The sequence below is a fragment of the Mytilus californianus genome, unplaced genomic scaffold (assembly GCF_021869535.1).
Source record: "Mytilus californianus isolate M0D057914Y unplaced genomic scaffold, xbMytCali1.0.p SCAF_13, whole genome shotgun sequence".
Taxonomy (NCBI): domain Eukaryota; kingdom Metazoa; phylum Mollusca; class Bivalvia; order Mytilida; family Mytilidae; genus Mytilus; species Mytilus californianus.
The window spans coordinates 8,646,213-8,934,570 of record NW_026262615.1 but is presented as its reverse complement, the minus strand read 5'-3'; the positions used below and the strand labels follow the sequence as shown (position 1 = coordinate 8,934,570).

At 34.8% G+C, this 288,358-nt stretch overlaps 3 protein-coding genes and 3 long non-coding RNA genes across 10 annotated transcripts; 2 read left to right on the top strand and 4 right to left on the bottom strand.

Annotated features, from left to right (window-relative positions):
- Window positions 1-75,064: 75,064 nt before the first annotated feature.
- LOC127723137 (uncharacterized) lies at window positions 75,065-79,385 on the bottom strand. The gene is made up of 2 exons (XR_007991898.1): window positions 79,310-79,385; window positions 75,065-78,606 (listed from the first exon to the last, which is right to left on the bottom strand). It is a non-coding gene; the product is annotated as an uncharacterized LOC127723137 (long non-coding RNA).
- Window positions 79,386-86,790: 7,405 nt separating this feature from the next.
- Window positions 86,791-88,135, top strand: LOC127723135 (uncharacterized). The gene is made up of 2 exons (XR_007991896.1): window positions 86,791-87,084; window positions 87,519-88,135. It is a non-coding gene; the product is annotated as an uncharacterized LOC127723135 (long non-coding RNA).
- A 7,297-nt stretch (window positions 88,136-95,432) lies between these two features.
- LOC127723128 (uncharacterized) lies at window positions 95,433-97,816 on the bottom strand. Its single transcript, XM_052229624.1, has one exon. It carries the CDS (start codon window positions 97,759-97,761, stop codon window positions 95,818-95,820), a length of 1,944 nt encoding a protein of 647 aa, XP_052085584.1. The 5' UTR covers window positions 97,762-97,816; the 3' UTR covers window positions 95,433-95,817.
- A 2,245-nt stretch (window positions 97,817-100,061) lies between these two features.
- Window positions 100,062-102,857, bottom strand: LOC127723134 (uncharacterized). Its single transcript, XR_007991895.1, has 4 exons — window positions 102,777-102,857; window positions 102,549-102,628; window positions 101,612-101,947; window positions 100,062-100,164 (listed from the first exon to the last, which is right to left on the bottom strand). It is a non-coding gene; the product is annotated as an uncharacterized LOC127723134 (long non-coding RNA).
- Window positions 102,858-110,506: 7,649 nt separating this feature from the next.
- Window positions 110,507-144,283, bottom strand: LOC127723126 (peroxisomal acyl-coenzyme A oxidase 1-like). Of its 3 annotated transcripts, XM_052229619.1 has the most exons (14): window positions 144,110-144,283; window positions 131,133-131,295; window positions 121,971-122,131; window positions 120,150-120,257; window positions 119,384-119,503; window positions 117,903-118,018; window positions 116,685-116,854; window positions 116,110-116,272; window positions 115,156-115,346; window positions 114,021-114,173; window positions 113,294-113,399; window positions 112,831-112,977; window positions 112,314-112,520; window positions 110,507-111,376 (listed from the first exon to the last, which is right to left on the bottom strand). In XM_052229619.1, the coding sequence occupies exons 1-14, from the start codon at window positions 144,228-144,230 to the stop codon at window positions 111,293-111,295; spliced, it is 2,010 nt and encodes a 669-aa protein (XP_052085579.1). In that variant the 5' UTR covers window positions 144,231-144,283; the 3' UTR covers window positions 110,507-111,292. The 3 variants fall into 3 exon arrangements, with proteins under 3 accessions (XP_052085579.1, XP_052085581.1, XP_052085580.1); XM_052229621.1 differs by lacking the exons at window positions 131,133-131,295; window positions 144,110-144,283 and adding an exon at window positions 131,037-131,117; XM_052229620.1 differs by lacking the exons at window positions 131,133-131,295; window positions 144,110-144,283 and adding an exon at window positions 130,941-131,008.
- A 230-nt stretch (window positions 144,284-144,513) lies between these two features.
- Window positions 144,514-220,039, top strand: LOC127723122 (X-ray repair cross-complementing protein 5-like). 3 transcript variants are annotated; one of them, XM_052229616.1, is made up of 21 exons: window positions 144,514-144,546; window positions 146,712-146,825; window positions 150,670-150,853; window positions 151,310-151,358; window positions 152,083-152,208; window positions 154,814-154,969; window positions 159,642-159,756; window positions 175,686-175,821; window positions 176,519-176,628; window positions 177,621-177,683; window positions 178,185-178,322; window positions 180,757-180,865; window positions 182,343-182,403; window positions 183,545-183,617; window positions 184,820-185,013; window positions 186,694-186,787; window positions 209,889-209,961; window positions 213,857-213,969; window positions 217,292-217,388; window positions 217,802-217,941; window positions 219,654-220,039. In XM_052229616.1, exons 1-21 carry the CDS (start codon window positions 144,532-144,534, stop codon window positions 219,666-219,668), a joined length of 2,175 nt encoding a protein of 724 aa, XP_052085576.1. In that variant the 5' UTR covers window positions 144,514-144,531; the 3' UTR covers window positions 219,669-220,039. The 3 variants fall into 3 exon arrangements, with proteins under 3 accessions (XP_052085576.1, XP_052085577.1, XP_052085578.1); XM_052229617.1 differs by lacking the exons at window positions 144,514-144,546; window positions 146,712-146,825; window positions 150,670-150,853; window positions 151,310-151,358; window positions 152,083-152,208 and adding an exon at window positions 152,318-152,330; XM_052229618.1 differs by lacking the exons at window positions 144,514-144,546; window positions 146,712-146,825; window positions 150,670-150,853; window positions 151,310-151,358; window positions 152,083-152,208 and adding an exon at window positions 152,567-152,573.
- Window positions 220,040-288,358: the final 68,319 nt, after the last annotated feature.

Below are 288,358 nucleotides of genomic sequence, written 5' to 3'. Positions count from 1 at the left end.
CAAAAAAGGCTTCCTTATCTTTACTTTTTTTAGTTTTCCAATCCACATACCCTTTTTTTTTTAATTTTTTCTTGAAAACGAACTTACAAAATGATCCAAAAATTTCTAATTACTGAGAGATAAAGTCGTATCATCAGCTTATCGAGAAATCTTAATTCAGCTATGATTTTTAATTATCTAGTTTAATTACGAACCCTTTGATATCTCTGTTTTTCGAAGTCTGAAAGCCATGATCTCTACAGGTAAAACGTAAAGGTAAGCTGATAAGGGACACTATTGTCTTATTCCTATTTTGATTTGTAACACAGTATGTAATGATTTGTAACACAGTATGTAATGTTTTACCCAGTTTATAAATGAATCGTTAAATCCAAAATGTTTCAAAGTGATTAACGAAAAATCCCATTCCAAGGAATCAAAAGCTTTGGTAAAATCTACAAAAATCATTGACCCTTAAATCAAATGTGTGTCCTCATAATCAATAATATCTTGAACATGTTGAATCTGTCTTAAATTAAAAACAATAGTAACTTAGTATATTAAAATGTAATAAATCTCTTTTTAATATATCCTGCTTGATCAGTATTAATATTTTTGTTAGTATCTTCTTAAAGCGTTTTGCTAGAAAAAAAGAAAATTATTTAAAATGTACATTTGGTAAATAAAGTTGGCCTATAATTATCCAACAACAAATTATACTGTTCGAATTATTTCGCTTCTTTACATTTATCTAATGAAATAATTTGTTATGAATTTTATATTGTAGTAAAGAATTTTGATTGGTTCCTTTATTGACTTGTGAATTAAAGTGTTTCATTCTGCCGTTGATTGCCGAAAACATATATATTTAAATTCATTGCATTTATAGCTAAAGTACATTCTTCTATTGTTACTTCTCCGTCACAGACTTATTTGTCACGTGAACTAATTTCTATATCAGTTTTACAAATAAAATTTTCGACTAAGTATGTTCTTCGACATTTTGAACTGTACAGTTGTTCATAATATTGGTTAATTTTTGTCAATAAATCGGCCTGATCTGTTGTTATATTTCCATTCTCGTCACTTAGTTAATTTATCGACTTTTTTACTTGTTACTTGTCTCTGTTTTTCTAAACCTTAAAAATATGCATTGTTTTCCCCCATATTCCACCCATTTCTCGTTTGACCTAAACTGTGCACCTCTAGATTTCTGTTCGTATGCCTTTTCTTGATTCTAGATCATTTATTTCTTCGTTTCCTCATGAGGTACTGCACCTCTTAACATATTTCTCTCTTCCGGTTGTTTTTCTAGTTCACGACTTGGTTCAATGTTTGTCTTTGTTTTATTTTTACAATGCTCTTATTTCTACTTTCAAGACGTCCCACAATAACTGAAAGTCCATACTATTATTTCCATTAGTATATTTATGAATAATGTTATGTATTACATCTTTGTATTATAACTCTTTTAGAATAGAGTTGTTAATCTTCAAATACCCCTTTCTTCTTTCTTTTAGTATGTCTTATTTTGTGTCTGATACATTATTTATGTATACATATGATTTATTTCAGATACGTTATGCCATATTTGTTTTTCTCATTAAAGTAAACTTACAAATGACTGAACATGTACAAAAATAGAGATAGTTTGTATGACTCTCAATGTGACAAATAATAATAAAAGACATAATAACAACTTGAAGTCGTATTGTTTGTTACCGTACGTCGTTTAACTATGAGAAAACTTCATTAGAAAACACTAAAATGTAAGCTTTAAAGGGCATCAGTACTATACAATATAAACGTCACAAAAGAAAAAAAAACAATGACGTGATTAATGCTACAAGACTGAAATATTATAGATCATGCGTCTCGTTCTATACCTGCCTCACCGCCCATGCAAGTCTACACTCATTCAAAAGTAAACAATCGTGTTTATGACAACATTGGTACATTTTCAGACCTGACTTTGATTTGTTCATCTTAAGAGCTAAGCCCGTAAAAACATTTCGCTATGAGTAAATTAGTAACACAAAATATTCATCAACCCATTCTGTTTTATATCAATTAAGAAATAACCGTATTGTGTTTGTCCTATGTAAAACATGGCATCTATTGTCGCAAATATAGCCGCAAGGCGTAGTAGAACTAAACAACGGATATACGCGAGGGTCAAATCAAGTTTTACAGAGACTTAATTGAAGCTTTATTTTGTTTTTGTTGCCGTTCATATTCTTTTAATCCGTTATTTTCCTATGGTAGTTGTTGTGGTTCACTCAGATCTAGTTTGTAACCCGGATTTGTTTTTGCTTTATCGATTTGTAACTATTGAACAGCGGTACACTACTGTGGCATGTATTTACTACCAGCGAACAGATAAAGTTTGTAAGATTAGGCATTCCTTTATTTATTGTGTTGTGCGCACTCTTAAAACTAGTTCACAATTTAATAGGGACTGTTTCGTATATTTCGTATAAACAATAGTATTTGTGCCGGTTACTTTTTATTTATGAAACATTCATGTCAGCAGAAATAGTGGCCTAACATTGAAATTATTGACTGATACTTTCTACGAGTGTATAATTCATTTATAATAGTAGATATTTGTAGATTTCAGTAACTTTACAGTGTATTATTGAAAGTGAAGTCAATGGTAAATTGAAAAAGTCAGAAAAAACTTCCGTATACATGATTGTAAACATGTTATTCTGAGAACGCATCATTTTGTTGGTATAAAAACTAAACGATCATCATACGCGTAAACCACTTGAATAAATGTACTTAAATGAAAATGAAACTCAATCTTATTGATGCTAGTGAAAAATCTAACTATATCTTGCATCTGTAGTACATTCATTACCGATGTAAATATTTCACATGAAATACGGAATCAATTATATTTTTGTCACTTTATAGAGTCCTTCTTGGGATTCTATCACTTCATTTTACAATGTTGACGTGCTTGTAATTAGATTGCGTATTTTTGCAGAAAATATAAGACATGTCTTACATGAAACGTTTATTTGTCATGGTTGTGCACATAACTTAAAGGAAAACAGTTGTTTTTATTAGAATTTTAACTTCGTACATAATATGTCTTCCAACGTTTTGATACTTACGCCACTAATGAGTCTGGTAGAACTTACTTAGGAGTTGGTTTTTTGTATGTGAGAAAACATGACATTTTTACATATTGTGTCTGTTTGTTTTGTTCACGCATCGTTGCCAATATAATAGAACTTGATGCGACTGTCATACAAGTCAGAGGAAATTTCTTATGAATATTAAAGGAAAATCATTGAACAACCCAAAAAGTTATGTTTTGTTTTGGTTCTTTTTGTATATAAGATGGTTCTATAAAATTCCCCTTCACATAAATACAAAGTCTTCCAAAAGTTACTAACAACACGTTGATGTTTCAATACCCTAATAAACGATTTAGAAGACAAAATATGATATCAAACATAAACAGTGGAAATTCCCTTCATATCGTGTCGGTAAACACATTTGTGATGTTGACAATACAACATATGCAGTACTAGGAAATTCTCTATATATCGTTTCGGTCAAACAATTAGTAATGTTGACCATACAACATATTCAGTGCCAGGATATTACCTACATATCGTGTCGGTCAACCGATTGTGATGTTGATCATACAAAATATATTTCAATGAAGAAATGTTTTTATAAATGGAACAATTCAATGTATCGTTTAAATCATCATTAAGATTGTGATTCATGTCATTGATTCGTTCATGTCATCATTTTTATCTCTTTTATCATTTTAATGTGTCGTGTATGTCATCTTTTGTGGGTTGTATCATGTTTTTGTATCGTTTAAGTCGTCAAAAATCGTTTTGCTTCATGCCATTGTGTCGTGTACGTCCTCATTAGTATGTTGTATCATTTTACTATGTCGTTTATGTCATCATTTATATTGTGCACCATATCTTGTGTCGTTTGTAAGGCTTATTATAACTAACCACAGATGAGATTAAAATTTGGATGGAATCACTGAAGTGTGGGTAATTGAATGAGAGGACATTATCAATACATCTGTGACGGGATTGCTTCCCTTAGAACATTTAGTAGATACTTAGTCAGCTGTAAGCGGCTGAGCTAAGGAAGTACTTCTTAGCATTTGTTGCTTAATTCCACAGTTACAATATAAATATTTAAAACAATCAAGTAGGGAGATTATACAAAAAGGGAAAATCTGTCAAAAAAAATAGAAAACAACATGTCCCAATCATATCAGATTCTGTAATTTAAAAAAAAAAGAGATCGGAATCTACTTATCATAAGTGTTAAACACTTGTATCAATATAATTAAAAGTAAATCGAACCTTTCTATCAATGAATCTTAGTTCCAAACGTTTTTCATTAGGGGCAAGTCGAGCGCCAATTCAGTTGATCGCGTTCGTGGAAAGGGGTTGTGATTGTAGTTACCACATAATGAAAATATCCGCTATCATCTGTTAAACCTTTATGTCATAATGGTAATCCCACCCGTGATGGCGTCCGTAAGATGTAGCAAGGGATGATTCCAACTTCACAATTTGGAACTCTTGGTTTAATAGCTTCCTTGTAAATTAAGCGGTTTGTTTTTCTTAATTGGGTCAATATCCTTAATGCGCCTCAAAATGAGGAACTCAAAAGTTTTGTGTAAACAAAAAATCTCTGCGTAGTGATATTGGACATGTTTCAGTTTTTTACAAATGACTGAGCTTAACTATTTGTGGAGATTTGGAAAGTAGAGAAACATAGAATAAATGTGTAAAAACTATGGAGCAATTAAATGTGTTCAAGTATTTAATTTTCAAAGAACTTATTGTGTTAAAAAAGGGATTTTTACCACGAGAAGCCGCATCACGAAAGAATTTTTGGGGTATGATAATTGACGGAAAAAGAAATCTCACTTCGTACCCCGAAAATTTACCCACATATGTGAAAATGCCACAGCTTCGACACGAGCTATCATACATATCCAAGTTTACGATATGAACTGAGCTACAGGAAAAAAACGTTACCATGACCACCTATGGAAAAAAATTAAAGATATTGACCCAATTATGTGGTCCGTGTTCCCATAAGATACATGCAAATGTCTGTTGTTGTGTTTTGATCCGTATTTTAGCGGAGAAATAGCTTACCTGGACCTTACATTTTTTAATGACTTCCGTATCTATTGTTCAAATGATACAACGACAGGGTTAGTGTCTCTTCTATTGTTCGGATGATACGACGACAGGGTAGGTGCCGCCTATATTGTTGTAGGATACGACGACAGGGTAGATGTCTCCTTATTGTTCGGATAATACGACAACATGGTAAGTGTCTCCTCTATTGATGGATGCTACGAAGTCAGGGTAAGTGCGTCCTCTATTGTTCTGATGATACGACGTCTGGGTATGTGTCTCTTCTATTGTTTAAATGATACGACGTTAGGGTAAATGCCTCCTCTATTGTTCGGATGATTCGACGACAGGGTAGGTGTCTCCTCTATTATTCGGATGATACGATGACAGAGTAGGTGTCTCCTCTATTGTGCGGATGATGCGACGACAGGGTAGGTGCCTCCTTTTTTGTTTGGATGATTGGACGTCAGGGTAGGTGTCTCCTCTATTGTGCAGATGATGCGACGACAGGGTAGGTTTCTCCTCTATTGTTCGGATGATTGAACGTCAGGGTAGGTGTCTCCTCTACTGTGCGGATGATGCGATGACAGGGTATGTGCCTCCTCTATTGTTCGGATGATTCGACGTCAGGGTAGGTGTCTCCTCTATTGTTCGGATGATACGACGTCAGGGTAGGTGTCTGCTCCATTGTTCGGATGATACGACGTTAGAGTAAGTGTCTCTTCTATAAGTCGGATGATACACTTACTCTAACGTCGTATCATCCGACTTATAGAAGAGACACTTACTCTAACGTCGTATCATCCGAACAATGGAGCAGACACCTACCCTGACGTTAGAGTAAGTGTCTCTTCTATAAGTCGGATGATACGACAACAGGGTCGGTGCCGCCTCTATTGTTGTATGATACGACGAAAGGGTTGGTGTCTCCTCTAATGTTCGGATGATACGACGACAAGACAATTGCCTCCTCTATTGTTTGAATGATACGACAACAGGGTAAGTGTCTCTTCTATAAGTCGGATGATACGACGACACGGTCGGTGCCGCCTCTATTGTTGTATGATACGACGAAAGGGTTGGTGTCTCCTCTATTGTCGGATGATACGACGTTAGAGTAAGTGTCTCTTCTATAAGTCGGATGATACGACAACAGGGTCGGTGCCGCCTCTATTGTTGTATGATACGACGAAAGGGTTGGTGTCTCCTCTATTGTTCGGATGATACGACGGCAAGACAATTGCCTCCTCTATTGTTTGAATGATACGACAACAGGGTAAGTGTCTCTTCTATAAGTCGGATGATACGACGACACGGTCGGTGCCGCCTCTATTGTTGTATGATACGACGAAAGGGTTGGTGTCTCCTCTATTGTTCGGATGATACGACGGCAAGACAATTGCCTCCTCTATTGTTTGAATGATACGACAACAGGGTAAGTGTCTCTTCTATAAGTCGGATGATACGACGACACGGTCGGTGCCGCCTCTATTGTTGTATGATACGACGAAAGGGTTTGTGTCTCCTCAATTGTTCGGATGATACGACGACAAGGCAAATGCCTCCTCTACTATTCAGATGATACGAAGAAATGGTATGTGTCTTTTCTATTGATCGGATGATACGACGACAGGGTAGGTGTCTCCTCTATTGATCGGATGATACGACGTCAGGTTAGGTGTCTCCTTTATTGTTCGGATAATACGACAACATGGTAAGTGTTTCCTCTATTGATGGATGCTACGAAGTCAGGGTAAGTGCGTCCTCTATTGTTCTGATGGTACGACGTCTGGGTATGTGTCTCCTCTATTGTGCGGATGATGCGACGACAGGGTATGTGCCTCCTCTATTGTTAGAATGATTCGACGTCAGGGTAGGTGTCTCCTCTATTGTGCGGATGATGCGACGTCAGAGTAGGTGTCTCCTCTATTGTGCGGATGATTCGACGTCAGGGTAGGTGTCTCCTCTATTGTGCGGATGATGCGACGACAGGGTAGGTGCCACCTCCATTGTTCGGATGATTCGACGTCAGGGTAGGTGTCTCCTCTATTGTTCGGATGATACGACGTCAGGGTAGGTGTCTGCTCCATTGTTCGGATGATACGACGTTAGAGTAAGTGTCTCTTCTATAAGTCGGATGATACGACAACAGGGTCGGTGCCGCCTCTATTGTTGTATGATACGACGAAAGGGTTGGTGTCTCCTCTAATGTTCGGATGATACGACGACAAGACAATTGCCTCCTCTATTGTTTGAATGATACGACAACAGGGTAAGTGTCTCTTCTATAAGTCGGATGATACGACGACACGGTCGGTGCCGCCTCTATTGTTGTATGATACGACGAAAGGGTTGGTGTCTCCTCTATTGTTCGGATGATACGACGACAAGGCAAATGCCTCCTCTACTGTTCAGATGATACGAAGACAGGGTAAGTGCCCCCTATTGTTGTATGATACGACGACAGGGTAGGTGTCTACTCTATTGATCGGATGATACGACGATAGGATAGGTGTCTCCTCTATTGTTCGAATGATACAACGACAGGGTAGGTTTCTCCTCTATTGATCGGATGATTCGACGTCATGGTAAGTACATCCTCTATTGTTCGGATGATACGACGATAGGGTAAGTGCCTCCTCTGTTGTTTTGATGATACGACGACAGGGCAAGTGTCTCCTCTATTGTTTGGATGATACGACGACAGGGTAAGTGCCGCCTCTATTGTTCAGATGATACGACGACAGGGTAAGTGCCCTCTATTGTTCGGATGATACGACGACAGAGTAAGTGCCTCCTCTATTGTTTGGATGATACGATGACAGGGTGAGTGCCGCCTCTATTGTTCGGATGATACGACGAGAGGGTAAGTGCCTCCACTATTGTTCGGATAATACGACGATAGGGTAAGTGCCTCTTCTTTTGTTCAGATGATACGACGACAGGGTAGGTGTCTGCTCTACTGTTCGGATGATACGACGACAGGGTAAGTGCCTCCTCTATTGTTCGGATGATACGACGACAGGGTAAGTGCCTCCTCTATTGTTCGGATGATACGACGACAGGGTAAATTTCTGTTCTATTGCTTGGATTAATGTGTTCAAGCTAGTCACCAAACATTGAGTTATTTAGTAGGAAGACGTCTTTTATATAGTGAAATGAGACTTTAAATTCGTGCAATAAGTATTTACAATGAATAGTTTGGTCGTGTATGTTTTTTTATGAAATTGATTATACTTTATTCGTATCTAATGACGTGTATTGCTTATTCATTCATTCATGCATGACATATAACAATCATCCCAGATGATGAACTATATATCGTCTATGTTTTCATACCCTTATTCAATCAACAACTCAACATTAAGATTTGAACATTTTAACAAACATGAAGTATAATGATACAATCTTTATATTTACTGTTACATGCATTTTATCCGATGAAGATATTGGTTTGATAAACTTTGTGTCTTTAAGTCAACCATACTAGTACACAATAAACAATTCAACATTAAGATTCAAACATTTGAGGTATATGAAAACTTTCTAAATATGACCATTTTTATGTAGCTACTACATCAAAAGCAATGAGACCTTTAGAACAATATTATGGGAAATAACTTTTACAGATCAACCTTATCTGTATCGCTGTTTGTTTGGTTGTTGTTATAACTTTCATTGGTCCTTCTATAACCATATCAACACAATTAATTCATCGCTTGATTAATTTTACAAAAACATAAAAAGGTCTACATAATGTTTAATGCAAAGCTAACGAATTTAAAGAATTACAACCATTTCTACATAGCCTATTCCTTTCTGTTTTGACATTCTGCAATTTCAGGCAATCATTGCCAGTTTGGCCTTTGTTTAATTACATTGTTCGTCACTTTCAGGCAATCATTGCCAGTTTGGCCTTTGTTTAATTGAATTGTCCGTCAATTTCAGGCAATCATTGCCAGTTTGGCCTTTGTTTAATTACATTGTCCGTCAATTTTAGGCAATCATTGCCAGTTTGACCTTTGTTTAAATACATTGTCCGTCAATTTCAGGCAATCATTGCCAGTTTGGCCTTTGTTTAATTACATTGTCCGTCAATTTTAGGCAATCATTGCCAGTTTGGCCTTTGTTTAATTACATTGTCCGTCAATTTCAGGCAATCATTGCCAGTTTGGCCTTTGTTTAAATACCTTGTCCGTCAATTTATGTTAAGATAATGTTATACCTAATCGTTTCCTCTTGCTACAAAATTGTACTATAGTTTTGTATGTTCTTTCTGACGTAGCTCGAATTAGTATTTTGAACCTTAAGCAAACAATCATCAAGACTAAACACACAAGACTTACAACAAAAAATAAGAATTTCGACTCAAGAAAACCAATATCGATATGTAGATCTTCAAAATAAGTTTATTTGAAATTAAGGGTCTCTTGCTATGTAATCGTCATAAGGTATGCAAATTCACAGTAAGTCAACTGTTTCTGTTCTTATACAACCTTGGCATTCAAAAATTTGGCTTTGAGCGTTCCTGATAAAGGTAAATCCATGAAAGCGCTTCGGACGAATGAAATTTTTAACGCGTCGTATGTGCATATTTTGAATTGATTTCGGTACTCAATCATTTTTTTGCATAGACAATGTTTTATGAAAAAAGTGTGTACGGTACATTAAGGTAACAATACCGATGTTGACATCTCATAAATCGATAAAGAAGACAAATCCAGGTATCAAACACTAAATGTTGGATTCGCATGCACCGCAATAGGAGTGATACCGAGTGCATGGACAGGGAATAAAGTAAAATAACAAAAATACAGAAATCGAAGGAAAATTCAAAACAGAAAGTCCCTTACCAAATGGCAAAATCAAAAATTTAAAACATCAAACGAATGGGAAACAACTTGGTACAGGTCAGCTTCTCCTGCTATGTACCCATCATCCCAATGCAAACCCATACCTAGTCAAAATGGCGCAATCGAGAAAAGCAAACACTCATTAAACTACAGATTAGATAATTATTCAGGTATCTAAATATCTAAGACCGGGAAAAATTTGCAGCTAGTGAGTTGAGACATAGACACATCGTGTCTGATATAGGACTTTCTGGTTTTTTTTTTAATTTTCCTTGGAGGTCGGTATTTTTTCTATTTTACTTTCAACTAATTCGTGGTGTTTATCGTTCAACTTGTATAGTGTAGATTTCAGTCGTTCCTCGTCAGATATCTGATGGAGCAGTTTGTGTATACAGAAAACACCGCTGCAAGTTATAACATGTACGAGCGTGAAATACAATTTGAAGTATGTAAAAGAGAGGCGAAAGATACCAACGGGACATTCAATCTCATAAGTCAAAAATAAACTGACAACGCCATGGCTAAAAAAGAAAAAGACCAACAGACAAGCAATAGTACACAAAACACAACATAGAAAACTAAAGACTGAGCAACACGAACCCCACCAAAAAGTGGGGGTGATCTCAGGTGCTCCGGAATGGTAAGCAGATCCTGCTCTACATGTGGCACTCGTCGTGTTGCTCATGTTAGTGCAAACCCGGTAATAAGTCTAATTCGGTAGGTCACATTCAGGAAAAGGGGACGGCATTGTAGGTTACGACGTTAAGAACATATCTGCTATCATCTGTGAAACGGATATTCCGTAACGGTCAACCAACTCGTGATGCATATGGCGTCCGTAAAATTTACGAAGGGATGATTTCAACTTCACCACTTGGAACTCTTGGTTTAATAGCTTCCTTGTGAGCAGCAACCCTCTATCAAAGAAATCATGATAGAAAATACAAACCCTAGAGTATTGTATCAACTGGGAGATATATACTCCGTATGCAGGCGACGCCATACAATGGTATAGAGGATACGTTTTGAGAAATAGATAGTTGAGAGGACATAAGTAATATATCTGAAAGGGACATTATTGAACAACCTAAGAATTTTTTGTTGTATTTTTTTTTTTTGTATTCAAGATGGTTCTGTAACAGTCTGCTTCATATGAATACAAAAACAAGTCGGTCAATAATGGTACGTAACAAGTCGGTCAATAGTGGTACGCAACAAGTTGACATTTTAATCGCCCAATTGAAGATGTATTAAACAAAATTGATCATGCTTGTCTATTGCTTGAGTTTGACACGTTTATGTAATTATAAGTATGCATGTTATTATCGTTAAGACCGTAGAAATACATCGCAACCGTAACCTCTCTGAGATGATCTTATTTCATTCGATGATATATATATATATATATATTTCTCTAATTCTTCGTCAATTTATCCCTTTCTGCACCCATTGTATAAAAAAAAATTTAATCAACGTGTGGTTCGTTTGATCTCAGTTCTTCATTGGTTAAAATCCGATTATGACGTCGAATTTTCTTGCTTTCCTCTGAATTTCCTATTATGACGGCATGAAAAAAGGCGACCATGCCTGATGACGTCACATAGAAAGAACACATCTTTTTGCAGATCATTCGAAAAGAAGAAATAAATTTGCCTGCGTATTGATTGAAAATCATTAGAGAAACAGATTCCACCACCAAATCTCGTGTAATACGATATTTATCCACTCTCGGCAGTTAAATTTTAAATATTTAAAACGCTCGGCGAGCCTCGCGTTTTAAATTTGAAAATCTAACTGTCCCGAGTGGATAAATATCGTATCACACTCGATGCAGTGGTAGAATCTATATATATATGAAGTCCGAAAAGTTGTACCGCAAAGATAAAGACCCGTTGCTGGGCAACACTTCAATTTCAATAAAAAAGGTCAAGGATCGATCAAGGAATATGAAAAAAATAAAAAAAAGAACAAACCATTCTGCCAAATTAATAGTAAAGTACTTGTTTAGATCATATCTGCTATTGTTTGTTTTAAAAAGAGATGGGAAGATACCTATCATAAGTGTTAAACATTTGTAACAATATAATTTAAAGGAAATCAAAACAGAATATCAATAAATTTTAGATCCAAACTTAATTTCATTTTCATGTTTTAATATATACACTTCTCAGTGGTCGTATGTGGATATGTTTAGGCTATCATGTATACATTTTCCAGTGGTCGTATGTGAATATGTTCAGGTTTTAATGTACACGTTTTCCAGAGGTCGTATGTGAATATGTTAAGATTTTAATGTATACATTTTCCAGAGGTCGTATATGAACATGGTGAATATTTTTAGGTTTTAATGTATACGTTTTCCAGAGGTCGTATGTGAATAAGTTAAGGTTTTAATGTAAACATTTCCCAGAGGTCGTCTGTGAATATTTCAATTGATTTCGATACTTGATTTGTTTTTTGGCGCATAAAATGTTTTTATAAAATATGAAATTGTTCGTTACAATAAGGCAACAGTAGTTTACCGATGTTCAAGTCTCGGAAATCGAGTTAGAAGACAAAATAAGGTGACAAACACAAACTGATTTCCCAAACTACAACAGGAGCGAGACCGGTTGCATGAACAGGGTAAGCATTTACTCAAATGCATCCATTATTCCAAATACAATCCCATACCTAGTCAAAGTGTCACATTTGTATACAAAGGCTGCAAAAACATGCGGCTAGTGAGTTGAGACACATATATATCATATCGGTCTACCAATTTGTTATGTTGACCATACAACTTATGAAGAGCCAATTTCAGTCGTTCCTCATTACATTTCTGTTGAAGCAGTTTTTGTATAAGGGAAAACACCTTATGCAGTCCTTATAGTGCATAAGCTGATTTTGGCAATTTGCTCTAGAAAGTTGATCTCATCACGTTTGTCATAGATTTAATTTGAAGTCGTTCCTTTATTATTATATCGAGGACAAGATCAAGGTATTCACATATTCTTATTATCATGAAGAACTTAGGAAAACCATAATTTCTCGTAGGTGTTTTAATTCCATTTGATAATATATTTCTACTCTGATAAGTTTTACAAAGATATTGATCCAACCTGTCGTTGAGGTCTTGGATATACATTATTTACTCAATACATCAATATCAAATTAAATTATTTGAAGCAGTCGTTTACGGAAGCTGAAGCAAAGAGAGGAATTTTAAAGTACTTGTCCAGATAATATCTACTATTGTTTATTTTTAAACGAAGAGACGGAAGCTACTTACCAAAAGTGTAAAACACTTGTATAAAAGAACTTGAAAGGAAATTGAAACACAACTTAAAAGAATCATAATTTCGAAACCTCACTCTATTCTTTATTTATAAACATTTAATTTTTTTTTTTTGTACCTGATAATTCATTTGCACTTATAACTGTTCATATGAAACACGTTTTATAGAATATTTTCATCTTTAAAGGAAGCAAAACAATCCAATTACGTTAATATAAAACTTAGCAGATTCGTTATTATTGCCAATGAGGCAACTTTCCATAAAGCAAACGGCAAACATTTGAGCTATGATAGGTCACAGAACGGTCTTCAACTTTCAGAATAAACCATACCGTACAAAAAAGTAAAAAAGAACCCTGGTTTGTACATGTAATTTTTTTTTATAAAGCAACGATAAAGGAAATGTAATATGTGATAAGCGTCTACTCAATATTCTGACCACACCTGTTTACACGAAGAATTTAGAGTCAAGACTGTGAAATTGAGAGATAAAATTATGACAGAAAAGAAATACTTATAAATGGAACGATGACTTTAAACTTTAATGTAGAGAATCGCTTTTTGGTAATACTAGAAATAATTGCGCTAAGTGCGCTTATGAAAAGCAGGCATTGTCTACATGGTAAAATACACAAAGAGACAATTTCATCGAAGTAAAGTATTTATTCACCAAAGAATATAGAAAAAAGATTGTTTTAACTGATTAGATTAGTTAATTGCACTTTTCATTGTAAAGTAAAAAAAAAAAATCATCTTTTATTATTTTTTTCATGTAAGATGTCCTCAAGTTGTTCTTATTGATTATAAACTTTTTGTTTTTATCAACTTTAACAAAATAGATTTATTTCTTTGATAACATAATTATAATGCTATTGATAAAATCATTTATCAAGAGTAACATACATTGTTCTCTATTGTGTGGCGTTTACATGTTTCAGTTAATACTTAACACTCGTGCATGTTCACACTATAAGGTTACATTAGTAAAGGTGTGTTTTTAATACAATAACTACTCTAACAGAATTATGACAAAGACAGAAATCAACACTATAAATAAGAAGATGTGGTATGAGTGGCAATTATACAACTCTCCATCCAAGTCACAATGTATACAAAATCAATTATAGGTCAAAGTACGGCCTTCGAAACGGAACCTTGACTCACACCGAACAGCAAGCTATAAAGGACCCCAAAATGACTAATGTAAAACAATTCAAACAGAAAAAACCAACGGTCTAATCTAAACAAGAAACGAGAAACGAGAAACACCTATGAACCACACCAACAATTGACAACCACTGAACCACAAGCTCCTGATTTAGGTCAGGTTCATAAAAATGCAGCGGTTTTAAACGTTTTAACAGGCGCCAACCTTCATCCTAACTTGAGACAGTAGTGTAACATTACGATATAAAAATACACACTATAAAACATCAATTGAAATTGCTTAACTCGATCAAAAAGACATTTAAACAAAAACAAGTAAACATACACTGAACGAAAAATTTTGATCTATGACACAATATATATACAATATTAAAACGTAGGTGCCTATATAACATAGACGTTACATTAATAAAAGAACGTACACAGGTAAATTTAAATATAATAATTGTGTTGTTAGGAGTACCGAAGTAAACATTTTTTACAAAATAAATTTGTAAAATACGAGTACAGAAGTGAAAATTTATCGTCATACTAAATACAAAGGTGGTACAAATTAAAAATAGTGAGACGAGATATTACACAAAATAAGTAAAAATTGAATTACAGAAATGCATTACAAATCGTGTCAACAGGTCAGTACACGAAAGTACGATTTGAGAGTACTCGCAGTTACTGAAAGCTAGTTAAAAGCAAAAAACAATTAACAATAAAAAAGCATGCATCAGAGACTAAAATCAATTAAAAAACATCCCAGGGATTTAGTGTTTTAACGCCATGGACAGTCAAAGAAGACATGACTTGTGCAATGCCAAAATAAAAAGGCTGTAGGATCGTTAGGATTTATTCTTATAAAAAATATGTATAATGTCATATATAGATAAAGCAATCTCTAAATAGAAAATTAACGTGGATGTGTATTTAACATCCCAGAAACCATTCGAAAATAATACAAATTTAGTTATGTTTTAATTTGTGATGACAAAATCGATGTTAACAATATTCATAGATCTTTCTACAACATTAATAAGATAAACATTACTTATAAGTTTGTTTAAAGGTTCGATAAGTTTCCGAAGTGTACATTTTTGTATATGCAAGGACATTAATTAACTAATAAATTTGTACAAGAGTACTAGAAGGGGTCGGAAATCATGCATACATTTGATTTTATCTTAAAATGAAGCTATAGCTGGTAATTTTGTTTCAAACGTTTGATTTTTTAAAGAGTAAAAGGAAAATTGTGTTTGTGGTATTACATTTACCAAGTATATTTCCTATTGCAATATTATAAAACAAAAAACCTTTGACTCAACTACCCCTTACACAAAATATACTCCTTTCCAAAATTAAAGACAAATCAACATAATTGGTATCACTTTGCTTCATAAACCAAAATGGCCAACGTGGATATACTAATTTCTTGTTAAAGTGGGGGGACAACTCATTCTTTGTTTAAAAACTCTTATAAAAATAATACTCCAAATGACATTATCAAGATGCTTGATTTCTAAATTAACAACATGTTTGTTACGTTTGGAGGACGTTCTTTTTTACAACCAATCGGCTTTCCAATGGAACCAGATGTGCTCCTCTTCTTGTCGACTTGTTCTTTTATTCATATGAGGCAAAATAAATACAGGAGCTTCCAAGGAAGAATAAAAAGAAAGCTAGCATTTTCTTATAATTTTATGTTTTGCTATATGTCCTATAAAAGAATAATTCAAAGTTTGGTGACTATGTTAAAGGCATTTATCCCTTCGAACTTGAAGAAAAGGATATGCATGATACAGTTAATTCTGCCTCACATCTTGACTTTCCTCCTATTAAATATTTAGAAGTAGTAAATAGGCAGCCTGGTGAATCTCATTTAAAGTTTGTACGATCACAATTGAATTAAATTGGATTAAAAAATTACAGACAGTCTACCCTCTCGGTCTTAATGATAATATCATGGGAATTGATAATATATCAAGAACCGATTCTGTTAACATTTTGGATATAGTTTCTAAAACTGTTCGTAAAAACCGTTCTCATGGGCGTAGAAAAAATCGCAATCAAAGAAAATTTCGGACCAACCATACAAATACTTCTGACCTAATTTCTATTTCAAAAAACAACGGCAGACATTATCTATTAACCAAGCTCTGTTCTTTACCTATAAATAAATTAAATAAAATTTTAGAGGATTGCAACACAATTTCATATTGCAGTCCTAAGTATGAAATCGTTCAAATTATAATGGCATATTGTTATTCTAAACTGTTTCCCAAAATTGATCGCCCTGAAGATCATAAAAAACATTTTATTAAAATAAAGTATGTCAATAAAGGTTTTGATTTTGTAAATATTGCCGGTATTTTTAACGACCATTCTGTTAAAGAACAAATTCCTGGATATTTTGATAATACTGAACTCCCTCTTATTTGTTATTTATACAAGAAATCTACCTGACAATTTGTGTATAATTATAGCAAAGTCTGTAAAGATGTAAATATCAGTGAAAATACACCTACGTCATGTAATTCCGAATACAGTTATGGCCCCATTTCCCATGTTATAACAGTAGACCTTAACATCGTTCGCGACCGAGAGTTGAAATCATTCCTCACTAAAGGACCTAAATATCATCCACGACTCATTTCGTGCTTACTGTTTGAAATGGATAAAACGGGAAAAAGTTGACAAAAAATCTTTGGACTCTCTTTAATTCAGTAATGAAGATAGTTGATATACGTATACAACATTTTAAAGAACATTTTACTCTTAACAACAACCATAAAAATCCTATTTCTCGTATCAAACATAAACTAAAAGAACTAGCCAAGGAATTTGTTTTTGTCCCGGCTAATAAAGCTACTAATAATATCATTATAGTTTGACGTAAATTTTACATTGAGGTTCTGCAAAAGGAAATCACGAATTCACCAACATTCCAACTGACTTCATTTTCAGAAAACGATATCTGTAACAAACATACACTAGCTACTTCTTTACAAGCAGAACCAAATACAATGAAAGTCCCAACTACGTACTGGCTTCCGAAGCTACACAAATCACCTTACACATATAGATTTATTTCGTCTTCAAGTCATTGTTCCACTACTAAATTGTCTATTATACTTACTAGTACACTTGATACTATAAAAAACCTGATAATAAATTGTTCAAATAAGGCCTTTGAAAATAGTGGAATTAACTGTTTTTGGAGTGTCAAAAACTCGTTGGAAGTACTTGATAAATTGCATGCATATATTGGTGATTTTGAATCTGTTCAAAGTTTAGATTTTTCTACTCTATATACCACTTTGCTTCATATTCTTATTAAGAAAAAATTCACACACCTAATTAAATGGGCATTTAAAAAGTCGGAATGCGAATAATTATGTTCAAACTCTTTTAGGTCATTTTTTAGTAACAACAAACAAAAGAGCTATGTCAATTGGACATGCTTTGATACTATATCTGCCCTTGAATTTTTACTTGATAACATTTTTGTTCGCTTTGGAGATTCCGTATATCGTCAAGTTATCGGAATTCCAATGGGGACTAACTGTGCACCACTTATTGCGGACCTGTTTTTGTATTGTTATGAGTTAAAATTTATGACTAAAATCAGCAAAGACCCATCTCAATAATGACGACTTCAGTATGTACTAAAGAAATTTATCCTGTTGAACTTACTTTCAATAAAGCTAATACTAACAAGGACCACTGTCCTTTCCTCGATCTTGATATCTATATCATTAACGGGAAGCTTAATACAAAAATTTATGATAAAAGAGATGACTTAAACAGACTTATTAAGAAGGGATATAGTTACGATACTGTTGTCAGGTCATTAAAGATTGCATATTTTGGCTTTAATTTTGATTCACTTATAGGGTCTTTGCATCGGAATCAGTTGTTGGCATGACACAAGTTATGTTATTCTCATATATTTTATGATGGTATAATACTAAACTCCTAATGGGAGGGATTGTGCTTGATTTGCATATGATGAAGACATAATCTTTCAATCAGTTTAATTGAGGTCTGGAGCTGGCATGTCAGTAACTGCTAGTAGTCTGTTGTTATTCATGTATTATTGTCATTTTGTTTATTTTCTTTTGTGTCCTATTCTGACATCGGACTCGGACTTCTCTTAAACTGAGTTTTACTGTGCGTACTTTTGTACGTTTGTTTTTTTTTCTACATTGGCTAGAGGTATAGGGGAATGGTTGAGATCTCAAAACACATGTTTAACCCCGCCGCTTTTTTGCGCCTGTCCCAAGTCAGGAGCCTCTGGCCTTTGTTAGTCTTGTATCATTTTTAATTTTAGTTTCTTGTGTATAATTTGGAGTTTAGTATGACGTCCGTTATCACTGAACTAGTATACATATTTGTTTAGGGGCCAGCTGAAGGACGCCTCCGGGTGCGGGAGTTTCTCGCTGCATTGAAGACCCATTGGTGGCCTTCGGCTGTTGTCTGCTCTATGATCGGGTTGTTGTCTCTTTGACACATTCCCAATTTCCATTCTCAATTTTATTACATCAATACATTGACAATAAGATGTCTGTTGAGGGATATTCAAACTCATAAATCGAAAATAACCTGACAACGCCATGGCTAAAAAAGAAAAAGACATAGAACTTTTGATTTCTATGTAGCAAGATTCCATCACTGCATTCATATGGAGTATACATATCCCAATTAATACAATATTCCGGAGCTTTTATTCCTATCAGGATTCATTCATAAACAGTTGCTACTTACAAGAAATTAATTAAACCAAAAGTTCCAAGTGGTGAAATGGAACCACCCCTTTGGGAATTTTATGGACGCCATCACGAGTTGTGAAATATCTGTTTCACAGATGACGACAGATATGTTCCAATTGTCATAACCACAATTCCAAATTTTTTTCCTGGAATATGACATCACCGAATTACACTTAGCATCGAGTTTGTTCTTACATTGGTAACACAACGGGTACTACATGTGAGGCAGGATCGGCTTACCTTTCTAGCGCAACTGTGAACACCCCCTGTTTTTGAGTGTTGGTCAGTGTTTAATGTGCTATTTTGAATTTGTATACTTATGTCCTTTGGTCGTTTTTAGTTTTTAGGTTTTACTTTTTTACCATGGCGTTGTCTGTTTGTCATCGACATATTAGTTTGAATATACATTTCGGAAACTTCAACCATTTCTTTATCAGGAGTAAGTTAAATGGCTCTGTAGAAAAACGTGCATGATGATATATCATGTATATATACGAATAGTGCCTTCAATGTGACTGTTAAAAAGTTCAGTAAATCTAAAAACGACAAACCAGTATGTTTTCTTAAATCCATGATTGCTTGATTGATTGGTTTAACGCCACTTTCAGCACTCTTGTCTATATAGTGGCAATCATGTTTTTGAATGGAAAAAGCTGAAGTGGCACATGAGAAACAACGACCTTCGGCTGGAAGACTTGCAGTCCTATGCGATTAAGATCTGGGACGAATGGACCTGCCACGTGTAGTTTCAAAATTTTAAACTTCAGGTTGATGCTACTTAAGATGAACTGCGTAGACCACTTTGCCACCAACGCCATTTTTTTAACTAAAGGCAAACATGCATTCATAAATAACAGTGCCTCTACCAATTCAGTTGCTATCCATTTAATCTCTTGATTGATAAATCGAACCTTTGATTTTATAATGTTTTTAAGACTTACCCGCTTTTTAATTTACCATGGATTTCAGTATTTTTAGTCATGACAATTAAAAAAGGAGTATTCTTCAAAGCTTTCTGATACAATGTCAGGACAATGCATCACAGCACGGTTGAGTTATTGTACATCATTCGGGAAAATATCAACTTCTTCATTAATGAAGTCCCATAACTCTGGAATTCCTCAATTTAAAATCAACATCAAAAGGGGTCATGATGCGGTTTTTCAAAATATCAGGTTACAATTTTATGAAAACTATTTAAACAACTACTCTAATTTTGAAGCTTTAATTTTGCTGAAGGTGATCATCAAAATGTATATTCAGTTTTTCTGTGAGTATTGACTGAATGATTTTTCAGAAAATTTGGCACAATTCTTTGTCCAAAGTACATTTCTAGACTGAATACTAAATCGTAGAGTAAAACCGGCACACTAAAGATTTGTGAAAGGTCTAAATCACAGAATGCAAATAACGCTTTGAATATTTTCGTGCGTCCGAAGGACTGTTTACCTGCGCAGATTTGTGATGAGCCTCTTTGGTAAATACCATCATACCGTGACATAATTTTGTCACAAGTGGACAAAAACTGATTTATGAATATTAGAGATCTATGAAATAAAATGACTGTAATAATGTATTAGTGGGCATACTAAAATACAAGTAATGACAACCCAAAAATGTTGTCCAATTCAGGAACTGGGAGTGGTAAAAAGCAAATGACTTACTTAATACAATAATTTGTACCAACGATTTGAATTCTTTATTAGAATTATTCGAATTATTGTTTAAACATGGAACGACTTAGATGTGATTACATTTACATCTGCAGTTACCATTTGTACAGACTTCTTCTCCTGAAACCCTTCTCAGAATTACCAAAACATTTTCACATAATGCCATTGTCACGTAATCAAAATTGTGTTTTGGGTTTCGCTAGCAAATGATTCATCTACAGTTGGGTAAAGTATCAATACGCGATATTTGTTTTTGTTAACATTATCTATAGTTCTGATCTTTTCTCTTATTGAATGCATTCATGTATTTGCATGACATATAGGTGTAATTTCAACGCCTTGAATATTGTCAGTGTCTTTATTTTATGTCCGCTCACAACATTTACACAGACCAGAATTATCTCAACCTACTATGCGGATAGAATCTCTGACACAATGTGCCATTTAATACGATAACAACGATGACGATAGCAATGTACCGTGGTAATTCGACCGGAAAACCTAGCGATACAATGTGTCAAGAAAAGATAGCGACTGATAGCAAGTTCTACCTTCAATTTTGACAAATCTTCTGTCGTTAAATGAACTCCATTTTGATCATGTTATCATTGAGATAAATCGATTTGCAACAGATACTTCGTAATTCATCACAATTTTAGAAATTGTACCTGTTGTAATTGCTGAAAAAAGTAAAATACAAAATATACCGAACTCAAAGGAAAATTCAAATCGGAAAGTCCTTTATCAAGTGGCGAACTCAAAAGCACAAACACATCAAACGAATAAAATACAACTGTCATATTCCTGACTTGGTACAGGAATTTCCTTATGTAGAAAAAAATGAAAATAACAAAAATACAGAACTCCGAGGAAAATTCTAAACGGAAAGTCCCTAGGCAAATGGCAAAATTAAAAGCTCAAACACATCAAACGAATGGATAACAACTGTCCTATTCCTGACTTGTTACAGGCATTTTCTTATGTAGAAAATGGTGGATTAAACCTGGTTTTATAGCTAGCTAAACCTCTCACTTGTAAAACAGTCGCATATAATTTCATTATATTGTCAACAATGTGTGAGCAAAACAAACAGACATAATAGATAAAAATGTCAAAATTAGGGGTACAGCAGTCAACATTTTCTGTTATAATCTTAATCATCATAAAAACAAACAAATATGTCAACAAAGAAAAACAAAATATCATGTAGACGAAGCATATCAGCAAAAATGAAAGACAAGAATACAAAAAATGACCACGCACAACAACCAAATTGCTGGGTGCATAAGTACCGAGTCACGCCAAAGGGATATTACCAAACATGGACTAAACAGTAAATGTTAATAATTTATAAAGACAAATAAAAAACACTATAACATGTAATTAAGATGACGAACCACGTCAGTACCTAAAATCTATACTTCAAGACCATCCTGTATTATTTGTGAAGTTGATACGAAACATTTGTCAACAAGTCTTGCTATCTTCCGAAGAAACTTTTTTTTAAAAGGAAGAGACGTTCTTTGATATAACCCTGGTTCATCAACCTTCTGCTCAGACACTGGTGACGTTTTATAAAGTCTGAGTAGAAGCTGCAAGCTCTTGAATGCCGAATGAGTATGTTCGTTGAGTATTGAAAAGAAAATAATAATTGAATCAGTGATACCATTTTCTGTGATATTCTTTTTCGAAAAAAAAATAAATATATATCTTACACTAGCATTCTCTGTGTAAACGTATAAATCATACACCTTTCTGTTTGGAATAAAAAATAAGCAATTAAAAAATAAACTTGAAATGTGGATTGTTTTCATAATATAAGCATATAGGATTAGCTAACAGTTTCACATAACCTGGCGTCTTTAAACTCTGTTTTGATTCTCTGTTTCAGTGAATGTCGATGAGTATTGATGAAATAGACTCCTCTAGGAGTATCAAGAAAGATAAGGGGAAGCTCACAAGAATACATTATTCTTTTTAGGTTCAATCAATGGAAACAACACGTTATAAATTTTATGCGTCATAAGCGCTTTTCTTGATAAACCTTCATCAGAAATGCTTAAAGTCGAATATTTGGAAGCCAATGATGTAAGAGATATACGACCAAACAATATCTTAAAAAAGCAAAATCCACGCATGTTAAATTTTCCCAAAATTGATCGCCCTGAAGATCATAAAAACACATTTTATCAAAATCAAATATGTCTTAAAGGTTTTGATTTTGTAAATTTTGCCGGTATATTCAATGAGCATTCTGTTAAAGAACAAATTCGTGGCTATTTTGATAATACTGAACTCTCTCTTATTTGTTATGTTTATAAAAAATCTACCCGGAAATATGTGTTTAATTATAGCGAAGTGTGTAAAGATGTTAATATTAGTGACAATACACCTACGTCACGAAATTGCAGTAATTCCGAATACATTTATAACCCAAGTTCACATGTTATAAAAGGAGACCTTAACATCGTTTATGACCGAGAGTTGAAATAATTCCTCAGCAAATGCTCAGTAAATGACTAAGTATCGTCCCCCGTCAATTATTAATTGGAATGAGTTTTGTAACATTATCCACGACTCACTCCGTACTTACGGCTCGTAATGGATAAAACGAGAAAAAGCTGACAAGAAATCATTAGATTCTTTGTTTAATTCAGTAATGAACATAGTTGATATTGGTATAAAACATTTAAAGCACATTTTACATTTTACATTGAGGTTCTTTAAAAGGAAATCACTAATTCACCAACATTCCAACTGACTCCATTTTTGGAAAATGACATCTGTAACAACCATAAACTTTTAGCTACCTCTTTACAAGCAGAACAAAATCCAACTATATACTGGCTTTCGAAGCTGCACAAGAAACCTTACAAATAAAGATTTATTTCGTCTTCAAGTTATTGTTCCACTACTAAACTGTCTATTCTACTTACTAGTACACTTGGTACAATCCAAAAACACCTAATTAAATGGGCATTTAAAAAGTCAGAATGCGAATATATATGTTCAAACTCTTTTAGGTATTTTTTAATAACAACAAACAAAAGAACTATGTAAATTGGACCTGCTTTGATACTATCACTGCCCTTGAATTTTTACATCATAACATTTTTGTTCGCTATGGAGATTCCGACTTTATTAATTCCGAATTTATGACTAAAATCAGCAAAAACCCATCGAAACAACATCTGATACAAAAATTTAATAACACTTTTAGATATTTGGATGATATATTGGCTCTCATATGACGACTCCAGTATGTACACTAAAGAGATTTATCCTGCTGAACTGACTTTAAATAACGCTAATACTAACAATGAACACTGCCCTTTCCTGGATCTTGATATCTATATCTTTAACGTGAAGCTTAATACCAACATTTATGACAAAAGAGATGATTTTTCATTTCCTTTTGTTAATTATCCATTTTTAGATGGTAACGTTCCCTTGTCACCATTTCATGGTGTTTATTTATCTCAACTTGTTCGATTCGCTCGTGTATGTAACAACGTATTTGATATTAACGACAGACATCTCTGTATTACTGAAACATTATTACACCAGAGTTTTCGATATCACAAACTAGTCAAAACATTTACTAAATTTTATCATCGGTACAAGGACATCATTCGTAAATAAAAATCAACATAAAGACATGTATAGAGACACACACACGTTCATTTTTATCTATAAATAAGTCACTCCTAACTATCCTACTACCTGTCGATACATTTATTTTTGGCATTGCAAAGGTCATGTCTTCTTTGACTGTTCATGACGTTAAAATACTAAATCCCTGGGATGTATTTTAGTTAATTTAAGTCGCTGATGCATGATTTTTTATTATTGTTGTTTTGGCTTTTAACTAGCTGTCAGTAACTGCGAGTACTCTCAAATCGTACTTTCTTTTTAATTTGACCTGTTGATACTATTTGTAATGCTTTTTTGTTATTTATTGTTAACATGGATCTTGTTTATATACCAATTTCATTATTTGGTATTACTACAAATTTTCACTTCTTCGTACTATGAATATCAAAATTATTTCATTTTTCCTTAGATGCTGTTCTTGGACCTGTACAGGAAGTTTTATCTATCACTAATTGTATAGTTTTATTGATGATATTCACACCGTATGTACCAAGTGTTAGATTAGTTTTATTGATATTAAAGAAATTTCTTGGTATTCCTAAACAGAAGATTTTATACACACAGAAGAAGAAGTATACTTAACAACAAAATTATTTTCATTTACCTGTGTATAATATGACTCAGGTTTCTTCAAAAGTGATGATTTTCTAAAAATTATTTGACATTTCACAGTGATATCATACTTTAACTTTGTTTAAACCTGTTTAATTACTTTTGACTTTTATTATTTATCCCTTGTAATTTTTTTATTAATTGTGTATTTGCATTCAGGTGTCACAGGTCAAATTTATTCGTTCATTTTGTGTTAATTTACGTTTTTTGATTGAGTTAAGCCTTCCAATTGATATTGTATAGTGTGTTTTTCTATGGTTTGATGTTATACTATGATTTCAGAAAAGGGAGAAGGTTTGGTACCATTAAAACGTTTAATCCCGCTGCAAATGTTTGCACCTGTCCTAAGTCAGGAATCTGATTACAGTAGTTGTCGTCTGTTTATGTAGTTCATACGTGTTTCTCGTTTCTCGTTTTTATATAGATTAGACCGTTGGTTTTTCCGTTTGAATGGTTTTACACTAGTAATTTTTTGGGGCCCTTTATAGCTTGCTGTTCGGTGTCAGCCAATGCTGCGTGTTGAAGGCCGTACCTTGATCTATAATGGTTTACTTTTATAAATTGTAACTTGGATGGAGAGTTGTCTCATTGGCACTCATACCACATCTTCCTATATCTATCTAATACGTTCAGGTATTTCACATCCAATCTGTTATGATAATATTCTCAAAGCACAAGAATATCGGCATTCACTCAAAAACTAACCAAACCTTTAAACAAACTTATTCAGCGGGATATAGTTACGATACTGTTGTCAGGTCATTAAAGATGGCATATTTTGGTATTAATATTAATTCACTCATATTGTCTTTGCATCGGAAATAAACACGTTTATTCTAGAACCATTTGTTGGAATGATTCGGGTTATGTTCTTCTCATACATGTTATGATGGTATGATACTAAACTCCTAATGGGAGGGATTGTGCTTGATTTTCATATGATGAAGACATAATATTTCAATGAGTTTAATTGAGGTCTGGAGCTGGCTTGTCAGTAACAGCTAGTAATCCTTTGCTAATTTATGTATCATTGTCATTTTGCTTAGTTTCTTTTGTTACCTATTCTGACATCGGACCTTTACTTCTTTTAAACTGAGATTTACTGTGCGTATTGTTGTGTTTTTTTATTATTCTACATGGGCTAGAATAATAGGGGGAGGGTTGAGATCTCACAAAACATGTTTAACTCCACCGTATTTTTGCGCCTGTCCCAAGTCAGGAGCCTCTGGCCTTTGTTAGTCTTATATGTTTTTCAATGTAAGCTCATTTATATGTTTTGGAGTTTAGTATGACGTTTATTTGCTCTGAACTAGTACACATTTTTGTTTAGGGGCCAGCTGAAGGCCGCCTCCGGGTTCAAGATTTTCACGCTGTGTTGAAGACCCATTGGTGGCCTTCGGATGTTTTCTATTCGTCGGTCGGGTTGTTGTTTCTTTGACACATTCCCCATTTCCATTTTCAATTGTATTTGCCTATGGGAGTTGAAACTTTAGTTTCTATATCATTTTGAAATGCTTTAAATGGACAATAAATAATACAAAGTAACAATTGTTCAGATAAACAAATAAAAGTATTCAAATTTAAATATTCTTTCTCTAATTCTGACCCGGTGTGTCCTTTTCCTGATCGGTTGATTATTTTCATTTAATCAACGTGAAGTTCGTTTGATCTCAGTTTTTTCATTTAAAAAAATTCTATTTTGACGTAACATTTTCTCGTTTTCCTCTGAATTTCCTATTCTGACGTCATGAAATAAGGCGACCGTGCCTGGTGACGTCACATAAAAAAGAACACATTTTTTTTCAAATCAATCGAAAAGAAGGATTAAGATTGTCTGCATATAGTCTAAAATCATTGGAGAAACAGATTATTTGAAAATTTAAGTATCGTATCACACTTGATGCAGTTGTAGAATCTATATCACTATACAACATTAACGAACAATTATATTAATGTTGTGTTGGATTATCTGGAATTAAGTAGATCTCTTTTAGCATGATTATAGAAATAACACTGTACACTGTCTTGAAGAAAAAAGCATTCCTTTCATATGAAGACTTGGTAAGTTTTATTATATAAATAATCAAACGTGCTATTGCAAATATATTAAAACCATAGTTAATGGTTAGATAACTGAAACAAATCAACACGATATGTCTTTATGAGGGGTAAATCAAATTCGATAAGCCTTCTAAACTACGATAACAAAGTGTAAATTAGGTGCCATCCAATTTTGATTTTCTTATTTTTGCGGTACTAGATATGCACACGTCCGCTTTCAAAGCTTCCTCATAACACTTATAGGCTGTGTCTTTAGCACCAGATATCTCATAGCATACACCAAGAATTGTTATAGAATCAGATAAGGCTTTTAATAGAATTAGATATTTATATTTCACTGTTAAATGTAAATCACGTAAAGCCTGTTGTCTGTTGAACATATCACCAAGATGATGATAACATAGAAATCTAAGGCAGTGGGACATTACAACAGGTGGTATTTCTATGTTTGTTGTTTCGACCTCCAGGTCTAGTTCTTCTGGTATTAATGATGAGTACTTCCAGTACATGACATTTCTTATTGTAGCCATTTTCGTTCGGTCAATCAATGTCATTGAAGAATGTATATTTTGTCTGTACATATTCCTATGTCCACAGCTTGGTTCATCGCATTCAAACACCATATCAGATGAACATCTTGAAAGAACATAATCAATTAGTCTAAGTGTAACATTGCACTTTCCCGTTACATAATAAAACGACACGTATAACAACCAACCCGACACAGCATCAGTCTTGGTGCCATTTTGTAAATGTCTTTGATAACATTTGCGTATGTTGTACATGTTACCTATTGTGCTCGGGGATGGTAGTAGTTGTGGTACACGTTGACTGATTTCTGCATACTTATGTGTACAAACCTCAATAATAAATGTAGACAATTCGGACTTTAGTAAAGATTTAGTAAATGCCAGCCTTTTATACCAACTTGAAATGTCGTTTAAAACACAATAAAACAATGTATTAATCCTGTAAAATAGGAAGTTGATCATAATGAAAGAAGATTCAATATTTCTTCTTAATAAACAAGAATTTTCATTGTCAGGCGGAAATACATTTTTGATCAATCCATCAATCCCTCCAGACTTTATACTCTCAAGTACACCTAGTAGTATCTTATTATTACTCTGATTGATCTTTCCTAAGAAAATATTGTGTTCCGGTATAAAATAGTTCGGACAGTATACTATGTTCACCTATGATATTAATTTTTCAAGAAAGAGAGAAAAACAATAATACAATTTAGATAATTGAAATGTTTCTATATCCGACTCCTCTGAGACCCAGAATAAAGCCGTCTTCAGGAAGTATGAACACAACAACTCTTTGACATCATTGTTTTTGTTAACGATACGCTTTAATGTTAATTTAAGTAAACCGTAATATAATAGTTGAGTAAAATTAAACTAATGTACAAGTATGTTTTCTGCCACAGATAACGACACTCTCCATAATCTATCATCGGATACAGTCGTAGGTCTTATAGGTAATAACAAACATCCGTAATTCATTATCCTGTCAATTACGAAATTAGACGGCCAATGACACCGAAGACGGGATGCCAATGGAATTGCGTTGTGAGGTAGATATTTACTCCGTATGCAGTATGCAATATCTATCATTTGGTTTTGATCTGATAGACATGGACCGTGTACACATATCCGCGGACTCAGTAGTTTCTTCCAATTATCAAAAAAGTGGTTTACTTGTAGATAAACCGATTCACTTGTACATGTACCTGGTGGACAATTGAGACATTGTGCAAAAATTACAGAATCCCCATCGTGTTTTGCTACCACTCTGAGTCTAGGATGATTAATATCTGCCTCCATGACAAGTGTAATGCAGTGTATTGGGAATTTTATATTGCTTACATTCTGTATAACGTCGAAATTTTCGAGTAGTTTCATTAAATCTATGTCACTGCCTGGTAAATCAATTCCTTCCGATAAACTTCCACTGGATATGTTTCTAGAATAAGGCATACATGCATTGTAGATCATATCATTTATGATAAATAGTCGTTGTCTCTTTCGTATATCTATTTCAGAACCAATTGTGTTTACTAAGTGTTCGAATAAGTATTTTTCCCTAGGATAATTGCCGAGTCAAAACAAGTGATCTATAGTGTATAATATATATATATATATATATATTAACTTATCTATCATATAACAATATCATCAATATTTCACATTTAATGACAGTGGGTAAACTATAAATGACTTGACGATTGATTGTTATGTGTTCGAGTTAAACAATAACATATTAGACCGATAATAGCCCAAAGACGAAATAACCAAGTTGAAAAGTATTGTTTCTCTGGTTGTAAAATGCAACTGATGATAACTGGCTTAACAGATATACGACGATAGACGTCAATTTCGTCTACATAACACTCAACTCTGACGCTCAGTTCAGAACGATTGTTTCAATAAATATCGGGAGATGGTTTGTAATGTACGAACGTCATGATGAAGTATCCTTGATATAAGGAGATGTAGGATTGACAATGAGACAACTATCCACAAAAGTTCAAATGACGTGGATGTAAGCAACAGTGAGGCCTTCAACAATGAGAAAAACCCATACCGTACAGTCGTCTATAAAACAATTGACATAAAAGATATGAAACAATCCAATTCAGAAAACTGACGGCGTACTTTATAACAAAACAATTTACGAAAATGAATATGATAGACATGAACCAAAGACGATCACTAAACTATAGGCTCCTGACTTGGGACAGGTACATAAAGAATGTGTCGAGGTCAAATATGTTTGAATTCGTCAAACCCTCCCCTAACCTGTGTGGTGGAACGACACAACAAAACAACAAATTATGCAAGTTCGTTTTTTTTTTAATTACTATTTATAAACACTTGTTTTCTAACCTATTGAATTATTCAAAACAAAACAGTTTTTCTACCAGTTGGCATACATAGCTTTAGCGATAGTTTTTCTCTCACATCTTAGGTGCAATTCTGATTAAGGGTAATTAAGAAACGCGTTTTACACGCACGTATAAGTTATAAAGAGTATTGTACTATTACCAAATATTATACTTTTGTATAGAATGCATGTCAATCTTAAGCTTGTTTTTACTGAAATTAACATGAATTATCGTTCAAGGATGATCAAGGAAGACATTTCTCCGAATAATACGAATTTTACGTTACAGACATTATTTACATTGTCAATTTAGTTTATTTCATCAATAAGTCTTCGGTTGTAAATAACATAATGCTTCTTATTACCAATTTTTCTTGTCATGATTATCACATCCAGTAGTAAGCCAGTGGCTGTTACATTCTTGAGCACCTGAGATTAACCCGATTTTTGAAAGAGTTTCTGTTTCTCAGTCATTAGTTTCAGGTGCAGTATTTTGTAAACGTATTTAAATCGTTGTCGCTTTTTTCTTTAGTCATTTCCCTTATGGGGTCATGTTGCTGTTCGTTAATCATTTACCGTTTTGATCATGTTGCTGTTTGTTGTTTTTGGCTTATGCTTATGGATTTAAGAGTTTTAAAAATTGATAAAATAAAGTAAATACCTTTATTACAGTCTGTCCAGTTCTCTAAGTATTCCAGATATTCTTTTGAAGATTTGTCAGGATATCTAAGGTTCAGTATCCAATGTTCTTTTGTTTTCCTGTGTTACAATACATGGGATTTGTTCTGATTTTTCATCAATAATGTTGGTTTAATGGAAAGGATAAATCGTCTCCGAGAAATTATAAGTAAAACTTGTTCTGCTGTAATACAGTATACAACTTCAAATTTAAAAAGAAAGTTGATCATGTTTTGTATGATTGAATGGTTAAGTTTTTCTATAAAACAAGTGAACGTGCACTTTCTTGTTAAAGAAATTCCTTTAAATTATCAAAATCTCCATAAATGTACAGATATTTAATTATTGTCTTCTCGTACATTAAAACGTGCATTTGAAGGTAAATAGTAACAACTGATTCTAAAACACAAATTAAATACACCAAATCATTTAACAACTGTTAATGAAATGTTTATTAAAAAAGGGATCGAATGGAAAAATAAAATGAGACTCTATCAAGACTATATCAATTAACTTATTTGTTACGGGCTCCACTTGCTCTGTGTTGATTGTTTATCAGTGTCAAGATCCGGTTAACTTCGGCAACAAACTCGAAATTTAATTAGCTTGCGATCAACAATCACTGAATGAAATATCATTTGTTGATAATACGTTATAAATTCGTAACTAATGTCAAAAAAGTGCATACAGTTTAGTATATATGCATGCATTGGTTCAATAATTTCGAAAATATTATAATTAAACGAATCTTGTTTCATTTGACTTTAAGTTTATTCTTATTGATGTTTGTCGATGACATGTTGGTTTTTTTTTCGGATTGACGAAATGGTTTGCCAGAGATGTTAAACGCGTTGAACATTTCCACTAAACAATGGAAAGCAACTGTAAAAATTGACAGAAACATTGTTTTAGAAATAGATGGTTATACAAAAAGAAGGAAATGAATTGTTGTATTATGGTGTTTTGGAAGATATTGCGTACAAATTTACTTATCTAGAGGTTGTTCTCAATTAAGATTAAACATTGGTCATGAAGCTCTTTTTAAAACAGTACTGCACAAAATTGTTCGATTTTGTATAGGATGTATATAAAAAGACCAACTTTGTATGATTGAAAAAAGTTAGACGATAGTATTTTGAGACAAAAATTGTCACATTGAATAACACTTTGTACTTACACGTAATGTTGACTGTTATAGAATATTTGTTTTAAAGATGAAGACGCATATGTTCCAACAATCCCGTCCTCTTTTTCTCGAATGTGACCTGCATAATTAGACTTGTCACCGGGTTTGTATTTACACGTAATGTAGAATGCGCCTACCCTTCAGGAGTACTTGAAATACTCCTGGTCTTGGTCAGGTTCGCGTTAATCAGTCTTCATTTTCTTATGTTGTGTTTTGTACAATTTCAATAGTCTATTGGTCGTTTTCGTGTTTTGCTATGGCATTGTCAGTTCATTTACGACTAATGAGTTTGACTATCTCTTTAGAATTCCTCTCTAGCTAACGATTAGAATATTTCATTTAACATCTACACCAAAGTAAAATAATAAAAATACCGAACTCCGAGAAAATTCCAATGGCATAATTAAAAGCCCAAACACATTAAACGAATGGAATACAACTGTCATATTCCTGACTTGGTAGAGGCATTTTCATATGTAGAAAATGGTGGATTGAACCTGGTTTTGTAGCTTTTTTATTATCCATGATTGCGGAAAAACATCCGATGTAGCTTAATTGTAGCACTTTTTTTATCATTATTTGATACAAATGTTGGTAAAGTTAACTCTAATGGTTCTGAAATATGAGGCCTCCTTAATGCTCATGATGCTAAAAAAAAATGAAAATCGAATTTTGGAAACAAATTGTGAGTGTTTAACCATGAACATGTTTCCAAAAAAATATAAAAGGAATAACCGGGGTTTTGATATACGAAATATCATCTTGATTTTAATGATTTTTGATAATCACAAGCACATTACTGTAGAGTCATGAGCGTTTGATGCTAAAATTGATTGTTCATCAAAAGTTTTAACTTATTTTACTCCACAATTTTCTTCTATGTAAACCGATACCTGAAATGTGTTTAATAGTATTATAAACTGTCATAGCATAACCTAGCAATCGAAAAGAGCCGGTGCTCAAATATTAAACGAAATGGTAGACTTTGCACATTGTGTATTGATGATATGAACAATGGAAGGCATGCTATCCTCTTATGTTCATTATATTCAAATCTACGAGAATGCAATTATTGCATAGGTTAGGGTAAGAGTTTCTTGTATATATTATAACTCCTATTATAATAACATACTGCTGATCTCGTAATCAAAAGACTTGTGATAGAACATGACTGAATATCCTCTTTTTCTTTTCATGATTCACATATTATTCGACACAGTGTTATGACTCTCTTCAACTTCGTGCTTTGATTGCCTTAACGATACTAAATATCACGATACATTATAAAATGTGATCCTTAGCCATACAGAATATCAGGATACTTTATAACTTGTGATCCTTAGCCATACAGAATATCAGGATACATTATAACTTGTGATCCTCAGTCATACAGAATATCAGGATACATTATAACTTGTGATCCTAAGCCATACAGAATATTATTATACATTATAACTTGTGATCCTTATCCATACAAAATATCGGGATACATTATACCTTTTGATCCTAAGCCTTACAGAATACCAGGATACATTATAATTTGTGATCCTTAGCCAAAACAAAAATATCAGGATACATTATAACTTCTGATTCTAAGCCATACAGAATATTAGGATACATTATACCTTGTGATCCCTAGCCAAACCGCATATCAGAATACATTAGACCTTGTGATCCTTAGCCATACAAAATATCAGGATACAGTATAACTTGTGATCCTCAGTAATACAGAATACTAGGACACATTACAATTTGTGATCCGAAGCCATACAGAACATCAGGATACATTACAACTTGCGACCATTAATCACGCAGAATATCAGGATGCATTATAACTTGCTGTATAAAGGAGATCATTAGCCATAGAGAATATCAGGATACATTATAACATTTGTTCCTTAGCCATACAGAATATCAGTGTACACTTTTACTTGTGATCTTTACCCATACAGACTATCACGATACATTATAACTTGTGAGCCTTAGCCATACAGAATATCAGGATACATTACTACTTGCGATCCCTTAATCACACAGAATATCAGTAAACATTATAACTTGTGATCCATTAACCTCACAGAATATCAGGATACATTATAACTTGTGCAGAATCTTAGCCATACACAATACCAAAATATATTACAACTTGCGATCCTTTGTCACACAGAATATCAGGATACATTATAATTTGCTTTATAAAGGAGATAATTAGCCATATAAAACATCAGGATACATTATAACTTGCTTTATAAAGGAGATAATTAGCCATACAAAACATCAGGATACATTATAACTTGTGATTTGTTGCCATACAGAGTAAAAGGATACAATATATTTTGTGATTGTTAGCCATACAGAATATCAGGATACAATATAACTACGATTCTTAATCATACATAACAGAAGAATGCATTATAACTTGATGTATACAGGAGATCATTAGCCCTGCAGAATATCAGGATACATTATAACGTGTGATCCTTAATCACACAGAATATCAGGATGCATTATAACTTGCTTTATAAAGGAGATAATTAGCCATACAAAACATCAGGATACATTATAACTTGTGATTTGTAGCCATACAGAGTAAAAGGATACAATATATTTTGTGATTGTTAGCCATACAGAATATCAGGATACAATATAACTACGATTCTTAATCACACATAACAGAAGAATGCATTATAACTTGATGTATACAGGAGATCATTAGCCCTGCAGAATATCAGGATACATTATAACGTGTGATCCTGAGACATACAAAATATCAGGATACCTTATGACTTGTAATCATTAGCCATACAGAATATCAGGATAAATTACAACTTGCGATCCTTAATCACAGAGAACGTCAGAATGCATTATAACTTGCTGTTTGAAGGAGATCATTAGCCATACAGAATTTCAGGATACATAATAACTTGTGGTCCGTAGACATACAGAATATCAGGATACATTATAATTTGTGATCCTTAGCCATACCAAATATCAGGATACATTAAAAGTTGTGATTCTTAGCCATAAAGAATATCAGGATGCATTATAACTTGTGATCCTTAGCCATATAGAATATAAGGATACATTACAACTTGCGATCCTTAATCACGCAGAATATCAGGATGCATTATAACTTGCTGTATAAGGGAGATCATTAGCCATAGAGAATATAAGGATACATTATAACGTGTGATCCTGAGACATACAAAATATCAGGATACCTTATAACTTGTAATCATTAGCCATACGGAATATCAGGATAAATTACAACTTGCGATCCTTAATCACAGAAAACGTCAGGATACATTATAACTTGCTGTATAAAGGAGATCATTAACCATACAGAATTTCAGGATACATGATAACTTGTGGTCCGTAGTCATACAGAATATCAGGATACATTATAATTTGTGATCCTTAGCCATACCAAATATCAGGATACATTATAAGTTGTGATTCTTAGCCATAAAGAATATAAGGATACATTACAACTTGCGATCCTTAATCACGCAGAATATCAGGATGCATTATAACTTGCTGTATAAAGGAGATCATTATCCATAGAGAATATAAGGATACATTATAACTTGTGATCCTTAGCCATACAGAATATCGGGATACATTATAACTTGTGATCCTTTGTCACACAGAATATCAGGATGCATTATAACTTAATATCCTTCGCCATATAGAGTATCAGGAAACATCATAACTTGTGATCCTTAGCCACACAGCATATCAGGAAAAAATTATAACTTATGACCATTTGCTATACCGAATACAGGATACATTATAACGTGAAGTCCATAACATACATAATATCAAGATAAATTATAACTTGTGATCCTTAGCTGTACATAATATCAGGACGCATTACAACTTGCGATCCTTAATCACACAAAATATCAGGATACATAATAATTTGCTGTATAAAGGAGATCATTAGCGATACAGAACATCAGGATACATTATAATTTGTGGTCATACAGAATATCAAGATACATTATAACTTGTGATGCTTAGCCATACAGAATATCAGGATACATTCCAACTTGCGATCCTTAATCACACAGAATATCAGGATGCATTATAACTTGCTTTATAAAGGAGATAATTAGCCATACAAAACATCAGGATACATTATAACTTGTGATTTGTAGCCATACAGAGTAAAAGGATACAATATATTTTGTGATTGTTAGCCATACAGAATATCAGGATACAATATAACTACGATTCTTAATCACACATAACAGAAGAATGCATTATAACTTGATGTATACAGGAGATCATTAGCCCTGCAGAATATCAGGATACATTATAACGTGTGATCCTGAGACATACAGAATATCAGGATACCTTATGACTTGTAATCATTAGCCATACAGAATATCAGGATAAATTACAACTTGCGATCCTTAATCACAGAGAACGTCAGAATGCATTATAACTTGCTGTTTGAAGGAGATCATTAGCCATACAGAATTTCAGGATACATAATAACTTGTGGTCCGTAGACATACAGAATATCAGGATACATTATAATTTGTGATCCTTAGCCATACCAAATATCAGGATACATTATAAGTTGTGATTCTTAGCCATAAAGAATATCAGGATGCATTATAACTTGTGATCCTTAGCCATATAGAATATAAGGATACATTACAACTTGCGATCCTTAATCACGCAGAATATCAGGATGCATTATAACTTGCTGTATAATGGAGATCATTAGACATAGAGATTATAAGGATACATTATAACTTGTGATCCGTAGCCATACAGAACATCAGGATACATTACAACTTGCGATCCTTAATCACGCAGAATATAAGGATGCATTATAACTTGCTGTACAAAGGAGATCATTAGCCATAGAGAATATCAGGATACATTATAACATTTGTTCCTTAGACATACTGAATATCAGGATACATTATGACTTGTTATCCTTAGCCATATAGAATATCAGGATACATTATAATTTGTGATCCTTAGCGATACATAATATCAGGATACATTATGACTTGTGATCCTTAGCCATAGAGAATATCAGGATGCATAATAACTTGTGATTCTTAGCCATACAGAATATCAGGGTACATTAAAACTTGTGATTCTTAGTCATACAGAAAAATCAGTATACATTAAAACTAGTGATCATTAGTCCTACAGAATATAAGGTTATATGTTAATTTGTGACTCTTTACCATATAAAATATCAGGATACAATATAACTTGTGATCTATAGCATACAGAATTTCAAGATTCATAACAACTTGCGATTCTTAATCACACAGAACATAAGGATGCATTATAAGCTGTATACAGGAGATCATTAGCCCTGCAGAATATCAGGATACATTATAACGTGTGATCCTGAGACATACAGAATATCAGGATACCTTATGACTTGTAATCCTTAGCCATACAGAATATCAGGGTACATTACAACTTGCGATCCTTAATCACAGAGAACGTCAGGATGCATTATAACTTGCTGTATTAAGGAGATCATTAGCCATACAGAATGTCAGGATACATAATAACTTGTGGTCCGTAGACATACAGAATATCAGGATACATTATTACTTGTGATCCTTAGACATACAGAATATCAGGATACATTATAATTTGTGATCCTTAGCCATACCAAAGATCAGGATACATTATAAGTTGTGATTCCTAGCCATTAGGAATATCAGGATGCATTATAACTTGTGATCCTTAGCCATACAGAATATCAGGATGCATTATAACTTGCTGTATAAAGGAGATCATTAGCCATAGAGAATATCAGGATACATTATAACTTGTGATCCGTAGCCATACAGAACATCAGGATACATTACAACTTGCGATCCTTAATCACGCAGAATATCAGGATGCATTATAACTTGCTGTATAAAGGAGATCATTAGCCATAGAGAATATCAGGATACATTATAACTTGTGATCCGTAGCCATACAGAACATCAGGATACATTACAACTTGCGATCCTTGATCACGCAGAATATCAAGATGCATTATAACTTGCTGTATTAAGGAGATCATTAGCCATAGAGAATATCAGGATACATTATAACATTTGTTCCTTAGACATACAGAATATCAGGATACATTATGACTTGTGATCCTTAGCCATACAGAATATCAGGATACATTATAATTTGTGATCCTTAGCAATACAGAATATCAGGATACATTATGACTTGTGGTCCTTAGCCATAGAGAATTTCAGGATGCATAATAACATGTGATTCTTAGCCATACAGAATATCAGGGTACATTAAAACTTGTGATTCTTAGTCGTACAGAAAAATCAGTATACGTTAAAACTAGTGATCCTTAGCCCTACAAAATATAAGGTTATATGTTAAGTTGTGACTCTTTACCATATAAAATATCAGGATACATTATAACTTGTGGTCCATAGCATATAGAATACCAAGATATATTACAACTTGCGATCCTTAATCACGTAGAATATCAGGATGCATTATAACTAGATATCCTTATCCATACGGAATATCAGTATAGAATATAACTTGTGATTCTTAGCCATACAGAATATTAGTATAGAATATAACGTGTGATTCATAGCCATACAAAATATCAGAATGCATTATAATTTGTGATCCTTAGCCATACAAATATCAGGAAACATTATAACGTGTGATCCTGAGACATACAGAATATCAGGATACCTTATGACTTGTAATCCTTAGCCATACAGAATATCAGGGTACATTACAACTTGCGATCCTTAATCACAGAGAACGTCAGGATGCATTATAACTTGCTGTATAAAGGAGATCATTAGACATACAGAATGTCAAGATACATAATAACTTGTGGTCCGTAGACATACAGAATATCAGGATACATTATTACTTGTGATCCTTAGTCATACAGAATATCAGAATACATTATAAATTGTGGTCCTTAGCCATACCAAAGATCAGGATACATTATAAGTTGTGATTCCTAGCCATAAAGAATATCAGGATGCATTATAACTTGTGATCCTTAGCCATACAGAAAATAAGGACACATTACAACTTGCGATCCTCAATCACGCAGAATATCAGGATGCATTATAACTTGCTGTATAAAGGAGATTATTAACCATAGAGAATATCAGGATACATTATAACTTGTGATCCGTAGCCATACAGAACATCAGGATACATTACAACTTGCGATCCTTAATCACGCAGAATATCAGGATGCATTATAACTTGCTGTATAAAGGAGATCATTAGCCATAGAGAATATCAGGATACATTATAACTTGTGATCCGTAGCCATACAGAACATCAGGATACATTACAACTTGCGATCCTTAATCACGCAGAATATCAGGATGCATTATAACTTGCTGTATAAAGGAGATCATTAGCCATAAAGAATATCAGGATACATTATAACATTTCTTCCTTAGACATACAGAATATCAGGATACATTATGACTTGTTATCCTAAGCCATATAGAATATCAGGATACATTATAATTTGTGATCCTTAGCAATACAGAATATCAGGATACATTATAATTTGTGATCCTTAGCCTTAGAGAATATCAGGATGCATAATAACTTTTGATTCTTAGCAATACAGAATATCAGGGTACATTAAAACTTGTGATTCTTAGTCATACAGAAAAATCAGTATACGTTAAAACTAGTGATCCTTAGCCCTACAAAATATAAGGTTATATGTTAAGTTGTGACTCTTTACCATATAAAATATCAGGATACATTATAACTTGTGGTCCATAGCATACAGAATACCAAGATGTATTACAACTTGCGATTCTTAATCACACAGAACATTAGGATGCATTATAACGTGCTGTATACAGGAGATCATTAGGCCTGCAGAATATCAGGATACATTATAACGTGTGATCCTGAGACATACAGAATATCAGGATACCTTATGACTTGTAATCCTTAGCCATACAGAATATCAGGGTACATTACAACTTGCGATCCTTAATCACAGAGAATGTCAGGATGCATTATAACTTGTTGTATTAAGGAGATCATTAGCCATACAGAATGTCAGGATAAATAATAACTAGAGATCCTTAGCCATACAGAATATCAGTATAGAATATACCTTGTGATTCCAGAATACCAAGATACATTACAACTTGTGATCCTTAATCACACAGAAATTCAGGATGCATTATAACTAGTGATACTTAGCCATACAGAATATCAGTATAGAATATAACTTGTGAGTTATAGCCATACAAAATATCAGAATGCATTATAATTTGTGATCCTTAGCCATACAAATATCAGGATACATTATAACTTGTACAGATCCTTAGCAATACAGAATATCAGGATGCCATATAACTTGTTTTAGAAACGGCTGCAACCGTGACACAAAATATTTGTATTAAACATTTACCGACTGTAACAACCTATACAATGTTTGTTTTAAACATTTAGCGACTGTGAAAACCTTAAAAAAGTTGTAATAAAGATGTAATGACTGTAACAACCTTTAAAATGTTGTGAAAATTATTTTACAACTGTCCCAATTCTAAAAATCTTGTAGCAAACGTCTGAAAAGTTGACACAAATAAATTTCAACCGTCCCAACTATTAAAAAATTGGGACACACATTATACAACTGCCACAACTTTTGGAAAGACTTTAGAAAATAGTATTTGACTGAGACAACCCAAAAAACCACTGCAACAGTCCTTAAATGACTGTGGATAGCAATTTTTTGTTTTTCACAACCTCTAAAAGTGTTGGGACAGACAATTGTTACAGATTGAATTATGTGTTTTTTGTAATTTGTCGTCTGTAGTGTTTAGAAAGAAGATATGTGTTACACATACGGGGCAATGGTACTATGGCAGGTGTAATTGTGAAATAGCCATGTAATTGCCAAGTTTTTTAAATATTTTATGGATCATTGATTTTATTACCTTTTGATTGTTGGCACCTGCCATCGAACTCAATCTTTATAGACAGAACAAATATGAAATTACAGCAACATTACTTTAGAAGGAAGAATTATTTATCAATGTGCAGCCTGAATAAACAGATAAATACATGTTTTGTAATACTAACTACTCAGCCAGTCAAATAAGCTTATGATGCACACTCTAATAATAATAGTTTTTCTGAATCATGCAAATGATTTTTGAAATCAAGTTTTAAGTTTGTTACTAAAATGAGAGAAAAGGTAAACGCATTAACAAACATGTGATAACAGGTATATACTCCGTACTGAACATAAAATTAAGTTATATTATTTTTATGAAAAGCTCTATCCGATGGTGTGCTATTTACAGTATAAACATTGTCCTTTTACGGTCTAAGTGCAGTTTCACCTACATATGGGATATACATTTACCAACGCATTAGTTATTCAATAGTTTGCAGCTGCTATTCAGATTTTTTAAAACGTCACCAGTGTCTGAGCAAAATGATGATAAACCAGGGTTATGTCAAAGAACGTCTCGTCCTTTTTCTAAAAATGTTCATCGAAAGATACCAAGACCTTGTTGATTAATATTCCGTATCAACTCCACAAACAATGCACGATGGTCATGAAGTATAGGTTCTAGGTACTGACGTTGTTTATCATCTTAATTACATTTTAAAGTGTTCTTTTATTTGTCTTTGTAAATTATTACTTTTATTGTTTAGTCAATTTTTAGTAATATCCATTTGACGTGGCTCCGTACTTATACATCCCGTCATTGTGTTATTGTGCTATGGTAAATTTTTGTATATTTGTCTTTCGTTTTTGCTTATGTGCTTTGTCTATATGCCTTTTTTTTCTTTGTTGACATAATTGTTTCTAATCATAGTGATTAAGATTATAACACAATGTTGAATGCTGTACCCATATTTTTGACATTTTTACCTATTATGTCTGTTTGTTTTGTTCACACTTTGTTGTCAATATAATCGATTTTTATGCGACTGTCATACAAGGGAGAGGTTTTGCTAGCTATAAAAACAGGTTCAATCCACCATTTTCTACTTCAGAAAATGGCTGTACAAAGTCAGGAATATGACAGTTGTTACCAATTCGTTTGATGTGTTTTATATTTTCCTCGGAGTGGAGTATTTTTGTTATTTTACTTTTTCATGCCATAGTAGAGCGACAATACATTACTTTAATTTGACCTTTAAAGACGTAGGATTAGTTGCTGCTGAATTGAAATTCAAAATGTATGCATTAGATACACCTTAAAGGCGTTAGTCCGAATGGAAGTATTTAATTTGCACCAAGATGTTATTGTCAAAGCAGAATGATAGTCTTCAATAATTTAGATAATTTAGGGTTTCAACAATTTGACCATATGCTATTGAAATGCATGATACATTCGTGTATCCAGTTTTATTTAAAAACATCTTGGTGAACATACAATTACAATTTTGCTAGATAAATAAAATACAAAAAACACACCACTTTAAATAATTCAATCTAAAATAATTGAAAGATATCATATGCGTATTTCTTTAACGTGATAATCCAGAGCCGAATTATCTATGTATGCATAGTCTTTGCATCTGAAGTAAACACATTTATTTTAAAACCAGTTGTTGGCGCGATACGGGTTATGTTTTTCTCATATAGTTTATGATGGTATGATACTAAAACCCAAATGGGAGGGATTGTGCTTGTTGAAGACATAATTTTTCAATCAGTTTAATTGAGGTCAAGAACTGGCATGTCAGTAATTGCTAGTAGTCCTTTGTTAATGAATGTACCATTGTCATTTTGCTTAGTTTCTTTTGTTACCTATTCTGACATCGGACTCAGATTACTTTTAAACTGAATTTTACTGTGCGTATTGTTGTGTTTTTGTTTATTCTAAATTGGCTAGAGGTAAAGGGGGAGGGTTGAGATCTCACAAAATATATGTTTTACCCCGCCACATTTTTTGCGCATGTCCCAAGTCAGGAGTCTCTGGCTTTTTTTTTTATTTTAGTTCATTTATATGTTTTGGAGTTTAGTATGACGTTCATTTTCACTGAACTAGTACACATTTTTGTTTAGGGACTAGTTGAGACGCGTCTTCGGGTGTGGGATTTTCTCGCTGTGTTCAAGACACATTGGTGGCCTTCGGCTGTTTTCTGTTCTTTGGTTGGGTTGTTGTCTCTTTGACACATTTCCCATTTCCATTCTCAGTCTTATTACATGCGAGCACTCTTTGGATTAATATATCAATAAGAAGGTAAGTAAGTCACAAGAAAGAATCAAAGGACAAAAAGTCACAATATTGTTTTTAGGATAAATGTTGATATAAATAAGAAGATGTGATATGGGTGCCAAATAGACAACTCTCCATTCAAGTAACAATGTGTAAAAAGTAAACAATTACAGGGGTCACAACGAACAGCAAGTTATAAAGGACCCCAAAATAACTAGTGTAAAACGATTCAAACAGGAAAACCAACGGTATAATATATACAAAAAACGAGAAAACGAGAAACACGTATAAACCACATCAACAAACGACAACCACTGAACAATAGGCTGCTAAATATATTTCAAGTAAACACCGAGTTACTAGCATACACTTTTTTAGAAAAAAATGCTATCAAAGAGACTTTAGAATTGACATGCAATGTAAACTAAACAATATACATCCTTTTTAATGTTCAAATTAGTTCAATTTATTCAACCTCCATTTTATTTTATTTTTTTTATTTTACATGTCATTATCGTATATTCGTAATAACTACTAAAAATGCGGTTATGCAATATCTTCGGTTGGTTTTAACTATGTTGTCTGTAGTGTTCAGAATGTAGCTATTATATAAAAGCGAGGCGACAAATACAAGAGGGACAAACTCATTAGTCGAAAATAAACTGCCAACATCATCGCAAAACAAGAAAAAGACCAACAGACAATCAATAGTACACAAAATACAACATATAAACCTAAAAACTGAGCAACACAAACTTCACCTAAAACTTGGAGTGATCTCAGGTGCTGAGGAAGAGTATGCAGATCCTGTTCCACATGTGGCACCCGTCGGGTTGTTCATGTTAGTACAAACCCGATATTAAGTCTGATTCGTTAGGTTAAATTTGAGAAAATGGGACGGGATTGTAGTTACGACATTAAGAACATATCCGCTATCATCTGTGAGACGGATATTCCATAACGGTGTGATGGCGTCCGTAACATTAACGAAGGGATTATTTCAATTTCACCATTTGGAACTCTTGGTTTAATAGCTTCCTCGTGAGCAGCAACCCTCTATCAAGAAAATCATGATAGGAAAAACAAGCCCGGGAATATCGTATAAATTGGGAGATATATACTGCTGCTGGAATGTTGCTACATAGAAATGGAAAGTTCACAATTGGGAAGCTGAAATCATCTCTATTGTCGTATAGTTTAGTTTTCAACCGAAAGTGTTACACATACTGAGCTATCATACTATGGCAGGTGTAAATATAAAATAGCCATGTTATTGCAAAGTTTCTTACATATTTTATGGACCATTGGTGTCATTACCTGTTGATTATTGGCACGTGCAATCGATTTCAATTTTTAAAGACAGAACAAATGAAATAACACCAAATACTTTGGAATTAATATTATTCGTTAAAGTGCAACCTGAATAAATAGATAAATACATGTTTTATAATACTAACTAATCAGTCTGTCAGATAGGTTTATGATGCACACTCTACTAATAATAGTCTTTGTAAATCATGAAAATGATTTTTGAAATCTTTAAAAAAGATATAAAAAAAGAATTTAAAATGTATTAATTCCATAATTTCTTAAAAAAACAGAAATTAAAAATAAACGAACGATTCTATGTTTAATTATTTAAAAGTAATATTTTTAATTCTAGCATATAAATTATACATTTTTTGTATTCAAAATGTATCATCAACCAGAAGGGGAGTAATTCCTAGTATCATACTGACACACTGAACGGAACTTAACCCGATCTGAACAATTTGAACGTTATTTTTTTATGTTTGGCCTGAATTCGTCGAAACACGTTATCATATCTTAATCGAACGTTCGAACCTTCCGTTTTGTTTATCTTGACATGACTGAACGAACGGACAGAAAAGTCTAAGCGTTTTTCCCTTGTGGTAAATTCAGTCGATTAAGACTTGATCAGATTAAAATGATCCTTTCAGACTAAAATCTGGATAAAAGTGATCAATTAGTAGGTGAAATACAACATCAACACGATCAAATTTCACATGTATTGCCAACCAGTTTTGATTTTCTTATTTCTGCTGTTCTAGAAAAATGACAACCATTTTGCAGTGCTTCCTCATAGCACTGATAGGCTGTGTCTTTAGCACCGGATATCTCAAAGCATACTCCGAGTATTGTTATCGAATTAGATACACAATTTGATGAAATTAAATATCTATATTTCACTGTTAGATATAAATCACGTAAAGACTTTTGTCTGTTGAAAATATCACCAAGATGATGATAGCATAGGAAATTAAGGCAGTGGGAGATTACAACAGGCGGTATGACTAATACTCCTGTTTCAACCTCCAGCTGTAGTTCTTCTGGAATTAATGATGAGTTCGGAATGTATCGGATATCAGCTAGAGTAGCTATTTTCATCCTGTCATGCAATGTCATTGCAGAATGCATATTTTGTCTGTAACAATTTCTTTGTACTTTACATTCGTTATCATATTCCATCATCATATCAGGTAAGCATCTTGATAGAACATAATCCGTTAGTCTTAGAGTAACTTTAAACTGTCCAGTTACATAATAAAACGATGCGTATAACAACCAACCTGATACAGCATCAGTTTTGGTGCCGTTTAGTAAAGCTCTATGATAGCATTTGCGTGAATTGTACGTGTTACCTATTGTGCTTGGTGGTGGCAGTAGTTGTGCTACATATTTACTGATTTCAGCATAATGATGCGAGCATACATCAATAAGAAATGTAGACGATTCAGACTTTAGTAAAGTTTCAATACATTCAATCCTTTTTTCCACCCTGAAACGCGATACGATGTATTAATCCTGAAAAATTGGAAGTCTAACATTATGGATGGATATTCTCTATATGTACTTAAAAAAAGGGGATTTTCATTGTCAGGCAAAAATAAACTATTTATCAACACATCAATCCCTCCAAACTTTATACTCTCAAGTACACCTAAAAGTATTTTATTGTTTCTCTGATTGATCTTTCCTATGAACATGTTGTGTTCAGGTATAAAATAGTTCGGACAGAAACATGTATTCACCCATGACATTAATTTATCAAGACAGAGAGAAAAACAAATTAACAATTTAGATAATTAAAATGTGTCAATATCCGTCTCCTCTGAGACCCAGAATAAAGCCGTCTTCAGGAAGTAGGAACACAAAAGCTCCTTGACATCATTATTTGTGTTAACGATACACTTTAATGTTAATTTAAGTAGACCGTAACATAAGAGTTGAGTGAAATTAAACGAATGTACAAGTAGCTTTTCTGCCACAGAGAAAGATATTCTCCATAAGTTGTCACAATCTGATAATGTCTTAGGTCCTATAGGTACTAACAAGCATCCGTATTGTATGATCCTGTCAATAACAAAGTTAGGAGGCCATTGCCGTCGATGACGGGATGCCCATGGAATTGCGTTGTGAGGAAGATATTTACTCCGTATGCAGCATGCAATATCAACCGTTTGGTTATGGTCTGTTATACACGGACCGTGTACATTTGGCTTCATACGGGAAAATGCTCGCATACCTTCATCAAGAAGGGTTTTTACTGAAAGATATAATTCTGTACCGGTACATGTACCTGGTGGACAACGCATACATGCTTCACGGGGGGATACCCCATTAGGTCCTGATACCGCTCTGAGTCTAGCAAATCCAGGATGATCAATATCTGTCTCCACAACAAACAATACAGCACGATGTATTGGTTTTTTGATGTTCTTTAAACTATGTATTACTTCTATGTCATGCATCACGTACATTATATCCATGTCACTGCCTGGTAAATCAAGACCTTCTGCCAAACTGCCACTAAATATTTGTGTACGATTAATCAACCCTGATGAATTGACGATCCTATCTTGTATTATAAATAGTCGTTGTCTCGTTCGTATTTCTATTTCACTACCAACTATTTGTACTAGCTGTTCGTATAAGTATTTTTCCCTCGAGTCAATCCAAAAAAAGTGACCTATAAGAAATATACGTATTTACTAATGTATCATGAAACCATAAAATGACGTTCAAACATAGCACATTATCTCTCCTAGATGTATTTCAAGCGATCGTTCTGATCATAACGTCATTGTTGAGTATTATGTTGACGCAATGGACGTCTAGCGTTGTATATGTGAAGCCATGTATGTCAATTTAAAATCAATGGAACAATTTTAATCATATTGGTTGTTTCGTCTCTGCGATATGACTTATAAAGATTAAACCGTAACCCTAATGATCGAGTAAATTTACATTTCACCTAAATGTTGCAAATCGACCTATACATTTTTTTATCTTATATATATCAATATTTTTGTCACAATTAAGTATTGTACTATTAACAAATATTCTACCTTTTCATGGAATGTATCTCAACCTTTAGTTGCTTTATTGGCATTTATATCAAGTCCGTCGTGTTCAAGAAAGACATTACACGAACTATTGATTTTACTTCACAAACATGATTTATATTCATTTTGTCAAATCATTTTTTCCCGTCTACTGGTCTACGATTGTAAATAATCAAAAGCGACTTATTGCCGATTTGTGTTGTATTATCTTTGTGTTTTACCTGGTTGGACATGGTGTTGACTGTTTGTCGTTTTTCATTTTGGTCATGGTGTTGTCTGTTTCTCTTTTCCCTTTCTTAGTCATGGTGTTGTCTGTTTGCCTTATTCCTATTTCGACATGGTTTTGCCTTTTTTTCTTTTCCCTTTCTTAGACATGGTTTTGTCTGTTTGTCATTTACCTTTCTAAGACATGGTGTTAATAGATATAAGAAGATGTGGTATGAGTGCCAATGAGACAACTCTCCATCCAAGTCACAATTTGTAAAAGTAAACCATTATAGGTCAAAGTACGGTCTTCAACACAGAGCCTTTGCTCACACCGAACAGCAAGCTATAGAGGGCGCCAAAAAATGACTAGTGTAAAACCATTCAAACAGGAAAACCAACGGTCTACATGTAGTCTAAATAAAAAAACGAGAAACGAGAAACACTTATGAACCACATCAACAAACGACAACCACTGAACATCAGGTTCCTGAATTAGGACAGATGCAAACAAATGTTGTCTGTTTGTCTTTTCTCTTTTTGAACATTGTGTTGCCTCTTTGACTTTTCCCTTTTTGGACATAGTGTTTTCTGTTTGTTTTTTTTCCTTTTTTGGACAAGGTGTTGTCTGGATGTGTTTCCCTCTTTGGACATGGTGTTGCCTGTTTGTCTTTTCCGTTTTTTAGTCATGGTGTTGTGTGTTTATCTTTTCCCTTTTGGGCATGGTGTTGTCTGTTTATCTTTTCCTTTTTTGGACATGGTGTTGTCTGTTTGTCTTTTCCCTTTTTGGACATGGTGTTTTCTGTTTATCTTTTCCCTTTCTTAGACATGGTGTTGTCTGGATGTGTTTCCCTCTTTGGACATGGTGTTGCCTGTTTGTCTTTTCCGTTTCTTATTCATGGTGTTGTATGTTTGTTTTTCCATCTTTGATAGGAGTTTCCTGTTTATCTTTTCCCTTTTTAGACATGGTGTTGTCTGTTTGTCTTTTCCCTTTCTTGGACATGGTGTTTCCTGTTATCTTTTCCCTTTTTGGACATGGTGCTGTCTGTTTGTCTTTTTCCTTTCTAGACATGGTGTTACTTGTTTTTTTTAGCTGTTTTTGGACATGGTGTAGCCAGTTCTCATTCCCCTTTTTTAGTCATGGTGTTGTCAGTTTGTCTTTTCCTTTTTCTTGGTCATGGTGTTGTCTGTTTGTCTTTTTCCTTTTTGGACATGGTGTTGCCTGTTTGTCTTTTCCTTTTTTTGACATGGTGTTGTCTGTTTCTTTTTTCCCTTTCTTAATCATGGTTTTTTCTGTTTTTTTTCCCTTTCTTAGTCATGGTGTTGTCTGTTTCCCCTTTTTGGACATGGTGTTGCCTGTTTGTCTTTTCCCTTTTTTGACATGGTGTTGCTTGTTTGTCTTTTCCCTGTTTGGACATGGTGTTATCTTTTTTGTCTTTTCCATTTGTTGACATGGTGTTGCTTGTTTGTCTTTTCCCTGTTTGGACATGGTGTTACCTTTTTTGTCTTTTCCCTTTTTTGACATGGTGTTGTCTGTTTGTCTTTTCCTTTTTTGGAAATGGTGTTGCCTGTTTGTTTTTGATTTATGGTTTTCGATATATCTGGGTATTTTTTTCCCTTGTAAGACTGTTTCTGGACTCTCATTGCATCAATACCAATTTTACACCTTTCATTCTCTTGAGTTTTAGAAATATGTATTACCTTCCTTATTGTCTTTACAATTCTCTAAATATTCCAGATATTCTTTTGAAGATTTGTCAGGATATCTAAGGTTCAGTATCCACTGTTCTTTTGTTTTCCTTCTTTCCAAACAAGCTTTATACACTCGTTCAAACTGACAGATTGTTAATCCAAAAACGTCATTTGAGATCACCATTCCTCCATCTAAAGATTGATAAAGTAATGGTGTAAACTTACGCTTTCCCTGGTACGGAAAACGTTTTACACCGTATATTTCCCAGTACGTAGTTTTTTGTATGCTAAATAGATTTTCATCATCAGAACTGTCTTGATTTTTAGAGTTACCGTTCATGATGCCTGTAAGAAAGATACGATTACATAGATTCAATTATGGATCATACAGTTGTGTGCAATAGATGCAGAGTTATATCAATGTTCAATATTTTGAACTATATACCTATTATTAGGTAATATATAAGAATCCAGGTGTAAAATTTGGTTTCTCATTTAAGTTACATGCTTCTCTAGTTACGTTAAGAAATACGTTGTACCATATAGGTGAAGTAACGTTTCACGGCGTCAGTTGACATTGTTGTATCCTAAAGTTAGATTTCCAAAGTTCAGTTTTTGATATGTTTGTGTGTGTCTCAATTTGAGGTACTGTTTTACTAGTAAGTTACAGCTTACATTTTCAGTAACTGTGTTAGGTTATACAGGGGACTTGTTTCTTCGAATAATTAAGTATATGTATAATAATTGCCAATGTGACATCCGTTCAACAAAGTCCATAAAGTATAAATAGCTACAAAGGACCTCTACATGCGAAAAGAACGACAAAAACAACGTTCGGATTTGATTTGATAATTTTTTACAACCACTTGATTGATGCCACTGATGAGGGTATCACTAGTCTAGTAATCAGTATGTTTGTGCTGACACAAATATCATTTATGTATTCATTTTTCTGTAAATGTACTGTAATATGATGTTGAAATTTTCGAAACACATGGGTTTTTCTACCCCTAGGTATAGATTGCTTTAGCCAAATTTGGTACAACTCTTCCGAGTTTGCAGTTTTTTAATGCTCTTAAACTTTTTTTTATATGATTTGAACTTTCAACTGTTTTGATTTGAGCGTCATTGATAATTCTTAAGTAGACGAAATGCAAATCGTTATCAGCCTAATCTATTTGATGAGCTTTTTATGCGTTTTTCTTTTTCTGTTTTGACATATTTGTTTGTTTTTATAGTGATTAAGATTACAACACAATGTTGGCTGCTGTACCTCTATTTTTGACATTTTTACCTATAATGTCTGTTTGTTTTGTTCACACATTGTGGCCAATATAATGAAATTTTATGCGACTGTCATACAAGTGAGAGATTTAGCTAGCTATATAACCAGGTTTAATCCACCATTTTCTACAAAGGGTTTAACATGCTTGTGACCGCTCAACCCTCAATCTAACAGTGGACAATGGTGTAAAAACTCAGTTAAAAATGGCTTGAGTTACCAACTGGACAATAAGCAGAGTGAAAAACAATTAAAGAAAGTCACAAGGTACCGATCTAAGACTACTTATGGTTACTGAAGCTCACAGCCAAAGAAAACTAATTGATAAATCATGTTTCCAAGACTGAAGAATCAATCAGACTTATTAAACGGGTTAACTGTAAAGACGTCATAAACAGCCTAAGACAGAAAGAAGGATCATACGTTTTATTTATAAGTGTTGACAGGAAACACCGTAAACTATGGATTTAAAAAGTTAAAATATGGTTATTACAACCATAGCAACACGTATCATTTATGTTCCAGTTGTTTGCCATGCTTGGGTATACTAAAGCAAAGCATGTCTTTTTATAAAGTGTCATTCATAATCTTTGTGAAGACTTGATAATTATGTCATACTTTGAACTATGAAATACCCCCAATAAAAGCATAGAACATGAAGAATACACAATAGAATAAATATATAGAGACAAAAGTAAAATCACAAAAATACTGAACTCCGATTTTTTAAACTGTTTATTTATTAGTTTGCTGGAATCTGGAATCTTCTGATTATAATTGTAACTTATGTATGTGTTGAATCAGAACTGTAATAGTTGTATTGGTGCCAACTTTGTATAGCTATATTCATGCCAACTCATTTTACACACTATAAATTTCACCACTTATACTTCAGTATTCAATACACATCATATACATAAAAATAGTACGACTACAAAGGTTTCCAAATTTGAAATATATTGCGTTTGCGCAATATTACATTACAAGTAGCATGTACTTGTGTTGTTACTATATAATACTCAATAATACTCAATATAACCAAAGTAAACATGACGCATCATGTTTAGCATGTCCCATAATCGGTCTCATCAGTGCAGTAAAAACGTGTCAAATATACCAGGCTTATAAGGGAACAAGATTATAAAAAAAGCCATACTTGATGAGCAGACGGAAAAGGTGCATTTCCAGAAAAATTTCACTCTTTTAAAGAAAATCTAATTGGCATTTTCCATTGCAGTTTTGTCTTTATTCAAACCCTCCCTCACCCTTCTCACCATTCCCCCTAAAAAACGTAAAAAAGCATAACAATATGAAATAAAGTATACCAACTAAATAATAAACTGCAAAAAAGTGCCTTAAATCCAAACAAGTTGTTAAAATTCTACAGTTATTTATTCAAACGTATAACAGATTTAACGCTGTTGTTATTTCTTATAAGCATTTGTTTGATAAACTTTCTAAAGATGTGGCGATGTGTTCAATTTAACATTTAATATTCTTAAATACTCTTGTTGATAAAAATACTGCATTAACATTTGTTAGGATCCTAAAACAGAATGCCGGAAATAAAACATATCACGCTTGTCTTTCTGTTCGTCTTTTGGTGTGGTAAATGTAATGTCATCAGTTTAGTTAAAACTGTTGTAACAAAATTAGTCACTGCTGTCTAGAATTCATTGAAATAAAAAGTTTTATGAAAACAAATATTGAAGGTTCATGTCAATAGAAAGTCAACCCAATCGCAATAAAAACTCAGAAGATATCTGGTGTTTAACATCGGGTATTATATTCATAGTTCAGGAACTTAAGTTTATAAATATCGAAATAACAGGGAATTGCAAAGGTGAACAACCGCCAACACAAAATTTAAGAGAGAAAAGAGAGAAAAGCTGATAACAAGTATACCTGTCTCCAAATAGGCTGTTGATAAGGGGAATCATATGTGATTGATACGTTAACATTGATTAAACTGTATTGTTAATTACATACAAATACTGTGTTGGCATACATTTTCTAATATGATCTTTAAGTATTCGATGTGTACAGGAACGTATATTTCTTGGCTGATATATATATATATATATATATATAAACAAGTCTAAATTGAAAACAACGTTCAAACCTATGATTGCGTTGGATAAAAACCGCAATTTTTATACGTGTGCATGCAAAACAAATTTCTTGTTAGAGGGGTCTAAATACAGCACAAACAACATTTTCCAAAAGATCAAAAAAGTGAAAAAGTATATTTTAACAGAACGCATTTGACTAACAGGTCGAACAACAAATGTTCTTAAATCCTGCTGACTGCCATTTGCGATTGCCAAATAAACGGATCACAAGGTGTAATAAATGGATCTTAACTTTAAATTTAATACCAAACAGAAAACAATAAACTTGCGGCGAAGATGGTATACCGCAAACAAAGGTGCAAATATTTTTTGTACACCATATCCGGATTTCGACAATTAATGTCTCTTCAGTGATGTTAGGAATCAAAACGGTTATTGGAAGGCCACATAATTTACCTCAATTTGGGATAGACTCTTGAATTTTGAGGAGTCAAAATAGGATGAACGGATCATATAAACCCGAAGGCAAATATAATACAAGCCCAAACGAAAAAATATAAACAAGTCTAAATTGAAAACAACATTCAAACCTATGATTGCGTTGGATAAAAACCGCAATTTTTATACGTGTGCATGCAAAACAAATTTCTTGTTAGAGGGGTCTAAATACAGCACAAACAACATTTTCCAAAAGATCAAAAAAGTGAAAAAGTATATTTTAACAAAACGCATTTGACTAACAGGTCGAACAACAAATGTTCTTAAATCCTGCTGACTGCCATTGGCGATTGCCAAATAAACGGATCACAAGGTGTAATAAATGGATCGTAACTTTAAATTTAATACCAAACAGAAAACAATAAACTTGCGGCGAAGATGGTATACCGCAAACAAAGGTGCAAATATTTTTTGTACACCATATCCGGATTTCGACAATTAATGTCTCTTCAGTGATGTTAGGAATCAAAACGGTTATTGGAAGGCCACATAATTTACCTCAATTTGGGATAGACTCTTGAATTTTGAGGAGTCAAAATAGGATGAACGGATCATATAAACCCGAAGGCAAATATAATACAAGCCCAAACGAAAAAATATAAACAAGTCTAAATTGAAAACAACGTTCAAACCTATGATTGCGTTGGATAAAAACCGCAAATTTTAAACGTGTGCATGCAAAACAAATTTCTTGTTAGAGGGGTCTAAATACAGCACAAACAACATTTTCCAAAAGATCAAAAAAGTGAAAAAGTATATTTTAACAGAACGCATTTGACTAACAGGTCGAACAACAAATGTTCTTAAATCCTGCTGACTGCCATTGGCGATTGCCAAATAAACGGATCACAAGGTGTAATAAATGGATCTTAACTTTAAATTTAATACCAAACAGAAAACAATAAACTTGCGGCGAAGATGGTATACCGCAAACAAAGGTGCAAATATTTTTTGTACACCATATCCGGATTTCGACAATTAATGTCTCTTCAGTGATGTTAGGAATCAAAACGGTTATTGGAAGGCCACATAATTTACCTCAATTTGGGATAGACTCTTGAATTTTGAGGAGTCAAAATAGGATGAACGGATCATATAAACCCGAAGGCAAATATAATACAAGCCCAAACGAAAAAATATAAACAAGTCTAAATTGAAAACAACGTTCAAACCTATGATTGCGTTGGATAAAAACCGCAAATTTTAAACGTGTGCATGCAAAACAAATTTCTTGTTAGAGGGGTCTAAATACAGCACAAACAACATTTTCCAAAAGATCAAAAAAGTGAAAAAGTATATTTTAACAGAACGCATTTGACTAACAGGTCGAACAACAAATGTTCTTAAATCCTGCTGACTGCCATTGGCGATTGCCAAATAAACGGATCACAAGGTGTAATAAATGGATCTTAACTTTAAATTTAATACCAGACAGAAAACAATAAACTTGCGGCGAAGATGGTATACCGCAAACAAAGGTGCAAATATTTTTTTTACACCATATCCGGATTTCGACAATTAATGTCTCTTCAGTGATGTTAGGAATCAAAACGGTTATTGGAAGGCCACATAATTTACCTCAATTTGGGATAGACTCTTGAATTTTGAGGAGTCAAAATAGGATGAACGGATCATATAACATATATATAGCATATATATATAGGTAATTGGATGTCATCGATGTTTAAATCTCGTAAATCGACTCAAAAGAAACGAATCAAAGTAACAAACAAACACTGAGATAATCCCTTTAACTTCAAAAAGACCAAAACAGGTTGTGTTGACAGGGTAGACGTCTCTTGCCGTGCATGTTTTATCAAAGATAACTACCTAACCTTTTATCACTGGGGCTGCTTGATGTTCACTTGTTGTCTCACAATAGTACTTGACTGATAAACGTAGGAGTTAAGGGAAACTGAAACAAAGGGAGAAAACCTTCCTGATAAAAACATCGTAAATACTTGTACTGAGGCTATCTGATTTTGTTAGTATACAACCAAGGATGGGCGGTCACTTAGCTAAAGTGTTAAACACTTTACATTTTCAGACCTGACGCTTATTCGTTTATTTAAATATTTAAGGCCGGAAAACATGTCGCTTTTGGGTTGAATTAGAAACACAAAACATTCCTAAACCAATTAAGTTTGAATCAATTCAGAGATACCGTAATGTATTTGAAGTGTGTCCTAAGTAAAATGTGGGTTTTACTGTCGCAAATTTAGAAGCGATGCGTAGCGGAACAGACAAACAGACTTGTGTCGGTAAAACCAAGTCTTACGTAGGGCAAAATTTAAATACAAGACGCTTATATCTATTTTAATGCAAAATAAACAAATTAGTCCATTCAGTCCTAATTTCTGTATAAAATTTCATAAACGTAAATTCCAGTGAATGATGACATTGCGCCTCAGAAAGTTATAAATTTGTTAGGTGAAATATGTGAGTCTTTTATTTATTATTGAAGAAATAGCATATTAATACATTCTAGAATTCAAAATGTCGACTCTCCTTAGATACAGACAGGTATATAGAACGCATTTGACTAACAGGTCGAACAACAAATGTTCTTAAATCCTGCTGACTGCCATTGGCGATTGCCAAATAAACGGATCACAAGGTGTAATAAATGGATCTTAACTTTAAATTTAATACCAAACAGAAAACAATAAACTTGCGGCGAAGATGGTATACCGCAAACAAAGGTGCAAATATTTTTTGTACACCATATCCGGATTTCGACAATTAATGTCTCTTCAGTGATGTTAGGAATCAAAACGGTTATTGGAAGGCCACATAATTTACCTCAATTTGGGATAGACTCTTGAATTTTGAGGAGTCAAAATAGGATGAACGGATCATATAAACCCGAAGGCAAATATAATACAAGCCCAAACGAAAAAATATAAACAAGTCTAAATTGAAAACAACGTTCAAACCTATGATTGCGTTGGATAAAAACCGCAAATTTTAAACGTGTGCATGCAAAACAAATTTCTTGTTAGAGGGGTCTAAATACAGCACAAACAACATTTTCCAAAAGATCAAAAAAGTGAAAAAGTATATTTTAACAGAACGCATTTGACTAACAGGTCGAACAACAAATGTTCTTAAATCCTGCTGACTGCCATTGGCGATTGCCAAATAAACGGATCACAAGGTGTAATAAATGGATCTTAACTTTAAATTTAATACCAGACAGAAAACAATAAACTTGCGGCGAAGATGGTATACCGCAAACAAAGGTGCAAATATTTTTTTTACACCATATCCGGATTTCGACAATTAATGTCTCTTCAGTGATGTTAGGAATCAAAACGGTTATTGGAAGGCCACATAATTTACCTCAATTTGGGATAGACTCTTGAATTTTGAGGAGTCAAAATAGGATGAACGGATCATATAACATATATATAGCATATATATATAGGTAATTGGATGTCATCGATGTTTAAATCTCGTAAATCGACTCAAAAGAAACGAATCAAAGTAACAAACAAACACTGAGATAATCCCTTTAACTTCAAAAAGACCAAAACAGGTTGTGTTGACAGGGTAGACGTCTCTTGCCGTGCATGTTTTATCAAAGATAACTACCTAACCTTTTATCACTGGGGCTGCTTGATGTTCACTTGTTGTCTCACAATAGTACTTGACTGATAAACGTAGGAGTTAAGGGAAACTGAAACAAAGGGAGAAAACCTTCCTGATAAAAACATCGTAAATACTTGTACTGAGGCTATCTGATTTTGTTAGTATACAACCAAGGATGGGCGGTCACTTAGCTAAAGTGTTAAACACTTTACATTTTCAGACCTGACGCTTATTCGTTTATTTAAATATTTAAGGCCGGAAAACATGTCGCTTTTGGGTTGAATTAGAAACACAAAACATTCCTAAACCAATTAAGTTTGAATCAATTCAGAGATACCGTAATGTATTTGAAGTGTGTCCTAAGTAAAATGTGGGTTTTACTGTCGCAAATTTAGAAGCGATGCGTAGCGGAACAGACAAACAGACTTGTGTCGGTAAAACCAAGTCTTACGTAGGGCAAAATTTAAATACAAGACGCTTATATCTATTTTAATGCAAAATAAACAAATTAGTCCATTCAGTCCTAATTTCTGTATAAAATTTCATAAACGTAAATTCCAGTGAATGATGACATTGCGCCTCAGAAAGTTATAAATTTGTTAGGTGAAATATGTGAGTCTTTTATTTATTATTGAAGAAATAGCATATTAATACATTCTAGAATTCAAAATGTCGACTCTCCTTAGATACAGACAGGTATATAGAGAATGTTACGATTGTTTTCATCCAATCAGAACCATTGATACAAAATGATTGCTTATAATTAATCATTTAATGTTTCACCGCATACACCAACTGGTCACTACAGTTATGCTTTTCAATTCCAATAAAGATTATTCAAATTTAATGTCTCAGTTTAATTAAATTTTAACTACTTTGTCTGATAGTGAATGGATAAAATTTTGTAAGATAATGCATTCCTTTTAAGTTTTTTTAACATACGTTCATTTAATAAAGGGCCTTTATTAAATGAACGAATGTTAAAAAACTAGTTCACAATTTAATAAGGACAGTTTTGTATATTTCTTTAAACAGAGAATGTACTTAATTTCACAATAACAATTATGCCAGTCATTTTTTATTATATCAGAAACATTCACGTCAGCAGAAATGTTGGCCTTCTATTAAAATAAATTGACTGATATAGAGGAAGTCGTTCATTGGAACATATTTTACAGTTACATACATAGTTGAATCTGTTTTTAAATTTTGTTTGGTTTTCTACAAATTTATAATTCATTATAAAACACTTGAATAACTTGCAAAGGACACCGAAACTCAATCTTAGTGATGTTAGTTAGAAATCGAATTCTAATTTTATTTGTAATACAATCATTACCAGTGTAAATATGTTACATCAAAAAAGAGATTATTGTATTGTTTGTAAATTAAAACTCTTTGTAGATTCCTAATTTGCAGTCATACTACATCTTATTACAATGTTGACGTGATTGCAATTGGATTGCGCAATTTACATAAAACATAAGACATGTTTAATATAAATAAAGGCAACAGTAGTATACCGGTGTTCAAAGGTCATAAATCGATTGAGAGAAAACAAATCCGGGTTACAAACTAAAACCGAGGGAAACACGTCAACTATAAGAGGAAAACAAACGAACAACAGGAACACTAAAGTGAACAAAAAATCCGCTAACATACATAGAAACGAACTATTTGATAACAGTTGTCATATTCCTGACTTGGTACAGGGCATTTTAAGAAAAAAATGGTGGGTTGTACCTGGTTTAATGGCTAGCCAAACCTCCCGCTTTATGACAATGTTAAAAATTATAAAACGTTTCTTTTCATGGTTGTGCTGCTAACTTTAAGATGTAAGTTTGTGTTTTTAGGAATTTTCTATTCGTACTTGATATGTGGTCTTCCAACTTTTTTATACTCAAGCCCCTGATAAGTGAAACATGCGTCTATTCTACACCATTATTAGCATGGTGTATTTGATAGTTTTTGCACTAAAGTGTTAACCTTTCAATTACATGCAAATTGTTTTAAGGCTAACAATAAAAGCTAAATATGTTCGCCTTCGTATCCGCTCTTTTATTCCTTACTTACTATCCTTCTAAGACCGTATAAGCTCGAAGTTAATAAATTGCACGATTGATTGCTTGACAAAAATAATGTATGGACAAATAGATCTTGGGTACCATGGTACACCATTTCAGTGATACAAAAGCATTGGCATTTTAATGTGTACACATGTATTATTCTAAGACAAAGTGTATATATAGATTCTAAAGCTCTTACAAGCTCCACATACACTAAATAGTACAAAACATTTATATCAGACAGTATAAAAATGTTGACTTCATAGCAAGCGCCACAATCAACCTATATCCAGCTGTTAGTGACAGTAGACGATAGACGTTCTTTTATAAAGGAAGTTCATGCTAATAGAAATAGATTAGAGGAGTTATCAAAATTATTTGACAATACCATAAATTACTGTTATCACATAAATCCGAATCCTCTGTGGAACTATCAAACTAAAAAGTAAAATCACAAAAATACTGAACTCCGAGGAAAATTCAATCGGAAAGTCCCTAATCACATGGCAAAATCAAATGACAAAACACATCAAACGAATGGACAACAACTGTCATATTCCTGACTTGGTACAGGCATTTTCAAATGTAGAAAATGGTGGATTGAACCTGGTTTTATAGCGCTAAACCTCTCACTTGTACGACAGTCTTATCAAATTCAAAATCAAACTAAGCACGTGGTATGCTTCTTAATCACTTAGATTGTACAGCTACAGTTATATTTGACAGAACCAAAAACGGAACACTGGACGAAACTAACTACCTACTTCTTGTCCTTCTCCAAAAAAAAACAGACACACAGTGAATAGCGCATGGTATAGTTCAAGCTTATTAAAAAGAACAGAACGAGTTATAAAAAAAACTTGACAGTACAACTGCCAACCTACATCCAGCTTTTCTAGGAAAAAGACAAAAATGTAGACACGTGGTTCTGATATCCAAACTGGGTCATATCCCTAATGCGCCTCGAAATGAGGAACTCAAAAGTTGTGTGTAAACAAAAAATCTCTGTGTAGTGATATTGGACATGTTTCTATTTTTTACAAATGACTGAGCTTAACCATTCATGGTGATTAGCAAAGTAGAGGAACATAGAATAAATGTGTAAAAACTATGGAGCTATTAAATGTGTTCAAAGTATTAAATTTTCAAAGAAGTTATTGTGTCAAAAAAGGGATTTTTTATCACGAAAGGATGTTCGGGGTATGCTAATTTACGGAAAAAGTAATCTCACTTCGTACCCTGAAAATTTAACCACATATGTGAAAATGTCACAGCTTCGAAACGGGCTATCATACATATCCAAGTTTACGATATGGACTGAGCTACAGGAAAAAACGTTACCAGTACCGTCTATGTAAAAACAATTAAAGATATTGACCCAACTAGGTGAATCACAAAATATAGTGGAATTCAACCAACTTTACGTAAAACAAAAACTCATGTATTTGCCTTTAGTACCATATGTCATACGAGTTAACTGGAGAATACATTTTACAACCCTTACAATATGTACAATTAACACCATTCAAAGAAAAGGATATAACTCAGGAGATGCATTTACTTTATATAGGTATCTTAAGGATGACATATGATTTGTGATTGACACGTTAATCTAGACTAAAGTTTCCATTTGTTATCAATATGAAACCTGTATGCATACTTCATGACCTTGACCTAATGAAACATTATGGTTCTCTACTGACTTTTACTGCAATGATATAAACCTTACCATTCCTTTCAATGGAGATTCATTTACTGCAATGCTATAAACCTTAACATTCCATTCAATGGAGATTCATTTACTGCAATTATATAAACCTTACCATTCCTTTCAATGGAGATTCATTTACTGCAATGATATAAACCTTACCATTCCTTTCAATGGAGATTCATTTACGGTCACTTCTATGGTTTAACGCTGTAGTTTTAGGTAGATGTTATCTAAAGAAGAGAAACTGCATGAATGAAATCTACAACACTTATCCTGGAGAAATTTCCATTTGCTCATAACCAAAAAAGAGATGGACAGATATTTGTCTTGAGTTTTGGTTTACCGTAATAATAAGGAAATCAAATTTATAAAATCAGACTTTTTTTTCGATGTACTTGATTTTTTCTTGTGAACATTAGATGAATTAATTTTGTTTTGTGTTTTGTGTTTTTACTTTTTGTCATGTTATCTACCACACCTCATTTTTCCGAATTGTTTTACATATAAAGCGTTTCATCATTTGTCATTAGTCAAATAAAAAATCTAGGAAACACGTATGTAGATGAAAATAATATTGGATTCAACACATTTTTCTAGAGTTATTATTCCCAAGAGAAAATAGAAATAGAAATATGATGACTTTGGTCTACTACCGACCGGAATAAAAAAAAAACCTTGAAAGTGGAATGTCTGTTTGGTTGTGCGTACTGGATAGGGATCAGAATGGGACGGTGAATCCGATGTCTCGTGTAGATACAGTGGTCTCTATTACAAGACAACTTTAAGTATGTATTGTTAAATTGTTCTCTTCCTAACGTTTGGATTTTTTGCCACTGGACGTAAAGTAAACATCAAGCAGTCAGTCTACCGGTTACTGGGGTGATCAATTAACAAGCAGAATAAAAGACTTGTATGTAAAGTTTGCGAATCAGCTACCATGTTAACAAATAAATAACCTCCAGAAAATATGTGTTTAGTCCATATTATTCTTAACCCAAATACATTTGACTAACAATTGTTCTTTTTTTTATTTGCTTATATATTCAGTCAAATCAACAGAAGTCGTTTAAGGAAGCTAGAACAAATAAATTTTAAAGCACTTGTTCAGATGATGTCTTCTATTGTTTGGGTTAAAACAAAGTGATGGAAAACTACTGATAAAATGTATAAACACTTGTATGAATACACTTTAAAGGATATTGAAACACAGCTTTACTGAATCATCTTCTGAAACCCACTTCATTTCTAATTGTATACATACATTTTCCGGTGGTCACATGCAACAGTCAAACGAATGTTTTTTCTTTTCCTTTGGTCCCTGATACGTTTGATGCAAATGTACACGTTTAACACAGACACGATTAATAGTAGTTCTTTTCACGTTCTAACCAATTGCAAAAATATATATATAAAGAGATATGGTAAATATTTGTTAATGGTAACACAAGCAATAATTAATTACATTTGAAAATCAATGTAATTGAAATGTAATTAATTACTTTGGCATGTAATTGACCCGACGTCTGATCTGATCTTGGTTTAAGGAACTGTATATTGCAATTATTAAGAACGAAATATTATGCGCTTTACATTGTATAAGAAGATGTACAAGTCATTGTGTTAATGATTAGCTTAACGAGTTTCTCCTTACCGATCTCTTCCTACCTTCATATGAATCGGAGTTCTTGTCAGACACTTGTCAAAAACAAGGAGATCAAATAACCGGGATAAATTAGTTTCACATTCAGATATAATCTTTCCCTATAATGATACATTGTTTTTCTTATATGATTCCATTAATTTTTCCCATGAACTAAAAATTAAAGAAGCAATAGACACGGCTTATTCCGCCTTATATTCAAAAATACCAAACTCCAAGAAAAATTCAAAACGGAAAGTCCATTATCGAATGGCAAAATCAAAAGCTCAAACAGATCAAACGAAGGTAAAGCAATTGTCATATTAAACGTCTTTCAAAAAGTAAAATAATAAAAAAAAAACGTACTCAACGAATATTTAAAACGGAAAGTCCCTTCTCAAACACATCAAACGAATCGAAAATAGCTCTATTCCTGACTTGGTACAGGCAATCCTTATGTAAGAAAACATGTTAAAAATAAGGATTCAGCTGTCAACATTGTGTTATGATCTTTATCACTAAAGTGAATACAAACATATATGTCAACAAAGAAAAACCAAAAGGAATATTGACAAAGTACATAAGTAAAAATGAAAGACAACAATACAAATTATGACCATAACATAATAGCCCAATGGTGGGATGTATAAACAACGTCTAGAATATACACTTCAAGACAATTATGAACTATTTGTGAAGTTGATACGGAATATTTATCAAAAAGGTCTTGGTATCTTCCAATGAACTTTATTTTAGAAAAAGGACGAGACATTCTTTGGCAAAACCCGTGTACATCAGGTTTTTGCTCAGACATTGTTAGGGTTTGTTGATATAAACAAATATATCTATTTAAATAAAGCCAACAGTAGTATACCGCTGTTCAATAATCATAAATCGATTAAGCGAAAACAAATCCGGGTCACAAATTATTTAACTTTTTCGTTATGTATTAAAGACCTTTTACGCACAAGTAATTGGTCCCATGAAACAATTTTTTAAACTCATCAGTTATATCTACACAATTGGATGGTGCCTACCAATCCATTGAACAGCAACTCTACAACGAAGTGAGGTCAACACATAGATTTTATATAGATCAGCTGTTAAGTGCATGTGAAATTTTTAACATCTTAGTAGCGTAGTGTATTAAAAAGAAACATACAAATGAGAGCACAATAAGAATGACTAGGTGAGTCGAGAGGGCATGTGACTACTGATAGGCATGCATCATCTGTCATGTGAATTCAACACTAACTTCAATGTGACATTCGTGAATAAGTCAAAATAGTAAAATTTACAGATAAGACGACTTTTCTGGTATCTAAAGATCTAAGACTGAAAACATGCGGCTGTTGAGTTGAGACATAAACACATCGTGTCGATCAAATAATTCGTGATGGTTACCGTAAAATGTATGTTAAACTTCCAGTCGCTCCTCATCATGTCTGTTGGAGCATTTTTATATAAAGAGCACATCCCCGTGAATCAAGTCTTTATTGTAAGAACATGTGTTCGCGTAAAGTTTCAATTGAGATATGTTATTTTTTATAAAATTTCCAGTTGATTTGTTTTGAGGAAGTGGAAGTTATCAATTTCAGGGTTGAAATCATCACCTGTTCCATCTGTTCTTGTTTGATGTCGTCTGTCTATGTTAATATCGAGGAAACTATCAAAAATAGGAACCAGACCTCCTATTTTCGGAGAATATGTAATTTAAATATTCTTTTATTGGTCTTTATGAATATTGCTTTTACTGTTTTGTCTGTTTTTGGTGATATCCATTTGACGTGGCTCTGTACTTATACATCCCGTCATTGTGTTATTGTTCTATGGTACAATGTTTGTATTCTTGTCTTTCATTTTTGCTAATGAGTTTTGTCTATATGCCTTTTTGTGTTCCTTTGTAACATATGACGTGGCTCTGTACTTATAAATCCCGTCATTGTGTTATTGTTTTATGGTACAATTTTTGTATTCTGGTCTTTCCTTTTTGCTATTGTGCTTTGTCTGTATGCCTTTTTGTGCTTCTTTGTTACACATTTGTTTTTTTCTATAGTGATTGAGATTATAACACAATGTCGACCTGCTGTATCCTCAGTTTTGACATTTTTACCTATTACGTCTGTTTGTTCAGTTCACACATCGTTGTCAATATAATGGAATTTTAAGAGATGATTTCAGCTTCCCAATTGTAAACTTTCCATTTCTATGTAGCAACATTCCAGCAGCGCCTGCATACGGAGTATATATCTCCCAATTGATACGATTTTTCCGGGCTTGTATTTCCTATCAAGATTTTCTTGATAGAGGATTGCTGCTCACAAGGAAGCTATTAAACCAAGAGTTCCAAATGGTGAAGTTGAAATCATCCCTTCGTAAATTTTACGGACGCCATCATGAGTTGGTTGACCGTTATGGAATAACCGTTTCACAGATGATATCGGATATGTTCCTTATGTCGTAACTACAATACCCTTCACGAATGTGACCTACAGAATTCGACTATTTACCGGATTTGTAATAACATAAGCAGCACGACGGGTGCCACATGTGGAGCAGGATCTGCTTACCCTTCCGGAGCACCTTAGATCATCCCCAGTTTTTGGTGGGGTTCGTGTTGCTTAGTCTTTAGTTTTCTATGTTGTGTCATCTGTACTATTATTTGTCTGTTTGTCTTTTTATTTTGACCATGGCGTTGTCAGTTTGTTTTCGATGTATGAGTTTGACTGTCCCTCTGGTATCTTTCGTCCCTCTTTTATGCGACTGTCATACGAGTGAGAGGTTTAGCTAGCTATAAAACCAGGTTTAATCCACCATTTTCTACATAAGAAAATGCCTGCACCAAGTCAAGAATATGACAGTTTTTATCCATTCTTGGATTTGTTTGAGCTTTTGATTTTGCCATTTGATTAGAGACTTTCCGTTTTGAGTTTTTTTTTTAAACCTTTAGGATGTATGAGATGTAAGCACTCACTAAAGTGTATGTTATTGCGTGATAGGACATTATCAATATCTCTGAAAGGGAAATTAAAGAACATGTAATAATATATCTATATTTTGTTCTGAGAAGGTTCTGTATATATTCTGCCTTATATGAACCCACAAACAGGTCGCCTAGTAGCGATTCACAATAAGTTAATCTCAATCGATGATACATAAGACACAGAATAAAAATAATATACTGTCAACAACAGTTCAATTATTGACATATAAATAATACTGATATGACTCTAGAAAACAGCAAGCAATATGTACATATTCAAATAGTTATCGAAGGCACCAGGCTTATAATGTGATATGCCAGACGCGCGTTTCGTGTTCATAAGACTCGTCAGTGACGCTCAGATCAAAATAAATAGATAGCCAAACAAGTATAAAGTTAAAGAGCATTGAGGACCCGAAATTCCAAAAAGTTGTGCCAAATACGGCTAAGGAAATCTATGCCTGGGATAAGAAAATCCTTAGTATTTCGAATAAATTATACTACTGCAAACAGTTAATTTATAAAAATTACCATATAATTGATATTCATGTCAACAACGAAGTGCTGACTACTGGGCTGGTGATACCCTCGGGAACGAAACGAAAAAGTGTTCTTCTTAAAGCTGGGCATGCTGGGTAGTCGTTTGAGTTTGGCACGTTTATGTAGTTATTAGCAGGTGTGATATCATCGTAAAAACTTTGGAATACATTGCAACAACATCTCGGAGATCTAATTTCATCCAATGACATTAATCTTGTCTCGTGAGTTGTACTGCAAAGATAAAGACCGACCAGTCCGTCATTTGGGATAAAGGATATACATTAGTTGCTGAGTATCTCAATATTACTTGACTTATGCAAAGCAGTCGTTTAAGGAAGCTAAAACATTTGTTTTTTTTTCTCAATCGATTTATGAATTTCGAACAGCGGTATACTACTGTTGCCTTTATGTACAGAAGCATTTTACATTTTTTGTTTATTAGTTTCTGAAGTTACAAACTTATTCCGTCTATATATCTCAAATAGTTTTTCATTCAATTTTATTGTAAAGAGGTTTGCAAATGTCAGTATACTTTTTGTTTAAACAAAATTCAAATCATGCTAAAAACTCAAGGTCAATCCATCATGCTTATTGTATGAGTGATTCGGATCATTCGATTATACTTAATTATACGTATATTACAGGTGTATGGATATACTAGTCTTTTAACTACTTCTTTGTTTTTCATTGACAGTATAAAAACAAGTACTATTAATTTGTATTGAAAATTGCTCGAAATCAACAGTTATACACAGTTTATGCTGGGTACCCACCAACGGAAAAGCAACTATGCAATGAGGTGATCGCATGGCTTTCATCAATATATTTTGCACATCGAAGGACAGCTTAACAATCCAATGACGTAAATATAAAATTGGGAGATTTAGTATGATTGCCAAACGAGGCAGTTATCCATAAAGCAAAGGGTACACATTTAAGCTATTAGAGGTACCACCATGGTCTTTTAAAATCGAAAACCATACACTACAAAGGATTTATACAGCAGCAATGTAAGAAAATGCCATGTAAAACGCGTCTACTCGATATTTTAACCAAGCCAGTGTGCAATTACAATTTTAAGTTAAAATTGTAATTTTAAAGATGAACTTGTGACGGATGGCGAACAAGGCTGTGAAATCGACAGAAAAAAACTTTTAGCTATTTTTATTAATATCAAGCTTATAACCTCGTCACTGTCTTGTGTTTTATCTTTTTTTTTGCAATATGATTATGATGACAGATATGTGATAGTTTCTGTTTAATCTACACTTCAGACGATTGACAGATTGGTATATGTTAGAGTCTCCTGCTTAGTAAGGAGTTCTTTTTGTGGGCCTCTAGATATTTGTTCATCATTTTGTCGTTTTGTAGCTGTGAATTAAAAGTAAAAACTGAGTCGTGTAAACCTTTAATTGAAAAGTATTCATTCCTGAAAGAGAAGAATACCAAGTTTAATAAAATAGGGAATAAGTAGTTTTAAATTTGTGTACCGATGTAAAATGGTGGTTTTTGTAATTTACGTCTACAGTATTTGTGGTGTTTGGGTGCTGTCGTTCTGACGTTTTCCCTATAACTCTATGTCTCTGTACCGACATTACAGCATCTGATTTCGTTGATATAGGACTGTTGGTAACAAAGAACTTTTCTGAACTGAAGGGACCATGGGGTGCAGGTGATGTCAATTAAGTGAAAATGCTACGGATGGCATCATGAGTTGATGACAGTTATCTGTGTCACAGATGACCACGGATATATTTCAATGGTCTTATCAACAACCCAATCCTCTTTCCCTGATTGTGACATCACCGAATAAGACATATCCCTAGATGGATTAATTTTGTAATTGTATGCCCAACACGACGGGGAAGCATTTCTTGATTCCCGTTCAAAAGCTTATCAGTTCATCTCGATTTTTTGGCAGGGTTCGTTTTTTGTTTTCTACATTGTGTGTTGTTGAATACTCGTCATTGGTCATTTTATTTGTTTTTTTGTTTTTCTTTTTTTTTTTGCCACTGCATTGTCAGTTTTTCCTCGACTGATAAGTTTTTAATGTCGACCTATATCTTCCTCTCCTTTGTATTCATTGATATATACAGTGCTTTTGTGACAAATTGAAATTGATATCATCCTGGGAATCAAATTTCGAAATACAGCCACATCAATTAAAAGTAACGATACTTGCTAAATAACTTGTAAAACGGTGCACAAGCAATTTTTTTTCAGATAATTTCGACATAAGTATCACGTGATATTCACGTGTTCTACACCAAGATCTTTTTCATCTATGGTCCTTTTTTCACAGGTGAAGAAGTCACATGAAAAAATGGAGTATTTTCACTTTGTTGAACTCAATGTCATCTCTTTTTGAAGATGTTTTCTTGTTCTTAACGGTTGAAGTATTGTAAACGATCATTAACGTGTCTTTTCAGCAACATATTAGTATCAGTTTTTTTTTTATATTCACATCTTATTTACATCATCCATACTATGCATGTAATACTTGCAGCAGGATTTTTTGCATCCGACAAAACTTACTCATTATTGTTATATATATATATATATTTACCCCAAATTTAATTCAAACCATGAGACTTTTTCTACATATTTGAATCTTTTCATACCTTCATGCAATTGTTTTCTTTTATATTATTTCTTCTTCTTCTTTTCCTTTTCGATTCTCCTTTTCCCTACTATTTGTATGACAACTTATATAAAATACCAAAATGTATGGATGCCAATGGCAATTCATGATAAACTATTCAAAATTGCAAAAAAATAGTGTTAAAACCAAATGCGTACCAACAAGAAATTCAAAACAGACAGTTTATTAAGAGTGGTTTCACTAACAAGTTTACCAAAGACCAAGGTACAAAAATTTTCATATGCTTAAAACATTGTATAAGTGTTTTCTTATCATACACATCTCTTACAATATTTGATGATCATGATGATGACAGACACAGACACAAAACTTACCAACATTAAATTCAATGTACATTGTATTTATATTTTAACAGTTATAAATTAAGCTTCTGAAGAAGACACAAATAATGTTTGAATGTTCTATCTTTTAAATGTTCAAACTTTTAAAACTTCTTTTTTTTAAATATAAAACACAAATCTTATTTATCATCAAACTATAACCTAATTTTAGCATATATATTGAAGCTATGAAAGCTTTCATTATTTTTAATACAACGTACTGCTTTTGTTTTATGAACAACAGTGTCATACAATTTTCGATATATCTTTATAAAGCACATGCATGTACAGATGTATGGCTGTAACAGTGTACCTCTAATGTATATCTACAATAGTCCAACTGATTCGTGATTGATGATAAAAGCATGAAACTTTGCGCTATTGTAGATCTATATATGCATGATATGGTAGTCAATGTAAGCTATGACCCTACTCTGAAAAATTCAATATGGTGCCCATTTTTATGATAGCAGCAAATCAGTCAATATTTAAATATCATGTATAAATTAAAGCATATGATATTCAAATCAAATCTGTTAAAAGCATTTAAAATGTAATCTAACTTTTGTAGTAAGTCATGGCGGTATATGAGACTTTTAAACACTTTTTTTAAATGGCGAAAAATTTCAAAATGGCCACCAAAAATGAGAATGAACTTAGCTAAGGCAAGGCCTTGCTGATAATAATTTCTTTCATCGAATTACACTCTGCAATTCATACGATATTCTAGGGAGTGTGTTTTCATGATGCATCGATGCTGCTTGCAAGACAACTCATTTAGAGATCACATAAATGGAAACATTCAAACGTTTTAAGACGCCTCAAGGATTTGTTTTACTGTGTACCATCTGATCATATGATCCACTTCTCTTTCGCACAAAAGAAGGGCGAAAGATACCAGAGGGACATTCAAACTCATACATCGAAAATAAACTGACAACGCCATGGCTAAAAAAGGAAAAGGACAAATAGACAAACAATAGTACACAAAACACAACATAGAAAACTAAAGACTAAGCAACACGAACCCCACCAAAAACTGAGGGTGATCTCATGTGCTCTGGAAGGGTGAGCAGATCGTGCTCCGCATGTGGCACCTGTCGTGTCGCTCATGTAAGTACAAACCCGGAAGCAAGCCTAATACGGTAGGTCACATTTATGAAAAGGGGACAGGAGTGTAGTTACGACATAAGGAACATATCCGATATCATCTGTGAAACGGAAATTCCATAACGGTCAACCAACTAGTGATGGCATCCATAAAATTTACGAAAGAAAGATTTCAACTTCACCAGTTGGAATTTTTGTTTTAATAGCTTCCTTGTGAGCAACAACCCTCCATCACGGCATCACAATCGTTTCTTTTTCCTCCACTGTGGATCAATATGATAAGAAAATACAACCAATTATTCTACTTGCAATGAGTTGGCCAAAAACTACACACCTTCTGGAAAATCAGCGTTGACCCCTAGTTTTTATGCTGTCAATGTTGTGTTATTTGTGCTTTATTATTCAATGTAAGTGTTGTCAACCATTGAAAGTCTTGTTTATTCATCATATTAAACTTCATTTTAAAAAGTTCACATTCGGTAAAATTTTAGAAACTTTACATACATGTATACTAACATGTTTTAAATTTGGTGATCATGGGTATGACTCATCATGCTATTCTAACAATAGCATCTAGGCATCTGACCCTTCTTGAGCACCTTAGATCAATCCCTGTTAAATGAAGGGTTGGTGTTACTCAGTTTTTAGGTTTTTGTGTAGAGATATCTTGACTGATTTTATCTATGCTGTTGTTTGGTTTAGGTCTTCTAATAATTTTGAGTGCCTAAGTGTCTTCTTTATTTTTTATTCATCTTAATAACAACATATTTTCACAACAGTTTTCAAAATATTTTTTTATGGACAGCCCATTCAGTCTTTGAACAACTCCTCACCTCCTTTTGAAAGGCACTGTACATAAGATAATTTTTCTCGCACATTTTAATCTACCGTTTTGATATATTTCTACCACATTTCATTAGCTTATTCCAAAATGCTGATACCTTTATGATAAATGTCCAATAGGGTATATGCTATCCGCTTAAACTCAAAATAGAACTCCGGACAAAAGGCTTAAATATTTCCCAACCTTAAGCTTCATATGCTTATAAGGTGGATTGAAACTTCTTAACTTCTATAGCCATTTCTTTGCAATGCCATATGCATATGCTGTTTATGTGCAAAATTAACAAACAATCCGATTGCCCAACCGGATTCTCAACGATGCCATTCCTATATGAACACCTGAAGCAAAACTACTCCTAGTTGTTCTAAAATATGTTTGCCGAGTTCCACTGTTCCGATTGGCAACAGCAGAAAAAAGAATGATCACAAGTGATCATTGATACATGTCTCGGAAAACATTTAACACATTACTGGATTTTACTCATGGAATGGTGAATCATAGTGACAGATTTGATCTCTTCCTGAAACATTGTTCAATGTGGACTGGTATATAAATGTGGATGGTCATTTGTCTTGGAGCTTCATGCGGGGGATGATGTCCAGACATACTAAATGTTTTCATTATCATCTGCTTCAAGTAATCTGGGTTATCAATATGTTAACTTATGTATACTTATGTATACCATGTAAGGATAGAGTTGCACAATTGACTAATTATACCATGTTGACATACATGTATTTCTTGTTAGACAATTGACGGAGTGCACATCCATAAAACGGTTATTACTAGATATAAGTATGAAACGCATGGTTATATTTGATTAATGATAGGATATTGTTTATTCTATACTAATAATATTAGTTACTAAGTTACAGCAAGAACAGTTGTTCTGGCGCGTACTATATTGGTTAAAGTATCAGAGAAAATAAGTGAAATGCATATATACATTTATCAAAGCATTATGGTTATGACGAATAACACAAGTTAGACTATCAAAATGCTGACAAATGAACATGTTCGTATTATGTGACGATTCTTCAGCCACAGTTGAACTCCTGTTGTTGTCAATGTTGATTTTGAGGCGTCATATGCAAGTTTCAGGATAAAAAACTACTTTTGACTAGTTTTTCCCGTATGATTTATATAGAAACAAATTCTTATGATGTAATTTAACCAAATGCCAGCTTCTTAGATAAAATCTATTGGTATTAAACTAATTTTTCATTAAAATATAATGTGTTGCCCGGGTGTCAGTTGTTGCGTCGCAAGTGGCGGAGGCAAAGAAAAAGAATTGGTTTGCATATAATGCGACCTTTATCTGATACATTTTCATTCAAATACAGCTACTCTGAAAAGCTATGATTCCTTGCCCGGCTTTGGCTATACTTTTTTGTCCATTTTTGGTTTACAGCTCTTCATCTTTTTAATAAGCTTTGGATTTCAAATATTTTGGCCTCGAGCATCACTGAAGAGACATCACTTGTCGAAATGCGCATCTGGTGCAGAAAAATTGGTACCTTTTATGTTATTATTAACACTGGGTCGATGCCTCTGCTGGTGGACTGATAGTCCCCGAGGGTATCACCAGCATAGTAGCCAGTACTTCGGTACTGACATGAAAATACAGGTTTTGTGTTAATTAAATTTTGGAAATTATTTAAAATTAAGGAATGTATCTCCCTCATGAAAAGCTATGATTCCTTGCCCGGCTTTGGCTATACTTTTTTGTCCATTTTTGGTTTACAGCTCTTCATCTTTTTAATAAGCTTTGGATTTCAAATATTTTGGCCTCGAGCATCACTGAAGGTACATTGATTGTCGAAATGCGCATCTGATGCAGAAAAATTGGTACAGTTTATGTTATTGCTAATGACATGCCAAGCCTTAGATTTGTTTTGATCATTATTATATATATAATTAAGAAGATGTGGTATGATTGACCAGGAGACAACTTTCCAGATGAGACCAACAGACACATAAATTAACAACTATAGGTCACCGTACGGCCTTTAACAATGGGTCAAACCCATACCGCATAGTCAACTATAAAAGGCCCTGAAATTACAAATGTAAAACAATTGAAACGAGAAAACTTACAGCCTGATGTATGTTCAAAATAATGGATGAAAAAAAGAAATGATATACGGTAACAAACGAGAAACCTCCTAGCTTGAAACAGGCACATACAGAGCATGGTTCAGTTAAGTCCTCTTCCACCTGATCATAAAGAAAACTGGTCGAGTCGAGAGTTTTTTTATCTAAGTGTTATGTGTTAATTTTGATATTTTATGGTGGCCATTTTGGAAAAAGCCGCCATATTGAAATTGCCAAGATGGGTCCATAACTAATGTTGTTTGAAACACCCAACATGCTAAATTTGGTGCTTTTATCATTAAACCCACAATTTTGTCACCGATCTGGAGGACTACAAACACTATGTTGATTTCCCTGTGCTAATATTGAAATAAATAAAAGCAAATCATGTCTGAAGGTACAGGGCCAAATTATGTTCATGGACATGAGCTGCGCAAATACAAATACAACTGCAATTTGAATATCATTGATCTACTCTCACTAGTAGTTCTTCTTACACTGACCTAATCACTAGTACATTGTTGATGTCACCAACTAAAACAGCACTCCTAAATCCCGCCTTTTCGACTTCAAAGAAACATAATACAAATCTTTGCAAAATGTCGCCATGGATACTGTCTTTTCCTGGAATAGGTCATTACTTATTTTGACTTATCTTCATATTTCTACTTACATGATCTGCTTGACGGTCACCACGTGTAAAGAAGGACCATAAGAAGCACCCGAGATCACATCTTGTTTTATTTAAAAGGGGTACGTAATGCTTTTTTTTTATTTTTTGTTAGTTGTTCCTTGTGATTTTTTATTTCTCAATGTTTGTTTTGTTTATTTTGGTAACTGACTGGTCTATCGAAAGCATGTGTCAATTTCAAACTTCAAATTCTGTTCAGTTTCCGGGTAGAAAATGGTAATTCCTACATCACTTGATCATCAAACTCTACTGACACTAAACAACATGAACATTATGATTGGTTGATTGATTGGTGTTTAAAGTCACTTTTAGAACTATTGATTATTTTTTTGGCGGTCAGGTTTTATTGATGGAGGAAGCCAGAGTGCCAAGTGATAACCACTGACCTTTGGCAGAAAAATTTACAATCTTTGTAAATTACGATTAGGGTCGAGCGCACCTTCCAAGTTCAGGGTTCGCTATTACAACCTTGGTGTTGACTGACTAGTAAGATCATTTTCAAACCACTCGGCCACTGAGCCCCTCCCCATGAACACGACATGCACGATGAAGGTTTCACAAAAGTTATTAATGTTTAAACACTCCTTAATCCTCGGACTGAACCTAAACGTTGACGTAGGACGGTAGATAATGTTTTGCTTTTGAGATAAAATGTTCCAGGCTCACAAATACAATGTTGAAGTAAGAAAATTAGTTTAAACAAAAATCCGAAATGATATAAGTTGTACTGATTTACCATGCCTATCTAATGACAGACACTTAGAACTATTATCTATATTAGTATCTTTTCCAGATAACACCCATACTTAGCCCCTCAACAGTGAATTAAGTTCAAATTAAAATTCAATAATCAATTAACTAATTGGTTTATCTCTTCGTTGTTTTAAATTTAAATAGAACATGTAGCCAAGCATTGAAAAAACATTGCAAAATTGCTGTTTATATGACATGGTTGCTTTGGTTTTGGAACTATGTCCGAATGATTTATTCCACACGTCTTATCTTATTCATATAGATTGAATCATATCGCAAATACCATTTGTATGATGTATTTACGGTTGGCATTACGAAATGGGATATCCGTTTTACAAATCATAGCGGAAATGATCCAATTGTCGTACCTAGAATTCCACTCCCCTTTCACCGAATATGACCAACTGAATTAGACTTTTTACCGGATTTGTACTAGCACGAGGACCATGACGGGTGCCACATGTGGATCAGAGTTTGCTCGCCCTTCCGGAGAACCTGAGATCACCCCCAATTTTTGGTGGGGTTCGTGTTGCTCAGTCTTTAGTTTTCTATGTTTTGTACTGTTGTTTGTTGTTTGTCTTTGATCTTTTTCTTTTTTAGTCATGGTGTTGTCAGTTGTTTTTTTTTTAACTATGAGTTCGAATGTCCTTTTGGTAAACTTCGCCTCTCGTTATTGTTTTACAAAACAGTTTTCAGAATATAATCTTCAACCCTAATTACTAATGTGTTTGTCTTTGACCACATTTAATATTTTTCTGTTCTGGACGTAGATTACTAATTGTTTTTGCCATATGGAACACAATACGAAAAATAAGAGTTTACTAATTTAATGAAACAAGTTAAGACACCTCCTTTGGTAACTTTGATAGAATGTATCTCAATCTTTTGATAATACAACATAGCATACTCCATTCACTGTTTATGATTTAACATGTATATGTTGATGTTAAATCTCAAAAAGTTTTGATCTCCTCGCTTCTGCTGAAGGACATACATAGATATCATATTGCAAAGCTTCATCATAACACTGACATGACGTGTCTTTATCACCGGATATATCAAAACATACTGCAACTATTGTTAATGCATTAGATTCTGTATTTATTTTTCGAAAAGCATTTTCTTTCACTGGCATATATAAATCACGTTATGCATATCGTCTGTTGGATATACCACTAAGATGATGATTACATAGAAATCTAAGACAGTGAGTAATAACATTTGGTAGTATGTTCATCCCTTCGCATTCTACTTCCAGCCGTAGTTCTTGTGGTACTCATGTTGAGTGCTTTTAGCAGTGGACATGTTGTGCAGTGGCTATTATCAGCCTTTAATTAAATGACATTGAAGAATTTACGTTATGTCTGTAAATATTTTTCCGTATGTCACTGTTGACTCTAGAGTCTATGAGCATCATATAAGGTGACCATCTTGATAGAACATCATCCGTTATTCTAAGTGTTACATTGAACTGTCTTGTTACATAATAAAACGACGCGTATAACAACCAACCAGACACAGCATCTGTCTTTGTGATGTGTTTGAAAAGTGTATGGTAACATTTGCGTATGGTGTACGTGTTACGTGTTCGTATTCGGTGGTGGTAGTAATTGTGCAATTCTCCACTGATGATACCGTTATACAATTTACATGCATCAATAATAAATGTACACAATTCGGACTTAAGTAAAGATTCAATACATGAAAGTGCTTTATAATAATTTGAAATGCCTCTTGGTATCGTGTCTATCGTGTAACAACAATTTCTGTAAAGTAGAAAGTCTAGCAGAAGGAACTAATATTCACTCTTTGTACTTGATAAACGGTGATGGTCATTATCAAGCGGAAATAAATACTGTATCAATCCATCGATCCCTCCACACTCTATACTCCCAAGAACACACAGTAGTATCGTATTGTTATTCTGATCGATCTTTCCTAGGAACATGTTATGTTCAGGAATGAAATAGTTCGGACAATAACATGTCTTTACCCATGATATTATTTTTTCAAGACAGAGAGAAAAACAATGATATATTTTAGATAATTGAAATGTGTCAATATCAACTTTGTCCGAATCCCAGAATAAAGCCGTCTTTATATAATGGTTTACTTTTATAAATTTTGACTTGGATGGAGAGTTGTCTCATTGGCACTCATACCACATCTTCTTATATCTATTTAGAAAGTAAGAACACAATAAATCTTTTACTGCATTGTTTGTACTAATGATACGCTTAAGTGTCAATTTGAGTAGACCGTAACATAAGACTTGAGCGAAACTAAATGAATGTACAGGTACTTTTTCTGCCATCGATGACGTGATGCCCATGGAAGGGCGTTGTGAGGTAGATATTCACTCAGTAGGCAGTATGCGATATCAATTGTCTGATCTTTGTTTGAAACACATGGACCGTGTATACATGTCTGCACGTTTGGATAACTTCGTTTACAGCTATCAAGAAATTTCTGTATTGCTAGATGAAATTGTGTACCATTACATGTACCTGGTGGACAACGGCCACATCGTTCATGGAGAGATTCTATATTATGTGCTGATACTTTAACAAACAGATCACGATGTATTTGGTTTTTGATGTTCTTAACATTATGTATTACTGTATAGTCATTGGTTATGTACATAACATCCATGTCACTACCTGGTAAATCAAGTCCTTCTGCCGAACTTCCACTTGAAATTTGTTTACAATCAGTCAGACCTGAAGATTTGACGATCATATCTTGTATAATAAATAGTCGTTGTCTTTTCCGTATTTTGTTTGTACTAGATGTTCGTACAAGCATTTCTCCATCCAATCAATCCAAAGCAAGTGATCTATAAAAAGTATGCGTATTTACTAATGTATCATAAAACAACAAAATGACGTTCGTACATAAAATATTAACTCCCCTAAATTGTTTTCCAAGCAATTGTTCTGATCATAGTATCAATGTTGAGTGTTATGTAGACGCCATGGACGTATAGCATTGTATATGTAAAGCCAGGTTTGACAATTAACAACAAAGGTAACAGTATTAAGTATGTTGTCTATTTCCTTCTCGTGGTCAGGGTATCATCGGCCTTGTATTCAAAACTATTAAATGTACTGTCACCAAATGTTAAATGTTGATATGAAGTATCCTTGATGCGTTCCTATTTTTCAAATATCTTATTTATCAACTGTTGAATTATTTAAAACACATTGGTCTCTTAAACATCATCTGTATTGCTGCTTAAAGATATTTGGTTTAAGAGCTTCTGAATAAGGTACATTTAGAATACTAACGGTTTAAACGCATCTATTTTATAAATAGTTATGTCATGAATTATACAGTTTTTACTGCAACCCTAATAATTGAGTGAATTAGCATTTCACTTAATTGGTGCAAATCGACCTATACATTTTTTAAATCTAATATACATTAATAGTTATGTCACAATTTAGTATTGAACTATTAACAAATATTATACCTTTTCATGAAATGTACCTCAACCTTCAGCTAGTTTATTGATATTTACCTTGAGTTCTTTCCGTTCAAGGAAGATATTTCAACTCTTCATACAGATTTCACTTTACAGACAGTATTTATATTGTCAATTTAGTTTATCCCGTCCACTTGGATTGTAAATAACCAAATGCATCTTAGTACCAATTTGCATTGTCATGAGTATCTGTGTCTTTTCCGGTTTTAGTCATAGTGTTGTCTGTTTGTTTTGGGCCTATGGTTTTCTAGATAAAGCATAGTATCTTTTACCGTGTAAGACTGTCTCTGGACTTGCATTACAACAAAACCAACTTAACACCTTTAACTTTCTTGAGTTTTAGCAAATAATATTACATCTTCATTACTGTCTGTACAGTTTTCTAAGTACTCCAGATATTCTTTAGATGATTTGTCAGGATATCTAAGGTTCAGTATCCACTGTTCTTTTGTTTTCCTTCTTTCTAAACAAGTTTCCGTTTGAATGGTTTTACACTAGTAATTTTTTGGGGCCCTTTATAGCTTGCTGTTCGGTGTGAGCCAATGCTCCGTGTTGAAGGCCGTACCTTGAGCTATAATGGTTTACTTTTATAAATTGTAACTTGGATGGAGAGTTGTCTCATTGGCACTCATACCACATCTTACTATATCTATTTATGCATTCGTTCAAACTGACTGATTGTTAATCCGAAAACGTCATTTGAGATCACCATTCCTCCATCTAAAGATTGGTGAAGTAATGGTGTAAACTTACGCTTTCCATGGTACGGAAAACGTTTTACACAGTTCTTCAGTACGTAGTTTTTTTTATGCCAAATAAATTTTCATGATCAGAATTGTTTTGGTTTCTGGTGTTTCCGTTCATGATACCTGTAACGGAGAAAGGCGAAAGATACCAAAGGGAAATTTAAATTCATAATTCGAAAATAAACTGACAGCGCCATGAATAAAAAAAAAACAACAGACAAACAATACTACACAAAATACAACATAGAAAACTAAAGACTGAGCACAACGAACCCCATTTCACGTTTTGTAGGAAATTGAATTGGCATTTTTTATTGCGGTTGTTGTATTTAAATCCTCACTCCCCACTTCCCCTCCAAACAATAAAAAAAAATAAAAAAAGTATATATCTGGAATTTAACATCTGATATTTATTCATAGTTCAAGAACTTAAGTTTATGAATGTCTAAATAACAGGATTGCAAAGGTGTCCAAGCACCAGCACCAAATTTAAGGAAGAAAGGCCAGAAACGCTTATAACAAATACGTTTTGTCTCCAATCAGATATTGATGACATGAAATCATATGCGATTGATACGTCAACATTGATTAATGTTGCAATAACTGTATTGTTAATTGGATGATAGGAGGAACGTCTATTTCTTGTCTTATATATTAAGGTAATTGTAGGTTATCCATGTTTAAATCTCGTAAATCGATTCAGACGAAACGAATCTAGGTAACGAACAAACACTGAGGTGATCCTTTGAACTTCAAAAAGAGCGACACAGGTTGTGTTCACACAATAAACGTCTACTGCATGTTTTATCAAAAATAAATATCTTACCTTGTATCACTGGGTTGCTTGATGTTCACGTGTTGCCACACTATAGTACTTGACTGATTAAACGTAGGAGTTTAGGGAAACTGAAACACAGAGAGACAAACTTCCTGATGAAAACATTGTAAATACTTGTACTGAGGCTATCTGATTTTATTAGTACACAACCAAGGATGGGCGGTCACTTAGCTCAAGTGTTAAACACTTGATGATAATGATTACAGCGAAATCAAAACGCAACGTAAGTGAATCATAATTGGAAACTTTTCTCTACTTTTTAATTCATACATTTTCTAGTAGCCACATGACAACATGTCAAACACATTTGAGTATTTTTTTTTATTATTTTTTTTTTCAACAGCATTATATATTTATTCGCCAAATATGCTTGTCACATTGTACTTCAAAAAACCAAGCTTTTCTTGATGTATCCTGTAATATTCCACTGATTACCCAGGTTAGAAGTCAGCTGCTGAAATATATGTATGTACACATTTCTTGAAATAAAATTGTACAAAAGTTTTATGCATTATGTTTTTATTTATTCAATCGTGTTTAGCCTGTTTCTCTGACGTCAATCTATTGTTTTTACTATAGATTATTTTTTGAGAATCAACTGACCACTGTTTTAATTTATTTTACAACTTGTAACTTTTAACTAACGATCTTTTATCATCTCAAAACGATTTGCATATGAAGAGTTCGAACTCGTGAATATTTTCATCGTGAATCGGTAAATTCTTCAGTTTATGCACGATACCACTATACCACGATTGCTGATAAAATTCAATATTTTAATTATACTCTTATAGCGTTCATTTGTAAATACATGTCAATAAATAGACCGTAAAACTCTATATATTTTATGCACGATACCACTATACCACGAGTGCAGATAAAAATCAATATTTTGATTATACTCTTATAGCGTTCATTTGTAAATACATGTCAATAAATAGACCGTAAAACTTTGACAGAAACAAAATCATCGCCATTATATGAAAATTAAATATATAATACCTCTAAGATTAAAACAATATGGTAGAGAAAAAAAATACGATGAAAAAAAATCATTTCGGGTACAAGGTTTCAACTTCATAATATTAACGTTATGACTTTCGTTACCAACGACTAGATGATCACGGCTATGAACAGCTTGATTATAAATTAATAGAATCAACATAATCATACATCTGTAGCAAGAGCAATTCTGCTTTGGATTCGGATATGTCTCACACAGATAATAATAGATTAACGACTAATTGACGATAGATGCCAAATGTAATAAAGCTAAAATAATATAAACTTAATGAGACTGAAACTGTTTAAACAAAGTTAGCATACAATTGTTTAAGTAAAACCTTAAACACATAACTTTTTATTATTGAAAGCAACATGATATGAGCTTCTTGAAACGGTCGGTATTTGGCGTATACTCTACTCTTTCAGATTTGGATTAGGCATGTTAGGACGGCTTACAAATAGAGCATTTGCATTATTCACGTATTTGCTGGAGTATCCGTATCGACGTATCGTATAGCACGTATACGAGGATAAATTAAGTCAAGTCGGTCCCGATGAAGATATTTTACAATGCATTTAATTTTAATTTAGTTTTAATTAAGATCGGTGCTAAATCATTATTTTATACAAATTTCCCCGATACGTATGTACGTCAATCCGTGCACGTATCCTGAGACGTAAATAATGCAAATGATCTAGTAGGAGCAAGCCCGTAGACATCTTGATTCTATCACATGCTGCTTAATATTATATACATAAATTTCAAAGGTTTTAAATTTCGATAATTAGAATTTTTAAACTTTTCAAAACAAGATAGATAAATTCTGTATATTATTATATGTCTTTCTTAAGACACAATCAATACCAAAATCTATTTAAGTTCAATTATTTGTATTGATTTGTAATTATTAAATGAAATATGTGTTTACCATTATGAAATTTGGTGTTTAAAAGGGGAGCTAACACCCAATTTAAGTTATGCTAACTTGGCAAATGTCTAAATATAGATTGAGCCGTATTGATATAACTATTTCCAGCTATTAAATAATAAAACACACAAAATACGACATAATATCTATGCAATTCCGTTGAATTATTCCCAAACAAAAATGAAACAGGCAGTCGTTTTGCTATAAATGGATTAAGCTAGAGAATTGATAGGAAGTATTTGATTCGGAAACTATAATCAACTTGCGACTAAAGTCGTTCGTTGATTAACGTTTAGGAATCCACTATTTCTTATCAATTCTTTAATTCATACTTCTTTTTAGTGACTTTAGTAATGGATTTAATTTCATTGTTCTGTTTTCGTTATATTTTTTTTTATGTATTCTTGAACAAAAAATTGATAAACCGTTACAAATTATTTCTGATTAGATACATAATATGATTTTTATATAGAAAAACCTTAAATTTATACCCAAAGACTTATTGCTTTAACGATACTCTAAAATTTTATCATTAACTAATGAATACTTTTTCAAAAAAATTCTATAAATCGACCAGAAATAAAAGAGTTGTTTTAATCTTTTTCTTCGTTACTTACATTACATAGACCGCCGTTCTTCTGTTTCCATTTAAACAATAAGTGTTTTGTTGGTAATATGAATTGTAAAAATGTCCATCTATATATTATTAACTTATTCTCTCCTAAATAATGAAACATGAATAAATATAATTGATTAATACTAAGGTTCTCATTAATTTGTAAAATACGCATCCATTTGCTAACAATTGAGGGTTCAGTTTTATCATTACAAATTGACTTGAATAATATGTTGGTTGAAAAACTTGAAGCCTCAATGTAATCACCTTTCCAGATCAATTTATGTCTAGGATTATTTACAATACTTTTAATAGGACTATCAGACTTTAACATCCGAAGCCAGGATAGCTCTTTTTTAAAATATTAATTAAAGCCACGATCTTCACAAATAAAACGAAGAGGAGAGCTGATAGGGAGCACTCTAGCCTTATTCCTCTTTTGTATTGAAAAAATTCTGAAATCCATCCACTATTAATATCACAAGTTTGTAACCCAGTATATAAGGTTTTTACCCATTTTGTAAATGATTCGTTTAATCCAAAATGTTTCAAAGTGATTAACGTAAAATCCCAATCCAATGAATCAAAAGCTTTGGTAAAATCTACAAAAACTATTGCCCCTTTAATCGAATATGCGTCCTCATAATCAATAATATCTTGAATCCGTCTTAAATAAAACCAATAGTCACTTAATATATTAAATCCGATAAATCTGTTTTTAATATACCCTGTTTGATTAGTATTAATAATTTTTGGTAGTATCTTCTTAAAGCGTTTTGCTAGAATAAAAGAAAATAATTTTAAATCTACATTTAGTAAAAGAATTGACCTATAAATATCCAACAATAAATTATCCCCCTTTTTGAACAATAATACCAAAATAGTAGTGCGTTGAGAGTGCGATAAACGTGCTATTAATTAAAAATATATAATTGACGACTGGAGATTTAAGAAATAGACTTTATACTGTTTCAATTATTTCGCTTCTTTACATTTAAAGATACAATTTGTTATGAATTTTATATTGTAACAGCGAATTTTGATTGGTTCCTTTATGGACTTGTGATTTTATGAAATTAAAGTTTTTAATTTTGTCGTAGATTGCCAAAAACTAAAATATTTAAATGCATTGCATTTATAGCTAAAGTACATTCTTCTATTGTTACTTCTCTGTCACAGACTGATTTGTTAACGTCATTTGAACTAATTTCTAATTCAGTTTCACAAATATAATTGTCGACTAAGTCTTTTCTGCGATATTTCGAACTGTACAGTTTTTCATAATATTGATTAACTTTTGTCAATAAAACGGCTTAATCTGTTGCTATATTTCCATTCTCGTCACTCAGTTAATTTATCGACTTTTTTACTTTCTACTTGTCTCTGTTTTTTTAAACATAAAATATAATGCATTGTTTTTTCCCATATTCCACCCATTTCTTATTTGATCTAACCTATGCACCTCTAGATTTCTGTTCGTACATCTTACCTCTTCTTGATTCTAAATCATTCATTTCTTCGTCTATTTATGCATCCTCGTGAGGTAATGCACCTCTTAACATATTTCTCTCTACCAGTTGTTTTTCTAGTTCACGACTTAGTTCTCTGTTTGTCTTTGTTTTATATTTACAATATGCTATGCTTACCTCCCTTATTTCTACTTTTAAAACGCATACAATCGCTGAAAGTCAATATTATTTCCATTAGTATATTGATGAATAAGATTATTTATCACATCTTTGTATTTTTCCTATTTTAAAATAGAGTTGTTAATTTTCAAATATTCCTTTCCTCTTTCTTTTAGTATTTCTAATTGTTTTGTACCTTATACATTATTTGCGCATAAATATGTTTTATTTCAGACACGTTATGCCATAGTTGTTTTTCTCATTAAAGTAAACTAACCAATGACCGAAGATATACAAAAATAGGGATATTTGGTATGATTTTCAATGTGACAACTAGTAATAGTGTAACAGGGTCGTATCTTGGTTCTCTACCAAACATAAGGAAGTAAGGTGAGTATCTGGTAGTTGTCTGTCTGGTGCAGTTGTAAGCGTGAACCAATCCAGCTATGTGTGCTTTCCAGTCTTTCTTCTGCGTTGTTTCCAGTGTACCCAACATACTTAGTAATGTTCGATTGAAACGCTCTGTATTCCCGTTGCCCATAGGATGGTAAGGTGTAGTACGTGATTTCTGCATGCCTGTGATGTTACATAGTTCTTTAATGATATTTGATTCAAAGTTGGCACCTTGGTCGCTGTGAATTCGTTTTGGCAAGCCGTAATGTACTACAAAGTGGTTGAAAAAGGCTTCCTTTCATTAGTTGGTGTTTTCCGTCTTATGCATCTGTTACATTGCGTAATCCACTGATCTACATCTCTTGTCATCCCATACCATACAAATCTATCTCTTATAAGTGACAGTGTCTTATCTCGTCCTTGGTGGCCCATGTCATCGTGAAGTGCTTTCAGTACTTTCGGAACGCAAGTTTCTGGTAAAACAATTTGTTTAACTGGTTGGAAATCAAGTGTAGCTTCTCTGAATAGAACACCATCTTTCAGTTGCAATTTGTCGAAGTTATTGATGAACCATGTATTCTCTGATGATCTTTCTAGTTGTTCTTTTGTTGGCTTGCGGTGTTCAGATACCCAATAAATCCATTCTTTCATTCTGTAATCATTCTTCTGTTCTGATTTAATGTCAACCAAATGCTGTGCTGGTAAAGATGTATCATCCACGATTGTAGTAGTATTCATTGACAGACTATCGACGAAAGGTTGAGTATGCTGAAGATTGCAGATGGCTTTTACAGAAGTAGCATCTAAGTTTGATGGTTTACGTCCAAGTAACTCAGGCAATCTCGATAAAGAATCAGCATCGGCATTTTTGGAACCTGGTCTGTAGATGATGTTAAAGTTGTATGATGCTAATGCTGCAATCCAACGGTGACCAGTTGCATCAAGTTTGGCTGATGTTAGCACGTACGTTAGAGGATTGTTGTCTGTCAATACTGTAAAGGTGTTTCCATATAAGTAGTCGTGGAATTTCTCGGTGACAGCCCATTTTAATGCCAAAAATTCTAATTTGTGTACTGGGTAATTTCGCTCGGTCTTACTGAGTCCTCTACTGGCGTAAGCTATGACACGCTTCTTGTTGTCCTGTTCTTGATATAATACAGCTCCTAAGCCTTGCATGGATGCATCAGTGTGTAACTCGAACTGTTTATTGTATCGTGGAAAACCAAGTATAGGTGGTGAAGCTAGTGCTGTTTTAAGTGTTTGGAAAGCCTTTTCTTGAAGATCTCCCCAAATCCATGATTGACTGTTTGGATCTCGGAGTCGTGGCTTGCGTTTCTTTGATGAACTTTTCGGTGGAGGCATTAGATCGGTGAGTGGTCTTGCTATTTTCGAAAAATCTTTGACGAACTTCCGGTAGTATCCTACAAAGCCAAGGAAGCGACGGATTTCTTCTGGTGTTGTTGGACGTGGCCAGTTGGTTACTTTGTCTATCTTTGCAGGATCTGGTTGTATGCCATCTTTGGAGACGATGTGACCAATATATTTAACTTTCTCTTGAAGGAATGAGCATTTCTTTGGAGATAGTTTAAGTCCGCTTTCTCTTAGCCTCTGCAGTACTTTCTCTAATCTGACCAGATGTTCCTCGTAAGTATCGGAGAATATTATAAGATCATCCAGATAAATGAAGCAGATATCAAGATGGAGGTCTCCTAGGATCTCTTCCATTAACCTCTGATATGTCGCTGGGCTGTTGACTAATCCAAACGGCAAGCGGTTGAATTCGTAAAAGCCTAGTGGACCGACAGTGAAAGCAGTTCTCTGCTTGTGGGACTCTTCTACTTCTACTTGATGGTACCCGCTCTTCATATCAAGTACTGTATATAGCGTGTTACCTCCTAGAGCGTCTAGTATCTCTTCGCTGCGTGGCAAAGCGTATGAATCCTTCACGGACCTTTGATTAAGTTGTCTGTAATCAATACACATTCTGAGTTTCCCATCCTTCTTTCGACAAAGCACTACATTAGATGACCAAGGTGAGTGTGAGCGTCGTATTATGCCAGCTGTGAGTAGTTGTTGTAGATGTGTACGAACTTCATCAAACATGGCTGGTGGTATACGCCTATGTCTCTGCTTGAACGGTGTATCATCAGTGAGATCAATTCTATGACGAACTGCATCTGTGTGACCAATGTCTGTGTCTGACATACTAAATACATCTCTATACTGTCTAAGTAGTTGTTTACCTTTTTCTAACTGTTCGTTACTGAGTACGTCTGCTGGTAAGTTGACATCGTTCAAAACATCATAATCTGTATTATCTTCTGTATCTATATCAGCAATTGAGACTGGTTGCAGTTCACAAAGGATAGCGTTAGGTGAAACTGTTATGGTTCTCGTTGTTACATTACTGATATGTACAGGTACTAATCTGTTATCTCTGTATTCGTAGTTGACAAGTGTTGGAGCTATGTCTAAGTCTATAGGTACTGCTGCCTTTTGTGTTGGTTGAAGTATTCCACATACAGGGTGGTACGGCAACTCATGGTCCATATAACCTTGAAGCATGACATCTTTATTCGGTGGAATGCGAACAGTCTTTCCCTCTGCGCATTTAATCAATGCTAATCTGTTGTTTCTCTTGTTGAGTTCTTTCTCTCTGAGTAAAAGGCATCGAAACGTCATATACCATGGAGTGATCAAGTTGGCGTTTTGCAAAAATCGATGACCAAAACGTTGTTTTACATCATCCATTGCTCTATTCAATACGTTGGTACCAAGTAGCAAAGGTACAGACTTGTTGTAGGTACTATCAGGGACTACTAGTAGTAGTAGTAGTAGTGTCATTTTTACGCCTATTAAATAACAGTAAAAATATCTTTATAACGTACTTTGAATTGATTGTATTTATTATAAAAGTTTAACTCTTGAATTTTGATGAAGGAATATTATTATTTAATTCCAAATCTACACTTTACTTTTTATATTTAGTTCATGAATATTCAAAAGGTTCTTAGTTAAAATTGCGTATCTGATTGGTCATTGTGATTTCGCGGTCAATTTATATTTTGTATTGACCAGGTAGATTTGAACGGGAACTTGAAATGACAGCCACATGATATTGTGTGTCCCGAGTTATATTACCTGTATATTATTATTTTCATTCATTGTGGACACAACATATATCTGATTAATGTAAGTTATTTTCTTTATTATATAAGTTATATTTTCACATGTAAATGATAAAGTTAGCAAAGTTTCTATTGTATGACTTCGTTCTCCCTCGTAAAGTTTGATTATTACATTAGTATGATAGATGTACCCGAGAATATTTTATTTAGCTTCATGCTACATATATTTTATTATCTACCGTTAATTTGTCACGATAGAATATAGAACAAGATAATTTGCGCAGCTATTTGATTATTGACACAGATAATTGATATTTCATAAATGGCGGCATATTAAACAAAATAAGGAAAAGTGTTAATGTTGATATTTATTAGTACACTTATATTATACAATGTAATGATAGAAGTATAACTATGAATGAACTTGAGTTATTTTGTCATATTGTATATTTTAATATTTTACGAGTCCGAATGTTTATGATTACATTTTGGTTTTAGGACTCCATTGATGTAGTTATATACAGAGTATTACTTGTGAACTGTGCCTACTCCTTACCAGTAAAACTCACTCCACAAGTGGTAAGAGTCAATCTATTTTAATTATGTAATGTTGTAAACAGAACGTTATGGATTATTTCCCTTTAAATATGCGGTTTTAAGCATCTTTAAGATATTGGCTTAATTAGTCTTTATAAAAATAGTATTTGCAACTTAATGATTGTTGTAATGTAATAGTATGTAAAGAACAAATAATATATTATGTTCCGATTAGTTTATTGTTATATGTGCAGTTTTAACTTTAGTTTTGTACCGTACACATAGTTTACCAGTAAACATTATATAGTACACTATTTATGATCAAGGGTTACATTCTTGTGTAGTATATCACAATGAGAAATAAAAGTACACGTGACATCAATTTACTGAATGTATTTATTATTGAATTAGTAGTATAGTACACAGTAATTAAGAGCATTGTATTTTACTATTACCATATGTGATAATGTGTAATTTAAGATACTTGTGTTTTATAAAATAGAACTGTTAATTATAATTGTGATATTGTTATTTCAGAGTTTATTTTCTATTACTGGTATTAAATCATCCGAACCCTATAGAACAGAGTTTGTTATTTACTTAATCCAAGATACGACCCTGTTACAATAGAACAGACAACAATAATTTGAAGTAGTAGTGTATGTTACCGTATGGCCTTTAACAATGAGAAAACTTCATTCGTAAACACTGAAAAGTAAGCTTTAAAGGGCAGCAGTATTATACAATATAAACGTCACAAAAGAGAAAACAATGGCGTGATTTATGCTACAAAAATGAAATGTTATAGATCACGCGTCTCTTTCTATGCATGCATCACCGACTATGCATGCAAATCCACACTCATTCAAACGTAAACAATCGTGTTTATGACAACATTGGTACATTTTCAGACCTGATGGTGATTTGTTTATCTGAAGAGCTAAGCCAGTAAAAACATTTCGCTATGAGTAAATTAGGAACACAAAATATCGATCAACCGATTCTGTTTTGAGTCAATTAATATATAACCGTACTGTGTTTGAAGTTTGTCCTACGTAAAAAGTGGCTTCTATTGTCCCAAATATAGACGCAAAGCGTCGCGGAACTGGTAAACGGGTATATGCGACGGTCAAACCAAGTTTTACGGAAGTCAAGCCTCATATACAATTCGGTTGTATCTATTCTAATGCAAAATATACAAATTAGTCCATTTAAGACCTGCATGATTTCTATATAAAATTTCCTCAACAAAAATTCTGCTGAATGATGTCATTGTCTTTGACAACTTAAGAAGATGACACCAAATGTATGCTTATGGAGTCAAACGTAAACACCGGGCATTTCAATGCTTCTATTACGCATCAGAATGTAGTTTCATTTTTCGGGGACAAATGTGAGTTTTTATATTTATTATTGAAGAAATAGCATTTCAATTTATTGCAAAATTCAAAATGTCGGATTTCCTTAGTTACAGACATGTAGATAGAGGATATTACGCTTGCTTTCATCCAATCAGAATGGATTTTTATCATTGATACAAAATGATTGCATTGTAAATCAAAAGTCACCAAGTAAGGTAACACATGACCGTTCATTACATTTATGATTTCAATTCTATTAACGGTTATTAAAATGCTCAATTTTTTTTTGTTGCAGTTTAGTGTTTCTCTTGTTCCATTATTTTTTTCTGATAGTTGCTGTGTTTCCCTAGGTTTTAGTTTGTAACCCGTATTTGTTTTTGCTTAATCCATGTGTTACTATTGAACAGCGGTACACTACTGTTGCATTTATTTACTACCGGTGAACGGATAAAGTTTGCAAGATTATGCATTCCTTCATTCATAAGGCGTATGCTAAAACCTAGTTCACAATTTAACACGGACAGTTTCGTATATTTCGTATCAGCAAAAGTAATTATGCTGGTCATTTTTTATAATATAAAATATTCAAATCAGCAGAAATGCTGGCCTTACATTAAAATTATTGACTGATAAACAGGAAGTAATTTATTAAAATATATTTCAAAGACGCGATCAGAGTTGCATATGTTTCAAATTTAGTTTGGCTTTCTACGAATGTATAATTCATTTATCATGGTAGATATTTGTAGATGTCAGTCACTTTACAATAAATTATTGTTAATGAAATTAATGGAAAAATGAAAAAAGTCAGAAAACTTCCGTATACATGATTATAAACATGTTATTATGAGAAAACATCATTTTGTTGGTGATAAAACAAAACGATCGAACATTACCCATCATAAGTGTAAAACACTTGAAAATCTGTACCTAAAAAGAAAGCGAAACTCAATCTTAATGATCCTAGTTAAAACTGATTTCTTATTTTCATCTGTAATTCAACCATTACAGGTGTAAATATGTCACATGATATCAGGATTAATTTTTTTTTTTTAATCTAGTATTATCTCCATCGATTCTTATCGGCAGTCCCACCAAACAATGCTGACGTGCATGTAATTGGATTGCTTAATTTACATAAAATATAAAACATGTTTTACATGAAACGTTTCTTTGTCATCGTTGTGCAGATAACTTTAAGACATGATTTTTTTTCCTTTTAGATTTTGAATTTAATACCCCACCAAAAACTGGGGGTGATCTCAGGTGCTCCGGAAGGGTAAGTAGATCCTGCTCCACATGTGGCATCCGTCGTGTTGCTCATGTTATTACAAACCCGGTAAATTAACTAATTCGGTAGGTCACATTCATGAAAAGGGAACGGGATTGTAGTTACGACATAAGGAACATATCCAATATCATCTGTGAAATGGATATTCCTTAACGGTCAACCAACTCGTGATGGCGTCCGTAAAATTTACGAAGGGATGATTTCAACTTCACCATTTGGAACTCTTGGTTTAATAGCTTCCTTGTGAGCAGCAACCCCCGGGTATATCGTATCAATTGGGAGACATATATACTCCGTATGCAGGCGCTGCTGGAATGTTGCTAGACAGAAATGGAAAGTTCACAATTGGGAAGCTGAAATCATCTCTTGTGTCGTAAAGTTTTGTATTCAACCGACCCTCATTGTCAATTTCTAGATGTAAGTCAAGATATGAGGCAGACTTAACTATGTCCGTTGTATCCTTTATCTCTACTCCGATAACACTCAAATTATATGCAATGCTAATTAATGCTAACTATAAAAGGTTAATATTTCGCCCTCGTACACGCTCGTTAATTTCCTATTTACTATCCATCTAGCACCGCATAAACACAAAATTGATAGATGGAATGATCGATTACTTCACCAAACAATGAATGGACAAAGATACCTTGGGTACCATGGTACAACATCTCAGTGATACAACAGCACTGTCATTTAAATGTAAACACATATATTATTTTAAGACATTGTGTATTAACAACTTCTAAAGCTCAAACCTGCTTCCCATACACTTAATACTATAGCGAACCTATATCAGACATTATACAACATGTGATCTAAACAGCGAGCGACAGAAGAAACCTACATTCGGCTATTGACAATAGTCGATAGACGTTCATTTAAATTATTCTAAGATATCAATTTTCTCGATTGAATAAATCCGATAATCCACTGATATCAATGTAAGAATCTATATTTCCACATCATCAAGTACATTTATTTTTTAAGATAAACATGTGAATGATGATAATCTACCTGAATACTAGTATACTTCATGATGATCGACAGTAGTTTACATACTAACACACCACCAACGTTCGACTAATCTTGAAAAAGGGCGAATAAGAAATAACGTGGTATATTTAATTATAATTTAAATGTACCATAATAGTTATCAAACATGATAAATAGTTCAAAAGACGACACTTGCCACTAGCATCTTTTGTGAAAAGAATAAAAATAACATGTCCATGGTATACATCATGCTAATTGAAAAGGACTGGAGACGTTATCAAAATTATTTGACAATACCATAAAATTAGAATTGGGAATGGAAATGGGGAATAAACTACTCTTATCACATAAATCCAACACCTCTGTGAACTTATCAAAAAAGTACGTAATATTTCATTATAATTGTGAAGGACAGTTATAGTTATTTTTGACAGAACCAAACACTGAACCATAAACGAAACTAACTAGCTACATCTTGTTTCTCTGAGAGAGAAAAACCAGACACACAGTAAATAGCACATGGTATAGTTCATTCTTATTAGAAAGGACATGAAGAATTATCAAAAACACTTGACAGTATAACTGCCGACACCCTTCCGGAGCACCTGAGATCACCACCAGTTTTTAGTTTTCTATGTTGTGTCTTGTGTACTATTATTTGTCTGTTTGTCTTTTTATTTTTTAGCCATGGCGTTGTCAGTTTATTTTCGATCTATGAGTTTGACTGTCCCTCTGGTATCTTTCGCCCCTCTTCTACCACCTACAACCTACATCCGGCTTTTCAAGTAAAAAGACAAACATGTAGACAAATTGTTCTGATATCCCGAATAGGTAAATCATAAAGTATGGTTGAATTTAAACACTTTTCCGTAAACAAAAAACTCTTCTATATTCCTTTTAGTATCATATGTTGTAAGTTAACTGAAGAATACATTGTACAGTCCTTAAAATATATACATTTAACACTGTTCCAAAAAAGTTATAACTCTGGAGATGCATTAGCGTTTAATGTATCTTGAAGATGACATGTGATTCGTTATTGACACGTTAACCTAGAATAAACTCTACTTGTGTAATCAATATGAAACATGTATGCCTACTTATTTATCTTGATTTAATAAAACATTAGGTGAAGTTGAAAATAGGGAATTGAAAAATAATCACTTTGGTCTCCAACCGACCGGAATAAAAAAAAACCCTTGACAGTGGTCTGTTTGGTTGTGCGTAATGAATATGGATCAGAATGGGATTGTGAATCCGAAGTCTCGTGTAGATACTGTGGTTTCTAATAGAGGACAACTAAAAGTATTTGTTGTTAAATTGTTATATTACAGGACAACTTAAAGTATTTATTGTTAAATTGCTATATTACAGGACAACTTAGAGTATTTATTGTTAAATTGTTATTTTACAAGACAACTTAAAGAATTTATTGTTAAATTGTTATATTACAGGACAACTTAAAGTTTTTATTGTTAAATTGTTACTAACAATTGTGTTTTTTTTTTTTTAATTTGCTTATATTCAGTCAAATCAACAGTAGTCGTTTAATGAAGCTGAAACTAAGAGGAAAAAATCTTCCCGGTAAACAAATTTTAAAGCACTTGTTCAGATGATATCTTCTTTTGTTTGTGTTAAAACAAATAGATAGAAAACTTCTGATAAAATGTATAAAGACTTTTATAAATACACTTTAAAGGAAATTGAAACACAACTTTACTGAATCATCTTCTGAAACCTACTCCATTCCGAATTGTTTACATACATTTCCTGGTGGTCACATGCAACAGTCCAACGAATTTTATTTCTTCTTTTTTTCTTTTGGTCCCTGATACGTTTGATGCAATTGTACACGTTTGATACAGACACGATGTATAGTTGTTCTTTTACGTTCTAACCAATTACCAAAATATATATATAAAGAGATATGGTAAGTATTTGTTTATGGTAACACAAGCAATAATAAATTACATTCGAAAAGCAATGTAAATGAAATGTTATTTATTACTTTGGCATGTAATTGACCCCAGGTCTGATCTGATCTTGTTTTAAAGATCTGCATGTTGCAATTATAAAGAACGAAATATTATGTGCTTTACATTGCATACGGAGATGTACAAGTCATTGTGTTGATGGTTAGCTTAACGAGTTTCTCCTTATTATTTTTATGAAAAACTCTATCCGATGGTGTTCTTTTTACATTATAAACACTGTCCTTTTACGGTCTAAGTGAAGTTTCACCTACATATGGGATATACATTAACCAATGCATTAGTTATTCAAGAGCTTACAGCTGCTACTCAGACTTTATAAAACGTCACCAGTGTCTGAGCAAAATGTTGATTAACCAGGGTTATGTCAAAGAACGTCTCGTCATTTTAAAACAAAAAGGTCATAGGAAAATATCAAGACCTTGTTGATTAACATTCGGTATCAACTTCACAAAAAATACACGATGGTCTTGAAGTATAGTTTTTAGGTACTGACGTTGTTTATCATCTTAATGACGTTTCAAAGTGTTATTTTATTTGTCTTTTAATTAAATTAATACTTTTATACTCTTTAGTAATGTTTTGGTAACATCCATTTGACGTGGATCCGTAGGACAGTATTCAAAAGAAAGAATTAAAGGACAAAAAGTCACAATATGTTTTGGGAATTTTTTTTGATATAAATAAGAAGATTTGATATGAGTGCCCTAAAGACAACACTCTATCCAAATCACAATGTGTAAAAAGTTACAATTACAGGGGCTCACACCGAACATCAAGTTATAAAAGACTCCAAAATAACTAGTGTTAAACGATTCAAACAGGAAAAACAACGGTCTAATCTAAATAAAAAACGAGAAACACATCTGAACCACATCAACGATTGACAACCACTGAACAATAGGCTGCTGAATATATTTCAAGAAACCACCGAGTTACTAGCATACACTTTTATAGAAAAAAATGAGACTTTAGAATTGACAAGCAATATATACCAAACAATATATATCCTTTTTAATGTTCAAATTAGTTAAATTTATTCAACCTCCATATTTTTACATGTCATTATCGTATATTCGAAATAAGTACTAAAATTGCTGTTATGCAATATCTTCGGTTAGTTTTAACTATGGCGTCTGTAGTGTTCAGAATGAAGCTATTTTATAAAGTCTAGGCGAAAAATATCAAAGGGCCACATTCATTAGTCGAAAATAAACTGCCAACATCATTACAAATAAAAAAAGACAATCAATAGTACACAAAATACAACATATAAAACTAAAGATTGAGCAACACAAACCTGATCTTAAACTTGGAGTGATTCCAGTTGCTCAGGAAGTGTTAGCAGATCCTGTTCCACATGTGACACCCGTCGAGGTGTTCATGTTAGTACACACCCCGTATTAAGTCTGATTTGTTAGGTTAAATTTGGGAAAATGGGACGGGATTATGGTTAGAGCATATCCTCTATCATCTGTGAAACGGATATTCAATAACGGTCAACTAACTCGTGATGGCGTCCGTAACATAAACGAAGGAATGATTTCAATTTCACCATTTGGAACTCTTAGTTTAATAGCTTCCTCGTTAGCAGCAACCATCTATCAAGAAAGTCATGATAGGAAATACCCTGGAATATCGTATAAATTGGGAGATATAAACTGCTGCTGGAATGTTGCTACATAGAAATGGAAAGTTCACAATAGGGAAGCTGAAATCGTCTCTTTTGAACAGTGATATACTACTGTTGCCTTTATTTGTCGTATAGTTTAGTTTTCAACCGAAAGTGTTAAACATACTGAGCTATGATACTATGGCAGGTGAAATTATAAAATAGCTATGCAATTACAAAGTTTCTTAAATATTCTATAGACAATTGGTGTAATTACTTGTTGATTATTGGCACGTGCAATAGATCTCAATCTTTAAAGACAGATCAAATGAAATAACACCTGATACTTTGGAATGAATAATTATTTGTTAAAGTGTAACCTGAATAAATAAATAAATACATGTTTTGTAATACTAACTAATCAGTCTGTCAGATAGGTTTATGTTGCTCACTCTGATAATAATAGTCTTTGTGAATCATGAAAATGATTTTTGAAATCTTTTAAAAAAAAAAAAAAAAGAGTTTAAATTATATTAATTCCATAATTTCTTTAAAAACAGAAATTAAAAATCAACAAACGATTCTATGTTGAATTATTTTAAAGTAATATTTTTAATTCTAGCATATAAATTATATATTTTTTGTATTTAAAATGTATCATCAACCAGACGGGGAGTAACTCCTTGTGTCATACTGACACACTGAACGGTCTGACCAATTTGAACATTATTGTTTTATGTTTGGCCTGAATTCGTCAAAAAATGTTATCATACAGTTACTATATCTCAATTGAACGTTCGAGCATTCCATCTTGTTAAACTTGACATGACTGAACGAACGGAAATATCACAATAGATCGGAACAGCGTCTTTAAGTCAGCAAAAGTCTTAGCGTTTTTCTCTCGTGGTTTAATCAGTCGATTAGGACTTTATCAGATTAAAATGATCGTTTCAGACTAAAATCTTGATACTAGTGACCAATTAGTAGGTGAAATACAACATCAACACAATCAAATTTCACATGCATTGCCAACCAGTTTTGTTTTTCTTATTTCTGCTGTTCTGGAAAAATGACAACCCGTTTGCAGTGCTTCCTCATAGCACTGATAGGCTGTGTCTTTAGCACCGGATATCTCATAGCATACTCCAAGTATTGTTAATGAATCAGAAATACACATTGAGGGAAGTAAACATCTACGTTCCACTGTTTGATATAAATCACGTAAAGACCTTTGTCTGTTGAGAATATCATAAAGATGATGATAGCATAGGAAATTAAGGCAGTGGGATAATACAACAGGCGGAATGGGTAAAACGTCTTTTGTTTCAACCTCCAGCTGTAGTTCTTCTGGAATTAATGATGAGTTCATAATGTAATTGACATTATTTACAGTAGCTATTTTCATCCTGTCATTCAATGTCATTGTAGAATGTATATTTTGTCGATAACAATTTCTGTGAATTTTACAGTTGTAATGTTTCGTATGCATCATATCAGCTGAACATCGTGATAGAACATAATCCGTTAGTCGTAGTGAAGCACTAAACTGTCCTGTTACATAATAAAACGATGCGTATAACAACCAACCTGATACAGCATCAGTCTTGGTGCCGTTTTGTAAATGTCTATGATAGCATTTGCGTATGTTGTACGTGTTACCTATTATGTTTGGTGATGGTAGTAGTTGTACTACAAATTGGCTGATTTCGGCAAAATGATGTGTACATATCCCAATAATAAATGAAGACGATTCGGACTTAAGCAAAGATTTAGATCTTTTAATCATTTTTTTCGAACTGGAAACTAAAACCGATGTACATGTAGTCCTGTAAAATAGGATGTCTAACATAATGGAAGGACATTCGCTATTTGTACTTGAAAAACGGGGATTTTTATTGTTAGGTGGAAATAAACTAGTTATCAACCCGTCAATCCCTCCTAACTTTATACTCTCAAGTACAACTAAAAGAATCTGATTGTTAATCTGATTGATCTTTCCTAGGAACATATTGTGTTCAGGTATAAAATAGTTCGGACAGTAACATGAGTTTACCCATGACATTAATTTATCAAGACAGAGAGAAAAACAATAATACAATTTAGATAATTGAAATGTGTCAATATCTGACTCCTCTGAGACCCAGAATAAAACCGTCTTCAGGAAGTAGGAACACAACAAGTCTTTGACATCATTATTTGTGTTAACTATACACTTTAATGTCAACTTGAGTAGACCGTAACATAAGTATTGAGTAAAATTAAACGAATGTACAAGTATTTTTTCTGCCACAGAAAAAGATATTCTCCAAAAGAGTTTATTATTAGATAACGTCTTAGGTCCTATAGGTACTAACAGGCATCCGTATTTTATGATCCTGTCAATAACAAAGTCAGAAGGCCATTGCCATCGGTGACGAGACGCCCATGCAATTGCGTTGTTGGGAAGATATTTACTCCGTATGCAGTATGCAATATCAATCGTTTGGTTATGGTCTGTTATACATGGGCCGTGTACATATGGCTTCATATAGGAATAATTTTTCCTAGCTAAATCAAGAACATTGTGTATTGGAAAATAAAATTGTGTATTGGTACATGTACCTGGTGGACAACGGCTACATAATTCACGGGGGCATAACCCATTAGGTCCTGATACCATTCTGAGTCTAGCGAACCCAGGATGATTAACATCTGTTTCCATATATAATGCAGTATGATGTATTGGTTTTTCTATGTTCTTTATATTATCTATAACTTCTATGTCATTCATTACGTACATGACATCCATGTCACTGCCAGGTAAATCAAGACCTTCTGCCAAACTTCCACTTGATATGTGTATACGATTTCTAGAATCTGCTGAATTGATGATCATATCATGTATTATAAATAGTCGTTGTCTCGTTCGTATATCTATTTCACTACCAACTGTTTGTACTAGGAGTTCGTACATATATTTCTCCTTCGGATCAATCCAAAACAAGTGATCTTAAAAAAATATGCGTATTTACAAATGTATCATTAAACCTTAAAATCAGTATAGAATATTAGCTCCCCTACATGTATCCAAGCGATAGTTTTGATTATAGCGTCTATGATATGTGTTATGTAGACGCAAAAGACTTCTAACGTTGTGAATGCATTTGCAGATATGACAATTTACAATCAATGGAACAAAACTTGTCATGTACGCTAGTTTGTCTTTGCGATCGGGGTGTCATTGGCCTAGTATTCAAAACCAGTAAATGTCATATATGTGGAGCAGGATCTGCTTACCCTTCCGGAGCACCTGAGATCACCCCCAGTTGTTGGTGGGGTTCACGTTGCTTAGTCTTTAGTTTTCTATGTTGTGTCTTTTGTACTATTATTTGTCTGTTTGTCTTTTTATTCTTTAGCCATGGTGTTGTCAGTTTATTTTCGATTTATGAGTTTGACTGTCCCTCTGGTATCTTTCGCCCCTCTTGTTAAATGATGATATGAAGTATCCTTGGTTCGTTGTATTTTTGGTAATATACCGTATATCGGGTTATTTTCGCGGGTGTAAACTCTCGCGATTTAGGGACAACTAAGTATACGAAAAATTTTGGCGGTTTTTATTTTGGCGGATTCTTTTATCCCAATTAAATATTTTAGCGGATACTAAAACGGTTGCAGTGAAAAAGATGTAAAATTTGACAAACAAGTGTCTACGTATTGTTATGATTAAACGATTATTTTATATGCATGAGTTCTTATCTATTGAATATGTTTTGATACAGTTAATCAATAGAATACCAGTACTTAGATATTTGTCACAGGTCTACAAACTTCTTGTAAATGTTACGGTTGGTTAGTTATGAAATTGACCGGACCTTTGATGTACTTATTAGAATATAATATTATTATAGGTGACTTGCAACTCTTATATAATTTGACACTAATCAATAGGGATAAAATACCTGAAAAAGTACCTTACACTCTTATATCATTAATTATTATTTTATTGTGTAACCAATTAAGTAATTAACACCTGACAGCCAGTAAACAATGGTATTTTAACATAAACCATCATTGATCCGACGAACATAAAAAAATAGACAGTTTACAAAAAACTCTTTGGTTAGTAGAAAGTACCGAACGATGCATATATTTTCACGGAATTTAATTTCGCGATTTCCCCTTAACCGCCAGAATTAGCGATAATAAACACCTTACGAAATAATCCGTTATACGGTGTTATATTGAAACGAAACTGGGGTACTGTCTACACGACCTTAACTTAATATCTACTAAACAGCAATCCAACGGTTTCCTTTAGTCTAAATCTAGGGTAGGGTTCGGCCTATGCTTTCGCTCTAGGACTTCTATTATAGTTATGCCCGACAAGAATATTTTTAAGTTTTATTAGGTATTATTTTACCGGTCCATGCCACCAGTTTATAATTGATTTAAAATGTGTGTTCTGGAACTAAATGTGTCTGAAGTTCAGTACTCTTCGAGATTCAGTCAGGAGTGTCTTCTAGAATCTTTCACCAATGGTGGATAAAAGAGGACCTAGACTGCTCTTCTGGCCAAACAGGCCCTAACCTTAGACCTTGACCGTAGTCAGGCTACCATAGTATTGGACTATAGAGACCAACAGGAATAATAATCTGGATCGTCACCAAATATACAAGGATCTGGCGGTATCGGTTTACAAGAGAAATCACAATCCCAAACTCAGTCGTTCTGGTAGTAGTCCAGAAATAAACTACATCTCTATATGAATCCATCAGTATATTTCCACTCAAATATGAAGTACAATCCCACACTAACACTATAGTATAGACTTTTGTATGTGCTAGAGTAAAAACTAAAACATTTTTAATAAGCCTGGGGTTAAACAATGAATAAAGAGGCGACAGACCGACGGACCAAAAGTAACTAGCCCGACCTAACAATTTTGGACGTTTCAAGCATGGCACCACAAATGTAAAGATAAGTAATAAAACTTTTCGAAAACTAGTTCTCTATTTCAACCAGTATACCAAATATACAATTAACATGATTAACAAGAACCAAATAATAAACTGCTGAAGGGAAAGTTAAAACAAAATAAGACAATATGCTTTCTCACAAACGGTCTGTAATCAGGAAATACTGAAACGCAGGCACATTGAAATAGGTCGAGATCTAGGTTGATACAAAGGGAAGTAACCGGGATTAATTTTTAATCAAAAGACCAATTCATGCTAGGGACAAGGCGTTGCTCTGTAATAAAATAATCAGTAAAGTACAACTTTTATTAAACAACACGTATATGAATCAGCTGCATATTTAATTTGTTACAGTTTTTTGTGAGTCAATGGTCTAATTCTGCAGTCTCCATAATAGTTTCCTAGACAAAGAAATAAATTGTTTTAGTATCTGTAGTTTTCTCTAACGACTCACTCTGCCGTTCTGCTCAGGGTTTGCATTTCGAACTTGCTAGTTAGCGCTTCAATACTTAAATTTACCGTCTTTAAGTTCAAGTCATAGATTTGAGACGTGCACGTGAATGTCAACAAATAATGACCCCGAACTTTTACTTTCTTTAACCAGCGATCTATAAATAACTTTAACCTTAACAACTGACTAGCTGAACAGTTAATCGAACCTCGTTATTCGCAAACTGACAACTTTTATTCAGTTCAAAGAACTATACAAAAACTCAACTCATAAGTTAAATCATTTAACCAGCGAACCGCTTTCTAAATAAATTACGCCTCAATGCGTAAATATTCTAAGTTTCCGCTAAATATAAAATGCAAACCCTGATAAAAAACTAGCCAGTTTTAGTCAATCAAAATGTATACATAAATAGGAGGGGGGACTTCTTACCTAAAAATACTGTAATACACATTTTCTTCAATACACTAGTTTATATAGCATATAAAATAGCGCGAAATTCCTCACCGAGACCAATCCCAAAAAATTCGCGCACATGGTTGAAATTTCCCTCTTTACCTTACGTCCACACACAATGAATCTGAGCTGGGAATTATTACCAGAAGACAATCACTGAACGAGCTAATTTTCCCCGGGAACTCAATTGAGCTCTCTGATTGGTTGAGAAAGGAAAAATATTTTGAAGGCTAATGCGAGGTTCGTTACATGTACGTCACTAAAATTTAATGAATGAAAAAAAAAATCAGAAAGTAATAAAATAATAATAAATCTTTCTGGGAAAATAATAAAAAATACTAATAATGAAATAAATAAATGAACCAAATAAAGTGACCCACAAACGTTACAATATCAACTGTTGAATTATTCAAATCTCAGTTGTTTTCAAAACATTAGCTGTATTTAGTTTTAAAATAATTTGTTTAAGCGCTTCTATTGAAGATATATGTACTATTGGAATAGCGAGCTAGATGCACATAATGAATTAAGATTTATGCCATTATTTAACAGCAATCCTAATAATTGAGTGATTTTGAATCTTACGTTATTACTAAAAATTGACCTTTACATTTTTCAAAGTCTTATATTCATCAATACTTTTTTTTCACAATCAAGTATTGTACTATTTATGTTTTATCATCCCGTCCACTGGCCTATAATTGTAAATAATATAAAGCGACTTATTACCAATGTGTGTTGTCGTTATTATTTTTGTGGTTTCTCCGTTTTGGTTATGATGTTGTCTGTTTGTCATTTCGATTTATTAGTTTTTTGCATGTTTGTTATTTCTTCTTTTTGACGTAGTATTGTCCTATGTAAGACTGTTTCTAGACCTGCATTACATCAAAAGCAACTTTTATTTTCCTGAATTTTAGAAAGTAATATTACAAATGTGTTACCTTTATTACAGTCTGTACAGTTCTCTAAGTATTCCAGATATTCTTTTGAAGATTTGTCAGGATATCTAAGGTTAAGTATCCATTGCTGTTTTGATTTCCTTCTTTCCAAACAAGCTTTATACATTCGTTCAAACTGACTGATCGTTAGCCCAAAAACGTCATTTGAGATCACCATTCCTCCATCTAAAGATTGGTAAAGTAATGGTGTAAACGTACGCTTTCCGCGGTACAGAAAACGTTTTACACCGTATATTTCCCAGTAAGTTATTTTCTTTATGCCAAATACGTTTTTATCATCTGAATTGTTTTGGTTTCTGGTATTTCCGTTCATGATACCTGTAAATGATAGGCGAAAGATACCAAAGGGAAATTCAAATTCATAACTTGAAAATAAACTGACAACGCCATGACTAAAATAAAAACAACCGACATACAATACTACACAAAACACAACATAGAAAACTAAAGACTGAGCAGCACGAACCCAATTTCACTTTTTTTAGTTTTAGTTTAACATCGGATTTTAATTCATAGTTCAAGAACTTATTTTTATTAATGTCTTAATAACAGAGGATTACAAACGTGTCTAAGCACCTGCACCAAATTTAAGGAAGAAAAGACAGAAACGCTTATAACAAATACGTATTGTCCTCAAATCATGAGCGATTGATACGTTAACATTGATTAATGTTGCAATACTTATATTATTAATTAGATGATAACAGGAACGTCTATTTCTTGTCTGATATATTATGGTTATTTGAGGTTATCGATGTTAAAGTCTCGTAACGAATCAAGGTAACAACATAGACAGAGGGAATCCCTTGAAATTCAACAAGATCGACACAAGTTGCGTCGAAAGGGTCTCCTGCTATGAATGTTTTGGACAGCGGTATACTACTGTTGCTTTTATTTATCAAAAATAAAATAATCTTACCTTTTATCGCTGGGCCGCTTGATGTTAACATGTTGCCTCACATTACTACTTGACTGATTAAACGTAGGAGTTTAGGGAAACTGAAACAAAGAGAGCAAAACTTCCTGATGAAAACATTGTAATTACTTGTACTGAGGCTATGTGATTTTGTTCATATGAAAACACAAGTTTCGTCGACAGGGTAAACGTCTCCTGCTAAGAATGTTCTATCAAAGATGAATATCTTACCTTTGATCGCAGGGCCGCTTGATGTTCACTTGTTGCTTCACACTTTTATTTGAATGATTCTTCGTAGGAGTTTAGGGAAACTGAAACAAAGAGAGAGAAAACCTTCCTGATGAAAATACTATAAATTATTGTATTGATGCTATCTGATGTCGTTCGTACTATAACAAGGATGGGTGGTCACTTAACGAATTGTTAAACACTTGTATGAATATAATTACAAGCAAATCGAAACACAACATTAATGAATCTTTATTCAAAACCTTACTCTAGTCTTAAAGTTAACTTAAGATTCACATGAAATTCACATAAAATTTACACACACAAAAATTATATTTTTCAAGATTTCGATAAAACTTGAAAATTTAGGTGTAATTTGAATTACTTTTTTTTATGTATTATTGTAACGTGAACTCCACGTATGTGCTCGTTTGAGGTGAAATTTACGTGAATAGAAAAAAGCATTGCTATGCATGATGAAGAAATATTGGCATCGATTTTACAAAATATACAGAGAGAAAAAGACAATAGCGTTATTTGTGCTACAACAATAAAAGACAATGCAACATTATATCTTTTCATGCATCAAACATCAAGCGAGACCACACTCAGTCAAAGGTAAACAATCGCGAATAGGAAAAACTGGTACATTCTAAGATCAGACGACTCCACACTCAGTCAAAGGGAAACAATCGTGGATAGGAAAAACTTGTACATTTTAAGATCAAACGCTTATTTGTGTATCTAAGGATCTACAATCGTGAGAACATATCGCAGATGAGTTGAGTTAGAAACAAATCATATTCATCAACCATTTTACTTTGGATTAATAATCAATCGAATGTGTCACTCCATTCACCCAATAAGGTAGCACATGACCGATCAATAAATTCATGTTTCTAAGATTCTGTAAATCTTAAAATTATATTGAAGTGTTTGCTATTTCATTTAATGGAAAATAGTGAATGAATAAAATTATTTCTTCATTCATTAATTGAACGTTATTAGCTAACAATTGGACAATGGCGGTTTTGTATGTTTTTGATAAGCAGACAATGCACTTAATTTCAAAAAACAATTATGTCGGTCAATTGTCGTTATATCTAAATCATTCATTATAGCAGAAATTTTGACCTTATTTTAAAATCTGTTTACTATCATAAAAGAAGTCATGGTTTGGAAATTAGTTTACTGTTGTAAATATAGGTTCATCTGTTAAAACTTTTGATTGGTTTTCTACCTTTAAATAGTTTATGAATCACAGTCGATATAATCATAGTTTTGCGACAGTTTTTCGTATATTATTGAAAGTAAATTAAAGTAAATTTGAAAAAAAGACAGAAACACTTCCTTATACTAGATTTGAAAACTTGTTATTCTGTTAAAACATCATTTTGTTGGTATTCAAACAAAACGATGGAACTTTGTCAATCATCAGTGTTAAACACTTGAATACATGTACTTCAAAGGAGATAAAAATTTAGTCTTAGACATGTTAGTTAGAAATTAAACTCTATTCTTATCTGCAATACAGTTATTAAAGATGTGAATATGTCACATGAAATAAGGAATTATTGTATTGTTTGTAGTTAAAAATTATCTGCAAATGCTCCTAATTGGTAGTACAATGCTATATATTTAAGGTTAATTATAAAAGCTAAATATCCCTCGTAACCGCTATATAATTCCTTCTAGGATCGTTTAGGCAAATGGTTAATAGAATGATTTGTTGCATGACACAAACAATAGTATTCATAAATATTGATACGTTGGGTACCATGGTAGAGCATCTCAGTGATAGAATAACTAAAGGTTTACACAAGTAATTATCAAAGACATTTTCTATATACAACTTCCTAAGCTCTAAGAAGCTCCACATACTATAACAAGCATTACCAAAATTTGTACTGTACAGCGAGCAATTTCTAATTAAGAATATTTTTTTCTTCATTTTATTAATATTCAGTTAATCAACAGTTGAAAATAAGTCGCTATATCATGTATATTGACTTGCTGAAATTTATAGATGTTGGATTAATGCAATGAAAATTTAAAAATGAAGTAAAAGTATTTGAAAATATGCAAATTATATAACGTAAATCAATTTATAAATTTCGTGAGTTACGTCCATAAGGAACCCTCAGACCTTGAAAACCGGAGCAGTTCTATAAAAAAAAATTGCAAATTTCAGATTAGATCAAACTTGCTAAAGTGAGTTTGAATTTGATTATAATGAAATTATATCTTAATTTACTTTTCTAGTAAACATAATCAGAATGAAAGAAAGATTTCAATATCTGAGTTTATAATCTTTTGTCATAATTGAGTTAACTCAACAGTGCACCATTCCGGCAATAAGCATTAAATATTGGATCGAGATACGGACGCTACCTAAGAAATATTCAAACTCACAAGTTGAAAACAAGCTGTCAGCAACATGACAATAAACGAAAAGACCGAAACACAAACAACAGTCTTCAAAACACAATCTAACAAGTAAACAATACGAACTCCGTCATGAACTGGGATGACGTAAGGTGCTCCGGAAGGGTTTGCAGATCATTTATTTGTCGTGTTACCCATTTAAGTACAAATGTGTGACACGTATACTTCAATACGTCACATTCGAGGAAAAGATGACGATCGTGGTTTCCACAATTTGGTTTGTACGTTATCGTCGTTATCTGTAAAACAGATATTAATATCCGACAACCAATTCGTGATGTCGATTTCGATGGGATCACTCTAACTTCACAACTTGAAACTCTTGATTGTATAGCTTCCTTGTAAGCAAAACTAAATAAATATCAGTTGGTAAATGAATGTTTTAAAATAGGTGATTCTGAAAACAGTCAGAAAATTTATAGAGAACAAACTGTTGAAAACACCAAACCAAAAGGACGACTTTCGAGTCGTGAATTGCTGTTTGAATTTAAATTTTGATTGCCTAATGAACCATTCTATTCAACTCGAGTTTGTTTTTTTTTTCTCTGCAAAATCATCATCTATAAGTGCGCTACGGGTTTCACAACAAAAAAATGCTGAATTACTGGACATCATACAACGTCTACTGATAACAACAGATAGAATTAATTTTTGCATCGGTCTTTCTGTTTTGCTATCTATCCATCTGTCATTTAATAATATTATGGACATAACGAGTTCATTGATTGATACAGTACTATGATTACACGGTTTTGACTCAAAAGAGATGCGAAAAGTATTTAAGCTCATAAGTGGAAAATAAACTGAAAACGTCATGGCAAAACAGAAAAAAGATGCATAGACAAACAACAAAACAAAAAACACAACATAAAAAAACTAAATATTGAGGAACACGAACCCACACCAAAAACAACATTTATTGATTAAAGCTGTTCATGCAGGTAAATCGTCTGAATATGACACGTGTATATTAAATATAAACTAAAATGTTAATTTTGTGCATACATTAGGAACACTTTGCAACTGTAACTTTTCGGAGATGACCTTATTCTATTCGATGATATATATATATTGTCCGATAAGATAATTATAAACCTTTTCTTGCTATCATTGGAGTCCTAGAAAAAACATGCACTGTTTTTTACTCCGATATTTTTCTAATTAAAAAACCGGTATTCAATGAAGCTTAAAACTAAGAACAAAAACAACTTCCTGGTTAACGAATTGAAACGTTATTGTACAGATGGTATCTTAAATTAGTTATGTTAAAACAAAGAGATGGAAAGCTTCTAATAAAAAGTGTAAAACACTTGTATACGTTCATTTCAAAGGAAATTGAAACACAACTTTACTGAACAATCTTTCGAAACCCCACTCAATTTTCATTTTTATATATGATACATTTCCCAGAAGTCACATGTAACAGTCTAATGAATGATGTTTATTTTTCTTCTGGTACATGACACGCTTTGTAATATTTGTTTTAATGTTCAAACCATTTATGTAAATGTTATAATAAGGGGATATGGTATGTTTGTCAAAAGGCGATTGTTCCCAGAGCAAATGGTAAATACTTGAGCTATTGAACGTACTCGTATGAATTTAACAAATGAGCAAAATCCGACCGTAAAGTAAGTTTTGGAGGACACCGAAATGACACAATGTGACGCCATGTAAAATTTGAAATCAATTTTCTTTAGGTGTATTAAAATAATGAAGGAAATGCAATAGGTTATAAGCTTCTACTCAGTATATTTTGTCCAAGCAAGTTTGCACTAATAGTTTGAAGTTAGGGAATTAAAGAGATGAAATTATGACAAATGTTGACAACTATGGATTTACAGGACACACATATAAATGAAATGATGCCTACAAACTACAAAACATAGCGAAGAGCCGTTTGAAAAGAGTGACAATACAAATTATGTGTGTGTAAACTGAAACTTTCTGTTACAGGCCATACTCATCTCTATCAGTCACAACAAGGGTCGATAACTCTTTCGCTACAAATCGGCTGGTAAAGGGTTGATAAGTTCTTACATTTGATTTTAGGGATATCATCATGACGCAAGGTAAAACATCGATAAAAATTTTGTCAACTTCAATTGGTAAATAACAAGTCAAATTTTCTCAAATATTATAGTATGTTTTTGAAGGGGTTCATTTTGAGTAGTCTTTAGTTTGCCATGTTGTGTGTTGTCGACTTTTGTGTATGTTAATACATATACATAAAATAGATAGTAGGAAATACCTGTTTTATGATATACGAAATGTAATCTGATCTAAATAATTTGTGATAATCACAAGCACATTATTGTATAGTCATAAGAGTTTGATGCTAAAACAGGTTGTTCACCAAAACTGTTTTTGAGACTTTCCATATTTTTATACAGATGATGATGATAGGTGCCAGCTTACCGTCTAGCTGAACAGGACGAGATCATATTAAGGAAATGAACAGCTTGTTTGATGTACCAAATTAGACATGATAACTTTGAGCTGCAGTAATGAGTCTTTGAAAGACGAAACGCGCGTCTGGTGTACAAAGTATCAATTTTGGTGTCTATGACGAGTTTATTTGATCAGTGCTTATATTATAGTAGTCTCAGATTTTAGAAAAATCATTAAAATATATGCACTGAATACCATGGTGTAACACCTTTTTACAGAGTTGTTATAATGTATTCAAGATTATTAATATGTCAAATGAACAGGCACAAAAAAGTAGAAACTATATTTAACTGTTGATATAACTTTGTTAAGATCTTGGTACTAAGAATATTCATTTGAATTTCGTCCGTGAATCACCTCTTGCATAATATATTGGTTGGATTCTTCTTATATATGTACCATAATGGATCTCCAAGTGGATCTGAGAATAAAGATCGTATACTAAACATACAATGCAACCGAAGTGTACACTATGACCTCAGCGCTAAGCAATGCAATCGTCTTCCTCCTCTGACACTTTGTGAAGGTAGTATAAACATTAAGAACTCCTCATATTGTTAGCCATGTATACATACACAGGTGAACCTAATACTTAGAAGATGTAAAAAATTTTCAAAACATATTTCATGTACATCACAAGGTAAAACTATGTCCTTGTATTTCTAGATACTATTCAAGCTATTCACATCTCATAATGATATACACCGGTCATAAGCTGTTACACCAAAGTTTCCAAGTGGTGAAGCTCTAGTGATTCCTTTGAAAAAACTTAATGTCACAATCAAGAGTTGGTTTACCGTTATGGAATATCTGTTTCATAGATAACGACCAATATGTTCCAATTCTCGAAATGAACAAAGGTAAATATTCAAAGCTCTATTTTTATATAGCAGTATTCCTAGATACCTGTTGTTGTAGTATCTGTCCATCAATTGATACGTTTTGTCGAGAGTTTCAGTTTCCTTTCATCATTTTCTTAGTACGCTTTATTTGTATCCATCTGTTGAATTAAGCCTTTTTCAACTAATTTTTATAGTTCGTTCTTTCTTATTTTGTACTGTTACACCACTGTACCAGGTTAGGGGGAAGGTTGGGATCCCACCAACAGGTTAAACTCCGCCACATTCTGTATGTATGTGCCTATCCCAAGTCAGAAGTCTGTAATTCAGTGGCAATCGTTTGTTGCAGTGTTACATATTTGTTTTTAGTTCATTTTTTGGTAAATTAATTAGGCCGTTAGTTTTCCCGTTTGAAATGTTTTAAATTTGTCATACGGGGCTTTTTATAGCCAACTATGAGGTAGGAAATTTGCTCATTGTTCAAGACCGTACGGTGACCTTTGTTAATTTCTGTGTTATTTGGTCTCTTTTGAAGAGTTGTCTCAATTGGCAATCATACCACATCTTCTTTTTGATATTTATTGTTTTACATTTTGTCGTGAACAAGTTTACTAGACGGTCTGAAATTTGCTCATCGTTGAAGACTGTAGGGTGACCTATAGTTGTGTATATCCTCATCAAATGGCCACTCATGGATAGTTGGCGATCAATTTTCATCTCCTTTTTTCGAATTTATTAATCAAATTGTTTTTACAGTACAAAAACAATCATTATTAAAAGACAGTATAATGTTCTTATCCACCAATAAGAACATATGATTAATCTTTGGTGATTTGAAACAATTTTCCCAAATACTGTTTATTGTTAGTAATGTGTTGCTAATACCTGTTTTATGTCAGGTATTCTTTACATGAAACACATTGAGTACTTTTACTGGCCTGCATGGAATGCCATGTTCTTCAAAATATTGTTCGTTGTTACAACAAATGTAAAGCGAAGATAAGAAGGATTAATTAAAACAGACAACACCATGAATTTAATGAAAGAACAATAACAAAAAGCAAATTAGCAAAAATACCGAACTTGAAGGAAAATTCAAAACTGATTCTCCTTTATCAAATGGCAAAATCAAAAGCGTAAACACATTAAACTAATGGAATACAACTGTCATATCCCCGACTTGATACAGGCACAGAATAACAGTAACACATTAAACTAATGGAATACAACTGTCCCCGACTTGATACAGGCACAGAATAACAGTAAGTATAAAGTGGACAGAAAACAGATTTTACATTCGTCATCGAATTAATTTTAAAATTTCAAAATCTGAGCAGAATTTGTTTATGGGTATATCAAATAATATATTTCTATAGTTTCTATACCTTTATCAATCAGTAAGTCAGGAATCTGATGTTTAGTGGTTGTCGTTTTTTGATGTGGTTCATATGTGTATCTCGTTTCTCGGTTTTTTTATACAAATTATACCATTGGTTTTCCTGTTTGAATGGTTTTACACTAGTCATTTTGGGGCCCTTTGAAGCTTGCTGTTCAGTGTGAGCCAAAGCTCCGTGTTGAGGCCATACTTTGACCTATAATCATAATAATGGTTTACCTTTTTTACAAATTGTTACTTGGATGGAGAGTTGTCTCATTGGCACTCATACCAAATCTTCTTATATCCATTTAAAGGATTTTTTAGGATTTTGTTTAATTGACATTCACCCTAATGTTTAAGACATATTTACTATTTCCATATGTCATCATAAAATATTAGTCAAGTGTATGAACTATTTTGTTCAAATGGAAATACCAATGAACAGACTAATGGCCCATTAAGGTTGTTGCAGTATATCACTCACTTTGTGAATGGTAGAATAGGGAGTCAATGCATGATCTATTTCACTTTAGAAATGTGATCCTTAGCCATACATAATATTAGGGTAGATTATATCTAGTGAAAGCTCAATGACCATAATAAATTGCAGTAATACAAAACTATTTTGTTCCATTTATTATATAAATAACAAGAATTATCAACAATTGTAGGCGTTAAATATTCTAAAAACATATCATTAATTAAATAAAATACATTAAAATCACATTAAGTCTTGACTTTTATAAATATAAAAAAAAAATGTAAGAGTCAGTAAATGTGACACAAACATTCATAAATTTAGTTTATGTTTACTTCACTGGTGAAACGTTTATTTTCAGATATAGATACAAATATTTACAACGTTGGTTTTTTTTTCAATTCAACTGAATCCAAGACTACAATATTCACATTAACTAGAAAAAGCAATTCAAAGAAATAAAAATAATCTCATATTTCTGACATTTTTTTGATGTTTCCTAAATTAGATAATTTCCTTTTATTTTCTTTGTTAAAAATAAGTTAAGCAGTTTAAAGCAGATGCATATACTTTCTTAGGTTATCATATTTTGAGCATTTCAAAATAAATTTGAAAATCAACTTGAAATATTGCAAAATTACTGACTATTTTCATTTCTCTATCTCATTACTTTTTGATTGATTGATTGTGGATTGATGTATTCTAAGCACAGAATAAAAATTACTTTTTGATTGATTGATTGATATATTCTAAGCACAGTTTATAGAATAAAATAATCATAGTTAATATGTTAAACATGATGTGCATAACTATTTATCAGCTAACACTTTGGTAAAAACACAATCATAGTGGTCCATTTAAGTTCTATCTGGTTAAGACAATACATATAGCACCAATAAAGCTTTGTGGTACATTTCATCATGTCTATTTATAGTTTAGCAAACTGCATTGCATCAGATGTTGTCTCTGGATTAATCAGTGGTCTTAGATGTTTATAATATGTACTGTGTATCTACAATGAAAGACACAAAGGAGTTTGATAAATATGTCAACATTTAGAATAATTTTTAAAATGTCCTTTCCCAAGTCAATTTGAACTGCTATTAACAGCTGTTTTTTTGGCTGTTATTTGTCAGTTTTTCATATTTTTAGCAGTTCGTAAGCTGTTCTTAGTAGTACAAATAATAGCCCCTTAAAACTGCCATGTTTCTTCATTTCTTAATATTTTAACCGTATCAGTTTTGATACCTTGAAACTGCTTTCAATTGGACAGTAGTTGTTGACAGGAGTTTTGCTTTTGATCTTTGTTATAAAAATGCCGATCAGGCTATTTTTTCTGCTTGAAAATAAACCTCCATTTGAAGATTATTTGATTATTATTAAATGTGTATTTTTGCTGCAAGCTGTGTAAATACTTGACAACGCCATGGCCAAAAAAGAAAAAAAAAACAGAAAAACAATAGTACTAAAGAATGTTGAAGACACAACATATAAAACTAAAGACTAAGCAAAACAAACCCTACCAAAAACTTGGGGTGATCTCAGGTGCTCCAGAAGGGTAAGCAGATCCTGCTCCATATGTGGCACCCGTCATGTTGCTCATATTATCAAAATCATAAAATTGACATACTGTCACACACCAGCACTACAGTAAGTTGAAGTTACATGCATTTATATTATCTGCCATAACTAAGTAGGGGAAAACAACAAATGTTTGACTTTTTGGAAATTTGCTATGGTGATTGTCTTAATTGTGTATGCATGGGATCTGAGAGAAAAAAAAGGCTTTCCCACCTTTAAATCTTTTCAAATGATGTGTTCCCACTAGAGATTTATTCCATGACCAATATCACCTCTGACAACAACATTTTCTCTAAAATAATTTAGAGTACTTTGCAAGGTGTTTTTTTTCGGTTTACAGATTTTTATGTGGAAGATGAAATACTTACTTCTGTTTGATTCATAGGAGCAGACTTAGCATAGTCATACAAAGCTTGATAAACTTGGCCGTCATATCTTCCTAGGCAGCTACCCAATACCATGTCTGGATAATCAAATGCATCAACAAGGGCCACAGCATTTGGTCTGATGTCCTCAAACAGGGCTAACATCTTCCTCTGAAGGTAGCCGACTTGCTCTCCAGAGAAAAACCCATCCTACAAAAATAAACATCAATTTATTATACGTACAAAAACATAGTATGTTTTATTCACCTATTATAGGAATATTTATAGAAAAAATCATAAAGAATGATGTTCCATAGATGACACTTTGAAATATTCAGTTCATTCCAATTCTCTAATGTTACTGTAAACCTCAAGAACTTTTATCTTAGTCCTTAGATTACCCCCTACTTACATCAACTTAAAAGCTTTCATATTACATTTTGAGATGACCCCTAAATACACAAACCCCAAGTGGCTGAATTATCATGATTTGATATCATGATTTGAGATGCCCCCTTACCTGCATAAATTCACCAAGATTTTCCAGTATACCATGAACACCATATAATTGACAGACAGACTTCATCACTGTGGCTGTTTTGGAGGATAAAGATTTTGCCTGAATGGCATCTACAAAGTTCTTTACACAGAACAGATGACAATGGGCCTGTAAACAAAATATAATTATATATCAGTGAAAAAAAGATAGATGTTTGCAAGTTATACTCTAAAGGATATAATTTTAAGGTGCACTTTATTTTTGAAGTGAAAAAATAAAGTGAATATAAATTGTTGCTAATATGTAAAAGTTGGATCTTTTCTAATATAACTACATCAAGCAGATTTTAAAATTGCAAAATTATATCGCCACAAAGAAAGTGATAAATGCGATATTTTAAATCTGTGAAAATAAGTTTGTAGACAGTATTCATGTGAGGATCCTTCATTGATGCCTCTTGCCTCAGTCCCTTTACTCTCTTTACCTTTGCTGCCCATAGCAGTTGTACAGAACTTCCATTCCAAGCTTCATGTTGTTTTTTCCCTCCCTGTATAAGTGACTGCATTCTCATTGCTGCTGCTTCAACCAATCTAAAACATAAATCATATCAATCATATACACAAAATAATTGATTCAATTGATTTATTGATTGATTGTTGTATGTTTAACTTCCAGTAGCAAATATCTAATGCATGCTCAAGACGAGAACAAATAACAAATTCATCAATTGGTAGGTCTTTTAATAGGTGGCAATCATAATGGAGAATGCTGGTAAATAAGGGTTTCATTGCAAGAGGCCACCTACATAACCCTGAAAGTGTGCAAACGGTTCTCTCTCCACACAAGGCATTGGACTTCATGTACCCATTCTGACAAAAAGTGGCAGCAAATCTATACCAGGTGCTATCATGGTGACATTGAAGTAAAAACAACAGGAAATATTCGGCCTCTGCAATTCTGTTTTACAGATGTTTTTATTGCAAAAAATGTGATAGGGTTATAAATCGCAAAAATTTAACTCACATTAATTGTGAATTTTTGTATATGAATTAAACATGATTTTTGACAATATGGCAAAAATAAAAATTACATTTTAATCTAAAAGACGCAATCACAATAATAAATGCATGCAATAATTTCTGAATTTACAGTATAAGAAATCAGTATTGTGAGTACCAGTAGGTGTTAACATACGAAAGCGAGAAACCTACCTGGCAGCTCTATGTTCATAGGCCATGACCAGACATCCCAGGGCAATTTCCTCACTCATGCATGACTTCTTGTTCAGATTCTGACCTATATACTGGACAAAACCTGGCAGCTTTTGCCCCTGTTTTGCACGACTGTAACATTTCATTAAATATCTGTAAAAAGAAGAAAAATACTTCAGAGTAGGAGTTTTTACACCTCAGTAAAAGGTTTTTTTATGACTGCAAATGGATCAAAGTGATATAATGCCATTATAAAACAGCATCTAGTTGAAAACTTAGTAATAAAGGACTGTTTCAAAGAGGAAAAAACAATCCATTATATATACACTCTTTCTTATCTTTGGTTTTTCTAGTTGGAATGATTTTCTCTAAGTGTTTTATTTAAAATCTGATTGCTTCTTATGGTACTTTCCCTAGAATGCAAAAGTGTTGGCTAGACCACATACCTGTTGTCTGCATTTTAATAAATCTGACAAAATTGGGTTTATGACTTCTGACATACCATACCTGATACAATAGTTTCATATATTTCATGTCAGGGTCTTTTATAGGTCTACAGTATGGGTTTTTCTTATTGTTGTAGGCCATACAGTTACCTATCATTCCTTGCTTCTGCTTCAATGGAAATTTGCTGGATAATTGTCTAATTGACAATAATATCACATCTCCTTATAGTAGATGTATATTATTTTTTGGACTGTTGAAATCCTATATAAAAATCTTGAGCAGGAGTCGCTTTCACAAAAAAACTTTTGACTTAGATTGATTGTAAGTCATGAACAATTCAGTATACTTACTATTAATCTTAATTGTAAGTTTTTTGTGAAACCGACTCCTGATGTATGATTGCCAATGAAACAACTATCCACCATAGTCCACTATGTAATTTCAATTTCTCAAAATAAAATATATCACTATAAATTACATAATGATGCAAGTAAAAGTTACCTACTAAGAGAAAGTTCATACTTCTGTAGCTACTACAATGCCTAACTGAAGAAGATATTAAATAGATATAAGAAGATGTGGTATGAGTGCCAATGAGACAACTCTCCATCCAAGTCACAATTTGAAAAAGGAAATATGTTACTTAGGAAATTGAAGTCAACAATTATTACCTAGCAACCTGACTTACCTGGCTGTTTGTAGCATCATGACTGTGTTTTCTCCTTCATAAGTACAACCAGGAACGACATCTACATAAATCTTTGGTAAGCCACTGGCTTGTGAGTAACCATGGCCACCACAGCATATTCTACATACTTCTATTCCTGCAGAGGCCTCATAGGTACTGAAAGCTTTAAGTCCAGCTGATAAAGCATGGAGCTAAAAATAGAAAAATATTGTAACCATAGATACCAGAACAAATCTACTTGATTCTTTGTAAGTATTGAAAGTAAAGCATGGAGCTAATCATATATAAAAAACACAAAGCACAATGAATTAATAAGCACAAGGTATCAGTATTCCCCTTGTTTCGGAAGTTTTTCATTCTCTTTTGGTGTCTTAGAAAATTATTTGTCAATTGTGTTGAATGTGCTCCAAATAAGCCAGATAGAACTTTGTGAAAAAGCTTCAATTAATAAATTTATGGTAACATGTGGATATAGTGATCTTGGTGATCCATAACAGATTCCTCACACTAGACTGTATATTGATATCTGTCAGATACTAAGACATGTTAGAAATATGACCATACCTGTCAACTGTCACACCTGAGAATTTCATCCAATACCTGGGAATTTTTAAGTACCAGCTGGGTTGTCAATTAACTCGTAATTCAGAAAGTGACCCATTTTTACCAGAATTCTTGAGCCTTAAGACTGATTTCATAAGTGATTTTCCTTAGAAATAACGGCAAATTCGTAAATCTTCCTAGACAAGATATTTTAAATAGCTGTGTTAACTGTCAAATCAAGTGACCAATTAAGTGTATGGCTTCACTTGACAGCTTTGGTGTCAAACACACTGTTTAAGGTTCATGTCGACCCTTCGGCTAAAATGGCTGTATTTTCACCTCTAAATTAACTCTGAGTACTGACAAACCTGGTTTGCTCTGCATAGCGGAGAGATCTTTGTACATACATACCTCTGGCATTGATTCTAAGTTTCCTTTTTCTATCTGATCATTTACTTCTAAGTATGTATTAAACACATACTTCCCAGCAAGCTGTAAGGAATAAGCTGAAGCTAACAAGGGGAATAATCTATACTGTTGGGTCTGGTAGTCCAATATCTGGGGTTCTTCTCCACTATAATTAGAAACAGGAAGTAGTTACAAAGGGAAATAATCTATACTTTTATGTGTATGGTAGTCTATTAAATATCACAAGCTCACTTTCCACTTGATTTAGACACTGGAAATTAACTACTGTTCTTTGATATGGTTTTGTTTATAATTGTTGATTTATAATAATGGAAAACAAATTTTTCACTTAACCATGATGTTATTATTTTAACCATGGCAGGTCCATGGAAGACATTACTTGAAAGTGTTTGGTAAACAGGAAGTTTATGAGCAATGAATCTGAAACCACTTTACATGGTATAGCATGCTGACAGGAAGCCAATGGTCTGTTGGTCAGACATATTGATGGAAGGATGAACAAACAAACAAACAGAAGGACTAACACACATCTGTGCCAAGCTCTAAGCAGAACTCACCCTGGGTAGGCCTCTGTCTGTCTTCGAACAGCACTGTATCGTATAGAAATAACACAAGCCTGAGCTAAGCCACGTGCAGCATCACTAACAATGGATGATCTAATCAACACCATAGAACCATATGCAAGCTTGGCATTTTGTGGTTTAACATAAGTTCCATCTTCATGCACCTGTTTAAAAAGACATATTTTAATAAATCAGAATTTCCTGACAACTGAAACAATTCAAGGCAATCAATTGACATTTTGTACAGATACTTGTCTATTGTAAAGACTGCACGTTAACTCTAGATGTGTTTTGTTTTGTGTAGTTATGTGGCTGTTTCATTGACATAGAACTATATTGATATAATTTATTGTGGAACAGGATCTGCTTACCTGTCCGGAGAACCTGAGATTACCCCCATTTCATGGTGGGGTTCTTGACGCTTAGTCTTTATTTTTCTATGTTGTGTTTAGTGTACTATTATTTGTCTTTTTCTTCTTTAGCTATGACATTGTCAGTTTATTTATGAACTATGAGTTTGAGTTTCCCTCTGGTATCTTTTGCCCATCTTTTATCAGTCAGCATGTAGAAATGTTTCAACATAAATTTGCTGTCGACAGATGATACACCTGGAACCAAACACTTTTTATTTGGAGAGAGGGGGAGGGGGAAGAGGGCTTGTTTTCTTAGGGATTAAGAGGGGATAAGCATAGCAAAGGGAAATAAATGCAAAATAAGATAGAAATCCTCATGCCAGTTCTGTTGGAAATACAGACCAATGTGGAAATGATATTTTGTTACATTAAATACGTTAATTCAGTTTTTGCACAGTTTTTTTTTTGATTTTTTTTGTACAGGAATTATTGGCACCATAATATAAGTCATCTGGACTACCAAACTATAGTTAGACCTACCTACCTGTGAATATCTCATTAACATATTTTCCCTGGGAATCCTACCTTCCTGTGAATATCTCATTAACATATTTCCCCTGGGAATCCTACCTACCTGTGAGTATCTCATTAACATATTTTCCCTTGGAATCCTACCTGCCTGTAAGTATCTTATTAACATATTTTCCCTGGGAATCCTACCTACCTGTGAGTATTTCATTAACATATTTTCCCTGGGAATCCTACCTACCTGTGAGTATCTCATTAACATATTTTCCCTGGGAATCCTACCTACCTGTGAGTATCTCATTAACATATTTTCCCTGGGAATCCTACCTACCTGTGAGTATCTCATTAACATATTTTCCCTAGGAATCCTAAGTTTATCAAAGCGTAGGAATCCATTATCATTGGTACCATAACCAAATTTATTTCCAATAACTCCAACTTCAATCCCTGAAAGACAAGAAAGATTAATCATAATATAAATGATTTTTTAAAAGTGTAAGAATTCTGTTTCTGTCCACTTACTTGAAGCTTTGACATTGTTAGTACATAGTTAAAATTTGTTTTTGATTGACAATTTGGTAACGGAAGTTCATCACTGAAATTATGAAAAGCCAGATTTTTATTGATAATAAAATAATTTATTTGCTGCTTCCTTTAGTGTAATGGCAATCAGAAGTAAGAGATATGTCAGAGGAAGTAACTCTACTAACAATTCAAGATAGAGTGATCCTTATCTACTAACCTGGCAAGACATAGTAACCTCCCATGATCCTGATCTGTACTATGAACAAGTGTGCACTGTGACTGTTTTCCTGAGTGTACAGTGTAAGAGATCTGTATGTAAGGGGAAGTAACTCTACTAACCTGGCAAGACAGAGTGATCTCCCATGCTCCTGATCTGTACCATGAACACGTGTACACCGTGACTGTTTTCCTGAGTGTACAGTGTAAGAGATCTGTATGTAAGGGGAAGTAACTCTACTAACCTGGCAAGACATAGTAACCTACCATGCTCCTGATCTATACCATGAACAAGTGTGCACCAGTGTAAGAAATCTATATGTAAGGGGAAGTAACTCTACTAACCTGGCAAGACAGAGTGATCTCCCATGCTCCTGATCTGTACCATGAACAAGTGTGCACCATGACTATTTTCCTGATTGTAGTGTAAGAAATATGTATGTAAGGGGAAGTAACTCTACTAACCTGGCAAGACAGAGTGATCTCCCATGCTTCTGATCTGTACCATGAACAAGTGTGCACCGTGACTGTTTTCCTGAGTGTACAGTGTAAGAGATCTGTAAGTAAGAGGAAGTAACTCTACTAACCTGGCAAGACAAAGTAATCTCCCATGCTTCTGATCTGTACCATGAACAAGTGTGCACCGTAACTGTTTTCCCGAGTGTACAATGTAAGAAATCTGTTTGTAAGGGGAAGTAACTCTACTAACCTGGCAAGACAGAGTGATCTCCCATGCTCCTGATCTGTACTATGAACAAGTGTGCACTGTGACTGTTTTCCTGAGTGTACAGTGTAAGAAATATGTATGTAAGGGGAAGTAACTCTACAAACCTGGCAAGACATAGTAACCTCCCATGCTCCTAATCTGTACCATGAACAAGTGTGCACCGTGACTGTTTTCCTGAGTGTACAGTGTAAGAAATATGTATGTTAGGGGAATTAACGCTATTAATTTTGCAAGACATAGTTATCTCCCATGCTACTGATCTGTTACATGAACATGTGCGGACTGTGACTTTTTAATTGCGTGTACAGTATAAGAAATTGGTATGGGGAAGTAACTCTACTAACCTGGCAAAACAGAGTGATCTTTCATGCTCCTGATCTGTACCATAAACATGTGTGGACCATGACTTTTTCCCTGAGTGTACAGTTGAGCCATCACCACACAATGGTTGGAAGTTTTACCCACTGTAAGAATATTATTTACAAAAATAAGAACTTAAAATTACAATAATTTCTTTAATTTACACATACGCTGTCTCTCTCATATAACAATCCTCCTCTCCCAGAGATAATTTATAATTTTTTCATAGAACTCAACTTCAATAAATTATCTAGGCCACTTTCAATTAGTTTTCAAAATTTAAATTTATGATACAATTTAATTTTGATCAGAATTCAGACTTTTAAGTTTTCACCATTTTAATTCTATATTAGGAATTGACTATAAGTATACTTTCACAGTATTAGGAATTGACTACAATTCCTCCAATTTTTTTCTTCGTTGAGAATACAGCATTGCATTGTCCAAAATTTTAGGATTCAGACTTACATTCCAAACATTTTTATTCTCTATTTGGACAAAAAAAATTCTGATTTCTCTTTAAGTTTATGAATAAATTCATCCCATTTCTAGTCTATATTCAAAGTTTCATATTCATAACAACTCTAAATATCAGCACAACAATGTTTAATCTGCAAATTTGTGGAAGCACATTTTTGTTCGTCCCTGGCCGGGATTTGAACTCATGCTATTGAGATATCGAGACAACATGGCCTCAAAGTTTAATATATATATTCATCCCATATTTACTCTTTATTTATTAAGACTTACAACATCCAGGCCAGTACTTCATTGAAGTCAAAGTAGGACTGTCCAGAATAAATTCTTTAGTTTTTGGATCATATGTTGCTCTGGTTTCCAGCCCACGGATAAATGTGCCTGAAAATATATCAAAATTTATCTTCTGTCAGTATTTATTGGTGGAGGAAGCCGGAGTGCCCTGAGGGAACCACCGACCTTGGGTAGGAAAACTGACAATCCTAGTCAATTAAGATTGGAGTCGAGTGCACTACAGTAACATTGCTCAGTTTTTAGTTTTCTATGTAATATTTTGTTATTCTTGTTTTTGATGTTGTTGTTTTGATTTTATCACAGCCATGATATTGTCAAGTTTTTATATGATTTATGATTTTTGTATTGCCCCGTTAGTATCTTTTCACTCTTTTTCTACTAAAGGCACATCCTTTGTATTATCAAAAACAATTTTAAAAGTTTTTCATTTATTGGTAAAAAATTTCTACATGTAGAATCAATGCTTAAACTGTAAGCACTTTATTAATAATAACTCATATTAAGAAAAATATCAGATTAATTGGTATTTTTGTGTGTTTTTACAGGTAACTTTAGTTGTTGGATTTCTGTCTCATTCAAACTCATATTTCTTATTAATGAACTCATCAGTGCTTTTCATAACTTGTGTATATTAGTAGTGGCACCAATTGCGCCCTTTTAATAGCAGCCTTGTTCCAAAGTATCTTATTTTACATATAATAATGAACTCATCAGTGCATATAACTTGTGTATATAAGTAGTGGCACCAATTGCACCCTTTTGATAGCAGACTTGTTTTTTGTTTTGTTTTTTTCATTTGATAAAATTTTATTGACAAATATATATTTACAAAAGATAGCAGACTTGTTCCTGTATTGTTATTGTTATTGTTCCTGGCTAAATTTCATTTGATGAACTCATCAGTATATAAGCAGTATTGTGTAACACTGAGATGTGTATATTAAAGCAGGATTTAAAGAGAACATATGGTACATGTAGTATTTGAACTTCTATTGGCATATCTAAGGGTTATTCCATTCAAAATAAATAAGGGAGGGTAGGAATTGGAGTTTTATTTTTTGACTTTTGTGACACAACTAGTTCAAGGGGAGATAATCATTGTCACTGTAGTAGACTTTAAAGGAGATATCTCACTACTTGTTCAAGGGGAGATAATCATTGTCATTGTAGTAGACTTTTAGGGAGATATCTTACTACTAGTTATATGGTAGATAACCGTTGTCACTGTAATAGATATTAAAGGAGTCACTGTAGTAGACTTTAAGGGAGAAAATTCGCTTTTAATTCTACGAGAGATAATCATTGTCATCGTATAAGAATGTAAGGGAGATATCTCACTACTTATTGTAGTGGAGATAATCATTGTCACATGATAATAGATTACTACTAGTTGTAAGGGAGATGATCATTTTAACTGTAGTAGGCTTTAAGGGAGATATTTTACTGCTAGTTCTAAGGGAGACAATCAACAAAATATAAGGGAAAAAGATTTCAAAGAGTCTCAGATAATCCAATGGCAAGCAGTAACTCTAAAAAGACAAAATAAAACATGATGTGTTTACATTTTTCAAAAATACTCTGATATTATGAGATAATCACTGCCCAATGTGGCCTTAACACAAGATTCAAATTATCTCCCCTACAAAATATCTAACACAAGAAGTAAATAACCAGATAGTCCTTCAATTTTTTTAAAAAGTCACATTATAATAAATGAATACTTATTTGAAGCTACATCAAAGTTATGCCATTATCATAGAAATAAAAGATCACAAGGTTTTGGTTTCTGGAAAATATTACCATGTCCTAGTTCCGTCTGAGCATAAGTGCCAATCATTTTATAACTTTTCGCTAGAGGCAACCATTTCTTTTTTTGTTCAGGTGTAGCTTGTTTATTGATTGTTGGTAAAAACATAGCATAGTGCAGACCAAGAGGACTATTTTCATGTGCACCTGCACATCTACAATGATAAAAATATAGCATAGTGTAGACCAAGAGAACTATTTTCATGTGCAGCTGCACATCTACAATGATAAAAATATAGCACAGTATAGACCCAGAGGACTATTTTCATGTGCAGCTGCACATCTACAATGATAAAAATATAGCATAGTATAGACCCAGAGGACTATTTTCATGTGCAGCTGCACATCTACAATGATAAAAATATAGCACAGTATAGACCCAGAGGACTATTTTCATGTGCAGCTGGACATCTACAATGAGAGGACATTGTTTAAAATAGGTAAGCGATAAAAGCTGAATAAAACTCATTCAAGGAGGCATTATTTAATTATAAAAGCTGGACATCTACAATGAGAGATCATTATAAAAAGGCTTGTGGCAAAAGCTGAATAACATGGAGGCAATTAGACAAATGGATTTAAGCTGGAGGCCTCTACAATAAAAATAAATAATTCAACAAAAATGTCTACATCAGTGGATTCTGCCTGGAAAGCTAAAGCTACAAGTACAAAAAAAGTGATCATCAAAAGGAATTCAATATGAATACTTAAAATTTAGAATGGAAATGGGAAATGTGTCAAATAGACAACAACCAGACCAAAGAGCAGAAAACAGCCCAAGGCAACCAATGGGTCTTCAACACTGAGAGGAAATCCAGCACCCGATAGGCGGGCTTCAGCTGGCCCCTAAACACAAATGTGTTAGACACTAGTAGACATTTCAGAACTAAAAGTTTGGCTGAACCATATCTAAAACCCTCTATCACATGTGCTTGTGAATGTACCCACTTTTTTTTCTATATTATTTTTTTTCTGTTAATTTGATTTTTTTTTAAAGTATTTTTTTACTTTAAATCTTTACTAATTTTCATTACTTATAATTTTCATTTATTTAATGTGTTCTTGCTCTTATCCATACCAATTTACAATAACACTTGGAATAGGGGGGGGGGGGGGGGGGGGGGGGGTATCATATATGAATTCCCCAAGCACCTCTAAAGCAACACTGTTATTGCCATACTTGTGCATCCTAGGCAAAATGTGAACATTTTTTTTTAACTTATGGTTTTATAATGCCCCATTTGAATCGTCTCCCCCAGTTTTACTTTCTGTCAAGATTTATCCTGGAATTGTATCTGGCAAGAAATATTTATCTCATGGTCTCTCAGTTATTAGGTATCTACATTACAACATAGAAGTTTGAATGTATATTCCTCCATCCTAAAATATAGGACGCTCCCCTTGAAATAAAGGTCCAACCCCTTGAAATATAGGACTCTCTCTATTGACATATAGGAACCTCACCCTTGAGATATAGGACCTCCTCCCTGAAATATAGGACCCTCCTACAGACAAATTAAAACCAATTTTTGTGTACTGGAAAGGAAAGCAAAACTGCCACACTAGCATTTCAGGATCATAGACAATTGCAAAATTACCATGTCCTAGCTCAGTTTGAGCATATGCTCCGATTTTTTTCAGTTCTTGTGATTTCAGAAGCCACCTATCTTTTTGTTGATTTGTGCCCTATTTTTCAATTGTAGGTATGAATGCTTGGATTTGTAAATCTAAAGGTGTACTAGCATGTGGTAGAACACACATACAAACAACAAACAATAGATCTGAACTAGTATGTGGTAGAACACACCTACAAACAAATTAAACATACAATAGATCTGAACTAGCATGAGGTAGAACACACCTACAAAGAACAAACAATACATCTGAACTAGCATGTGGTAGAACACACCTAGAAACAACAAACAATAGATTTGAACTAGCATGTGGTAGAACACACATACAAACAAACATACAATAAATCTGAACTAACATGTTATAGAACACACCTACTTCCTTCATGAGCACATCCTTTAACAGTGGTGAAGAATTTGCCATTATAATGCATCCATTAATTTCTGAATTATCAGTATAAAGAGAATATTTCTTCTGTTAGAGGCGTAGCACAGTGAATTAATCTGAACTGCTTTCAACCAAAAACAATTTCTTGTTGAATGAATAAAAGGAGATGGTGAGGGGGGGGGGGGGGTACACATCATTATATGAGACAGCAACCCAACAAAACACAAAACTAAAAGACATCTAGAGGTCATAGTGCATTCTAGACATGTGTCTTTATAAGTTGTGAAAATCACAACCAAAGTATCAAAACAATAAAAAGAATTATGTCTTTGTCATACTATTCTTCAAGAAAAGTGCAACTGAGCTTGAATAATATAAACTGATGCCTTATTTTTTGTTCAAAGAAAACAGTTTTAGTCTTTCATTTTTTAGTCAAATTTGTAAAACACTTTATTTATTTAGATTTCTTCTTTTCCATCAACATGATCAATGCAAGACTGAATTTGATTTGATGGTTACATGATGAATTTCAGTATCTGTATGGTTTGTATTGGTCTTTCCTGGAATGAACTATTAGAAAAATTTAATTATAACTGAACATGCTGAACTAGCACGACTAGAGCTACGATGACATGATTCCTTAATCTTAGGACTGGTTTCCTGCAATGATGAGCCAATGATTACTAGGGAGTGGTTTGTTCCTGTTATAAATTTATAGGTAATTTTTGGTTTTCTTTTAAATGCTTTTTACTTTTAATTACTGTAAATTCAGAAATTGTTGCGCGGTTTTAATTAAAGTGCTTAATGCAACTGGGTGAGTATCACAATAATAAAAATTCTATCTCACTCTGATATTCGATACTTATATATGTAGGGCCATTAAAAAGAATGTTTGTTTGCCCTAACCCTACCTACCCAGAAAATAGCTGCCTACTCAAAATCTTTTATTGTCCTGATTCAAAAAAGTGTTTTTTTAATCAGATAGGCATGAAGACTAACAAACATCTGACACTTCAATTTCTCTTTGCTGAAAAAAAAAATGCCTACCTAACTACCCACTGTCTCTACCACAGGATAGGGTTTAGGCAAACTAAAATATTTCTAAGTGTGGCCTAGGCTGAATTTCCTGAAATTGCAACAATTAATCTTGCACTTTTTCGTTTCTTCTAATATTTCAATAATTAATGCACACAATAATTTCTGAATTTAGAAAGACAGGAAACTAGACCTACTCCATTGTGTAGAACAGGGAGCAAGACAGGAAACTAGACCTACTCCATTGTCTGGAACACGGAGCAAGACAGGAAACTAGACCTACTCCATTGTCTGGAACAGGGAGCAAGACAGGAAACTAGACCTACTCTATTGTCTGGAACAGGGAGCAAGACAGGAAACTAGACCTACTCCATTGTCTGGAACAGGGAGCAAGACAGGAAACTAGACCTACTCCATTGTCTGGAACAGGAAGCAAGACAGGAAACTAGACCTACTCCATTGTCTGGAACAGGGAGCAAGACAGGAAACTAGACCTACTCCATTGTCTAGAACAGGGAGCAAGACAGGAAACTAGACCTACTCCATTGTCTGGAACAGGGAGCAAGACAGGAAACTAGACCTACTCCATTGTCTAGAACAGGGAGCAAGACAGGAAACTAGACCTACTCCATTGTCTGGAACAGGGAGCAAGACAGGAAACTAGACCTACTCCATTGTCTAGAACAGGGAGCAAGACAGGAAACTAGACCTACTCCATTGTCTGGAACAGGGAGCAAGACAGGAAACTAGACCTACTCCATTGTCTGGAACAGGAAGCAACTTGTACAGAAGTATAACCTAGCAGCAAGTTTAGGATTTTTATATTCTTGAGATTGAGAAAATCAATGACACTTAGACGGTACATGGGAGACAAAAATTTAAACTTCAACATCAGAACCAACCATGTCCTAATTCTGTTTGGGCATAAGTTCCCACTACTTGCAAGCTCTCAGATAAATACAGCCATTTTTGCCTCTGTTCTGGAGTTCCTTGTTTATCAATAGTAGGGATAAACATGCCATAATGGAGGTCAAGAGGACTGTTCTCGTGTGATGTGGCTGGTCTAAAAAGAAACAGATGAAATAGAAGCCTTAGGGGACCACAATTTGATATTCTATAAGGGCCAAGAGGATTTTTTGCAGACAGAATATTCATTTTTATCTGTTGCTATGCAGATTAATTTTTTGACGCAGCTTTGTTGCATGAAAATATATTTTAACAATTATTTCCATTCATTTTCCTCCAATCTTTTTCAAGATTATTTTTTTTCAGTTAATTTCCCAGATTTTCTGACCCCCAACCCCCATAAAATGGTGGCCCTTCACTGGACTGTGGCATTCTAGTCAACATATGCATAATAAAAAACATAAACATGATTTAATTAAGCCAAATACAAGAAAAGAAAGTCTTAACTGCTGTGGCTGAAAAAAATAAAGCAAATATTATAAAGACTTAGATCTCTCTGAGCATGTATTACATCAGACCTAAAAATAAACCTAATGTTGTAAAGACTCAGATCTCTCTGAGCATGTATTACATAAGACCTAATATAAACCTAATGATGTAAAGTCTTAGATCTCTCTGAGCATGTATTACATAAGACCTAAAAATAAACCTAATGTTGTAAAGTCTTAGATCTCTCTGAGCATGTATTACTTCACCTAATGTTGTAAAGTCTTAGATCTCTCTGAGCATGTATTACATAAGACCTAAAAATAAACCTAATGTTGTAAAGACTAAGATCTCTCTGAGCATGTATTACATAAGACCTAAAAATAAACCTAATGTTGTAAAGACTTAGATCTCTCTGAGCATGTATTACATCAGACCTAAAAATAAACCTAATGTTGTAAAGACTTAGATCTCTCTGAGCATGTATTACATCAGACCTAAAAATAAACCTGATGTTGTAAAGTCTTAGACCTCTCTGCCCATGTATTACATCACCTAATGTTATAAAGACTTAGATCTCTCTGAGCATGTATTACATAAGACCTAAAAATAAACCTAATGTTGTAAAGACTAAGATCTCTCTGAGCATGTATTACATCAGACCTAAAAATAAACCTAATGTTGTAAAGACTTAGACCTCTCTGAGCATGTATTACATCAGACCTAAAAATAAACCTAATGATGTAAAGACTTAGACCTCTCTGAGCATGTATTACATAAGACCTAAAAATAAACCTAATGTTGTAAAGACTTAGATCTCTCTGAGCATGTATTACATCAGACCTAAAAATAAACCTAATGATGTAAAGTCTTAGATCTCTTTGAGCATGTATTACATCACCTAATGTTGTAAAGACTTAGATCTCTCTGAGCATGTATTACATAAGACCTAATATAAACCTAATGATGTAAAGACTTAGACCTCTCTGAGCATGTATTACATAAGACCTAAAAATAAACCTAATGTTGTAAAGACTTAGATCTCTCTGAGCATGTATTACATCAGACCTAAAAATAAACCTAAGGATGTAAAGTCTTAGATCTCTTTGAGCATGTATTACATCACCTAATGTTGTAAAGACTTAGATCTCTCTGAGCATGTATTACATAAGACCTAAAAATAAACCTAATGTTGTAAAGACTTAGATCTCTCTGAGCATGTATTACATAAGACCTAAAAATAAACCTAATGTTGTAAAGACTTAGATCTCTCTGAGCATGTATTACATAAGACCTAAAAATAAACCTAATGTTGTAAAGACTTAGATCTCTCTGAGCATGTATTACATCCGACCTTAAAAATAAATATAATGTTGTTAAGACTTAGATCCCCGCTGTGAGCATGTATTACAACAGACCTAAAAATAAATATAATTGTATCAGCACTTGGCATGCATTACAGTACATCAGATCTATAAATGAACCATATTTACTTTTTTTCTGCAATGTAACACACTTGACAGAAAAGCAAAAGTGATTTAAGCCTGTAATTAGTACAAAAATGTTGTGTACGAAGAAACATTGATCAAACTTATTTTATCTAGAATAACAAGAAGGTTTCAGTACAGATATATTGTGTATAATTGGCTTTTAAAGTAGCCTTGAATTTCTAAGTCATTTGGTCTCTTGTGGAGAGTTGTCTCATTGGCAAACTTACCATATCTTTTTATATTTGAGGCCCGCAGGTTTTGGGGTTTTTTTTGTTAGTTGTTTATTATGCTTTATATCAATCTGATGAGTCAACCCCTTTGAGGATCTTTCCAACTGGTTTCTCTTATGTTGTGTTGTTACACCTTTTTCCTAGATTAGGGGTGAGTTGAGTACTTGCAAACATGTTTTACCCCAATGCATTCTGTATGTGCCTGTCTTAAGTCAGGAGCCTGTTATTCAGTGGTTGTTGTTGGTTGCTGTCTGTATGTACCTATATTAAGTCAGGAGCCTGTTATTCAGTGGTTGTTGTTGGTTGCTGTCTGTATGTGCCTGTCTTAAGTCAGGAGCCTGTTATTTAGGGGTTGTTGTTGGTTGTTGTCTGTCTGTGCCTGTCTTAAGTCAGGAGCCTGTTATTCAGTGGTTGTTGTTGGTTGCTGTCTGTATGTGCCTGTCTTAAGTCAGGAGCCTGTTATTCAGTGGTTGTTGTTGGTTGCTGTCTGTATGTGTCTGTCTTAAGTCAGGAGCCTGTTATTCAGTGGTAATTGTTGGTTGCTGTCTGTATGTGTCTGTCTTAAGTCAGGAGCCTGTTATTCAGTGGTTGTTGTTGACTGCTGTCTGTATGTGCCTGTCTTAAGTCAGGAGCCTGTTATTCAGTGGTTGTTGTTGGTTGCTGTCTGTATGTGTCTGTCTTAAGTCAGGAGCCTGTAACTCAGTGGTAATTGTTGGTTGCTGTCTGTATGTGTCTGTCTTAAGTCAGGAGCCTGTTATTCAGGGGGAGGGGGGTTGTTGGTTGATGCCTAACATGTTTGATTTTCTTTTATTGCTTAGGTTTAAATCAGACTGTTGGTTTCCTTATTTTGATTTTCATTGTTTTACATTTTGGTCTCTGGTGGATAGTTGTCTCATTAGCAGTCATATCACATATTCTTTCATTTAAATAAGATAAAATCATCTGGAAATTCATGAAATTGATTCGTTTTTCTAATTGTTATAATTTCTATGAAATATTCTCTTTCTTTTGGCATTGCACAAGATTCATATTCTGCTTTGATACTATATATGCCCTTGAATTTTTACTAGATAACATTTTTGTTCGCTTTGGAGATTCCGTATATCGTCAGGTTATCGCAATTCCAATGGGGACTAACTGTGCACCACTTATTGCGGACCTTTTTTTGTATTGCTATGAGTTACAATTTATGACAAAAATCAGCAAAGACCCATCGAAACAACATCTGATACACAAATTTAATAATACTTTTAGATATTTGGATGATATTTTGGCTCTCAATAATGACGACTTCAGTATGTATACTAAAGAAATTTATCCTGTTGAACTTACTTTAAATAAAGCTAATACTAACAATGACCACTGCCCTTTCCTCGATCTTGATATCTATATCATTAACGGAAAGCTTAATACTAAAATATATGATAAAAGAGATGATTTTTCATTTCCTATCGTTAATTATCCATTTATAGATGGTGACGTTCCCTCGTCACCATCTTACGGTGTTTATATATCTCAACTTGTACGATTCGCTCGTGTATGTAACAATGTTTTAGATTTTAACGAGAGAAATTTATGTATTACTGAAAAATTATTACACCAGGGTTTTCGATATCACAAACTAGTCAAAACATTTACTAAATTTTATCATCGGTATAAGGACATCATTCGTAAATATAGCTCAACATGCAGACTTCTTACACTTTCAGGTATTTCACATCCAATTTTTTATGGAAATTTTCTTTATAAAGCACAAAAATGTCAGTATTCACCTCTGAAGCTAACAAAACCTTTAAATAGACTTATTAAGAAGGGATATAGTTACGATACTGTTGTCAGGTCATCAAAGATTGCATATTTTGGCGTTAATATTGATTCACTTATAGGGTCTTTGCATCGGCACTAAACACATTTATTTAAAAACCAGTTGTTGGCATGACACGGGTTATGTTCTTCTCATATATGTTATGATGGTATGATACTAAACCCCTAACGGGAAGGATTGTGCCTGATATTCATATGATGAAGACATAATCTTTCAATTAGTTTAATTGAAGTCTGGAGCTGGCATGTCAGTTAACTGCTAGTGGTCTGTTGTTATTTATGTATTATTGTCATTTTGTTTATTTTCTTTGGTTACATCTTCTGACATCAGACTCGGACTTCTCTTGAACTGAATTTTAATGTGCATATTGTTATGCGTTTACTTTTCTACATTGGCTAGAGGTATAGGGGGAGGGTTGAGATCTCATAAACATGTTTAACCCCGCCGCATTTTTGCGCCTGTCCCAAGTCAGGAGCCTCTAGCCTTTGTTAGTCTTGTATTATTTTTTATTTTAGTTTCTTGTGTACAATTTGGAGTTTAGTATGGCGTTCATTATCACTGAACTAGTTTATCTATTTGTTTAGGGGCCAGCTGAAGGACGCCTCCGGGTGCGGGAATTTCTCGCTACATTGAAGACCTGTTGGTGACCTTCTGCTGTTGTCTGTTCTATGGTCGGGTTGTTGTCTCTTTGACACATTCCCCATTTCCATTCTCAATTTTACTTATGTTTTATAGTCAAGATGCAATGAATTTAGTGAAAATGATTACCTATTTTACATGCATGATATTCTTTAAAACAAAAACTCCCTCCATATCTGTGATTCTTAAATATCTTATAATATTTGTTTTCCTGCTGGCTAATCATTTTATTACTTACTCTCTATAATAAAAAGCCTCTTGCATATCTGTAATCCCCATTTCCTGGAGTTTTTTCTGTATGTAGATACTTTTAGATAGTCCCTTAATTACTTACTCTCTATAATAAAAGGCCTCTTGCATGTCTGTAATCCCCATTTCGTGGAGTTTTTTCTGTATGTAGATACTTTTAGATAGTCCCTTAATTACTTACTCTCTATAATAAAAGGCCTCTTGCATGTCTGTAATCCCCATTTCCTGGAGTTTTTTCTGTATGTAGATACTTTTAGATAGTCCCTTAATTACTTACTCTCTATAATAAAAAGCCTCTTGCATGTCTGTAATCCCCATTTCCTCAAGTTTTTTCTGTATGTAGATACTTTTAGATAGTCCCATATCATACTGTTCTTCTACGCTACAGAAGGCCCAGGACTTCTGTTTCTTGAAGAAGGGATCTTGGATTGCAATGTTCTCTACAAAAAGATTAATGATCATTAATGGTGACTGGTCATGAGCAATAGCACTACAACATATTCATTAATACTATCTGTGAGTTACAAAAACTTTCAAATTTTGATGATAACAAATATAAATAAACAGCTGCGCCATGAGCCCATGATACGCCCGTTGTGTTTTCAAAGAATAAAGTTCAATTACTTCTCAATGTCATATCAGAAATTTATAAAAATCAAAAGGGAGCTTACGTCAATAAATATAAACAATTCACCAAAGTTTCATGAGAACTGCTGAAAGCTTTTTTTAGTTATTGTCTGAAAACTGGAAAATCCCCCCTTTTTAATGAATAAAACCCCATAACTCTGAAACGTAAAATATAAAATTTATAAAACATAAAAGGGAGCTCATTTCAATAGATATAAACAATTGCCTAAAGTTATATGCAAATTGGTTAAAGCGTTTTTGAGTTAATGTCCGACACCATAATACGTCCTGTAAAAGGGCGTATAAAAAGAAGATGTGGTATGATTGACAATGAGCATGATGAGACAACTCTTCACAAGAGACCAAATAACACAGAAATAACAACTATAGGTCACCATACAGCCTTCAACAATAAGCAAAGCCCATACTGCTGTTTGACTATTTGAAACACCAAGGTTTCTTCTACCTCCATGTATAGATTACCTCAGCCTTATTTGGCCCAACTTTTAAGAATTTTCTTTTTTTTAATTACTCATCAAATGTGTATTTGGTTTGGCCTTCCAACTGTTTTGATTTGAGTGTTACAGATGATTCTCATGTAGGCCAAACTTGTCTCTTTTAGCTAAAAAAAAAATGCAAAAAAGGGAAAAAGTCATCATTTAAGGTGGATGTCTTAATCAAAACCCAAGAGAAAATGAAATCGGGATCCATCGGGATCCCAATGAAATCCCGGTGAAATTGGCGGGATAAGCCGGGATGGGCATCTGAAGACGGGATCCCATTCGGGATAAATATCTGAAACTGGGATCCCATTTGGGATATGTGTCTGAAGCCGGGATCCCATTGTAGTTGAAATGGGATAAATATCTGAAACTGGGATCCCATTTGGGATAACTGTCTGAAGCCAGGATCCCATTCTAGTTGAAACGGGAAAACATAAAACAGAATTTTGTTTGCAAAAATACGTAAGTGTTTGGTACACAGGAAGTTGTTGAGTGCTGAATCTGAAAACGCATATGGATCTATTCAATTAGCATGATTGTTTTAACAAATATGGTTTTTATCCATTTACAGCCATGTTAGTAGTTCAAATAATTATGACGTATGGCAAGGCTATTTTTTTTTCTGGGACGCCTTCCTTCTTTGTCAAACATTTTTGAAATACACAATTATTTATAACATAAAGCAAAGGTTATTGGTGTTTATTAACAATGTGTATGACACCAAAGCTGTCAGGTGAAGCCAATCACTTAATGAGGCACTTAATTTTCAGTTTGACAGTATTTCAGAGTCAGAAAATGCCGAGATTTTCGCAATAAAAATGGCAGGGCGTCCGAGAAATGTCAACGGCTGTTTTGCCAGACACGCTGGGGCGTTTATGATTTTTTCCAAGTTCATATAAGTGCGTTTCTATTAATTGTCGTCCGGCATATATCAATGATAGGCTAATGATCGACATCGTAAAACGTCGGTTTCTCAACTTATGTAAAATGTAAAAAAAGTCATGACCACATGTTTTTTTTTTTGTAATTGTACTGAACAGTCCGACCCTAGAAAATACTGTCCTAGATAATGCGGCCACTAGTTCATCCGCATGCACCCTGTGCCGATTAAATAAACTTTTGTTTTCTTATATTTAAAAACTGGCCAGTAATAAATATTTTTATGCGATATCCTTGATTTATTTTTATAATACCGTTACGGAGACAGATCAACTTCTGGCCGATATAATATGGGGCGAGATTGTCACCTCGACGTTAGTGTACTGGTAAATACGTCATCAAAATCTGATTACGCTGATTTATGGAGGATCAAGATGAATCTGATGCCGATATTTTCAGATAAGTGCATTAATAATTTAATTTAACATGTGTATATGTGTATATAATGATTATAAATATAATTTATATAGGAACTATGATTTTTATGGTTTTTATTTGAGCAAATCAACACCAGAAAGTCTGAAAGCATAAACTGAAAATATATAAATTTATTTTAACATATAAAAACAATGAATAATCTTGTTGTCACATAACAGGCATAACTGGTAGGTATATAAAAATTTAATTGAGTTGTGTGAATGGTTATTTGGTGAAAATATTAAGTCGCTAGTTATTTTTATCTTCAGGGGATAAAAAAGGGGGAGGGTAATTAATTTGATTCCAAATGGCTTCCAACCTATTGTCTAAACATGCAATAATATTTCTATTAAATGTTTTGCTTCAAAACGTCTTGAACAAATGATTCTTTGTGGATTTGTTTTTATACTTTTAGGGGATTTAATGATTTGATTAAATGGAGCTGCCAATTTTGATAGTATAAACAGATTGCATGCAGATTCCAGTTACCTTTACTCAGCAATACTTGTTGGAAGTACAGACAGCAAATTTATTTACAGAAAGGAGGAGAACTTTACATGTATCCTTTTGCATAAATAACCCAGGAATCCCAGTGGTGTCTAGTACGTGTAATTGGAATTGGTGCATGTATATCCTGCTGGGATTTATTTTGGGATCCCGCTTTTTTTCCGGGAATCCCAGTATAGTGTATTCCAATCAAAATCCCACAATATCCCAGTATATTTCCACTGGGATTTATTTCAGGATCCCGATTTTTTTCCAGGAATCCCAGTATATTCCAATCAAAATCCCACAATATCCCAGTGGGATCCCAGTATATTTCCACCGGGATATACATCGGGATCCCGCTTCTTTTGCGGGAATCCCGAAATTTTATCCCAGTGCAATTAGGTGGGATCCCAATTGGAATCCCATCGGAATTCCAGCCGGAATTCCAGTGGGATCCCAGATTTATTTTCTCTTGGGAATCCATTGAATTTTTAAATAATTTGTCAAAATGGTGTTTTCATCATGCTTTTTTCCAAAATATAATTAAAAGTATGGGTCACCAGACTTTTTTCGTGCTACAGGTTGTGCAAAATTGTTAGATTTTATATAGATTATGCATGAAAAATCCAATTTTGTGTGATAAAAAGAGAACTTCAACATAGAATTTTAAGATAAAATTTGAGAAGATTGCTCATGTAACATGCTTTCAGATGAAAAAAAAAAGAAAAATTGGGGTCACCAGACTTGTGTTTTGCTACATATTAAAATAGGTAAATTCATAACACTTTCTATAATAAAAATTAATTCTTCTGAGTAATCTCCCCTTATGTGGCAAAGTTGAAGAAAAAAAAATCAAATCAAACTAAAATATTGAGTTTTTTAGAAAATGCAACCGTAAATATGATAAGTAAAATTGAGAATGGACACATAATTTTCTACATTAACATGAAAAGTCTTACACATGAATAATGAATTACCACCATGTAGAACGCCACATGCCGGCAGTCAGCTATGTTTACACGGGGTGGCGGTTTTAAAGCGGAGAAAAACGATCAAGGTAAGTTCAAGTATCAAAATTTCTTTTTTGAGAATTGTTTATAGTACATGTACCAAGTAATGTATTGTACGGAAGGAACCAAAACATAATATATTTCCAGCTAGCAGAAGCAGACGTATTCAGTGATCTGTTTTCTCAAACACCTCTCCCTAGTTTTCCTTGTTGCAGATTTTGAGGCTTCATATGCAAGTTTAAGGATAAAAAACTACTTTTGACGATGTTTTCCTGTACGATTTATATGGAAATTAATTCTTATGACATGGAATTTAACCAATTGCCATCTTCTTTATCTTAGTAAAAATTTATTGGTTTAAAAACTAATGTTTCATCAAAATACAATGTGTCACTCAGGGTGTCAGATTTTGCGTCTCAAGGGGTAGAGGTATTTATTTAAAAAAGAATAGATTTGCATATAATTCGGCCTTTATCTGATACTTTGTATATCAAACACACCTACTCTGTTATGATGACAAATTACAAACTTAAGATATTTCATTTGGCCCATATTTTAGTTATTCAAATGCAGAAAATCATTTCCATGTCTCACATATATAAAAATATATCTTTGGTGTTTAAAAGCGCTTCATTAAAAGTAACACACATTTTCAATAATCTTAGGTAAAGCCCATAGAGTTGAACCTAGTCACTAGTTCGATCTTTCTTGTGTCGATAAGATCCCATCGTTTGACTAATATCTTGAATTTGGATAATTCATTTATTTTGCTCATTTTATAAATGGATAACACGTACATGAATCAATAATGATACAAATTGAATACGATCCATGTTTAATTCTGTCACCATCTTTTTTCGCAAGCTGAAGTATTCCCACAATCCTCCATGGAAATTCATACTACATGTAGTAGAATCAAGAAATTAAATTGTCAGTCTGTCAAGATTTTGTCCTGTCCATTTAGCATTCGAATTGAATGATCACATAATCTGCCCTCCATTATATAGCTGAAATAAAGCCCACTTGACGTTAAACTAAAAAAAATCCTCCATCCATCCGAAATACATGTTTTGAATAGTAGCCAGGTTTGTAGCAAAATATTTAAAAATGCCTCAAATCTTCATTTTATTTGAAAGAGAAATCAGTAGTGAGTACACACAAATTGTGAGGTGTTTTGATACTCCTGGCTTAGTGAGCTGTGAATGCTTCTTTAATATTATAATATTGACCTACAATTGTAGCAAGTTGAAGAATTCTAATTATTTAGATTTTGATTAACTTTGCACACTGATAAAAAAAATCCATTATCATTTTCGCAGGAAATAAATAATTGCAGAACCAAATGACGTTTTACTGGTGATGGCCGTCACGAAATATGAGTTCCATCATAAATATAAGTTCTTAATGGAAGAAATATTCTGTAATATTAGTTCCACTGAAACAAATGTTACAGTATTTGTTCCTAACGGAATAAAGGGTATAGAATATTTGTTCCAACAGGAACAGATATTATGGCATTGTTTATAACAAAGTTTCCAGTGGAACTTCTGTAAGGCGGAACAAATATATGTTGACAGTGGTAATCAGGCAGAGTTTAATACTGAACTTAGTTGAAATTAAAGTACAGAAGCTGCATGTCAACATTAATGACTATTCGAAGTATGCATAACTTTATTCTTGATATGAAAATGCAAAGGTGTGTTCTACCCCTGCATGCCTAGCTTTTCCATTTTATTTTTTTAATTGCCAGAAATTCAGACAAGGCATTGCCTTGTCTGCTTCATCAGTTCTTGCAGCCCTGAAACAACTAATAGTAATATGCCAGCTTTAGCTGGCACTTATGGTAGAAGCATCGAATTGGAATAAAGAACGATAACTCTCTCTACATGACCAATCTAAAAAGTTTCGTCACTCTCGTTAAATCTCGTACGATTTTTTTTTTAAATTTCGAAGTTGATTAAGTCAAGTTGTCTAAGTAACTCTTAAAAATATTTTTTTTCTTTTTTTTCCTTATATTTTTTAAATTAATATTGTATTCTTGCTTGGCTCCAAATATAAAGTCAATTCTTCAAATAATGAAAACGAAATTAGCATTGGAATATCCGTCAGGACATTTTCAGGACATTAGTTTACCCTTATATTTTTAATGGCTGCCAGATTCTCGTTTAATCGCGATCTTGAAAAAACGGGACAAAACGGAATAATTCGATTTTAAATACGACATGAATTTTTATTTGTTTACAAAAACAAGATTTAGAAATTTTAGTAACTTGTGTAGTTTATTTTAATTTTATTGTACCACGGAAATAACCGAAGTTTGGACAACAACAACTTACGCCATGTTTTATCGTCTGCTTCATCTTTCCATTATCAGTGACAAATTTCCTAAATAACCACAGGTACTTCATTTAAAAGTTACAATATCATAATTTATGATAACATTTGTTGTGTAAAAGTTCCGTCCAGCCATGGGAACACAGAAAAACCCTCTGCAAGCAATAAATTTCGGGAGAAACATAGCCGGAGGTAGTAAAATCTGGTGCTCTACCTCTGGTTGACAATGACTAGTCACTACTATTATTTATCTGCTACAGAATTTCCCATATCAAGTTACAGTGATAATGAAGTTGGTTATACTGTTGAATGTGATCACGGTTATTCCTGTAGCTCACAGACAAATGCAGGTGAAATTCAAAACTTAATTTAACAAAAGTTTTCAACAAAAAATATTTATTCAAATTCACTATCTGTAGACTGTACTTCCTTTGACAAACTCTCAACAAATCTTGTCATTAATTATGACACATATCTACCTTAAACAGTCCCAGGAGATGGAGACTGTTTTTTTTCACTCTCTAAGTTTAATCATAAAACAGCTGTAAAAGGAGACTTGAGTCTGAGTGATACATTTATCATGTTTAAAGGTACATATATATTGTATGCACCCATATTGTCCAAAATAGGATTTTATGGGAAGATGGAGTTATGATAACCCATGATAATACCATGACTTTTAATAGGTATAGAGCATGTTACTTGGAAGTATGTGGGCTACATCCTTTGAAATCAAGCTGCCGACACATTATTTGGATGCAATATAAATAATTGCCTCCCGCAGTCGCCTGTATATTTCATGCGTCAGTTTAAACCTGATCAAAACATTTTCCCTCTACTGAATACTTTTATCAGGTGCATATTTCAAACTATTCAAGCAATAAATACTTATGGCTATAACGTCACAGTTCCCAATTTGCACCTATTCAACAAAAATAACTGCGGAAATCTTACAAGTTTTCTTTGAGACTAAACAATTTGTATTGTTATGATTTGACATTATACATGTCTTTCAACTTTGGTTAATATATTTAAATATACACAAATCGTTCACAATGAGAATATATCAACAGATGAAGCATTCCCGGAAAAAAGTAAATCTACGAAAACGTCAGTGTTGTCACCATGCGAAGTTATCTAATTATCATCTTTTAAAATGTAAGCAACTTCACAACTACAAGTTAATTTTCATGAACAAAATAAAATAAAGTACAAACAAAAAAGCAATAAAATGCTTCGCCAAGCACAGCATAATACAACCGCAGATGTAGATTTAGCATATAAAAAACACCAAATTTTTTGTCAGTTGAAATCAAACATATTTTAATTTTGGACTCTTCAAACTTTAATATGGACTAATTTGAAAACAGGTATCAGGTGAGCCCGAACATTTCTATTCAGCAGCAGTCTCCAACTACATATCTCCTTAATTTTATATGATATATAGTCCCACAAAAATGTTGAAAAATTATGTGTACATTTAATTTTTTTTCTAGATTCTCTCATGTCATACATGTGAAAGCGGTACCTTTTTGGTCACTATTAACGTGTTGCGTCTAAATATAAATTGTAACACTTTATAGTGACTGACCAGGTCAAACAAATACTTCTCAAGAAATATGCAGAGAAAGAAGACAACTTGGAACAGCACCAGCCATGCCAGACTATAGATATAGGAAGATGTGGTATGAGTGCCAATGAGACAACTCTCCATCCAAGTAACATGTTAGTTATATGTCCTTGTGAATAGTAAGGAAAGCTATCGATAATTCTGCAGATAACGCAATTTTATCAGGTTTATCGTACATTTTCTGTTTAAATTTTCACACAATCAGTGAATCGTTCAAAAAGGCTAAACTAACTTTTTATTACTGAAAGTTTCAAACAATGACAAGTGTTTCATTCATGAAATAACTTGTGCGTTTCTGCGAAAAAAATCATGTGCAATTTTGTGAATTAAAGGGAAAGAAGATCCTTTTACGGTGCACTCGCACATGTCAATTTCGAACTGACCCAATATATTTTCTTTATCATGACCAGTTCACTGATACTGACGTCGACATTATCAAGAAGTACACATCAAATGAAAAATGCACAAATTACCGATAAAATATTTTACACACCCTGTTTCGTGTGTATCTCCTGTCATATCAGTATTTGTTGCATTTATATATAAATGAGAAATAATCAATGTAAAAATGGTAAATTTTTGGAGAAAAAAAACCCAAAATTATGGAAAAAGAACCCAAAAATGTTGTTTTTGACCACTGACTCCTAAACTGTTGGTACCATATGATAACCCCCAAAATCAATTCTAACCTTCCTTTTGTGTATTGAAGTTGAACCCAAGAGAAAATAAATCTGGAATCCCACTGAAATCCCAGCTGGAATTTTGATGGGATTCCAAGTGGGATCCCACCTAATTCCACCGGGATAAAATTTCGGGAATCCCGCCAAAAGTCCGGGAATTCCGATGTAAATCCCGGTTGAAATATACTGGGATCCCACTGGGATATTGTGGGATTTTGATTGGAATATACTGGGATTCTGATTGGGATCCCGCTCTTTTAGCGGGAATCCCGAAATTTTATCCCAGTGGAAATATACTGGGATTCCAGTATATTTCCACTGGGATTTACATCGGGAATCCCGGACTTTTGGTGGGATTCCCGAAATTTTATCCCAGTGGAAATATACTGGGATCCCAGTATATTTCCACTGGGATTTACATCGGGAATCCCGGACTTTTGCAGGATTCCCGAAATGCTACGATTTTGCATTTTCTGAGGGAATATACACATTTATTACTCATTATAAGGTAGATGAATATTGCCCTTGTTGTATCAAATCTGTCACGTATATATAAACATTGCGGCATGAATTACATTGTATTGGCCATGTTTAATATCTTATTTCAATGGCTGTCAAGTTCCCATTCAAAAAAAATGTACTTGTATTTAATGTCAGATCCTTAAACTTCCATCAAAATTATAGATACTAGTACTACTAGCAAACTTGTTTGCCATTTTTAATGGCTGCTTATATTGTTAAATTACCCATTAATTAAATATGGTACTCACCCCACCCCTCCTCCCCATGTTCACTAACACCTTCAAGCATTTCATTGTCTTAATTGTATTTAGATACGCAGTTTTCACCATGGCTTAATGATGCTCGCTGTTCAGTTTCAAATATTATAATATTAAAAATGTGTGTCAGATATAAAGGATACATGTGAAGTTCTCCTCCTTTCTGTAATTAAATTTGCTGTCTCTGTACTTCCAACTAGTATTGCTGAGTAAAGGTAACTGGAATCTGCATGCAATCTGTTTACTTTCAAAATTGGCAGCTCCATTTAATCATTTAATCCCCTAAAAGTATCAAAAAAATCCACAAAGAATCAATTGTTCTAGACATTTTGAAGCAATAAATTCAATAGAAATATTATTGCATGTTTATACAGTATACATTGGAAGCCAGTTGGAATCAAATTAATTATCCTCCCTCTTTTTTTATCCCCTGAAGATAAAAAACTAGCGACTTATTATTTTCACCAAATAACCATTCACACAATTCAATTAAATTTTTACATATCTACCAGTTATGCCTGTTATGTGACAACAAGATTATTCAATGTTGTTAAAAATAAATATATTTTTCAGTTTATGCAGGAACATATATATATTAGATATATCTGCATGTTCCCAGGTTTATGCTTTCAGATTTTCTGATGTTGATTTGCTAAAAAAAAAACCATAAAAAAATCATAGTTCCTCAATAAATTATATTTTATAATCTCATTATATACACATGTTAAATTAAATTTTTAATGCACTTATCTGAAAACATCTTCACCATCACATGGAATCTTCTATTTTGCTACAGCGTAATCACATTTTGATGACGTTTTTATTGAGTACTCTAACGTCGAGGTGACAATCTCGCCCCATATTATATCGGCCAGAAGTTGATCCGTCCCCGTAACGGTATTATAAAAATAAATCAAGGGTGTCGTATAAAAGTATTTATTACTGGCCAGTTTTTAAAAATAAGAAAAAAAAACCTTTAATTTAATCGGCACAGGGTGCATGCGGATGAACTAGTGGCCGCATTATCTAGGACGGTATTTTCTAGGGTCGGACTGTTCAGTACAATTACTAAAAACCACGTGGTCATGACTTGTTTACATAAGTTGAGAACCAAGGTTTTACGATGTCGATCGTTGGCCTATCATTGATCTGATAATTTTTCTATGTTATTTAAATGCCGGACAACAGGTAGAAAATCAGAAACGATCCAGCTTGTCTGGCAAAACAGCCGTTGGCGTTTCTCGGGCGCCCTTTCGTTTTTATCGCGAAAATCTCGGCATTTTACTGACTTTGAAATACTGTCAAACTAAAATTTGTAATTCTTCCATCAACAGAAGTTCAGCTAGCTGTGTAAACTGTCAAATTAAGTGACCCATTAAGTGCAGGGCTTCACCTGACAGCTTTGGTGTCAAACACATTGTTAATTAACACAAATAACCTTTGCTTTATGTCATAAATAATTTGTGTATTTCAAAAATGTTTCAGTTACTTCCCCTTTTTTATCACCTTTTCACAATATATTCCTTAAATTTATTGGTTTTTTTTCTAAAAAAAATAAAAATAAAACAAATTGAATGCAAATGCATATCAGAATATTACTTTTAATTATTTTTAACCTGAAAACACTTCAAATATAAATATTTTGAAAATTATTTTTTTCATCTTTACTTCCATTAATTGATCTATCAAGTGCATTCAAATAATAATTCAAATTTTCATTGAAAGAGGACAACTTTTATTTTTAGAAGCAATAAGTGGGGGAGAGGCATTTAAAAAAGGGCATCCAATTTTTCAAAGCACCAGTTTTAAGTGGGGTCATTCAAAATATATTGATTTAAAAAGGAAAATTTACAAAATTTAGGTTTTTCACAGAAATCTATAACCAGGATATATTTTACATTTCCAGGATAATTTTTTTTAAATTCCACACAAAATTCTGGTTTATGTTTCCCTGTTTAAAGTAAGATGGGATCCCGGTTTCAGACAGTTATCCCAATGGGATCCCAGTTTCGTATATTTATCTTGCTTCAACTGGGATTGGATCCCAGCTTGAGACAGATATCCCAATGGGATCCCAGTTTCAGACATATATCCCGAATGGGATCCCAGTTTCAGATATTTATCCCGAAATGGAATCCCGACTTCTGAGGCCCATCCCGGCTTATCCCGCTAATTTTACCGGGATTTGACTGGGATCCCGATAGATCCCGTTTTCATTTTCTCTTGGGGAACCTTCTGGTACAATTTCATCCATTGTCATAGAGATCCATTTACTTAAACTAAAGTTATTGTCCGGAACCAAATGTGTCTTCGGACAACAACAGCGACATGATTGCATTACTCGAAAGCAAATTTTTTACTTATTCCCCATTTCCATTCTGAATTTTATTTTGCTGTAGTATAAAAACTTGAAAAGTAAGCTAATAAAACAAAATGCAAAAATGACATAAAACTGACTCTGAATTAGTACATGAAATTGATGTAGAAACCCACAAACAGAAGATGATCAGGAATACATTTATACTGCTGAGCAGTGTTCTCCCCTCAAATTTTAAATAGCATCCTAGAAAATAGCAAAATCTTTAGATTATCAACTTAACAATCCTATTTATGGTTCCTTAAGCTTAGATCAAAATGAAAACCCTGATCAAATCATTATTCTAAACAGGCTCACTGTAAATTCAAACTCTTCTTTTAACAATCAAAATGATCCTCTTGCTGATCACATATATATGAGATGCAGGAAACTGGGAATACAATATAAACATCCAGCTAATTTAGAAAGTAAAAATAATTCAACAAAGAGAAAGTGTTGTTTGCAATACTAAATAAAAAAAAAACAGCTACAACTTTTAGATATTGATGAAAAAGATATTCCAAATCCTCCAACTTTTCATGAAAACCAACAAAAAATTAATTTAATAAAGTTATGGATTGTATAACAGTATTAATAGTTTTGAAATTAAACAAATGTCTTATTGTTTTAGATTTTGTAAAATTTGCGAAGAAAGAAAAATGGATTTAAAATGGCACAAGATAATGAATTTAAGCATTGTTTTTTAGATAAATCACCAATAAATTTATTTTCAGCAGAAAACAATATGGACAATAAGGGTGCAACCATTTAGCTTCAAAAGGGCAGGGGTATGATTTTTTGTTTGAGTTAAGATTGTTTTTCACGCAAAGGGCTTCAATGCTATCAATCAAAATTACTTGGTCAAAAAATAACACTAGAAGGTATGGGGATAATCTGGATTCAGAATATTTTTTTTGTCCTCTGCTTGATTAGAATTTTTTTTTTCATCAATTTGGGAATCAGAATATTTTTGAAGAAAAAAAAAACATACTCCTTTCTGCCTTTTGAAGTTCAATGATCGTTCCCTTAACAGTTTCCATCTGAACTTATTATTCTATTTTAGACAAAAACTATAACATTCGTCCTGAACATGCATGACATATTTGCCACTGGACGTTAAGCAAACCAACAATCAATCAATATGTAGGACATAGTCTTGGTAAGCTGGCATTCAAGGTAGCGCCTTCCTCATATTAAGGGAAAATCAATGGTGATATTACTAAAAAAAAACAAGGATTTGTATATATAGTAAGATCTTACTATAGTCTATACAAATTCTTGAAAAAAACAGAAACAAAATAACAGAATATTACAATAAAATATTTTAATTGGCATCTTTCATTCAGGCTTGATATCAAATTTAGATCACATCTTTTAAGTCATGTCACGTTCTACCTGGCCTTGATCATTTAAAACCTTCATATGTAATGTAATGTCATGTACAATGTTCTATTTAATGACCTTTTCCTAAAATTACTAAAAAAACTTACGTAAAAATCTTTTCCTTTTCAACCTGTCACGCCCTCCTATCATAAATTCTGCTAAATTCTCAACATCGAATGTAGCCTTAGATCTTTCTCTTGCCAAATCTGGGGTAACATTCTGTGACATCTTGGATTCTTGCTCTCTGTTCCTTCAGTGGTGGGATGTCTGTTATCCGGGTCTGAATGGACAATCTCAAAATGGATTTTGGAATGCTAGTCGTTTCGTACCTGTTAGGTAATTAACATTCTAATCGTTTATGTTGATCTTTTATGAGATAAAAAAAAATATTTCGAGTATGTGTCTTCATATATTTGATAAAGATGTATGTATTGATCAAACTGATAAACAGCTAGATAAATAGGAATGATCAGGAACGGGTCGACGAGAAGGGTTATAGACATCACCACCGGAAGTACACATTTTGATCATGGCGGCAAATAAGGTTGTCAACATAATATAATGCAAACTCCCCATTCTTTGAGTTATTAGAATGTGTCAATCATTAAAACAATGATAAACATTTTAACCAATCAACACAAAACACGAAAAAAACAAATAATGCAATAATATTGGCCTATTTTTTTATTAGGGTTTTTTTTGTCAAGTAAGCAAGTATGATAAATGTTTATTTTTGTTAATATGTTATGTAGAGTTGGACATGATATGTACAAATTAACATGTTTGAAATAGTAATCATGAGCTTTGTAGAGCTATTAAGGTAGATGGGGTGTCTAAATTAAAATCCATAGAACTTTTTAATAATTTGTCAAAATGTAGCTTAGTATGCCTTTTTCAAAAAATATAATAAAAAATAAAAAAGTATGGGTCACCAGGCTTTTTTCCATGCTACAGGTTGTGCTAATTTTTCAGATTTTGTATGGAAAATCCAATTGTGTTTGATAAAAGAAAACGACAAATAAAATAGGAGAAAATAGCTCTTATTCATTTTTTTGTAATATGCTTTCTGATAAGAAAAGGAAAAAATAGGGTCACCAGACTCGTTTTTTTGATACATTATAAAATAGGTAGATTCACAACACTATTATAAAATTACTTTATATTAGTGATCTCCCCTTATTTCTGAGTTGCCTTCCCTTATGTAGGAAAGTTGAAAAAAATTGATTAAATCACAAAATTCTGTATTTTTGTAAAATACAGCCATAAATATGATAAAACACATAATTTTCAATGTTAACACTAAAAAGTCTTACACATGAATTACATACTACTCTCGAAATTTGCAGATTTCTTTTAAAACAAGACCAATATGGCAGTTCCGGGATCCGGTTTTTAGTTGAATCTGTCATGTGACTTCCATCACCACATGACATGACCAAAATGTAGGCATCATCACTTCCAAAACGGGTGAAAAGTTTGATTTTATATTGCACAAAATATTTGGGAAATTTATATCTATAAATAAGCTGGTCACCCTCCCTCAGTCGTACGGGAATGAAGATTTGTACTTACGGAACATGAATTTTCTATACTACCCTACAGAATGATGATTATGAAAGTGCTGGAAACTTTTAATAGAGCAGGGATACAGGCGCGTCTTCTATCTGGTAAATGACGTCATAAAGGTATGCGAAATTGATGATCTTTTCCGGTGAAAGACATGATTCCAGAAATGACGTATTGTCATCTGCTGTTTTTTCAAAATCCAAGATGGAGGGAGACACACAAGCCACCTTATCAGACTTGATTTTTAAGAACAAATAAAACTTATAAGCACACTTGACAGAATGCACATTTCACAATTTATGCATGAACTACTGGTTTTAAACACTTGTTCCGATTACATTGACCAATCTCTAGTTGATTTTTGTCTCACCGCGGAGTCAAAAAGCGAGACCTAGGTATGCTGTTTCCGATGTAGTCAACAATGCACAATGTTTTATTTGTTATTAGTCAGTTTATGGGGAACCACAAGTGGTAGGTCTGATATTTATTACAAAGTTGTACAAGCATTGGCACCTTTCATTTCCATTGAGATTGTTTGGCCCTGTACCTTTAGTCACCCTGTACCTTTAGTCACCCATTACCTTTAGTCACCCTGTACCTTTAGTCATGGTTGTTGGCTGAATATTTTGCACAATTTGTATGTTTAAGGTATATTAATTTCAACAATTGCATTTTACTATTAAAATAACAAAAGTTGAAACATATCTCTGTGTTCATGGTATTAATTTACTTAACAGTTTATTATGAATAAATTACACCTCTTGACCCAATGTCAATTATTGTAAATTACGTCATTGAACAATCGTTTGTGTACATGTTATCTTTAATAAGGTGTTGATTTTTTACATGTATTCTTTGAAACATCCATATACATGATAAAAACTTTATTGAAATTTACTGCTTCCAAATTCTGAACTATCCACAAGGGAGACAACATGAAAATCCATAATAATCCAATCAGAATTGAAGGTTGTTCTTATTGCAATCTGGATCAATGTGCAGTTTCAACTATGGCTACTCTCCAAAATTATAGAATAGATTATAATTTATGACTAAAATCTTTACAGGAGTTATATTTTATAGCATGCCTTTGCTTTAGTTATACTCATCCTTTAACAATACCTCATTTTGTTTGTGCTCTAGGAAGCCATTGCTATAGTTTTAGATGTTGGACCCTCCATGAATAATGCTCCACCGGGAGAGGAGACATTTTTACAGACCGCTATTGATGCCATCACAAGGATTCTGCAGAGAAAGGTATACTTAAGATTTATAAAAAGTATGTGAGTGTACAAGACCCTCTATATTTAAAAAAGGACCGATTGTTATACGACTGCAAAAAAATTTTTGTGGTTGTATATTGGTATGACGTTGGCGTCGTCGTTGTCAACGGCGTCGTCCGAAGACACATTGGCTTTCGCACTCTAACTTTAGTTTAAGTGAATGGATCTCTATGAAATTTTACCACAAGGTTCAATACCACAAAAGGAAGGTTGGGATTGATTTTGGGGGTTATGGTACCAACAGTAAAGAAATTAGGGGCCAAAAATAAGCATTTTTGTAACTTCCAGACATAACTTGTGTGTTAGTGTATGGATCTCTCTGACATTGTACCACAAGGTTCCATATCACTAAAGGAATGCTGGGATTGATTTTGGGGGTAATTGCCTCAAAATATTAGGAAATAGGGGCCAAAAAAGGGGCAAAAACAAGCATTTTTCTAGTTTCATGACAATAACTTGTGTTCAAGTGTATGGATCTCTCTGAAATTGTACTGCAAGGTACCATACCACAAAGGGAAGGCTGGGATTGATGATGGGGGTAATTGCCTCAATATTTTAGGAATTAGGGGCCAAAAAGGGGCAAAAAACAAGCATTTCTATAGTTTCAGCAGTCTTCACACTGAACCACAGGCCCAGCAGCCCAGGCTTGTAAAATTGCTCTAGGGCCTGTAAAAATCATATCTACAGGCCAACAGAATCTAACTAAATTTTTCCAAAAATTTACTTCTGGGCCTGTAGATCTAAAAGTTTATCGTGAAGACTGTTTCAGGACAATAACTTGTGTGTTAGTGTATGGATCTTTCTGAAATTGTACTACAAGGTTCCATATCACAAAGGGAAAGCTGGAATTGAGTTTGGGGGTAATTGCCCTAAATGTTTAGGAATTTGGGGCCAAAAAGGGGCCAAAAAATACATTTTTCTAGTTTCCAGACAATAACTTGTGTTCAAGTGTATGGATCTCTCTGAAATTGTACTGCAAGGTACCATACCACAAAGGGAAGGCTGGGATTGAGTTTGGGGGTGATGAATCATAAGGGGGTTCAAAAAATTTGGGGGGGGATTTTTTTTTTTTTTCCTTTTTTTTCTTTTAAAATTTTCCATTTTAAGTTGGTTATTTCTGATTTATATTTAAAAGCAAATAATAATGATATGGTAGGAGATACACACCAAACAGGATGTGTAAATTATTATATAATAAGTATTGTGCAATAGCAAGAAATTTTCAATTGCACAGTATTGCACAATAGCAAGAAATCTTTAATTGCGCAATAGCAAGAAATCTTCAATTGCACAGTATTGCGCAATAGCAAGAAATATCCAATAGCACAATATTGCGCAATAACAAGAAATTGTCAATTGTACAGTATTGCGCAATAGCAAGAAATATTTAATTGCACAGTATTGTGCAAAAGAAGATACTTCGTATAAATTGCTTATTTCTTGACCAATTTCAATGGGGTTTTATTCTTGAATTCTTGGGGTTCTTTAATATGCTGAATCTAACTGTGTATTTAGTTTTTGGATTTTGGGCCCCGTTTTTAAATTGGTCCACATTGAGGTCCAAAGGGTCCAAAATTAAACTTTGTTTGATTTCATCAAAAATTGAATTATTGGGGTTCTTTGATATGCCGAATCTAACCGTGTATTTAGATTCTTAATTTTTGGTTCCGTTTTCAAATTGGTTTACATTAAGGTCCAAAGGATCCAAAATTAAACTTAGTTTGATTTTAACAAAAATTGAATTCTTAGGGTTCTTTGATATGCTGAATCTAAACATGTATTTAGATTTTTGGTTATGGGCCCAGTTTTCAAGTTGGTCCAAATCGGGGTCCAAAATTAAACTTTGTTTGATTTCAACAAAAATTGAACATATGGGGTTCTTTGATATGCTGAATCTAACCATGTATTTAGATTTTTGGGCCCCGTTATCAACTTTGTCCACATTGAGGTCAAAAGGGTCCAAAATTAAACTTTGTTTGATTTCATCCAGTGATATTGTTTGCCTCAAATTACAGCCGAAATTCGGGTTTTTCCCCTAGAGAAAATTCCCAATTACTAAAAAAAATGGCTTAAAATTCCTCCCAAAAAGTTTTACATTTTCCCCAATCAGTGATAGCATTGGTAGGAATGTTTGTAAATATCGTATTCATGCTATTATTTTGATATTAGAAAGCACTTTTGAGATCCGGTTTTCTGATCAGAATCATCATGGTGTTTGTAACACATGTGGTTTTCAATGCATTAAGTACCATCATTGCTTCTGTTTCTTTCCCCTCTTCGAAAAGTACCTTTCAGGTTGAAAATGTCTGACAACCAAAATATACATGAAAAAACAGTGCAAAAAAGACTGCAAAGGTCAGCAAAAAATCGTAGATGCGTTTAGAATAAAATATACAAATTTCCCAATTTCAATAAAAAATATGCATTTTTCCCAAAAATAGACAACAATATCACTGTCATCAAAATTTGAATTCTTGGGGTTCTTTGATATGCTGAATCTAACCATGTATTTAGATTTTGGATATTGGACCATAATAGGTGAATGTCCAATTTAAATTTTTTAAGTTCTTAGACCACATTCATTCTGTGTCAGAAACCTATGCTGTGTCAAATATTTAATCACAATCCAAATGCAAAGCTGTATCATGCTTGAATGTTGTGTTCATACTTGCCCCAACTGTTCAGGGTTCGACCTCTGCGGTTGTATCAAGCTGCGCCCTGCGGAGCATATTATTTTATACATGTAATTACACAACAACAATCTAGTAGACTATTTATTTGTTTAAATATGGTAAAAACTGATGATATAGAATAAAAGTTGAACCAAGATCTTTACATATTGAGCTATTCAGTATCAATCAATATACATGTATTTTTTTACTAAAGTTATTAAAAAGAAGTTATAATTGACTAATGTTTTCTCAGTGGGATAGCTAATTAACCCAAGACTTTGCCTTGACCAAAAAATGTAACCTTGGAGTTGGGCAATAATTACATGGAAGTCTAAAAAGCTGTAAAAGTAATGATAATGGCAAGAAATTATCTGGTTAGTGAACAAAAGCTGACTCGGAAATAACCTGATGTATGGTGTAAAGGAAGTGTTAGTCTCCTCCCCATCATCATGATTGTCATCTCAATCAGCAGACTAACAAAATGTACATAAAATAACAACTCTAAAATACATGTGTGATAAATAATAAAAATCAGTTCAGGTAAAACAAACAAAAACACAAAAAATAACATATTCAACAATTCTTGCAGTAACCTCAAGCAAGCTCAAAGCACATACTGTGGATTCATTTATTATTGTGGATACCAATTTTAGTGGATAAGGGATGATACAATTTTCATGGATATTTGATTTTATGGTTTTGACAAATAGATATAAGAAGATGTGGTATGACTGCCAAAGTGACAACTCTCCATCCAATTCACAATTTGTCAAGGTAAACCATTATAGGTCAAAGTACGGCTTTCAACAGGGAGCCTTGGCTCACACAGAACAGCAAGCTTTAAAGGGCCCCAAAAATGACAAGTGTAAAATCATTCAAACAGGAAAACCAACGGTCTAATCTTTATAAAAAAAAATGTCTGCATGGAATAAAATTGAGAATGGAAATGGGGAATGTGTCAAAGAGACAACAACCCCGAAGCTTATTTGCAAATTTGTACTTTCGTTGAACATTTAAATTTGTGGTTTACTTATATACATATACTAACAAAATCAACAGAAAGTGTTATAAGTAAGAATAAAATCCCAGTCAGTGATATTTCATAATTTATAAAATTAGTCATATTTGAATATTTGAATATTTTAGATGTTTTCCGAATCCAAGGATGAAATAGCATTGATATTATTTGGGACACCTGATACAGATAATCCATTGGCTGACGGAGAATGTTACGAGAATATAACGATTGCACAGCCCATGGATGTAGCCAGCTTTGAACTGTTGGAGACTGTACAGAATAACATACAGTCCACGGATGTCTCGGCTGACTGTATCCTTGTTCAGATCATGTGTTTTATGTTTTGGGTTTTGTTATTTAGGGATTTTGTGTTATGAATTAAACACCTCATTCCCTCTTCAATTTTTGCATCAAATTTGAAAAGTTGAATTTGTCATTACGCACATTCATTCAAAAGAATAACCAATGCTTTCTTGCCATAGGTTTGGTGGTTATTTCGGGTGGAATATCCAACTTTAAAATAGTAGGGAATGTTTCTACTATTGAGCAAAATATCAAAAGTTGGAAAAATTATTTTCTTAGAATTTTTACTAATTGAATTATATCCCTTTACTTAACTTAAATATCCATAGATAACCCACAACCAATGTAAAAAATTGAATAAAATTTAATGGATTATTCCTTCCTACCCTCACACATCCATTTTAATGATATTATTTGTAAACCCCATTTCACAAATAATCAAAGCTCTTCCTTAACTGGTTTTAGTTGTTGATGCTTTGATTGTAGCATTGGACCATCTTGTCAGTTCAACACAGTAAGTTAATACAATAAACTCAAAAACAGTCAAACAAATCTGTATAAATAGTTTCAATATGAACACATTGTTGAAAAACGTTATCAACCAAGGCCACAACAAACAATCTAGGAGGTCAGAGTGAAAAATTGCATTTTAATCCAGTTTGTGATCATCAACCCAACAAAATAGCATATCCATGCTTAGATATTAGATAAAACCAACTAAAATTCATATACAAATATAAATTGTCACAAATATACAAATAAAGATACAAGGAAGTCAGGAGTCATCCCAACGAGATTGATTTTCTCGCTTGAGCTGGTACTGATAAAGTGAAAAAAGCAATCGAGTTGAGATTACCAATGATAATCTGTTTATCGTTATTTTACCTATGATGACGTTGTTAATTTCATTGACAACTGCAGGTGTGCCCTTAGTTTCTAGCGATAATTTTTCATATCACTCTACTGTGCTGAGAAAGGAAATTATCAGTTAGTAAGATCAAAGGAAAATTTCGTAAAATAGCAATAAATGAACCTACAACAACCACTGAACTACAGGCTCCTGACTTAGAACAGGCACATAAAGTATATTTGCTGGTGCAAAACCTTTCCCCTAGCCTGGGTGAAGTCTGCAGAGAAGGCTGAAAAATGGAATAGCAAATTTACATTATTTTACAATTATATGAGCATTTTATGCTTTTATTGGGTAGCTGTTTTTAACCTGTGTATTTACTTTTTAGAGGAAAGAAAGGGTTCTGTATGAAGAGGTTGATCCTGATATCTGACTTGGGTGGAGAATTTGGTGATGATCAGATAGATACTGTTGTAGCTGGAATCAAGAACTCTGGCACAGAACTTAATGTAATGTAAGTATTGATAGTGCAGTAAGTTATAAGAGGGGGAAAGAGGGAGGGGGAGAATTTGGTGATGATCAGATAGATACTGTTGTGGTTGGAATCAAGAACTCTTGCACAGAACTTAATGTAATGTAAGTATTGATAGTGCAGTAAGTTATAAGAGGGGGAAGGAGGGAGGGGAGAATTTGGTGATGATCAGATAGATACTGTTGTGGCTGGAATGAAGAACTCTGGCACAAAACTAAATGTAGTGTAAGTTTTGATAGTGCAGTAAGTTATAAGAGGGGGAAGGAGGGAGGGGGAGAATTTGGTGATGATCAGATAGATACTGTTGTGGTTGGAATCAAGAACTCTGGCACAAAACTTAATGTAATGTAAGTATTGATAGTGCAGTAAGTTATAAGAGGGGGAAGGAGGGAGGGGGAGAATTTGGTGATGATCAGATAGATACTGTTGTGGTTGGAATCAAGAACTCTGGCACAAAACTTAATGTAGTGTAAGTATTAGTGCATGCAGGATTCTATATGGGGAAGGGGAGACAACTTTTGAATAAAAATTTGGAGACCATAAGATAAATTTTAATGGTGCAGCATGTTAAAAGAACACAAGTTTTTTAATAAAACCTAAACCCATAATGTTGTGTACTTAATCAAGAAGTCTGATACAAAAATAATATAGAATATATGATACAAAATGAGGTTTTAAATACAGTTAATTTTATCAATGAAGAGAATGATATTGGTAAAGTGCATTGTTCATTGTATATACTGTTAAAGGTCTAATAGTGACTTAAATTCTCCCTTGACATGCTCGTCCGAAGCATTTCTAAACTAACTTCCTTACTATAAATAAAACAAAAATCCAATACATTGAAATAAACTGAATGTTATAATAATGCATTAGAATGTGACAATAAAAGGAAAACTGACTTATTTTTTTGTACCTTCTGTGAACTAACACCCCAACTATTACTTTATATAGTATACTGGAAAAGCACATTTTAAATTGCCAAAGTATTTCACGTGCAAATATTTATGATATATTTATATCCAAAATCAAGAACTCGTTATACAATTACTCTTACCAGTTATGAACATGCAAATAGTATAAATATAGCACAGGAAAAAACTCCCAAGTTTCAACGAAAAGAAATATATTTTTATTTTACAAATGCATGATTTGATGCATGGTATCGTTTACTCATATCACTTTTATCAAGAACCAGAAAAAAATTGAATGTTACAGAATTATTCACGACAGATCATTACTGAGTGAATACATATACTGTGGATTCATTTATGGATACCAATTTTAATGGATTGAGGAAAACTAGAATTTAAATGAATATTTGAATTCATGGTCTGCATATATATATTCCTATAAAACATTTGTAATCCATTGAACATTTTAATGAGTAGTTTCCCTGTACCCACCAAAAACCACAAAAATTGGTATCCAATGAATGATAATGCAGCCACAATATACAAAATATACAAAATAAAATGATAAAAAGGGAGATAACAATAATTCTTTTTATGTATCACCTTCTTAACAACAAAAAACAAAAATAAAACAAAATAGCAGTAAGGGCTTATGTTTTGTTATCGTTGCATGATTATTCTGTAATTCTGTAGTTCCGTTTATCCCTCCCAAGTAGTTAAAAAATATTAACAAAAGTACCAAACTCCAAGGTAAATTCAAAAAGGGGGTAATCCATAAAACCAGACAAAATCAAATGTTCGACTTTATCAACAAAGGAAATGAAAGGAAAAGATTTCTGACTTGGTACAGACATTTTCCAACATATTTGGTGGGTTAAACCTGGTTTCATAACCAGCTAAAACTCCCACTTACCTGACATCAAGTATTTTGCTATGGTAGCTTACTAAAAAATTGAGGTGACATAAACTTGAAACTTTGATCACCTATATTCATAATGATATGATCTTTTCAATTTGAATTTATGAATTTTTCAATATGAATATCAGTGTTTTGATCCTGATTTCCTGGTTCACTGGTCATAGATATGTGATCTACAGTGTGAAACCAGTACATCTCAGGTTACCATTATGTAGGAGCAGGATTACCACTATTTTCAAGATGTGGTGTTACTCCTGTAACAATCAATTAAGGGAGAATGTCTTTTGTTCAACTAGCTCACAAGAATAAGATACTTCAAATAACTATAATTGTGTTCAACATTTTTGGTTAAGGTACTGTGGATTCAGTAATATTTGTGGATACCAATTTTCGTGGATAAACCACAAATCTAAATTTCTAACAGTACAAATATCCTATAGGCATATATTGAGGAGACTTTGGGAAAACAACAAAATATCCAAGGAAAATGCCTCTTTTCATAAATCCCATAAAATTGATATCAACAAAAATAAATGAATCCCAGTAGTTTACAATGAATGTTGTGATCACATCAACTTAAAACTTAGTGCAGATGCTCATTATGATGTGAACTATTTGATTATATGACAGATTAAGGTTTGACCCTGATTTCATACTTCACTTAACATGGAAATATGATAATGTGAGTTGGGCATTGTGTCCTTTGGGCACATATTCTTGTTTTAATATTCTTGTAAATTATTTACTTTATTAGTGGACCTTCTATAGAGGAGGATGATGATGATGATGATGCTCCGGGACCTTCGACAGCAAATGGTCATACTAAAGATAAGACTCCACAACAAAGAGCCGGAGAGGCCATGCTGAAACACATTCTACAGGAAGTTGATGGAGAATGTTACAGTTTTAGGTAAGTCTAGTGATACCTTGAAAAAAAGCCTTGTCCTGAACACACATGAAAAATTTGCCACTGGATGTTAAACAACCAACAATCAATTAATCAAGCAAGTCATCTGATTAAATATAAAAATGGAGATGTGGTATGATTGCCAGTGAGATCTTACAATTAAAATTGATTGTAAGTCATACTTAAATAATCATGAATTACAAGTATTTTTACTCGAAAGATGTTTTGTGAAAAGAGCTGCTTGCATTCAGATGAAATATGAATATAAATGTAAGGAGATGTGATACGATTTCTATGAAGCAACTATCCACCAGAGTCTGAATCATGAGGATGTTAACAAGTCTAGGTCTCGTATGGCTGAGAAAAATTTAGTTTAAATTCAATATGTAGGGATGCCTTCAAGCTAGATATTTGAGTTTAAAGTCTTCAAATTAAATATAGATATAAGGAGATTTGATTTGATTGTCAAGGAGACAACTATCCACAAGAGTCTGAAGGATGAGAATGTAAACAGTGGTAGGGCTCTTTATGGCTGACAAAAGTGAAGTATGTCCAGTCCACGATGTTTTACTGATATTGTCGACATCGCGATGTATACTGTATCGTGTCGTTATTGTGTTTACATTGTATCGTATCTATACCTTGTGTTTACATTGTTTACATAGAATACATTGTGATGTTGACAATAGCGAATTAACATTGTGTTTATATTGTATAACAAGTTTTTACCTTTGTGTTTACATCGTTCACATCGTAACATGATATCGTTACTACATTGTATTCATCGCAATGTTAATGATGTCAACGTTGTAAACAGTATATTAGAGTTCTCATAATGTTAATGATGTATCATATCTATACCTTGTGTTTACATAGTATACATTGTGATGTTGACAATAGCAAATAAACATAGTTTTATATTGTATAACAAGTCTATCAGGGTTCGACAATAACGCTTGTCCGATTGTCCGGTACCAGAGGAAAAAAAGGTCGGACAAGTAAAAGCTATATCAAACTTGTCCGACGGGACAAGTTAAATTATTATGCAGAAAATAAATTTAATCCAACTTTGATGAACAAAGTAATTATAACCAAAAAACAAGAAAAGAAGATAAACACCAGTATTAATTTGACGTGTTTACTTGCAATCGATAATTTAAAACTGGTTCTTTGTGAGGTACTTTTTAACAGATAAAAGGCATACTATTCTAGGAAACCAGTCTTACTGATCCGAATCAGCGATGCGCTTTGTAGATAAGGTAACTTTACAAGACAGTTCGTCACCAGCTCGGAAACGATTCGGCTCCAAGTTTAATAGACAGTTTGGCACCGTAGGAGACATATTTAATAGACATGATTAATAGACAGTTTGGCAACACATTAGATATTTCGGGACCAAGACAAATCAGTACCTGTTTTCCTACCTTATTCTGTTGCTTTATAATAAATACCATACCGTAATTTTTTTAACAAAAATATTTTTTAAATAAAAATGAAGAAATTATTTACCATAAAATTCCCAAATCATATTTGATCATATATAGAAGAAAAAAAACAATACTTGCAATTCGGTGACCTATAGTTATTAATTTCTGTGTCATTTGGTCTCTTGCAGAGAGTTGTCTCATTGGCAATCATACCTCATCTTCTTTTTTTTTATTGATTGAATTTGAATAAACTTTTTTTCAACTTAAAAAACCAGGATACAAATCCAATGAGTGGAAATTGACAAGCCTATCAGATGGTGCCTCATGTGTAGAGTCTGATGAGACTTTGGCATTGATAAAAACTAGAACATAAGTCCTGTAACATGACTAGATTCAGTTGTTCTCGACTCATATTTTTAAAAGGTATTTCAAAAGATATAAATCAAATTCTGTTCTATTGTTTTCATTCATTTTGTTCCTTGAATCAACTTAAAATGCAAAAAAGGTTATTATTAAGATTTTTGTTGGACAAGTTACAATTTCATTCGGACAAGTAAGTTTTGGTATGTACTTGTCCTTCTGGACAAGTTGGAAAAAAAGTTATTGTAGAGGCCTGTCTATACCTTTGGGTTCACATCAATCACACCGTAGACATTGCGATGTTGATAATAGTGAGTCGACATCGTGCTTATATTGTATACTAAGTCTATACCTTTGACTTTACATCGTTGACATTGCAGATATCGCGGTGTTGACAATAGCGTGTCAACATTGTTTATATTGTATACAGAGTCAATACCTTTGTGTTTACATCGTTCACATTGTCAACATCGCAATGTAAACAGTATATATCGTAACTACATTGTATACATCGATGTTAACGATGTCAACGATGTAAACAGTATATAAGAGTTGTTACAATGTAAACGATGTTGATAAGATATTGTGTTAACATTGTAAATATCGCGACGTCGACCAGTGTTCCAGCTAGGATTTCAAAAGGGCAGGGAGCCAATCATGAAAAGGGCATGTCAAACATTGTCTGATGTAAACTGCAGGGGTTTCAGCTAGGAGTATTTTGGGTAACAGTAAGGGACCAAGGACGTATATTACAAGCTATATATATATGCCCTAGTCCTCAGTCAAGGACAATGATCTTTGAAGGCCTTAGGCATGCTACAAATGTAGGCAGTCATGGTATGATTTTACTGGTGTGATGCTTAAGTATGAAGATAAGAACAAGGATCGGGAAATTTAGTTCACGATTTCTGTTATTTTGAGGGGACATCCTGATCAACAAAAGTCGGGTTCCTCTTTTTTTCAAAGCAAGGAATCACAGCATAAATGAAATTGTGACGACCATTTCACTGCATATTCAATATCCCTGTAAAAACATTTTAAACTCAATATTTGGAATTCATTTTTATGAGCTTGGAATGATTAAAAAGACTGTCTATTCTAAATTTATCAAGAGATCACGTTTACTTTCGATTTTTAAACGAAATGAAAACAGGAAGTGACAATTCAAGAGGATAATAAATTTAGAATGAATCCGGATTCATCTACGGATTGGTTTGTGATTTCGTATTTTACATTTAAGTGTCTATTAAATTTATATAAAGATACGTTCACGCAAATGTTAATTAGCTGAGGGTCATAAACTTGCCATAAATATGAAGACAGGTAGAATAATAGTATTTTCATCAAAATATTACGAAAATAAAGGCATGGACTTACAAAAAAGGGCAGGGCGTCAGAAAAAGGGCACAGGGCGGCACTGGGGAAAGGGCGGGCGGACCGCCCTGTGAAAACGACCAAGCTGGAACACTGTCGACTGTATTGTTTTTACATTGTGCACTGGACATGGATGACAAAAGTTTAGTTATGTTTTCATTATTCACTGTCACTGATGCTAACAAAACATGTCTTTTGAACAAGTTTAGTTTTGTGAAATATATTCCGTGAAGTTCGGGACACTAACTAATTAATTAAAAACTCTTCTATCAAGAATGGACAAAGAGACATGTTGAGTGATTGTTGTAAGTTTAACATTAAGTGGCAAATATTTCTTTCATATTCTGGAAGATGAATGTTGAGTAAAAATATCATAAATATTCCGAGGGTTTAAGATTAGTAGCCAGACATTATAATGACTTGTTTCTTTTGTTGCTTTACATCATATAGAGTCGATGTTCCTCTAGGTTTTATTTAAGACAAAGACCCCATGTATTGTATTGAAAAGTTCAGTTAATATGTTGAAGGCAGTACAGAGCCCTATAGTTGCTTACATCCACATCCTTTGATCTCTTGTGGATAGTTGTCTCATTGGACAATCATGCCACATTCAAGATATTAAACTCACACTCCATCTTAAATTCAAAAGATTCTGATTGTTTTCATTCAAATATTTGCTTGTACCTGAACTTATGAAGAGGGGCGTAAAGGGGTGGTATCACGATGAACGAACAATAAAAAAGTTCTTGCACGTTGATCTTTTTACCGATTTCACCAAACACAGTGAATAACAAACCTTTTTCACGGCTGCAAGTGAAATAAAAATGGCAAACACGTTGCACGAAAATAACCCTTTACCACCCTCTATGAACTCTGATCTTTATTTATGAAAATAAGAAAATGTGATACGATTACAAATTGCAATGAGACAATTATCCATAAGAGACCAAAGGGTGTGGATGTAAGTAACTATATTGTGTCAATGTATTTTGTAGCAACAATTGTTCCCCTTTGACTAGTAATTGGCTGAACTGATTTGAAAATCTGAACTAGAATTAATACAAAAATCTACCAGCGATTTGTTTTATATGCATCAAAAATGATAAGTGCTAAACACTGTCTTTGTTTTAATACTTATATTGTACTAGATATGTCCATAGGATAAGAAATGTTTGAGTGAAACCTTGTCACTTCTTGGCTATATAGAAAGCTAGAAGTGAATTAACAGCACCCAAATTTTTTGTTGGTCTATAGGACTTTTATGGATAGATGCCACTAATAGCAACTACATACCACATCTTTATATTTTTATCTGTATATATATATCACTGAATCCACAGAGGATATTCACTGAAGCCTTGACAGCACTGATTTGCAAGTATTTGAAAATCCCTGCTTTGAGATAACATTGGATCACATCAACTTGAAACCTTCATCGACCTTGCTTGTTCTCAGACAGAGAGTCTAAGTTATATTTCAGTGAAGCCTTGTTGATGGTATTTCTATATTTTCAGTGAAGCCTTGCCTGCTCTCAGTTATTTCCAGACCAGACAGATTAGACAGACAGCCTGGAAATGTCAGCTAGAAATCACGTCAAATTTAAAGATCCCTGTCTGTTCTTATGTCAAGGTAGGATGGATGGGCAATAAAATGGATTATCTGATAAATATAAATATTCTGCTTTTAAACGAAGGAACCTCAATGACAACTGTATGTTCAGAAGATGGACTATATTTATATACACTTATCTTGAGTTGATTTTGACTCGCCTGCAACAAAAGTCATGGAAAGTGAAACATAGGAATTGCTGCTGCAGTGGTGGTGTCAACAGTTGTTAAGTTTTCTGCTTAAGTTAGTTTGATAGGAACTACTTGTGATAGATCTACGATATTAAATACGAAGTTGCACTACTATCAGTACATATCAATTTGACAACTAGGTCAAGGTACAGAGACTTTAAATTAATTATTCAGTTAGTTTAATGGGATCTACTAGTGATAGATCAATGACATTTTGTAACAAGTTGCATTACTATCAGTGCATATCAGTTTGACGACTATTTAGAGGCCCTGCCCCCTAGGACATTGTCCAGGTACTTTGAATTAATTAGCAGTTTTCAATGTAAAGTTTTCTGCTTAAGTCAGATTGATAGGAACTACTTGTGATAGATCAACAATATTATGTATCAAGTTGCATTACTATCAGTACATATCAGTTTGTTGACTATTTTGATGCCCTGCTCCCTAGGACATGGTCTAGTGAATTAATAAGCAATGTCCATCAGATTGTCTTTATCTGAATTTTATGCCAACAAGTGCCATATCTCTGTGTCAACAGTTATTTATCAATGAGTTACTCCAATTTTACTATGTCTATAAAAGGTTCCAAGATAATGGCAAAAAAAAAAATTGGTAATATTGTCATCTAAGGGTACTCATTCTCCAGGAGTTGTTAGACCATTTCGGCCATGTAAATTTTTTGTAGAATTCTTCCTGCTGTTCGTTTGAGCATTTAAATTGTCTTTTTAACTATTAAATCTTTCAAGGCAATAAGAAAAATGCCAAATACTTGTAATAATTCATCTTGACAGTTTGACTTGCAGTTAACAATGTGTGAAAGAGGATTCATGATGTTTCCTTAATATCACCCAATCTCTCAATAATTTGAATGAATCTTCTTCACTGTCTTATTAATTAGTGTAATACACTAGATTAGGATTTACTTTAATAACTTAAACAAATATTCAGTGTAGCATTACATAGCTCATGAAAGCAGTTGTTCTTAAAAATTATATTCACATTAACTAGACTAAAAACTTAATATAAGTTCCTTTCAAGCTACCATCTGATTTATATACTATGTTACTAAGCATATGTTTTGTTGAAATGTTCATCTATAATCTTATGAAGAAAGAGGGGGAGGTATATGGTTTTTATTCATCCATCTGTGAGTCTGTCATATAACAGTTGCAAAAAGCTCTTCATTTTTTACTGCATTTAAGCAGAATTTAAAAAGAACAGCTGTTGACATACTAATGATGACATTACATGAATGTACTTAATCCTTTGACTTTGCTAAGATTGATCAAATATGGTGCTTATGGATGACCTTTTTCTTTTTTTCCAAATTAGCCAAAAGGTGTTGTTTGCAAGAAATTAAGGGTCCATAACCTTCTGCTGAAGTATTTCTTTTAATAACTATTTTTTTCAAATTATCATCTATTAATCACACACACATGGCTAATATTGAAGGAAGCATGTACAACAATCAGATTTTTCTGACAATGGGATTATCATTACACTTCCATCAATTAAAATTTCTAATGTTTAATAGCAGGGGTTGTGAAAATCCTTTAGGTGAAATGTTACCCCATTTAACCACACAATTTCATTCAATTATACGATCAACACTTTATTAATTAGTCCATTGTTGCTGATAACTATAAAATGCAATCAGCTGATTATTGTTTTCTGTCAAAATCGTAACGTGTGACGAGTTCAAGGTGAAATTCCAGTCCTTTATCAAATGGAAAAATCAAAAGCCCAAACACATTAAACCAATATATGGAAACACATTAGTACTTTTGTCTGACGTCAACTTTAAATGTAACAAAAATTGAATCATGATCAAGGATAACTTTATAATGCTCCTTTAAAACGTCTCGGAAAAGTTCTGCTATCTTTTGAAAGACATCCACAGCTTGTATTTTACTGACAATGATTGTGGAAGAGAAAATGATATGGTCGTAGATGTTAGCACGATTTCCAGTTGATTTGTATGGAACTAGATATAAATCACTGTTGCTAGGTGTTGGAGGAAACATTCCTGATCCATAGGTCGTTGTAGTGTACTGTGATGGAATGGGCATATATATACTACCTACAGACAAAGACTTCAACATTTGTTCTTTCTTTCCATTTTGAATCAGTTTTTGCAGAGTGGCATTATCTAACTCTACATTGAAATCACCACCTAAAACTAGTGGTAAGTCAGGATTTCTTTGAAGATAATTGAGTAGTAGTATCAAAAAGTCTTTAAGAATCTCTAGTTTCTTGTCTTCAGTTTTTCCTGTGTAATGACCATGATAGGTTACACAGAGAAATTTGCCATCAGGTCCTTTTGAGTTTAATATCAAAGCATGGAATCTGGCTTTCAACTCACTTTCTCTAGATATGATGTTTATGTTTACAAGCTCATCATACATTTTTACTAGCTCAGCCTTGGGTTCTTCTGTCGTCCAGTCTACAACATTGTAAAGTATTCCTGTTTCCTCATTATAAACATATTCATATTTAAGGACTCCTTCATTGCATTCATTGCAGACCTTGTTATAGAATATTTTCTTTCCTTCCTGAGCAAGAACCAAGTCAGGTCTATAGGAATTAATGATGTTAATGGCTACAGCTCTTTGTTTTTCACCTGGCTTTAAATCTACCCCTTTTGGTTTATGGTTATTTCCACTAACGTTCATTACTAGAGTCTTCATTTTGACTTCTTTTTGTCAAGTGATGTTGTAACTGAAATTGAATAAAAATGAGGTAAAATTATTGAATCACTCAAGTTTCTGTTTTAGGTTCTATTTGGTCCTTTTTGTAAACTTTTTACAGTTTAGAATTACCTTCATAATGTCAGCCAACTTGCTACGACAGTTGCTGTTGACAAACATAGAACAAACTCAGGGGCATTACTTAAACAAGTAACTTTCAAAATTACCTATACAAGTTATGTTGAAATTGAGGCTCTTTTGAATATCACTTGTAACAATTGCTTTTGCAAATTTCATTTAGATATTTAGATATAAGAAGATGTGGTATGAGTGCCAGTGAGACAACTCTCCATCAAAGTCACAATTTGTAAAAGTAAACCATTATAGGTCAAATAAAATTGAGAATGGAAATGGGGAATATGTCAAAGAGACAACAACCCGACCAAAGAGGAGATAACAGTGGAAGCCCACCAATGGGTCTTCAATGCAGCAAGAAAATCCCGCACCCAGAGGTGGGCATCAGCTTGCCCCTAAATAAAAATGTGTACTAGTTCAGTGAAAATGGACGTCATACTAAACTCACAAACATATAAAAGAACTAAAATTAAAAAAACATGCAAGACTAACAAAGGCCAGAGGCTCCTGACTTGGGACAGGCGCAAAAATGCGGCGGGGTAAAGCATGTTTTGTGAGATCTCAACCCTCCCCCTATACCTCTAGCCAATGTAGAATAAAGAAACACACAGCAATACACACAGTAAAACTCTGTTTAAAAAAAGTCAGAGTCCGATGTCAGAATAGGTAACAAAAGAAACTAAGCAAAATGACAATGATACATAAATTAACTCAGAACTACTAGCAGTTACTGACATTCCAGCTCCAGACCTCAATTAAACTGATTGAAAGATTATGTCTTCATCATATGAAAATCAAGCACAATCCCTCCCATTAGGGGTTTAGTATGTACGGTCTTCAACACAGAGCCTTGGCTCCAACACAACATTTGTCCATTCTTACAGATATTACTAGCTTGAAAAAATTTTCTCAGACATCTGGTTATTTTCCCCAAGAAATATAAAAAAATAATCCTCCTGAAACATTAATTGCCTATCAGTTGCACTTACATTTGATATTGACACTTCTGGGTCAAAGATTGGTCTGTTGGGACTTTTCAAACATCATTTTCTTTAGAAAATCAAGGCAGTTAAATATAAATAGATGGAAATCTGTGATTTAATTGAGACTTGAAGTTAATAATGATTTGTAACACAAAACAGTTACATGGCTTTCAACAATGAGAAAACCCCACACCATAAAGTCGGCTATAAAAGGCCCCAACATGAAAAATATGAAACAATTCAATTGGAAAAACTAATGGCCTAATATATAACAGAACAATTTATTGAAAAATATATGATAGACATGAACCAACTACAACCACTGATCTACAGGCTCCTGACTTTGGATAGGCACATAATGAATGAAGCGGGGTTATACATATTTGAAGGTGCCAACCCTCCCCTAACCTGGGACTGTGTTGTAACAACACAACACAAGAATAAACTATGCAAATCAAATAAATGAAAAATAAATATGAGAAACAGCAAAAAATAACAACCACTCAATTACAGGCTCATGACTTGGGACAGGAACATATAGAATGTGGTGGGGTTAAAAATGTTTGAAGGCACCAACTCTCCCCCTAACCTGGGACAGTGGTGTAACAAACTTACAGTACAACATAAGAACAAGCTATAAGAATTAGTTGATAAGGGTTTTTTTATGCCCCATTTAGGGACATTATGTTTTTCGGTCTGTCGTCCTTCCTTTGTTCCTTTGTCCGTCTGTCCCGCTTCAGGTTAAAGTTTTTGGTCAAGGTAGTTTTTGATGAAGTTGAAGTCCAATCAACTTGAAACTTAGTACTCATGTTCCCTATGATATGATCTTTCTAATTTTAATGCCAAATTAGAGTTTTGACTCTAATTTCACGGTCCACTGAACATAGAAAATGATAGTGCGGGTGGGGCAGCCGAGTACTATGGACACATTCTTGTTATTAGTTGTTATTGGCTTTGAACTAGCTGTCAGTAACTGCGAGATCTCTCAGATCTGTACTTAGTGTCTTTTTTCTTGTTAGGGATGAGGGATGAATATATACCCTGCCACGTCCTGTCTGTGTTTTTTATTTGTATCAATCTGACGAGTTAAGCCTTTTTCAACTGATTTTTGTCGAGCCTGCGACTTCTGTCGCAGAAAGCTCGACATAGGGATAGTGATCCGTTGGCCGCTGCATTAACTAACTTCTTAAAAGCTTAATATTTCTGAAGGTAGAAGACCTGGATCCTTCATACTTTGTATATAGATGCCTTATGTTATGAAGTTTCTGTCTGTCATATGTCCATTGTCCTTGAACTCATTTTCATGGTTCAGTGACTACTTGAAAAAAGATTTAAGATTTTTGTATTCTTAATTTCTCTCTTATTATGAGTAATAGGATAACTATATTTGGTATGTGTATACCTTGCAAGGTCCTCATGCCCATTATAGTTTTCACTCGACCTCATTTCATGGATCAGTGAACAAGGTTAAGTTTTCGTGGTTAAGTCCATATCTCAGATACTATAAGCAATAGGTCTCCTATATTTGGTGTATGGAATAATTGTAAGGTTTACATGTCCAACTAGCAGGTGTCATCTGACCTTGACCTCATTTTCATGGTTCAGTGGTTATAGTTAAGTTTTTGTGTTTTGGTCTGTTTTTCTAATACTGTATGCAATAGGTCTACTACATTTGGTGTATGGAATGATTGTTAGGTGTACATGTCCATCTGGCAAGTGTCATCTGACCTTGACCTCATTTTCATGGTTCAGTGGTTAAAGTTTTTGTGTTTTGGTCTGTTGTTTTAATACTGTATGCAATAGGTCAACTATATTTGGTGTATGAAAATATTTTACGATGTACATGTCAGTTTGGTATGTTTTATTTGACCATGACCTCATTGTTATGGTTCATTGCTCAATGTTAAAGTTTAGTTTTTTGGTCTGTTTTTCTAATACTATTAGCAATAGGTCAACTATATTTGGTGTATGGAATGATTGTAAGGTGTGTATGTCTGTCTGGCAATTATCATCTGACCATGACCTCATTTCCATGGTTCATCGGTCAATTTAATGTTTTCCTGGTTTAATTTGTTTCTTAGATACTATATGCAAAAGGTCAACTATAATTCAAAATATGAAATGATTTTAAGGTGTACATGTCTGTCTAGCAGCGTTTATCTGACATTGGCCTCATTTTCATGGTTCATTGATCAATGTTAAGTTTTCCTGTTTTAGTTTGTTTCTTTGATGTGCAATAGGTCAACTATATTTAAAGCATATTTGGTGTATGGAATGATTGTAAGGTGTACATATATTTCTAGTTTAGTTTATCTGACATTGACCTCATTTTCTTGATTCATGTTAAATTGATGTGATAGTTGTAGTAAAGCTTTATATTTAGGACTATCAACATGATATCAATGGTTAGTAAAGAAGGTGAGACATTTCAGCATGTTCACTCTTGTTATAGTTTGTTCTTATGTTGTGCTGTTACACCACTGTCTCAGGTTAGGGGGAGGGTTGAGCACTCACAAACATGTTTAACCCCGCCACATTCTTTATGTGCCTGTCCTAAGTCAGGAGCCTGTAGTTCAGTGGTTGTTGTTGGTTGCTGTCTGTTATTTTGTTTTTGGATAAAGATTGCATGAAATGCAATCAAAATCCTATGGTACTGACTTGATATCCAAATCTTCCAAGGTTCATAACTACTTTTGAGATACACAAAAAAGATGTTATACTTGTCAAGAAAATAACATAACTTTTGCAAGGTGCAGGAATCTAATGTCTGTTCTTAAAATATCAATGATGTCATTGTGAAAGTCATCTTTAAAAATTGAGTTATCTTCCTTTGTACAGAATTGTTGTTGAATCAACTACAACTAATGCTTTATACAATATTTAATTTTACTTCCCACTGATAAATTAAAGCAATCTTACCCTTCATTGCTTACAAGCACTTTGATTCGTAAATTGTTTGTTAAAAATTAGGCCGTTAGTTTTCTCAATTGAATTGTTTCATATCTTTATTGTCAGGGCCTTTTGTAGCCTACATGGTATGGGTTTTTCTATTTGTTAAAGGCAGTATTGTTGCCTATTACTGCTTACATCCACTTTATTTGAACTTTGGTGGATAGTTGTCTCATTGGCAACCATACCACATCTTCTTAATTTTATATTAACTCATCAGATCAATACAAAGCAGAAAAATATCTAATAAAAACAGACCGGATGTGGCAGGGAATTTATACATCCCTCACAACAAAAAAGACACAAAGTACAGATCTGGGAGTACTCCCAGTCACCTACAGTTAATTCAATGCCAATGCCAATAACAACTTATGAAAAAAATCATGTATCTAAGACTTAAATATCAATCAGTACACATCCAATGGATTCAGTGTAAAAGACATCATTAATAGTATTATTAATAGTCAGAGAAAAACATGACCTTGTGCAATGCCAAAATATAGGTATCAACAGATTGTAGAACCATGAATTTGCATATGTGTAGTACAATAATATTTAGTATGGTTTTAATTTTCTGATCACTAAATTAATATTTATACAATTAATCTACTCAATGATCTAATTACAGTGTTGAATTGGTAACCTTTAGAATAAGTTTATTTAAATAAAATTGAGAATGGAAATGGGAATATGTCAAAGAGACAACAACCCGACCAAAGAGCCGAAAGCAGCCGAAGGCCACCAATGGGTCCTCAATACAGCGAGATCATCCAGCACCCAGTGGCGTTCTTCAGCTGGCCCCTAAACAAAAATGTGCACTAGTTCAGTGATAATGGACGTCATTCTCAACTCCGAAATATATAAAAGAAACTAAAATTTGAAAACATACAAGACTAACAAAGGCCAGAGGCTCCTGACTTTGGACAGGCGCGAAAATGCAGTGGGGTTGAACATGTTATTTGAGATCTCAACCCTCCCCCTATACCTCTAGCCAATGTAGAAAAAACAAACACACAGCAATAAGAATTGATTAGTTAAACCGGAATGTATCTAAATTTCTGGTGTCAGTGAACAACATCATTGTAAAAATAAGAATGTGCTATTCCATTTGAAACATGTTTTCTACAGCTACAGCCTAACTTCCAAACATAATCTTTGTATCTATTGAAGAATTTAGTAAAGGTTTTAAGTTATTTGTGGTAAGTATATCTAGCATATTTATCTTCTCATGAGAGAAAAAAGAGTTGCAGCAAATAAATTTGCAATCAGATTTTTCAAACGGCCATATATTTATATAAAAAAAAACTTTTGTTAGATAAGATTGTGTGGAAGTAGTACAAAGAGTGGAAAAGTAGAAAGTGTAAACTGAATAAAAAGCATGAAATTTATCTAAAACATCCAAAGATTTTTTACACTCCAAAAATAGTTAATTCCACTATTTTCATATATTTTAATACGAAAGTTAATTATAATTACTTAGTTAGTAGTTAAGGAACTAGTTAAAAGCCGTAAGATTAGTTAGTAGAAAACTTACTAGATGCTTAGATGAAATTTTAAGGTTTTTTTTTAGTAGTTTAGGTAACCAATACATATAGGGGACCTTCAAATGTTCAGAGGAGGCCTTCAGCTAAGCTGTGGTAGTGACATGATAATTAACTATTTGATTAGAATTAAAAGTGAAAAAAAATGGAATTATGTTAAAAAATGAGAATAATTATAATTTGAAGGCTCATTTAAGGGCCTTCAAATTATAACTATTCTCATTTTTTAACATTATGGGGATTGGTCAACTAGACTAAAGTATATACAAATATATTATTTGGGTTGGTGAACTAGAACATAGGTTGTGACTTAGAAACCAAAGTAAACAACATGATATCAAAAATATGATTTGTCTCAAATGTATGAAGTAATAGTACACTTCCTAATAGTGATAATATTCAGGGACTTTCTATACTAATATGAATAAATAGTCCCTGTAATATTTAACAAAAAAGTCATCATTTACCTTATTCATATGTAAAGAAAACATGTTTACTTACATTTTAAATGTTTCTCAGTTGTTCTTCTATGATCAAATTTCCTGCTTTTATTTTGCTATCTGTACATCAATATGCTGATAAGTATACTGATTTTGTGTCATAGATTGATACCCTATATTATTTCTTTTCTATTATCACAATGATTAAATTACATTAATTGCGCAAAAATTAAATAGAGTTTATAAATATATATACATATAATACAAATGATTATTAGATAATATTATTAATCTACTGATAACAAAACAAAACCTCCTTGTTTTAAAAATCAACATATAGTGTTATATTTGAACATTACCCTGACTTGTCGTAACTGAACATTCACCTGACTTTTCATCATATCAACCATTCCTTTTACTTTTGTCATACTTTTGAATTTAAAAAGTATTTTTCCAGCTTTTATTCTTATCTCACCTGAACTGTGGTTGTAGAGGTGAAATGCAATATATGAAAAATGAAAACTATAATAGAAACTGTAAGAAGCAAAAATGATGAGCTACACAAGATCTACAATAATACCAAGAAGTCTGATCCCATTGAAGGACTCCTTACAGGAATTATTGTCCTTTAAACGATTTTATTTTTAATTCTGTGACCTTAACCTTGAAAATAGAGAAAATCTGACAGGGGAATAAAATGTTTAGAATGATGAGATCTACCAATTGTCTGTCCATTTACTTCCAATCTGCCAGACGACTTTGTATAGGAGTATTGCCCTTAAATGGTGAATTTAAAAAAAATATATTTATTTTTTATTTTTATCCTGAAAATTATAATAGATAGAGAGAAAATTTATATAGCAAAAAATGATTAGCAAGATAAGTTCTACAAATAAGTTAACATGTTTGAAATCATATCATGACCCCTTATTGAAGTTATTGACCTTTAATGACCATTTTTATTATTTTTTTGTGTTTTTCCTAATATCTGAAAAAGTATCATAGATAGATAGATTGATAGATATTGAAATAGGTAAAAATGATCAGCAAGACAAGATCTACCATGTCTACAAAGAAGTTAAATAGTTGAAATTATCTGATGCTTGGATATATTGCCCATTAATCATGTTAATGATGGTTCTGACCAATTTTTTGTGTGTTTGCTTTACATCTGAAAACTATAATAGATAGAAACTTAATAAAGCAAAAATGATCAGGTATGTCAAGATGGCTGATATTGTTAGTCAATTCTTTATAAGAGTAATTATTGCCCTTTGAGTATGATTTTATACCATTTGGTCATTTTGGTCAACTATCTACAATATCAACAATAATGACGACTTCAGTATGTACACTAAAGAGATTTATCCTGCCGAACTGACTTTAAATAAAGCTAATACTAACAATGAACACTGCCCTTTCCTGGATCTTGATATCTATATCTTTAACGGGAAGCTTAATTTTAATACCAAAATTTATGCTAAAAGAGATGATTTTTCATTTTCTATTGTTAATTATCCATTTTCAGATGTTGACGTTCCCTTGTCATCTTATGGTTTTTATATATCTCAACTTGTTCAAAGCGTATTGCTGTGTGTTTCTTTATTCTACATTGGCTAGAGGTATAGGGGAGGGTTGAGATCTTACAAAACATGTTTAACCCACCCCTACCCCCACATTTTTGTGCCTGTCCCAAGTCAGGAGCCTCTGGCAATTGTTAGTCTTGTATGTTTTTTAATTTTAGTTCATTTACATGTTTTGGAGTTTAGTATGACGTCCATTTTCACTGAACTAGTACACATTTTTGATCAGGGGCCAGCTAAGGCCCACCTCAGGGTGCTGGATTTTCTCTCTGCATTGAAGACCCATTGGTGGCCTTTGGCTGTTATCTGCTCTTTTGTAGGGTTGTTGTCTCTTTGACATATTCCCCATTTCCATTCTCAATTTTATCTACTTTAAAAATAAAAAAAGATATCTTCATTATTCAAATTCCATCATTATGATGTGCTTATTAAAGTGGGATATGTAGCTGCTTCAAACATTTTGAGAGAAATGTCAAGAGTTTATTTTTAGTTTTACTTTCAGATTCCAAATTTTGATAACAGATTAAACTTCTATGATCGTCAAATATAAGAATTGAATGGTGTTTTTTTCTAAATTTATTGAAAATGAAAGCAAGTGACATTGAATCAAATTTTTCTTCAATTTGATGGTAAATTTGACAGTCGCTTGCTTTCATAATGAATACTTTTTTTAGAAAAAAGGCTTTAAATTCTATATTAATTGATGAAGGTAAGATATTTAATGCATCTTCTGCTTTGAAATTTTAAAATCTTTTTCAGATTATATCCAGTTATATTTCTGTTGATGTTTTTTCTTTTATGCTTGGTTTTATGCCCCACTTAGGGGCATTATGTTTTTCGGTCTGTGCGTCCATTCGTTCTTCTGTGTGTCCTTCTTCAGGTTAAAGTTTTTGGTCAAGGTAGTTTTTGATGAAGTTAAGTCCAATCAACTTGAAACTTAGTACACATGTTCTTTCTAATTTTAATGCCAAATTAGAGTTTTGACACCAATTTCACTGTCCACTGAACATAAAAAATGATAGTGCGGGTGGGGCATCTGTGTAATATGGACACATTCTTGTTTTTTAATGTATCTGTTGAATTCACTTACTTCTTGCACTATATCTCTCCAAAGGTACGAAGCACCGACATATCCCAATTTTTAATGAAAATTAACAAAAATAATTAGACAAATGATGCTGTTTATAAATAATTTCAAAATTTAAAATACAAGTGTTTATTTTTGCAAAATCTACCCTGTCGCAATTTTTTGTAAAAAGAAAAACATCACAATAATTTCTAAACCATGCAATGCCAGTTCTGATTTACTTGTGCCTCTGTTTGTTATTACCTTTATGAACTTGATTATTTTTGTCAAGCCTGCGACATTTGTCGCAGAAAGCTTGACATAGGGATAGTGATCCGGCGGATGCGGCATTAACTAACTTTTTAAAAGCTTAATATTTCAGAAGGTAGAAGACCTGGATGCGTCATACTTTGTATATAGATGCCTTATGATATGAAGTTTCCGTCTGTCATATGTCTATTGTCCTTGACCTCATTTTCATGGTTCAGTGACTACTTGAAAAAAAAGTTAAGATTTTTTGTAATGTTAATTTCTCTCTTATTATGAGTAATAGGATAACTATATTTGGTATGTGCATACCTTGCAATGTCCTCATGCCTGTCAGACAGTTTTCACTTGACCTCGACCTCATTTCATGGATCAGTGAACAAGGTTAAGTTTTTTGGTTAAGTCCATATCTGAGATTCTATAAGCAAAAGGTCAACTATATTTGGTGCATGTAATGATTGTAAGGTTTACATGTCCAACTGGCAGGTGTCATCTGACCTTGACCTCATTTTCATGGTTCAGTGGTCATAGTTTAGTTTTTGTGTTTTGGTCTGTTTTTCTAAAACTGAAAGCAATAGGTCAACTGTATTTGGTGTATGGAAATATTTTACGATAATCATGTCAGTCTGGCAGGTTTTATTTGACCTTGACCTCATTTTCATGGTTCATTGCTCAATAATTTAATTTTGGATGTTACGCGTCTTCTGATTGGCTGACGTTGTTTTGTTTATCAGCTCATAGACATAATTTAGTCATGTGACCGTGACGTCATCAATGTTTTTTCATGTTTTACTCCGGTTTAAAATGGAATTGATAATTAAATTATAAGAAATAACTGTGATATTTTATCTGTCTATTCGAAATAACATAAAAAATGTGGTGCACACTTTAAAATAACCTGCTACGCGGGTTATTTAATGTGCACCACATTTTTGATGTCATTTCTTCATAGACAGAAAAAACATTACAGTCATTCCTTAAATGTTAAGTTTTTTTGTTTTGGTCTGTTTTTCTAATACTGTATGCAGTAGGTCAACTATATTTGGTGTATGGAAATATTTTACGATGTACATGTCAGTCTGGCAGGTTTTATTTGACCTTCACCTCATTTTCACTGTTCATTGCTCAATGTTAAGTTTTAGTGTTTTAGTCTGTTTTTCTTATACTGTATGCAGTAGGTCAACTATATTTGGTGTATGGAAATATTTTACGATTTACATGTCAGTCTGGCAGGTTTTATTTGAGTTTGACCTCATTTTTATGGTTCATTGCTTTTGTTAAGTTTTTATACAACCGCAAAAAAATTTTTGGGATCGTCGTCTGCTTCATCGTCTGAAGACACATTGGTTTCCGGACAATAACTTTAGTTTCAGTGAATGGATCTCTATGAAGGTTGGGGTTGATTTTGGGGATGATGGTCCCAACCGTTTAGGAATTACGGGCCCAAAACAAGCATTTTTCTAGTTTCAGGATAATAACTTGTGTAAAAGTATTTCGTTTGCTCTGAAACTGTACGGCAATGTTAAATACCACAAGTAGAAGGTTGGGATTTATTTTAGGGATTATGGGGCCAATAGTTTAGGAATTAAGGGCCAAAAAGGGGCCAAAAACAAGCATTTTTCTAGTTTCCAGACAAAAACTTATGTGTAAGTGTATGGATCTCTCTGACATTGTACCACAAGGTTCCATATCATAAAGAGAAGGCTAGGATTGAGTTTGGGGTTAATTGCCCAAATATGTAGGACTAAGGGGCCAAAAAAGGGCCAAAAACAAGCATTTTTGTCGAGCCTTCGACTTTAGTCGAAAAAGCGAGACATAGCGATCCTACATTCCGTCGTCGTTGTCGTCGGCGGCATCCACAAATATTCACTCTGTGGTTAAAGTTTTTGAGAAATTTTAATAACTTTCTTAAACTATCCTGGATTTTTACCAAACTTGGACAGAAGCTTGTTTATGATCATACGATAGTATCCAGAAGTAAATTTTGTAAAAATAAAATTCCATTTTTTCCGTATTTTACTTATAAATGGACTTAGTTTTTCTGCTGGGAATTTACATTCACTCTGTGGTTAAAGTTTTTAAAATTTTAATAACTTTCTTAAACTATCCTGGGTTTGTACCAAACTTGGACAGAAGCTGGTTTATAATCATAAGATAGTATCTAAAAGTATTGCGCAATAGATTTGTAAGATCTTTGACCACATTCATTTTGTGTCAGAAATCTATATTATGTCTAAAATTTGATCACAATCCAAATTCAGACAGTATCAAGCTTGAATATTGTGTCCAAATTTGTACCAACTGTTCGAGGGTTCGACCTCTGCAGTCGTATCAGGCTGCGCTCAGCGAAGCATTTTATTGTGTTTTGGTCTGTTATTCTTAAACTTTAAGCAATAGGTCAACTATATTTGGTGTATGGAATGATTGTAAGGTGTATGTCTTTCTGGCAGGTATCATCTGACCTTCACCTCATTTTCATGGGGGATTGGTCAATGTTCAGTTTTCCTGGTTAACTATTTTTCTTAGATACCTTAAGCAATAGGCAGGCGATAATCTTGCCGGCGAAATGACGATTTAAGTCGCCAAAGAATTTTGAAAATCGCTAAATCTCGCCAGCCGACTGACTTCATGGCGAAGTCAAATCGCTATGAAAATCGGTAAAAGGGAGACAACTTGTGAATTACAAGTCTCTCAGGTAAAAAAAAATGGCGACTGACAAGGAAAATCAAGATTTTCGAAACGACCCAGGACTAATACTGTCGACGATCAAATTAAGTAAATACAACGGCGACTTTGAACATCCTTGGATATAACATTCAAAACTATTCAATCGGAAAACTGACCGTCTGTTAAAGTTATCATTTTACAATGATTTTTATCTGAGGATGTTGCGTAATCACTCAGCTGATTTGTTTTATTTTTATTTATTACGAGTCGATCAATTTGTACTATTCGGTGGGTTAAGGGTGGGAATTAACGGTAGATTTATTATATTCATTGCATAGAATTGAAATATAAAAGGTAGAAAGACAGCTGATGGATAATGAGATTGCAAACGTACGACACTCGACCAGCTGTGATCAGCAGTGGATTTTTTTTTCACGACAATTTCGTTGATAGGGAAGATATCTTTAAAAAATGATAGAAATTAGCTCTGCATCGGTTAATTAATACGTGATTGACAGATATTTTCATTTATAGGCTTACAATCTTTAACAAGAATCTCAATTTACAACTACATGTAACATGATGTCCTGGACATTCAATAATGTTTTACAAAATAATGACAAGTGGTGATATAAATTAAATTCCCAGTCATGTGAAATTCATCAGGTAAACTGGGAGTCATATTTTTCTGGACATTTAAAAATAAATTGAGGCAAATGCACATGAATTTAATGCATCATAATATTACTAGGCTACTGAGTAACTCCCTCATGTCCCAAGCAACAAATTTTATTTAAACTTTGACAGTACAAATGGTATCAATGAATAAATAACAACTATATTGTCTAAACCTTTTTATTAAGAACTTTCTATATATACATTTTGTACAATAACATGAAAAAACTATATTTTTTATTGCATATAAAACAATTTCCTTAGTGATAAGCACGAGAACACTATGCAACCGAAACGTTAATGGAGTCTCACGTCTCCAAGAAATTGACCACTTCTCCCTTCTCTCTCATGGAAGGAGAAGTCAATTCTCCCTCTCCAAAATCCTAGATTAGGCCCTGAATAGGTCAACTATATTTGATGCATGGAATGATTTTAAGGTGTACATGTCTGTCTGGCAGGGTTCAAATGACCTTGACTTCATTTTCATGGTTCATTGGTCAGTATAGAATTTCCATGGTTTGGTCTGTTTCTTTTATACTATAAGCAATAGGTCATCTATACTCTGTGTATGGAGGGATTGTATTAAAGGTGTACATGTATTTTCGGCTTGGTTTATCTGACCTTGACCTCATTTTCTTGGATCATAAATGTTAATGTGATACTTGTAGTAAAACTTTATATGTAGGACTATCAACATAAAATCAATGGTCAGTATAGTAGGCGAGACATTTCAGCGTGTTTTTAATTTATATCGATTTTTTTTTAGATGAAGAATTTCACACTAAAACAAAGTTGGAAGAAAGTTTATGCCAAGGATGCTGATGAACAAATCAGTACACTAAGGACATTCCACATGAATGATGAAGAAGAGACTGAGGTCGAAAAAGAGGACATTGTTGAAGGTGAGTTTACTTTCAAGGGTTTTAAGGCTAGCTGAAATATCATGTCAACAATAATCCACTATATCCTTTCTTTTCCATTTCAAAGTTTGGACAATTGGTATTTATGGTATATGTCCCATAGTACTTGAAAATTTTACAGATAAACAGTTAATTGAGATACACTTGAGCGTGAGGTTGTCAAAACAAACATTGATAATGGACATATTTATTTTTGTTCATTTTATTTTTTTACATAAATTAGGCCGTTAGTTTTCTTGTTTGAATTGTTTTACATTTGTCATTTGGGGGCCTTTTATAGCTGACTATGCTGTATGAGCTTTGCTCATTGTTGAAGGCAGTACAGTGATCTATAGTTGTTATTTTCTGTGTCATTAAGTCTCTTGTCAAGAGTTGTCTCATTGGCAATCATACCACATCTTCTTTTTTAAAGTTAGGAAAAAGGAATTTGGTGCCTTTATAATAGTTTCTTTTAGATTTATTTTTCACAGACTAAGCAAAATCTTGGCCTTCCGAGTACAACAATAATTTTACAACCCAAGAAAAATCAAACCTGCATCGTGAGCTGGTTACTTATTAAATTAATCTTAATTTTTTATAGCAAAAATACATAGAAATCTCACAGTATTTTATTTCAAGAATTTAGTATTCTTTACCTGGCTACCATACTGATACTATTTCATGTGTGTATATATTTTAGGTCACAGATATGGAAACACATTGGTCCCCATGTCAGCAGATGACAAAGAAAACATGAAATACAGGGCAGAGAAATGTTTTAAGATACTTGGTTTTACTAAGGGTGACAAGGTATAAACAAACACCATGAACAACAGGTCAAAAAGAGGTTTTTATGAATTACTGGGTTTTATCAAGGCTGATTAGGTATAAATACCTTATAAACATTAAATACAGGGGGTTGGTTCCTCTGTACCTAATATTGATAATATAGGGGTATAGGGTTTAAAACAACTATTCTCTAATTTTTTCACTATTTTCACATTTCCCAACTGATTGTGAAGAAGTTGTTCTCCTCACTAGTGAAATAACTGATCTCTGCAAATGATTGGTCAAAATTTCAATAATGACGTAAAATTTTCTTGATTTCTTCTGAATTGCCTATTGTGATGTCATTAAAAAAGCGACCATGCCTGATGACTTCACATTTAAAGAACACAGCTTTCTGCAAATCTTTCAAAAGGAAGGGTACACTTGTTTAAATATTGTTTTAAAATCATCATAGAAACAGATTCAACCACTATTTCTTGTGTTTTACAATATTTCTCCTCTCTCAAAAGTTAAATTTTAAACATTAAGCAAACCTCACGTTTTAAATTTAAAGATTTGATTGTCTCAAGGGGAGAAATATTGCAATACACTTGATGCAGTGGTGGAATCTATATTCACACTGTAGTGCAGAACAATTCAAATTAAACTGTGTGGTAGTAGATCTTGTAGTGAAATGCCTTCCAACCACAATCCCCCTCTACATATAATTTTGAAATAGTCATCACTGATTATACTTTTTGCTTAATCAAATCTTGATGTTCTCTATAAACAATAAATCAAAAAATACCAGGCTTAAAAATAAAGTATGCTAGACTCCCATTCATTCTAAAACTCCACCTTTGAATTGGTTGTCCAGTATCAGATGTTCTTCAAAATACTTGTTCAAAACAACTTAAACATCAGAAGACAAGCTTGTAGTTACCAATGATTGTAAATCTTGACCTAACTTTTATTTGCTATACTTTTCTAGAATACCTTAAATGTGTTGATAATTAAATATTTTTGAATTACAGATTAAGCGACACCATTACCTTGGAGATGGGTCATCCTATGTCGTTCCTGAAAAAGATGATGAGGTAAAATAGAATTTCTTCTAAAATGGAAAGCATTACTAAAATGCATTACAATTTGTTCCTGATTAGGATTTTTAAAAAGAAGAAAGAAAAAACTCTAGCCTTGAATTTGAAGATTGACTCAATGACTGGTTAAGAGCCAGATGGTTTTCTTATGTCATTGAAATGGTTTACAATTCAGAAATATTTAATCCAGAAATTTAGAATATCAAACAAGTTTTAACCTGGCCACCTTTTGCAGGCATCTGGTATACATTTTTCCTGTTAGCTATTGAACAACTATAGGTCACTGTAGGACCTTCAACAATAAGCATTACCCATACCATATAGTAAGCTATAAATGGCCCTGACATGACAAATGTAAAACAATTCAAACAGTTAACCAGAAAACAAACAAGCTGATTAATGTACAAAACAAATCAAAAAACAAATATGATAGATATCAACCAAGGACCACACCTGAATTACAGGCCCCTGACTAAGTAAACATTCTTTGTTTTTCAGTCTGCGGCCATAGCTTTATCAGCTCTGATAAATGCTCTATACGAAACTAACATGGTGGCCATTGTGAGGAAAGTCTACAGTGCGGCCTCTGGACCCAAACTAGGATGTCTGATTCCTCATATAAAAACAGAGTATGAAGTAAGTGTCAGGAGGATTTATTTTAGGTTTTTTTTTTTTTTGAAGGGGTAGAAGTTTCCAAAGGAGTAATAAAAAAAACATGATTTGAAGAAAAGCAGAAAATACCATAGCAAAAGAAAATGACAAAAAGCAAACAACAATGAACATAATATACTCAGAATACTATAGATTGAGCTTCATGAACCCAATAAAAAATGGGGTATTTAGAGAGTCAGTTACATGTCACAAGCCATATTTGTAGGGCAAGCAATAAAATGTTGTCTACTCAAAAAGTCAGTGCTTAAAGACATTACGTGGATGTGAATAAATGCTTTAATAAATTTGTTTATAAAACTCAGGTCATAGAAAAAACCTAATTTTGAACTTTTGCAGGTATAGGGAATATGAGTTACCTCCCATTACATAGAGTCATTAAATTTAAATGAAATGGGAGATAACTCTACCTGCTTTTTTAACACATGTTTTAAAACCTCCCATTACATAGAGTCATTAAATTTAAATGAAATGGGAGATAACTCTACCTGCTTTTTTTAACACATGTTTTAAAAGTGTTTTTATTTTTAAAGCAATTACTTTTATGCCATCGCGTATGGCCATCTTTGTGACGTAAATCAGAGACTCCGCCCAGATCAAGCCATAGTATTTTGTTAAACAGGCTCCTGGTCTGTCATTCTTAAACACCTATGTATGTTTTCTAATGCAATACATAGCTTGAAACTTTTGAAAAACGTTAGTGGATTTAAGAGGTTCAGCATATGTTCTTGTAGATGTATTTTTGTATTTAGGGGGACAACCGTTTGACTATCAAAAAACATAGAAGTCCGAGTGGAAAAAGTGCATTTTTATACTTGCGATTCCGTTCTCCTTTCGTACGATGTTTCAACAAAATATCGAATCATTTCAGTTGTTGATTTAGTATTGAAAATTTTACTGAATTATCTCTTATTAAATACGGTTTTATATGTTTAATTGGTGTTTCTCTATTTAAAGAAAGAGGCCAGGTGCTCTTGTTCATTCATAAAATTATCGTTCATTCATAAATTTATCGTAAAATCAAATCACTACACATGTTATACGTAGTGTCAACTGATTACCTGTAATCTAAAAATAGACAAACTTAACTGACCTGTTTTGTTGATTTGTTTGCGCAAATAATTTAGCGGAACGAAACCCTTGTTAAAAACACATAACAATAAGTTTGTTTTCTTTTTTTGTCATAACTCCGTAAGATTTATCGATCACCTTACTAATGAAATGGACCCGTCAAAATGTGAAATATGCCAAGTCCAGATGAAGAGATATTTACAATTTGGAATTTTCTAGTTTCATAGATTGAAAAAAAGTACGTCCTTTTGGATATCATAATCAAAACTGGGTATGCATGCCAAATGATGAAACCATTATCCTCGTCTTTCCAGTGGACGAGTCTACGTGTAGACACTCGGTCCACCATGTTTGCAATTTTATTTCACATGTTTTCGAAATATTGAAGATCATTTTTCGCAATGTTTCCTGAAAATTGATAAATATCAAAGCAACGAAGAGCTGTTTGTTCTTGTTCGTATAATGACGATTTAATGTCATGTTTGTCTGTGATGACCCCCCTTCTCGGGATTGCATGAGAATTATAGTTATCTCGTACCGCATGAGGATGACACATATCAACTGAGCAATAATGTTTGAGACTTAGTTTTAAGAAATGAAGACAAAGTAACAGTATGAAAATATTTTTAGTAAGCTGAAATATATATTTATTTTTTACATGTTTATGTCTATTTCTTTCCCGTTTTTCAACATTTGCGTCTGGAAAGTTGAAATGTTTTAATTGAATGGTTAAATTTAAATTAATTATGATAATTGTTGAAATTAAATCAATAAAGGAAATTATTGCCCAGTTACAAACACTACCAGGGGATAATTTCTTTTTGAGTTGTATGTTTCAGCACATGTAAATTTGATCCCAACTTTAGCCTGGTAAACAGGTAAACGTGTTGTCTCCTTGTGAAATATAAAACATATAAAAAATGACTTTCTACTGAAGTCTTATATTGATATAAAGTTAAAAGCTTCTTACTTCTCACTAGACAACACTCCTGTCAGGTTTAATTCTTATATATATGTGGATGAAATAGTCCCCAAAATATTAACATGGCAGCAATTGCTTTTACAGCCTTTAAGGCTTTGATTAAGACTTCCTAATTCTTAAATTCAAAAATTTTAGTAGAGAATTATCACACTCCATTTATGATTTCTTTGTTAATTTGCATCATTTAGAAAAACTAATAATAAATCTCCATTCTAATGAAACAGAAAACCACGTCAAATCATACATTTAAGATCTGTCATATAGAACTTATAATAATTAAATAATTTTCATGTCCTACAAAGTCTCTTAAAGCTCTGCAGTTTGTAATACACTAGTATTTATTTTCAGTGTTTAATCTATGTAGAACTTCCGTTCAGAGAAGATATTCGACAGTTTACATTTGGATCTTTACCCATTACTGAGGACAATAAAGCTAATGTTAAAAACGCACCTTCAGGTAAGTTATACTGTAAATTCAGAAATTATTGCCTCCATTTATCATTGCAATTTTTGAGAAATAAGCAATAATACGAGATAAATCAATGTGATTGCAGGTAAATCTGGATACAGATATTTGTATTAGATATCAGAATATGAGTTATTGTCCTCTGCGTAACGCATTGTGGGGGACATGGAAATACACAGCATCCCTATGTGTTGGTCTGTCTTTCTGGTCTTGTTAGCGCTCTCACAGGTACAATTCTTGCCAGATTTTATCAAACTTATATTCTAGGTCAATATCAGCAATATCTCAGACAAGTTATATAATGGTGGCCAATCGACTTTTTTTAAAAGAGTTATGCCCCTTGGGAATATTAAATTTATGGAAAATGGCCTTTAAAAAAACTTTTTTGTCTCCCGCTCTCGCTTTTTATTTATAAATGTATATACAAAACATATGTGTAAAACAACAAAAAAAAAAGGGTTTTGTTTAGTTACTGCCCTTGGATAGATGAAATATGTGCTACGCAGGGGACATTGAAACTCTGTCCTTTTATTAGTATTGCATTAATCACCCAGTCACATTATTCACATTAATAAAAACCTCGCAGTTATTTCTGAATTTACAGTAATAAAAACATTGTCTACATCAACTTTTAATCATTCTTTCCCTTAGCTAGAAAAAGTTGGTTTTATTACATTTGTATTATCCTTATTGAGAAAACATTTACAATCATTAAATTTTCAAAGTTTCACTTTTTAGATACTGATTGAAAGGTTTGTTATGCTGGTAAACAAAAATTAAGTGAACCACATCGTTTAACTTAGGGGTTGTAAATTGGAGACTAATCAAACTTTTGTTATTTTTTTCATATTTTTTTTAAAGAAAAAAGGTGTTTATGCTAAATGGATGAAAAATCTAGAGAGAATCATTTCCCGCCAAATTTTCAATTGATTATATCTCAAAAATAAGGACACGACTTTATAATTTTTTTCTGCTTTTTCAGTTCAGTTATTTATATACTATCAATTTATAACAGTTTATTAACAGGCTTGTTATTTTGAAACAGAGGGTTAAACATCCTTAAAAAACTTTAATGTTATTTTTATAAACCCCCTCCATGGTCTGACCTGTGAATGTTTCTTCTCATTCTTCTCTGAATATACACATCAAATCTTCCATAAATTTGGTATCAGCTTCATGTGTGGGTGTATTTCGTGAGATGCATTTTCACATTGATTGCTCAACATTCTTTTACTTATACTGTGGATTCAGTATTATTCGTTGGATATTTTTTTTGTGGGTTTAATGGGTTCAGGTTCAACAAATTACAAATCTTCTTTTGTCTTGTACGAAGACATTGACAAAACCACGAAATGAAATATCCCCGAAAATTGATACCCACGAAAATAAATGACTCCACAGTATACTTGTAACAGGGGTAAAGTAAGTAGAAAAGTATGAGCTCATACTACATCTTGTTATTTTTCAGCTGACCAGTTGAAGGCAGTAGATGATTTAATTACAGATATGGACTTGTCTCAAACAGGGGAGTAAGTAGAACTTATAACAACCAATGTAGAATATATATATCAATAAGACTGAGCAACGCAACAACACAATAAACTTAATCCTAGATATAAACTGGTCTTAAAACAAATTCTAATATGACTTCCTTATTACGCTTTGTAATTAGCTCAAATATGTTTGACACATGCACACATACTTTAACTGTTTATATTGGCGTTATTTTCATTGTTATCATAATAAAATATATACATTTTAGCAGCGTGCAAAAACTTATATTATATATTGTTTATCAAACAACATATATTTACCCTGCTTTTAGTTTTCAAACTTATTAAATATGAAAATGTAATGCACAAACTCCATGGGGAGGAAATGGAACAGCCAAACATTTTAAAGGTATTTTCTTAAGCTTCAACCTATAAAAATACTGGGTTTGTCCTATTAGAATCTAAATTATTCCTTCATGTCATGCTCTATGCTCATTTTAACATGGGTAGGCATTATATTTGACCATATTTTACACCTCGCTAATGCTCAGTGTAAAATATCGACAAATATAGTGCCTACCCATGTTAAAATGAGCATACTGCATGACATGAAGGAACTATTTCTTAAATAAAGACTGGTCTTAAACAAGGAAGTAAGAAGGCAATGTGGGGTATATGTCAGTGAGACAGTAACCCAACAACAAAAAATGAACTGTTACCACAGAGAGATGTTTTGCCAGTGTAACCAAATCACAAATTATAACAATTGTTGATGTTGCTGGTGTAGAAAACAGCATGCCTTTTTTCACCATTTTTTCATCGCAGACAAAAAAACTATGGACTCTTAGCCGAGTGTCTACACAATATGTTAAGCTATAAAAAATCACCCTGAGTTAAAATAAAAGTTATGAATGAATTGAACGGAGATTATGAAAATCTGCTTTCAATACAATACTAGTTAAATGTACAGTCTATATACTGACACATTTTAATTTATATTATATTTTGCTGTAATGATTGTGTATAACTTTTCCTCAATCCATGAAAATTGGTCCACTCAAAAGAAATGAATATGAAACCGTTTACAGCAACCTCTGGTATAACACTAGATCAGATTTCTTGTGCTATTTGTTATTTTATCAATGAAACATTAAGACATAATTTTGTTATTTTTCAGTGATGAGGATGATAAAGTTGAAGCATTGAAACCAAAATTTGTATTTAATCCACATTTTCAAAGACTGTATCAGGTATGTAGTTAAAAGATGCTGTGTTTCTTAAAAAAGAAGATATCAGGGGACTATGAAATTTCATAAGTTGTTCTAGAAAAGATAAAACCATAGCAACCAGAAAGACAAACATACAAACAAGTCAAAAAAAAATGGGTGGTCAAGGTCGTTAAACAAGGTTGGTATGGGTTTTTCTCATTATTGAAGACCATATGGTTGCCTATATAATTGCTTACATTCACTTCATATGAACTTTGGTGAATATTTGTCTCATTATATGAATTGGCAATCATACCACATCTCCTTATTTTTATATTGTAATACTGTAAATTCAGAAATTATTGCGTGCATTTATTATTGCGATTTTGTCATTTTAGACTTAAATGCGATTTTAATTTTTACGATTTTGAGAAACATCCTGTTTAGTTCATATAAAATATTTCAAAATGCGAGTTTAAATTATTGCGTTAACAACCCAGTCGCATTTGTCGCAATAATAAAAACCTCGCAATAAATTCTGAATTTACAGTAGTAGCAGTGGTCACCAAAACACTGCACAGAAAAGATCCAGTAATATGAATCCCACTTAAACCCAGATTGAACTCGAAGTGCTCTGGAAGGGTAAATAGTTCCTGCAGTGAGTTTCACAAAAAATTTTACGACTAAATTGATCGCAAGTGTTATACAATTCAGTATACATACGATCAATCTTGGTCTTAATACTTTTTGTGAAACTCATTCCTGCTGCTCTTATTCTGACTGACCCATTTGATGTAACATGATTGGTTCAGTTGTGAAGTGTCATTCTTCTCGTGAATGGATTAAAATTCATCAACAAATTTTTAAGTTACTATATATTCAAAAACTACTATGTTGTTTTAATTTATCACACAAAATGGACTAGGTCCAAATTAGATATCTTTGTAAAACTATCAGTTTTGTGTTCCAGCTGTAGTGACTCATTGGAATTAATTCTGTCATTATCGCCCATGTAACATCAGTCATCTGGGACTTCTTGAAAAATTTGAATAAATATTCCACCAAATTTGCACAGTTTATTTCAAAGGGCATGAAGTGCATCTGTTATTTAACTTGTCGATCTGAGTGATTTGATTTTGGTTCCCTTACCAAAAAATGAACCATTTCTACTTTCAATATTTGGAGTTTGCATGTGACACTTATCTTCTGACCCAACATGTAACAGATTATTTTTCTATTTCCAGTGTTTACAACATCGTGCTTTGAATCCAGATGATCAACTACCTGAGTTATCTCCCTTGATAGCCAATTATCTAAAACCACCACAAGAAATTATAACCAAATGTGAACCTGGGGTAGAAAAAATACAGAAATTATTTAAATTGGAAGAGGTCAAACGAAAGGAAGACAGAACAGGAGAGAAGTTATTTAAAGATGGGTTTGTATTTATTATTGAAAAAAAAAATTCCATGTTGACTATTTTTGTCATATTATTTTTTTGGGAGTAAAGATTGCATTCCATATCACTGAACATTTCAAGAAATTTATCAATGACATATAAACTCAGATATTTTTATTACCGTACTCGTAAGGCAAAGAAAATGAATTGTGCATGGTGCCTGAATCTTGCATATGTTCTAAAAATTAAAAAAATTAATATTTGAAATAGGAGTTCTCTTTCCTTATCCACAATTACAATTATACCTCCTATTCAAATGCTAAATACAATACCATGTTTAATTTTAAGTGAATGCAATTTTGACCCTTAACTGCCCACAAGCACTTTGATTGTTGATTTCTTTACTTATTTATTGATTGAAGACTTTTATCGACCGTGCAAGACCCTCATCGGTAGTCAAGGTTGTTAAACACCCCCTAGTAGTATTAAGACTTTTACTGAAAGAACAGAGCTATAATATGTTGCCAGTTCCTCCTTGATGGTCTGGTCATTTGAGTTTTTCTATTTGATCAAAAGATCAGTAAAGTTCAATGTTTTTTCAAGATATTCAAACTTTATAACATATTGAGGATTCATTTATTTTCGTGTTTACCAATTATAGTGGATATTTGATTTCGTGGTTTTCCAAAAGTCTGCATACAACCCAATAGAAAATTTGTAATTTTGTTAATCATTTTAATTTATAGTTCATATGTACCCACAAAATGCACTAAAATTGATGGTCAAGAGTTTTCCTGAGTAATTTTTTGGAACGAACATATATTGCTGTATCCATAAGGCATAACTCTGCTTATTGCGACATCTCCTGTTACATTGTTCATAGTTTGATTGTCTGTATTTCAGATTTAGGATGTATTCATTTCCTAATATGCAGCTGTAGCTGTGGGTAGGATGCTCTGGTAGTTACAGGAGTATTTGTCAATGAGACAGCAACCCAAAGACACAAAACCAAACATTATCTCCAGGTCAACAAACAAGTGTAGTTTTAATAGACAGACTGATGTCTAACTCTACAAATGTTATGAATGCATTTAAACAGAAAATATTGATGACCATATCCTGTAAATGACAAAAAAGGGTGTTAAGGATACTAAAGAAATTAAACATCTTCTGACATGGTTTTTAACTTTTGATTTTTTTTTCAGACCTTTTGGTAAGGTCCAGTGTTTGTCATTGGCATATGTCATAATTGTTTTGTTTTGTTTGCCTGTTATTTCCTTAATTCAGGCCTTAGTTATCTCTTATAGATTGTATAATTTTTATTTTGTGTACTTTTTTTGCACATAGTTGAAGGTGATGTGTAGTTGTTTACATCCTGGTCTTTGGTCTTTAGTGGGTACTGTAAATTCAGAAATTACTGTGATGTTTTTGTTATAGTGATAAATACGACAGGGTTGTAATCGTAATAATTTAAACTGGCATTTTTGATTTTTTTCATATAAATGAACTGGGATTTTTCTCAGTATCTATAAAATGATAATTGCATTGTTGTCTAAAATCATACCAAAATTGCAAAAATAATTGCACACAATAATTTCTCAATTTACAGTAGTTGTCTCATTGGGAATTATACTTTAAAAGTTGTATATTTGTATACATGACAATATTATTTCAATATCAATTTCTTTCGACCATCATTTATTTTCTTTTGTTAATCAGGGATGAAGCTGAAGGAGGCCTGGTTAAGAAACAGAAGTTGGACGATGACCTTGAAGGTGGAATGGAGGACATCACAAAATCAGAGGTCACAGAGGTAAGTTGTCATGGTATCACAGATCAATTAATAATCTTGACAGTTGTATGGAGTACACCATTGAGCAACACTTGCAGTCATTGAGATAATTCGCTATGGTAATATATATACTAGACTCTGATTTTCAAGGTTATAAATTTGTAGAATGCTACATCAGCAAAGACCATTCACTGGCCACAATACCAAGGTTGACTGGGAGATAGAAATATGGTAAAAAAGTATTAGCAATAATACTCCAAGGTAAATTCAACTAGAGGCTCCAAGGAGCTTGTGTCGCTCACCTGATATTTTTGTTTACAATTGATGCATGAAATAATGCAACCATTATACTTTTGCTTTAGTTTCGGAAATATAAGCCAAAAACTGCATTTTACCCCTATGTTCTATTTTTAGCCATGTCGGCCATGTTGGTTGGCAGGTGGGGGTCATCGGACACATTTTTATGCCACTGCTGAGGGGGCATTAAGTTTTACCCTTGTCTTTACGTCTGTTTGTCCGTCCGTCACTCCGTACGTTCCAAAGTTGGTTTCTGTTCTCTAACTTTAGTTTAGAATGTTATGAAACTTATACAAAATGTTATGAAACTTATACAAAATGCTTATTACAACAAAACACAGATCAAGTTTGAATTTTGTACGTTCCAAAGTTGGTTTCTGTTCTCTAACTTTAGTTTAGAATGTTATGAAACTTATACAAAATGTTATGAAACTTATACAAAATGCTTATTACAACAAAACACAGATCAAGTTTGAATTTTGGTGGCATCACTTTAACCATTCTAAAGTTATGTCCCTTTACAAATGGAAAAATTGTTGAATTTTTCGTTTTCATTCTCTAACTTTAATTTGCCTCAACCAAATGTTATGAAACTTATACACAATGCTTATTACCACAAAATACAGATCAAGTTTGAATTTGAGTGAAGTCACGTTAATTTTTCTAGAGTTATGCTCTTTACAAGTGGAAAAATTGCTGAATTTTCTGTTTTCCGTTCTCTAACTTAAGTTAGCCTCAACCAAATGTTATGAAACTTATACACAATGCTTATTACCAAAAACTACAGATCATGTTTGAATATTGGTGGTGTTACTTTTACTGTTCTAGAGTTATACCCCTTTTCAAATAGAAAAATTGCTGAATTTTTTGTTTCTGTTCTCTAACTTAAGTTTGCCTCAACCAAATTTTATGTAACTGATACACAATACTAATTGCCACAAAACTCAGATCAAGAACAAATTTGGGTAGCGCCACTTCTACCGTTCTTCAGTTATGTCAATTTATAACTTTATATGATATGCAAGCAGGGGCATCATCTGTGTCCCATGGACACATTCCCCATTTATTTAAACTAGATACCCTAACATGCCTAATGATGATTGAGGCCAAGTTTGGTTAAATTTTTTTTTCAGAGGAGAAGATTTTTGTAAAAGATTACAAAAATTTACGAAAAATTGTTAAAAATTGACATTAAAGGGCAAAAACTCCTTAAGGTGTCAATTGACAATTTTGGTCATGTTGACTTATTAGTATATCTTACTTTGCTGAACATTATTTCTGTTTACAGTTTATCTCTATTTATAATAATTTTCAAGATAATAACCAAAAATTGCAAAATTTCCTTAAAATTACCAATTCAGGTGCAGCAAACCAACAACGGGTTGTCTGTTTTCGTCGAAAAATTTGAGCACAGATAGATCTGAACCTGATTAACATTTTGACCCAATGTCAGATTTGCTCAAAATGCTTCAGTTTCAGAGATATAAGCCAAAAACTGCATCTTACCCCTATGTTCTATTTTTAGCCATATCTGCCATGTTGGTTGGCGGGTGTGGTCGTCGGGCACATTTTTTAAACCTGATACACCAATTTTGGTTAAATTTGGCCCAGTAGTTTCAGAAGAGAGGATTTTTGTAAAAGTTAACGGACGACAACTGATGCCAAGTGATGGGCCAGGTTAGCTAAAAGGGGAGAACTCCATAAAACCTGACAAAACCAAATGCTCTACTATATAAATCAATAGAAGGAAGGAAAACAACTCATATTCCTTACTTGGTACCTTCATTTTCTGAAGAAAATGGTGGGTTTAACCTGGTTTTTTAGCTAGGTAAACCACCCACTTTGTCATCTCCTATTCTGAACAGTAACAGACAGATCAAGACCCATTTTGAGGTGCATTCATTTGGTTATGCAGGTACATCTGGTCTAATTGGTATGTGAAAATGATTCCCTGAGCAGAAATTGGCATGATCTCTGTATTTTTTTCATCCTTGCAGCAAATTATAAGGGTTCTGCAAGATTTAAAAAGAACTCAATAAATAGAAAAACATTTTATTTTACTACATATCAGGTTGTCCAAAAGTTATGCAACATGTTCAATGGTAAAATGTATCAAAATATAGCATAATATCAAAAAAAAAATTTAAAATCTGTGAGTGTTATTTGCCTGTTTGGTTAGCAAGAAATGAACATTTTGTGCTGTCTTATTTTGAAGAGCCAACATGTGATTTACAATGAAATTATGAAAAAAATATTCAGATTAAATGTTTTCAAAAATATTCTGAAAAAAATGATAAAACAATTAATTCTGTTCCTTTTAGTTGTTCTATGAAAAAAAAATTATGATTGCATACAACTAAATTAAGATTTATGATATATATATGTTACAGTTAATAGGTGAAATTAGGAATTACACGTAATTACTAAACAATTAAGTAAATACCTTTAATTACTAATTAATTTAGAAATTAATTGTATTTACTGATTGTTTCAGTGATTACAGGTATTCACTGATTTTTTTGTTCATTTTTACAGCTATTTACTAACTTGATATTTTGTTTTAAAATTTAAGACATAATTCAAGAAACCAAATAAGAAAGTAAAGGGGTATGGATTATAGGGCTAACTAAAGTATTAAGGAATCAAAGGTCCTTCAAGACTGCATGCTCTCTAGTCATGTTTGTGAATTGCAACTGGAAAATGGTTGTGTTATAATTTTTGAAACTTGCTAAAAATCATTTGCAACATGCAAGACAATGATATAAATCCAAATATGAGAAATACATTTGTGAGAAGTTTATAGGCAACTTCGCCTGCTCTTTTTGATGAAAGACATTCGATTATGCAAAATTTGGTTGAATGATCTTGGTATTTCATAATAAAATTAAAATCTCCATCAGACATACTTTGCATATCAATCAGATCAACTTGCCCTATGACATGAGTTAAATTCCTTTGACAAAATAGATTTAATTACGACTTCTTTTATCATACTTTTGCAAGGAAGCTGACATTCTTCATAAATAAACTTATACAAATTGATGGCGTTAAGAGTCACATTGTCATATTTCTGTGTTTCTATTTTTTATGAGTTTGTATTATACAGGTCATATAGGAGTTACCCCACCTTTTCTGTAGCAAGTATGAATACCCATTCAGGATTAAAGTACATGTATATGTTTATTAGAGGTTTAGTGGCTATTGACATATTGATAGTGTCGCATAAGAAGCTGAGAACACCTTACGAAGCACCTGGTCCTGATTTGCAGACAGATAGATACAGATTCTGGATAGGTTTGGTGCTTTCTGGGTTGATTTTTACAATGTGTTTACTACTGTATTTATTTACATCATTAATCACAAAGATAAATGGGGGAGGTCGTGTATATGACAAAACTAGTTTACCCCACAGCATATTGCATGGGCATGTTCCAAGTTTGGATTTAAGGCCTTAAATGGGTCCAGGAAAGGGACCTGGTAGGAGCTTAGGTTTGGCAAAGCAAGGGATGCAAATGTATCCACACAGCCCCCTTCCCTCTTTTACTGCAGCCTTTAAACAGGACTGTTAAGTAGCTTGTAAAAGTTGAATTATTTTAAATACAACAGAAATGTCATGTAAACCATTACTTACCTTGAGAGAAGATTGTAATCATCATATGTCTTTTTTGTTGTTTCATTTTTAAACAAAATATTTAATCTGCTGATTATAGTGTTAAGCTTTTCCTGTTGCATTAAGACTCTATCACATTTTTCATTGTACAATTTGAACATTTCGTCTGTAAATATTTTTTTCTTTCTTGTCACCCATTTTCAACAAATATGTTTAGAACAGTTTAAAGGGGCACTAGCTGTCAAATTCATGTTCACCAATTTGACTCAAATTCTCATATTTGATTTATAATATACTTAAACGTATCCAAATTACAAAAAGTCTAAAATAAACAATTAACAATGCATGAACTCGATAATATGTATCAACATTTTGTGTGTTTTTTTGTCTAGACGTCATCTAATTAACCATTGAGATGACCTCAGTAAACTGCTGACGGTCATATAACCAGATATAAACATAAATATAAATATAAATAGATAGCGTCCACTTGCAATTAGATATTTTAGGTCTGTTTGATTTCAAATTGTAGGTTAAAAAGTATGTTTATCGTCGTTTTTACCTGTATAAGAATGATCTTTTTTTTTATTGAATTAGTCAACCAAATGGTTCATCCCTTTTGTTTTACTTTCAGTGTTTACATTCTTTTCTTTTTAATAGCTGAAAACATGCGTAAAGCAATCTCCTACTTAGGGGTTAAATTGAAGGTCACATGAATATGGATTCAATGAGGTCGAATTATTCACTTGCAAGTGAATAACTCATCAGCCATGTTTCTTAGCTTATTTTGACAAAATTGAACCAAATTGGCTGCTAAAAGCGAATTATAGTTTCACTATATCATTTTCACTAATGATTCAACAAAAAATATCATATTTAATTTTTTGTATATCTCGTAGCTAATTCCCCAATAACAAAAAGGTATATTTTAAGATGATCAGCTGAACATATTCAACATTGTTTTAACAGTTAGTAAATAGGTGTAAAAACTCATTTAAAAATTAGTAATTACTGGTAATAACTGTGCAGTTTCAGGAATTACCTGTATTAACTAAGTGCATCAGGAATTACCTGTATTAACTAAGTGCATCAGGAATTACCTGTATTAACTAAGTGCATCAGGAATTACCTGTATTAACTAAGTGCATCAGGAATTACCTGTATTAACTAAGTGCATCAAGAATTACCTGTATTAACTAAGTGCATCAGGAATGACCTGTATTAACTAAGTGCATCAAGAATTACCTGTATTAACTAAGTGCATCAAGAATGACCTGTATTAACTAAGTGCATCAGGAATGACCTGTATTAACTAAGTGCATCAGGAATTACCTGTATTAACTAAGTGCATCAAGAATTACCTGTATTAACTAAGTGCATCAGGAATTACCTGTATTAACTAAGTGCATCAGGAATTACATGTAGTTCCAAATTTACCTATTTACTGTAACATATACAAAATTATTCAAATACAAAATCTTCAGTAACAAATGCAAAATGAATACCATTTAAGAAAAATTTTGTTTGTTTGGTTGAATGCTGGTACTGACATGATTTAAAACAAACCTTTCTAAAATTGTCTGTTTATCAATTTTTTATATACCCTGATATTTTTGTCTTATACATACAATTCATATTCAATTTTTTAAATTAATTATTTTACACAAAGATACAACAGTAATCATTGTTTAGCAATAAATGCTCAAATAATTTTTCAATAAATTTATACAGTGTTATAGTATGGAGGAGGGTTGTGATAAAAATGTCTCTATTTCTGATGGTTTCCCTGATATATAATTGACCAAGTCCTTACAGTTTTCTAGTACTTTATCATCTGTAAGGTTATTTCGATTGTTTTTCACATCATCATTGTTTTCAAGAGAATCTTGGGGATTGAGACTTTCAAGGCTTTCCAAATCACAGGTTTGTTGATCAGAATCAGAATTGTCAACATGATTGTAAGAGTTTTGGCTTTCACACTTGTCTCCCATATCATTCATTTGATCAATCAAACTAAAATTAAGACTCAAAGAATCCAGTACATTGTAATTGCATATTTCCTGTTGGTTGCTTGTACTGTATTCATTTGGTTCAAGTGCTTCTCCACCATTCTAAAAATATAAACTAACAATATTTTCTACTGGCAGAACTTTATTTGTTACATTATTTTTTCAAACTTTTCTTTTTTCATTGACAACATCTTGTTTGTAAACAATCCTGATTTTTTTTTTAAATACCATTTTGAAAGAAATCCACCTCAACTCGTTCTTACCTCTGTGAATTCAGAAAATATATTGCGAAAATTGAGACAGGATATGTTTTGCAAAAATAAAAACTTGCATTTTGAAATTTGATAGCACTGTTTGTATGCTGCATTTCCTGAAATCTCAATAATTAATCTAGCATTTTCGTCCATTCTTCAACAATTGCAATATAAATGCCTGTAATAGTTTTAGAATTTACAGTATTCTAAAATTCAACATTATAATAGTCATGAAAAACAGTTTCCATCTAGTAGAATTTCCTATCTTCATGAAAAAAACATGGCATTTGTTTTTTACAAATTCTCTTTAAATGTGTTGCATTAGTAATGTTCTGAGGGATATTTATCTTTTCAACTTTGATTCATTGCAAAACAGACAAACATACCTTTGATTCAGCTGATGTAGTATCTTCATCAGTTCTGTCATAATGTTCAAACTGAAAATATATGTTAATTGGTAGATGAAATGTTTGTATGATCTCAACATTTGATATGAAATTTGGGATTCTTCATTTTACTCTTCTAAGTTTTGTTTAAAGTGATCGAATGGAACATTTTTAATTGTTGACTATTATAACCTACTGATCGATAAAAGAAAAAAAAGCAGGAGGTTGATGCTCCAGATGCCATTTGTAGCCTCTAAATCTTTTCAATTAAGTTGAAGTTTTCCTATATATTGTTTATTCCATTATAGGATTAAACGCCTTTTTAAAGGAATTTATTGGTGTATAAACTCGACCAATTCACTCACAAACAAATAAAAGTCAGAAGGACTTTTATGATATGTTTGTGAGTGACTTGGTACAGTTTATACACCAATAAATTCCTTTAAAAAGGCGTTTAATCCTTATAATTCTTTAAAATTGGAGATAAGGTATTTATTTTTCCACATTCGTAACCTCTATCACACGTAAATTGTATATTTGTGTCATTGAATAGGCCTGGCACGAATATATTTGTTGGTTAACGCAAAAATATGTACTCCATGAAATTTGCAATCTGATAAAAAAATGAACTACAAAAACTCTTATTATCATTCAAACGAATGTTTGTGTTTATTATTTAATTTAATTATTAAGACCTATTAACGCGAATTGAAAATAAATTTTGTTAATGTCGATCCGGATTGTGTCGCCGCCATCTTGTTTACATTGGTTACGAAAAGAAGTTCGGTCAACGTCATCTATCGAAAAAATAAACAACGTCAAGAACAACTACCGGAAGTCCTCTCAACCAATCATATCAACGTATTCCCTTATATGTAAATCATATAAGAATTATATGAAGATAATTCTCATCAAAAGGAATGCTAAAGAGATATCTGGTTCAAATTATGTTTTATTATAATTATACCCCCGCTTTAAAAAAGTGGGGGTATATTGTTTTACCACTGTCTGTCTGTCAGTCCGTCCATCCGTCCCATGAATATTTTTCGTCGCATCTTTCTCAGGAACTACATTACAAGGATTTCTGAAATTTGGTTTCAAGGTTTATATGAGTCAGCTCTACCGTGTGATGCTTTTTCAGATTCATCACTCAACAACTTCCTGTTTACTGAACACTTACATCATTTTACACATGACATCCAAGTTGAAAATTTTCGTCACATTTTTCTCAGGAACTACAATACAAGGATTTCTGAAATTTGATTTCAGGGTTTATATAAGTCAGCTATACCATGTGATGCGTCTTCAGATTCATCACTCAACATCTTTCTGTTTACCGAACACTTACATATTTTTACACTATTAAAATTATCCATATTTGGGCGGGGGTATCATCAGTGAGCAGTAGCTTGCAGTTTCACTTGTTTTTCTTTTGTTTTCTTTGACAATGGTGTTGTTTGTCATTCGTTAACTTACTGTGGATTCTTTATTTTCTCATTGGATACCAATTTTTGTTGGTTTTCGTGGGTATCAGTGAACCACAAATTTAAATGTTCAACAAATTACAAATTCTATATAGTTGAATGGAGACATTGGCAAAACCACGAAATCAAATATCCACGAAAATGCAAGTTTTCCTCAATCCACGAAAATTGGTACCCACGAAAATAAAAAAATCCACAGTATGATTTTATTAATCCGTCGGTATCTTATTATATTTAAAGCTACAGAAATTTTGGTTCAATTTTGTCAGAGGAAGCTAAGAAACAATAATTCGACCTCATTGAGTCAGTATTCATGTGACCTTCAATTTAACCCCATACCTGGAGATAGGTTTAAATACGCATGTATTCAGCTATTAAAAGAAAAGAATATCAACATTAAAAATGAACATTCTGATGAACCATTTGGTTTACTGATTTTATCCACAAATAATCATTCTTATACAGGTAAAAACGATAATACACATACTATTCAACCTACAATATGAAATCAAACAGACTATTTAAAGAAAAATCCAATTTCACGTGGTCACTCAGGGGTTTCATTATTTTTTTAGACTGGAGGTACCTTTGAGATTATAGGGGGAACCACACCTAAACGGCGAGGGGTCTGGGGGCCACTTAAGGCCCCCAGTGGGTCCAGGGCTAGCCTTGGTAGGGGGACCAGGAGGGCAAAGCCCCCCTTTAAGCTCATGGATTTTAGGGATTTCAGCCTTAATTTTTTACTTAAAAAAATAGGGTAAAGTCTGTAATATTGGGGAGGGGGGCAAATTAATCATAGGATTCTTGACTATAGTAAGTAAAAAAAAAATTTTTTCACTTCTTCAGACCTGTCTTCTTTTTTAATTTTAGAAGTCTTAAATCTCGTCAGATATTATATTTTGTAAACGTAACAGTTATGTTAGTTCATGTTAGTTCAGACTGTTTCACTAAGTCTTACACTAAAAAATTCAATCACAACATAGAACACATATCGAGAAACGGAGATCAGTGACAAAGTCCAACGGGAAACGAACTGATTTGATACGATTAACGATTTTCTGAATTTCATAGAATGTTCACCTTTATTAAACCTTTTATTCATAAAATAATCTGTGATACAAGCTGCTTTCCTTTAATTAGACATAATATTGCTGTTGTTGTTTAAATTCATCCACAATTTGCCGCTTGAAAATATACTGCTAAATCGTCGCATTTTAAAGCGCTAAACTATTGGCAGAAGATAGATCTATACTTTAACGCGGACCTCAACGAAGACACCTATAAACATACACATGAACGGCGTAGAACGAAATATTAGATTGGGTCAGGATGCCAGGCTAGGAGATTATCAAGGAATGAAAGAAATTAGATTTGAACGATCTTCAAAAGAATATTACACATTTTTTTTTTGTATTTTTATTTTTTCTGCCGGTACCAGACGCTTCCGTAGGTGGGTAAAATAACCGGGTACCGAGTCTTAATGAATGCACTGGTCACTATCTGTTTATATTTATATTTACGTTTATATCGGGTAATATGACTGTCTGCAGTCTACGGAGGTCATCTTGATAGTCAATTAGATGACGTATAGACAAAAATACACACGAAATGTTGATACATATTATCGGGTCCATACATAGTTAATTGTTTATTTTAGACTTTTTGCAATTTGGATATACGTTTTAGTACATTATAAATCAAATATTAGAATTTGAGTCAAATCGGTGAACATGAATTTGACAGCTGATGCCCCTTTAAGCTACTAATGAACTTGTATAATTCAAATATACCTGATAACATTTTGTTTTCTTCCTTTTCTTTGCAGCTTCGTTATCCTCAGAAAGTTTTCTCTTCAGAAAAAAATTGAAAGTTGTAAATCTTTAGTTTGTAGATAAGTAATATTACCATGTTTTTTTACAATTATGAAAATATTGCATCACAAAATCTTGATCTTTTTTTTACATTCTTTTGCAATCCAAATATTTGGTTCTTCTTCTATGATCCCATGGCACTATAATTTCTTTTAAAGTTTTACAAAATATATTATCAATCCTAGAATTTCCAATAGTCTATATAACTATAGACTCATAAATGTTTGTCGAGATATTCACCAATTTTAGAATTGCTTTTATAATTACCTTTACTGTTGAAGTTCCAGCATTTTCATTTCCAAGATTATCCCCAATGTTGTCATTTACATTAGAATCACAAGCACCTGTTTGTGGACATTTTGTATCATATTTTATGCAGAATCTGTCTATATCTGATGACTGGTTGGTCGGGATGTCTGAAATAGTTTGAGTTTCTTGGTATGCATGTGTTGCAGATAAAACTGTTCCTTGTCGCTCTGAATCATAGGTTTCAGGTCCATTGTCTGTATGTATCCATGAAACTAACTTGTCATTAGGAAATTCTGTTTGGTTTCCAAAGTCAAAATCAGACATAAGTTGTAAAATGTCAGTGGGTATAACACTGTCATCTGTGTTTTCTTGGTTATATGCTGTAGTCAATGATCCAGTGATTGGTTGTTCCTGACTTGGTTGACTTGGAGGAATTGTGGTACATTTGATATGAAGATAAGCATCTTTGATAGGAATTGTATAAGTAACATATCTGAGATCTGTATCTTGTGAATTTCTTGTGATTTTTATTGAAATATGAGGTCTCTCATCAGATCTACCATTTGCACTCTTTAAAACATGTTCAGCCTGTTCATCAACTGACTGTGTTGTTTGCCACTGGTTTAAAATGTTGCATACTTCCCTTGAAAATAAACCTTCTTCATGCATATACTGTAAGGCATTTTCTAGTTTCTCCACATTTGATTTGTAAATATATTCCCTACATAAATTACCTTTATTTTTATTTTTTTCTGCTGCATTTGTAGAAAAGCACATGGTTTTGAATGCATCAACTATGACTTTGAGATTTATTGGAATTTTCAAATTTGGAAGTTGTAGAAAAGTAGCAAGAAGTTTGTTATCAGGACATGTGTCCTGAGATTTCCCCCGGTTGTATGGGTTAAAAAATGGAACACCTGGTGGCCAGTGGTCTGGTGGTGGGTGCTTCCATATTCCATCACATTTTTCTGCAAAATCTTTTCCTCTACTCAGTCTACAAAGTTTACTGATTAGATCACGGATGATGTCGGCCACCATTTCTGCCTGCTTCTTTTGTCTCTGATCATTCTTTAGTAGGTCTTCTGTTTCCATTTTATCCAAAATAGAGGTCTCAAAGCTTACTTTAATATCTTTCAAGCTTTTCACTTCATATTCTAGATGTACAAGTAATAGGTTCAAAATAGCTGACTTAGCATTGTCAATTCCAATTCGTAAAACTTGCACTTTATGTAACAGTTGGGTCATTCTGTTTCTCCATGCTGATATTTCACATTGATATTTTAGAGGTATAACTATGTTTTTCTTTTCCAAACATTCCAATAAACATGTCAGGACCTCTTCATCTGATAACTGTTTGTCTTGTGTATTTTTTGAAGGATTTTTTGTGTCATGAAATGATTTATTGCAGGGCCAATGTTCTGGTTTTCTTTGCCATATGTTTTTTGGCTTTGAATGAGTTGGTATTCCCCAATAAAGTTTTAGGAGGATAGTATTTATGTCTTGAAGCCACTTCCTCTTTCTTTCAGAATTGTGCTCCAATTGCTTCTTTCTCCATGGAGGTCCTGGATGAACCTCAATGTCCCCTGAACACCACAGGAAATACAAGCTTGCCATGTCGTATTCAAATTTAAGTGCCAGGTACTTTTTGAGTTTGGCTGATTTATGTCCTAGAGCTGTCAGTAGTAGAAGAAGTATAAATAGTATCAACAGCTTTACCTGTTGTGATTGCATTTCTACCTCATTTTCATCTTCAGGTCCTTTCATATTAAACTTCCTTGAATAGTGTTTGATGTCAACATTCTTCATCTTTTTACCACTTAAAATTGAAGCACACTGAGTATAAATTAAATCTTGTTTACTCTTATGTTCAAATTTTGACTTATTATATTCAGATCTCTCATTACCATGTTCTGGTGTTGCTATTAAAGTAACTGTTTTTAGGTTTTTTCTTAAATAGCATTTTAATAACTCTTTAAGGAAACTTTTTTCTGATAAATTATCAGTAATTCTAATTATCTGAACAGTAAATTCACCTTTGTTTTCTTCACATTTTTCCCTGTAAAAGTTATTTAGACATCTGTTAACAATATTACCGTCTGCATGACCTTCATTGATCAGTTTTCTACACCAAAAAAGTTTGAATAGCAGATTTAAGTATGAATCTGTTTTTACAGAATGTAGATATTTGGGAACTATAAATGACTTCCTGTTTTTAACTAGAAATAGATAATGACTGATTGTTTCATACAATTCAACCTCTGGCAGCATGCACAGTAGACTAGATAGTAAACTAGTTAGCTTTTTTATCCTGTGCCCTTTATTGTTCCACATTGTGTCCATTTTATCACATGATTTATAACAGTCATGTGATACTATTCGTCTACTGCTGTCATTACTGCCCACTTTTATTTTCCAATCTATCAATAGCTTAAGTTTTTGTACCATGAATTTTCCATACAATTGGTAATGGTTATGTTTGATCAATATTTCACTGTTTAACAGTATTAATTTAAGTTCCAGGTGTGGATATATCCTCCCAATAATAGTACACAGATCTTCAAATCTTACTGACAAATTCATCATATTAATTTGCTCAATATAAAGTATCATGGTCTCAAAAAAATGTTCTTCTGGCAACATAGTCAGTAGACATGTAAGTTCTTTTTGGATCCAAGCTTTAAATGGTTGAAGCCATGATGTATCACTGTTTAATACATGTAGGAGAAATATGCAAGATTTAGACATTTTTTTATAGTCTTTCCTTGATTTCATTTCCTTAATCATGGATATAACAAAATCTTCATTTTTAGCCATGAATTCTTCGTATTGGTAATATCTCTCCTGTTTGATTAGCTTTTCACCATAGCAAAGTTTTAATTGAAGTTCATGGTATGGTTGTATCTCTCTGATACATAGATCCTTCTCTGTTACTATTGACTTCCTGGTCATAAGCTGGTCTGTATACTCATTATAAATATCATATAAATCAGTTACTGACTTCTTTGCTAATTGTATGGTTAGTCTGGGGAGTACCAGTGACTTTTTCTTCTCTTGGCCTGGTACAGAGAACACTTGGTAGATGTGTAGTAATAGAACTGTTTCTTTATTTTCATATATTTGAAGTTGTTCTATTTTTGTTGATTTATATGAGATTGACTTTTTATTAAATCTCTTCCAAATACGACCATACTCCAAATTGAACTCCGATAAAGTTTTTCCAAGATAAGCATAATGGGGATTTTCTTTAATGTCATCAATACCTGTGTCTTGAAAAGAAAATCCTCTTAATAGTGTTGGATAACTGCAGGGTACTTTATGTAAGGATCCTGGGTCCCATACTTTAGAACCTACTGTTGTCATGCTTAAGATGTTTTCACTTTTAACTCATAACTATGTTTTATATTTCTGTATTCAGTATTTTTGTGTTAAGATTCAGATGCCTCTAAAGTCATGTCTTTATTCCTGAAATAAAATCAATGAATACAATTCTAGATACAGAGAACTATTGATATGTACTATTTGTAGGCAAAAACCCAACTACATAGAGAAAACAAAATGAAGACTGTCCTCAATGATAGGCATGTGTAAATATACTAATGTAAAGATATAATGTAAAGGTCTGAATTGTCCTTAGTCTAGACAAATAGTCAAAATACAACCAAATCAGTTTTGGGGTTATAGTCTGTTTGCATTGATAAATATATAAAGATACAAAAAATAGATAAGGCCAAAAGAAATATATGTCTGTTTACGGTTACCCGACCGACCCTACTTTTGAGCGCCGACCCTCAGTCATTTTATTTCAGTCGTAAAGTGAAAAATAAACTGAACTCGTGTCAAAAGTGAAGTTAGTGTTGCCAATTATATAAATCAATTGCCTGATACATCCCAATGTTCACAATCGTGAATATGACAGCTGTTTTAGGGAAGTTTGGGACTCGTGTGATGAAATAAACACTTTGCCGCCATTTTTTCTAACCAATAACAAAGGGAAATAATCCAATCATTAAAAATATGGGTAAACTCGGCCCATGATTAACTTGGACCACGACAAGACGCAACCGCATGACTCAAAATCATGTAAAATGAAAAAATAAAATAAAATGGAAATAATGACCTACCTACCCTATTTTTTGGGGGAAAGACGGCTTCAAGCCGTCAATTCCCTATTTGGTTGGCCAGACTTCCAAGCTTCTCACGTCAATCATTTTGTTTTTATAGTTGGGAAAACACCTCAAAATTTCATACTGAATTGATGAGAAGGAGACACACAAATGAACAGATTGACTTTAAACACTTTTTTACACATTTTCCTTCTGTTTCTCGTGAAATTATCGTATATTGAGCTCTCCCTTACACTATTTACGTTTCTTTTACAATCCGAAAAAATATTCTAAATATATCCAACCTAGTGACGTCATGGTTGGAATTCCACACTACGTAGAAGAAGGGATATATCCTTAACTCATTATTAAAATCATTCACAGAAATCGTGTACGATTTTAAAATCGGTATTTGTTTATTTAAACATAATTATGTTTGCTATAGATGATTCCAACATCAATGCTTGAATTTGTAGGTCAACTTTCGCGGTAAACAATGGGAATACATGAGATTGGGGAGAGAAACAACAGTTTTCATTCTTTCTGTAACTGTATTGAGAGTCTTCCTCCAATACAGGAGAACCTCAATTGATGAGTAATTATCCACCAAAATAATAGTTAATGTATCTGAACACTTAAAAGGTGACATTTATTATATGATAAGTAGTCTTCCTTTTAAACAAAATTTTGTGTACCAGCATAATGGTAAAATAATTATAAAATTTTCAAATGTTGCTTTTTGTAGTTTAAACATATATATTCATGAAATTTGCATATATCAAAATGTAGGATCTTGAAACAAGCTGCACACAGTTTATATCAATCTGATTGATTTTTGTAAGTACATGTATCCCTGTGATGAGAGTTGTAACTGGGAACTTTATCAATGGAAATTTAAAACTGAATAGACTTTTCAGTCCTCACTTTCTTGAGAAAGTTGTAATCAATTAAAAATCTTAGAGCACTGTCACCAAAAATGGAGAATTACCCTAGCCTGCAGTTCAGTGGTACACAAAAAAAAATTTAATATATATTGTAGAAGTTATTAAATGATAGAATTCAATTGAATTTTAGATGATTAACTCTCAACTTTAATCAAATGTTTTGATTTAGAAGGTGACGATCTCTTCCATTGGTCCAAATTGACTCCAAGATGAATTCTTGACTAAGGAAATGAAATTACATTAAACAACAATTAATTTCAATATTGTCAACCTTTCTACATGTTCTAGCTGTTCTTTTGCTCATTCTTTGTATGAAGACTATCAAAAGATACCCAAAATAAAATGGAAACAATGGCCGTCTTTTCCCTCAGAGCTCTTAAGCTCTTTGATTAAAGTATGTAACCTTAAACAGACATATATTTTTTTTGGCCTTAATATGTGTTTAACATTAGTCTGGAATGTTTGTTCATCTTTATCTTAGATAAGATAATTTATCTTTATTGTTGAATACTGCGTGGCATGATGACCTGTAATTGTATATATCTTTATCCTTTGATCTTCAATGGATAGTTGTTTCATTGAGCAATCATACCTCATCTCCTTATTTTTATATCTGAATGAGAGCCCATTTTTGCCTCAGAGAGTTGGAACTTTAGTTTCTAAATAATTTCTAAATCTATAAAGGGAAAATTATTAAGTATAACCTTCTAAAGGAATGCATTTAGAGGAGTGTTTCCTTTTAAAATATTGTCATTTTATTAACGTTGACTTTTGTTGAATTTTGAGTCTGAACTTATTTCTCCAATACAATTTAACTTGAAATCATGTTATGAGGTATATGGACACATGTAGTTACTCAGGTTAGCCATAGCCCAATTAAATGCATTTATTAAAAGAAATATTTCAGCCTTTTTGCTAAAAATTATAATTAAACTTCCATATCTGATATAATATGGTATAAAACTCAACTAGAGGAATTAGGGAACTTTTGTAATGTTACCACATATCTATAAAATGGATTTTTTTGTTTGTTTCAAATGTTTAAATCAAGCTGACCTGTTTTGAATCTATTTACTATGTCCATTCCTGTATAGAAAATTGTAAGTTACATTATAAAAAAAACATATACATCCCTGTTTTCCTTAGTGTCAAAATTAGGACCTTCTTCCTTAGACAATATCTTGAAGACTTATCAAGTATTTACTAGTAGTCCCAACTATATTTCAATAGTTTTGAATCAATGAGGTACAAATAAGGGAACTGTATGATAAATAGCTTTTGTTTCTTTACAATTCAAATGTCATAATTTAACTGTTGTCCTTATTTTACCTTTTGAGTTAAGCAATTCTAATTATAGGATAGGGAAGTCCAATGATTCTATTTAAATTCTTTGGGTTAAACAATATAGGCTACATGGAAATATTTTTTTGTTACTACAAGGAGGGTATTGAAAAGAGTTATTTAGGATATTTGCTGTGCACATTTTCAATTTTTTAATTTGTCTTCTAACCCTATATAATTTTATATGAAAAGGGAGGTTTGGTAATTGCCAAGGACAAATGAAGGAGCCAACTATCTAAATAAAGGCAACAGTAGTATACCGCTGTTCAAAAGTCATAATTCGATTAAGCAAAAACAAATATGGTTCACAAACCAAAACCAAAGGAAAACACATCAACTATAAGAGGAAAACAGCAGACCAACAGTTGAACAGAAACACTGAATTACAACAAAAGCAAACCCCAACATACATAGAAACCAACTGTAGATAACAACTGCAATATCCCTGACTTTGTAACGGACATTTTAAGAAAAAATGATTGGTTAATCCTGGTTTTAAGAGTCCAAATGACATTGATAATCATCTATAGGTCACAGCTGGGCCTTCAATCATTAGCAAAACCTATACTGTATATTGAGCTATTAAAGGCTTATTTCTCTCCACTTGCATTACAAACTTTTGTCAAGCATCCTCTATATTTCTAAAAAAATTAATTTAAAATTTTAATTTAACTTTTATTCCCTTTTGACGTAAATTTTTCAAATTCTTATAAACAATTAATGGTTGTGTAAAAACAAGAACATCAACATTCATTAATTTATATCTGTAATAGAAAAACAAAATATATGGGGTATCCATCCATGACACAAAATCAGTAATTGCACAGCAAAAAATACACAAAAGCAAAGGAACAGCACTTTTATTGCTGTTCTTCATCTCAAAGACACAGTTACACCTTCATCACCGAGCTAAAAAGGCTATATTGCTTATCTTTGAAAATACCAGTATCTGCTTTATTTGTATACTACCACAAATTTATTGGAAGTTGTATTATGTTCTGATGTTGTCTGCGTCTGCAGACATTTTGGTTCGCAGACAATAACTTGAGTATAAGTTCATGGATCTCTATGAAATTTTAGCACAAAGTTCCAAACCACAATAATAGGGTTGGGTTAGAATTTGGGGGTTATTGTTCTAGCTGTTTTGTAATTAGGGGCTAGAAAGGGGCCAACAACAATTATTTGTCTGTTGTAGTAAAGCTTTATATTTAGGACTATCAACAAAATATCAATGGTTAGTAAAGAAGGCGAGACATTTCAGCGTGTGCACTCTTGTATTACAATAATTTGAGTATAAGTGTATATATCTTTGGTCAAAATTTTCCAAAGTTCCACACCACAAAAAGAAGGTTGGGGTTAAATTTGAAGTTTATTGTCATAGTAATATAGTATAGTAATTAGGACCAAAAAGTGGACAAAAACAAGCATTTTTCATGTTTTAGGACAATAATTTGTGTATACGAGTATGGATCTCTATGAAATTTTGCCACACGGTTCCATACTTCAAAAGGAAAGTTGGGATTGGTTTTTGGGTCATGGCCAAAACCGTTTAATAATAAGGGGGTGGAAAAGGGGCCAGATACTAGGATTTTATGGTTTCTGGACAATAACTAGAGTGTAAGTATATTTATTGCTATTTAATTGTGCCACAAGGTGTTATACCATAAAATAAAGTTGGGGATTAATTATACCTCCACTTTAAAAAAGTGGGGGTACACTGTTTTACCTCTGTCTGTCCGTCCATCTGTCAGTCCATCCATCCGTCCGTCTGTCTGTCCGTCCCATGAATATTTTTCGTCACATCTTTCTCAGGAACTACATCATAAGGATTTCTGAAATTTGGTTTCAGGGTTTATATAAGTTAGCTATACCTTGTGATGCGTTTTCAGATTCATCACTCAACAACTTCCTGTTTACTGAACACTTGTATCATTTTACACATGATAGTCAAGTTGAAAATTTTCGTCATATTTTTCTCAGGAATTACAATACAAGGATTTCTGAAATTTGGTTTCAGGGTTTATATGAGTCAGCTATACCGTGTGATGCCTTTTCATATTAATTAATCAAGAACTTCCTGTTTACTGAACACTTGTATCATTTTACACATGATAGTCAAGTTGAAAATTTTCGTTACATTTTTCTCAGGAACTACAATACAAGGATTTCTGAAATTTGGTTTCAGGGTTTACATAAGTCGGCTACACTGTGTGATGTGTTTTCAGATTCATCACTCAACAACTTCCTGTTTACCAAAATATTTGGGAGGGGGTATCATCAGTGAGCAGTAGCTCACACTTTCACTTGTTTTAGGGCTTATGACCATAACAGTTTAGATAAAAGGAAACAAAAATAATTGTTTTGTTATACTTTGTATACTTTGTATAAATTGCTCATTTCTTTAGCAATTTCTATGGGGTTTTATCAAAGTATTGAATTCTTGGGGTTCTTTAATATGCTGATTTTAATTGGGTATTTATTATTTGGATTTTGAGTCTGTTTTTTAATTGATTCATATTAAGGTTCAAAGGGTCAAAAATTAAATTTTGTTTGATTTTTTCAAAAAATGAATTATTGGTGTTTTTTGATATGCTGAATCTAACCATGCATGTATTTAGATTTTTTATTTTTGGGCCTGTTTTCAAATTGGTCCACATGAATAGAAGGCACATGCTACTAGATTTATAGCTCTGTTTGCATAAATACATATATATTTGTATATGCTATCTTTAGAAATATATGTTTTCTTAAAAATGATACCCTTTCAAAAATATTTTTATTTTTTTTGTATGTATAGCAATCATTCTTCTGTTCTCTGTCTGTCTGTGTATTGATGTGCATGGTAAACATAACTTCATCTGGTGAGCATAAGGAATGTTGATGATGATGAAACTTTACACAGTTGTAGAACAATACTTGAACATTACGAATAGTGTAAAAGAGAGGCAAAAGATACCAATGTAACATTAAAACTCGAAGTCGAAAAAATAAACTTGACAACGCCATGGCAAAAAAGACCAAAATACAAACAACGGTATACAAAACATAAAACCCAACTAAAATAAGATGGTGATTGCCGGTGCTTCTATAGGGCAAGCAGATCCTGCTCCACATATGGCACCTTTCATGTTGCTCATGTAAGTACATACCCAGTGATAAGTCTGATTTGGTAGGTCACTTTCTTATAAAAGGAGGATGGATTGTGGTAAAATATTCAAATTGAGTAATTCAATATGAGCTTCATTTCATGCTTCAATAACTCTTAATTTATTAGTTTAATTAAGTTTTAAGGTGATCTACAACAATATATAACCTGCTTAAAAGAATGCATTTAAAGTAGTATTTGCTTTTGAAATAAGGTCATTGTGATTGACTGGTTGAATTTTGAGTCTGGCTGCTCTTCAACTTCGTAATTGATTTGACCTTTTAACTTAATTGATTTCAGCATTACTGATGAGTCTTTTGTAGACCAAACAGGTGTTGAGTACATATAAACTCATCATAGATACCAAATTATAAAGCTGCTATCTTTGATGACATTTTATTTCTCCAAAAAATTTAAATTTGAAATCATGTGGTGTATTTGGATACACCAAGTTACGGAGGTAAATCTTAACCCCATCAAATGTCAAATGCAATCATTATAACATATGTTTCAGTCTTTTTTTATACACAGAAATTAGAATTAACTTCCAATATCAATATCATAACCAGTAAGAACTAAATTAGTCTATATTCATGTATAAAATATTTTTTTGCTCATTGTTGAAGGCCGTACCGTGACCTATAGTTGTCAACTTCTCTGTCATTTGGTCTCTGGTGGAGAGCTGTCTCATAGGCAATTATTGCACATCTTATTTTTACATAAAAGTTAATAAAACATAATAATATCATTCATTTTTGTCGAGCCTGCGACTTTTGTCGCAGAAAGCTCGACATAGGGATAGCGATCCGGCGGCGGCGGCGGCGGCGTTAGCTAACTTCTTAAAAGCTTTATATTTTAGAAGATGGAAGACCTGGATGCTTCATACTTTGTATATGGATGCCTCATGTTACAAAGTTTCCGTCAGTCACATGTCCAATGTCCTTGACCTCATTTTCATGGTTCAGTGACTACTTGAAAAAAAAGTTCAGATTTTTTGTAATGTTAAATTCTCTCTTATAATAAGTAATAGGATAACTAAATTTGGTATGTGCGTACCTTGCAAGGTCCTCATGCCCGTCAGACAGTTTTCACTTGACCTCGACCTCATTTCATGGATCAGTGAACAAGGTTAAGTTTTCATGGTCAAGTCCATATCTCAGATACTATAAGCAATAGGTCTAGTATATTTGGTGTATGGAAGGACTGTAAGGTGTACATGTCCAACTGGCAGGTGTCATCTGACCTTGACCTCATTTTCATGGTTCAGTGGTTATAGTTAAGTTTTTGTGTTTTGGTCTGTTTTTCTTATACTGTATGCAATAGGTCTACTATATTTGGTGTATGGAATGATTGTAAGGTGTACATGTCTAGCTGGCAGGTGTCATCTGACCTTGACCTCATTTTCATGGTTCAGTGGTCAAAGTTAAGTTTTTGAGTTTTGGTCTTTCTTTCTAATACTGCATGCAATAGGTCAGCTATATTTGGTGTATGGAATGATTGTAAGGTGTACATGTCTAGCTGGCAGGTGTCATCTTACCTTGACCTCATTTTCATGGTTCAGTGGTCAAAGTTAAGTTTTTGAGTTTTGGTCTTTTTTTCTAATACTATATGCAATAGTTCAACTATATTTGGTGTATGGAAATATTTTATGATCTATATGTCAGTCACGCAGGTTTTATTTGACCTTGACCTCATTTTCAAGGTTCATTGCTCAGTGTTAAGTTTTTGTGTTTTCGTCTGTTTTTCTTAAACTATAAGCAATAGGTCAACTATATTTGTTGTATGGAAGAATTGTTAGCTGTACATGCCTGCCTAGCATGGTTCATCTGACCTTGACCTCATTTTCATGGTTCATTGGTCAATGTTTAGTTTACTTGGTTAATGTTAAGTTTATGTGACAGTTGTAATAAAGCTTTATATTTAGGACTATCAACATAATATCAATGATTAGTAAAGAAGGCGAGACATTTCAGCGTGTGCACTCTTGTTATAAACTGAATCATGCAATGGGAATAAAGTTAAAATAATTTTCCCCATCAACCATAGTTTTACTGGAAATGATAGTTACTAAAGGCCTTATAATAAACCTTGGGCACAAAGAAGGGAAATGTATGAATATAGACTTCATTCTATATACAGTTTAAATGTCATAAAATATCCCTTGACCTCATTTTAGCATTTGAGTTAAACAATTCTATTCATAGGATAGGGAAGTCCAATGAATCTATTAAAATCCTTGGGTTAAACAATATAGGCCACATGTACTTATTTTTGTTGGTAACTACAAGGAGAATTTTGAAAAGAATTTTAAAGGATATTTGTGGTGCACATTATCAACTTTTCAATATATTTTCTAACCCTATACAAAATTATCTAAAAATAAGGAGATTTGATATGATTGTCAATGAGACAGAGTCCAAATGACATGAATAAGCATCAATAGGTCACTGTAGGGCCTTCAACAATTAGCTATAAAATGTTGGGTTTTTTATCTACTCTGTGCATTAAAACATTTTGTCCAGCACCCTCTATATTTTTCAAAAGATTTTTAAGAAGATTTTACTTTTATATATATCCCTTCTGGCAAAAATCTTTTCAAATTTTTATACGCCCGTTTACGGGACGTATTATGGCATACCTCTGTCCGTCCGTCCGTCCGTCAGTCCGTCCATCGTCAACATGTCGGACATTAACTCAAAAACGCTTTAACCAATTTGCATGAAACTTTGGTGAATTGTTAATATCTATTGACATGAGCTCCCTTTCGTTTTAAATAAATTTTAGATTTTACATTTCCGAGTTTTGGGGTTTTCTTCATTAAAAAAAGGGGATTTTCCAGTTTTTGGACAAGAACTCATGAACTCTTTCAGCAATTTGCAAGAAACTTTGGTGAATTGTTTATAGCTATTGACATGAGCTCCTTTTCGATTTTTATAAATTTTAGATTTTACGTTTCCGAGTTTTGGGGTTTTATTCATTAAAAAAAGGGTGACTCTTCAGTTTTCGGACAATAACTCAAAAATGCTTTTAGCAGTTTTCATTAAACTTTGTCGACTTATTTATATCTGTTAAGATAACCTCCCTTTAGTTTTTTATAAATTTCTGATATAACATTGAGAAGTTATTGAACTTTATTCTTTGAAAACGTGACGGGCGTATCATGTGATCATGGCGCAGCTGGTTATTATTATTTCCACTACTCTTATCATGCAATTTTACACTCATTTCAAATGAAAAATCCTGAGACTTTTTTCTGTCAAAAATTCTGCTCTTACTCAATGGTCTGTCTAAACCTTTGTCTGTATAATGAAAGTGTATATCTTAATTAATTGAATACTGACATGGTAATGGTATGTATAAGGTAAAATATATGTTTGCTGTATTTCTATGGTTAATAAATGCTTGAATACAAACTATCTATTATTGCAGGTAGGGACGGTCACACCTGTAGAAGATTATCTGGCATTGGTCAACAGAAAAGATGTGGATAAATTTGATGAAGGTTAGTTGAAGGTCTTACAGTTTTATTTATCTCCTGGATACTATTTCAAACAATACCACTCCCTGATAAGGCTGGTGTTTTGTAGTAATTAAATTGATATGACTTCATGTAAAAGGAACAGGTTCACTACAGGTCAATAATGGCCCTATAATTCAGTAAAATTTTACTTCACATTTGATGACAAAATATGTAAAAATATCTGATAAATACAAAAACAGCAAGCTCTGCTGTATTAGAACATTTCTAATGTCATAATTGTGCTCTCTTATGAAGTAAAATCATAATTTTGACAAACTTTTTGGCTAAAATTTAACACTCTTTGTTTCATCAAACATTGGCAACAGACATGGGTCACCATAGTTTTTGTCGAGCCTGCGACTTTTGTCGCAGAAAGCTCGACATAGGGATAGTGATCCGGTGGCGGTGGCGGCGTTAGCTCACTTCTTAAAAGCTTTATATTTTAGAGGGTGGAAGACCTGGATGCTTCATACTTTGTATATGGATGCCTCATGTTACGAAGTTTCCGTCAGTCACATGTCCAATGTCCTTGACCTCATTTTCATGGTTCAGTGACTACTTGAAAAAAAAGTTCAGATTTTTTGTAATGTTAAATTCTCTCTTAATATAAGTAATAGGATAACTATATTTGGTATGTGCGTACCTTGCAAGGTCATCATGCCCGTCAGACAGTTTTCACTTGACCTCGACTTCATTTCATGGATCAGTGAACAAGGTTAAGTTTTGGTGGTCAAGTCCATATCTCAGATACTATAAGCAATAGGTCTAGTATATTCGGTGTATGGAAGGACTGTAAGGTGTACATGTCCAACTGGCAGGTGTCATCTGACCTTGACCTCATTTTCATGGTTCAGTGGTTATAGTTAAGTTTTTGTGTTTTGGTCTGTTTTTCTTATACTGTATGCAATAGGTCTTCTATATTTGGTGTATGGAAGGATTGTAAGGTGTACATGTCTAGCTGGCAAGTGTCATCTGACCTTGACCTCATTTTCATGGTTCAGTGGTTATAGTTGAGTTTTTGTGTTTTGGTCTGTTTTTCTTATACTGTATGCAATAGGTCTACAATATTTGGTGTATGGAATGATTGTAAGGTGTACATGTCTAGCTGGCAGGTGTCATCTGACCTTGACCTCATTTTCATGGTTCAGTGGTTATAGTTAAATTTTTGTGTTTTGGTCTGTTTTTCTTATACTGTATGCAATAGGTCTACAATATTTGGTGTATGGAATGATTGTAAGGTGTACATGTCTAGCTGGCAGGTGTCATCTGACCTTGACCTCATTTTCATGGTTCAGTGGTCAAAGTTAAGTTTTTGAGTTTTGATCTTTTTTTCTAATACTATATGCAATAGTTCAACTACATTTGGTGTATGGAAATATTTTATGATCTATATGTCAGTCACCCAGGTTTTATTTGACCTTGACCTCATTTTCAAGGTTCATTGCTCAGTGTTAAGTTTTTGTGTTTTGGTCTGTTTTTCTTAAACTATAAGCAATAGGTCAACCATATTAGTTGTATGGAAGAATTGTTAGCTGTACATGCCTGCCTAGCATGGTTCATCTGACCTTGACCTCATTTTCATGGTTCATTGGTCAATGTTTAGTTTACTTGGTATATGTTAAGTTTATGTGACAGTTGTAATAAAGCTTTATATTTAGGACTATCAATATAATATCAATGATTAGTAAAGAAGGCGAGACATTTCAGCATGTGCACTCTTGTGTTCTATGACCCATACTGTATATATATACGGGACAATGACATTTGCCATCTTTGCATATGGTAAAATGGATTGTGTATTCAGATAAACTACTGAATATTCACAAATATTCACAAAATTTGGTGGAAAAATACATTTGTTTGCACCTGTCAGGAACCTGTTTTTCAGTGGTTGTTGTTTGTTGATGTGGTTCATAAGTGTTTCTCGTTTCTAGTTATTTATATAGATTAGACTATTGGTTTTCTTGTTTGAATGGTTTTACACTAGTCATTTTTGGGGCCCTTTATAGCTTGCAGTTCGGTGTGAGCCAAGGCTCTGTGTTGAAGGCCGTACTTTGATCTATAATGATTTACTTTTACAAATTGTGACTTGGATGGGAGTTGTCTCAATGGCACTCATACCACATCTTCTTATATCTAATTACAAGAAATTGCTTTTTTTATATCAATGCATTTTAAATGTATTGTTATATTTTACACATATTTATCTGATTGTATCTCTTAATGTATAAAAATCTGGCATATGGTTTAGATCTAGTACAAAGCCGAGTTTATATCAAAGCATATAAAAGAAAGGCGGAAGATACCAAAGGTACATTCAAGCTCATGTAAAATCAAAGACAAACTGGCATACCATGGCAAAAAGAGAAAACCACAAAACATCAAATAGTCTAGAAAACACAACATAGAAAACTAAAGACTGGCAAACACCACCAAAAACTAAGAGTGATCATAGGTGCTCCAGAAGGATATGTAGATCCAGGGATCTCCATGGATGAAAATTTAACGATGGAGGAACTTTCACCATTACAAAATCCTGCGTGTACTGTGTGGCGTGATCGAAAGTATTTCATTTATTCATTTCCATGTATAAGGAATGGTGCGTAGGCTGATATATTGCTTATTACATTTATTTCCTTATAAAATTACTAATATTTTCAATAATTGTCATTAGTAACAATTCCAATACCAAGTTTGCATGGCCTCCACTTAGTCAAGAATGACCACAAGCTGTCCTAAACTAAAAGGTTCCCACGTCGTTTTCCTGCTATTTGGTAATGATATTGGGCTTAAAAATCTGGGCCTGGGGGATCTTGTTTTCACTGTCAAGTCATGAACCGGTATCAACAGCTTGCAGCATCAACGACAAGAAGTTTCATACCCGCTTTGTAAAACGCTGAAGAAAGTTTTGGAGGGCAAACGTTTACAACTTTTAAGGTTTTAATGACTTTAAATAGCAAATTTCATAGTAATGTACTATGCAACATGCATCTTTCTATTCTGAATGTAAACAGGAAAACCGGATGTATCAATTTGATTGTAAACTACGAAATGATTTCGGAACTACGATACGAAATTTCTTCAGATTATCAAGTTGCAGTTAATATTCATGTATTTACTTTTAAACTCTTAAAGTGATTCAATATTGATAATTGCTTGACTCGTGTTATTTGGAATGAGATTATGTTCTGTTTTACATCTTATTTGGTACTCGTTTAAAAAATGGGATGCGGATTGCGTAAGTCAATATAAAAGCACGTGTTCTTCTTTGTAACTGGATTAAAATTTATTTTCTAATCAAAATTTTCATTAGCATTTGCTGAAACGAAATTAAATAATGCAATCAATTGTCTTTCTTGGTCAAGTGTTCTCCTGTCAGTTATGTCGATCTACCTGTACAAGTGATTAGTGATCTTTAGCCTGTTATCCCTCAGGGCTTTTAAACTGTAACAAGGAGGACCCTTTGGATTATAATACAAAAAGCCTATGGGTTATGCAATAACATGCAATTGATTATAATTGCTAATAAAAATGGCCGCGGCCAGAGAAACGAAAATAAATTTTGACAATGTTTGGGATCATTTGACGATGGTGGAAGATAATTTAACGATGGCGGGGGTCATTTGACCGTGGCAGAAGCAATTTAAAGATGGTGGTGCGCCATCATAAAACAGGTCATGGAGATCCCTGCAGATCCTGCTCCACCATAGCATGTTCTTGTCCTGAATAAATGATTAATTTGTTCAGAATTCATCCATTATAATTATCATCATCACGTCAGATAAGCGATGTTTTAGCTATGCTGACTGATTTGTATTCTACCTACCATCGAGTGTAGTCTATAAATCTTCACAGTAATGTATACATTATATTACAGCTAGTAAACAGATGCAGAAGAGAATACAACAAATAGTAATGGATTCCTTTGGAGCTCAGTTCTACCCTAAAGCCATTGATTGCTTGAAGACATTGAGGGAACAGTGTATTAAGGTTAGTGTTCCTTACGTGCTCAGTTCTACCCTAAAGCCATTGATTGCTTGAAGACCTTGAGGGAACAGTGTATTAAGGTTAGTGTTCCTTTGGAGTTCAGTTCTACCCTAAAGCCATTGATTGCTTGAAGACCTTGAGGGAACAGTGTATTAAGGTTAGTGTTCCTTTGGAGTTCAGTTCTACCCTAAAGCCATTGATTGCTTGAAGACCTTGAGGGAACAGTGTAATAAGGTTAGTGTTCCTTTGGAGCTCAGTTCTACCCTAAAGCCATTGATTGCTTGAAGACATTGAGAGAACAGTGTATTGAGGTTAGTGTTCCCTTGGAGCTCAGTTATACCCTAAAGCCATTGATTGCTTGAAGACATTATGAGCACAGTGTATTAAGGTTAGTGTTCCTTTGGAGTTCAGTTCTACCCTAAAGCCATTGATTGCTTGAAGACCTTGAGGGAACAGTGTATTAAGGTTAGTGTTCCTTTGGAGCTCAGTTCTACCCTAAAGCCATTGATTGCTTGAAGACATTGAGAGAACAGTGTATTGAGGTTAGTGTTCCCTTGGAGCTCAGTTATACCCTAAAGCCATTGATTGCTTGAAGACATTATGAGCACAGTGTATTAAGGTTAGTGTTCCTTTGGAGTTCAGTTCTACCCTAAAGCCATTGATTGCTTGAAGACATTGAGGGAACAGTGTATTAAGGTTAGTGTTCCTTTGGAGTTCAGTTCTACCCTAAAGCCATTGATTGCTTGAAGACCTTGAGGGAACAGTGTATTAAGGTTAGTGTTCCTTTGGAGTTCAGTTCTACCCTAAAGCCATTGATTGCTTGAAGACCTTGAGGGAACAGTGTATTAAGGTTAGTGTTCCTTTGGAGTTCAGTTCTACCTTAAAGCCATTGATTGCTTGAAGACCTTGAGGGAACAGTGTAATAAGGTTAGTGTTCCTTTGGAGCTCAGTTCTACCCTAAAGCCATTGATTGCTTGAAGACATTGAGAGAACAGTGTATTGAGGTTAGTGTTCCCTTGGAGCTCAGTTATACCCTAAAGCCATTGATTGCTTGAAGACATTATGAGCACAGTGTATTAAGGTTAGTGTTCCTTTGGAGTTCAGTTCTACCCTAAAGCCATTGATTGCTTGAAGACCTTGAGGGAACAGTGTATTAAGGTTGGTAATGATGTAACAAATGTTTTGTCCCCTTCACTACAACACAATAGAGTTTTGTTAGATTTCACCGATGTTAAATTCTCATTGTGACTATGGGATATAAGAAAATTCATATCAATTTCTTCACTGTTTCAGAATTTAATACATAAAATTCCAAAACATACACTAAAATAACATTGGTTAATAAATTGTATTTATTTTGGTGTACAATCATTGAATTTACCCATAATTCACTTGTTAAAAAAATAGAATGATGTTAAATAACTAAAGATTATTTACTTTGTTTGATGAAGATTTTTAGCCACACTATATCCCAAAAGCTCTCCTGGAATTTTTCATTACAATTCCTTCGTCTCATTGTATCTTCTCCCCATGTTATATGTGTTAGTTTCTCCATTCTTGTCTTGCCTGCAATGAAAGTGGCAGAATTTTGTCATAGAAAGCGAGACATAGGTATTACAATCTGGTGGTGATGGCATGAACTATTTGTATAAAGCTTTATATTTCAAAAGGTAGAAGACCTGGATGCTTCATACCTTGTATACAGATACCTTATGTTACAAAGTTTACGTCTGGCATATGTCCATTGTCCTTGACCTCATTTTCATGGTTCAATTGCTGCTTGAAAAAAAAAATAGTGTTTTTGTCAAAAGAAATACTCTTTTATTATGAGGATAACTGTATTTGGTATATGGGTTCCTTGCAATGCCTACATGTTCGTCAGACAGAGTTCAACTGACCTCAACTTCATTTCATGGATCAGTGATCAAGGTAAAAGATAAGTCGTAAAGTCTTTATCTCAGATACGATAAGCATTAGGTCAACTATATTTGGTGTATGGAATGATTGTTAGGTGAACATGTCTGTCTGGCAGGTTTCATCTTACCTTGACCTCATTTTCATGGTTCATTGGACAATGTTTAGGTTTTGTGGTTTGATCTATTTTTCAGATATTATAAGCTATAGGTCGATTATATTTGGTGTATGGAATGACTGAAAGGTATACATGTCTGTTTGGCAGGGTTCATAATACCTTGACCTCATTTTCATGGTTCAATTGTCAATTATTAGTTATCCTAATTTTGTCAGTTTATCATATACTATAAGAAATAGGTCAACTATAGTTGGTGTATGGAATGATTGTACGGTGTATATGTCTGTCTGTGTTGAGATTGTCGCTGGAACATAACATCTGTACTATTGTACTTGTCCATTGTCGACGTCGCCTTGGGGGGAAATAAGTTACTTGTGTATTAAATGTAATAGCTGAACAGTTGTCATTATACACATTGCCTCAACTATCATCTATAGTCTGACAGGGTTCATATGACCTTGACCTCATTTCATGTTTCATTATTCATTGTTAAGATTTTGTGGTTTGATCTGTTTCTTAGGTACTGTTAGCGATAGGACCACTATATTAGGTGTACATGTTTGTCTTGGATGGTTCATCTGACTGTGAATCAATTTTAAAAATCTTGAGTTTATGTGATACTTGTAATAAAACTTTCATATTACAGACCTTCAGCATGAATTCAATAATAAGTGAAACAGGCAAGACATTTCAGTGTGTGCGCTCTTGTTATATATTTTTATCTGTATTGTTGTGTAATATAACATGATCATTATTTCAAACAGAGACACTCCAATAAATGGGCATGTCATTTATTTTAATGATAAATACGGCAATTTAAGAAAGAATAAAAAAAATGAATTTTCCAAGAGTGGCCATGATACTCACCATATGTTTCTGAAAAATACCTTAAGTCTACCAATAATATACCAAATTGTAAAATTATTTCAGTTTCCAATATTTTTGCCAAAATGTGTTCTTTATAGTAACTGTACAATAGGGCATTGCTTTAGAATTTCTTGCATTCTAAAATTAAATGAGTCAAGGGAAGACATCTGTTTCTCTTTATGATTGAATGAAAAACCCTGAATATAATATTCTGAAAAGATTGGATGGGAATTTACACATTAGTTTATAATAATGTTGGACTTGTCAATAATAAATTTGTATACAATAAGATAGATAGGTATATAACACCTATAAAGAAAAGTAAAAACCATCATTTAACTGGCTTCTCAATTGAAAAATTATACAATATAGAAAATATGTCTTTTGATGGGAGAAAACCTCTAAAATTTGTATTGTATTTTGTAGAAAATGGAAGCTAAATCCTTTAATATGTACTTGAAACAGTTTAAAGACACATTAATACAGAAAGGAAGAAGGGATTTCTGGGATGAAATAGTCACAGGTAAGTCGCTATTCTTCAATATATTGTACAGAAGTTAAATTGCTTCACCAAGTACAGCTGACTAAGTTTATATCTCATTGTTTCAATAATCATTTCAACTCACTGAGAATTCGTATATTATGGAAATTATTTTTTATGGATTGATGATGAATGCATTTTCATACATACTTGAATTTTTCTTTTATCAATTCTACGTACAGTCCTAAAGGAAATTTGTGTATTTTGCATATCATTCAAACTTCAACCCATGAAATCCACTAAAATAGCCAATTAATAATGAATTTACAATGTCTAATAAAATTGAAAAAAAGTAATTGAAAGAAACAGCACTCAAAGAATAATATTAATGAATTTTATATTTTATGATAATGATATATTGTATAAAATTTAAAGAAATATTTCCAATATTGTAGAAAATCTTTCCTTAATAACCAAACTTGAGAGTGAAGAAAGTGATGTCAGTGTGGAAGAAGGGAAGAAATTCACAGAAGATGAAGAAGAAGACAAACCAAAGACAGAAGAAACACCTGCTGATGATGATGCAGAAGACATGGTATGTATGCGATATTACAGTCTGTTTAATTGGATGGTAAGAGAGAGTGAAACTATTACATTGAATCTGATTGGATGTGAGATTCATGAAAGAAAGAAAAGAGATTTTAGTGTGTTAGAATGGAATGGATAAAGTTTACAGAAAATGGAGGAGAAAGCAATTCTTCAACTGTTAATGATAATGTAACTGAAACTAATTCTACTTTTGATCTGATCTAATTCAATATTATGGTTATAACATTATAAATTATCTAGTGCCATCCCTTTAGGATAAATCCTGGTTCATACCTGCCAACTTTTCAAACTTTTCATGGGGGATTTTAATCACATGAGGACCTAATGCATACCTATACATGTCATTTATACTAAATTAATAAGAATTAATAAGAATGCCTTTTTTAAAGTATTGTCTAAGGGGTATTCCATTAAAATGTATGTGGGAGGGTAGGAAGGGACTTTCAAAATATCCCTACAACCAAGAACCATTTTTGTCGAGCCTTCGACTTTTGTCGAAAAAGCGAGACATAGCGATCCTACATTCTGTCGGCGTCGTCGTCATCAGCGTCCACAAATATTCACTCTGTGGTTAAAGTTTTTGAAATTTTAATAACTTTCTGAAACTATCCTGGATTTCTACCAAACTTGGATAGAAGCTTGTTTATGATCATAAGATAAATATTCAAAAGTAAATTTTGTAAAAAAAAAATCCATTTTTTTCCATATTTTACTTATATATGGACTTAGTTTTTCTGCCAGGAAACATTGCATTCACTCTGTGGTTAAAGTTTTTGAAATTTTAATAACTTTCTTAAACTATCCTGGATTTCTACCAAACTTGGAAAGAGGCTTGTTTATGATCATAAGATAGTATCCAGAAGTAAATTTTGTAAAAAAAAATTTCCATCTTTTCCGTATTTTACTTATAAATGGACTTAGTTTTTCTGCCAGTTAACATTACATTCGCTCTGTGGTTAAATTTTTTTAAATTTCTACAACTTTCTTAAACTATCCTGGATTTGTACCAAACTTGGACAGAAGCTTGTTTATGATTAAAAGCTAGTATCTAGAAGGAAATTTTGTTAAAATTTTGTTCCATTTTTTCCGTATTTTACTTATAAATGGACTTAGTTTTTCTTCCAGTTAATATTACATACAGTCTGCAGTTTAAGTTTTTTAAACATTTATTAGATTCATAAACTATCCTGGATTTTTACCAAACTTGGACAGAAGCTACTTACAATCAAAAGATAGTATAGAGAGGAATATTTTTATTAATTTTTTTCCTTATTTTGTTGAGCCTGCGATTAACAGCAAAAGTAGGCGAGACACTGGGTTCCGCGGAACCCTTACAAATTTTTTAGATAATTTTGCATAATGGTAATAGACACATACTGAAAAAAGACCCATGACCCACATTCAATAATTAAACTTCCCTTCCTACCCTCCCACATACATTTTAATGGAATAGCCCTAAATAATTAAGTATAATAAGGAGGAGGTCACCACCTGTCATGGGGGGATATCCCTCATAAAGATGGAAAAAACCACCTGTCATGGGGGATATCCCCATAAAGATGGAAAGTTGGCATGTCTGCTGGTTTTTCTGACTGTCATATTTTCAGCTTGTTTTTCCCCCTTCGATATCCCATTAGTGAAAGTTATCTTTGTTTTATTCTCTTGAAGTGAAAGTATTCATTTTTCTGTATTTTTCAGCTGGAAAACATGTGATGAAATATGATATTGACAGACAAAGAAGGCAGCAAGTCTAACAACATCAAAATAAATGTGAAGATAAATGTTGGGAAATGATATAAAACAGTAGTTTGTAATATAATTATGCATTGATCTGGGATCCAGAGATATGGTTCACCCTTTATACAGAAATTTAAGATTTTTTTTATATCAGATTAAGTGCATAGGAAGAGTAGTTGTTTCTTTTTCAATTTATAGATATCAAATTTGTTTTAAAAAAATCAGTACAGGTTATTTGATCTCATTGATACAATAAATTAAAAGAAAGTGTAGAAAAGATCAATAAAAAATTAGATCCAAAAGAACAACTAGAGGTCATGTTTTCTTTTTATAAGCCTGTTTACGGGACAAATAGCCCTGCGTCTGTCAGTCCATCCAACATCAACATGTCGGACAATAACCCAAAAATGCTTTAACCAATTTTTATAAAACTTATTGAATTGTTTGAATCTAGTGACGTATGAAGCTCCCTTTCGATTTTTATAAATTTTAGATTTTACGTTTCCTAGTTATAGGATTAAATTTTTTAAAAAGGGGTGATTTTCCCGTTTTCGGACAATAACTCAAAGATGCTTTGAGCAGTTTTCATGAAACTTTGGTGACTGATTTACATCTATTAAAATAACCTCCTTTTAGTTTTTTATAAATTTCTAATATGGTATTGAGGGTAATGGAACTTTATTCATTGAAAAAGCGACGTGCATATCATGCACTCATGGTGCAGCTCTTTATTAATTGAATATACTACTGTAAATTCAGAAATTATTGCATATATTTAATATTGCAATTTTTAGCTCACCGGGGCCCAAAGGGCCCCATGTGTACTTATGCCATCACTTGGCGTCCTTCGTCTGTCGTAATGGTCGTCGTAAAGTATTTCAAAAATCTTCTCCTCTGAAACTACTGGGCTAAATACCTTCAAATTTTAACTCAATGTTCCTTATGGTATCTAGTTTATAAATTGTATCCGAAGATTTGATCCATCAACAAACATGGCTGCCATGGCTAAAAATAGAACATAGGGGTCAAATGCAGTTTTTTGCTTATATCTCAAAAACTAAAGCTTTTAGAGCAAATCTGACATGGGGTAAAATTGTTCAATTGGTCAAGATCTATCAGCCCTGAAATTTTCAGACGAATCAAACAACTCATTGTTGGGTTGCTGTCACTAAATTGGTAGTTTTAAGGAAATTTTGCAGTTTTTTGTTGTCTCGCCTTGACGGAGTCAAAAAGCGAGACATAGGTATGCTGTTTCCGGCGTCAACAATGTATTAGTTTGTGATTAGGTCTAGTTCATGGTGAACCACTAGTGGTAGGTCAATAATGTTTGGTATGCAGTTGTATTAGCATTGGCACATCTCATTACCATGGAGATTATTTGGCCCCGCCCCCTCAGTCAAGGTCTATTGACTGAAACTTTGCTTAGTTTACATGTATCAGTTTGTGATTTGGTCAGTTTATGGGGAACCACTAGTGGTAGGTCAATGATATTTGGTATGCAGTTGTATAAGCATTGGCATATCTCATTACCATGGAGATTATTTGGCCCTGCCCCCTCAGTCAAGGTCTATTGACTTTGAAACTTTTCGTAGTTTACATGTATTAGTTTGTGATTAGGTCAATTTATGGGGAACCACTAGTGGTAGGTCAATGATATTTGGTATGCAGTTGTATAAGCATTGGCATATCTCATTACCATGGAGATTATTTGGCCCCGCCCCCTCAGTCAAGGTCTATTGACTTTGAAACTTTTCATAGTTTACATGTATTAGTTTGTGATTAGGTCAATTTATGGGGAACCATTAGTGGTAGGTCAATGTTAATTGGTGTTCAGTTGTATAAGCATTGGCATATCTCATTACCATGGAGATTATTTGGCCACCCCTGATCATGGTTCATTGACTTTGAAACTTTTACATGGTTTACAAGTTAATGTTTGTGTTTAGGTTTGTTTAAAGGGAAAGACTTATAATAAGTCAATGGTATTTGGTATGCAGTTGTATTAGCATTTGCACATCTCATTCCATGGAGATTGTTTAGCCATATACCTTCAGTCATGGTTCATCGACTTTGAATATTTACATAACTTACATGTTAAAGTGTTGCTATTTTATAATTTCAACATTTGCATTATCAAAATTACAAAAAGGCGAGACATATCTCTGTGATAACAGTTTATTATTATCTTGAATATTATTATAGATAGATATAAACTGTAAACAGCAATAATGTTCAGCAAAGTAAGATCTACAGAAAAGTTAAATGACCAAATTTGTCAATTGACCCCTTAAGGAGTTATTGCCCTTTAAAGACAATTTTACGCAATGTGTTCATCAAGTTTGCTAACATTTAAAAATCTTCTCTTCTGAAACTATTGTGCCTAATACTTCTTAACTTTGAATGAATGTTCCTTTAGGAATCTAGTTTATGAATTGTATCCGAAATTTTGATCCATCAACAAACATGGCTGCCATGGCTAAAAATAGAACATAGGGGTGAAATGCCGTTTTTGGCTCATATCTCAGAAGCTAAAGCATTTAGAGCAAATCTGACCTTGGGTAAAAATGTTCAAAAGGTCAAGATCTATCAGCCCTGAAATTTTCAGACACACCGAACAACCCATTGTTGGGTTGCTGCCACTAAATTGGTTGTTTTAAGGAAATTTTGCAGTTTTTGGTAATTATCTTGAATATTATTGAAGATAAAGATAAACTATAAACAGCAAGAAACATATACACTATGGCTAAAATGGAACATATGGGTAAAAAGCAAAAATAATCATTGATGAAAGATTTAAGCCAAAAAAATAACAAGTGAGCGATTCAGGCTCTTGAGAGCCTCTTGTTTAATAAAGAACAACAATGCAAGATTTATTTTTTGCGATTTCATGAAAATCTGCATATAGATATATATATCAGATAGCAGATTGTGAGTTTTTATAATTGCGATACTCACCCAGTTGAATTATTCACATTAATGAAAACCTAACAATAATTTCTGAATTACAGTATTTAATTTTAGAAGGCAGCATTTTAGTTGAATCAATTTCTGTGAAGAATAGATTACTGCTAATTTTTTTTTACTGATTTCCGTTCATACCTTTACTACTTATTTCAAGCTTTATCATTCAATTACATTAATTCTTTATACGGTCACAAATCTGTGTTTTTGTAGTTTTGTTAATTATTGATAAATCTTTTCAAAATAAAAGTTTAAATATATATGGGTTTTTTTTAATGAATGCTTGATTATTATATGTCATCTGTTGTGTTTAAGCTTTATATGTGTAAATAAAAAAAAACAAATAAACATCACGTCTGTTTTGTGTATCATAGATTTATATGTGAATAACCTAACCAAATTGTATGCTTGAACTATATGTAAATAAATAGAAACTTGGTTTAATCTGTATACAGTATTTATTTCATGTAGGCAGTCATAGTATCATCTTCAATTACTAAATCCATATCCTAAACTGGTTTTGAAGCTGCAACATTTTTGCCCATATTTCAATATATGGGCAGTTGTGTTTGATTTAGATTTTTTACAATTTATGAAGCCTCAATGAGCTCTTTAAAGCATAGCTTTTTAAGTTAGACAAATATAATCTCATTATGAAATTCAGTACTAAGCAAGCAGTTATCAAACTTATGTCAATTTGACAGCAACAAAATGATCCCATAAAATAAAAGAACATATAGAGTACAAAGAGGGGCGAGAGATACAAGAGGGACATTCTAACTCATAAATCGAAAGCATTTAACTGACAATGCAACATATGAGTTAATCTAACACAATGTGTTGCTATCATAGATCTGCCATGTTTCAACAAAAAACAAAAATCATTACAGTGTATACAACTCAATACAGTAATTGTAGTTAACCATTAAATGGCATGATTACAAACATGACAGTACATAGGTTATTCATAACACTACATACAGAATAAAATATGGAGAGAGAAAAAAACATTTAAAAATTGTGTGATATAAAGCTTTGGTTATCTCCCATTAAGCAGTTTCTGTGTCAAATTTTGTCATGTGCCATATAGCTTTATATGTACAAAAGATAACTGAACATATTGTGGGGGGAGCGAGGGAGGGGTTAAAATGGTCTTTTGAGACTGATTTATGCTGGTGTCTTCTGCACTCTAAAACAAAAAGGTTCTGTTAGGTACCTTAGTGGAACATATAAAATTACACAAAGGAATATTTAACATTACACAGTGGAATATGTTAAATAACACAGTAAACCAGGTTAAATAACAAAGTGGAACTTGTAGAATTACACAGTGATACATGTAAAATTACACAATGAAACATGTAAACTAAAACCATGGAACTTGTAAAATTAGACAGTGGCACATGTAAAATTAGACAGTGGCACATGTAAAATTAGACAGTGGCACATGTAAAATTAGGCAGTGGAACATGTAAAATTACATAGTGGAATATGTAAAATTAGACAGTGGCACCAACTCCACACAAAACTAGGGCGAATGAACTCAGGTAATACAGATGGGTAAACAGTGTCACTCCTATTATGATACAGTGATAAAACAAGTCCGATAGGCAACATCTAAAAGCTAATTGTCTTTTGACTAACCCTTAAACATCACAAAATTCATAAACCGTTAGTATGTGTAAATTATCAAACCCTAAAACGTTACTAAAAAACTCATCAAAGATACCAGGCTCATAATTTGTTTACGCCAGACGCACGGATCGTCTACAAAAGACTCATCAATGACACTCAAACAAAAAAGTTCAAGGTTCAAATAAGGTACTATGAACAATCCTGTTATCGATATAAACCACACATACATTGAAAAATAAAATAGCACAAAATACAACACTGAAAATTTAACGGAAAATGCGCTAGACCCTTTGAAAAAAAAACTGGGAATGCGAAACTACAGGTGGTTCGGACGTGTAGGCAGTTCCTGCCCTACTTGTGGCAACCATGTTGTTGCTCGTAGCAATTATAATACTATACAAATATATTATATTTTCAAATTAGGTCCCCAGTGGGCATATACATGTAACACGTATGTTATTACCCAAACAATACAATATTCTTCACAAAACATTCATAAAACAAAATATATATATATATTTCCCTATTTCTTAGCCGATCTATCCTTTTCCTGACCTGTTGATTATTAGTCCACTACCGGCAAAGCCGAAGGGGAATTTAGTTATGCACTTTATCCGTCTATCTGTCTGTCCGCCCGTCCTCAGTCTGACAAGTCAGTTTTCCACACTTTTTTCATCATGCTTGAAAATATTGATTTGATATTTGGTATATACTTTTATCATGGCCAGTTATAGATCAAGTTTGAATTTTGTTTTGGTCTGATGATTTTGTGCAGTACAATCATTCATAACTAAATAAACAAACTCATCGAACCTTTAAACACACTTATTAGTAAAAGTTATCTTACCAATGTTGTAATTAGATCTTTGAATATAGTTTACATTGGCACTAATATCGATTTTGTCATCAGCAATTTAAAACATAACTAAATTTGTATTCTTTTCAAACAGGATGTATAAAGACACACCCACGTTCATGTTGATCTATAAAGAGGTTAAACTCCTAACTATCCTACTGCCTGTCGATACATTTATTTTTGGCATTGCACAAATCATGTCTTCTTTGACTGTCCATGACGTTAAAATACTAAATCCCTGGGATGTCTTTTAGTTGATTTTAGTTTCTGATGCATGATTTTTTATTATTAATTGTTTTTCGCTTTTAACTAGCTGTCAGTAACTGCGAGTACTCTCAAATCGTACTTTCTTGTGTATTTGACCTGTTGATACTAATTGTAATGCTTTTTTGTTATTTAATGTTATTCAGGGTTATATCTGGTCGTCTATATACCAGCTTTGAGAAGTGTTTGGTATTACTATAAAATTTAACTTCGTACTATGAACATCAAAATTATTTATTTTGTAAAAGTATTTCCTTTCTCTATTTGAACTGTACATGTATACCTAACAACAAAATTATTTTCATTTACCTGTGTTTAAAGTAATTACAAATGGCTGATATTTTTGTTCGAGCATATTGTTTTTCTTAAATTGTTTAACATTTCATAGGGTATAACATGTTACTTTTATTATTCTTCCCTTAGTTCATTTATTTTGTATTTACATTGTATCATAGGTCAAATTTATTTGTTCAGTTTATGTTCACTGGTGTTAATATGTCCTTTGATTGAGTTAACCTATTTCAGTTGATATTTTATACTGTGTCTTTCTATGTAGCGATGTTACACTATTGTTTCAGATAAAGGTTGAAAGTTTGGTACCATTTAAACGTTTAAACCCGATGCATTTGTTTGCACCTGTCCTAAGTCAGGAATCTGATGTTCAGTAGTTGTCGTTTGTTGATGTGGTTCATAAGTGTTTCTCGTTTCTCGTTTTTTATATAGATTAGACCGTTGGTTTTCCCGTTTGAATGGTTTTACACTAGTAATTTGGGGCCCTTTATAGCTTGCTGTTTGGTGTGAGCCAAGGCTCCGTGTTGAAGACCGAACTTTGACCTATAATGGGTTACTTTTATAAATTTTGACTTGGATGGAGAGTTGTCTCATTGGCACTCATACCACATCTTCTTATATCTAAATACGCAACCTCTTGTATTGAGTATTGTTTCAACTAGCAGATATACATGATATGGAGGTGCTGCTGGAATGTAGCTTCGATAAAATGGAAAGTTCAAAATGATGAAATTTGAGAACTGGTAAATGAGAAAACATTTATAAATAAGAAAAAAAGATAGTTGTTACTATATGTGGAACATATCTGTGGTCATCTATGTTGTGACTTGTCTCGAGTGCAATCATACCACACCAGATTTTTTATATTAACATCGTATATCAAGCTGTGGATGCACTTATTCATAGTATTTAACAATTAAAATCTTTTAAACATAACTCAAACTACTGGACACGTGGGTGCCGCATAAAGAAACGGACATAGCTGTTACTGTAAATGTAAGGCGTTACGGAAGATGTGATCAACAAGAACATTGCATGTGTATTATTTGTTTAAAATGTTTAAACTTAGGCTTGGTTCAAAATTATCATTGATGTCTTACTATTTATTTCACAATAAATAATTTACAATAAGAATTAGGTTACGAAATAAATCAATATCCGTTTTAGTTCACATTTTACTTTTAATGAGCTAGTTAGGGAACTAAAATAAGTATTTAGCTTTGGAACTGATTGGAGAAAGAAGCCTGTGTGTCTACTTCGAAAAAATAATGGATAAATATAGGTTATTGCATTCAATTTAATTATGTATATTAAAAGTCTTAAGCATACAATTAAAATTCAATTTCCGGTTTAAATAACTAAATATTTAACCTTTATTTAATGATATTTGTATTTAATGATATTTAAATAAAAATGAAGTTCTATGTCCGTCCGTCAATGATGACCATTTTACAATTCAGTGTTCTGTGTCCGTCCGTCAATGATGACCATTTTACAATTCAATGTTCTCTGTCTGTCCGTCAATGATGACCATTTTACAATTCAATGTTCTATGTCCGTCCGTCAATGATGACCATTTTACAATTCAATGTTCTGTGTCCGTCCGTCAATGATGACCATTTTACAATTCAATGTTCTATGTCCGTCCGTCAATGATGACCATTTTAAAATTCAATACTCTATGTCTGTTCGTCAGTGATGACCATTTTACAATTCAATGTTCTATGTCTGTTCGTCCATGTTGACCATTTTATACAATTCAATGTGCCATGTCTGTTCGTCCATGATGACAATACTATAATGCAATGTTCTGTCGCCCCCTGTGTATAGCATCCATGTATAAATATAATTTTGAATGTCCGGTTGTCAATGATGACCATATTACAAAGTAATTTTCTGTGCCCATCATTTTATGTCAACTATTTTACAAAGTAATTTTCAATGCCCATCATTTTAAGTCAACTATTTTACAAAGTAATTTTCTATGCCCATCATTTTAAGTCAACTATTTTACAAAGTAATTTTCTATGCCCATCATTTCAAGTCAACCATATAATGTAACCATCGATGCCCGTCATTTTAAGTCGACTATTTAACAATGTCTATTTTTTGTCTGCCAATGATGACCATGTTACCATGATATGTCATATGTCCATGTATGATAACCACGTCTATCAGCGACAACTGTTTACAATGTAATGTTCTGTTTGCAACTGTCTATGGCGGCCATATTACATTGTAAAGTTAATTTTCGTGTTTAAGTAAGTTTTTCAGTTACTATGGCCAAAGCTGAACTAAATTTGGTTTATAAACAAAGACAAGTAACAACGAACAACACACAACACACAGTCTTAGCTCTAGATACACACAGATAGTCAGACTTGGTACACAGATACAAAATATGGTGGGTCTGAACTAGACTCAAGCTGGCAGCCACTTTTAGCAGCCAATCAAGATAGCAGCCACTTTTTTCCAGCAGCCAAATTTGATGATATGTCTAAAAACCAAAAAACTGTATAAGACTCAAACGTTCCAAATATCTCAAAATCTTAGTTAAATGTAATTTAACAGCGGAATTTGACAATTTCACGGCTTGTAGTCATTCTCAAAGGATTTCAGTCCGTTCTAAATACCAATAATGATGGCAGTCACTTTTTTGTTGGCAGTTGTAAGGAATCGTGTTATATATATAATTCAAACCAATTTGGAATGAATAAACCAGATGCAATGCACGATAGAAAAGTTACATACATGCTTTCCATAAACTCGGCATCCTCAAATATCAAGTATTTTCGCTGAAATCATTTTTAATATTTATTTTTGTACATATGAAATGAAAACATTTTGATATACTTGTAATGGTTATCTATATTTTAATGTGAACAAGTATTTTCACAAAACTCCTGCGTGGACTATTTTGTACGGCATGCATCATTTCCAACTCATTGAATTAAAACTGAAACTTTCCTTGTCAAATGTGCCAGTACAAATAATTGACATATAACTAAAACTGTGGGTAAATGGACCCGGATCCCAGAAAAATATTTAAGCGGGGAATAACCTAGGTCAACACCTTTAAAATGAACTAGGTCTGGTTCGGAAATTTGCCGTAGGGAGTTGCCGAGGAGTACCGAAAGCATGTGTAGTAAATACGAAAAGTACGTATAGGGACAACTTTGAACCCCTGTGGTGGCCAGACGTATTTTTTTCTATAACAACAACTTTGAAAATCTACAAATACCGAATGGGCCTAACTCCAAAAAAAACCTTCCAGTGGGCCCTTCCCTAAGTTATTACTTTTCATTTGAGCCATGTCCGGTAGCGAACTTTGCCGTACGAAGCTGGCGAGGCTTACCGAAAGAGTGTAAGGTGGAGACGTATTTTTTTTCTATAACAACAACTTTGAAAATCTACAAATGCCGAATGGGCCTTACTCCCAAAATAACCTTCCAGTGGGGCCTTCCCTAAGTTATTACCTTTCATTTGAGCTATGTCCGGTAGCAAACTTTGCCGTACGAAGCTGGCGAGGCTTACCGAAAGAGTGTAAGGTGAAGACGTATTTTTTTTCTATAACAACAACTTTGAAAATCTACAAATACCGAATGGGCCTAACTCCCAAAAAAACCTTCCAGTGGGCCCTTCCCTAAGTTATTACTTTTCATTTGAGCTATGTCCGGTAGCAAATTTTGCCGTACGAAGCTGGCGAGGCTTACCGAAAGAGTGTAAGGTGGAGACGTATTTTTTTTCTATAACAACAACTTTGAAAATCTACAAATGCCGAATGGGCCTAACTCCCAAAAAAACCTTCCAGTGGGGCCTTCCCTAAGTTATTACCTTTCATTTGAGCTATGTCCGGTAGCAAACTTTGCCGAACGAAGCTGGCGAGGCTTACCGAAAGAGTGTAAGGTGGAGACGTATTTTTTTCTATAACAACAACTTTGAAAATCTACAAATACCGAATGGGCCTAACTCCCAAAAAAACCTTCCAGTGGGCCCTTCCCTAAGTTATTACTTTTCATTTGAGCCATGTCCGGTAGCGAACTTTGCCGTACGAAGCTGGCGAGGCTTACCGAAAGAGTGTAAGGTGGAGACGTATTTTTTTCTATAACAACAACTTTGAAAATCTACAAATGCCGAATGGGCCTAACTCCCAAAAAAACCTTCCAGTGGGGCCTTCCCTAATTATATATATAAGTTATTACCTTTCATTTGAGCTATGTCCAGTAGCAAACTTTGCCGTAGGAAGCTGGCGAGGCTTACCGAAAGAGTGTAAGGTGGAGACGTATTTTTTTCTATAACAACAACCTTGAAAATCTACAAATACCGAATGGGCCTAACTCCCAAAAAAAACTTCCAGTAGGCCCTTCCCTAAGTTATTACTTTTCATTTGAGCCATGTCCGGTAGCGAACTTTGCCGTACGAAGCTGGCGAGGCTTACCGAAAGAGTGTAAGGTGGAGACGTATTTTTTTTCTATAACAACAACTTTGAAAATCTACAAATGCCGAATGGGCCTAACTCCCAAAAAAACCTTCCAGTGGGGCCTTCCCTAAGTTATTACCTTTCATTTGAGCTATGTCCGGTAGCAAACTTTGCCGTACGAAGCTGGCGAGGCTTACCGAAAGAGTGTAAGGTGGAGACGTATTTTTTTTCTATAACAACAACTTTGAAAATCTACAAATACCGAATGGGCCTAACTCCCAAAAAAACCTTCCAGTGGGCCCTTCCCTAAGTTATTACTTTTCATTTGAGCCATGTCCGGTAGCGAACTTTGCCGTACGAACCTGGCGAAGCTTACCGAAAGAGTGTAAGGTGGAGACGTATTTTTTTTCTATAACAACAACTTTGAAAATCTACAAATGCCGAATGGGCCTAACTCCCAAAAAAACCTTCCAGTGGGCCCTTCCTTAAGTTATTACCTTTCATTTGAGCTATGTCCGGTAGCAAACTTTGCCGAACGAAGCTGGCGAGGCTTACCGAAAGAGTGTAAGGTGGAGACGTATTTTTTTCTATAACAACAACTTTGAAAATCTACAAATACCGAATGGGCCTAACTCCCAAAATAACCTTCCAGTGGGCCCTTCCCTAAGTTATTACTTTTCATTTGAGCCATGTCCGGTAGCGAACTTTGCCGTACGAAGCTGGCGAGGCTTACCGAAAGAGTGTAAGGTGGAGACGTATTTTTTTCTATAACAACAACTTTGAAAATCTACAAATGCCGAATGGGCCTAACTCCCAAAAAAACCTTCCAGTGGGGCCTTCCCTAATTATATATATAAGTTATTACCTTTCATTTGAGCTATGTCCAGTAGCAAACTTTGCCGTAGGAAGCTGGCGAGGCTTACCGAAAGAGTGTAAGGTGGAGACGTATTTTTTTCTATAACAACAACCTTGAAAATCTACAAATACCGAATGGGCCTAACTCCCAAAAAAAACTTCCAGTGGGCCCTTCCCTAAGTTATTACTTTTCATTTGAGCCATGTCCGGTAGCGAACTTAGCCGTACGAAGCTGGCGAGGCTTACCGAAAGAGTGTAAGGTGGAGACGTATTTTTTTTCTATAACAACAACTTTGAAAATCTACAAATGCCGAATGGGCCTAACTCCCAAAAAAACCTTCCAGTGGGGCCTTCCCTAAGTTATTACCTTTCATTTGAGCTATGTCCGGTAGCAAACTTTGCCGTACGAAGCTGGCGAGGCTTACCGAAAGAGTGTAAGGTGGAGACGTATTTTTTTCTATAACAACAACTTTGAAAATCTACAAATACCGAATGGGCCTAACTCCCAAAAAAACCTTCCAGTGGGCCCTTCCCTAAGTTATTACTTTTCATTTGAGCCATGTCCGGTAGCGAACTTTGCCGTACGAAGCTGGCGAGGCTTACCGAAAGAGTGTAAGGTGGTGACGTATTTTTTTTCTATAACAACAACTTTGAAAATCTACAAATGCCAAATGGGCCTAACTCCCAAAAAAAAACCTTCCAGTGGGGCCTTCCCTAAGTTATTACCTTTCATTTGAGCTATGTCCGGTAGCAAACTTTGCCTTACGAAGCTGGCGAGGCTTACCGAAAGAGTGTAAGGTGGAGACGTATTTTTTTCTATAACAACAACTTTGAAAATCTACAAATACCGAATGGGCCTAACTCCCAAAAAAACCTTCCAGTGGGCCCTTCCCTTAGTTATTACTTTTCATTTGAGCCATGTCCGGTAGCGAACTTTGCCGTACGAAGCTGGCGAGGCTTACCGAAAGAGTGTAAGGTGGAGACGTATTTTTTTTCTATAACAACAACTTTGAAAATCTACAAATGCCGAATGGGCCTAACTCCCAAAAAAACCTTCCAGTGGGGCCTTCCCTAAGTTATTACCTTTCATTTGAGCTATGTCCGGTAGCAAACTTTGCCGTACGAAGCTGGCGAGGCTTACCGAAAGAGTGTAAGGTGGAGACGTATTTTTTTTCTATAACAACAACTTTGAAAATCTACAAATGCCGAATGGGCCTAACTCCCAAAAAAAACCTTCCAGTGGGGCCTTCCCTAAGTTATTACCTTTCATTTGAGCCATGTCCGATAGCAAACTTTGCCGTACGAAGCTGGCGAGGCTTACCGAAAGAGTGTAAGGTGGAGACGTATTTTTTTCTATAACAACAACTTTGAAAATCTACAAATACCGAATGGGTCTAACTCCCAAAAAAAACTTCCAGTGGGCCCTTCCCTAAGTTATTACTTTTCATTTGAGCTATGTCCGGTAGCGAACTTTGCCGTACGAAGCTGGCGAGGCTTACCGAAAGAGTGTAAGGTGGAGACGTATTTTTTTTTCTATAACAACAACTTTGAAAATCTACAAATGCCGAATGGGCCTAACTCCCAAAAAAACCTTCCAGTGGGGCCTTCCCTAAGTTATTACCTTTCATTTGAGCCATGTCCGGTAGCGAACTCTGCCGTACAAAGCTGGCGAGGCTTACCGAAAGAGTGTAAGGTGGAGACGTATTTTTTTCTATAACAACAACTTTGAATCCTAACAATTCCCAAATAGGCCTAACTTCAACAAATATTTTAGTAGGGCCTTCCCCAAGTTATCACCTTTTATTTGAGCCATGTTCGGGTGCAAACTTTGCCGTACGGAGCTAGCGAGGCTAACCGAAAGAATTTAGGATGTACACGTATTTTTTCTCTTAACAGCAACTGTGAAACCCAACAATTCCCAAATGGCCTTAACTCCCCAAAACACATTTCAGTGGGGCCTTCCCCAAGCTCTTACCTTTCATTTGTGTCATGTCCAGTGGCGATTTTGCCGTAGGGAACTGTACATAAAAATTGAAAAATGTGCCTATACCCATAATTGATAGTTAACTCATACTTTGAACGACCAGTGAAGTCATCATGTGCATTTTCCAACCCAGGTCTTCATATGTGTTGAAGAAATGGATAATAGTTTTCAATCAAACCACCTGTGGTCAAAAACTTTGCAGTAGGGAAATGGAAGGATAGCGATTCCTACCACCACCGCTGTGCTGCAAAATGAAACATTGGTTATATTGCTGGTGCACTTTTCCACCCAGGCATTATTATGAATAAAAGGGGCTTGGACAAGCTTTCAATTCTACTAGCTGTATGTTAATCTTACCAGTAGGACACTGTATACAAAGACTGAAAATAGTGAGACGAATGTACAGTGGACATTTCAACTATTAAAAAAGAAGAAAAAAGAAACATAAACTTTGAACCCCTCCAATCCCTAGTAGTTTCTAAGTTAGTGTACATTTTCTCGCATTGTCTCTGCAAGCATGACCAGCTCTGTACGGCAAATTTAGTCACCGTACATGGCACAACTGAAAGGTAAAAAATCAGAGCAAGGCCCACGGAAATATATTTTTTGGGGGTTAGAACCTTCTGGTAAATTGATGTGGTTCAAAGTTGGTGTTAAATTTATTTTTCACGTGTCCACCGTTCATTTTTTCGGCAATCTTCAAAAGGAAATAAAAGGTAATAAATCAGAGCAGGGCCAAATGAAATTCTTTATCGGGGGTTAGAACCTTCTGGGTGTCGTGAAAATGGGCCAAAAGACTTTAGAACATTATGTTATGTAATGGTTTCCCATACTTTTTCGCACTATTGTAATGTAACGTAGCACTATGTGTTACTTATCGCACCGCGGGTAATTTATTACGTTGTGATTGGTTCAACACCGTCACGTGATGACCCCCTTTAGATCCGTAGAGGGTTAGTAAATTTTATAGTGGGTTCATGACGTCACGTATACTGTTAATGGTGACGTCATCTATTGATGTTGTTGTATTTCATTGTTTATTTTTCTACAAAACGCTGCAGAAAAAGTCTCGCGTGCGATAAATTCGTTATACGGTTCACTTCTTACCCCCTACGGACCATAGAGGGTGAATAAAATTACTAACCCTTTATGGATCCGTAGGGGGTCAGTAGCGAACCATATAACTTATAGTATCTACGCATCTTAGAATCATACAGCATCTGAACTAGCAAGGCGATATTTTCTTTCACAAGTATAACAAAGTTAATAGATAAATAAAACAAATAGAGATGGTTCGCAACTCAAAACAGTACGAGCAGCACATCGACGAGCAGTAATAAAGCTTCTGTAAAAAGGAGACAGACAGAAGATGTTGTTAACCTGAAATCCATCATGGAGCTAATGAAAACAAAGCAAAAGACATTGTCCGATCTTAATGAGAAGACTACGGAAATTATTGAACAAGATTAAGACATCGACGAAGAAATTGAAGAAGTTGACATATACGAGTTAGAGATCCAGATTGGTATCACGAAAATTGAGAAGTACATCTCAAAGAAGTAAGTCTGTCAAAAAATCAATCCGCATCAAACCCTCAAGCACCAAACTTCATATGCACTAACCCCAGCGTGCAAGAACATTAAAATCCGATAAATTTCAACTCAGAACAAATTGCCTAAAATCAACCTACCCACTTTTGGCGGAAATAAACTAGAATGGTCAACTTTTTGGGATACATATAATTCTGCCGTACATGAAAATCCTTCATTGAGTGACGTACACAGATTTAATTATCTAAAATCGTAACTTTACGGAGAAACTAGCCAGTGTATATCGGGAATGCAAATTACTAGTACAAATTATAACCAAGCAATACAAATTCTAGACGAGATTATGGCCAACAACACAAAATTGTATACGCATACATGCAAAACTTAATAAATTTGCCTGCACCAACGCCCAGAATTAAAGGACACGATGGAAAGTTATATACGTGAACTAGAAGGAATCGGTCAATATCAAGAATCGTCTCGAAGCCAATTAATACCACTAATACTCAACAAATTTCCAAATTTAGTCAGACACAACATTACTCGAGACCACGGTGATGATGATTGGGATATCTCAAGTTTACGTAAAGCAATAAAGAGAGAAATTTGTATACAAGAGGCCGCTAATGCCAATCATATTGAAACCGACATTATCTCAACCGCATCGATCGTTGGAAACATAAACTACAAATACAAGATGGAGGTCAACATGGTCTAAAGATAGTAACGACAAATGTACATTTAAGACTAAAAGGCCGTGTTTGTTTTGTCAAACCACGTATTACCCAAATGAATGTAAATATCACTGATATAAACGGCCGCACAAAAATTGTCCAGGAAAAAAAGAGTTTGCTTTAACAGTTTCGGTAATCATAAGGGTTCGGAATGTAAGTCACAATATAGTTGCTGATGAGTTAGACACATCATAGTAGCATTTGCCGTAATAATTTACAAAATAGAAATTCCACTTCGAATGAAGATAAAGCCTAATAAAGCATAACAAAACCTGCTAATGGAGATTTTCTAAGTACTACAGATACAAAGAGCATCGCTATTCATTCTGCCGTTACAGCACCTACCGAAATTCTACCAAAAACTGCCGAAGCGCCCGAGTGATACCATGACGAAAGTGACTAACATTCTTCTCATGGAAGGCACACAAAACTCATTTATTTCTCAAGAAGTTTAAGAAAAACTCCATATCATACCGAATGGTATAGTAAGCAATCAAATTTCAGCATTTTTCGGGAAAGAAGATTAGGTACGCAACCTGGAGAAAGCGACAATATCGATTGAGACCGAAAGAAAAGAAAGAATTCCAATGGAAGTAATAATTGTTCCATAAATTGCCCAACCGATACATATGAAGAAACGTGTAAATATCAACAGCTTGTCCTATTTACGAGGATTACAACTTGGCCACACCGTCACACACGATGAAAAGTTCAACATTTCACTACTCGTTGGAGCAGATTACTACTGGTCTTTAGTAGAAGATGAAATTATCCGAGGTGACGGACCAAAAGCGGTTACATCCAAAATAGCCTATATGCTGTCAGGACCGCTAAACACAGGTATTAATACTAGATAATGGACCTCTACGGTGATGAATGATTTAGTGGCGGACAAACCGAAGGAGTGCGCTTTACAGAAATTTGGGGAGATTGAGTCGAACTGTTAAGAGATGGATTCTGTTGAAAATATAAAAAATGTACAAAACTTATGCTTGAGTACCAAAAATAAGCATAACTTTTAAAACTTCCAAACTTCCATGGAAACCAGATCACCCAGAGTTACCTACAAATGAATATAAATCAAGAATGAGGACCAAGAATGTTACAGCTGGGTTAGCTAAAGACCCGGATATGTTACATTTATACATAAAGATAATCAACGAACAGGAGATGAAAGACTTCATAGAAAATGTATCCTCTACAGAAATCGAGCGCGAAAATGAACGAATCCACTACATACCGCACGATCCTGTTAAGAAGGAATCAAACACGACCCGAGTTAGAATTTTATATGACTGCATTTGCCATGGAAATCTAGGTTTACCCAGCCTTAATGACTGCCTATCTTCAACACCACCTGTTTTGAATAAATTATCAAACATTCTTAGATTTAGACAAGAAAAATATGGAATCACAACAGACATAGAAAAGGCATTTTTACAAGACAAACTTGACAATGAAGACCGAGACGCTACACGATTCTTTTGGTTGTCCGATTCAACTGAATCAACACGTGACTTGACAATGTACAGATTTAAAGTTGTACTTTTTTGAGCGACGTGTTCGCCGTTCATTTTAAACGCGACATTCCTAAAATATATTGATTGATTACGAGAAAAGTAGCTACAATTTGTCGTGAAGATAGCGCGAATTACGTTCCTATGTTAATGTGCTTTTGTTTGTCTACGTCGGAACAATGACTTCGGCGTGGGCGGAAGTCGAAACTACATGTATATGTTATGAAATAGTTGACTAGAACGGCTGTATTTCTATATATCTCCTATCGCCACTACTTTTTGGTGCCGTGACTGTCGGAAACATTGGAATCAAAGTTAAAAGCAGTACGGGCAGGACACAGAGGGCAAGTTACAAAGTTATTAAAGAAATTTGATGAAATTGAAAAGAATTCGGACTTAGACAAAGACGATGTAAAATCGGATGCAATTAAACAGAAACAAAGGACTATAGTAGATTTGAATGTAAAGATACTGGATTGACGTCGGAGGAGGATGTAGCGGTAGAAATTCAAGAGTCTGATGAGTATATGTTTAATTTCGAGTCCAAGCTTCGGAAAATTAGAAAAATATCACATACTGATTCACTTTCTCAAAATGTCGCATCAACGTCTTTAGATTCAAACGTAAACAGTTTTATGTCATCTTACCCCACAAATTCATCTCTTACCAACGACAATGTTATACACAGTAATAAAACTGAAATTAATGTACAGCAAACCCACTTTGATAATCTCCGCTCAGAAATGCAGAGCCAAGCAACAGTTTAAAAACTTGAAGCATATGTCCGGGAACTACAATTATTAGGTCTGACGCAAGAGATGTACGGAGCCCTGTTAATTCCGGTAGTACTTGGAAAACTCCCAGCTGAAATTCGCAAAAATATCGCACGAGAACATGACAGCGACAACATTTCTTTGATTGAATTATGCAAATCGATTGTAAAAGAAATCGAAATACTAGAAGTAGGCCAGACTACAGATTACGGAAATAATCACATGACCGCTACCTTTTTCGCCAGAGCAAAGTCGAGAGAACAACCTCATTATGACCATAAACAGACAAAAGGGACACATACTTGCGTTTTTTGTGACGGAAGATAGTGGAGGATAAGGTGATACGAGATGATGGACCTACAGCAGTAGGCTCGAAAATTGGTAATTCATTGTCAGGACCAGTTAAGGATAACAGGACTTCATCAATGTCTCCCGTCCTTTTGAATATTATTTCAATGGAGGAGAAAAGTTTTGAAAACTTCTGGAAGCTAGAACCACTTGGGATAAATCCAGGTGAAACATATGAAGATTTAAAGTACCTACATACATATCAGCAGACTTCACTGAGATTTGAAAATGGACAGTACCACGCCAAATTGCCATGGAAACAGGACCACCATGACTTGCCATCAAATTTTTATATCGCTAAATCGAGAACAGAGAGCACAACCAGAAGACTTTTTTTGAGAACCATAGATACTACATAGATATGGGGGTATTATTCAAGAGCAAGAGAAAAGAGGATTCTTAGAAAAGGTAAATGAAGACACAAATCCAGTCAAAACTCATTACGTTCCTCACCATGCTGTTAAAAAAGACTCAGCTACCACACCCATTAGAATAGTATTCGATTGGAGCTGCAGACAATCGCCATACCATGCCAGCTTAAACGACTGTTTAATGCCAATACCACCAGTACTTAATGATCTAACAAAATTCTGATGAGATTCCGACAAAATTGGAGTAAGCACAGATATTGAGAAAGCCTTTCTACATGTTGGCCTAGACAACAGTGACAGAGATGTAACACGCTTCCTATGGTTGAGCGATCCGAACGATCAAACAAGCAAGCTGACTACTTACAGGTTTAAATCTGTATTATTTGGCGCCACATTTCTCCATTTATCTTAAATGCAGCATTACTGAAACACTTAGATAAATACAAAACGGAAACTGCATCCACTATGAAGAATGATTTGTATGTTGATAATGTTTTGTCAAGCCTTGAAAATGAGAAGAATGCTCTTACATATTTCTGTGAAACAAGATCGTTAATGTCAGAAGCTGGGTTTGATCTACGCTCTTGGACATCAAATAGTAGCCATCTACGAGAACTTGCACAATCTGAAAATGTACTTGACAAAGACACCAAAACGAAAATACTTGGACTACGTTGGGATACAATTACAGACAAACTTTCTTTTCTGGAAGTAAAATTGAACTAGGAAATCGGGAATATCACAAAGCGGGAGATTTGAGGCCAGTCATCAAGGATTTACGATCCGTTAGTACTTTTAAGCCCCATAACTGTGAGTGCTAAAACATTAATGCAAGATTTATGGAGACAGAAAATAGACTGGGACAAACCTATACACTCGGCAGAACTACAACATCTATGTATAAAACTTGTCAAAGATTTAAAGATAACAACAAATGCAGAAAATGAAAGGCACTATTTCACAAGCTGGTTAGTTATTATGGACCACAATGAATTACATATTTTCGTCAATGCAAGTATGGACGCATATTGAGCATTATCATATATTTGTAATGGAAGACATTCAGCAGTAGTAATGGCGAAGAATCGTGTAGCACCACTAAAGAAGGTGACTCTTCCACAATTAGAACTCATGGCCGCATTTATTGGCGCTCGCCTCGATAGCCACGTCAGAACTACTCTACCTATCAACAAAGTGGTATTTTGGTCAGACAGTCAAATTGTTCTACACTGGTTGAATACGTCAAGACAGTTAAAACGATTTGTTCAAAACAGAATTGATGGGATCAGAAATTTGACTGCACAGGATGAATGGAGATATTGTCCAACTACTGTAAATTCAGAAATTATTGCGATGTTTTTATTTTTGCGAAAAATGCGACAAGGTTACTATCGCAATAATTTAAACTCGCATTTTGAATTTTTTTATATGAAATGAACAGGATATTTCTAAATATCGCAAAAATTTAAATTGCATTTTAATCTAAAATGACAAAATCGCAATAATAAATGCACGCAATAATTTCTGAATTTACAGTAAAGAGAATCCAGCAGATTTACTGACTCGAGGATTGACTGCAGAACAGTTTTTTACAGAACGCACTCTGGTTTAACGGACATGAATTGCTAACCGATGAGGAAGAATGGCCGACATGGATGTCAACACTCACAGATAGTACCGTATAATCATCCTTCGAAGAACACGAAAACAACGACGACCCAACAACAAAAGAAGAAAGTAACAGTCAAAATGAAGCTGGAATTGACATTATTATTGACAGTACTTGGTACAGCACTTTATTCAAAACTATCCAAATTCCAAAATCATAGAGAAAACCCAACCAGCTTACAACTAGTAAATTACAAACATGTACAACATGCCATGGAACTATGAATAATGAACTGTCAGCAGAGACAATACTCGGAGGAAATTGCAAACTTTAAGTCATAGTACAGCAAAAGATTGTCGATCGTGAAACAGTTAAGACTATTTCTTGATACAACTGGAACTATTCGTTGCGGGGGAAGGATTCACAACGCACCAATGACAGAGACTGCTAGATTCCCTTATTTATTAATTAGAGACCACCCACTTACTCGATTGGTTGTTCTGGGTGTACATGAAAGATTGAAGCATTCTGGAGTATTAGCTACAGTAACTCAGATGTGAAAAAACATACTGGATTCCATGCATTCGCCAGTACGTGAAGAAGGTTCTACACAAATGCATAACTTGCCTAAAAGTCAGCGGAAAACCATACATAGTAACTTATCCGCGGCCATTGCCGAATATCAGATTGACAGAAGCTCCGCCTTTTACAGACACTGGAGTGGACTTTGCAGGACCCCTGTACGTTAATGACAGACATTGAAATGAGAGGACAGTATTTATCTGCCTGTTTACGAGTGCTGCAACACGTAACAGTCATCTTGAAGTAGTACCTGACCTAACAGAAGAATCATTTATACAGTCATTTAGAAGATTGACTAGCCGTAAATCTCTTCCTCGTACAATGATCTGGAAAATGCGTCTACATACCTAGCAGCAGCAAACACAATAGAGAAATTCAAAAATTCATCAACTTTGAAGGACAAGCGGCTTGCAAAAAATGGAACTACATGGAAGTTCATACCACGACGCGCACCTTCGTATGGAGGCTTTTGGGAGCGTCTTATTGGTTTGACAAAAACGTGTTTGAGAAGGACACTTGGTAGGTTATACGTCACTATGGAGACACTTCAAACTATTATCACAGAAATTGAAGCGATTATCAATGACCGACCCCTGACATATGTTCCTTCAAACATCGCAGACGAAGAGCCTTTGACACCATCACACCTGCTATATGGGAGGAAAATAACTGCAACCCCGTATCCACAAACAGACAATCAAGATCTAGCAAATATTTGCAGTGGAAAATCGGATATCTTGAAACGTGCACAACTACAGAGTAACATACTGGACAATTTTTTGGAACCGTTGGAAAAGGGAATATCTCACGTCATACGAGAATTCCATCGGACTACAGGAAACAACGAAAGAGCAATCAACACTGGTGATGTCGTGCATATTCATGAAGACATGTTACCAAGAAGCAAAATGAAACTAGCACGTCAGATCTGCCGCAGTGAGAACTAGCACAGGACACACAACGCGAACCATTGTTTAACTCTATCCAATTGAAGTGAATCTAAAAACTGACTTTGTACGAACAAACGATTCTAACGATCACGTTAAATCTCACGAAAACACATGTCGTACTTTATCAAAAAGAGAAGCATCAGTGCGAGCGAATGAAAGAATTTACCAGTTTGTTTTTTGTGAAAGTTACAATCAAACTTTAGTGAAATCTAATATTGACAGTTTAAAGTTAATTTCATTTTCAACCGCAACTACACATGGACAATGTTGAGAATTATTTCATTTCTAAAAGCAATTAATTGGTAACAGGAAAATTGATTTTTTTATAAATTGTGTTTATTTTCTTTTGCGCGCCCGGAGAATGTCGTGGATTACGTTCATATGTTAATGTACTTTTGTTTGTCTACGTCGGAACGTCAATGACGTCGGCATGGGCGGAAGTCGAAACTATATGTTATTTAATTGTTGACTAGAATGGCTGTATTTATATATATCTCTTATTGTCACTACACAACTCTACAAGAAGACTTATATGTTGATAATGAACTTACCAGCATGTACTCCGAATAAGCAGCAGTTAAATAGAATCATTTTCATAACAGCGTGGACATGACTATTTCTTGGCGCGCTCAGGGTTATCAATTGACTGGGTCTGATTAGGTGAACGTTCGACTGTAACGCCCAGTTGTCATATCGTACGTGTTATACACATTTAAACTGTAGGTCGCCAAAGGTTGTAAACGCCTAAATCAAATTATACAAATAACTAGAGGACTAAATCTTGTGTGCTGATTTAAATGTGGAATACTTAAACTTTTTTTCCCTCTCGTGCACCTGTTTGTATTTTACTCTTTTATTCCATTTATATCCCCACTTGAAGGCCTCTGACAGACTGAGTGAGCGTAAAATCACTGTTATCGATAGCCGATGACAAACCAGTTTAAAGAAAATGATTCAGTTGCATTACCAACATAAGTATTGCAATTGTCCACGCTGTTATGAAAATGATTCTACTTCAATGAATCGAGAAAATTACATAAAAAGGGAGGCTTTAACTTACAGTCATGGATGTCAAACAGCGACAAACTCAGAGATTTTTCCCCATCTGAAAAGTACTAGACACAGACGAGGAGACGAAAATATTAAGTATGCACTGGAATACAGTATCAGATACACTCAGTATTGCCGAAACGAAACAATTAAACAAGGACACACAATTGACAAAAAATGTACTTTTGCGACAGTCTTCCGCTATTTGTGATTCGTTAGGACTACTCGTACCGATCACTATTAGAATAAAAATACTTATTCAAGAAATTTGGGGAAAAGGATATGCATGGGACGAGACACTACCGAAAGAAATTGAAAACCCGTGGACGATGTAGAGAATGACATCTTATACATAACTTCGAAACCTAAATTACAGAGATACTATTTTGCAAACCATGACGAGGAAACTAGCGAATCTAGTCTACACATTTTTTTATGAAAATCAAAAAGCATATGGAGCTTCTGTTTACTTGAGTAAAGGGACAGTGTCGACACTTGCTATCGCATAAAACCGTGTTGCGCCTTTGAAATTGATAACGTTACCGAATTAGAATTAATGGCTGCAGTGATCGGAACACGACTCTCATAAGATGTAATCGAAAACTTATGAATTAAAAAGCAGTATTTTGGAGCGATAGTCAAAAAATTCTACATTGGCTTACCTCATAAAAACCGTTAAACAATTAAACAAGGACACACAATTGACAAAACGTGTACTTTTGCGACAGTCTTCCGCTATTTGTGATTCGTTAGGACTACTCGTACCGATCGTGTAAGTGAAATTAAAGATATAACTGAAACTCACGAATGTAAATATGAACCCACAGAAATGAACCCAGCTGACCTTCAAACACGTAAAATAACTGCATCGCAATTTGAAGATTCGACATTATGGATTTATGGACACCAGTGGATAACGGACGAGCGTAAATGGCCTACGTGGACAGGACATATGGAGATAAGCACTAATATATCCAATCTAACAGGAACAGAGAGACACAAAATTAACGATAATACTGTACGCAGCGAATTTCACAGATCATAGATATGTCAAGGTATTCTAATCTACATAAAATTATAACTGTGACTGGATACGTCTTGAAATACGTAAATAATTGTCAGAAAAACGACCAGATCAACTTAGAAGTTCACAAGGTGACAGGAAGCTCAAAAGAATTTTAACAAAATAGGAAATTTCATTAGCTATGAACTTATGGATCAAAGATACACAACAAGGCAGGTTCGTGAAAGAGCTAGAACATATTTCATTGATTCCGAAAATTAAATCACTACCGCTTGAGCAACAATAACGTTTATATCTGGATGAAAGCAGAATACAAAATTCATCTCTTTAAGAAAACGCTAAGTTTCCTATTTAATACCCAAGAACTACAAACTTACAGATTTTGTTATGAGGGACGCACCTCTAAGAAATCTACATGCAGGAGTCGGACAGACAATCATACTGGATACCAGCAATTCGACAACGTGTGAACAGTGTCTTACGTAAATGTGTACAATGCCAAAAATCATTGGTTAACCATATAACAGACCAGAACCTCCATCGCTACCAAATGATCGAGTAAAAGACAGCATACCACCGGAAATGCCTCAAATGAAAGGTAATAACTTGGGAAAAGCTCCACTGACATGTTCTTGGGGGGTTAAACCCATTCAGGAATTGTTAGGGTTCAAAGTTGCTGTTAAGAAAAAAAAAGAACGTGCCCACCCTTCATTCTTTCGGTAAGCCTCGCCAGCTTCGTTCGGCAAAGTTCGCTACAGGACATGGCTCAAATGAAAGGTAATAACTTAGGAAAGGGCCCACTGGAAGGTTTTTTGGGAGTTAGGCCCATTCGGCATTTGTAGATTTTCAAAGTTGTTGTTATAGAAAAAAAATACGTCTCCACCTTACACTCTTTCGGTAAGCCTCGCCAGCTTCGTACGGCAAAGTTCGCTACCGGACATGGCTCAAATGAAAAGTAATAACTTAGGGAAGGGCCCACTGGAAGGTTTTTTTGGGAGTTAGGCCCATTCGGTATTTGTAGATTTTCAAAGTTGTTGTTATAGAAAAAAATACGTCTCCACCTTACACTCTTTCGGTAAGCCTCGCCAGCTTCGTACGGCAAAGTTTGCTACAGGACATGGCTCAAATGAAAGGTAATAACTTAGGAAAGGGCGCACTAGAAGGTTTTTTTGGGAGTTAGGCCCATTCGGCATTTGAAGATTTTCAAAGTTGTTGTTATAGAAAAAAAATACGTCTCCACCTTACACTCTTTCGGTAAGCCTCGCCAGCTTCGTACGGCAAAGTTCGCTACCGGACATGGCTCATATGAAATGTAATAACTTAGGGAAGGGCCCACTGGAAGGTTTTTTTGGGAGTTAGGCCCATTCGGTATTTGTAGATTTTCAAAGTTGTTGTTATAGAAAAAAATACGTCTCCACCTTACACTCTTTCGGTAAGCCTCGCCAGCTTCGTACGGCAAAGTTTGCTACCGGACATAGCTCAAATGAAAGGTAATAACTTAGGGAAGGGCTCACTAGAAGGTTTTTTTGGGAGTTAGGCCCATTCGGCATTTGTAGATTTTCAAAGTTGTTGTTATAGAAAAAAAATACGTCTCCACCTTACACTCTTTCGGTAAGCCTCGCCAGCTTCGTACGGCAAAGTTCGCTACCGGACATGGCTCAAATGAAAAGTAATAACTTAGGGAAGGGCCCACTGGAAGGTTTTTTTGGGAGTTAGGCCCATTCGGTATTTGTAGATTTTCAAAGTTGTTGTTATAGAAAAAAATACGTCTCCACCTTACACTCTTTCGGTAAGCCTCGCCAGATTCGTTCGGCAAAGTTCGCTACAGGACATGGCTCAAATGAAAGGTAATAACTTAGGAAAGGGCCCACTAGAAGGTTTTTTTGGGAGTTAGGCCCATTCGGCATTTGTAGATTTTCAAAGTTGTTGTTATAGAAAAAAAATACGTCTCCACCTTACACTCTTTCGGTAAGCCTCGCCAGCTTCGTACGGCAAAGTTTGCTACCGGACATAGCTCAAATGAAAGGTAATAACTTAGGAAAGGCCCCACTGGAAGGTTTTTTTGGGAGTTAGGCCCATTCGGCATTTGTAGATTTTCAAAGTTGTTGTTATAGAAAAAAAATACGTCTCCACCTTACACTCTTTCGGTAAGCCTCGCCAGCTTCGTACGGCAAAGTTCGCTACCGGACATGGCTCAAATGAAAAGTAATAACTTAGGGAAGGGCCCACTGGAAGGTTTTTTTTGGGGTTAGGCCCATTCGGTATTTGTAGATTTTCAAAGTTGTTGTTATAGAAAAAAATACGTCTCCACCTTACACTCTTTCGGTAAGCCTCGCCAGATTCGTTCGGCAAAGTTCGCTACAGGACATGGCTCAAATGAAAGGTAATAACTTAGGAAAGGGCCCACTAGAAGGTTTTTTTGGGAGTTAGGCCCATTCGGCATTTGTAGATTTTCAAAGTTGTTGTTATAGAAAAAAAATACGTCTCCACCTTACACTCTTTCGGTAAGCCTCGCCAGCTTCGTACGGCAAAGTTCGCTACCGGACATGGCTCATATGAAATGTAATAACTTAGGGAAGGGCCCACTGGAAGGTTTTTTTGGGAGTTAGGCCCATTCGGTATTTGTAGATTTTCAAAGTTGTTGTTATAGAAAAAAAATACGTCTCCACCTTACACTCTTTCGGTAAGCCTCGCCAGCTTCGTACGGCAAAGTTCGCTACCGGACATGGCTCAAATGAAAAGTAATAACTTAGGGAAGGGCCCACTGGAAGGTTTTTTTGGGAGTTAGGCCCATTCGGTATTTGTAGATTTTCAAAGTTGTTGTTATAGAAAAAAATACGTCTCCACCTTACACTCTTTCGGTAAGCCTCGCCAGATTCGTTCGGCAAAGTTCGCTACAGGACATGGCTCAAATGAAAGGTAATAACTTAGGAAAGGGCCCACTAGAAGGTTTTTTTGGGAGTTAGGCCCATTCGGCATTTGTAGATTTTCAAAGTTGTTGTTATAGAAAAAAAATACGTCTCCACCTTACACTCTTTCGGTAAGCCTCGCCAGCTTCGTACGGCAAAGTTCGCTACCGGACATGGCTCAAATGAAAAGTAATAACTTAGGGAAGGGCCCACTGGAAGGTTTTTTTGGGAGTTAGGCCCATTCGGTATTTGTAGATTTTCAAAGTTGTTGTTATAGAAAAAAATACGTCTCCACCTTACACTCTTTCGGTAAGCCTCGCCAGATTCGTTCGGCAAAATTCGCTAGCTACAGGACATGGCTCAAATGAAAGGTAATAACTTAGGAAAGGGCCCACTAGAAGGTTTTTTTGGGAGTTAGGCCCAATCGGCATTTGTAGATTTTCAAAGTTGTTGTTATAGAAAAAAAATACGTCTCCACCTTACACTCTTTCGGTAAGCCTCGCCAGCTTCGTACGGCAAAGTTCGCTACCGGACATGGCTCATATGAAATGTAATAACTTAGGGAAGGGCCCACTGGAAGGTTTTTTTGGGAGTTAGGCCCATTCGGTATTTGTAGATTTTCAAAGTTGTTGTTATAGAAAAAAATACGTCTCCACCTTACACTCTTTCGGTAAGCCTCGCCAGATTCGTTCGGCAAAGTTCGCTACAGGACATGGCTCAAATGAAAGGTAATAACTTAGGAAAGGGCCCACTAGAAGGTTTTTTTGGGAGTTAGGCCCATTCGGCATTTGTAGATTTTCAAAGTTGTTGTTATAGAAAAAAAATACGTCTCCACCTTACACTCTTTCGGTAAGCCTCGCCAGCTTCGTACGGCAAAGTTTGCTACCGGACATAGCTCAAATGAAAGGTAATAACTTAGGGAAGGCCCCACTGGAAGGTTTTTTTGGGAGTTAGGCCCATTCGGCATTTGTAGATTTTCAAAGTTGTTGTTATAGAAAAAAAATACGTCTCCACCTTACACTCTTTCGGTAAGCCTCGCCAGCTTCGTACGGCAAAGTTCGCTACCGGACATGGCTCAAATGAAAAGTAATAACTTAGGGAAGGGCCCACTGGAAGGTTTTTTTGGGAGTTAGGCCCATTCGGTATTTGTAGATTTTCAAAGTTGTTGTTATAGAAAAAAATACGTCTCCACCTTACACTCTTTCGGTAAGCCTCGCCAGATTCGTTCGGCAAAGTTCGCTACCGGACATGGCTCATATGAAATGTAATAACTTAGGGAAGGGCCCACTGGAAGGTTTTTTTGGGAGTTAGGCCCATTCGGTATTTGTAGATTTTCAAAGTTGTTGTTATAGAAAAAAATACGTCTCCACCTTACACTCTTTCGGTAAGCCTCGCCAGCTTCGTACGGCAAAGTTTGCTACCGGACATAGCTCAAATGAAAGGTAATAACTTAGGGAAGGCCCCACTGGAAGGTTTTTTTGGGAGTTAGGCCCATTCGGCATTTGTAGATTTTCAAAGTTGTTGTTATAGAAAAAAAATACGTCTCCACCTTACACTCTTTCGGTAAGCCTCGCCAGCTTCGTACGGCAAAGTTCGCTACCGGACATGGCTCAAATGAAAAGTAATAACTTAGGGAAGGGCCCACTGGAAGGTTATTTTGGGAGTTAGGCCCATTCGGTATTTGTAGATTTTCAAAGTTGTTGTTATAGAAAAAAATACGTCTCCACCTTACACTCTTTCGGTAAGCCTCGCCAGCTTCGTACGGCAAAGTTCGCTACCGGACATGGCTCATATGAAATGTAATAACTTAGGGAAGGGCCCACTGGAAGGTTTTTTTGGGAGTTAGGCCCATTCGGTATTTGTAGATTTTCAAAGTTGTTGTTATAGAAAAAAATACGTCTCCACCTTACACTCTTTCGGTAAGCCTCGCCAGCTTCGTACGGCAAAGTTCGCTACCGGACATGGCTCATATGAAATGTAATAACTTAGGGAAGGGCCCACTGGAAGGTTTTTTTGGGAGTTAGGCCCATTCGGTATTTGTAGATTTTCAAAGTTGTTGTTATAGAAAAAAATACGTCTCCACCTTACACTCTTTCGGTAAGCCTGGCCAGCTTCGTACGGCAAAGTTTGCTACCGAACATAGCTCAAATGAAAGGTAATAACTTAGGGAAGGCCCCACTGGAAGGTTTTTTTGGGAGTTAGGCCCATTCGGCATTTGTAGATTTTCAAAGTTGTTGTTATAGAAAAAAAATACGTCTCCACCTTACACTCTTTCGGTAAGCCTCGCCAGCTTCGTACGGCAAAGTTCGCTACCGGACATGGCTCAAATGAAAAGTAATAACTTAGGGAAGGGCCCACTGGAAGGTTTTTTTGGGAGTTAGGCCCATTCGGTATTTGTAGATTTTCAAAGTTGTTGTTATAGAAAAAAATACGTCTCCACCTTACACTCTTTCGGTAAGCCTCGCCAGATTCGTTCGGCAAAGTTCGCTACAGGACATGGCTCAAATGAAAGGTAATAACTTAGGAAAGGGCCCACTAGAAGGTTTTTTTGGGAGTTAGGCCCATTCGGCATTTGTAGATTTTCAAAGTTGTTGTTATAGAAAAAAAATACGTCTCCACCTTACACTCTTTCGGTAAGCCTCGCCAGCTTCGTACGGCAAAGTTCGCTACCGGACATGGCTCATATGAAATGTAATAACTTAGGGAAGGGCCCACTGGAAGGTTTTTTTGGGAGTTAGGCCCATTCGGTATTTGTAGATTTTCAAAGTTGTTGTTATAGAAAAAAATACGTCTCCACCTTACACTCTTTCGGTAAGCCTCGCCAGCTTCGTACGGCAAAGTTTGCTACCGGACATAGCTCAAATGAAAGGTAATAACTTAGGGAAGGCCCCACTGGAAGGTTTTTTTGGGAGTTAGGCCCATTCGGCATTTGTAGATTTTCAAAGTTGTTGTTATAGAAAAAAAATACGTCTCCACCTTACACTCTTTCGGTAAGCCTCGCCAGCTTCGTACGGCAAAGTTCGCTACCGGACATAGCTCAAATGAAAAGTAATAACTTAGGGAAGGGCCCACTGGAAGGTTTTTTTTTGGGAGTTAGGCCCATTCGGTATTTGTAGATTTTCAAAGTTGTTGTTATAGAAAAAAATACGTCTCCACCTTACACTCTTTCGGTAAGCCTCGCCAGATTCGTTCGGCAAAGTTCGCTACAGGACATGGCTCAAATGAAAGGTAATAACTTACGAAAGGGCCCACTAGAAGGTTTTTTTGGGAGTTAGGCCCATTCGGCATTTGTAGATTTTCAAAGTTGTTGTTATAGAAAAAAAATACGTCTCCACCTTACACTCTTTCGGTAAGCCTCGCCAGCTTCGTACGGCAAAGTTCGCTACCGGACATGGCTCATATGAAATGTAATAACTTAGGGAAGGGCCCACTGGAAGGTTTTTTTGGGAGTTAGGCCCATTCGGTATTTGTAGATTTTCAAAGTTGTTGTTATAGAAAAAAATACGTCTCCACCTTACACTCTTTCGGTAAGCCTCGCCAGCTTCGTACGGCAAAGTTTGCTACCGGACATAGCTCAAATGAAAGGTAATAACTTAGGGAAGGCCCCACTGGAAGGTTTTTTTGGGAGTTAGGCCCATTCGGCATTTGTAGATTTTCAAAGTTGTTGTTATAGAAAAAAAATACGTCTCCACCTTACACTCTTTCGGTAAGCCTCGCCAGCTTCGTACGGCAAAGTTCGCTACTGGACATGGCTCAAATGAAAAGTAATAACTTAGGGAAGGACCCACTGGAAGGTTTTTTTGGGAGTTAGGCCCATTCGGTATTTGTAGATTTTCAAAGTTGTTGTTATAGAAAAAAAATACGTCTCCACCTTACACTCTTTCGGTAAGCCTCGCCAGATTCGTTCGGCAAAGTTCGCTACAGGACATGGCTCAAATGAAAGGTAATAACTTAGGAAAGGGCCCACTAGAAGGTTTTTTTGGGAGTTAGGCCCATTCGGCATTTGTAGATTTTCAAAGTTGTTGTTATAGAAAAAAAATACGTCTCCACCTTACACTCTTTCGGTAAGCCTCGCCAGCTTCGTACGGCAAAGTTCGCTACCGGACATGGCTCAAATGAAAAGTAATAACTTAGGGAAGGGCCCACTGGAAGGTTTTTTTTGGAGTTAGGCCCATTCGGTATTTGTAGATTTTCAAAGTTGTTGTTATAGAAAAAAATACGTCTCCACCTTACACTCTTTCGGTAAGCCTCGCCAGCTTCGTACGGCAAAGTTTGCTACCGGACATAGCTCAAATGAAAGGTAATAACTTAGGGAAGGCCCCACTGGAAGGTTTTTTTGGGAGTTAGGCCCATTCGGCATTTGTAGATTTTCAAAGTTGTTGTTATAGAAAAAAAATACGTCTCCACCTTACACTCTTTCGGTAAGCCTCGCCAGCTTCGTACGGCAAAGTTCGCTACCGGACATGGCTCAAATGAAAAGTAATAACTTAGGGAAGGGCCCACTGGAAGGTTTTTTTGGGAGTTAGGCCCATTCGGTATTTGTAGATTTTCAAAGTTGTTGTTATAGAAAAAAATAGGTCTCCACCTTACACTCTTTCGGTAAGCCTCGCCAGATTCGTTCGGCAAAGTTCGCTACAGGACATGGCTCAAATGAAAGGTAATAACTTAGGAAAGGGCCCACTAGAAGGTTTTTTTGGGAGTTAGGCCCATTCGGCATTTGTAGATTTTCAAAGTTGTTGTTATAGAAAAAAAATACGTCTCCACCTTACACTCTTTCGGTAAGCCTCGCCAGCTTCGTACGGCAAAGTTCGCTACCGGACATGGCTCATATGAAATGTAATAACTTAGGGAAGGGCCACCTGGAAGGTTTTTTTGGAGTTAGGCCCATTCGGTATTTGTAGATTTTCAAAGTTGTTGTAATAGAAAAAAATACGTCTCCACCTTACACTCTTTCGGTAAGCCTCGCCAGCTTCGTACGGCAAAGTTTGCTACCGGACATAGCTCAAATGAAAGGTAATAACTTAGGGAAGGCCCCACTGGAAGGTTTTTTTGGGAGTTAGGCCCATTCGGCATTTGTAGATTTTCAAAGTTGTTGTTATAGAAAAAAAATACGTCTCCACCTTACACTCTTTCGGTAAGCCTCGCCAGCTTCGTACGGCAAAGTTCGCTACCGGACATGGCTCAAATGAAAATTAATAACTTAGGGAAAGGCCCACTGGAAGGTTTTTTTGGGAGTTAGGCCCATTCGGTATTTGTAGATTTTCAAAGTTGTTGTTATAGAAAAAAATACGTCTCTACCTTACACTCTTTCGGTAAGCCTCGCCAGATTCGTTCGGCAAAGTTCGCTACAGGACATGGCTCAAATGAAAGGTAATAACTTAGGAAAGGGCCCACTAGAAGGTTTTTTTGGGAGTTAGGCCCATTCGGCATTTGTAGATTTTCAAAGTTGTTGTTATAGAAAAAAAATACGTCTCCACCTTACACTCTTTCGGTAAGCCTCGCCAGCTTCGTACGGCAAATTTCGCTACCGGACATGGCTCATATGAAATGTAATAGCTTAGGGAAGGGCCCACTGGAAGGTTTTTTTGGGAGTTAGGCCCATTCGGTATTTGTAGATTTTCAAAGTTGTTGTTATAGAAAAAAATACGTCTCCACCTTACACTCTTTCGGTAAGCCTCGCCAGCTTCGTACGGCAAAGTTTGCTACTGGACATAGCTCAAATGAAAGGTAATAACTTAGGGAAGGCCCCACTGGAAGGTTTTTTTGGGAGTTAGGCCCATTCGGCATTTGTAGATTTTCAAAGTTGTTGTTATAGAAAAAAAATACGTCTCCACCTTACACTCTTTCGGTAAGCCTCGCCAGCTTCGTACGGCAAAGTTCGCTACCGGACATGGCTCAAATGAAAAGTAATAACTTAGGGAAGGGCCCACTGGAAGGTTTTTTTGGGAGTTAGGCCCATTCGGTATTTGTAGATTTTCAAAGTTGTTGTTATAGAAAAAAATACGTCTCCACCTTACACTCTTTCGGTAAGCCTCGCCAGATTCGTTCGGCAAAGTTCGCTACAGGACATGGCTCAAATGAAAGGTAATAACTTAGGAAAGGGCCCACTAGAAGGTTTTTTTGGGAGTTAGGCCCATTCGGCATTTGTAGATTTTCAAAGTTGTTGTTATAGAAAAAAAATACGTCTCCACCTTACACTCTTTCGGTAAGCCTCGCCAGCTTCGTACGGCAAAGTTCGCTACCGGACATGGCTCATATGAAATGTAATAACTTAGGGAAGGGCCCACTGGAAGGTTTTTTTGGGAGTTAGGCCCATTCGGTATTTGTAGATTTTCAAAGTTGTTGTTATAGAAAAAAATACGTCTCCACCTTACACTTTTTCGGTAAGCCTCGCCAGCTTCGTACGGCAAAGTTTGCTACCGGACATAGCTCAAATGAAAGGTAATAACTTAGGGAAGGCCCCACTGGAAGGTTTTTTTGGGAGTTAGGCCCATTCGGCATTTGTAGATTTTCAAAGTTGTTGTTATAGAAAAAAAATACGTCTCCACCTTACACTCTTTCGGTAAGCCTCGCCAGCTTCGTACGGCAAAGTTCGCTACCGGACATGGCTCAAATGAAAAGTAATAACTTAGGGAAAGGCCCACTGGAAGGTTTTTTTGGGAGTTAGGCCCATTCGGTATTTGTAGATTTTCAAAGTTGTTGTTATAGAAAAAAATACGTCTCCACCTTACACTCTTTCGGTAAGCCTCGCCAGATTCGTTCGGCAAAGTTCGCTACCGGACATGGCTCAAATGAAAGGTAATAACTTAGGAAAGGGCCCACTAGAAGGTTTTTTTGGGAGTTAGGCCCATTCGGCATTTGTAGATTTTCAAAGTTGTTGTTATAGAAAAAAAATACGTCTCCACCTTACACTCTTTCGGTAAGCCTCGCCAGCTTCGTACGGCAAAGTTCGCTACCGGACATGGCTCATATGAAATGTAATAACTTAGGGAAGGGCCCACAGGAAGGTTTTTTTGGGAGTTAGGCCCATTCGGTATTTGTAGATTTTCAAAGTTGTTGTTATAGAAAAAAATACGTCTCCACCTTACACTCTTTCGGTAAGCCTCGCCAGCTTCGTACGGCAAAGTTTGCTACCGGACATAGCTCAAATGAAAGGTAATAACTTAGGGAAGGCCCCACTGGAAGGTTTTTTTGGGAGTTAGGCCCATTCGGCATTTGTAGATTTTCAAAGTTGTTGTTATAGAAAAAAAATACGTCTCCACCTTACACTCTTTCGGTAAGCCTCGCCAGCTTCGTACGGCAAAGTTCGCTACCGGACATGGCTCAAATGAAAAGTAATAACTTAGGGAAGGGCCAACTGGAAGGTTTTTTTGGGAGTTAGGCCCATTCGGTATTTGTAGATTTTCAAAGTTGTTGTTATAGAAAAAAATACGTCTCCACCTTACACTCTTTCGGTAAGCCTCGCCAGATTCGTTCGGCAAAGTTCGCTACGGGACATGGCTCAAATGAAAGGTAATAACTTAGGAAAGGGCCCACTAGAAGGTTTTTTTGGGAGTTAGGCCCATTCGGCATTTGTAGATTTTCAAAGTTGTTGTTATAGAAAAAAAATACGTCTCCACCTTACACTCTTTCGGTTAGCCTCGCCAGCTTCGTACGGCAAAGTTCGCTACCGGACATGGCTCATATGAAATGTAATAACTTAGGGAAGGGCCCACTGGAAGGTTTTTTTTGGGAGTTAGGCCCATTCGGTATTTGTAGATTTTCAAAGTTGTTGTTATAGAAAAAAATACGTCTCCACCTTACACTCTTTCGGTAAGCCTCGCCAGCTTCGTACGGCAAAGTTTGCTACCGGACATAGCTCAAATGAAAGGTAATAACTTAGGGAAGGCCCCACTGGAAGGTTTTTTTGGGAGTTAGGCCCATTCGGTATTTGTAGATTTTCAAAGTTGTTGTTATAGAAAAAAATACGTCTCCACCTTACACTCTTTCGGTAAGCCTCGCCAGATTCGTTCGGCAAAGTTCGCTACAGGACATGGCTCAAATGAAAGGTAATAACTTAGGAAAGGGCCCACTAGAAGGTTTTTTTGGGAGTTAGGTCCATTCGGCATTTGTAGATTTTCAAAGTTGTTGTTATAGAAAAAAAATATGTCTCCACCTTACACTCTTTCGGTAAGCCTCGCCAGCTTCGTACGGCAAAGTTCGCTACCGGACATGGCTCATATGAAATGTAATAACTTAGGGAAGGGCCCACTGGAAGGTTTTTTTGGGAGTTAGGCCCATTCGGTATTTGTAGATTTTCAAAGTTGTTGTTATAGAAAAAAATACGTCTCCACCTTACACTCTTTCGGTAAGCCTCGCCAGCTTCGTACGGCAAAGTTTGCTACCGGACATAGCTCAAATGAAAGGTAATAACTTAGGGAAGGCCCCACTGGAAGGTTTTTTTGGGAGTTAGGCCCATTCGGCATTTGTAGATTTTCAAAGTTGTTGTTATAGAAAAAAAATACGTCTCCACCTTACACTCTTTCGGTAAGCCTCGCCAGCTTCGTACGGCAAAGTTCGCTACCGGACATGGCTCAAATGAAAAGTAATAACTTAGGGAAGGGCCCACTGGAAGGTTTTTTTGGGAGTTAGGCCCATTCGGTATTTGTAGATTTTCAAAGTTGTTGTTATAGAAAAAAATACGTCTCCACCTTACACTCTTTCGGTAAGCCTCGCCAGATTCGTTCGGCAAAGTTCGCTACAGGACATGGCTCATATGAAAGGTAATAACTAAGGAAAGGGCCCACTAGAAGGTTTTTTTGGGAGTTAGGCCCATTCGGCATTTGTAGATTTTCAAAGTTGTTGTTATAGAAAAAAAATACGTCTCCACCTTACACTCTTTCGGTAAGCCTCGCCAGCTTCGTACGGCAAAGTTCGCTACCGGACATGGCTCATATGAAATGTAATAACTTAGGGAAGGGCCCACTGGAAGGTTTTTTTTGGGAGTTAGGCCCATTCGGTATTTGTAGATTTTCAAAGTTGTTGTTATAGAAAAAAATACGTCTCCACCTTACACTCTTTCGGTAAGCCTCGCCAGCTTCGTACGGCAAAGTTTGCTACCGGACATAGCTCAAATGAAAGGTAATAACTTAGGGAAGGCCCCACTGGAAGGTTTTCTTGGGCGTTAGGCCCATTCGGCATTTGTAGATTTTCAAAGTTGTTGTTATAGAAAAAAAATACGTCTCCACCTTACACTCTTTCGGTAAGCCTCGCCAGCTTCGTACGGCAAAGTTCGCTACCGGACATGGCTCAAATGAAAAGTAATAACTTAGGGAAAGGCCCACTGGAAGGTTTTTTGGGGAGTTAGGCCCATTCGGTATTTGTAGATTTTCAAAGTTGTTGTTATAGAAAAAAATACGTCTCCACCTTACACTCTTTCGGTAAGCCTCGCCAGCTTCGTACGGCAAAGTTTGCTACCGGACATAGCTCAAATGAAAGGTAATAACTTAGGGAAGGCCCCACTGGAAGGTTTTTTTGGGAGTTAGGCCCATTCGGCATTTGTAGATTTTCAAAGTTGTTGTTATAGAAAAAAAATACGTCTCCACCTTACACTCTTTCGGTAAGCCTCGCCAGCTTCGTACGGCAAAGTTCGCTACCGGACATGGCTCAAATGAAAAGTAATAACTTAGGGAAGGGCCCACTGGAAGGTTTTTTTGGGAGTTAGGCCCATTCGGTATTTGTAGATTTTCAAAGTTGTTGTTATAGAAAAAAATACGTCTCCACCTTACACTCTTTCGGTAAGCCTCGCCAGATTCGTTCGGCAAAGTTCGCTACAGGACATGGCTCAAATGAAAGGTAATAACTAAGGAAAGGGCCCACTAGAAGGTTTTTTTGGGAGTTAGGCCCATTCGGCATTTGTAGATTTTCAAAGTTGTTGTTATAGAAAAAAAATACGTCTCCACCTTACACTCTTTCGGTAAGCCTCGCCAGCTTCGTACGGCAAAGTTCGCTACCGGACATGGCTCATATGAAATGTAATAACTTAGGGAAGGGCCCACTGGAAGGTTTTTTTTGGGAGTTAGGCCCATTCGGTATTTGTAGATTTTCAAAGTTGTTGTTATAGAAAAAAATACGTCTCCACCTTACACTCTTTCGGTAAGCCTCGCCAGCTTCGTACGGCAAAGTTTGCTACCGGACATAGCTCAAATGAAAGGTAATAACTTAGGGAAGGCCCCACTGGAAGGTTTTCTTGGGAGTTAGGCCCATTCGGCATTTGTAGATTTTCAAAGTTGTTGTTATAGAAAAAAAATACGTCTCCACCTTACACTCTTTCGGTAAGCCTCGCCAGCTTCGTACGGCAAAGTTCGCTACCGGACATGGCTCAAATGAAAAGTAATAACTTAGGGAAAGGCCCACTGGAAGGTTTTTTGGGGAGTTAGGCCCATTCGGTATTTGTAGATTTTCAAAGTTGTTGTTATAGAAAAAAATACGTCTCCACCTTACACTCTTTCGGTAAGCCTCGCCAGCTTCGTACGGCAAAGTTTGCTACCGGACATAGCTCAAATGAAAGGTAATAACTTAGGGAAGGCCCCACTGGAAGGTTTTTTTGGGAGTTAGGCCCATTCGGCATTTGTAGATTTTCAAAGTTGTTGTTATAGAAAAAAAAATACGTCTCCACCTTACACTCTTTCGGTAAGCCTCGCCAGCTTCGTACGGCAAAGTTCGCTACCGGACATGGCTCAAATGAAAAGTAATAACTTAGGGAAGGGCCCACTGGAAGGTTTTTTTGGGAGTTAGGCCCATTCGGTATTTGTAGATTTTCAAAGTTGTTGTTATAGAAAAAAATACGTCTCCACCTTACACTCTTTCGGTAAGCCTCGCCAGATTCGTTCGGCAAAGTTCGCTACAGGACATGGCTCAAATGAAAGGTAATAACTAAGGAAAGGGCCCACTAGAAGGTTTTTTTGGGAGTTAGGCCCATTCGGCATTTGTAGATTTTCAAAGTTGTTGTTATAGAAAAAAAATACGTCTCCACCTTACACTCTTTCGGTAAGCCTCGCCAGCTTCGTACGGCAAAGTTCGCTACCGGACATGGCTCATATGAAATGTAATAACTTAGGGAAGGGCCCACTGGAAGGTTTTTTTTGGGAGTTAGGCCCATTCGGTATTTGTAGATTTTCAAAGTTGTTGTTATAGAAAAAAATACGTCTCCACCTTACACTCTTTCGGTAAGCCTCGCCAGCTTCGTACGGCAAAGTTTGCTACCGGACATAGCTCAAATGAAAGGTAATAACTTAGGGAAGGCCCCACTGGAAGGTTTTCTTGGGCGTTAGGCCCATTCGGCATTTGTAGATTTTCAAAGTTGTTGTTATAGAAAAAAAATACGTCTCCACCTTACACTCTTTCGGTAAGCCTCGCCAGCTTCGTACGGCAAAGTTCGCTACCGGACATGGCTCAAATGAAAAGTAATAACTTAGGGAAAGGCCCACTGGAAGGTTTTTTGGGGAGTTAGGCCCATTCGGTATTTGTAGATTTTCAAAGTTGTTGTTATAGAAAAAAATACGTCTCCACCTTACACTCTTTCGGTAAGCCTCGCCAGCTTCGTACGGCAAAGTTTGCTACCGGACATAGCTCAAATGAAAGGTAATAACTTAGGGAAGGCCCCACTGGAAGGTTTTTTTGGGAGTTAGGCCCATTCGGCATTTGTAGATTTTCAAAGTTGTTGTTATAGAAAAAAAATACGTCTCCACCTTACACTCTTTCGGTAAGCCTCGCCAGCTTCGTACGGCAAAGTTCGCTACCGGACATGGCTCAAATGAAAAGTAATAACTTAGGGAAGGGCCCACTGGAAGGTTTTTTTGGGAGTTAGGCCCATTCGGTATTTGTAGATTTTCAAAGTTGTTGTTATAGAAAAAAATACGTCTCCACCTTACACTCTTTCGGTAAGCCTCGCCAGATTCGTTCGGCAAAGTTCGCTACAGGACATGGCTCAAATGAAAGGTAATAACTAAGGAAAGGGCCCACTAGAAGGTTTTTTTGGGAGTTAGGCCCATTCGGCATTTGTAGATTTTCAAAGTTGTTGTTATAGAAAAAAAATACGTCTCCACCTTACACTCTTTCGGTAAGCCTCGCCAGCTTCGTACGGCAAAGTTCGCTACCGGACATGGCTCATATGAAATGTAATAACTTAGGGAAGGGCCCACTGGAAGGTTTTTTTTGGGAGTTAGGCCCATTCGGTATTTCTAGATTTTCAAAGTTGTTGTTATAGAAAAAAATACGTCTCCACCTTACACTCTTTCGGTAAGCCTCGCCAGCTTCGTACGGCAAAGTTTGCTACCGGACATAGCTCAAATGAAAGGTAATAACTTAGGGAATGCCCCACTGGAAGGTTTTCTTGGGAGTTAGGCCCATTCGGCATTTGTAGATTTTCAAAGTTGTTGTTATAGAAAAAAAATACGTCTCCACCTTACACTCTTTCGGTAAGCCTCGCCAGCTTCGTACGGCAAAGTTCGCTACCGGACATGGCTCAAATGAAAAGTAATAACTTAGGGAAAGGCCCACTGGAAGGTTTTTTGGGGAGTTAGGCCCATTCGGTATTTGTAGATTTTCAAAGTTGTTGTTATAGAAAAAAATACGTCTCCACCTTACACTCTTTCGGTAAGCCTCGCCAGCTTCGTACGGCAAAGTTTGCTACCGGACATAACTCAAATGAAAGGTAATAACTTAGGGAAGGCCCCACTGGAAGGTTTTTTTGGGAGTTAGGCCCATTCGGCATTTGTAGATTTTCAAAGTTGTTGTTATAGAAAAAAAATACGTCTCCACCTTACACTCTTTCGGTAAGCCTCGCCAGCTTCGTACGGCAAAGTTCGCTACCGGACATGGCTCAAATGAAAAGTAATAACTTAGGGAAGGGCCCACTGGAAGGTTTTTTTGGGAGTTAGGCCCATTCGGTATTTGTAGATTTTCAAAGTTGTTGTTATAGAAAAAAATACGTCTCCACCTTACACTCTTTCGGTAAGCCTCGCCAGATTCGTTCGGCAAAGTTCGCTACAGGACATGGCTCAAATGAAAGGTAATAACTAAGGAAAGGGCCCACTAGAAGGTTTTTTTGGGAGTTAGGCCCATTCGGCATTTGTAGATTTTCAAAGTTGTTGTTATAGAAAAAAAATACGTCTCCACCTTACACTCTTTCGGTAAGCCTCGCCAGCTTCGTACGGCAAAGTTCGCTACCGGACATGGCTCATATGAAATGTAATAACTTAGGGAAGGGCCCACTGGAAGGTTTTTTTTGGGAGTTAGGCCCATTCGGTATTTGTAGATTTTCAAAGTTGTTGTTATAGAAAAAAATACGTCTCCACCTTACACTCTTTCGGTAAGCCTCGCCAGCTTCGTACGGCAAAGTTTGCTACCGGACATAGCTCAAATGAAAGGTAATAACTTAGGGAAGGCCCCACTGGAAGGTTTTCTTGGGAGTTAGGCCCATTCGGCATTTGTAGATTTTCAAAGTTGTTGTTATAGAAAAAAAATACGTCTCCACCTTACACTCTTTCGGTAAGCCTCGCCAGCTTCGTACGGCAAAGTTCGCTACCGGACATGGCTCAAATGAAAAGTAATAACTTAGGGAAAGGCCCACTGGAAGGTTTTTTGGGGAGTTAGGCCCATTCGGTATTTGTAGATTTTCAAAGTTGTTGTTATAGAAAAAAATACGTCTCCACCTTACACTCTTTCGGTAAGCCTCGCCAGCTTCGTACGGCAAAGTTTGCTACCGGACATAGCTCAAATGAAAGGTAATAACTTAGGGAAGGCCCCACTGGAAGGTTTTTTTGGGAGTTAGGCCCATTCGGCATTTGTAGATTTTCAAAGTTGTTGTTATAGAAAAAAAATACGTCTCCACCTTACACTCTTTCGGTAAGCCTCGCCAGCTTCGTACGGCAAAGTTCGCTACCGGACATGGCTCAAATGAAAAGTAATAACTTAGGGAAGGGCCCACTGGAAGGTTTTTTTGGGAGTTAGGCCCATTCGGTATTTGTAGATTTTCAAAGTTGTTGTTATAGAAAAAAATACGTCTCCACCTTACACTCTTTCGGTAAGCCTCGCCAGATTCGTTCGGCAAAGTTCGCTACAGGACATGGCTCAAATGAAAGGTAATAACTAAGGAAAGGGCCCACTAGAAGGTTTTTTTGGGAGTTAGGCCCATTCGGCATTTGTAGATTTTCAAAGTTGTTGTTATAGAAAAAAAATACGTCTCCACCTTACACTCTTTCGGTAAGCCTCGCCAGCTTCGTACGGCAAAGTTCGCTACCGGACATGGCTCATATGAAATGTAATAACTTAGGGAAGGGCCCACTGGAAGGTTTTTTTTGGGAGTTAGGCCCATTCGGTATTTGTAGATTTTCAAAGTTGTTGTTATAGAAAAAAATACGTCTCCACCTTACACTCTTTCGGTAAGCCTCGCCAGCTTCGTACGGCAAAGTTTGCTACCGGACATAGCTCAAATGAAAGGTAATAACTTAGGGAAGGCCCCACTGGAAGGTTTTCTTGGGAGTTAGGCCCATTCGGCATTTGTAGATTTTCAAAGTTGTTGTTATAGAAAAAAAATACGTCTCCACCTTACACTCTTTCGGTAAGCCTCGCCAGCTTCGTACGGCAAAGTTCGCTACCGGACATGGCTCAAATGAAAAGTAATAACTTAGGGAAAGGCCCACTGGAAGGTTTTTTGGGGAGTTAGGCCCATTCGGTATTTGTAGATTTTCAAAGTTGTTGTTATAGAAAAAAATACGTCTCCACCTTACACTCTTTCGGTAAGCCTCGCCAGCTTCGTACGGCAAAGTTTGCTACCGGACATAACTCAAATGAAAGGTAATAACTTAGGGAAGGCCCCACTGGAAGGTTTTTTTGGGAGTTAGGCCCATTCGGCATTTGTAGATTTTCAAAGTTGTTGTTATAGAAAAAAATACGTCTCCACCTTACACTCTTTCGGTAAGCCTCGCCAGCTTCGTACGGCAAAGTTCGCTACCGGACATGGCTCAAATGAAAAGTAATAACTTAGGGAAGGGCCCACTGGAAGGTTTTTTTGGGAGTTAGGCCCATTCGGTATTTGTAGATTTTCAAAGTTGTTGTTATAGAAAAAAATACGTCTCCACCTTACACTCTTTCGGTAAGCCTCGCCAGATTCGTTCGGCAAAGTTCGCTACAGGACATGGCTCAAATGAAAGGTAATAACTAAGGAAAGGGCCCACTAGAAGGTTTTTTTGGGAGTTAGGCCCATTCGGCATTTGTAGATTTTCAAAGTTGTTGTTATAGAAAAAAAATACGTCTCCACCTTACACTCTTTCGGTAAGCCTCGCCAGCTTCGTACGGCAAAGTTCGCTACCGGACATGGCTCATATGAAATGTAATAACTTAGGGAAGGGCCCACTGGAAGGTTTTTTTTTGGGAGTTAGGCCCATTCGGTATTTGTAGATTTTCAAAGTTGTTGTTATAGAAAAAAATACGTCTCCACCTTACACTCTTTCGGTAAGCCTCGCCAGCTTCGTACGGCAAAGTTTGCTACCGGACATAGCTCAAATGAAAGGTAATAACTTAGGGAAGGCCCCACTAGAAGGTTTTCTTGGGAGTTAGGCCCATTCGGCATTTGTAGATTTTCAAAGTTGTTGTTATAGAAAAAAAATACGTCTCCACCTTACACTCTTTCGGTAAGCCTCGCCAGCTTCGTACGGCAAAGTTCGCTACCGGACATGGCTCAAATGAAAAGTAATAACTTAGGGAAAGGCCCACTGGAAGGTTTTTTGGGGAGTTAGGCCCATTCGGTATTTGTAGATTTTCAAAGTTGTTGTTATAGAAAAAAATACGTCTCCACCTTACACTCTTTCGGTAAGCCTCGCCAGCTTCGTACGGCAAAGTTTGCTACCGGACATAGCTCAAATGAAAGGTAATAACTTAGGGAAGGCCCCACTGGAAGGTTTTTTTGGGAGTTAGGCCCATTCGGCATTTGTAGATTTTCAAAGTTGTTGTTATAGAAAAAAAATACGTCTCCACCTTACACTCTTTCGGTAAGCCTCGCCAGCTTCGTACGGCAAAGTTCGCTACCGGACATGGCTCAAATGAAAAGTAATAACTTAGGGAAGGGCCCACTGGAAGGTTTTTTTGGGAGTTAGGCCCATTCGGTATTTGTAGATTTTCAAAGTTGTTGTTATAGAAAAAAATACGTCTCCACCTTACACTCTTTCGGTAAGCCTCGCCAGATTCGTTCGGCAAAGTTCGCTACAGGACATGGCTCAAATGAAAGGTAATAACTAAGGAAAGGGCCCACTAGAAGGTTTTTTTGGGAGTTAGGCCCATTCGGCATTTGTAGATTTTCAAAGTTGTTGTTATAGAAAAAAAATACGTCTCCACCTTACACTCTTTCGGTAAGCCTCGCCAGCTTCGTACGGCAAAGTTCGCTACCGGACATGGCTCATATGAAATGTAATAACTTAGGGAAGGGCCCACTGGAAGGTTTTTTTTTGGGAGTTAGGCCCATTCGGTATTTGTAGATTTTCAAAGTTGTTGTTATAGAAAAAAATACGTCTCCACCTTACACTCTTTCGGTAAGCCTCGCCAGCTTCGTACGGCAAAGTTTGCTACCGGACATAGCTCAAATGAAAGGTAATAACTTAGGGAAGGCCCCACTGGAAGGTTTTCTTGGGAGTTAGGCCCATTCGGCATTTGTAGATTTTCAAAGTTGTTGTTATAGAAAAAAAATACGTCTCCACCTTACACTCTTTCGGTAAGCCTCGCCAGCTTCGTACGGCAACGTTCGCTACCGGACATGGCTCAAATGAAAAGTAATAACTTAGGGAAAGGCCCACTGGAAGGTTTTTTGGGGAGTTAGGCCCATTCGGTATTTGTAGATTTTCAAAGTTGTTGTTATAGAAAAAAATACGTCTCCACCTTACACTCTTTCGGTAAGCCTCGCCAGCTTCGTACGGCAAAGTTTGCTACCGGACATAGCTCAAATGAAAGGTAATAACTTAGGGAAGGCCCCACTGGAAGGTTTTTTTGGGAGTTAGGCCCATTCGGCATTTGTAGATTTTCAAAGTTGTTGTTATAGAAAAAAAATACGTCTCCACCTTACACTCTTTCGGTAAGCCTCGCCAGCTTCGTACGGCAAAGTTCGCTACCGGACATGGCTCAAATGAAAAGTAATAACTTAGGGAAGGGCCCACTGGAAGGTTTTTTTGGGAGTTAGGCCCATTCGGTATTTGTAGATTTTCAAAGTTGTTGTTATAGAAAAAAATACGTCTCCACCTTACACTCTTTCGGTAAGCCTCGCCAGATTCGTTCGGCAAAGTTCGCTACAGGACATGGCTCAAATGAAAGGTAATAACTAAGGAAAGGGCCCACTAGAAGGTTTTTTTGGGAGTTAGGCCCATTCGGCATTTGTAGATTTTCAAAGTTGTTGTTATAGAAAAAAAATACGTCTCCACCTTACACTCTTTCGGTAAGCCTCGCCAGCTTCGTACGGCAAAGTTCGCTACCGGACATGGCTCATATGAAATGTAATAACTTAGGGAAGGGCCCACTGGAAGGTTTTTTTTGGGAGTTAGGCCCATTCGGTATTTGTAGATTTTCAAAGTTGTTGTTATAGAAAAAAATACGTCTCCACCTTACACTCTTTCGGTAAGCCTCGCCAGCTTCGTACGGCAAAGTTTGCTACCGGACATAGCTCAAATGAAAGGTAATAACTTAGGGAAGGCCCCACTGGAAGGTTTTCTTGGGAGTTAGGCCCATTCGGCATTTGTAGATTTTCAAAGTTGTTGTTATAGAAAAAAAATACGTCTCCACCTTACACTCTTTCGGTAAGCCTCGCCAGCTTCGTACTGCAAAGTTCGCTACCGGACATGGCTCAAATGAAAAGTAATAACTTAGGGAAAGGCCCACTGGAAGGTTTTTTGGGGAGTTAGGCCCATTCGGTATTTGTAGATTTTCAAAGTTGTTGTTATAGAAAAAAATACGTCTCCACCTTACACTCTTTCGGTAAGCCTCGCCAGCTTCGTACGGCAAAGTTTGCTACCGGACATAACTCAAATGAAAGGTAATAACTTAGGGAAGGCCCCACTGGAAGGTTTTTTTGGGAGTTAGGCCCATTCGGCATTTGTAGATTTTCAAAGTTGTTGTTATAGAAAAAAAATACGTCTCCACCTTACACTCTTTCGGTAAGCCTCGCCAGCTTCGTACGGCAAAGTTCGCTACCGGACATGGCTCAAATGAAAAGTAATAACTTAGGGAAGGGCCCACTGGAAGGTTTTTTTGGGAGTTAGGCCCATTCGGTATTTGTAGATTTTCAAAGTTGTTGTTATAGAAAAAAATACGTCTCCACCTTACACTCTTTCGGTAAGCCTCGCCAGATTCGTTCGGCAAAGTTCGCTACAGGACATGGCTCAAATGAAAGGTAATAACTAAGGAAAGGGCCCACTAGAAGGTTTTTTTGGGAGTTAGGCCCATTCGGCATTTGTAGATTTTCAAAGTTGTTGTTATAGAAAAAAAATACGTCTCCACCTTACACTCTTTCGGTAAGCCTCGCCAGCTTCGTACGGCAAAGTTCGCTACCGGACATGGCTCATATGAAATGTAATAACTTAGGGAAGGGCCCACTGGAAGGTTTTTTTTGGGAGTTAGGCCCATTCGGTATTTGTAGATTTTCAAAGTTGTTGTTATAGAAAAAAATACGTCTCCACCTTACACTCTTTCGGTAAGCCTCGCCAGCTTCGTACGGCAAAGTTTGCTACCGGACATAGCTCAAATGAAAGGTAATAACTTAGGGAAGGCCCCACTGGAAGGTTTTCTTGGGAGTTAGGCCCATTCGGCATTTGTAGATTTTCAAAGTTGTTGTTATAGAAAAAAAATACGTCTCCACCTTACACTCTTTCGGTAAGCCTCGCCAGCTTCGTACGGCAAAGTTCGCTACCGGACATGGCTCAAATGAAAAGTAATAACTTAGGGAAAGGCCCACTGGAAGGTTTTTTGGGGAGTTAGGCCCATTCGGTATTTGTAGATTTTCAAAGTTGTTGTTATAGAAAAAAATACGTCTCCACCTTACACTCTTTCGGTAAGCCTCGCCAGCTTCGTACGGCAAAGTTTGCTACCGGACATAACTCAAATGAAAGGTAATAACTTAGGGAAGGCCCCACTGGAAGGTTTTTTTGGGAGTTAGGCCCATTCGGCATTTGTAGATTTTCAAAGTTGTTGTTATAGAAAAAAAATACGTCTCCACCTTACACTCTTTCGGTAAGCCTCGCCAGCTTCGTACGGCAAAGTTCGCTACCGGACATGGCTCAAATGAAAAGTAATAACTTAGGGAAGGGCCCACTGGAAGGTTTTTTTGGGAGTTAGGCCCATTCGGTATTTGTAGATTTTCAAAGTTGTTGTTATAGAAAAAAATACGTCTCCACCTTACACTCTTTCGGTAAGCCTCGCCAGATTCGTTCGGCAAAGTTCGCTACAGGACATGGCTCAAATGAAAGGTAATAACTAAGGAAAGGGCCCACTAGAAGGTTTTTTTGGGAGTTAGGCCCATTCGGCATTTGTAGATTTTCAAAGTTGTTGTTATAGAAAAAAAATACGTCTCCACCTTACACTCTTTCGGTAAGCCTCGCCAGCTTCGTACGGCAAAGTTCGCTACCGGACATGGCTCATATGAAATGTAATAACTTAGGGAAGGGCCCACTGGAAGGTTTTTTTTGGGAGTTAGGCCCATTCGGTATTTGTAGATTTTCAAAGTTGTTGTTATAGAAAAAAATACGTCTCCACCTTACACTCTTTCGGTAAGCCTCGCCAGCTTCGTACGGCAAAGTTTGCTACCGGACATAGCTCAAATGAAAGGTAATAACTTAGGGAAGGCCCCACTGGAAGGTTTTCTTGGGAGTTAGGCCCATTCGGCATTTGTAGATTTTCAAAGTTGTTGTTATAGAAAAAAAATACGTCTCCACCTTACACTCTTTCGGTAAGCCTCGCCAGCTTCGTACGGCAAAGTTCGCTACCGGACATGGCTCAAATGAAAAGTAATAACTTAGGGAAAGGCCCACTGGAAGGTTTTTTGGGGAGTTAGGCCCATTCGGTATTTGTAGATTTTCAAAGTTGTTGTTATAGAAAAAAATACGTCTCCACCTTACACTCTTTCGGTAAGCCTCGCCAGCTTCGTACGGCAAAGTTTGCTACCGGACATAACTCAAATGAAAGGTAATAACTTAGGGAAGGCCCCACTGGAAGGTTTTTTTGGGAGTTAGGCCCATTCGGCATTTGTAGATTTTCAAAGTTGTTGTTATAGAAAAAAAATACGTCTCCACCTTACACTCTTTCGGTAAGCCTCGCCAGCTTCGTACGGCAAAGTTCGCTACCGGACATGGCTCAAATGAAAAGTAATAACTTAGGGAAGGGCCCACTGGAAGGTTTTTTTGGGAGTTAGGCCCATTCGGTATTTGTAGATTTTCAAAGTTGTTGTTATAGAAAAAAATACGTCTCCACCTTACACTCTTTCGGTAAGCCTCGCCAGATTCGTTCGGCAAAGTTCGCTACAGGACATGGCTCAAATGAAAGGTAATAACTAAGGAAAGGGCCCACTAGAAGGTTTTTTTGGGAGTTAGGCCCATTCGGCATTTGTAGATTTTCAAAGTTGTTGTTATAGAAAAAAAATACGTCTCCACCTTACACTCTTTCGGTAAGCCTCGCCAGCTTCGTACGGCAAAGTTCGCTACCGGACATGGCTCATATGAAATGTAATAACTTAGGGAAGGGCCCACTGGAAGGTTTTTTTTGGGAGTTAGGCCCATTTGGTATTTGTAGATTTTCAAAGTTGTTGTTATAGAAAAAAATACGTCTCCACCTTACACTCTTTCGGTAAGCCTCGCCAGCTTCGTACGGCAAAGTTTGCTACCGGACATAGCTCAAATGAAAGGTAATAACTTAGGGAAGGCCCCACTGGAAGGTTTTCTTGGGAGTTAGGCCCATTCGGCATTTGTAGATTTTCAAAGTTGTTGTTATAGAAAAAAAATACGTCTCCACCTTACACTCTTTCGGTAAGCCTCGCCAGCTTCGTACGGCAAAGTTCGCTACCGGACATGGCTCAAATGAAAAGTAATAACTTAGGGAAAGGCCCACTGGAAGGTTTTTTGGGGAGTTAGGCCCATTCGGTATTTGTAGATTTTCAAAGTTGTTGTTATAGAAAAAAATACGTCTCCACCTTACACTCTTTCGGTAAGCCTCGCCAGCTTCGTACGGCAAAGTTTGCTACCGGACATAACTCAAATGAAAGGTAATAACTTAGGGAAGGCCCCACTGGAAGGTTTTTTTGGGAGTTAGGCCCATTCGGCATTTGTAGATTTTCAAAGTTGTTGTTATAGAAAAAAAATACGTCTCCACCTTACACTCTTTCGGTAAGCCTCGCCAGCTTCGTACGGCAAAGTTCGCTACCGGACATGGCTCAAATGAAAAGTAATAACTTAGGGAAGGGCCCACTGGAAGGTTTTTTTGGGAGTTAGGCCCATTCGGTATTTGTAGATTTTCAAAGTTGTTGTTATAGAAAAAAATACGTCTCCACCTTACACTCTTTCGGTAAGCCTCGCCAGATTCGTTCGGCAAAGTTCGCTACAGGACATGGCTCAAATGAAAGGTAATAACTAAGGAAAGGGCCCACTAGAAGGTTTTTTTGGGAGTTAGGCCCATTCGGCATTTGTAGATTTTCAAAGTTGTTGTTATAGAAAAAAAATACGTCTCCACCTTACACTCTTTCGGTAAGCCTCGCCAGCTTCGTACGGCAAAGTTCGCTACCGGACATGGCTCATATGAAATGTAATAACTTAGGGAAGGGCCCACTGGAAGGTTTTTTTTGGGAGTTAGGCCCATTCGGTATTTGTAGATTTTCAAAGTTGTTGTTATAGAAAAAAATACGTCTCCACCTTACACTCTTTCGGTAAGCCTCGCCAGCTTCGTACGGCAAAGTTTGCTACCGGACATAGCTCAAATGAAAGGTAATAACTTAGGGAAGGCCCCACTGGAAGGTTTTCTTGGGAGTTAGGCCCATTCGGCATTTGTAGATTTTCAAAGTTGTTGTTATAGAAAAAAAATACGTCTCCACCTTACACTCTTTCGGTAAGCCTCGCCAGCTTCGTACGGCAAAGTTCGCTACCGGACATGGCTCAAATGAAAAGTAATAACTTAGGGAAAGGCCCACTGGAAGGTTTTTTTGGGAGTTAGGCCCATTCGGTATTTGTAGATTTTCAAAGTTGTTGTTATAGAAAAAAATACGTCTCCACCTTACACTCTTTCGGTAAGCCTCGCCAGCTTCGTACGGCAAAGTTTGCTACCGGACATAACTCAAATGAAAGGTAATAACTTAGGGAAGGCCCCACTGGAAGGTTTTTTTGGGAGTTAGGCCCATTCGGCATTTGTAGATTTTCAAAGTTGTTGTTATAGAAAAAAAATACGTCTCCACCTTACACTCTTTCGGTAAGCCTCGCCAGCTTCGTACGGCAAAGTTCGCTACCGGACATGGCTCAAATGAAAAGTAATAACTTAGGGAAGGGCCCACTGGAAGGTTTTTTTGGGAGTTAGGCCCATTCGGTATTTGTAGATTTTCAAAGTTGTTGTTATAGAAAAAAATACGTCTCCACCTTACACTCTTTCGGTAAGCCTCGCCAGATTCGTTCGGCAAAGTTCGCTACAGGACATGGCTCAAATGAAAGGTAATAACTAAGGAAAGGGCCCACTAGAAGGTTTTTTTGGGAGTTAGGCCCATTCGGCATTTGTAGATTTTCAAAGTTGTTGTTATAGAAAAAAAATACGTCTCCACCTTACACTCTTTCGGTAAGCCTCGCCAGCTTCGTACGGCAAAGTTCGCTACCGGACATGGCTCATATGAAATGTAATAACTTAGGGAAGGGCCCACTGGAAGGTTTTTTTTGGGAGTTAGGCCCATTCGGTATTTGTAGATTTTCAAAGTTGTTGTTATAGAAAAAAATACGTCTCCACCTTACACTCTTTCGGTAAGCCTCGCCAGCTTCGTACGGCAAAGTTTGCTACCGGACATAGCTCAAATGAAAGGTAATAACTTAGGGAAGGCCCCACTGGAAGGTTTTCTTGGGAGTTAGGCCCATTCGGCATTTGTAGATTTTCAAAGTTGTTGTTATAGAAAAAAAATACGTCTCCACCTTACACTCTTTCGGTAAGCCTCGCCAGCTTCGTACGGCAAAGTTCGCTACCGGACATGGCTCAAATGAAAAGTAATAACTTAGGGAAAGGCCCACTGGAAGGTTTTTTGGGGAGTTAGGCCCATTCGGTATTTGTAGATTTTCAAAGTTGTTGTTATAGAAAAAAATACGTCTCCACCTTACACTCTTTCGGTAAGCCTCGCCAGCTTCGTACGGCAAAGTTTGCTACCGGACATAACTCAAATGAAAGGTAATAACTTAGGGAAGGCCCCACTGGAAGGTTTTTTTGGGAGTTAGGCCCATTCGGCATTTGTAGATTTTCAAAGTTGTTGTTATAGAAAAAAAATACGTCTCCACCTTACACTCTTTCGGTAAGCCTCGCCAGCTTCGTACGGCAAAGTTCGCTACCGGACATGGCTCAAATGAAAAGTAATAACTTAGGGAAGGGCCCACTGGAAGGTTTTTTTGGGAGTTAGGCCCATTCGGTATTTGTAGATTTTCAAAGTTGTTGTTATAGAAAAAAATACGTCTCCACCTTACACTCTTTCGGTAAGCCTCGCCAGATTCGTTCGGCAAAGTTCGCTACAGGACATGGCTCAAATGAAAGGTAATAACTAAGGAAAGGGCCCACTAGAAGGTTTTTTTGGGAGTTAGGCCCATTCGGCATTTGTAGATTTTCAAAGTTGTTGTTATAGAAAAAAAATACGTCTCCACCTTACACTCTTTCGGTAAGCCTCGCCAGCTTCGTACGGCAAAGTTCGCTACCGGACATGGCTCATATGAAATGTAATAACTTAGGGAAGGGCCCACTGGAAGGTTTTTTTTGGGAGTTAGGCCCATTCGGTATTTGTAGATTTTCAAAGTTGTTGTTATAGAAAAAAATACGTCTCCACCTTACACTCTTTCGGTAAGCCTCGCCAGCTTCGTACGGCAAAGTTTGCTACCGGACATAGCTCAAATGAAAGGTAATAACTTAGGGAAGGCCCCACTGGAAGGTTTTCTTGGGAGTTAGGCCCATTCGGCATTTGTAGATTTTCAAAGTTGTTGTTATAGAAAAAAAATACGTCTCCACCTTACACTCTTTCGGTAAGCCTCGCCAGCTTCGTACGGCAAAGTTCGCTACCGGACATGGCTCAAATGAAAAGTAATAACTTAGGGAAAGGCCCACTGGAAGGTTTTTTGGGGAGTTAGGCCCATTCGGTATTTGTAGATTTTCAAAGTTGTTGTTATAGAAAAAAATACGTCTCCACCTTACACTCTTTCGGTAAGCCTCGCCAGCTTCGTACGGCAAAGTTTGCTACCGGACATAACTCAAATGAAAGGTAATAACTTAGGGAAGGCCCCACTGGAAGGTTTTTTTGGGAGTTAGGCCCATTCGGCATTTGTAGATTTTCAAAGTTGTTGTTATAGAAAAAAAATACGTCTCCACCTTACACTCTTTCGGTAAGCCTCGCCAGCTTCGTACGGCAAAGTTCGCTACCGGACATGGCTCAAATGAAAAGTAATAACTTAGGGAAGGGCCCACTGGAAGGTTTTTTTGGGAGTTAGGCCCATTCGGTATTTGTAGATTTTCAAAGTTGTTGTTATAGAAAAAAATACGTCTCCACCTTACACTCTTTCGGTAAGCCTCGCCAGATTCGTTCGGCAAAGTTCGCTACAGGACATGGCTCAAATGAAAGGTAATAACTAAGGAAAGGGCCCACTAGAAGGTTTTTTTGGGAGTTAGGCCCATTCGGCATTTGTAGATTTTCAAAGTTGTTGTTATAGAAAAAAAATACGTCTCCACCTTACACTCTTTCGGTAAGCCTCGCCAGCTTCGTACGGCAAAGTTCGCTACCGGACATGGCTCATATGAAATGTAATAACTTAGGGAAGGGCCCACTGGAAGGTTTTTTTTGGGAGTTAGGCCCATTCGGTATTTGTAGATTTTCAAAGTTGTTGTTATAGAAAAAAATACGTCTCCACCTTACACTCTTTCGGTAAGCCTCGCCAGCTTCGTACGGCAAAGTTTGCTACCGGACATAGCTCAAATGAAAGGTAATAACTTAGGGAAGGCCCCACTGGAAGGTTTTCTTGGGAGTTAGGCCCATTCGGCATTTGTAGATTTTCAAAGTTGTTGTTATAGAAAAAAAATACGTCTCCACCTTACACTCTTTCGGTAAGCCTCGCCAGCTTCGTACGGCAAAGTTCGCTACCGGACATGGCTCAAATGAAAAGTAATAACTTAGGGAAAGGCCCACTGGAAGGTTTTTTGGGGAGTTAGGCCCATTCGGTATTTGTAGATTTTCAAAGTTGTTGTTATAGAAAAAAATACGTCTCCACCTTACACTCTTTCGGTAAGCCTCGCCAGCTTCGTACGGCAAAGTTTGCTACCGGACATAACTCAAATGAAAGGTAATAACTTAGGGAAGGCCCCACTGGAAGGTTTTTTTGGGAGTTAGGCCCATTCGGCATTTGTAGATTTTCAAAGTTGTTGTTATAGAAAAAAAATACGTCTCCACCTTACACTCTTTCGGTAAGCCTCGCCAGCTTCGTACGGCAAAGTTCGCTACCGGACATGGCTCAAATGAAAAGTAATAACTTAGGGAAGGGCCCACTGGAAGGTTTTTTTGGGAGTTAGGCCCATTCGGTATTTGTAGATTTTCAAAGTTGTTGTTATAGAAAAAAATACGTCTCCACCTTACACTCTTTCGGTAAGCCTCGCCAGATTCGTTCGGCAAAGTTCGCTACAGGACATGGCTCAAATGAAAGGTAATAACTAAGGAAAGGGCCCACTAGAAGGTTTTTTTGGGAGTTAGGCCCATTCGGCATTTGTAGATTTTCAAAGTTGTTGTTATAGAAAAAAAATACGTCTCCACCTTACACTCTTTCGGTAAGCCTCGCCAGCTTCGTACGGCAAAGTTCGCTACCGGACATGGCTCATATGAAATGTAATAACTTAGGGAAGGGCCCACTGGAAGGTTTTTTTTGGGAGTTAGGCCCATTCGGTATTTGTAGATTTTCAAAGTTGTTGTTATAGAAAAAAATACGTCTCCACCTTACACTCTTTCGGTAAGCCTCGCCAGCTTCGTACGGCAAAGTTTGCTACCGGACATAGCTCAAATGAAAGGTAATAACTTAGGGAAGGCCCCACTGGAAGGTTTTCTTGGGAGTTAGGCCCATTCGGCATTTGTAGATTTTCAAAGTTGTTGTTATAGAAAAAAAATACGTCTCCACCTTACACTCTTTCGGTAAGCCTCGCCAGCTTCGTACGGCAAAGTTCGCTACCGGACATGGCTCAAATGAAAAGTAATAACTTAGGGAAAGGCCCACTGGAAGGTTTTTTGGGGAGTTAGGCCCATTCGGTATTTGTAGATTTTCAAAGTTGTTGTTATAGAAAAAAATACGTCTCCACCTTACACTCTTTCGGTAAGCCTCGCCAGCTTCGTACGGCAAAGTTTGCTACCGGACATAACTCAAATGAAAGGTAATAACTTAGGGAAGGCCCCACTGGAAGGTTTTTTTGGGAGTTAGGCCCATTCGGCATTTGTAGATTTTCAAAGTTGTTGTTATAGAAAAAAAATACGTCTCCACCTTACACTCTTTCGGTAAGCCTCGCCAGCTTCGTACGGCAAAGTTCGCTACCGGACATGGCTCAAATGAAAAGTAATAACTTAGGGAAGGGCCCACTGGAAGGTTTTTTTGGGAGTTAGGCCCATTCGGTATTTGTAGATTTTCAAAGTTGTTGTTATAGAAAAAAATACGTCTCCACCTTACACTCTTTCGGTAAGCCTCGCCAGATTCGTTCGGCAAAGTTCGCTACAGGACATGGCTCAAATGAAAGGTAATAACTAAGGAAAGGGCCCACTAGAAGGTTTTTTTGGGAGTTAGGCCCATTCGGCATTTGTAGATTTTCAAAGTTGTTGTTATAGAAAAAAAATACGTCTCCACCTTACACTCTTTCGGTAAGCCTCGCCAGCTTCGTACGGCAAAGTTCGCTACCGGACATGGCTCATATGAAATGTAATAACTTAGGGAAGGGCCCACTGGAAGGTTTTTTTTGGGAGTTAGGCCCATTCGGTATTTGTAGATTTTCAAAGTTGTTGTTATAGAAAAAAATACGTCTCCACCTTACACTCTTTCGGTAAGCCTCGCCAGCTTCGTACGGCAAAGTTTGCTACCGGACATAGCTCAAATGAAAGGTAATAACTTAGGGAAGGCCCCACTGGAAGGTTTTCTTGGGAGTTAGGCCCATTCGGCATTTGTAGATTTTCAAAGTTGTTGTTATAGAAAAAAAATACGTCTCCACCTTACACTCTTTCGGTAAGCCTCGCCAGCTTCGTACGGCAAAGTTCGCTACCGGACATGGCTCAAATGAAAAGTAATAACTTAGGGAAAGGCCCACTGGAAGGTTTTTTGGGGAGTTAGGCCCATTCGGTATTTGTAGATTTTCAAAGTTGTTGTTATAGAAAAAAATACGTCTCCACCTTACACTCTTTCGGTAAGCCTCGCCAGCTTCGTACGGCAAAGTTTGCTACCGGACATAACTCAAATGAAAGGTAATAACTTAGGGAAGGCCCCACTGGAAGGTTTTTTTGGGAGTTAGGCCCATTCGGCATTTGTAGATTTTCAAAGTTGTTGTTATAGAAAAAAAATACGTCTCCACCTTACACTCTTTCGGTAAGCCTCGCCAGCTTCGTACGGCAAAGTTCGCTACCGGACATGGCTCAAATGAAAAGTAATAACTTAGGGAAGGGCCCACTGGAAGGTTTTTTTGGGAGTTAGGCCCATTCGGTATTTGTAGATTTTCAAAGTTGTTGTTATAGAAAAAAATACGTCTCCACCTTACACTCTTTCGGTAAGCCTCGCCAGATTCGTTCGGCAAAGTTCGCTACAGGACATGGCTCAAATGAAAGGTAATAACTAAGGAAAGGGCCCACTAGAAGGTTTTTTTGGGAGTTAGGCCCATTCGGCATTTGTAGATTTTCAAAGTTGTTGTTATAGAAAAAAAATACGTCTCCACCTTACACTCTTTCGGTAAGCCTCGCCAGCTTCGTACGGCAAAGTTCGCTACCGGACATGGCTCATATGAAATGTAATAACTTAGGGAAGGGCCCACTGGAAGGTTTTTTTTGGGAGTTAGGCCCATTCGGTATTTGTAGATTTTCAAAGTTGTTGTTATAGAAAAAAATACGTCTCCACCTTACACTCTTTCGGTAAGCCTCGCCAGCTTCGTACGGCAAAGTTTGCTACCGGACATAGCTCAAATGAAAGGTAATAACTTAGGGAAGGCCCCACTGGAAGGTTTTCTTGGGAGTTAGGCCCATTCGGCATTTGTAGATTTTCAAAGTTGTTGTTATAGAAAAAAAATACGTCTCCACCTTACACTCTTTCGGTAAGCCTCGCCAGCTTCGTACGGCAAAGTTCGCTACCGGACATGGCTCAAATGAAAAGTAATAACTTAGGGAAAGGCCCACTGGAAGGTTTTTTGGGGAGTTAGGCCCATTCGGTATTTGTAGATTTTCAAAGTTGTTGTTATAGAAAAAAATACGTCTCCACCTTACACTCTTTCGGTAAGCCTCGCCAGCTTCGTACGGCAAAGTTTGCTACCGGACATAACTCAAATGAAAGGTAATAACTTAGGGAAGGCCCCACTGGAAGGTTTTTTTGGGAGTTAGGCCCATTCGGCATTTGTAGATTTTCAAAGTTGTTGTTATAGAAAAAAAATACGTCTCCACCTTACACTCTTTCGGTAAGCCTCGCCAGCTTCGTACGGCAAAGTTCGCTACCGGACATGGCTCAAATGAAAAGTAATAACTTAGGGAAGGGCCCACTGGAAGGTTTTTTTGGGAGTTAGGCCCATTCGGTATTTGTAGATTTTCAAAGTTGTTGTTATAGAAAAAAATACGTCTCCACCTTACACTCTTTCGGTAAGCCTCGCCAGATTCGTTCGGCAAAGTTCGCTACAGGACATGGCTCAAATGAAAGGTAATAACTAAGGAAAGGGCCCACTAGAAGGTTTTTTTGGGAGTTAGGCCCATTCGGCATTTGTAGATTTTCAAAGTTGTTGTTATAGAAAAAAAATACGTCTCCACCTTACACTCTTTCGGTAAGCCTCGCCAGCTTCGTACGGCAAAGTTCGCTACCGGACATGGCTCATATGAAATGTAATAACTTAGGGAAGGGCCCACTGGAAGGTTTTTTTTGGGAGTTAGGCCCATTCGGTATTTGTAGATTTTCAAAGTTGTTGTTATAGAAAAAAATACGTCTCCACCTTACACTCTTTCGGTAAGCCTCGCCAGCTTCGTACGGCAAAGTTTGCTACCGGACATAGCTCAAATGAAAGGTAATAACTTAGGGAAGGCCCCACTGGAAGGTTTTCTTGGGAGTTAGGCCCATTCGGCATTTGTAGATTTTCAAAGTTGTTGTTATAGAAAAAAAATACGTCTCCACCTTACACTCTTTCGGTAAGCCTCGCCAGCTTCGTACGGCAAAGTTCGCTACCGGACATGGCTCAAATGAAAAGTAATAACTTAGGGAAAGGCCCACTGGAAGGTTTTTTGGGGAGTTAGGCCCATTCGGTATTTGTAGATTTTCAAAGTTGTTGTTATAGAAAAAAATACGTCTCCACCTTACACTCTTTCGGTAAGCCTCGCCAGCTTCGTACGGCAAAGTTTGCTACCGGACATAACTCAAATGAAAGGTAATAACTTAGGGAAGGCCCCACTGGAAGGTTTTTTTGGGAGTTAGGCCCATTCGGCATTTGTAGATTTTCAAAGTTGTTGTTATAGAAAAAAAATACGTCTCCACCTTACACTCTTTCGGTAAGCCTCGCCAGCTTCGTACGGCAAAGTTCGCTACCGGACATGGCTCAAATGAAAAGTAATAACTTAGGGAAGGGCCCACTGGAAGGTTTTTTTGGGAGTTAGGCCCATTCGGTATTTGTAGATTTTCAAAGTTGTTGTTATAGAAAAAAATACGTCTCCACCTTACACTCTTTCGGTAAGCCTCGCCAGATTCGTTCGGCAAAGTTCGCTACAGGACATGGCTCAAATGAAAGGTAATAACTAAGGAAAGGGCCCACTAGAAGGTTTTTTTGGGAGTTAGGCCCATTCGGCATTTGTAGATTTTCAAAGTTGTTGTTATAGAAAAAAAATACGTCTCCACCTTACACTCTTTCGGTAAGCCTCGCCAGCTTCGTACGGCAAAGTTCGCTACCGGACATGGCTCATATGAAATGTAATAACTTAGGGAAGGGCCCACTGGAAGGTTTTTTTTGGGAGTTAGGCCCATTCGGTATTTGTAGATTTTCAAAGTTGTTGTTATAGAAAAAAAATACGTCTCCACCTTACACTCTTTCGGTAAGCCTCGCCAGCTTCGTACGGCAAAGTTCGCTACCGGACATGGCTCAAATGAAAAGTAATAACTTAGGGAAAGGCCCACTGGAAGGTTTTTTGGGGAGTTAGGCCCATTCGGTATTTGTAGATTTTCAAAGTTGTTGTTATAGAAAAAAATACGTCTCCACCTTACACTCTTTCGGTAAGCCTCGCCAGCTTCGTACGGCAAAGTTTGCTACCGGACATAACTCAAATGAAAGGTAATAACTTAGGGAAGGCCCCACTGGAAGGTTTTTTTGGGAGTTAGGCCCATTCGGCATTTGTAGATTTTCAAAGTTGTTGTTATAGAAAAAAAATACGTCTCCACCTTACACTCTTTCGGTAAGCCTCGCCAGCTTCGTACGGCAAAGTTCGCTACCGGACATGGCTCAAATGAAAAGTAATAACTTAGGGAAGGGCCCACTGGAAGGTTTTTTTGGGAGTTAGGCCCATTCGGTATTTGTAGATTTTCAAAGTTGTTGTTATAGAAAAAAATACGTCTCCACCTTACACTCTTTCGGTAAGCCTCGCCAGATTCGTTCGGCAAAGTTCGCTACAGGACATGGCTCAAATGAAAGGTAATAACTAAGGAAAGGGCCCACTAGAAGGTTTTTTTGGGAGTTAGGCCCATTCGGCATTTGTAGATTTTCAAAGTTGTTGTTATAGAAAAAAAATACGTCTCCACCTTACACTCTTTCGGTAAGCCTCGCCAGCTTCGTACGGCAAAGTTCGCTACCGGACATGGCTCATATGAAATGTAATAACTTAGGGAAGGGCCCACTGGAAGGTTTTTTTTGGGAGTTAGGCCCATTCGGTATTTGTAGATTTTCAAAGTTGTTGTTATAGAAAAAAATACGTCTCCACCTTACACTCTTTCGGTAAGCCTCGCCAGCTTCGTACGGCAAAGTTTGCTACCGGACATAGCTCAAATGAAAGGTAATAACTTAGGGAAGGCCCCACTGGAAGGTTTTCTTGGGAGTTAGGCCCATTCGGCATTTGTAGATTTTCAAAGTTGTTGTTATAGAAAAAAAATACGTCTCCACCTTACACTCTTTCGGTAAGCCTTGCCAGCTTCGTACGGCAAAGTTCGCTACCGGACATGGCTCAAATGAAAAGTAATAACTTAGGGAAAGGCCCACTGGAAGGTTTTTTGGGGAGTTAGGCCCATTCGGTATTTGTAGATTTTCAAAGTTGTTGTTATAGAAAAAAATACGTCTCCACCTTACACTCTTTCGGTAAGCCTCGCCAGCTTCGTACGGCAAAGTTTGCTACCGGACATAACTCAAATGAAAGGTAATAACTTAGGGAAGGCCCCACTGGAAGGTTTTTTTGGGAGTTAGGCCCATTCGGCATTTGTAGATTTTCAAAGTTGTTGTTATAGAAAAAAAATACGTCTCCACCTTACACTCTTTCGGTAAGCCTCGCCAGCTTCGTACGGCAAAGTTCGCTACCGGACATGGCTCAAATGAAAAGTAATAACTTAGGGAAGGGCCCACTGGAAGGTTTTTTTGGGAGTTAGGCCCATTCGGTATTTGTAGATTTTCAAAGTTGTTGTTATAGAAAAAAATACGTCTCCACCTTACACTCTTTCGGTAAGCCTCGCCAGATTCGTTCGGCAAAGTTCGCTACAGGACATGGCTCAAATGAAAGGTAATAACTAAGGAAAGGGCCCACTAGAAGGTTTTTTTGGGAGTTAGGCCCATTCGGCATTTGTAGATTTTCAAAGTTGTTGTTATAGAAAAAAAATACGTCTCCACCTTACACTCTTTCGGTAAGCCTCGCCAGCTTCGTACGGCAAAGTTCGCTACCGGACATGGCTCATATGAAATGTAATAACTTAGGGAAGGGCCCACTGGAAGGTTTTTTTTGGGAGTTAGGCCCATTCGGTATTTGTAGATTTTCAAAGTTGTTGTTATAGAAAAAAATACGTCTCCACCTTACACTCTTTCGGTAAGCCTCGCCAGCTTCGTACGGCAAAGTTTGCTACCGGACATAGCTCAAATGAAAGGTAATAACTTAGGGAAGGCCCCACTGGAAGGTTTTCTTGGGAGTTAGGCCCATTCGGCATTTGTAGATTTTCAAAGTTGTTGTTATAGAAAAAAAATACGTCTCCACCTTACACTCTTTCGGTAAGCCTCGCCAGCTTCGTACGGCAAAGTTCGCTACCGGACATGGCTCAAATGAAAAGTAATAACTTAGGGAAAGGCCCACTGGAAGGTTTTTTGGGGAGTTAGGCCCATTCGGTATTTGTAGATTTTCAAAGTTGTTGTTATAGAAAAAAATACGTCTCCACCTTACACTCTTTCGGTAAGCCTCGCCAGCTTCGTACGGCAAAGTTTGCTACCGGACATAACTCAAATGAAAGGTAATAACTTAGGGAAGGCCCCACTGGAAGGTTTTTTTGGGAGTTAGGCCCATTCGGCATTTGTAGATTTTCAAAGTTGTTGTTATAGAAAAAAAATACGTCTCCACCTTACACTCTTTCGGTAAGCCTCGCCAGCTTCGTACGGCAAAGTTCGCTACCGGACATGGCTCAAATGAAAAGTAATAACTTAGGGAAGGGCCCACTGGAAGGTTTTTTTGGGAGTTAGGCCCATTCGGTATTTGTAGATTTTCAAAGTTGTTGTTATAGAAAAAAATACGTCTCCACCTTACACTCTTTCGGTAAGCCTCGCCAGATTCGTTCGGCAAAGTTCGCTACAGGACATGGCTCAAATGAAAGGTAATAACTAAGGAAAGGGCCCACTAGAAGGTTTTTTTGGGAGTTAGGCCCATTCGGCATTTGTAGATTTTCAAAGTTGTTGTTATAGAAAAAAAATACGTCTCCACCTTACACTCTTTCGGTAAGCCTCGCCAGCTTCGTACGGCAAAGTTCGCTACCGGACATGGCTCATATGAAATGTAATAACTTAGGGAAGGGCCCACTGGAAGGTTTTTTTTGGGAGTTAGGCCCATTCGGTATTTGTAGATTTTCAAAGTTGTTGTTATAGAAAAAAATACGTCTCCACCTTACACTCTTTCGGTAAGCCTCGCCAGCTTCGTACGGCAAAGTTTGCTACCGGACATAGCTCAAATGAAAGGTAATAACTTAGGGAAGGCCCCACTGGAAGGTTTTCTTGGGAGTTAGGCCCATTCGGCATTTGTAGATTTTCAAAGTTGTTGTTATAGAAAAAAAATACGTCTCCACCTTACACTCTTTCGGTAAGCCTCGCCAGCTTCGTACGGCAAAGTTCGCTACCGGACATGGCTCAAATGAAAAGTAATAACTTAGGGAAAGGCCCACTGGAAGGTTTTTTGGGGAGTTAGGCCCATTCGGTATTTGTAGATTTTCAAAGTTGTTGTTATAGAAAAAAATACGTCTCCACCTTACACTCTTTCGGTAAGCCTCGCCAGCTTCGTACGGCAAAGTTTGCTACCGGACATAACTCAAATGAAAGGTAATAACTTAGGGAAGGCCCCACTGGAAGGTTTTTTTGGGAGTTAGGCCCATTCGGCATTTGTAGATTTTCAAAGTTGTTGTTATAGAAAAAAAATACGTCTCCACCTTACACTCTTTCGGTAAGCCTCGCCAGCTTCGTACGGCAAAGTTCGCTACCGGACATGGCTCAAATGAAAAGTAATAACTTAGGGAAGGGCCCACTGGAAGGTTTTTTTGGGAGTTAGGCCCATTCGGTATTTGTAGATTTTCAAAGTTGTTGTTATAGAAAAAAATACGTCTCCACCTTACACTCTTTCGGTAAGCCTCGCCAGATTCGTTCGGCAAAGTTCGCTACAGGACATGGCTCAAATGAAAGGTAATAACTAAGGAAAGGGCCCACTAGAAGGTTTTTTTGGGAGTTAGGCCCATTCGGCATTTGTAGATTTTCAAAGTTGTTGTTATAGAAAAAAAATACGTCTCCACCTTACACTCTTTCGGTAAGCCTCGCCAGCTTCGTACGGCAAAGTTCGCTACCGGACATGGCTCATATGAAATGTAATAACTTAGGGAAGGGCCCACTGGAAGGTTTTTTTTGGGAGTTAGGCCCATTCGGTATTTGTAGATTTTCAAAGTTGTTGTTATAGAAAAAAATACGTCTCCACCTTACACTCTTTCGGTAAGCCTCGCCAGCTTCGTACGGCAAAGTTTGCTACCGGACATAGCTCAAATGAAAGGTAATAACTTAGGGAAGGCCCCACTGGAAGGTTTTCTTGGGAGTTAGGCCCATTCGGCATTTGTAGATTTTCAAAGTTGTTGTTATAGAAAAAAAATACGTCTCCACCTTACACTCTTTCGGTAAGCCTCGCCAGCTTCGTACGGCAAAGTTCGCTACCGGACATGGCTCAAATGAAAAGTAATAACTTAGGGAAAGGCCCACTGGAAGGTTTTTTGGGGAGTTAGGCCCATTCGGTATTTGTAGATTTTCAAAGTTGTTGTTATAGAAAAAAATACGTCTCCACCTTACACTCTTTCGGTAAGCCTCGCCAGCTTCGTACGGCAAAGTTTGCTACCGGACATAACTCAAATGAAAGGTAATAACTTAGGGAAGGCCCCACTGGAAGGTTTTTTTGGGAGTTAGGCCCATTCGGCATTTGTAGATTTTCAAAGTTGTTGTTATAGAAAAAAAATACGTCTCCACCTTACACTCTTTCGGTAAGCCTCGCCAGCTTCGTACGGCAAAGTTCGCTACCGGACATGGCTCAAATGAAAAGTAATAACTTAGGGAAGGGCCCACTGGAAGGTTTTTTTGGGAGTTAGGCCCATTCGGTATTTGTAGATTTTCAAAGTTGTTGTTATAGAAAAAAATACGTCTCCACCTTACACTCTTTCGGTAAGCCTCGCCAGATTCGTTCGGCAAAGTTCGCTACAGGACATGGCTCAAATGAAAGGTAATAACTAAGGAAAGGGCCCACTAGAAGGTTTTTTTGGGAGTTAGGCCCATTCGGCATTTGTAGATTTTCAAAGTTGTTGTTATAGAAAAAAAATACGTCTCCACCTTACACTCTTTCGGTAAGCCTCGCCAGCTTCGTACGGCAAAGTTCGCTACCGGACATGGCTCATATGAAATGTAATAACTTAGGGAAGGGCCCACTGGAAGGTTTTTTTTGGGAGTTAGGCCCATTCGGTATTTGTAGATTTTCAAAGTTGTTGTTATAGAAAAAAATACGTCTCCACCTTACACTCTTTCGGTAAGCCTCGCCAGCTTCGTACGGCAAAGTTTGCTACCGGACATAGCTCAAATGAAAGGTAATAACTTAGGGAAGGCCCCACTGGAAGGTTTTCTTGGGAGTTAGGCCCATTCGGCATTTGTAGATTTTCAAAGTTGTTGTTATAGAAAAAAAATACGTCTCCACCTTACACTCTTTCGGTAAGCCTCGCCAGCTTCGTACGGCAAAGTTCGCTACCGGACATGGCTCAAATGAAAAGTAATAACTTAGGGAAAGGCCCACTGGAAGGTTTTTTGGGGAGTTAGGCCCATTCGGTATTTGTAGATTTTCAAAGTTGTTGTTATAGAAAAAAATACGTCTCCACCTTACACTCTTTCGGTAAGCCTCGCCAGCTTCGTACGGCAAAGTTTGCTACCGGACATAACTCAAATGAAAGGTAATAACTTAGGGAAGGCCCCACTGGAAGGTTTTTTTGGGAGTTAGGCCCATTCGGCATTTGTAGATTTTCAAAGTTGTTGTTATAGAAAAAAAATACGTCTCCACCTTACACTCTTTCGGTAAGCCTCGCCAGCTTCGTACGGCAAAGTTCGCTACCGGACATGGCTCAAATGAAAAGTAATAACTTAGGGAAGGGCCCACTGGAAGGTTTTTTTGGGAGTTAGGCCCATTCGGTATTTGTAGATTTTCAAAGTTGTTGTTATAGAAAAAAATACGTCTCCACCTTACACTCTTTCGGTAAGCCTCGCCAGATTCGTTCGGCAAAGTTCGCTACAGGACATGGCTCAAATGAAAGGTAATAACTAAGGAAAGGGCCCACTAGAAGGTTTTTTTGGGAGTTAGGCCCATTCGGCATTTGTAGATTTTCAAAGTTGTTGTTATAGAAAAAAAATACGTCTCCACCTTACACTCTTTCGGTAAGCCTCGCCAGCTTCGTACGGCAAAGTTCGCTACCGGACATGGCTCATATGAAATGTAATAACTTAGGGAAGGGCCCACTGGAAGGTTTTTTTTGGGAGTTAGGCCCATTCGGTATTTGTAGATTTTCAAAGTTGTTGTTATAGAAAAAAATACGTCTCCACCTTACACTCTTTCGGTAAGCCTCGCCAGCTTCGTACGGCAAAGTTTGCTACCGGACATAGCTCAAATGAAAGGTAATAACTTAGGGAAGGCCCCACTGGAAGGTTTTCTTGGGAGTTAGGCCCATTCGGCATTTGTAGATTTTCAAAGTTGTTGTTATAGAAAAAAAATACGTCTCCACCTTACACTCTTTCGGTAAGCCTCGCCAGCTTCGTACGGCAAAGTTCGCTACCGGACATGGCTCAAATGAAAAGTAATAACTTAGGGAAAGGCCCACTGGAAGGTTTTTTGGGGAGTTAGGCCCATTCGGTATTTGTAGATTTTCAAAGTTGTTGTTATAGAAAAAAATACGTCTCCACCTTACACTCTTTCGGTAAGCCTCGCCAGCTTCGTACGGCAAAGTTTGCTACCGGACATAACTCAAATGAAAGGTAATAACTTAGGGAAGGCCCCACTGGAAGGTTTTTTTGGGAGTTAGGCCCATTCGGCATTTGTAGATTTTCAAAGTTGTTGTTATAGAAAAAAAATACGTCTCCACCTTACACTCTTTCGGTAAGCCTCGCCAGCTTCGTACGGCAAAGTTCGCTACCGGACATGGCTCAAATGAAAAGTAATAACTTAGGGAAGGGCCCACTGGAAGGTTTTTTTGGGAGTTAGGCCCATTCGGTATTTGTAGATTTTCAAAGTTGTTGTTATAGAAAAAAATACGTCTGGCCACCACAGGGGTTCAAAGTTGTCCCTATACGTACTTTTCGTATTTACTACACATGCTTTCGGTACTCCTCGGCAACTCCCTACGGCAAATTTCCGAACCAGACCTAGTTCATTTTAAAGGTGTTGACCTAGGTTATTCCCCGGTTAAATATTTTTCTGGGATCCGGGTCCATTTACCCACAGTTTTAGTTATATGTCAATTATTTGTACTGGCATATTTGACAAGGAAAGTTTCAGTTTTAATTCAATGAGTTGGAAATGATGCATGCCGTACAAAATAGTCCACGCAGGAGTTTTGTGAAAATACTTGTTCACATTAAAATATAGATAACCATTACAAGTATATCAAAATGTTTTCATTTCATATGTACAAAAATAAATATTAAAAATGATTTCAGCGAAAATACTTGATATTTGAGGATGCCGAGTTTATGGAAAGCATGTATGTAACTTTTCTATCGTGCATTGCATCTGGTTTATTCATTCCAAATTGGTTTGAATTATATATATAACACGATTCCTTACAACTGCCAACAAAAAAGTGACTGCTATCATTATTGGTATTTAGAACGGACTGAAATCCTTTGAGAATGACTACAAGCCGTGAAATTGTCAAATTCCGCTGTTAAATTACATTTAACTAAGATTTTGAGATATTTGGAACGTTTGAGTCTTATACAGTTTTTTGGTTTTTAGACATATCATCAAAATTGGCTGCTGGAAAAAAGTGGCTGCTATCTTGATTGGCTGCTAAAAGTTGCTGCCAGCTTGAGTCTAGTTGGGTCTGAACCAGTTTTACATGCATACAAACTGCCTATTAAAACAGGTGACCCATATCTGCTCAGAAGAATCATTTTGAGTTCTGTTTGACGTGTTTCGCTTGTTTTTGTCAAAATTGTTTTTAAGTGATCATTGTGGTTTATGTCTGACGCGGTTTGCCTTTTCTTGGATTTATTTGTTTTGTAGCATTAAATATTGAAAGTTTTTGTGTTCTGAAGAATCCTTGTGAGATCTGTCTAAAATGATTCATGTGTTCTGAAGAATCATTGTGGGATCTGTCTGAAATTGTTCACGTGTTCTGAAGAATCATTGTGAGATCTTTCTGAAATGGTTCACGTGTTCTGAAGAATAATTGTGAGGTCCGTCTGAAATGGTTCACGTGTTCTGAAGAATCATTGTGAGATCTGTCTGAAATGGTTCACGTGTTCTGAAGAATCATTGTGAGGTCCGTCTGAAATGGTTCACGTGTTCTGAAGAATCATTGTGAGATCTGTCTGAAATGGTTCACGTGTTCTGAAGAGTCACTGTGCGTTATGCATGACACAGTTAATCAGTTCTTAATCTTATTTGTTCTGATACATCATTGCAGGTTAATGGTAATGTGATACCGTATATGTCTGACGTATTTCGTCTGTTCTTGGTTATATTTTCTAACGAATGATTATGAGGTCTGTTGTCAGTTATCTTTTCGTTATGATTAATTGATTTTTGGTGCTTAACACCACTTTCATCACTATTGGCTATTTCATGGCGACCAGAATGTATTGGGGGAGGAAGCTGGAGTGCCCGAAGTGAACCACCCACATTCATGAAAACTGACAATCCTAGTCAAAAAAGATTGGAGTAGAACACACCTGCCACATGCAGGGTTGGACCTCACAATCTCAGTGTTGGCAGGTTAGTGGTACAGTAGATGGACAACTTAGACCACTAGGTCACCGAGGCTCCCTTTTCGTTATGAATAAAAGGAGTTCTTTGGTTTATCTCTATTAGACAACAACCAAACAACACAATTATAAACAGACAACTAGTTGACATATACAGTCTTCAACGATATACAGATGGCAAACAACACAAATAACAAACAGACAACTAGTTGGCATATACCGTCTTCAACGATAAACAGATGGCAAACAACACAAATAACAAACAGACAACTAGTTGGCATTTACAGCCTTCAACGATAAAAAGATTGGCAAACAACACAAATAACAAACAGACAACTAGTTGGCATATACAGTCTTCAACGATAAACAGATGGCAAACAACACAAATAACAAACAGACAACTAGTTGGCATATACCGTCTTCAACGATAAACAGATGGCAAACAACACAAATAACAAACAGACAACTAGTTGGAATATACAGTCTTCAACGATAAACAGATGGCAAACAAGACAAATTACAAACAGACAACTAGTTGGCATATACAGTCTTCAACGATAAACAGATGGCAAACAACACAAATAACAAACAGACAAATAGACAACTAGTTGGCATATACCGTCTTCAACGATAAACAGATGGCAAACAACACAAATAACAAACAGACAACTAGTTGGCATATACCGTCTTCAACGATAAACAGATGGCAAACAACACAAATAACAAACAGACAACTAGTTGGCATATACAGTCTTCAACGATAAACAGATGGCAAACAACACAAATAACAAACGAAATACTAGTTGGCATATACAGTCTTCGACGGTTTTCTGACTTGGGACAAATAACATTGAGAAATGGCTTTAGACAACCACTGACGGGTTTTCTGACGTGGGACAAATAACATTGAGAAATGACATTAGACAACCACTGACGGCTTTTATGACTTTAGACAACCACTGACGGGTTTTCTGACGTGGGACAAATAACATTGGTAATGACTTTAGACAACCATCGACGGGTTTTCTGATGACGTGGGACAAATAACATTGAGAAACGACTTTAGACAACCATCGACGGGTTTTCTGATGACGTGGGACAAATAACATTGAGAAATGACTTTAGACAAACACGGACGGGATCTCTGACTTTGAACAAATAACATTGAGAAATGACTTTAGACAATGACCGACGGGTTTTCTGACTTTGGACAAATAACATTGAGAAAAGACTTTAGACAACCACTGACGGGTTTTCTGACTTGGGACAATTATATGGAGAAATGACATATTAAAACAACGACTTCTGCCTAAAGAGTGATTGTGTAATGTGTAGTTAAATGTGATTGGGTTTTTTTCTGGTGACTGAAAGAACATTACACTTATCTGGGTGGAACTGAAAGAACATTACACTTATCTGGGTGGAATGCCATTTTCCACGTGGTTTCCCATGATGCCAATTTGTCGAGATCTTTTTTGTAATGAAGATGCATCAGAATTTGTTTAATTGCCATATAAACTATTGTGTAATCTTCAAATAAACGCACTGTAGATGTAAGACCAGTTGGAATATCGTTTAAATAGTACAGGAAAAGGCGGACTTGTTCCATGAACTGACCCCTCTGGAATAGTCCGGTAAGTAAAGTGAGAACCTGATTTCCCTGATATTTGATTGCCATGTCAGATTAAATTAGGATTTGATCTCCCTGATATTTGATTGCCATTTCAGATTAAATATCAGGGAGGTCAACCGGATCTTTGATTGCCATGTCAGATTAAATTAGGATTTGATCTCCCCGATCTTTGATTGCCATGTCAGATTAAATTAGGATTTGATCTCCCCGATCTTTGATTGCCATGTCAGATTAAGTTATAGATTTGAACTCCCCGATCTTTGATTGCCATGTCAGATTGAGATAGGATTTGATCTCCCCGATCTTTGATTGTCATGTCAGATTGAGTTAGGATTTGATCTCCCCGATTTTTGATTACCATGTCAGATTAAATTAGGATTTGATCTCCCGGATCTTTGATTGCCATGTCAGATTAAGTTAGGATTTGAACTCCCCGATCTTTCTACAGTTTGTGTTTGTCGTTAAACTTTGATATTTGTAATACAGAGAGACGAGCATAATTTCTCCGTCGAGAAATTAATTATCTACATACATATACTGACTACTTTATTGAAATATCGTCACTACTTTTAGTTTTATCAACTTCTACAGTGATCGTAATTGCAGTTTTATTATGCCCCGAGTTAAATGAATAGAAAATCTTGATCTTGATAAAATTTATCAATGACAAGTCAAAATAAATTCTAACTGTAAAATATCCTAATTATAACAAAAGAATTACTTCGATTTTGTTTAAAATTAAATCGCAACTTTTGACAATGAAATTTTAATTACCAGACATGAAATAATAGCCGGGTTCATGTAATTTTGATTGACAAGCATTTAAACAATAAACTCGAGAGCGTTAAATGAACTTGAAATGGACATTCTTTATTGTAATAGATTTCGCTTATTGATCAACGATTTGAATGGAAGTGATCGTTTTACTTACAACGAGTTCGTATTGAGATTTAGTTTGTTACAGGTATCTTTGCAAACCCTATTACAAGCTATCGGCACATCCTATTATCGGTTATCGGCACATCCTATCACCGGCTATCGGCACATCCTATTACCGGCTATTGGCACACCCTATTACCGGCTATTGACACACCATGTAACCGGTTATCGGCACACCCTATTACTAGCTATAGGCACACCCTGTAACCGGATATCGGCACACACAATTACCGACTATCGGCACGACAGATACACCCTATTATCGACACGGATCATTAGGAGTGATTT

Bases quoted from the DNA above. Each gene is read 5' to 3' on its own strand.
- LOC127723122 (XM_052229616.1), top strand. The intron at 154,970-159,641 runs GTAAGTCTAGTG...CTATATTTTCAG, and splicing joins GGAGAATGTTACAGTTTTAG to TGAAGCCTTGCCTGCTCTCA. The intron at 213,970-217,291 runs GTTAGTGTTCCT...TGTATTTTGTAG, and splicing joins TGAGGGAACAGTGTATTAAG to AAAATGGAAGCTAAATCCTT.
- LOC127723128 (XM_052229624.1), bottom strand. From the start codon at position 97,761: ATGTACGAACTCCTAGTACAAACAGTTGGTAGTGAAATAGATATACGA.
- LOC127723126 (XM_052229619.1), bottom strand. From the start codon at position 144,230: ATGTCACAGAATGTTACCCCAGATTTGGCAAGAGAAAGATCTAAGGCT. The intron at 119,504-120,149 runs GTAAGTCTTAAT...ATATTCTTACAG, and splicing joins GAAGTACTGGCCTGGATGTT to TGGGTAAAACTTCCAACCAT. The intron at 114,174-115,155 runs GTAAGTCAGGTT...TTCTTTTTACAG, and splicing joins ATGATGCTACAAACAGCCAG to ATATTTAATGAAATGTTACA.